The 270439-nt window shown below is 46.1% G+C and overlaps 5 protein-coding genes and 1 long non-coding RNA gene across 7 annotated transcripts; 3 read left to right on the forward strand and 3 right to left on the reverse strand.

The window, feature by feature from the left end:
- Nucleotides 1-14258: 14258 nt before the first annotated feature.
- CTH (cystathionine gamma-lyase) lies at nucleotides 14259-29980 on the reverse strand. Its single transcript, XM_065737658.1, has 12 exons — nucleotides 29789-29980; nucleotides 26887-26968; nucleotides 26279-26374; nucleotides 24289-24398; nucleotides 22746-22877; nucleotides 20798-20855; nucleotides 19817-19894; nucleotides 19014-19166; nucleotides 18660-18781; nucleotides 17596-17648; nucleotides 15565-15703; nucleotides 14259-14879 (listed from the first exon to the last, which is right to left on the reverse strand). Exons 1-12 carry the CDS (start codon nucleotides 29936-29938, stop codon nucleotides 14853-14855), a joined length of 1200 nt encoding a protein of 399 aa, XP_065593730.1. The 5' UTR covers nucleotides 29939-29980; the 3' UTR covers nucleotides 14259-14852.
- A 3132-nt stretch (nucleotides 29981-33112) lies between these two features.
- On the forward strand, nucleotides 33113-51891 carry ANKRD13C (ankyrin repeat domain 13C). The gene is made up of 13 exons (XM_065737559.1): nucleotides 33113-33712; nucleotides 38880-38921; nucleotides 41802-41906; nucleotides 42236-42321; nucleotides 43222-43267; nucleotides 44363-44429; nucleotides 45971-46115; nucleotides 46849-46980; nucleotides 47835-47996; nucleotides 48687-48766; nucleotides 50039-50137; nucleotides 50725-50825; nucleotides 51604-51891. The coding sequence occupies exons 1-13, from the start codon at nucleotides 33340-33342 to the stop codon at nucleotides 51732-51734; spliced, it is 1569 nt and encodes a 522-aa protein (XP_065593631.1). The 5' UTR covers nucleotides 33113-33339; the 3' UTR covers nucleotides 51735-51891.
- Nucleotides 51892-55989: 4098 nt separating this feature from the next.
- Nucleotides 55990-72217, reverse strand: SRSF11 (serine and arginine rich splicing factor 11). Of its 2 annotated transcripts, none has more exons than XM_065737618.1 (12): nucleotides 72057-72217; nucleotides 67664-67797; nucleotides 63626-63735; nucleotides 62714-62806; nucleotides 61428-61477; nucleotides 60517-60644; nucleotides 59694-59775; nucleotides 58583-58714; nucleotides 58069-58158; nucleotides 57406-57501; nucleotides 56738-56876; nucleotides 55990-56629 (listed from the first exon to the last, which is right to left on the reverse strand). In XM_065737618.1, the coding sequence occupies exons 1-12, from the start codon at nucleotides 72182-72184 to the stop codon at nucleotides 56435-56437; spliced, it is 1377 nt and encodes a 458-aa protein (XP_065593690.1). In that variant the 5' UTR covers nucleotides 72185-72217; the 3' UTR covers nucleotides 55990-56434. The 2 variants fall into 2 exon arrangements, with proteins under 2 accessions (XP_065593690.1, XP_065593682.1); XM_065737610.1 differs by having other exon boundaries at nucleotides 55990-56632.
- Nucleotides 72218-74405: 2188 nt separating this feature from the next.
- Nucleotides 74406-89017, forward strand: LRRC40 (leucine rich repeat containing 40). Its single transcript, XM_065737469.1, has 15 exons — nucleotides 74406-74562; nucleotides 74822-75003; nucleotides 75521-75594; nucleotides 76475-76604; nucleotides 76973-77096; nucleotides 77910-78052; nucleotides 78789-78961; nucleotides 79265-79355; nucleotides 80490-80535; nucleotides 82881-82989; nucleotides 83797-83904; nucleotides 85423-85533; nucleotides 86411-86488; nucleotides 87086-87271; nucleotides 88873-89017. Exons 1-15 carry the CDS (start codon nucleotides 74418-74420, stop codon nucleotides 88976-88978), a joined length of 1806 nt encoding a protein of 601 aa, XP_065593541.1. The 5' UTR covers nucleotides 74406-74417; the 3' UTR covers nucleotides 88979-89017.
- A 4441-nt stretch (nucleotides 89018-93458) lies between these two features.
- LOC136049115 (uncharacterized) lies at nucleotides 93459-96173 on the forward strand. Its single transcript, XR_010622270.1, has 3 exons — nucleotides 93459-93491; nucleotides 94813-94981; nucleotides 96110-96173. It is a non-coding gene; the product is annotated as an uncharacterized LOC136049115 (long non-coding RNA).
- A 68-nt stretch (nucleotides 96174-96241) lies between these two features.
- LRRC7 (leucine rich repeat containing 7) lies at nucleotides 96242-166359 on the reverse strand. Its single transcript, XM_065737756.1, is given in 26 exon segments — nucleotides 96242-96946; nucleotides 97294-97368; nucleotides 99230-99322; nucleotides 99954-100172; nucleotides 103661-103780; nucleotides 106814-106963; nucleotides 108408-110088; nucleotides 111047-111227; nucleotides 111447-111558; nucleotides 113208-113306; nucleotides 118160-118360; nucleotides 122894-123018; nucleotides 123713-123812; nucleotides 125403-125472; nucleotides 132616-132731; nucleotides 133123-133252; nucleotides 137363-137435; nucleotides 138809-138953; nucleotides 140038-140112; nucleotides 141579-141642; nucleotides 157509-157565; nucleotides 160138-160227; nucleotides 160775-160853; nucleotides 161699-161816; nucleotides 166113-166326; nucleotides 166328-166359. Coding segments are annotated over 26 exon segments (4527 nt in total). The 3' UTR covers nucleotides 96242-96838.
- Nucleotides 166360-270439: the final 104080 nt, after the last annotated feature.

Genomic DNA, 270439 nt, shown 5'->3' on the forward strand with positions numbered 1-270439 from the left:
CTCCATACTGCATTGACACTGAAGTCAGACACTTGTTACAACAGTGGGAGGACAGAGAGGAGCTCAGGATCAGTGCTCACCATCGAGAAAAGGGGTATGTTTACTCACCAGAAGCAACACACAAACCCTCTGAGTTCCGCTCAGCTCATTCAGTGCTGTCAGCCCAGAGTGCAGATCCCATCTTCTTTGAATGCGCCAACTTTTCTGCTTGCTCACTGCAGCCCCACTTGCTCCCTGCTCTCCCAGCAGGCAGAGGTTCAGCACACTTTGGGCTAACAGGGGCTTAGAGAAATCTACAGATACACCACATAAGCTATGCTGACCCTCCTGACATAAGATGGGAAGTGAGAAGCAAGCAGCACAACAGGTCCTGGCCTCAGCAAGCACAGCAGGAGCACACCTACACAGCAGGCACTGGCTCTCATCCTCGGCCCCCGGGGCAGCATTTGTGTGCCTGTGGGTGGCAGCCAGGTGAGGTGCATCAGCTCATCCTGCTGCAGCCTCACACAGACGCCTGCAGCTGAGCCCAGGGTATGTTCTGCTGAAACCACATCCCATGCCCTCTGTGCAGCACGCATTTCCAACCCCTGTTAGCACGAGCACTCATTTAAACACGCAGTAAATCTGAGCAAAATGTTGTTCCTATCGAGACAAGTTGAGAACAACCATAAACTTGGAGAGGCGACACGTGAGGTTGCGCAGTGGGAGCAGACCCTCATATTTCAGCAGCCCCAGCCTCCCCAGCACGGCTGCCAAGCACTGTGTGGAACTGCAAACACTCGGTCACGCTCTGCCGTGCAGGGCCATGCGGCTCCAGGCGGCTTTTGCGCTCTGCTGTGTTGGCTGGGCACTGTTTGAGGGAGAGGCGTTGAGGGAGAATAGCGTTCCCCTTCAACGATCAAAGCAAGGGCAAGGTTTGCACAAGCACTGCGGCTTCTGCGTGCCATGACACTGCAGGCCGTGCCCAGCTGTGTGGGGCTGCACCCCCACCCTCGAGCACCCCATTTGCCCCACGACTCCAGCTTGCAGCTTGCAGGAGGAGCTGCAGCAGCTTAAGGCAAGCTGTTGTCTGCTCCCCTTGCGTGCACTTTCTCCCTGTAAACCTTAACGAGATCTTTGGGTGAGGATCTGTGCTCCTGAATGCCTGCAGCACGTGTGGGAGGAAGGCAGCGGTGCGGTGCTCACCGTGGGATCAAAGTCACTTCCTCGTTAATAGAATTGTAGTGAAAGTGTTTAAAAATCAGCCACGCATGGAATGAATATCGACTTCGGCGCTCACTGTCTCCCGACACTGTTTTCCATGCTAACAGACGTGTGACAGATTCCTCCCAACGTGTTTGCGTCCTGGTAGCGAGCTAATTGCTGAACCATCGGGCTGCAAAATTATGAGGCAGAGGTGAGGGCTGCCCACATCCTCCTGCACCTGACTGTGAGTGACCTGAAGGTCTGCGAAGGCAAAATCAACCCCAGCCCGAGCAGACGGCATTGCGACGGCATTGCACAGCAGCGGGAGGGCGGACGTGGGGCAGATCAGGCCAAGCAAGTTCTGCTGCTTTGCTGTGATTTTGCCTTCAGTATCGCATCACAAAGATTGAAAACAGCTGGAAGATCACCTGCGTGTGCTTAGGGGCATTTTGTACATGAGCACATCCGTCTTTACCCGCCAATATTGATTCCTATCCGTCTGTCAGCACAGCGTGCCGGCGTTGCCAATATGCATTTGATGCTTAATGTGAATCAATACGGTTTTACAAAGCTTTTAAGATAGGCTGCTGAGGAAAAAGAAGTCATGCAAGGAAACGTGTGGGAATGGGCATGAGGCACAGCATGGGCACTGCCTGCACCCCAGCTCCTGCACAGCTGCTCCCAGGCACACACTGAGCCCGTGCCCACCCGCAGCAGCACCCACACGGCCTTGCAGCTCTTCACAGAGCATCGGTATGACAAAGGAAGAAGCACCTACCCAGTTTGGACGAGGAATTTTTCATGTGCACAAGTATTCTGGGCAGGAAGAACGGTGGAATTTATTGATGGGACACTTGATGCATCTGCTGCTCACACCATAAAATTTTCAAAAACAACTCTGACTTTTATGAGAGGATGAATGTTATGAACATTTCTTATATTTTAAACAAATCAGCTGTTCCCCTTCCAGTCCAAGTCCACACAGGCAGTCTGTAAGTACCATCAGAGGAGGATTTGGGGGGCTGAGAGCTGAGGGTCCATTCGAGATGCCCATTTCAGACCCATGGGGCAACCGGACAGAGCCCAGCCCTGGAGTGGTCAGTGCTTAAAGCTGGAGAAACCAACTCACCGTGCAACAGCTCCACTGCACAGAGTGGTGTTTGGGAAGACGTCTTCAGGCACCTGAGAAGTGCTCGAGTGAGCACTGAGCATGAGAGTGGGGCTGGAGCCTGGCCCTGAGGCACAGACAGTGCTTCCCATGGGGCAGGGAGGAAGAGGCACGCCGTACTGCTGCGTGCCATCGGGCTGTTCACAGGCACTCACTTTGCTAAACAGCACCTTGTCTAAAACCATAAGAAGTTAGCTTCTCTCTTATCGAGTGCCAAATCCAGTGCATGGTTTCAGTCTTATCCCACATCCTCACCCCCGCTGAAGCCGAATTGTTTATGTGCCAGGGACAGCAGCTCTCAGCACAGTGCTCACTCACATCGTGCTGATGTGCAGCTTTTACCCTCTCCTTCCACAAGCTCAGTTTCCCTGGTTCAGTTGCATGTCAGATATCCACCCCTGCATGTGCTCCCTAAAGCAAGTCATCCCTGCTGACCGGTGCCTGGCTCAGAAGCAGACAGAGGGTGGCTGCGACGGAGCACAGACAGCCCCAGTTTTTCTGGGCTCTCTCCAGACCGCCTAGAGCAAAGTCTTTACCAAAAGGTTCCTACCACAGAGAGGGCTCTGCCGCGGCCACGTGCCCTGCTTTCCCAAAAACACAGCCCACGGGCCCTGAGCAGCCGTGTGGTCTGTGCTCCATTTGGCACCAACACACTGCCCCGACACGGTCATCACACGGTGTGCGTGGCCATGAGCTGTGAGCTGGAGGGCTCACACCCTGCCTGCAGAACCGCAGCACGAGTGAGGGTTATTGCATTACCTCTCTAACAGCCGAGTCCAGATGCCCAGCACTGAAACAAACAAAGAAAACAACCCAAAGAGCAGAGAAGAAGACAAACAGCCCTGCATGGTGCAGCCACGCTGCCCAGGGCTGCTGCATCCTGCTGGAGCTGCGGGGCTGCCCTGGGGAGCTGCAGCAGGCAGAGTGCCACGGGGCCGAGCCAGGCTGCTCCACGGCTCCGGCTGAAGAGGAGCCAACAGCCGCTCGGGACTGATAAAGTAAACATTTTAAAGCAGAAAGTACATTTCTGCTCTGACTTCATGGAGACGTTCCTCCCAAGGCGCTGGTCACTGGAGTTGGGCTGTGGGCTCTCCGTGGCTGCAGGTTGCAGTGGCTTTGCAGCAGCGCCCTTCTGTTGGAGCCACGGGAGGAAACAGCAAATAATTAACAGGAGTCCGTAACAAAAAAGGAACAGCTTTCTGTTAGAGGGAGGTGGTAATCAGGAATGCAACACAGGGAAGGGAAAGCACTGCACAAAATACAACCAAACTCATCAGTACACCAGTGCCCCCCAGCACCGCTGTCCCATCCCACTCCCTCGTGTGCAGCTCCCCAAGTGCCCATGGCTCACAGGGCCCCAGCACAGTGCCAGCACAGCCCCACGAGCACACGTGTGTGCCAGCAGGCCCAGGCCAGGCTGGTGGTCGAACAGCCACCTCTCTGATCTGCCCCTCAGACTGAGTTCTGTGTGCTATAAAGGCATGTTAGAGGAGCTGCTGTGCTCCCAGTGCCACAGCAAAAGCAAAGCATTCGTCAGCGCTCTCCTCTGGTTTTGGTGTACATGGCACACCAAATTTAGTGAAGACATCTGAACTCAATGCATGTGGACAACCAGGGGGGCAATAAATACAAGAGCCATGATAAATATCTCTGGGATGATATGGATGGCCATTTAATACAGTGAACATCCACCCCATCTGAGGCTCACCGTATTTATCTCGTGCATGTCAACAGTGCCTCTCTCTGTTCTGCCTGTTCCATCCTCCTCCTTTCTGTGTAAGAAGTCAATCTAGAGTCATGTGAGCAGGTCAGGACCGGGCTGCAGGAGGTGGCAGGACACTGGCTCCATAGGACACCAGATATAGGACACTGGCTGTAGGACAGCAGCTGTAGGATACTGGCTGTAGGACACTGGCTGTACAACAGTGACTGTAGGACGCTGGCTGTAGGACAGGGCTTGCTCCTGCTCACATCTCACAGCTGGAATTCCTCTATAAAATCATACAAATAGATCAGTCACTGTGAGCAGGATGGAAAAAGTCAACGGGCCTTTGCTCTCCAATTTTACACAGCTGCAGCCAACAACCACAGACTGTCATGGAATCATCACAGAACCGTTCAGGTTGGAAAGGCTCTCTGAAATCCCCATCCCCCCATCCCACTGCCCACGTCCCTCAGTGCCACATCCCCACAGCTCTGAATACTCCCATGGACGGTGACCCCCACCCCTGGGAGCAGTGCAGTGCTGAGCTCTCTTCGGAGATTTCTCCTAACATCCAACCTGACCCTCCCCTGGCACAATGAGTGGCCATCACCTCTCTCTCTGCCGTGCCTTTAGACTCCAGCTCTGTGCTGGATGCTCTGCTGTTCCCTGCTGCTGAGCTGCTGAGTACATGGTGTCACAGCCAGCCTGGCACAGTGAGGCTGATGGATGCGAGCACATGGCTGCTGGCCATGTCTCCTGTGTGCCAGCCATTGTAGGCTGGATGTGCTGCACCAGGACGGTGAGCATCTGTGAGCAGGGGTCACCCTGCTTAGTGGCAGCTCTACCTCACGGCCCGTGGGCGAGGGACTGGCAGAGCTTAACATTGTTTTCTGATCTGTTTATTGTTAGTGGAGGAGGAAAGCTCCACCACTACCTTCTTCCTCATTTATTACAGGCATTAAGTTAAACATCGCTTCCTCTTCAATTCAATCTAATCAAATTAATATCAATAATGTACTGACCCAGGCTAATCTAATTACTGCCAATATTTAATATATTCTCTGCAAGTTGTGCTGGGAATGAACTTCTTGCCTTCCATCATGAAGTCTGGAAAGAAGGAATGGCATTTTCTTCCAGTTCAGGAATCCATACCAAATATTTGCAACAAGGGTCTTGGAGAATCCAATTTGCTGTGCTGGCACCTCTGCTCCTATCTGTGGGCATTGGAAAGGCTCCGTGAGCCACAAGAGCTGTCTGCCCAGGCATTTGGGTGGGTTATCTTGGAAAATGACAGGAGAACAAAACAGGGGCACTGGGACTGAATGATCTGAAAGGTCTCATCCAGCTCAAACTGAGGTTGAGTCCGTGGTGACCACATCACTTGCACACAGCTGAACACACACAGGAATCCTGCTTTCAGGAACAAAACATTCATTTCTACAACCTGGTGTGGTGGGACAGGATGGGACAGGATGCGATGGAGTGGAATGGGATGGGATACCATGGGGTGGGATACAATGGGATGGGATGGGATGGGATGGGATGGGATGGGATGGGATGGGATGGGATGGGATGGGATGGGATGGGATGGGATGGGATGGGATGGGATGGGATGGGATGGGATGGGATGGGATGCAGTGGGGTTGTGCAACTCACATAAATGTGACCCTGCCACTGTACAAAGTTCTTTGGGGTGCCCTTCCCTCCTTGGGAAGCACAAGGCTCCTTCAGCACGCTCAAGGGTGCCCAAAGCCAGCAGGGCCAGCAGCACTGGCTCTGCCCATTAGTGCAGGGGAAGAACCCGCATCTGGGATGCAGAAAAGCTGCACGGCTGCATCTGCTTGCAATTCATTTCCTGGGCATTAAATACTCATTTGGAAATGATGCAATTTTCAGTCGGTGGCAAATGGGTATGGTTAACAACAAAAGTGTTCCCGAATTCCCCAGTCCCTGGGCAATGAATTTCCATGCAACCTTATTTCATTAGTGCTTTAAAGACATAGAGGAGGAAGAAATTTCAGCAAGCAATCACCTTTGTGCAGCACATCTTCCTTCCCATAGCCTGCTCCCAGGTGCCAGCAGCTGTCTCCAGTCCCGTGGCCAAGCATTGGACACAGCAGGAAAAGCAACCAGGGTGGATTGCCGTGCCGAATCAAGTCAGGAAGAGTGGGGTTTGTTCTGTCAGTGCTAGCAGACAGTAAAGAGAGAGTCATGGTACACAGCAGAGTAAATAAAATACATCCAAGATTCCTAAGTGCTGCCGTCCCAGTGAGCACGTTGGGCTTGGAAGGAGGTGCACCCGTGATGGCTGGGCAGAGCTGCACTCCTTACTGCAGCAGCTGTCCAAGGGATAAACCCTATTTGCGGTGCAAACTTTTGGGAACACTCTCAGTGAACGATTTCCTACCGCACTCCTAAAATAGCTGTTATTTGTGTCCAAATCTCAGCTTCTCGGCAGAAGAGGGGCAGCTCTGCTTCCCCTCCCTCCATGCCATGAAGCCCTGCCCCCCCTCCCAGGCACAGTCGGGCTCTGGGAAGAAGGGCTGGTCCTGCAGAGAACCCCCTGGCAGCTGGCACAGCGAGCTGGGGAAGTTGTGCAGCTGCATAAACATTTCTCTTGCACAGTCAAACACAGACACCTTATCCTTCCTCGGCTCGGTGATAAAAAGCACGTTTTAAATAAACACAGCCTCAGACGGATGGGCCGTGTCTGCACGCTTCACGCCTGCCTCCATTCATTGGAGGAGCACCGGGAGTTCCCCCTGCTCAGCGGGTCAGGAGCGCGTGCAAAAACACACTGCACTTTCCCAGAGCCTTTTATGCAGTTACCTTTGGTTTTAGAAACTTGCTGCTTGTCAAAAGGCACACAGAAGGCAGCTCTCACCCTGCGTCCCCCTCGTCCCTGGTGCTGCAGGATCCAGCCCTCGCCTGGATGCATCCCCACATGAGCAGACACGCTCCAATTACAAACAGCAAATTGGTTACTCGAGGAAACAGACTTTTTCCACATTAAGGAGACGTCCACAAACTGCTGCACATTTCAGAAAGTCTATTTATTTTCAGTCAGCAGCTGCAAAGCAATCTGCAAACAAATTTCAGCCTCACGTATGCTTGCAAACTGTTATGTGCCAGTTCAGGCCAGGCATTGTCCAACGGCACGGTGCAGCTCTGGTCGCAGCCTCAGGCCTTTGCACATCACTGCCATCAGATACTAATGCAGATGTTTGTGTGCTTGTTTGGCAAAGAAATTCTCCAGCTTGCACGTGTGCACAGATGAGTGTGTGTGTGTGTGCAAAGCAGACAGCTCCAACATGGCAGGGAAGCTTCCCTTAGCACGCAGCTGTGATGAAGACATGGGGCTTGGGGGTGAGGCAGTTCTTGATGGTTCTTCATGGTCAAAGTCTTCTTGAGCACGCTGCTTGAATATTTCTGCCTAAAACCATGTCTGTTTAAATACTTGGTTTAAATACATCTGTTTAAATGCTGCAAATGACATTATGAGGACAGGTCGTCCACTCCCAGATGCATCAGAGACGTCCCCGGGCCTCAGAGAGCCCACCCAACCTCGAGGAGCACTTGCATTGCCCTGACATGGAGGATTATCAGCAGGGCCTCCCTTGGTCTGCTCATCTCGTGTGGTGCAGACCAAGGACAGCTGCCCAGAACAAACAACTCCTGTTTCAATAGATCTGAAGATGAATCATCCCCGTTATTTTTAGCAGATCGTTAAGGACTGACAGCAAAATTTGCAAACCGACTCGTGGGTTTCTTTATTAATCTTAGCACAACCTTTTAAAGAAAACATGAACTGGGATTTGGTGCAAAGGAAATCCAAGGAGTGGAAATAGCACTTCTGAGTTTTAACGTGGCAGTGAGATTGGACAGAATACAGCTCGCACCCATCTCCTGCTCACCACCCCCACGTTCCTCTGCTGAACCAACACAGGTGAGAGGCTTTATACAAAAGGCACCATGGGAAGGGTTTCTCTTTGTGCCATCAGTGTTCACTTGTCTTGTGCAGGGAAGCTGCACCAGCTGGGAGATTCCCAAGATGAGTTTTACAAAGATCCCAAAAGCTGCTTACTGAATAATTCAGCCCAGAGAGGAGGAGGCTGAGGGGAGGCTTCATGGCAGCCCTACAGCTCCTAATGGTGGTCCTACAGCTCCCCATGGCAGCCCTAGAGTTCCTCGTGGTCCTACTCATGGCAGCCCTACAGCTCCTAGTGCTGACCCTACAGTTCTTCATGGCCCTACAGCCCCTAATGGTGGCCCTACAGCTCCTCACAGGGAGCGCAGGAGCAGCACTGAGCTCTGCTCTGTGACAGTGACAGGGTCTGAGGGAACACATGGAGCTGTGTCAGGGGTAGATCAGGTGGGGCTGAGGGGAAGGCTGTGCCCCACAGGGCAGTGGGAGCGGCCCCGAGCTGCTGGAGCTCAGGCGGTGCTGGGACACCATTCTCAGCCATAGGGTTTGGGTTTGGGGAAGCTGTGCGTGGAGCCAGGGGTTGGACTTGGTGTGCATCCTTTCCAAGTCGGGATGTTTCTTGCCTCTGCAATATCAGGAATCAAGTCATCTTTCAGCAGCCACTTCTCTTCTACCGCAACTTGGCACTACGAACGATGTTCTCAGAACAAAACCCAACAGAACATGCGGCAAATTCTCTGAAAACTGAGCAGGGCTGGCACAGTCCCAAGGAGCTGCCAGCTGCCCAGGGCCCTCCCGGCTGCCCATCCACCCCATCCCAGAGCTGCTGCCTCATTCTCTGCTTCTCAGCCTTGATGGAGCACCCCGGCCCCTTCATGAACGGGACTGCTGCAAGCTGCTTCTCCCTGAGGGATGAAATAGACCGCCTGCTCTCAGCAGTGCCGACAACTGAGGAAAATCCACACCTGTCATCCCCTCTACATCCCCATATTTCATTATCAGGTTCCCAGCACAAACACATCCATACATGGATGAGAACAACGCCCTTTGGAAAATAATGGAGCAGATGGCACTGTTCCCGACAGCGAGGGTGACACTCTTTTTACAAGAAGCAGATGCACGGCCGCACGAATAGCACGGGGACCGGGCTGTGCCACTGCCACGGGTGGGCACACACCTTCCTGCTGTGAGCACTGCGTGGGAGCTGCTCACCGGGCCCTCCTCTGCTCAAAGTCTTGTGACAGCTTTGGTTTTATTTTGCCTTGAAGGATGGATTTAATATGGAGTAAATTGGATGCATCCTTTGATGCAGATGGAAGCATTTGTTTGTTTGAGCCCCAAGGGATTTTTCACAGATTATATTGGGCCCAATGATCCAGCTGGCAAGAAGTTTGCTCTGAGATAAAAAGAAAGATGAACATAGACTTCAGTATGGTTTTCATTAACAACAGAAAAAAAAGTTATTTTGCGGTTAGGGATTAGGAGTGAATTTTCCCTTCTGAAAATGATGGGTCACCTGCTGAGAGCAGCATGGGACATGCAGGGATGGGGACACATGGAACAGGACAGCAGTGCCTGACATGGGCTGGGCTCCCCATGCCCCCAAACCCGGCCAAAAACACCAGCACACACCAAAGTCTGCAGCCTTCCTGCTGCAGTGAGGGGCGGGCACAGAAATCCAGGCTGCACAGAGGGAACAGAGCTGGATGATGGAGGGAGTGGAGCTGGATGGAGGGGGCAGTCTGCTCATGAGAGCTGTGCCTGTTGCTTGCAAAGGCACCACTTCACCAGAAGCTTGAGTGAATTGCTTTTGGTGAGGAAGCCCTCACGCAGGATTTGACGTTAGGAACTGAATCTATTTCGAAACAAGCCCTTGGAAAAGGCAGCACCATCAGCTGACATCCACATATGAAGGAGGACATCAGCAGAGTTCTCCAGGTGCAGACACCTCTGGACAAAAAGCAGAGAGGAGCAAAGGAGGCGGCTCTGCCTGCGGGTTTCAGCATGCCAGTTCACCTTATGTGTCCTTTTAAACAGTAATGGATTTCTTTGGGCAAGGTGGTTGTCAAAGGGGGAGGGGTGAATCAGTTCCTCCCCCCGACTGTGGAAGCAAACAGGAGAGCTCAAGGTGCAAAGCAGAAGCAATAAGCAGAGGGAACACCCACAGAGCAAGCGTGGCACCTTCTGATGCTGAGAGAAAGATGAAGCTGCTTTGTGTTTGGCACAAGGGAAGCTCAACAGCTTAGAACAGACGTTTAATAATAACACAATGTGCATTTCAGGGATGAAAGAATAAAAGGGATTTAACTGCATTAGTCACAAAGCTCTTCAGCTTCATTTTTCATGTGGGGCTGCAGCATGTGAGACATCGGTGACACGGTTGCGTGGGGAGTCTGCAGGAGGAAGCGGACAGAGGCAGCTGTGGCGCCGGGCCGGGCACAACACCTTCCCACTGATCACTGTGCAGCTGTTACTGAATGGCAGTGGTGGGAGGTGGGACAAGCTGAGCCTGCAGAAGGCTTCAGCTGCATCCAAACCTGCCCCTGTAGGTTACACAGCAGGTCTGAGCACAGCAGCCCCCAGCAGAAAGGCAGCAAAGTGAAGGTCGATGAACAAAACAGTGGGAATCCGAGGAATCTTTCAAGGTTTGGGATATTGATTGTTTTTGTGTGTCCTTAGATTATTCTCTAACTTGCTTCCATCCATGATCACCCTCCTTTCTATTCTGCCTATAAGCAGAAGTATCCCCATTTGACTTTCTAAGATAGTTCTCACTTCAGGCAAATGTCTGTTTTCGTATCTCAAGTCTTCTACATTTTACATCTAAGTTTCCCATTTCCCATCTTGACACATTGCTGAAACGAGCTGTGAACTCGCTGCTCCCTGGCTGAAATCTCTCACCAGAAGTAAGCACACAAATCCTGACATGGAGCCTGGGAACAGACAGCAGTGCTTGTGCCTCCAGCGAGTCTGTTTCTGCTCTTCTCCATGGATCCAAGTGGAAGAATTCCTTTTACGTTCATGTGTCCTCATGGAAGCTTGAAAGAGGAGAAGAGAGAAATGATTAATATAATCTAAATATAAAGATTTTCTTCATTCTCAGAGCCCATGACACGCTCTCTTGGGAAATACTCCCATGTGAAATGGAATTTTGTTTCACTCTTTGGAAGTCTAGTATTCCTCTTGTGAAAAGTATGAAGCTTTTCAAAGCCAACTTCAAGCAGTAATAATGTCACTTCTGCCACGGCAAGAACTCAGCCTTGGAAATCCAAGCAGACACACAAGTATCAAAAACATTAATCATGAAGTTTCCCAGCCAGCAATGAGGGAAGTGTCTGACCCCGACCCGCTCCCGTTCCATGGGGCTGCGGCTGCTGAGATGCTCTGCCCACATATCATAAGGGAACTCTGCCAACATCTGACACAAACTGCACTTCCAGAAACAACAGATGTGATGAGAGACTATGTGAGTTCACGTGGTGGGGTGGACCTCACCTGCTCGTTAAATGAGGCTTTTAATCAGGCAGGGGGGCTGTGAGCAACAGGAATGTTCCTATTCCTTATACGGGAGCAGGAGGATCCTTCCCAGCTCCTCTGCCAAAGATGAATTTGCACTGACTTTGCTCCTGCCAGCATCGCGTTGTTTTATTGGGCGAGGGCTGTGCAAACCTAAATGCATTGACTGTAGACAGTTACTTGAAGCAGGTAACAGCAGTGTATGTCTGAGACAGACAGACAGGATTCACTCCTGACTGCAGATGACAGTCTGAGCATTACACAGTGCCAGGACATGAGTAAATATTGCTGCTACCAAAAGGAGATCTCATTTCCTAAGAGCAGAATGCAGCTCTGGCCTGGATTTGCAGCCTAGCCGAGGGAGCACGGGTGTCCCATTTCTCAGACAGCCACTCATCTTAATTTTCTTGTGCTCCTTGGAATATTACAGAATTTGGATCTAATGAGGATTTTAGAAACACTCTTATAGACATTTGTATAGTATTAATAGTTGTAGTCTTCTTAAACCATGAAAAAGATGCAGATCTCCCCACCCCGGAGGTGTGGGGTTTTACAGATTAGTTCTGTGCTGACATGAGCAGAGCAGTGCTCCCCGGAGGCAGGGCAGCAGCAGTGAGCAGGCTGTGCTAACACAGGACTGCACTCACCTTGCTGGAGCCAGTGCCCACGGCAGTGGTGCCCACGCAGGGTGCTCACAGCACCGTGTACACGGGGTGTGGGGCTGCAGGACCGCCCGCAGGTCCACGCTCGCTGAGATGGAAAGTATGCACTTGACATTTGCTACATATATTAGTTTACATAATTATGACAAATAGATTTCAATTACAGCAACTTTCCTGTAAGTAAAAGCTTGGAGTTTCTAAGAACTATTCTGACTAATGTGCTGCGGCTCTTGGCTGTGCTGCGGCTGGAAAATGAGAAAGCCCTCCATCAAAAGGCTGCAACTGTGACAGTGGCCAAAACACACCAGAAAAGTGGTCAAGTTTGGGGAACCTGGGGCTGGGAGGGAGCACAGGAGCTGCAGGCTCCACTCTGCCACGCGTGGACACCTCCCCAGCACCAAATTATGCACGAGCACAGGCAGCAGGGAAGGACAGGACCCCCAGGAGCTGCGGCACCTCATATGGTTCCCTTCAATCCTAACACCATTAGGCCGCCATGCAGAGCTCACCTCCTCTGCCCAGATGCTCTCTAATTGTCCTTATTCCTAGGGCCAAGCTCTATACAGTCATTGTCTGGGGAGCAAATGTAATTTTTCTTCAATAGGAGTGCGATCTGGGAACCCAACATAAAAGAAGAAATTTCCCTTGAAGTGTAATGCAATCTGAGGCCATGTGTCCAAAATCTAATCAGAGGATGAAAGTCGCCCTTTTACCTTCAGAATGCTCTGTGTGAAACGCTCAGCAGACCACGATTCACTCACTGAGGCCCAGCAGGAGTCCTGCTGCAGTATCTGTCAGATGCCCTCACTTATTTTGCCTCTGTTTTGAAGCAGACTCAGTTTCTTCCCCACTTGCTGACGTTATCCCACCTATATCACGTTTCTCTCTTCACTTACCTGGTCTCACCTCTTGCACGAGGTTCTGTGTTATTTACAGTGTTGGGGAACAGTTCACTGTGAGACAAACCCATTGGTGAATACGTGTGGTGGTTTCCTTGGTCCTCACCTCAGTGGACTCAGAGCTGGAAGTTGGGAAACTATTTTATCCCAGATTGTAATTCTGACTTGGAAAAGTAGAGCAAAGTACTGCTTTTCATTGATGTGAGCTCTTCTATAGCCACGTTTTTAGTACAGATGAAAGACAGCTGAAGAAACCCTATCATCTCCATACAACGATCACTTCTTAAGAAGCAAAATCAACTTCTGTGCAAGCCAGCCTCATGTCCTTCTCATGAAAAGCAACAAAGAAGGGGAGTGCTTTATCTCCTTTTGTGACTGCTGGAAGACAACAATACAGAGCAAAAGGAAGAGTGAGCAATCCACCATGGCTGTGTTTCTGCCTTCTAGGTGCCCGAGCAGATCAATACTTCTAAAGCTGTACCCATAGTTACATATACACAGAATTATTTGCTGAAGTCCTTCCCTTGGGATTCATGTCAATATCTTATGCTTCAGGTAAAAAATTATGCATACCCTGACAGCTGAGTAGCAGTGTTTGCCCTGCAGAGGTCCATGAAAAGCAATCTGTGACACCCCACCCTCCTTCCAGACAGGTTAGCCAAGAATTAATCATAACTTACACTTCTCAGGCTAAGATGCAAATGAGTGCATTTCATCTAAACTTTGTGCTTTTGAAGAGCTGATGAGAGAGAAGTCATCAAGCAGCGTTTCCTATCAGCTCCCATTAGGAAAATGAAAGAGAAGAAAAGCACAGCCCAGGCCTGGCTGCAAAAGCTGGGGGCCCGAGCCCAGCACGGATCCTGCTGAAAGCCAGAGCAGCAGCTCCATGCAGCACACCCCTCACCTGCAAACAGCTGCCCTCTGTGAGCCACTCTCCTGTCCAAGTGAGTGTGAGCAGTGAGTAGTTACACATCAGAATTTCTGTTTCTTGACAAAAGTAAAACCATGAATGATGTCATCTTCCTATACAGGAATTTAGGCAGAGTGGGGTCGTTCTATCAGCTGATCCGGAGTGCAAGCAGTATAGCAAATATCACAACAAGAATGTATCGGAGAAATTCAAAGTGTATTTTAATCAAAATGATCCTAATTCCAAAAACCAAATCATTAGCACAATTAGCACTACATTTTATTATTATTATCTTTTTCTAAGATAGATCATCACCTTTAAAAAGTTACCACTGTTAACCAGGTATTGGATTTTGCTTCAGTCAAAACCTCATCAGAAAACAACAATCTAAATGTTATCAGCAATATTTAGGTTAAATTGGTGGATTACTAAAGAGGAGAAAAAAAAAAAAGTAATTTTGCATCCTAAAGATCATTAGCAGAAATAAACCCTACTGAGCTAACACCCCTGAAGCATTAGTAAGGCAAATGAGAGACATCCATCTCCCTGGAGGGAATCTAAACAATATTCCTGAGTGTGTCTCCTGGCTGCTCTCAAACACAAGAGATTGTCCCACCAATTCCAAAGACAGGATTACAGCACAGCAGAAATGGACACACAGAACAGCACAGGCTCCATAGCACAGTGCACAGCAATGTACAACCAGATGTGAGCATAACGAGTGTGGTGCCACAAAGCAAGAAGTCCCCAGGAATCCAGAGTTTGATTGAACAGATTTCAGTTCTCAAAGGTATAGCAAAGAAAAATCGTTAGCAATGTGATTTTCTGTGTCATCTTCTTTGGATGTTTCAACATCTAACTTCCAACTTCAGATTTCAGTTATCACTTCAAAGCCTTAGGGTCTGGGATCTACAATGAGAAGGAAAAATGTGAGAGAATTAGGCTATGCACCTACACTGACCAGGCACCTCTTTTGGTTTTTGGCATAAATAGGGTACATTTTAGCACTAGATTTTCTTCTTCATCTGTGCTGGCATGCAGACGGAAACACATGGAGTTTCTGATGCTAATTGTTACTGGCATTCCACACCACCAATTAGAGAAAAATAATAACATTTGTCTGTTCAGTATATCATAGTAATGCATCTGCTAAAACTGGTGCAAAGCTCACATTCACACTGTACCCCCCAGTGCCACCACACTCTCTCACACATGACATATTGGAAGAGCAAGCACTCCCTCTAAGTGCTTTGGTGCCTAGAGTCTCCATTCAGGCTGACTTCAGCAGCTGTCTTCACTGCCTAGGCTCCAAGGACATCCCATTTGCAGCAGGAATCCACAGGAATTGTGACCGACACGGACTGCAAACCTTGCTGCAAAGGTTTCCATGCACTCCATAAGGGACACTTCTGAATAACTTAAAAGTTAAGCGAAGCAAGGATAACGAGGAGATGGTTGCTGCATCACTTCATTAACTTATTGCTGAGATTCAGGATAAATAATGGAAGAGTTCACATGTGATTAGTGAGAAAGGCAGAGGATTAGAGAGGAAATTATTTTTAGAGCAAGGACACTGAGCTAACAACCGACTTACTGCAGCTTTCAGAGCTTGGTCTAGGTCTTGCAGTAAATCTTCTTCATCTTCCAAACCAATCGACAGGCGAATTAATGTATCACTGATTCCAAGAGCTTCTCTTTCTTCTTTAGGCACTGAAGCATGAGTCATGACAGCCCTGCAAGAACAAAGCAGCATTTTTAAATAAGATACGTTATTTTTACTGGAAAAAAAACAAACAAACAAGCAAATCAGTCATCTGCCAGCATCCCCTACAGTACCATGAAGGCTTCACACCTTTTACATGCCACTTGCTAGATAAACACAGACTGAAAGAGGTTGTGCCATCAATTACTCCACATTATGTCAACTGTGGTGAAGCCAGTGGCTTCCATCTCCCAGAGCTTCAGTACAGCATCTCCAAATAACAATGAGTAAGAAGTGGATACTTAATTGGAACAGAAGTTGAGGAAAAACTTGCTCTCCTCTTTCCAGACATTTTAAATTTTCTGATCAGAAGTATCTAAAAGCTCTATTTTAAGTGTGTGGAGAAAGGTTTATATGTACTGTCTCCAGTATGAAATCCCCTGATGTCTGGTTTTCACTTCTGGCTTCTCAGATAACACATCACACTGCTCCATGCAAGTGGAAGAGTTTCCTCTCCCCAGCTACAGAGGACCTAGCAATTTTTCCCATGTGTTCAGCCACTGACATCCACTACCCAGCAATTACCTGCTTAGGTATGTAATTTTGACTGCTTAAGTGTTCAAAGATGCACTGTTATTCAAAAATGAGGTGATTTAACATATCTTTAATCCTTAATTTCCATATATTTTTTGACCAGCAAAGCAGATTTCAGTAAAATGATCTAATTACAGAAGAGTCCTACTGGTAACCTTTTAACCTAGACAGTGGTGCCTACGTACTACTAAAATCCCCCCGAGTCTGCTCGGCACACAGTCAGGCTGGGTCCGGAGCAGCGTACTGAATGTGCCCTCTTGTGTTAACAGCTGGAAAGGCAGTGCAGCCAAACCCACTCCCTTCTACTTATTCTAAATCTGGAATTCTTATAATACCAAATGGTGGCTGAGTCTCCCAGCTAAGACACAAAGCATGGAAAGGATCAGCAGTAGTATTGCTGACAGTAGCATAAAGGCGTTGTCAAAAGGCACAGTGCTTCTGGAACTACTTGTTCAACAGAACCAAGAGCTAGTGGGAAATTCCAGCCATGGACAGTGGCACCACAGAGCAATTCTGCGGAAACAAAAGCAAAGCAGTGATGAAAGTGTTTGGATATTTATTTAAAATGCAGGTCTAGCTAGAGCCAGGAGAGCAGGACATGAAGACAGACACAGGCAGAGCACCTGGAGCCATCTCTGCAGAAGCTGCATCTCCCAGCACTGCCCTGGGGCAGCTTCCATGGGCTGCTCCCCTTCTGCTCCCATTGAAGGGCATCATACTTCTTCCCTCCCCACAGTCCACTCAGGACAGTGTACTCAATACGAGTGGGCAGTGCCATTTTGCTTGCATGGAGAGACCACAAGTGAACAAATGGAGCTGGTGCCACACACATCATCTCACTGCAGAGCTCTGAGGGGCAGTGCAGGACTGCTTAGCTTCGACAGGACAGAGACACGTACGCTATTTAAACCATGCACACGTTTTCCTCCCCTTTCAACCTGTTTGCTGTTGAGATTTTTCTAACAGGTGATTTTAGAAGAACACCACAGCAGGAAAGAGCTGCAGCTGCTGAAGCCCACCCTGAGTGTCTGTAGCCAACATCCACAGCGTGGGCAGGGAGGGGGAACCTTCCAGGCCTCAACCCCAGTGCCTGCAGCAATGAAGATTTCTGCACGTCCACCTCACACCGGCCTATCTTCCTATTTTCACAGAAGTCATTTATTTCTGGAGAAGTCACCTTTTCTTGTCTTACATAACACACTATTCTTGGATCACAACTGTACACAATCTATCTTAGCTTTGTATACCAGAACTCCCAGAAAAATAGTTCAGGAATTCTTTTGTTGCTCTGGAGCTTTCTGAGGACTGTTAAGATGAGGAATGACTTACGGAAGCTCTGCTAAGCTTTCATATCCTCCCAGGCTCTCAGCCAGTGTGAACACCTACAGGGAAACAGTAAACAGAAGTTAACATAAGAAGTGTAAGGTTATGAATGCTTAGAAAGAGACCGTGAAAGGAAAAAGAATTTCCACTTTTAGTGCTTCTCATTTTTACCCTAGGGTTTTCAAGAGTAATTAAGTAGTATTGGCTGTAATAAAGAAAAAAGTATATATTTCTAGTAATTAAAAGACATTAAGATTTGAAACAGACTTCACTTTAAAACAGCTCTGAAGAACTGCAGACACAAAAATGAAATATGCCCATGCTGAGCAAATGTTAACTTGGGATTAGTCCCTGCACAGCCAGGAGAAGAGAAGGGAAAATAAACAACATTAGGGCACGGAGCCTGCCTGGGCACCAAGAGCATTCATTCTGCTCCAAGGAAGGATACAGCAGGCTGCCTCAACAAAGCCAAACTAGCATCCAAAAAAAATTTCCATTAAGGTTTAAGTGGTGATAACCTGTCCTTACATATTCTTCTTCCAACACCAGCACCACACACTTACTTTCACATGTAACACCTAGGCTTTCCAAGCTGGCAGATTTGATGGTAGGGAGCAGGGTCAGAAATTAAGATTCTTCCCGTAAGGCTGCAGTGTTTTTTCTACTCATTCCTTGTGTCTGAAGGTTCATTTAGTGTTTTGAAAAACAGCCTGCCAAGTGCTTTGAAACATGACAGCAGTATTACACCAGCCACTTCTCCGCCTTCAAATACTGGGGGCAATTACAAAAGGCCAGCTCTTGGTTAGAAGCCGTGCCTGGGCTGACCTTACCTCATGCTGCGTAAACAGACACCTCAAAATGAGCTGAAGTATCCTTTTCTTCCCTCTCATTAGTGTCTAATTTATGCACAATCTATTATTTAGAGATGGTTACACCCAAAATAAATTAGGAGCTTTAAAAGTACAGAGGAAGACTCTCCCCACCCCAAGAAGAAACCCTCGCTTCCATCACCACACTCAGAAGGACAGGCTCAGTTCACTTTACGGTAGCATGTATTTACCATCATTTACCTTTATACTCTTCAGAAAGGCAGTAGCATGTTTGAGATTTCCTTTAATGTAAAAGGATAGCATCCCAGAACAGCCAGAGCACTGCTTCTTGACCAGCTCGTGCTGCGGGTGAGAAGGCAATCCTGAAAAGCGAAGAAGCTGCTGTCAGTCAATTACATCACATCCAAGAGTACAGCAGCTCACCCTGAACTACATAAAACATCCTTCTGATGGGAAGGAATGTAAAACCCATTGCTGAAACACCCAACCAAGAGCCATCAAACACGAGGGCCACACAAGCAGCACGTAGAAGCACAGCACCCAAGCCCTGCCTCGCTCCAGGACACCACCCGCTCCGCAGTCCTGCCAACCTACCAGGGTAAATGACCTTCTCCACTCGGGGATTTGACTCAAGAAATCGACCCACAGCCAAAGCATTGTGGAAGTGCTGATTCATCCTCAGCCGCAGAGTCTTCAAGCCCCGGTTGCACAGGTAGCAGTCAAAGGGAGACGGAATGGCTCCAAGAGCTGCAGAGATGGAAGCAGAACTATGTGTGAAACAAAGAGGGGTTTGTTGTTGTTGTTGTTTTCCAGTGGAACTACAATCCTAATTTCCCAGATTTCTTAAGTTACAACACGACAAGAGTAAAGACATCTGACAGGATCTGCTGTCCTCGTTTCACATACATAGGAAGCCAATTAGTGAGATAAATTAACACGCTGAAGACTCACGCGTGAAATTTATTAGGTTCAATGAACCTTTACTCCTTCTGTTGTACAGATGACACTACACAGAAGTCTATTTCAATTAAGAGGCAGAAAATAATTAGAATTATCCTCTGATGTGTGAGTTTAAAAAAAATCAAATGTGATTAGCATGAATTAGATGAAATTAACTAAATATGTTAAGGTTTGTAAACCTTTTTGTGAGCGAAGTCAGGTAAATCTAGGAAAAGCTTGTGCTCTTTCTGCCATAGGTTTAAGCCTAACCTGAAGAGACCTGGTAAAGACCCATGCCCCATGTAACAGGCACTGCACATGGGAAGGATTTGAGCTGCTCTGCATCTGATGCTTTTTGGATGCAACACATACTCGTGTACATGCCTCGTGCCTGCTAGCATGAGCTGTTACATCAAAATACAACATATTTAAAGGTATTTCCTATCTTTACTACTTACAGCCTTGTAAGAAATTGAGCTTTTCATACAGATCATCACGATTTACTGAAACGAGCCCCATGACAACATCGCTGTGCCCTAAAAATGCAACAACATGAGAAGAAAGTTAGCCACATTTACCCCAGGGTTCTCCATAAACCCCCTCTTTTCTCAGTCTCAGCAATTTTTGGCAAGACACTGAGCTCCTTCTCCCCACTACAGCTGCCCTTGCTGTACCCTCACATGGAATATAAGCAGATTTCCACATGGTCACAAGTGAGGGTCAGCAACGCGCTCTGATGCACACCGTGCTCGTGCCCCAGGTCCCCACCAGCGGTGCTGCAGTGAGCTGCCAGGAAGCAGGACTTCGTCCAGCCACCAACAAGCATCCACGGAGCAGCAGCCAAGCAGAAAACTTCCACTTCAATCTGCACCACAAGCAGACGTGCTTACAGAGCAGCTGTCACAGCTGGGCTAGCTCTTAGTCTGAATTGTTTGGGAAACAACACAACAAATGTGCTTCTGAACAGGCTCCAGCACTGCCACATAAAACCTGCCTTGAACTTCAGTATCATTTCCAGCAGCTACCTCGTACTGAAGTCTCACATTTGGTTTTATGACTCAGTGTGTGTGTGTATGGTGCATTTCCAAAAGCCACTTTTGGCTTGCCCTTGATCAAGACTGTTCCATCTGGGACACTGTAAGACCAGCTGAACTTAAAAGGAGACAGTTTGAAAAATAGGCTCTGATCTCGTGTATCTGCTCTTCTCATTAAAGCAAACCATCTGGGCTCCATCCCCATGCAAGCCGTGTTTGCTTATTGGTGCTAGTAGCAGCAAGTTGGCAACAGTTACTACCTATGGACTTATCTGTGGCAAAAGGAGTTTAAAAGTATCCATGAGACATGGAAGGGGTTCAAGAGGTGAGAGCAGAAAGGCTCTCCAGTAGCTTTTAAATGGCTTTTATGCAACAGCCCGAGTTGTGTTGAACCCAAGCACTCACCGTTCATGTACTTGGTTGCAGAATACATACAGATGTCAGCCCCCAGCGACAGAGGACGCTAAAAAGAAAGGAAAACAATAGATTTGATTGAAGTTATTTTTGCACTCTGGTTCCATCCAAGCTGTCCAGAAACACTGTGATCAAGAACTAAAAGTTACAAGAGAAATGAAGAGAAAAACAAAACAAAAGAAACAAAAAAACAAAAGTGAGAGCAAAGAAGGATAGAAAACAGATGTACAGGAAAGCCCCAGGAAAACACACAAGAACCCACACTAAGTCATGATTTGAAAGCACCACTCTAATTCCCATTGGTTTCAGTGAGAAATGAGAAAAATCTGAATGAAACAAGTGTATCTTCCATACTCCACAAGATCATACTTAGGAAAGTTATACTCCTTAGCTGAGGCAGGGCTGTCACACTGCCTCAAGCATATCTCCTCAGGAAAGGAAGGCCTCCACGCTAAGAGGAACTTTTCTCAGTTCTCCAGAGACCCACATTGCTGCCACTGCACTGGAGGGACAGCTGGACACCTGAGGAAAGCACAGAGGGCGCTGTCTGCCAGGGCTCCCCTCCCTGGTGCACCCTCTCCCTGCCCAGGAGCCTCCTCCAGGACGGAGGCAAACCAACACTACGTTGGGCAAGAAGTTATTAACTTTTTTTTTAATTAGTCCCCAAGTAAAGGACTTTGCACGTAATATAAACAGATTATAAAGACTGGAGAGCACTAATACATTAAAAGGTGATAAAGCAAGCAGATTTAGAATAAAAGAGTGCTGCTGTCAGCTCAAGCACGTAAGACTACTCCAGGATAATGTGCATTCCCATTGCGCAGCCAAGAGAACAGTAGCATAAACATCAGTGCCTTTTATACTCAATATTACTATATAAATCACTCTAAAATTATGATTTTCTTACTACACTGTCTCAACAGGAGCCTGGAGGAGTTTAAAGACATTACCTATTATGCTTACTGGGTTTAATCATTGCTGACTCTCTTAGGACCAATCCAATAAAATATACATTAACTAGCTCACACACACAGATGCTGACATTTCTCCTTTCAAACACAGCTTTCAACAGTAAAATAAATAAAAGGGAAAAAAACAATCTTTGGTATATGCAAGAGAAGCTCAAGAGCTGCTCTAGTCAAGCATTAACACCTCCTGTAGAGTTCTCAATTTATAATGATCTGAGTGTCCTTAATAAAAAAAAAGAAAGAAAGAAAACCAAGACACACCTTTCCTGCTTACAGTCAAAAAGAAGTTTTCTTTAGACCTAAAACACAAGGGATTAGTTTTGTCTCCAGGGAAATACATGGGGATACTTCTAGCCCACGTTAAGATGAACAAGACTTTGAAGTTCATTGTTTAGAAGCAGTTTTAGAGTTGTAAAACTGCCATTACTTTCCATATTCTAGTTATAAAAGCAGAAAAGTTGTACGTGTCTCCAAGGTCAAAAAAACACAAACCTAAGCCACCTGTTCATCAAAATATTGATGAACAGTTAACTGTAACACCTGAAAGACAGTTATAATGTTTAAATGCAAAAGAACTGAGGAAAAAAAGGCAAGGGTGGAATACAGTACACTTTTCAATCGGTCTGCCAGGATTCCCAGCAGTTAGATCTACAAAGCACAAGACTTTCAAATGAGTGAGAAGCCTTCAACCCAAAGGTTCAGCTTACTTTCCTTATTGCATAAGTATGCTTATTAACCTGTGAGCTATGCTGGTTTTATTGGTGCCATGCTGGTACACAGCTAGCTGTAAAATATTCTGTTTGCTGTCTCTGCTAGTTTATAAAGTGCATTGCTTGCATTTGGAAACAGAGGAGGCAATTTTACAATGCTCATGGCAAAAGCACAGTTTTGGCAGTGGTTCCATTAAAAAAAAAAAGCATCTTTGAAGGCACTGAAATGCTGGGATGACTACAAAGAAAGCAAGCACTTACCTGGAAATATGCAGACATAAAACTGTTGTCTACTGCCAGCAGAATATCTTTATGCTTATGGACCACATCTGCACAGCCCTGAATATCAATGACCTTCAGCGTGGGGTTGGTGGGCGTTTCGATCCAAACAAGCTGCAGTAATTCAACAATATAAAACACCTCTTCAGAGGTACTATGATGCTGGTGACAAGACATGCACAACACAGTGCCTAAAGCAAACCTTTCCTGTCTTTTAAATATTCTTAAAGGTACCTATCTAGAAATCTACCAAAGGAGAATATCTAGGCCTCTCTCTTTATAAGTAAACACAAGGTACTGCTACAGATGGTGATGTTAAATGGTGAGATCACTTAGGACAATTCTATTATTATCAGTTCTACCATCACAAATACTATGTATGTATTTTAAGAATCAATTCAGAAGTTGTAAGTGCTTTTAAAGGTTATCTTGTGCAGTGCCAGCTCCTGATGCAGGTTTGCAGAGTGAAGACCAGGTGTGATTACTAAAGAAAGGACAGACTTCTTGGGAGAGACAGCATCTTCCCTAAGAAGAACTGACACATGAGGAGAGCACCAAACCCTTTGAAAATGTAAGCACATCACATCAGAAGAACACCTGGCACAACCAGAAGAAAACCTTTGAGCCCAAGAGGAACTGCTGCTGTTCCAAAGCACTGCTTATCCATTTTCATATAATGGTCACAACATCACTAACTATTTCCCCACCCCCAGAAAACTAAAAAAAAAAAAAAGCCACCTGGACTTCCAACAGGAATACAAGTGTTAGAAAACTTTTCTCCTGCAAAACAGGAGGAGATAACACATTTATCTGAACAAGCCTTTCTTGATTAAAGATGTTCTCCTATTTCTAATCCTGAAGTACTTGGAAATTGCCCTACTTTTCAGTTCTTCCTGGAGACATCAGAAGGTCTAGGCACTGCATTTGTTTTATTTTATACAGTAAATAACAGCCCACCATAGGGCACTACAGTCCCTGCACTCTCAGCCTAGGAAACGGAGAGACACTCAGCCACTCACCCCTTCCTCCTAGGACTTCAATGAGAATGTCAATGAGAATGTTCACAGCTCATGACAGGCAGACCAACCTCCAACTGCTACCATGGGCAACTTGGGGAAAGCTAATTCAACTTACTGACAATTAAACTCCTTTCCTCCCCACCCTCCAAAGGGCAACTTCTCTCCTTTGTGCCACAGAGCACCTCCTCCCACTCCTCTGTCCTGCTTTGATCTTGGGGGGTCTCTGTTGTTTCTTATTCTATTTCCCCCCCCCCCCCCTTCTCTCCCCCGAGTGGCCCTATCCTCTTTAAATGTGTTTTTATAGGTACTACCAACCTCAGTGCTGGGCTCAGCTTTGCACCGTGGTGATCCCACCGCAGCTGTGCCCAAACCTCTTCCCACAGAGACCACTCCTGAGCCCTCTCCACCTCCAAAACCTTGCCACAGATACCCAGTATAGCAGTAGTATGAATAAAATTATTTAAAGACATAAAGCATGTAAGCTCAGCAATTTCTCTCTCCCCTACCTTGGTCTCAGGTGTAATTGCATCTTCCAGGCATTTCAATTTTGTACAGTCAACAAAAATGACATTCAAACCCATTTCCATGGCTATTTTCTGGAAGTATCTGTTTGTACCTTTAGAAAAAGGAAAGACAGAGTCAAACAACCTTAGGAAGCTTCCTTCACTGACCTCCAACCTCCTGCATGCACCCATGGAAGTCAAGGCTGCATGCTTCTATGCTGTGCACTACAAAGGGCAGATCGGTACATTTTTATTTCTCAGAAGTCTAAAGATTGCTGTGTTTTTAAACATCATGGAAAAGTTAAGAACCTGTGATTCCACCTTCTCATTAAGAAGTACTTTAATTGGAAAATGAAACAGTTCTGCTGGAGCCCAAAACGTGCTCAATGGTCACTCCTGGGCTGCCTGCCTCCTCCCACTGAACCTCGCTCCCCTGGAACACACTGCACGTGGTATTTCTGCCTGGTGCTCCTCTTCTTCTGCATCAAAGAATGGATCTACATGCATGGTTCAATCACAAACATTCAGTGGACAACTATGATCTACAGCCCTGTTCAGTTTGCCTGCTTCTCACTTTTCTCCCAGCACTCTGCTATGCACTGTTCCAGGTTTTAATATCACCTTTTCCCTACCCTGGTTACAGTAAATTTCTTCCACCTTCCACTTTCAAGGTCTTCCTTCTATTTAAGAAGTTTAATAAAAAACCTGGGAGAATAATCAAGGAGAAGATGCCAGCTGCTGTTTTCTTATCATCCCGTTAAACAATCATGTAATAAGGAACAGAAAAGAAAAAAAAAAAAAAGATTTCTCCTTCATGTCTTCAAACCCCTTCAGTGGAAAATTTAAAGCAAAACACTGAAGCAACTACCTGATCACAGGACTGTTCAGGCTGGAAAAACCCTCTGAGATTTCCAATCCACTCCCAGCCCACCCACCCATGCCCACATCCCTCAGTGCCACACCCCCACGGCTCTGGGAGACCCCCAGGGACAGTGACCCCCATCCTGGGCAGCCCAGATGGTGCTGCAGCCCAAACACTGTCCTCAGCCTGCCCAGATCCCTCTGTATGGCATTCCCACCCTCAGGCAGACAACTAAACACTAGACATATAACATATTGAACACTTGGGTTAAAAATTAATTCTTTGGGTCTTCTGCCAAGGTTATTTAATATTTATTCACTTATGACAAGAGGGCAGCTGCCATTTTCTAATGGCAGCATAGGACGTGCAGGATTTGATTCTATCTGAACACCACATGAGTTATTTTGTTCCTCCAGAAAATATTCGTATTTCTACAATAAAAGATACAGTATGTTCTCTCATGTTGTAGGAACCATAGAAAATTGTCACACAGGCTGTAAACTCCACAAACACAACCCACAGAAGAGTTGCTTTGCAGTAGTCTTACACACTTTTAATAACAATGGACTGCAAGAACCCTTTGATGAGCAGTTCCACTGAAAGCAGCCCTCCTAAGAAGTTCTATTTGTGGCTAAAATTCAGAGATATCAGCTACCTACAGTTCCTCCTCACACATCCCAGAACTCAGTATCTCTTGAACACATCCCAAGCAATGTATTTTTCAGCGTGGCTGTTGTGAGCCTTTGAGTGTATACATATGGAATACTGTGAGCTCAGTTGATTTAACACACACACAGCTGCTATCCTAATCAAGAAGGATTCTCAACTCAAGCCCATACTTGAGGTACAACGCACAGGAAAGCTAGCAGGGAAGGCACCTGGTTCAAAGAGCTTATGTAAGCTCACAGCCTAATAGTGGACTGCATTCAGAAGACACAGCTGTAGTAGATACAAATAGTGTGATCAGGGAAGATGACAACAGAGGTGTCAGAATCCAAACTCAGAGTATTCTGCCTTCTCATGGAGTGAAAGAGCTTTGAAGAAAAGTTAAATTCAGAAGGTTCAGGAGAAACACAAGTAGATGCATTTAATCAGGAGTGACAATTAAAGTCACACTTGTACATTACTTACCTCCATAGACATCATCCATACAGATAATTGTATCTCCTGCCTTTAACAGGTGAGTAATATTCACAGTAGCAGCTAAGCCAGAAGCATAGGCCAAACCTAAAAAACAGAAAATAGGGGCAGAGAAATCACATTTTAATAAGATACAAACCTGTCAAACTTGCCTTTGCTTTCTTTACTTTGCTTTTAAAGTGAACCTGTTCTGTCACTCTCACCTATGCTACCTCCCTCTCTAAGCAGCGTCACAAGAAGTGTCATACAAGGTGTGACCCTCCATGAGCACTGCAACAGCTGCTGCCCAGCCCACCCTCACATCACCAAATTCACTGCTGTGATACAAGGATGAGTTCATAACAGGACACATGTTAGGCACAAAAAACCAGCAAGAAGCAGCAAAGGCTTTATACAAGGACTGGAGACCGAGCCGGGCTGCCCTTGGGGTGAAGTGCAAAGCAGCTCTGCCCACCGCCAGCCATCACTGTGCGAGCCTTGCTGCCCTGCTGCTGGTGGCAGCCCAGTGTCCTCATCTCCCCAGGTTACAGCTACTGTGAATACACATCACAAGATGCACGTGCTGCCAACCTGCTCAAGGAGAGCATGAATTTGCTTACTGTATTTCGCTCCATCCAGCACTGCCACAGCCTTCTCCAGGCAGGTCCGGGTAGGGTTTCCACACCGGCTGTAATCATAGCCCTGTTACAAGGAAGAATCAAATTTAACTTCAGAGAAAGCAGTGAGAACATTCTGGACAATGACAATAATGCTGCTGGTTTTCTTAACAAGTCATCACTCTCAGCACCGAGGTCACCCATCCATCTCCAGCGACAGCAGGCTGCCTTTCTGGCTGGGCCAAGCTGCTCACACAGCATCCACTGGGATCCATCCTTCCTACCTTGTAAGTTTCTACTTGCTGTTAAACTCCTGCAAGCCATGACAAGACATTCACGTGAGCTTCACATGAACTTAAGACAGTGCAAACTTTCATAGAATCATAGAGCCTTAGAACTGTTTGAGTTGGAAGAACTCTTTGAAGGCCACCTGGTCCCACTCCCTGCAATGCAAAGAGACACCACAGCTCCATCAGGTGCTCAGACTCTGTCCCCTGACCTTGGCTGGAATTGGGCACCACCACCTCTCTGGGCACTCTGTGCCAGTGCCTCACTGCCCTTAGCATGAAGAACTCCTTGCCTATATCTAGGATAAATCTCTTTCAGTGTGATGCCACTTCCCCCTGTCCTATCACAAGGGATCCTACTCAAGAGACTGTCCCCTTCTTTCTTACAGCCCCTAGAGATACTGAAAAGATACTGACACAGTCTGTGCTAAGTGCCCCTGGAGCAAGAAGCCCACTGTGCTTTATGGCTCAGAGGTTCAAATGTTGGGCAACTTAAAACTAAAGCTTTAATTAATAAAAATCTAAGATTATAAGATTAAAAATTAAGACACTGCTGACTGGCTAGACGCAGGCTGCATCCCAATCAGTAAAGAACTTACAGGAAAAAAACTCCCCTGTTATTTGAAGGAGCTTTGTTCTAGACAGCAACACTGCTCTCTGATTACTTGCCTTGTTGTAGCGATTATCCAAGCAAATGCTAATCACATTGTTTAGAGTTAATGAACCTGAAAGCAAATTATTCACCCCAAACTGCACTGGGATGCTTAGGGCCCAGCCTAAAGAAGGACAAACACCCTCCACTGCAGTGACTCCACAGGAAGCAGCCTGTGCCTGCCAGACCCAAAATCGTGTAGTCTGAGCTTGATCACATACCCATGAAATAACACTGGAATGATGATGACAACTTGCAATCACCTGAGCGGCTGACGGAAGTGCTTAAGCACTCGAGACCACAAATGAAATGACTCCAAAGTGTCTTCTGAGCCTGTGGTGGACATCCCTCACCTGAGGATGGTCCATAGGAGAACACCAATGGAGGACTGTTTGCTGGGACACCGTCCCTACCAGAATGGCACACCCTGTCTTCACAACAATCCACTGGTAGGGTGCAATAGGGCACCAGCAAGAGCCCATCTGCTCCAGATACAAAGTTCTCAGAAGCTCAAATGTTTTCCTGGCACAGGATCGTGCCAAGGTCTACGCTTCTGCACAACACCTTTATATGAATAATGACAAAAAAAACAACTACAAGAACAACTGCACTGATGCCCCAGGAATCTGGCAGGCCATCTTGGTGTTTGCATGCATACAGGAATTCTGTTAATGACAATTCACATTTAGGCATCTTGCGGAGCTTTCTGTACACAGGCACAGCACTGCATGACTTCCCCCTTGACCTTCAGCACCTACTCCTAACTACCCACAGTGGCACTCTGCTTGAGTGATTCCACATGGCATCAGAGATCACAAGGCAAATTCCAACTGCCCAAGCATCAAAGTGTGACATCCTGCCCTGGGGTCTGGAACAAAAACTGCTTTGTGAGCTGTGAATTGGTGTTACTTCCCTGATGATGGCATTGTGGCCATCAGAAACCTCACGTGGAGTACTGCATCCAGGCCTGGGGCCCCCTGCACAAGAAAGATGCAGAGCTCTTGGAACGGGTCCAGAGGAGGGCTACTAAGATGCTCACAGGGCTGGAGCACCTCTCCTATGAGGAAAGGTTGAAGGAACTGGGCTTGTTGAGCTTGGAGAAGATAAGGGCCCGGGGAGACCTCATTGTGGCCTTCCAATACTTGAAGGAAGTGTATAAACACGAGGGAGGGGGGGGACGACGACGACACTGTTTACATGGGTTGATAGCAATAGGACAAAGGGGAATGGTTTTAAACTAAGATAGGGGAGATTTCAGTTAGATGTTAAGAGGAAGTTTTTCACTCAGAGAGCAGTGATGCACTGGAACAGGCTGCCCAGAGAGGCTGTGGGAGCCCTATCCCTGGAGGGGCTCAAGGCCAGGCTGGATGTGGCACTGGGCAGCCTGCTCTAGTGCTTGGTGACCACGCCCATGGCAGGGGGTTGAAATTGATGATCTTTGAGGTCCTTTTCAACCCAGGCCATCCTATGATGCTAGTATCTGGGGACTAGATATCTAAAGATACAAGGTTAACTCGCTGATCCAAGGGGTTGGACTCGGTGAGCTCTACAGGTCCCTTCCAACCTCTGTCCAACCCCCTGCCAAAGCAGCTCCCAGCCCAGGGTGCACAGCTCGGCGTCCAGGCGGGGCTGGGACGTCTGCACAGAAGGAGACCCCACCGCCTCTGCGTGCAGCTCCAGTGCACCGTTACCCCACCGACGATACTGACGATTCCATTTCTAAGCCCGAGATGTGCACGTGGCACGGCACATGGCACAGCACGCTGCATCTCAGGACACGCAGCAGCGTGCCCCACACCGAGCAGGGCCCCACCCCGGCTGCCCCCCACACGGCTCGCGGCTCCAAGCCCGGCAGAGGGCGGCCCGTCCCGTCCCGGCTGATGAAACCGCCGTCCCCGGGCTGAGCGCGGCGCGGAGCCCGGCACAGATCTCCCCGGGGCGACGTTCCGCCCCCGCCCGCACTCACCGCATGCTGGCCGGGCGCCTGCTGCTTGAACGTGGTGGAGAGCGACACGGGCGGCACCAAAGCGCCCGAGTGCCACTGCTCGGGCTCCTGCCCGGCATGGATGGCCTGCGTGCCGAAGTGCGCGAAGGGCGCCAGGTAACCCCGCTCCATGGCCGCGCTCCGCTCCGCTCCGCTCCGGCCCCGCGCGGCCGCACACGCCCCTTTACGGCCGCCGCTCCGCCCGGGGGCACGGCGCGGGAGGGGCCTCACCGCCGCCCCGCATTGGCTCGGAGCCGCCGGGCAGCGCCCTCGCCCCGGGGCGGGGACGCGGAGCTGGGCTGCGCTCGGCCTGGGCCTGGGCCGGGCGCTGCAGCCCCGCTTGGCCTCTGTGCCGCCCCCCCCGCATTCCTCACGTAGCACCGCGTGCAATGGGGGACACGTGTCGTGCTGCCCCAGCGAGGGGTCCGCTGAGCCCCAGGCAGTTCTGGGGTATGGCAGCACCTCAGAGCAGCCCCAGCTTTGGCTGCTGTGCCCAGCTGAGCTCACACAGCCCAAAGTGCAGTGCTTCTGGTTAAAGACAGCTTCTCTTACACTCCAACCTGGGCTCAAAATATTTATTTTTATAGAAGCTGAGGTAGATTTAGAGTCTTCTGTGGCTGTTCCTGGAATACAGCCTTGGGATGTTACTGCTTTCACAGAGCCAGGCCCTCATCCTCATAAGCCCCATCTGTGGGCACAAAGCGCTTTGCTGAGTAAATACATAAAGGAACTCTGCAGATGGATCAGCCCCATGGGTTTGTCTGGGAAACATGAGAAAAGCACTCATGCTTTTCTTCCTTTTTAGCAGGGAGATGCAGGCATTTCTGAGGTGCTTCAGGACAGCACGGGCCCAACAGAAAAGAGAATTACTACTTCACAGAGACAGTCGTGGAGGCTACGATGTCTGAACATTTCTTACCTACCTTTACCTCTGAAACGTCATTTTTTTCAGTGGCCTTTGTCTCTCTGAGGAATGTCTTGCTCTCCAGCACGTCTCTCAAGTCAGTCATTCTGAACACCTCAGAAAAGCAGGTTAATTTTTCCGAGCTGGCAAATTCCACTCACTGCCCACCTGGATCTCATTTATTTTCATGTTGCCGTGTGGAAATAAGGAAAAAATGCGTCAGGAGAGCACTCCTCAGTGCTTTCAGGACCCCGTTCAGCACTCCTTACAAGTTCAAGCACTACTGTTAGACACAGCTGGAAGAAATGAGTATGGATACCTACCATGTGTCATCATCATTCTCTGCCTACCTTTGGGCTTTGAAAAAATGTTGCCTTCACTTTTCATACCTCCCTATTTTTTGACCCATTCCTTTACTTCCTACACAAGCTGGCATTGTTCCTAGAGGCACATACCCATGAGAAATTACATCTCCATTATTTATTTCCTGCTTGAGAAATTCCATAAGTGGAGTGTCCATAGGCTCACGGTGTAGAAAATACAGTTCTGCAGTCACATTATCTGGTCCTATTACTTTTATCTAGCAAGAGGGCTATTGAAGTAATTCAGGAAGATAGAGAGTATAAACAAGCCAAAGTCAAGTTGTTAAACAGACAAACATTCTCAAGGGTTTCTAAACGTCTAACCGCGGCTCAGTACAGCCCCAGTGAGAGAGGACATCTGGATTCACTACCAACTTGTTTCCTCAGAGCAGCTTCCATCAGTAATGCATTCATTATTTTTCTGGACTGAATAAGGGACTCCCTAATAAGCTGGTAAACAGTGACTTCACGCCTCTGTCTACTCATTGCTGGCCTTCAGTAATTAGAAGTGCAATCTGAAGCTTCCAGTGCTTAGGAAGCACCAGCCAAAAGTCAAGCTAGCACACCACCCCCACAGAGAACAACTATACATGCAAACAGACCCTTGTGCTGCACTGAAGAATAGAGGAGAGACATCAGAACTGCCAGCAGCGGTCGCCTAACAGCACCAACAGCATCACCCCCAATAATTCTGTTGGTAAATGGATCTTAATTCCCTCTAAAAGTAAGGAAAGCCAGACAAATCTTAAGGAAAGAGCAAAGAATGAAGTGATCTGTTGACTTATTTAGAATTCCTTGTTAGAATTATAAATACCCACGCCAGAAGCTGCTGTGCTGTCACTGACGACATAGGTACAAAAATCACATTTTATAGTTCTTATCTCCTTCTAGAATTATTCTGAGTCACAAAATAGGACGCAAACTGAGTAAAGAAAGAGGGCATCCAGAAAGGTAGGCTGCTCATCGCTGCAGAGCCAGCTTTTCTGACAACTTGCAGGTTGTCTTCCCTGGAATCACTGGTAAAAACTGCGGTCCTGCTGGGATGCGACACATCCTCATTCTCTAAATGATTCACTGCACCACTGTAAGTGCTTGCTGAAGAAGCAGCTTTTGGGAAGCGCCAGTCCTGTGTAATGCAGCTGCTTTATAACACAGTTATGCATCTGCAAGTACTGACATAGGGACAGGACAACTGCTCTCTGTCCCCTGACACCATTTTCCAGATCCCTGCATTCTCCAGGAAACCTCCTTCTTCTCAGTCACACATCTTGCTGGCTTTGTCCCTTCGACTTCCCTTTCCCTTGGTGAATGGAACAGCCACAAACACGGCCAAGTAGCGAAGGGACTGAGCTCAGAACAGCATCAGCAGCCTATCCCGTTCTCCTGTTTCACAAGAGGATTCACAGAAGCAGCGTGCAAGAGCAGTGATTCGAGGAGCTGATGTTGTATGGAGCCACTCGACCTTTTGTAACCAGTAGTCACCCTGTGCTCTTTACAAGGGAGGTGAAATGGCTTCTCACTTATTGCAGCATTGTGTGGTTTGTGTGCAGCTCTGGCACGCAGCAAGAGTGGACACTCAGCCCATAGCTGAGTAACTGAACCTCAAACCAGGCCACCGCTGGGGCCAGCCTGCCTCCCCACAGCCGGACCTGGAAGGAATCAGTCTGTAGCTGAGGGAACTCAGGGAGCAGAGCTCACTGCTGCCTTCAGTGCTCGAGGGGAGCTGACGAACAGGAGCAGAACGGCATTGCACATGGCTGGATAGAAGGGGGAATGGCTTTAAGCTAAAAAAGAGGGGATCTGGGTCAGAGGGGGGATTTGCTCACACAGAGGCAGTGAGGCCGTAGCGCTGCTGCCCCGAGCTGTGGGTGCCCCATCCCGGGCGGCGCTGAGGTCACGGGTGGGCTGTGGGCAGGCGGAGCTGGGGGCGGCGGAGCGTCACAGCGCAGCTCAGAGGCGGTGCCGCCAAGTCTCGTCCCGCGCCGCCAAGTCTCGCGGTGCCGCCAAGTCTCGTCCCGCGCCGCCGTCTCGCGGGAATAGCCGGCCAAGATGGCGGCGGCGCCGGGCCGTTGAGCGGGGCCCCGCGGGCGGGAGCCGTCGGACGGAGGTGGGCGGGCGTAGGGCTCCTGAGCGCCGCGGCTGTTTGAGGCGGGGGATGCGGACGGGACGGGACTCGCCGCCGCGGCTCTGAGCGCCTCGTCCCTCCGGCCGCGGCCTGACTCCCGGCGGGCCCCCCCACCTCCCCGCCCGCGGGGCCGCCGCCGGCGATGACCGGCGAGAAGCTGCGCTCGCTGCGCAGGGACCACAAACCCAGCAAGGAGGACGGGGACCTGCTGGGGCCCGGCGAGGAGGAGGCGGCCGCCGCGCCCGGAGCCATCTTCACCGGGGGACGCGGGAGCGGCGGCAAAGGCGGCCGAGCCGGGGGACACCGCATCTTCAGCAACCATCACCACCACCACCACCACCAGCAGCAGCGGCTGCCGCTGAAGGGGGGCCCGGCGGGCGGCGGGACGGGCCCGGCCGCGGAGCCCGAGCGGTGCCCGGCGCACTTCCCCGTGCACGAGTGCGTCTTCAAGGGGGACGTGAGGCGGCTGTCGGCGCTCATCCGCACGCAGGGCATCGGCCAGAAAGACAGCCACGGTGAGCGGCGGGCGAGGCCGTGCTCGGGGCTCCCGGGAGCGGACGGTGCCCCTTCCCTTCTTCCCTTCCCTTCCTTTTCCTTCCCTCCGTGGGGAGTTGCTTCAATGGATGAACCTGACGGATGGACCTGCGGGGCTCACCGGGCCCAGCAGCATCGCTTGGTGTGTGCCGTGTCCTTTCTGCTCTGCGTGAGCTGCTTTTTCCTTCACCTGACATATTTTAGAAAGTTTCATTAGGCTTTGGTGTCGTGGCATGTCTGTCGTTTCTGCTTAGCTCAAGTTCGCATCTGTTCCTTCGTGAGGAAGGTTGTGAGGTGTGGGCTGTGGTGGTGCACCGGCACAGCTGCCCTGGGGTGGGGGTCACCGTCCCTGGGGGTGTTCAGGGCTGTGGGGATGTGGCACTGAGGGATGGGAGGGGGTGGGATGAGCATGGATTGGACATCACAGAGGGCTTTTCCGACCTGAATGTTTCTATTTTTAATGGCACATTTATCTTCCTTGAGGTTTGAGTAGTTAGCGGTGGTGGGAGCTGTAATGATCCCTTTCTGCAGAGCAGTGTGGCCATACCTATCACAAGGGTTACCCTGGATGTCACTAATAGGAACGAGTGCATTGCTGCTGTTTGTGCTGTCCTGGAAGAACTTCCTCTTACAACGTCCTGCTTCACATCTGAAGACGCGTTTTTGCAAGAACCCTTTTTTTTATTATCTTGGGTTTTTTTGTTTTTTTTTAAATTATTTATTTATTGTGTGTGTGATGTGTCACCTGTTCACGTTTAGAGATGGCAAGACTTAAGGGACACTTGGGAGTGGCTCCTCTGGCTGTTGGTGGGGTTATCTTTAGGTTTTCCCTCAGCTTAAACAAAAATTAACAACACGAAAAATATATGTAGTTTTGGGATTTGAAAGAGGCAAAAACTTGCCATCTGTTTCTCCTACTTGCTTTGGACATAGAAGCTAAAGTAACAGAAGTAGGAAAACATGAGCCTCACATTACTTTAAAATGTGTAACTATTCAAAGCCTTGCTAGGGCATTTTAAATTTTAATGTGGGGAATGTTTGGCGTTATAAAATAAGTTGGCCTGTCAAGTCAGCTGAAGTTTCATGGTTAGCTTTCGTCTCTGTGTTTCCTGCCTTTTTCCAGAGTAAGATGATACGTTTCTGCAGGAGAGTGTAAGTCATACTGCATGTGGTGTCTGGACAAGTTGTGATTAAAGGGTAGAGTTACTGTCTTTCTCTGATGAAGAGATAAATGTTCCCTTTGTTTCACTTAATTGTACTGTGTAAAATAAAACCAAATAGTAATACAGGGGAATCTTAGGATTGGTACGATGGGAAGAATAACATAACTGAAGTTTAAGACCATCTCCACAGTAATGTAGAGCACTCTGAAGCACAAACTGGCGTTTGCTGGAGTAGCTTACAGCTCGGTTTTCTCAGTAGAGATAGGAAGGAGCATTTCTTACAACTGTCATAACATTTTTCTAAGTAGCCTGCTATAAATATAGCTACAGATATATTTATCCTGTCATCTTCATTCCGAGAGCTGCAGCAAAGTCTGGTAGAATGAAAGCAACAGGCTTGGAAGGAAACCTTCCCCCTTTATGCCTCCTGCTGCCTTCTTCCCTACGTCCTTCCCGTTCCTTATCAAACACCTCATCGCTGTAAGTTTAGTGTCTGCACTTTGGGGGCACTTAATTGTCCATCTTTGCTGAACTGTCATCTTCAATGTCTACCACAAATGTTGATACCATTTTTAATGTATGTTTATATATATTTTATAGTGTATGCATATTTTTAGTGGACTTTTCTTCGTTGTCGCTGCTGTTTACAGTAGGAACAGTGTGCATTTCTCTCCCATCTTCCTCCAAATTTTTTTCTTTCACTGTTCTCTTGCTATTAAATTAAAAAAAAAAAAAAAAGAAAACACCCAAACCAATCCAAAACAAAAGCAGAAAACAACAACAAAACCAAACCCTTGGTGCCCTGACATACCAAAGGCCTGACTATTACTTCCTTGTTATTGTTTTCTTTCTGCATGAATCCATCTGTCACTTGTTTATGTATTTGAATTGTGAGTTATTTGGCATAGATAGCTTTAGCTTATGATTGTACTCCAAAGTAAGCCCAAAGAGTCCTAGAGCATGATAAGGAAGTGACAGGGAAAAGAGGAAGAACTTCTAGTAACAATTACTGTTTATCATTCAGTTCTATTTTTAGTATGTGGTGAAGTAGAAAAGCCATGTCCTGTAGATCGTTATACTCACAGTGTTCTGATAAAACAAACTCTGGCTGTATTAATAAATAGAGTGCAGCCTGGCTAGCTCTCTGAATTAACCTCAAATAAAGCATTACTTGTTGGTAAGACCACTATCATTCTTCTAAAAGACAGAAGCTTGTGTATGTTTTAGATTACTTTTATTTTTGCTGTAATGCACATTTGAAAGCTTAAAGGTATTTTCTGAAGAAAATAGTTGTTTCTGAAATAGAGAAGTCTTGCTGAATCACTATCAGAAAACGCTCAACTGCCTCATAGGTGTGCTGCATGTGTGAGCAACTTCTAACCCTTCATTAGGAAAGTACGGATGGATTTTGTTGCGTGGCCTGGTGGAGACCTGCAGGACTTCAGGCACTGTTGTGTCACTGCTGTCTCAGGTTAAGGCCCTGTAGGCTGCTCAGCCTAAACTTGGGCTGGGAAAATAAATGCTGGTTTACAAAGCTATTGACACTGAAGAGCCCTTCTGTAGATGGGAGGGATAGGTGAGATTTGTTTCTAAGGTGAATCAAGCTGTTGTCAGCTGTACTATACTATCCACGTGCACAGTGTAGTAAGTCTAGCAACAATCACATCAAATTATGATTACATTGCAGTGAAGTCATCAAAAGTGTATGTCAGCCTCTTAAAAAGAAGAGTACTGTAGATACAGCTCTGTCACGTAGGTAAACAATATCATGGTGAAGTTGCACCCCCTTTTGTCTTACCAGAAGCTGTCCTGTGCAAAGCCACGTGTGTCTTTGGTACTTGTAGTGGTTATGCTGTAGCTGACTGAACACCTCGAGCTGTTACAGCTGTTCTTGCAGCTCTAAGAAGTGGAACTCCCCTCCCCTGCCCTCGTGCCCATTCTGGCAGACATTTTTAGGTGTGCTGAGTAGGAAAAACTGATCGTTTGAAAAGCACTTTTTTCATCAAAATAATTTTTAACTGGAGTGCGTCTGTATGCTCTGGGTAGGAACTGTTCTAGAGCCTCAGCTGTTATTGCCAAGCTTAAGCAACTAAACATGGTTTGTGAATTGTATTTTAGGATTTGTGCTAGAATGAAAAGGTGCAGGGATGTGTGGCTGTTCTGCATCCAGTGGTGTCTGAGAAGGACTCGTCCTGGGCAGTCATAAAAGGCTGGACTGGTGCAGAGTGCCATAGGAACAGTGGTGTTCCCAAGACCCATGATGCCCCTCTCCTTGGTGCTTGCCTTGCCTTTCCTTCTTCTCCCTCCCCTGAAGTTTTACCGGGAACTCTTCTCCCAGTGGTGCTGCATCAAACCTCTGCCATTATCTCACAGTTGTCAGTGAAATCATAGGCTCCTCTTTGCTAGAGTCTCACTGGTTAAGACCAGCAAGAATCGTATTACTTCTTTGCACCTTCCTCACAAACAGTTTTTTATTTTTCATTTTGGAATTGATAGATTCTGATGTCTGTGCTTTCTCAGTTATTGTAATGACAGTTGTGCGTGCTTCTTTCCCTATCTCACTTTGCAAATTTCCTGTTCAGTTTTTGAATTGCATGCTTTTTGCTGTGAAGATCAGAGAATCAGAGTAAAATCTATGCTGGAAGAGCACTCTGGAGGTGATGTAGTCCAGCATCCTGTGCAAAACAGGCAGCATCAAAGTTGGCTCAGGTTGCTCAGAGCATCGTCCAGAGGAGTTCTGAAATGCTGTGGTATTGCACACCTGCATTTCCCATGTATGAGCTGGCAGGTTCACCACATCTCTCAGGAAGGCTGCCAAATGCTTGGTTAACTTTCATTTTGTTGTTTCTTCCCAATATGCTGAGCTGTTGTAGGTCCTGGAGCTGAATGGCACTTCTTATGCAGTGTTTGAAAGGCGTGGTTTGTTTTGCTGCTGATTTTTGGTGATTTATTTTTTTGCATAGCTAATTCAAAGCTACTTACAAACTCTGCCTCTGGCAGCTTGCCTATCTTGATCTGAGATTCCATGATACTGTGGTATGTTGGTAACTGCTTTGTACAGCAATCTATGAATGTTTTGATAGCATCTTTGAGATGTGCAGTGCACTACCCTTGGCACACAGCAAGCGCATATTACTAACTTGATGCTGTAAAATACCTCTAAAATCAGCTCTGTTGTTATTGCAAAAGAAACTTTTCTACAAGTAATTTTTCTTAACTTTGCTAGGAAACATTTGAACACACACAGTGATGCAGTTAAATGGAAGAATTCCATATCCTTGAGCCCCCAACATAAAGTGCATCAGAATTCTGGTAGCAGCAATGATCCAGAAAAACAGCTCTCAGTACCTAAGAGCAGAAGTGTGAAATGGGTCGTGTGTCACCAGGAAAATAGTCTTGTTTTTATTATCAGCTAATAATGTTGGAAGCTTTCTTTGGAAACGTGGCATTGAAGTAACCAGAAGGTGGTGGTAGATGGTTGGATTGGTTTGTTTTTTTGGAGGGGGAAGTGACTTATTTTGCAACGTGTCCATTGCTGTGTTAGTAAAAATTTTACGCAGTCTTTGAAAAATTCATAAAATATGCTCCTAAAACTTTAATAAGTATCATGTCTTTGAGAAGCTTTTACCCTAGATATGTCATGCTATAAAATGTCATACTGCTCAGACCGTGAGTACGGAGGTTTGGTGATCACCTCTTGAAAACAGAATTGTATCACTTGGGCTGGAGAGGTTCCACCGAGTAACTAAGAAGCCCTGCTGGCCCATGGGATGTTTCAGCTATATTCATTTTAACCATTGTGATCAAGAAACCATACGCTGGACTTGCTTAGAAGCTGCTCTGGCGTATATGTACATGCTCCTTCCTTAGGCTGTGTAGTTTCTTAATACACAGTATTGGAGCTGTGTGTCCAAACTCCTGAAGGAACTGCAATGAGTTCTGTTATGTTGTGTCTAATATCTTTTCTTTTTCCTGTTTATTTTAGGAAACACTCCTTTGCATCTTGCTGTGATGTTGGGACATAAAGGTTGGTAAAACCATCAGTTCTGTTACTTTATGTTTTCCTGAGGACTTAGAGGCGAGGGTAAAAGAGATTGTTCTCTTTTTCTAAATGTGGTTTTGTGTTTCAAAGTTGTTGAAAGTTTTCTGCAAAGTAGAGGTCATGCACATCTGAAAGAGAAAACTGCAAAGAAGTTAGGGCTGCCTGGTAGGCCAAAATGGAGGGGCTAGGTTGGAGGAGAGAATGGCAGAGAGGAAGTTCTGACAGCTGGACTCTTTTGTGGGCCTGGAGCAGCAACTAGCTTCTGTCTTGTTGCAGAGTTAGAAGGACTTGGAATATCACAGAAGATTGTGAAACAAGAAACAGCTTTAAGCAGTGGAGACAAGCACATTTGTGCATGTGTCTTCTGCAGTGTCCAAACAGGGGTGGGACATGCTCAGTCTGGGTAGGCAGGAGGCGTCATCAGGCAGATCTCTGTTTTAACACGCCGTTGACAGGAGGCTTATTGATTCCTGTTTGTGTGGTGGTGCTGTTTTTCTTCAGCACTTTCCTGGTTAATGGTTTTACTGTGGTTGTTACTGATCTGTTTGTTAGAGGTCTTGAATGACCCCTTTTAGCTTCTTCCCCATTAAGAAGGAAAATATTGGCTAGAATAAAGTGACTCCATGGGTGGAAGTGTAATCACTTACCTGCCTTTTGCAGACTCCTTTCTTCTCTTGATCCACATTTCTGCCCACAACCGGTCTGCATCTTTGTGTTCCAGGACTGGCTGCTCTCTGCAGGGTCCAGGACAGCCCACCAGGCTGTGCTGCCTGTTGATCCATGATGGCTGTCACCTTTTCAGAGATCCTTGGGGGATTTATTTTACAGCAGCATTTGAAGACAAAGGATTCACATTTCTACTTGAAATAGAAACTGTTGAAGTAGGCATATTTCAAGACTGAGGGGGGAAAAAAAAGCAACTTGGAATATGATTAAATCTCCGTGACAGTAGAATTCTTTTTCGCTTCTGAAACAAGAAAAAGAATGGCTTGGTTCTGTGAGCTGTGTGAGTCCTGCACCTGGTGCCTGGTACTGCTCTGCAGCCGAGCTGTTAACGACAGCAGTATCATATCACCAAAGTAAAATGACTTTGATCAGAGATGTTTCTTCTGATAATAAGTGATAGAAAGGAATTTATCACCTTTAATTCAGTACAGTTGAATACTTCTTCTTTTGAAGAAGTATTTGGTTACTTTATGTTTCAGCTCTGGGGTGAAAAGCCCTTACTGTTTGGTGCTTTCAAATTGGTTGATTATCCTGGCACATAGCATAGCAAGGAGAAGAAAAACAGTTCTTCCCGTTACTCCTTTTTTCTTTGGCTGCATATTTGAGATCTTGCTTTGTAGCTCACCTCTTGGCTTCTTTGTCAGCCATCCCATGTGTAAAGCCCTTAATTACTTGGGATATTTATGGTAAGCCTTTATGTAGCTTGGCTGGAGCAGAACTAATCACATATGATGTCAAGAACAATACCTGGTTTTACTGTTCTGACTTTCACTCCTGCTTGGTCTTTGATCCTCTGAGAACCCCAGGGCCTTTGCTGTCATGTTAGCCTGTCTCACTGATGCTGAAGGTCAGCTTTTCTTTCCAGAGGTGATGCGTGTAGCTGCGTTACAGCCAGACCTTTGTGGATTGCAGGGTGAACTGGCATCCTGTTTGTTTAACTGCAGCTGTGATCTGGCTGGTAAATGCCTGTTCCATGTGAGTGTTGTCATTGCGTTAGGCACTGTTTAAGCAACTGCAGAAAATATTGCTGCATGTTTCTGGACAGAGTAGTTAGAGCTTTTGTTTGTTTATACCACAAAGTATAGTGTATTCACCAGTAAAGCATCTCTTCCTTTCCTAACACCAAGTTTGCTGGTGACTCATGATTTTTGCATCTTGAGTAACTGGTAAGGTTTCCTGTAACACCTGTAGGCAAGGAATCAGGAAGTCCCTCTATCTGCAATTCCTGCCCATCTTACTCATAATGAGATGTTTCTTTAGCCTGCAGCTCCAGCTCGATGCTGCTGTATCATTTGCAGATAGGTCAGGTTGACTTTAATGAGTTGTGGTGAGGAAGCTTACCGTAGTTAGAAATGGAGGAGCCATTTAAAATGAGGACAGCTTGTTTAAAACATGGGAATATCAAAGGATTCCTTCTCTTCTGAATTTTAAGGACTATTCCTGATTCTACCACCAGCTTTTATCCTTAGATAGAGAAGTTAGTGCAGGTTGGGCTGAGACTATGCAGGGAATTCACGTGTCATTCATGGGATGTTCACGTGCTGTCTTAGCACAACATACACTTGCTAAGAGGCCAGGAGAGCATCAAGGCATGCTGTTATTGATGTGTGCACAAAAAATGTAGTGCATGGCAGGGGGAGCTCTGTGCTGGCAGAGCACAAGCCCAGAAGTTGTGCAGTGTCATGCTCCTTGCATGCACTCAGTCCTAGGATAGCCATTGCTTGCTGCACAGCATGTTCTGCACCTATTCAGACACTGAGAGAGAGACATTACATAGAGAGGTGGTGGAACAAACACCTAAAAATATTTTTTATATAGAAGAGCATGCGTATACATGCAACAGTACATCTTAACAACAAACAAAGAACAAAAAGCATAAGGAAATATTTTGGTTGATTGCCATTTATGTTTTCAGTGCTCATATTTAATAGGAAAATGCTATACATAATTTCATAAGCCTTTTCACAATTTGTTTATAGCTTCAGTTCAGAATTTGGATCTCTGTTTTGATGGTCCTCAACTGGTGGATATTCAATATATTGTGTTTCATTATTGATTCCTTTGTTTCCTCTGTTGTGAATGACGTTATTGCAATACCCAGAATGCTTACTGAAAGTAATTATTGCTGCTTTGTTACAGAATGTGCCCACTTGCTTTTAGCCCACAACGCTCCAGTAAAGGTGAAAAATGCTCAGGGATGGAGCCCTCTTGCAGAAGCCATCAGCTATGGAGACAGACAAATGAGTAAGAGCGTTGCTGGAGAATTGTCCACATCCCTAGGCTCATGTTCAGTAATATACATGCATACCCACATGTCTTTTTACACGTGTATACACATATGAGTAAATATAAAGTTGATTATACCAAGATATTATAAGCAGTTTCTGAAGCTTTTCTTCCTACTGTGATCATAGTGAGTAATTTGTAATTATTGTAACTTGAAGTGCATTACTCCAAAGTCTGATGAAATGCTTTATTAACGTCAATTACTTTTTTTTAACCCGTTGCATGACAGCACTAACCTGCAGTTAACCACGTAGCATAGGTTTACCTCGTGTTTAACTTCTGTTTAGTTACAGCACTCCTAAGGAAGCTTAAACAGCAGTCCAGGGAAAGTGTTGAAGAAAAGCGACCTCGATTATTAAAAGCCCTGAAAGAGGTAGGTAAATTGGAGGCAGCTGTGGTGGCCAAAACAGATTATGGTAGAAAGTGGTAGCTCTTGTTCATACAGTAAGGATGCTTTAGCAAAGTGAAAAAAAGAAAAAAAGCTTGTTGTCCATTTAGAAGGGTCACAGAACGATGTGCATTCCTAAGATGCTCCCTCTTCCAATTCTAGAAATTCAGACAGAAAGAGTCCTTATGTAAGAGAGTCCTTTTTGTCATCTCTGCAACCTACAAGGTGAAGAATGTGTTTTTAATCTGTGCTTGTTTCATTGGACTTTTAAGGCTACTTTAAATCTTGGTTTGGTGAAGAATTAATTGGCTGTTTTGTCCCATCACCAATCACGGGTGATTGTTATTTTTGTTTCTTTGTTTAATGCTTGGTAAGGAAAAAGATTTTTGTTAAGATTAGTTCTGCATGAAGCAGCCAGTATTTCTTGAGCACAGTAAAACAATCTTCAGTACTGATGACTGAAGTGTATTTCTAGAATGTAAGTTAGGATTTGTATATGTGGGTGCTGCTAGCTGAAACCTGACTTGTTGATTTCAGCCAGGACATGTAGTTTTTGATGTGATTAGATGTGTTCAGCTGAAGCAAACCAAGAACTCTGTAGGCTTTTAGAATAGGTATTTACAATTTATTTTTTAAATTCACAGCTTAGTAGCTGTGATACTTCATTCCAGAAAAATTCATTAGAGATTGGTAGCTTAAATGAAACTCACGTTTAACATTACTGATTCTGCTGTTGGTGAAGCTTCAGAAACATTTAATTACTGTGTGAGTTCATGTACTTATATCAGAGGGGGAAAAGGTATTTTTTGTCAAAACACAAGCTTTGCATAACTTTCAGCAAATTTTACAGTCAACCAAACTGTTAACATATTCTTTTCATCCCAGCTAGGTGACTTCTATCTAGAGCTTCACTGGGATTTTCAAAGCTGGGGTAAGTGGCTGCATATCCCTTTTTGTTGGGAGATAGTACTATCAGTCCTCAGCACACCTCTTCTCTCAAGCTGAAATTTGTTCCTAGTTTGTGTTTTGGAAAATTCAGTAATCCTATACTGAAGATGGAAGTTGAAAATAAAGAACAGACACTTTTTTTTCCTGAATTATTTTTGATTACTTTTTTAGTTTAATTCTGTAATCTAGGCACACAGTATGAGATGGGAGGGGAATAAGCTCCCCATATTAACCCATAAGAAAACAGTTCTATTAAAATGCCTTTATGTGGGCATTTGGTGTCACTGCAGAGCAGTGGTTTGAGCAGTTCAGCTGGATAACAGGACTTGCTGCATTTAATTGCTTGGTACCAGCCCATAGTGGTCATCTTCTGCAGGAGTGTCACTGTGCAGGAGAGCACACCTTTGTTTGCATCACTCACTTGTTTGTACCCGCTCTTGAGGGGAGAAAGATGCCCTGGGCAGTGCATCAGTGCTCATCACTGCTGCTCTGAATTGGCTCAGTTCTTCACAGTGCTGTTGAAGAAGGCACTGAAATGCTGTTGTGTCTGTTCTTATTGCTGTGGTGCTTCTTAAAATAAGCACAGCTGCATCAGCTGCATATCAGCTCCTAACACTGGGCTGACTCAGTTCCTCCGGTAGTTTAACATTTCCTGAGGTTTAAAACCTTCATGCTTTGGATTTGGCTTCTGCTTGTGTTTGCTCCTCTTTAATTGTACCTGGGCTTTCAGCTGGCATAATATTGACATAAAATATCCAGTGCAGAATTAAAATTCCAGACAGTTAGAAGAGAGGTTACTGGAATTTATATAACGTTTAGCTCATTTAAAATGAGGACACTTTGAGTTTTATTCTGGTGCTGGTGGTGTTCTGTACAAGTGTGTGTCAGTTCTGCAGTTAGTTACTGGACAGGCATGATGGTAGTGTGCCTGTGCTGAGATTATGAAGGAGGATGGATGTGCTGTATTTCTGCATTACACCACGTTGAAATTCAAGGTGGGGTACAGCTCTACTCAGAGCACCTTGCAGAGAAACCCCAGTGTTCTAACTGTCCAATATCTCTCTCCACCTCCTTCTAGTGCCTTTACTTTCCCGAATTCTGCCTTCTGACGCGTGTAAAATACACAAACAAGGTATAAATATCAGGTAAGCACTGCTTTGCAGTTTGGGTTTTCTGAGTCACAGATATCTGCCTGCTGGTGAAAAAGCTGGCTTCACGTGGTCTGAAGGAGGTCATGCTTGCAAATGCCTGTGAAACGCCCTTGTGTTGGTGCAGAGGTGCCTGGAGGCAGGAAGTGCTTTCATCTACAATCTTTTTCTACTTGTTAGTTTGAAGTTAGCTTTAATTCCTGAGTCACTTCACATGAGGCAATGCCAGTTATGTCTGGTGCATGGAGTCTTCCATGCAGTTGGGCAGTGATTGGTGGAAGAGTAGGAATTTGATATTTGTAGCACAGGTTTTCAAATAAGTGAGTTTTCAGAGAAGTGCTGCTCCAGGCAACGTGGTGCAGGGGAGGGATGCAGCTTCTCCTCTTAAAATGAGCACTGTGAAAGGTTTGCAGGTTCCTGGACTCGTGCTGAGCCTGGCTGTTCAGCTGCCTTGGGTTGGGATTTTGGACTCAGATGTCTTTTCCATTTTGATTGCTAAACTTTAATGTGAGAAAATAAAGTTAAGATTCAGAAGGTTATAACTTTTTTGTTTCTTACTGCAGCTTTTTAGCATAGGCATGTTATAATCTTGATTTCTTAGGTTAGGTTTGAGTCCATTGAGGCCATTTCTTTTCCTTCTCATTTCTGTTTTGCTCACGCAGCAGGGAGCTGAGGCTGGCACTCAGAGGAAGTAACTGCAGATTCTTTTGTGAATTCAGAGGCCAGTACATGATGAGTACTAAGCAATCACCATTTAGAACTGCAGTGGCTGCTGAATTCAGCTCTTTAACCAACTTCTACAAAGAAGGAAATGCTCTAGCAATAACGCATGTGAGTTGCTAGAGAGATCTTTGTTCTCAGCTCCAGCTCTTGATTTGCAGCTCAGCAGGAGCATTTCCTTTCTGTTGGTGAGGTGGGGAAGAAAATAGCAACAGTAACTAAAATTTTTCAAATGAGAATCCAGACTGTTTCTTCCTCCTCTCCATAATTGCAGTCACATCTTAGCAGGGCTGCTGGGCTCTGAGGCTGCTGCCTGCAGCAGATGTTTGCTGCTGGGAGTACATTTCTCAGTCTGTAGCATATACTGGCTACATTATTTCTCACGTTCTCCTGCTGGTTTTCTTTAGTAAACACTGTGCATGTATATAGTGGATAGTGAAAATGCAATATGAAGGTATAGATGGCACTTACTCTATGAGGTTGGCATAAAAGTAGACTGTATTTTCAAAGAATCAAAGAATCTTAGAGTTGGAAGGGCCCTAGGTGGCCCTCAGAGGTCAGCTCCCTGTCCAACTCGATGGTAGGCAGGACGTGAAACCCAGGGAGTGTACTTTACCAAGTTTTTATTTCTGTATCCAGGCTTAAATCATGGAATGCTCTCTGAATACTTGGACCTTAATTTGCTTGTTTAAATTGTTTGTGCCAATAAATAAATACAAATAATGATCAAAAGCTTCTGCTTGAAGGCAGAGCTTACTGGTCAGCATACGTGACTGTCTGTGGGTACCTTCCTTTAATGTTCTGGTGTATTTTCACAGGCTGGACACAACTCTCATAGATTTTACTGACATGAAGTGCCAACGAGGGGATTTAAGCTTCATTTTTAATGGTGATGCAGCACCCTCTGAATCTTTTGTAGTTTTAGACAATGAACAAAAAGTTTACCAGCGAATACATCACGAGGTAAGGGTCTGTGTGAATGCAGGGTGTGGAATACCTCAACCTTTCACTTAGCATCAGAAGTCTGAATTTGCTAAATAAGGTGTGCCTCTAAAAAGACCCAGACTCCAAGGAAATGCAAACTAAATTTTTGTTCAGCTGATACAAGCTTTTAAGATTTTATTATGAAAAGCAGCTTTTTAATATGAACTGATAAATTGGAGAGAAGAGAATGTGAATGTATTGGAAAATACAGGGTCATTCTGGGTGGAGTGGATAAATACATTTTAAATTTTGAAGCATTCTGCTTTTAGTATTTGCTGTGAGCATAATTCAGGTGTCCTCAAGTAGATTTTTCAAACTTGCTTGCCACTGCTTTGCATTTAGTCACTCTGTGGCCAATTCAGTTGTGAACAGTGCAGGGTCTTACTTGTTGGAGCCCTTGTATTTGGTCAGACTTGTGTTTATAGCTCTGTCTGCTTAAGAAGGGTTTCTGTGGGGGTGTGGCTGGTGGTGAGCCTGGGTAAATCACGTTTGGACACTTCATTTGCTTTAATATTTAAGCTGAAATGATTTGGGAACCAGTTGGTCAGAGCTTCCACGAGGCAGGTTGGAAATTCAGGAAGTGCTACTTCTGGGGAAGTGCCAAAGGAGTTTGTTTATTGATTTCCATTTTTGTTTAACTATTTATTTAAAAAAGGGAAAGGTTTGATCATTATCATTAACTTCTACACTTAATTGGTAATCTTCCTTGTAGGAATCTGAGATGGAAACAGAGGAAGAGGTCGACATTTTGATGAGCAGTGATATTTACTCAGCAACGTTATCAACCAAATCTATCACCTTCACACGTGCCCAAACAGGATGGCTTTTTCGAGAAGACAAAACAGTAAGCTGAAGGGAGTTTTCAGGCTGCATTGCTGGAGGTGAAATAGTTCAGGCAGTCGTGTGGAAATGTGATTGGGAAGAAAGGGAGGAGTGGAAGGATAAGGTGCTCAGGATGGAGTAGAAAAATGGCTTCCCCTGTCCCCACAGTTGTCACACAGTGTGCCTGGTGGAATGCCTTCCTAAGTGAATGGTAGCTTGGAAAAAAATAGCCAACTACAGCTGAAGGGTGTGTGGAGAAACACTGCTGAAGTGGCTTTGTCCCAGCACCGTGTGCATAGTGAAAAGCCATCCCAGGATTTACTTAAGGGTTCTGCATGTCCCTGTGTCTGTGAGGTGCAGGAGGATGAAAGCATTCTGGCTACGTTTTGCTTTGCGTATTTCTTCTGGTGTTGTCATTCTGTTCAGGGCACAAATTCTCAGCTGTGAAAACATTGAAACATCCACCTTTTGATGCAGGAACTTGCTTTTTTGTGAGTAGCTCTAGAGGGTTTTGTATTGACGGATGTCAGGTAGTGCCATTCACCACAGGTTTTCTGCTGACTTAGTTTTTTTTTTTTTCTTTTCATGATACCAGAAATCTATATTCTAAGTGTGTAAAATACACAACTTATTGCAGGGGTTTGTAGTAGGGCTTCCCTTGTCTCCTCTCAGATTCTTAAAGTCTTTTCTCATTTCGTTTCCAATGACAGAAAATAGCAGTTTCTGGGAAAATGACTTTGTACATAGGTTTAATTTACATTAAAACATTTCAATCCTGATCTCACCATGCTGCATTAAATTGTTTGTTCGTAGAAGGATTTAAGTGGTTTTATTTTAGCTTCTGTGATTCTTCAGTGTCTAATTGCTTTCTTACAGGAAAGAGTAGGAAACTTTCTGGCAGATTTCTACCTGGTTAATGGACTCGTATTAGAATCAAGAAAAAGAAGAGAACATCTCAGTGAGGAGGATATTCTTCGAAATAAAGCTATCATGGAGAGCCTGAGTAAAGGTGGCAACTTAATGGAACAAAACTTTGAGGTATACTTGCAGCATTCTTTTCAGTGTGTGAATTGTTGCATGAGAGAATAAAAATACATGAGCTTTCTCGTGAGTGATGTAGCAAGGTTGATAAATGGTATTTGTTCTATTGTAGTTGTCATAATTTTAAAACAATATGACCTGCAAATGTAGTCCTGCTCATCTGTTTGTGGACTGTCCTGATTACTGCACTTACTGAGACATTTCTTGTCTTGAATATTTCAGTTAATTTGTCTCTTAATACAAGAGATGTTTTTAGCTGTGGCGCACCACTTCAATTTCTTTAGACCAAATATTTATTGTCTAGAATGGTCTTCCTGGTTCTTCTTTTAATTGCATTTTCATTTAGCTTCATTAAAACAGATTGAGGCTGTTATTATCACCACGAAGTTGAGAGCTATTCAGAATGAGCCAGACATCATCTGGGAACAGGCATGCAGGCCTTTTAGGCAGGGCTGATTGATCTGTGTGTGAGCTGTGCTTTGTTACTTGTCATTGAGGCGCTTGAATGAACTGATTACTGATGCACTACAGCAGCCAGCCGTACTGTTTGGGTGTAGTATCCAAACAGAGTGTAAGAGGTAGAAAAGCCACGGGAAGTTTCAGCTGCAAACTGAGTGCACCTTTTGAATAGTAAAACTGTAGGAGAAGTGAGGGAAGATAAGTGCTAAGACGTGTTTCTCTGAGCAGCCCGTCCGCCGGCAGTCCCTGACTCCACCGTCACCCAATACCATTACGTGGGAGGAGTACATATCTGCTGAAAATGGAAAGTAAGTAGCTTGTTCTGTTGCCATCAGCTCCCATGCTGACAGCAGTACGCATAAGCAAGGTTATCCCATCAGCCAATGATAAGAGCAGTGGGTGGCACGCACCTCCAGCTTGGGATTTCACCTGATGGAAAGTACACCCCTCTTAGCTGCTGGCTTTATGGAAGGATTTCCTGTCACATTCATTTCTGTAATTCACTGAGCTTCTCTTATGATGGTAATAAGCAGTCTGATTCTGCACGTGTGAAGGAAGAGCTTACAATTTAATGAGGGTCCCTGTGTGAAAATGCACACTGCTGGTACACAGTGACATACAGAGCTCCTTGTACTAACCAGCTTTGTGCAAGTGCTCTCCTCTACGTGAGCAGTGAGCAGTTACATTTTCAATTCATTTATAGAAGCTTCGTTTGTAACAGATCCAAGTGGTTGAGTTTACTGCCAAGACTTGAATGTCATCCAGCTCTGTTGCATGTGGAAGGGCCCAGAAGTAAATGGTAGAAGGTGTGACTCCACAGATGCTATAGGTTATCCTGTAGTCAAGTGTTACCAGGGAAGATTAATATTACAGTACAGGCTTACTGAAAAGATACATGGATTTTTTTTTCACTAGTTTTCAGTTTTTGAAATGGAGTAAGTGTTCAAGCACAGTAAGTAGGTTATGCTGGAACAGCATACAAGAGCATGTATGTCTATTTTAATGAAAGGGAGAACTAGTAACTTACCAGGAGGGTGTTCAGTGGAAGATGATTTCTAGATGCTCTGAATTGAAGGACAGTGAGGTTTGTTACCTTCTGTAACAGCAGAAGGATAGACAGTTGTTTTGTGTTCTGTGTTTTCCATTGTTGCCCTCTGGGGACAGCAGGGTAACATTTCTGCTTCCTCAGAGATTGCTTCCAGCTTAACCTGTGAGACGAGCTCAGTGCTTTCTAATTGAGTTGGATGCTTTGTTCACGTGTAGGCCATTTTAACCAGTGCCTGGAACCAAGTGGTGCTTGTGTTTCTAGGTAATGGTCAGGTCTTTCAGTAGTGATTATTAATGGAGTGCTCATGTGGAGTAACTTTTTCTTTTCCCTGATCCTGACTCGTCTCCAAGGTTAGCAGAACTCACAGAGATCTAAGTTCAGAGGGCTGTCAGCCCCTGTTCACTGTGCACAGCCTGTTTTATTGTGGAGGATCTTTACTGAGGTTTTCAAAACTGAGTCTTAACTCTTCTTTAAGGCTGAAGTTGCAGTGATGGGGAAAACCTGACTTTGTCTTTCTCCCTTCCCCATCCAGAGCTCCTCATCTGGGTAGAGAACTGGTCTGCAAAGAAAGCAAGAAAACCTTCAAAGCAACGATAGCGATGAGCCAGGAATTCCCCTTAGGAATCGAATCGTAAGTGCGAGTCGTGGTGGTGCTGGTGGGGTGAGCACTGTCACTGTGCCCTGACTGCACAGCTCTGCCCGCCTTCAGGTGGAGACCTCAGCAGTTTAAAGCTGCCAGCCACAGTCATGCTGCTGAGGAAGTTACCTCTGGCAGTCACAGACCTCGCTGCCTGCTCCTGGAGGGGCCAAGTGGTTCTGTTGTGTGATGACACCTGAGCTCTGGCCGGGTCTGTTAACTCAGCACGATGCTCCCCTGCCCAATGCAGTACAGAAACGTTCTTTCCCCTGACAAGGTTCTGCACAAAGTTCTGGTCTCCAGATCCGTACAGAACCACATTGAGATCCTCACCTTTGGAGGAGTGGGTGTGGGGCTCTGTGCTTCAGTGCCTTTTGTAGAGTGGAGACGAGAGGCCTCAGTGCCCCTTTGTACTCACACAGCAGCAGAGTGTGTCACCACGACCTGAAAGTGGCAGCGCTGATGCTGAGCTCTAGGGACACGTGATGGACATGCTGCAGTTCTTCAGAGCCCTTTTATCACCTTGCTCTCTGGGCTACTTTGGGAAACGATTTGTAATGAATGTCATTCTCCTTTTGCAGATTATTGAATGTTTTAGAAGTAATTGCACCCTTCAAGCACTTTAACAAACTTAGAGAATTTGTTCAAATGAAGCTTCCACCAGGCTTTCCTGTAAAACTAGGTAAGGTTGCTCTCACATCTGTGGCTTTGTGTTCCAGCAGTGCCGTGCTCAGGAGGCCTGCTGAGTTCTGGAGAAGAGCTCCTACATAACAGAGTGTTGTTGTAGACCTCAGGGGAACGTGGTTACATTACTGCAAGGAACGTTTGGGTTGAAAGAGGCAATGTGAAGCTCAGAGGAGAGCAGTCCTAGCAGGAGTCCAGCTCTGTCACTGGCACCTTCCTGATGCTGCTAGGGCTTCGTTCTAAGAGCAGCAGATAAGCTGAAGTTTCCTTGCATTAAAGGATGATCGTAGTTGTGAGTCATCTTAAGAGACTCATTTTTACATGTGGATTTGCTCAGCTTTCAAATGAAATGGTCCCTATCTCAACCCAGCACTTTTCTGTTCCCTTTCCTCCCCTGTGAGCAGGCAGCTGTGTGCTGGTCAGCTGCCTGCCAGGTTAAACAGCAGCACGGCAGGGTTATCTCTCCTCATCTCATCCTTCCATGTGCTGACAGATCAATCTGTGTGTTGGCAGCACCTTCATTTCCACGTTATTATTCTGCAGTGAAAAAGGAGAGCCCTTGAAATGATTACATTACCCAACTCAGTAAAAAAAACTGGTGGTGTTTCCTACTCGGTTCAGGGTGTTCTGGAGTTCCTCTTCAAATCCCTCTTTTTAAATATTAGACTTGTCCATGGTAAGTGAGCCTGGCCTTCAGAATCATTCAGTAACTGCTGGTGATGATCGGTAAGCCTTGATTTCTCTGCCTTCACTGTGCTGTTGTGCTTCCCATCTAGATATTCCCGTGTTTCCCACCATCACAGCCACTGTGACTTTTCAGGAGTTCCGTTACGATGAGTTTGATGAATCCATCTTCACAATTCCTGACGACTACAAGGAGGACCCGAGCCGCTTCCCTGATCTCTAGCTGAACTGGAAGGTCAATGGTGAATAACAGCATAACAATACCAGCGTACCACAGCGAGAGCAGATGGATGCAAATAGCCCACAGGTGTAGATAAAGAAGTGGGTCCTAAGGGAAAGGGATGAACTTACTAATCCAGAGGCAAAGGGAATGTGCATCGGATGAGAAGTGTGGTGCCGTGGGCAGCTGGTTAGCTCCTGGCTGGCACAGCCCCCGGCTGCCCCTCACACTTGCGTACGTCCCGTGCCGCAGGGTGGCAGTCTGACCCCTCGGTGGCCCTGAGGGCACTGAACAGCTGTGAGGACTACCATTCCTTTTTAAATTTTTTTACATTGTTGATACAGAAAGCACTCTCGGACCATTAGCATCAGCACACGTCTTAGCTGCATACAGTCCTTCCCAGCGGCGCCCTACTTAAGATGACCACGTTATATTCTTTCAAGCTTTGTTTTCAAGAAGTGTAAACTTCGTATCATTATGTATAGCTCAGTACTTTGAATGTTAGTTGAGCGTAAATTAGGAGGAATGCATTTCCTGTAGTTGAATGAACCAAATGGTAACCATTAAACAGTTGCATTTTCATACTGCAGTATACTTCAGAAATAGCATTTGCTGTGCAGGGGTTGAGGCACCTCGGGGTGAGCCATGCTGGTGCTGCCCACGCCTCTCCGAAGCGTTGGGCTCTGCCTGGGGCTGTTTGCCTGCCCTCCTCCCTTTGGCTCTGCACGAGGTCTCCTTGGAGCTGGCTGGGCAGTGCTGGCTGTGCCCACGTTGCTTAGCACGCTTGGGATGAGCTGCACAGCGTCACCTCTTCTCCCTTCACATTCACTGAGGAGTCCTGCTGTGTGATGGGGGAACGTGGATGCACCAGGGCAGTGTGTGAGGACAGCTCTTCCTTGGGGTTATCTGCTTGTAGTGCACGTGGAGTAGGGCTCACCTGGGGGATTTGGTTTGCAGGTGCTGAAAACGTTTCTTGGGATCATTTCTCCCTCGTAGCTGGTTTCAGGTGGGAGCTCAGTGCTCCGCCTTCTCGAGCTTCTCCTTCCCAGTGGTGGTCCCTGGCAGGACAGCAGTGCCTGCCTTGGTCTGCTCACTCTGTGAGGGCTGTGGTGCTCCTGTCTGTGTGGCAGCTTTTTGGGATCAAAGTGCCGTGGTGTAACTGTACAAACGTGTACATATGGAAGCTGTATTCTTCATGCACTGTAGTTAAAACTTGTGGAGGTCAGTACGGAAAGGCATTGCGGGCAGTGCTGTGGGTGCTCTCAGAGGAGCTGCCCACGGGCACGTGTCCTCACAGAGCTGGGATCACAAACCCCCCTGGGATCACAGCACGTGGGACTCTGAGGATGGGGAAGGGTGGCTGATCCCGGGCAGCTGGGTGCGGTGTTACAGGGAATGGTGATGGCTGTCACCCATGGCAGTGCTGTGTGGGCAGCAGATGTTGAACATCAGGAGGGATGAGAGGACTTGTTCTTCCAAGTGTGATGAGTTCTTCTGGAGTGTTTTTACATCTGTGCTACTCACGGCCACCCACGGCAGCTGAGACGTGCAGCACCATGTGGGGGCTGTGTGTGCAGGGGGGATGCAGCCCCCCCCCTTGGGTGGCTGGCTGGGGGTGGGCGGGTTGGGAGCTGTAGGCAATAAAGCAGTGCCCTGGCAACGGGCTGCAGGTGTGAGCAAAGGAGCAGCACTGCTCGCTGTGTGAGTGCTGAGCAGTGGGGGCAGCTCTGCGTCCCCACCTCTGCCAGACAACTGCTGCATGGTGGCTCCCTCTGCTCTCTGCTTCTCCGCTCCTAGGATGGCCGTGAGATGTTTTTTATGAGTCGTTGATAACAGGGAGCCCCAGATTCGGGGAAACCGAAACGGAACGGCTGCGGATGGATTCTGCACGTCGTTCCCTCACCGAACACATCTCGTCTTCCAAAGCACTGCTTTTCTCACGGCGAAGGGACTGCGTTTCCCTGCTCCTCCCTGGAGCTGCTGATGCAGTACTGCGCTCACTTCTCTCCCTTGCTGGTTTATTACTGGAATGATTTCTTGCAGATCCTCCGGGGCTGTTTGTGCTGGAAACCCACGCGGTTCACATCCGGAGCGCCTCCGTTTTTCTGCCCGTGTTTGGAGCTCTCACAGAACTGCATTTGTTGGTCTGCACTCACAGACTTTGCAGTGCTGCACCTCCACGTTTCTTTTCCTTAGTTTGTAACGGCCATGGGAACAGTGTCACTTCTCTGCATTTCACTCGTGCTCTGGTCCACGTTTTTAACTTTCCCTTCACTGACAGTGATGTTTTGTTGTATCATTTGTTAGAATAAAGACCAAAACATTGTCTGATTCTGACACTGCTCCAGCCGGGTCCCTTTGTGGTAGGGGCCGTGGCCATGCAGCCCAGGAGCTGATCTGAGGAGGAAGTTCACACTGCTGCAGTGGCACTGTTGTGGTCAGATGTGAATTAAAGCAGCTTCAAGTGGACGTGGCACCGCTTGCTGTGCCCTCAGGCAGAGGACTGGCAGCAGGGCAGAGCAATGCGTTCTGCCCTTGCACAGTATGAGATCTGTGCACCGTGGCTCCCCTGGGCAGTCACAGCAGCCCCGGTTCTACCAGACGACAAAACTTGGGTCTGTCTGGATGGCATTAATCCCAAGCTGCCGCTCAGTGAGGGTTAAACTGATTAATTACACGCAGACTGTTGGAGCAGTTGGGAAGCCTCACCTCGAGAGGCAGATGTTACGTTCAGTGATAACGGTGCTATCACAGAACTGCTTGGTGCTGTGTGGGAGCTGTCTGCTCCTGCAGGGCAGTGCTGCTCCTCCAGCTCCTGGCAGCCCACCTCAGATCCGTGGCTGTGAAAGCCATGCACTGCCAGCCTTACCCGGGGGGCAGCGGAACAGAGCGTGTGCAGGATTAGCACACACAGCCTTGGTGCTGCGGGGGGGCACGCAGGGGGAGGTGACACTGCTGCTGCCCTGAGCTGAAACCATACAGCAATGCAGTGTGTCAGCCCTGAGCTCAGCCCCAGTCAGTGACCGTCACAACACCCAGCTCCGGGGATCCACGACAAATTGTTTCACGTTCTTATACTTCACATATCGATGTCCCCTTATACTTCATATATCAATGTCCCAACGAAAGGCACAGCCACGAGGACCCCGTGCCCACAGCTGTCACGTTCTCCCCCTCAGCAATCAAAGGGTTGAACTGTTTTGGTGACACAGACCTCTGTGTGGACAAAATCCTCCGAGCAGGAACAACGTACAGCTCTACAAAGCCTAAAAACAGTGACACTGCAGCTCTACAAAGCCTAAAAACAGTGACACTGCAGCTGCAGAGTTCACTTTGCTGGAGGTGAAAAAGGAGTTTCCATCCCCTGCTCTTCATCCACACCCCAAGTGTGACCAGCACCACGCAGCACCACGCAGCCCTTCCTCCCACGGCCGTCTCCTCCCTCACAGCTCCCACGAAGACGGAGCACTTACGGACTTCAGGAGGAAAACCACGAGGTGAAGGCTCTCGCACTCAGCAGCGTAAATGAACAGCAGCACAGCTCTGTAGGAACGGGGGTAGAAGTTGAAGGGTTTTATTATCAAAGTTCTGTAAAACGATTTCAGAAACTGTACATCACCATGGCACAGACGGGAGCCTACTTTTGTCTCTTCACCTGCACAAAAGTAAAAGCTGTTGAACTTCTGTAACTAAGAGAACTGCCTGCCTACCTACCCTGCATAAACATGGAATCACTGTGTGCATGAGATCACTACCGCAGTGACAGTAAACACGGATCGGTTTATACAACTTGAGATCAAGTAGAAAGTACATTATCAAGTAGACTTGCTTTTAAAAGCATACCAAGGTCGATTTTAAAATGCACCACCTCTTCCACGCCTTCAGCTCACCAAACAACACCCGACTGGTGGGTCGTGGAGACCACCCCCACGCAGGGACTCCCACTCCCCGCAACAGCTCAGAGCCATCACAGCTCATTGCTGCCTGCTGCCCGGGGGGGCGAGGACTGCCAGGTTCAGTGAGACCTCAGGAAGCTCTCAAAGGCCCTTGGAGAGGTCTGCGAAGGTCTCAGAAAGGTCAGTGCATTTTAACTTTTGTAAAAGCCAAAAACCACCAGGGAAAAAAAAACAAAGGAAACAAAACAGAGCCCAGAACAGCCCGGCCCAGGACAAAGCCAACCCCGCCCACGGCACCGTGCTGCTCTCCAGGTGTACTGTCAAACTGGTTTTATTCTGTGTAGTCACATTTAAGACCCTTAAGTAGATCCACTGTATGCTGTAGGACTTCAGAACATGGAGGATGTTTCTGCCACAATCAACATGCAGTCAGTGCATTCCCTATACTGCTCTATTACTGCAATGAATCAAAGTCTAGGAACACTATCATAAGTGAGCTGATTTACTACAGGAGATCATACAACAAACAGTCCATGCCTGCTGTAGATGCATGCAGCTTTTTACTTTTGCTTGAAGCATCACCAAGTTAGTAAAAATGGCTTGGCTACGCAATCCCTTCCGGCCGTAACGACGATGGTTACCTCTCTAGAAAGCTTTTGATGTGAGTTAGTATCAGGAGCCTTACAAACCACGTGGAGCTGGGAGCTGTATACATCTATGTTTAGGATTAACGAGTACAGCATAAAAGAATCACACAGGAATGACACTGGTGCACGTCTGCAGCCGCGTGCGCTGCCAAGGCAAAACTCAGTCACTCATGTCCATGTCCTCTTCGTGGTGATCGTCCCCGTTCACTTTGGACTCCCTCACCGATTCCCCGCTTCCTTTCTCAGCCGCAGACTCCTTCACTTTAGGAGAGGAAGCCTCTGCCATTTTCTTCTCTTCCTTCTTCTCCTTCTCGCTGTCGTATCCCTGCTCCTCCTCGTCGTAATCCCTTGTGACCTGCTTTGCCGAGATAAAAAGACAAATTAACACTTGCTTTCACAGCCCCGTGGGCAGAAGGGCAGCGCCGCAGCGAGGCGGGCGGGCCGAGCAGGTCCTCAGACATACTTTCACGTCCTTGTCACTCTCGGACTTCCGGTCTCGATCCTTCTCTTTGTCTTTGCTCTTTTTCTTCTTGCTGGTTGACCGCTCCCTCTCATCTCTACTTCTCTCTTTGTCTTTATCCTTCTTTTTTTCCTTTTTATGCCTGAAGTGATAGAATACGTACACGAATGAAAACCACGACCGCGCTGAGCAGAACACAAACCCCACCCCCGTTACCCACAGCTCCCTGAGAGCCAAGGGCAGGAAGGACTGAGGGCAGGAAGGACTGCGTGCACCCGGAATGAAAGCAGTCACCCTGAGCTCCCCGCACTGAAACACGACAGCCGTGCTGCTGCTGGGAAGGGCAAAACCACAGAGCCCTCGTAAGGAACAGCCCGACCTCACACTGCGGGGGAGGGCTTCACATGTCCACCACAGAAGGCAGCAGAGCACTGCTGCACAGAGCTGGAGGGCTCAGCCCCATGCTGCTCCCCAGCCATGCAGCTCCCAGGTACAGAAACCGAAGCTGAGTTATGAGAAAGGAGGCAGCAGGCAGCAGAGACCCACCCGGCTCAAGAAGGCAGCTCCTGGGCTGGGGAGGAGAAACAAACCCAACCCGGAGCCCCCCACCCCGACAGCACCGCAGGCTGTGCTGCAGCTGCCACCAGGACCCCCCCCTGCAGCTCACGGACCTTCTGGGAGATGGGGACCGTGACATTTTCCTCTTGGGGGACCTGGGCTTTTTGGGAGACCGTGTTCCACTCCTGCTTCTTCTACGCCGTCTTTCTCTGCAGGAAGGAATGATTAAAGCCTTTTTTTTTAAGCTCCAAATGCATCTGTGGTTCCAGATCAGCTCAACACTCAGCAGATATGCAGTGTAAGTTATGCTCCTGCTATCAGCAAAGCCCATGCAGCTGCTGAGCAGCAGAGTAAGCCACGTCCTCTTACACCACCGCCTTCACAAGAACCCCCCAGCTCCAGCTCCTCCAGGGAGGAGCACAGCAGAGACAAAAGAGTTTGGTCTCATTGCCATCGAGTTCATTTCTGAAGCAGTTTTCAAAAGGAACGCTACACATCATGTGAGTGTATGGTGCAGACACCAGGACACAGCACAGAAGCGACACCAAAGCACTGCACTCTGATGCAGCACACGCAGGAACTCTCCTAAGCCCAAACAATTCAGCAGGGAATTACAAAGCACCTCACAGACACAGGTGCACTCGTACAAGCACGTATGCAGACACCCAACACATCCACAGCAATCACCAGCATCCTATTAATAAGAACATGACTTCATGAGGTGCACAAAGCACGCTGGAAGTGGGCACACGTGGGCTGTTCTCCAGGCACTGTACCTGCTTGTGCTTCTGGACCGCCGGGTTGTGCTGTAGCTTTTGGGGGGGGTCTTAGAACGCTTCTTTTCTTTCTCTTCTTTCTTTTTATCCCTTTCAATAAAACACACATTTTATGTTGAAGTCTTTTTCAGGCTATCGAGTCACATTCACTACTGCAGCACAGAAAGACGAAGACACAACAACTTCATCAGCTAGCAGATGCCAGCCAATCATTTCCAGGGCCAGTTGCATTAACATTAATAGGAAAGAAACCCAAACTTACTTCTTAATAAATACGAGAACAGCTCTCTTATAGATACTACTGTGTGAGAACAGCACTCAATCTGTGCTCCTCGAGGCCCACGTTTCCCATTCCCCAGAGCCAACACGACCCAGCTCTCCCAGCCAACCCACGCTGGTTCCTGTCAGCTCTGAGCTCACCTCATCTATTTTTCACACAACTGACTGCACACGTGCAGGGCAAGCTCCACTTCACAACTCAATTTCCAGCCCATCAGGAGTTCAGCAGGATTACCTGGTTTTGGATGAGCTCCTGGATCTTCTACTTCTCTCTCTGGAATGAGATCTCCTCCTCCTCGGACTTTTAGATCGCCTCCTGCTTCTTGATTTTGAATGGGACCTTCTCCTCGATCTGCTTCTTGACCGTCTACCAGAAGTACATTGCACGTGAGAGTTAAATACATGACCTGCTGATCAGCTCAATGCTCACTCTATTGCAACGCAGGAAACAGAAAAAAGAAGACAGAAGACCAAGCCAGACGAGTGGCTCCTCAGTCAGCTCTCCTAGCACCCTGCTGCTAAAACAGCAATCCCACCAGAGAGAAGTGGCAAGTACTACTGAAGTGTGAAGAAATGCTTAACACACCAAAACCAAATACAGACAACTCCTGATTGGCAGACAGCAAAGACGTACAAGTGAGAAGGCCAGTTATAACAGCCTCACAAAGGCTGCTGGCACACACTGGCTGACAAGCTGACAAAATAAATAAGGCAGAAGTGTTTCTGCTTAGGCAGGTCGGTGTTAACACCTTCAGTTGGGATGTCTGAGCAGACCAAGCTGAGTGTTGAGCAGCCCAGCACGTAAGGTTGCAGTGTGCATGAAGACTGGTGCTCACAAAGGTCTCTCAGGGCCTGGTTTTAAGACAAACTGTCATTTCACACAAGCACACTGGAAAGACAATGAAAGAAGAGAGGTTTAAGGAAGTGCTGTACAACAGGCTGCCTCTGACAACTGAAACTGCTGACAGCAAAGAGCCATGTAAATGGAGGCTCTGTGCTAAGCTGCTGCTTATGTGACATAAGTAGTCTGTTCTCTAAAATCAGTCCAACACAGGTAGGCAAGGAAGCCACGCCAGCAGCTGTGCTATTCCACTGCTCCTCAACGTCACACTGCTGTAGTCTGAAGCACTTCTGAAGGTATTTTTGCAAGCACTGCTCTCCAACCCTTCCTACAGAAACAGGAGGAGGCTCTCCCCTCGCACTGCCACGGGGCCAAAGCACACTCAGCTCTCCTCACAGCTCTTCCAGGCCTCCATGAGACAAACACCACTCTGAAGGGTTCTGAGCACATAATTTCAGCGGCGTTCTGGATGTGTTTTGTTGCTAGAAGCAAACCCAGTAGCTACCTGTGTCTGGATGAAGAAGGTGTCCTCCTCCTCCTCGAGCGTGAGCGTGACCTTGAATGCCTTCTCTTTTCATCTTTTTTGTCTGGAGTTAAAAAGGAAAAGCATCAGTTGGCTTTTTTTTTTAAACTATTATTATGCTAGTAACCTAACCAGTAAGACCTTGTGAAGACAAACAAGTTGGGCTTCACACTGTAAATATGATAAAGAATACCTAAGGAGTATTTTTGACATATGAAGTTAAGCTGTAGCTCTCCTTTTTCTCAAGAGGATGGACAGGTGACACTGACACATGTGGCAGGGCTGGACTCTATCTCTAGGGGTCCATTCCAACCCCTACAATTCTGTGTTTCTGTGACATAAAACCCCACAAATTCGTATCCAAAATCAAAGAAGTCAAAATTTGGGTCGTTTTGAATTTAAGCCCCCTAGAGAAGGGCAGCTGGAGAGCAATGAGCAGCTGTGTTAGCATCTCTCAGGTAGCTCATGAAGGATGAGGAACCCCTCACATTGCTCTCAGTTGCTTCTCAAACTTTATTGGATACAACATTTGCTCATGAACTGCTGCATCGCTTTGAAATTGATAACTGTAAAACTAAACCACAAGAAAAAAAGGGGAATTAAAGGAAATAAGTGCCAAGAGCAAAGGTAACTTGAGGTTACATCTCCCAGCATCATCCTGCTGCATCTCAGTATCGCAATTACTTGGATCACAACTGTGACTCATGAATCCCATCACCACAGACAATGAAAGCATTCAGCTAACAGCAAGCAGAACCATGTCAAACCACCACCTCCAACGAAGGACTCCACCATCTGAAGTTACCTGGCTCTATAGCAGCAGAAATTAACGACTGTGCTTCTCGTACTCTCTTCATAGCTTCTTCTATTTCTTTACTGGAGGTATCTGATTTCAGACTTGGTGAAACAAGTCCTGCAGCAACATGGTTCAACCTGGAACACACAAACAGCCATTTCTGTATTTGGGACACTTCTATATCCAAAGCACACAAGCCTGCACTGCCAGTTCGCAGCCTGTCCAAAATGACCGATCCAAGTGAACCACCCTCTGCATTTTGTCACTGCTCAGGTAACAGAGGATTAAGTCTGTGGCAAAAGAAGTCTACAGTGAAGTCAGTGTGTGATGAACAGAGGTCCAGACGCTGGCAGACAGCTCTGACTTACAAACAGACCTCTGCTACTTGCTGTTCACGTGCTGTATCATTTTGGAGAGGCATTCTTTTTCCAAACACTGAAATAAAAGTTAACAATAAACACAAATATTTGCTATTTGCTCCCTTCTTTCTATCAAGTAACAAACCTGCTGGCTTTTATTACCTTCTGACAACACATGCAGACTGTTACTACGGTCTCCTACCACCGTGGCTGTGGCTGCCAGCTGCACCACGTTACCAGCACAGGAGGGACCAAAATGGCATACAATAAACTCAGCTTTTGTCTCTGGCAAAATGGAATTCTGGAGATGAACTGATTATTTCAAATATCAAAGAATTATTATTATCATGATTATTTCTAGATCCAAGGCAGAATAATCTTAGTTTCCTGTCCTCTTCTTCCCTCCAGAGAAGACAGAATCAGGAATGACCCCCACAGCACGAGGTTTCTCCAACCTTAAGGTCCAGCAGAACAAACATGGAATTCTCAATCACAAGAGATGTCATTCCCAAAAGTAAGTGTTTCCCACAAGTACAACTGCTTGCAAACAACAAAGCTTACTTTGGATCCACTGTGCTCATCAGTTTCAGTAGTTGATCTGCTGCAAGAGACTGGGGGGGGAGGGGGGGGGGAAGGAGAAAAGAGAAAAGTTAAATTCATGTTGGAAGAAGCATGTGCTTAAGATCATCAGTGCACCACTGGCAGTGACTGCAGCAGTGCCCACGGATGAACCACCCCGGGTGAGTTACAGACAGAAAGCAGCACTGCTCCACTCTGTAACCTGTGGATGGGGGTGGGGATGAGTGTCTGCCCGCCACATTTGGAAGACACTGAAGCACTTTTTTTTTCCCCAAGGAGACCAACAGCCTTTGCTGGACAGAATCAAAGCACTTCCAAATAAAAATGAACATAGTCATTGTATGATGCATGCAATACTCCTGAAGTGCTGCACGCCCACCAGCTCTCAATGTCAACTTATCAAACAAGCACAGTTCCTTTAAGAACTGCATGAAATTCTTTTACAGCTCCTAAGAAAATCCAGGTATTGCAGCACTGGCCACTTCCTGAACCAGCAGTACACTAACAGAGCAAAGCCTTTTGTATCCAGCAGTCTAAGCAGAGGTGGCCATCTGCAGAACCTGGTCCAACTGGCTCAATGGACAAAGGAAATAATCACTTATCATTCCCAACGTGTATTTTTCTAATGAGCATTTCAGAATGCTTACTGCCACACGTGGCATGCACCAACAGAATGCTTAATGAGGGATTTCCTCAGCACTGCAATAAACTAAGGCTTCCTTCATCTATGGGTTATGCTGTCTGTACAGTACTTGGTTCTTATACCTCACACACGAGCTCAATGTTCTACCCACTATTTCTTAGTGAGTAGAAATCTTGAAATCTTTTTTTACCCCCCTCCAGTTTTACAAACCTCCAATCTAACCAAGCCTTGGTGCTCTCCACAAGTGCAGAATTAAGGAGCCAGCCATCATTTTTTACTGCTGATCTGTCAGGAGATGGATTCGCAGGATGGTAAAGTCACATGTAAAGCATTTCACCCTCAGTCTCAAACTATTTATAGGTTCTTTTGACATTTAATTTGAAAGCACTACAGACACCACTTATTCCAAAGAGGTGCTCAGAAAAATCAATCGTGGGATTTTCAGACGGTGGCTGTTGAACTGATGTATGTGAAAACTGCTTCTCAGTGGAGAGGAGGGTAGCAAGAAACGAAATCCAGACCTTCAGCTTGTTACTTAATACAGTGCTGAAAGCAAAGAGCAGCCCCACCTCACCCCATGGAGGAGCAGGGGACAGCAGGGAACACTGCACAAAGTGTGACGTACCTGAGAGTTTAAGTTTGCTCCAGGAAGCCCAAGAGCAGCTAGGGCAGGATCGAGAGCAGGAGCTCCAAGAGCAGCTAAAGGAACAGCACCAATCTGTAAGGAAAGGAGCAATCAGCCAAAGCACATCTGGTGGGTAAGAACTGTTAGCTCCAGGGTCCCAAGGGTTCCACAAATACTCCAAAACAAAACTCTGTCGGGAGTCACCGTGAAAAGTCACCGTAAGCTCCGAGCCAGTCAGCTCATTCCTCTGTAACCTTCCCAGGTTTCAAAGCTCAGCTCTAGAGCTGCACACGAGTACATGTTTCACGCAGTCAGAAATATCAGAAGTTAGGCACAGAAGAGCTGTGCCCAAGCTAAGAGCTACTGAAGCCTTGCTCTTCCTGCTCTGCCTCCTGCACCTTGTTTCGGTGCTCCAACATGATGCGTTTTGAACACTTTTTCCTGCAACATACTATCCGCACTGTTTTAACCTTCCACGTGATTTGTTGGGTATTTAATGAGCAATTTTAACTTCTCCCCCCCCTCGGCTGTAACGTTAATGGAAGTTATTTCTCCACTGCACATCACTCTCCTGACATTCAGGGATTTAAACTTCATCTGTAAGAGCTCTTCTTGCCAGAGCTGGTGGGAAGCATGCAATGGAGAGAAGGATCTGAGATGCAAACACAGAGGAGGCCGTGAGACCCCAGCAGCAGCACGCGAGGGAAACAGAAGTACTCCTCCTAGGAGCAAGTCATCCTTCTGACAAAAAAATGCATCAGACGGCTGTGACAACGCTACCCACAGGGGCATGGAAACTAAAACACCCTGTGCACCAGCACAGCACTCTGCTGTCTGGAAACCAACCAGCCAGCCAAGCAGGCAGTGAGTGAGCAATGGCCTCCCTTCACCCGGCCCAAGCACAAAGCCTACCTGAGAAAGTGGGTTGGGAGTAGGCAGGAGTCCACCTCCAGGCAGCAGACCTGCCACAGCATTAGCTGGTGCCAAGAGAGACAAAGCCTTAGTCTCATCAGGAATGACTCCTGCAGAGAAACAGCCTGGCATTAGAATGCATTCTTTTCCGAAAGCAGAAAATACACAAATACACCCAAGAAAATGTCTCCCTGATACACCACCTGAGTTTGTTGAAAGTACTTATGTTTGCTAAAATACAAAGCTTGATGTCTATTAATATTTATCATTAACTTTTTTTTTGTCAGAATGAAACTTCAATGCGTGAAAATTTGACTGTTCCTTTTTCTCTACAAATGGTTAAGTATCTAGAGCAAAAAAAAATAGCACAATACACACTACTTTGTTGTTAACACTGCCAAGATTTCATCACCTGTACTCGATTTTTAAGTCATGAACCAAACGTAAGCAAGCACAGTCGGTTCTCCAGGGGTGTGCTCTCAACTTTCAAAAGCTGTTTTATGAACAACGACTCGTGTCGGCTGCTTCACTATAAAGCACACAGAAAAATCAAGATACACAAGACAAAAAAAGTTTGATTTAGGGGTTAATAATATGGTACAGTTCACTATGTTTTCTTTTACACCTACCATATAAAATTTGTAAAACTTAAAGAGAAGGTACGGAAATATTTTTGGTCGAATCAAGCGTAGGGCTTTTGCTGACTTGTCAAATAAAAACCAGCGACTCAGCAGATCTCCAAACACACTGTGTGTGTGTGTGTGGGCACATACGTACAGGACATGGTGGCACATTCCTTACCTGTGCAGTAAAATGCTTATGTTCCAATATGTGCCATGCTTATTGTACCAAGAATGCTGCTACGGAAGAAACTTCTGGCCCCAAATCTTGCAGCCAACTAAGACAAGCGTCTTACTTTACTGCCTGCTCTGCACGTGTCATTTGAAGGGTCCTACCAGGTAACAAGTACTTATGTAGGTGGTTTTTTTTTTATTCTATCCAACAGCAAAAGCCCTATACAGATGGATTAATTTGTTAATGTGCCCAAGCCCCCAAAATGAGAGTTCAATAAAACAATTTTACTAAATATTTGCAAATACCAGTAGTGTTTCTGTAACACATATTACGAAACTGCATCTCATCATAAAACATACAATATGTACAGGGCACTTAAGAGAAACTGGATAAGCTGCAGAAGAAAACTGTTGGGTGGTATTTTCAGCAGGGCCTGGTATATAGTTCAGGCTGAACCAGGGAAAAGAACTGTAAAACACAACAACAAAAAAGAAAAACCACTGTTAAATAAAGGTAATGGTTCCTTCCACCTATACTGAGAAGTGCCGATAATATAAACAAATGTATAACACACAGCACTGTTATCTTGCTCGTGTCATTGAGCTGCCATCAATTTAGATACCAAAAGTTATGGAGGGAGAGGAGGGGAAAAAGGTCATTTAGATAAAGGGCATTAACGCATAAATATATTAACATACCTACAGAGAGATTATGGGGTAATTTTGCATGCAAAATTATGTCTCAGAGGATATTTATCAATTATAGCTAAACATTTCAAATTAGTGCAGCTACAACATTTCTGGCATCGAAATACAAATCCTCAGACTTAGCTCGAGACACCTCAGAGAAGATCTGCATTCATTAAAAAAATCATGCATCCGATCCTCTAATCGTTTCTTAAAAAAGTATTCAGAAATAAATACACTACAATTTTAGAAAAAGCAATGAGGCCCCTCACCAGTTAATTTTCATGCTTCAAGAGCTTTTTTTACTGCTGCTTTGTTAGAACCATGAAATACTGTATGAATATGTAGAAATGAAAGAAAAAGAAACAGACAAAAGAAACAAACATTAACCAAAGAACCTAGATACCCCCCCAGCCACCTTTAATCTTAGAGCTCCTTCCAAATCTAGGAATATCACAGTGAAAATTACAATGAATACTAAACCTTACCGTAGACTTTGTGTATAGCTCTACAACACAAAGCAACAGCCAACACCAAAGTGTCTGTGTGTGCTAAGACTGGAGTGCGCTTGTGATATATGGGGATAATTATTGCACTAGACAGATAATAAACATTTACTTTAGCGACAGGCAATATCAAAACAGAATCATCACAGCAGAAAATAAGAGATGTGAGGGCCCAGTTCAGCACAGTAGTTAAGCATCTGCCTGACTTTAAGCACGTGAGCAATTTCACTGCGGTTTTAAGAAACTTGCTGCTTGGTGCTTAAGTAACTTGTTGAATTGGGACCCTGGCAGTATGCAATCAGAGGTAAAACAGTGCTCCCGTACAGGGACAACAGCATGTGATTACCAAACAAGGGGCAGAGCTTCATTGGCTGAACACGCCGCTGGGGATATGCCACATCATTATGACAAAACTGTTCACGCTCTGAATCGCTGTAACACCACAAGAAACAGCCCGTAAGGAACTCTGTGACTTAAGCAGGCCCGTTAACATACAATGAAGTCGTTTATTATCTTTATACAATCTGAACTGAAACTAGCAGGCAGATTGTTTCACGTGCCAGCTGGAAATTGTTTGGATCCTTGTTGGAAAAGCTCAACACTGACACTGATCAGCACGGGCCTTGGAGACGTTTTGGTACCAGCTCTGGAGGACTGTTACTATGTCATGCTTTAATACAAAGAGGAGAACAAGACGCCCTTCCCCTACACTGCAATACCTGGAGTAGGGAAAGCAGAAGCAGTAAGTGCACAGCAATTTCTGAACATGCTCTGCACCCCCCAAAGGCAGCGTGTCTCAGTCAAAGGTCACGCTGCGGGTTCCTACGGTGCATAAATTAAGTTTCCACATCCCTTAAATTGCAGGAATACAAAGACAAGACAGTTCCCCAGGCCTCAAAAGACATCCTTACAGCATTGTAACGTCTCCATAAAAGGGCTGAACCCAGACTGTACACCAAATTTATTACTGTAGCATGACTTAATCTGCAGAGGTGGCATTTAATTCAAGCTATTTGGGAAAACCCATCATTTCAGAAGTAAATCAGCACAAGAAAACAGTACAATGGAAATCAATTACTTCTAAAGCAAGTCTAGAAGAGTTTAATAAGACTTCTGCAAGAAGAGGTGTCTTCTCAGCACAGTTTTTAAGTTCCAAAAACCCTGCTCATTGCCTTTCAAATTACTGTAACACCCTAAAATGTAAAAATAAAAAGAAGAAGAGAAAATGTAGTTAACAAGTGGTTACACCAGGAAAACACTTGGGGACTTGAGTGCTTGCTGGCCTTTAGTTAATGTCTAGAATCCCCTGTAGCTGCAGAGGACCCACTGTTTTTCAGTCATCTGGAAGGGCTTTGCATTTGCCTTCTCCACTACAAAAATCACACACACAAATAACAGAGAGAAGAGTTTATTATTTAGTGAAATTCTATTAAAATATAGCATGGCTGAACAAGAAAACTTGGAATAAAAACTAGTACCAGTGCCCATTTGGCACCTCTTGGAGGATCTCACTTTCAAATTACATCGTAACTAGTGAAACCCTTGGTATACCGGAGTTCACAACGAGAGGGAGTGGCTCTCCAGGGAAGCCCCCCACTGCCTGCAGTGGCAGCATATCTCACAAAGCACTACCTACTCTCCCATGTACTCTCAGGGAGGGAGAAACCGTTCTCATGAAGAGATTTATTCAGATGTGAAAGATGCGAATGCTACTTAAGGCAAAATTTCCTTCAAGTGGTGGCCTGCTTGCAGAACTCCATTTAGGAAAATGTCTCACTGACATCAATAAAGAGCATAATTTGCACGTAATTCTGCCTAACCTGATAATATTCTCAACTTCAGACACACAAAATAAGAGGTAAGCTTCCCAATTTCATTCAGTCACTAAGTAAAGATAGCATTTAATCCATGAGCCAATTGCAATATACCAAGGGTTTTTAAATGCTAGCAGTCCTACGTTTGACATTTTACTAATGCTCATTTTTGTGAACTAGACAGGAATAAAATGTCATCATATGCTGGCTTCATAGACCAGGAAACAATTCACAAACCTTCTGCATACGGAACGACTATCAGCGCCCGGTCAACGAACACAGTGTTTGTCAGATGCTGCGCCACAACTGCCGAGTCGGGGTCGTGGAACTTTACAAAGCACACACGCGATGACACGGGCAAAGGAGAATCACTGAAAGAGAAGGGCAGAGGTTACTGAGACGGCCTGTGGCCAGCTGTTGTTAGCTGTGACAAACGAAGGAGACCAACGCTTCACTCAAGGAAAACAGAGCTGTTTTACGTACTACAGAAGTCCTCAGCAACGGGAGCTGTGTGCTCTCTGCTTTAGCGGCCACGTTCCATTTTTGGAGTGAACTATGAGGAGGGTAATGATCAAAATATGATGATTATTTTACTCACTGACACTACTCTGTAAATGCTTCTAGCCCAAACTTCACCGTGCTCCCTCCCGTGGCCGAGCACACACACAGGAACCACTGCCACCCCTTGGGAGGGAGGCACGCTGCTCAGCACGCCTGCTATTCAACATTAACTCAACATTAACACGACAAAGCCCAAATTCAGGCATGCCATGTAGGCAGTGCCACAGCTGAAACTGCACAGAATGGTGAGGAGCTTCTGGACAACCAATCTGTAGCCATCAGCTCTCACCACAGCTCACAGCACCTCAGCAGGGCTGTGAAAAATCCCCACCTATGGAAAATCCAGGAGCATGTGGAAACTCTGAGTCCCTCTAAAAACTAGAAACATCTACCTCCTACAAGGATAAGAAAGAATGGTAGGGTGCATGAGCCCCAGGGGAAACACAATGACAACTACAGAAAAAATGAAGGCAAAAAATTCAACTCAGTACTAAGTTCTGAAATAGATTTCAAACGCCCATCCTGGATGGAAGCTGTGCAGATTTTTCCTTTGGTTGGTGATGTAAATTACAGGACAGCACAAGAAAATGTTATGTAGACAGAACTGCATAGAGGTGAGTTAAGAGCTGCCTCCAGAAGGTGCACAGCGGGCACAGGGAGCAGTGCCAGGTTCCTAAAGCTCTACTTCCAAACCAGGGCCAGGCTGCTCCCAGTCTGACACCAACCCACCTGAGCAGCTGGCTCTGAACAACGCTCCCCAGGTCCTCATGGCACTGACCTGCCCATACTAACCAGCATCCAGAAACAGCTAGCAAAACCGTGCTGAAAATGCATGCCACTGCCAAACTGCTTTATCTGGAAAGCTGACCAAGCCTTTAATCAGTTGAAATAGGGATTATCACAACTCAAGAGAAACAAGAATGACAGAAAACAGCATCTATATACTAACATACATCTAATACTTTTGCTTCCTGTTAGTGCCAATGGCAAAAACCTTCACCACCACTGAGCAAAAATCAGAGGAGTAAAGCTTAAAGAAAAATCAACGAAGGAGTCGGGGCATACCCAGATGGCATACTAATCCAAGGTATAAAAATAAGCCATTTACTATTTAAACGCAGGACAGAGTTTTCAGACTTACTCTTGGAATACCTTTGAGAACACAGGAGGATGAAGCAAGGCAGGTTGTGTTTACATGCACACGCCAGGCATGTGTCTGTGTATCTCACTGCACAACCAGCTGATCTACAGATCAATTAACAGAATGTCAGGCTATGCTCGTGCAGTATGACAGAATATGAACTGGTGCACTTCATTTTTAAAACATTCCCAAAGCTGTGGCTGAGCAAAACTCTTGGAGGAAAGAAAGTTCAAAAGAGCCACCGAGAGAAGGCCACTCAAAGTCAGCAGCACCAGAGGAATCATGCCAAGGAGCGCTGAGACACACAATGATTTACTGTGCATCAACAACGTACCAGTGCTGAAACACTTCAGGTCAACAGGGCATTCCAGCCCCCACCTCCTAACCCCTGCATACCTCCTCCCAAGCTCCCCCACATTACAGTCTGCATTTCAAATGCTGCATCTTATTTTGGAAGGGGCCTTCGTGCTGCTTACACAAGTATTGCTGCTGCTGCAAAATCAAGCACGGATCAGGCTGTAATGAACAGAGTGTGCCAGTAGGTGTCTTTCAACATCACCATATTCATACTGGAGTGGGAGGAACCAGAAGTAGTCATCCTTTTCTCAGAACAACCATGTAGCATTGGCATAGGCAAGCAAAGCTGCTCATCTGAGGAGGGTGATTGTCTAACTGTCACGTGCAGTTATCACAGGGAAGGCAGGAGATCTTGCCGAATACCACATCATCCAACATACAAAATTATAACACACGTTCCTAATTTTATTAAGCTTTAACTCCGTAGATTAAATTTTCAAGCAGATATGCTTTCTTCCTGATACATTTCTCTGTTCATAACGATTGGACTGGACCATTCCCAGCCACGAGCAGGACCAGAATTCACACTGGTTTCTTCTATAAGTTCTGACAGAAAGACAATCTTCACTTGCTAAACAAGACATACTGAAATCACCTTCTATACATGTCTGGAAACATATAAATATATAAAAATATTTCTATGTGGATGTGTGCAATATAAATATATATATGTATAACAAAATTAAAATTATCTACACAGTGTAACAAAGTCATACAGTATATATATAAATACTATACACATATGTATTCTGCAAGCTCTCTCAGAAGTCCATTCCCTCCACTTTTGCTCACCATGGGGTCAGGACTCCACGTTTAGAGGAGAAGGAGCAGAAAAGGCCTCAGCACAGAGGAAAGAACCTACTCGGATTGGAAAATCCACTTCCATTCAGCATGAAATGAAAGCAGAGCCTCCTCAGCATCCATCCACCCACCATCAGTCACTCAGGACAGCCACACCTCCTGGTGGAGCCACTGCTGCAGGGCAGTGACCATGGCACCTCCGCAGGGACAGAGGCACAAAGGGAACAGCAGGAGAAATCCTGACAGTTGTCAGGTAAAACATGCAACCCAGCCTGAAAAAAAAGCCTTTTCCAACTTCATCTGCACAACTTTTTGCTAATTTAAATGACACAGTTTAGAAAAATGCCAGTTTTCCACTGAGACAACAAAGTTCACTCCAACAGCTATTCAATATTTCTGCACCTTCTGTGCAAGACCCATTTTGTTACTCTACACTTCCTGCTCTCTACCGACCTCCTCCGTGGTTTTTCTATGGTTACAACTTCACAAAGGCTAAAATCTTCACAATAACCCTACGTGACGACACTGCATTACCCTCCTTCACTTAGAGAGCTGAAACAAAAGGAACGTAGGCCAAACGTTCTCAGTGACCTTTCATGCTTTGAGACACCCAGAATCCCAGGTTATCTGCACCACGTCACCTTCTCCTCCACCAGCACAGAGCCCTCACCCGCACTGTGAAGGCAGAAGCCACAATACCAGTGCCAGAACAAAGGAAACAGAAGTGAGCTGGGAAGAGCAGGATCCGAGCCACACAGAAACAGCCTTACACCAGGATACAATCCAAAAGGTTCCCCTGAAGGTACCAGCCATCCCCCAGTATCTAACTAACATCAAACACGACAGACACAAGGGCACAATTCAGAGCTCCCCAGAGCCACCTCAGCCCTCCTGTAACCCAATCCCAGGACATATGCGTGGCAGACTTCAAAGCAACCCAGGGCAGATCCACCAGCTGCACTGTGCAAGGCCAGCATTTCATGACAAGTTTGTGCAAAGGAGCTAAATCAAGCACACACTGGACTGGCAGCCTCCCCCGTGGTAAAAAAGCTGGGCTGAGCTTTGTTCCGTTCTGAACCCGCAGAAGTGATCCATTAACGCATTAAGTTAATATGTACCTAAAACCGTGCAAAGCCTCAGAAACACAGCTTGTTGATAATAACATCTCCAGAAAATCAGACAACGCGTGGAAACACCAAGCAGCACATCCAGCGATTGCATCTGTGTACAGGCAGTTTGCTGGGGGCTGCCGAGCACCACCGGCTGTGCCATTACACACAGCCACCCCGGCACGTAACAAAGCAGCGCTCACAGCCGGCACTGCTTCAGTTACACTCCGCTTCCTTCCACATTCTCGTCTCCAACCCACCACTTCCAGCAGCCTATCAGCACACGTGGCACGCTCCCAGTCTGCACGGCACGGCGGGCAGCTTTCCCCGATCCTGAGCTGGCAGGGATTGACGACGGAACGACAGATCACAAAAGCGCTCAGCAGGAGGCTATCGCCCTAAAACTAAACGCGTACCACCGTCCGCCCGCTCCGCGCACTGGAACTGCACGCACACACGGGAAGCGCTCGTTTAACGGCTCGCTCTCTTGCTTTCAGCTCCGGGGATCAGCCCCGGAACGAGGGGACCCCACTAAAAACGCGCCCGTGACAGCCGGGATGCCGCTGAGCCCACCAACCCCCACGTGCGGTGCTGCGGAGCGGCCATGCAGGCGGAGGGGGGGGAGGGGGGGGGGGGGAGGGGAGCGGAGGCGCGGACTCACTCGGGGGGGAAGAGGCGCAGCTCCTCGATCTTTCCGAGGAAGCCGAAGAGCGTCCGCATCTGCTCGGAGCTGGCGCTGGGGGAGACGTTGGTGACCTGGATCACGTCGGTGCCGCTGCTCGAGGCCATCGCGCCGGAGCTACAAACACATCGGGGGAAGGGGGGAACGGGGGGAGGGGGGAAGAGCGCGTCAAGGCCCGAGCAGCACCCGGGCTACGGGCTCCGGGCCGGGCGGGCGTCCCGCAGACCGCGGCCTGGCGCAGGAGCTCCGCGGCGCAGCGCGGCCGCCTCACCAGCCTGCCTGGGCCGCAGTGTCCCACAATCCCCCGCCGCCGCCCCCGCGCAGGCGCAGTGCGCGTTCTCCGCCGACCCACGCAGCCTCACGGCGCCGAGCGCCGGGCTCTGCGCATGCGCGTGTCCCCTGCCCCTCCCTGGAAGGCGCGGGGTCGGTTCCTGCGCAGTCGAGCGGAGGGCGCCGCTCCGGCTCTGCGCATGCGCGCTGGGCGCTCAGGGCCGCGCGGGACGCGTCGCGCGTGCGCAGTGCGGGCTGGTTGCTGGCTGTGAGGCCACGGGCCTCGTGTCCGCGTCCTCGGGGCGGCTCTGGAGATTTTAGTGGTGTTTGTGAGCCCACGCGTCCTTCGTGCACCCTGCGGGTTCTGCCCAGTCCCTAAAGGGGCAGGTGGGCGGCGGGGCCTCAGCCCGAGCTGGGCTGGCGTGTTAGGGCCTCGTGCGATGTGTCGGAGCTCTGTAGGGGCACCCGCTGAGATGCTGCTGTGAGCACAGCACAGCTGCGTGTGGATCCCATACAGGGACGAGATGCCTTGCTGTGTGCACTCACTGTGGTGGATGTGCTGAGTGCTGTGGAGGAGCGTCTCATAGTGGATTTAATAGGAAAGCTGCCAGTTACATCCCAAAATGCAGGAAGGTGCTCTTTAAGCAGTGAATTTTTAATAAACCCGGAGGTTTGTCCCTCCCCAGGGCCTTTCCCATGTGGTGTTGTGACCGTGGAGTCCCACTGGGTTCAGCTTTTCTCCTGCCCCACAGACACACCTTCCTCCCACGGGAATGGATGTGAGCACAACGCAGAGCTTTGTGCAGAGCCGAGTGGTGCAGCAGTGTTGGGAAATGCAGGCACAGCCCAGCCCTTCCTGTGCAATGCTGCACAGTGCTTCCCTGCACAGTGCTGCTCGCTGCTTCCCTGTGCAATGCCCAGTGATGCCAACGAACTGAAGAGCAGTGGTTAAAGATGAAAAGACCAAATCAGCTCTTGGAAGTGAGTGCCTGGCGGGTGGTGGGCTCTCAAGACGTGTGCTTGCTGACCTGTGCTGGATGTTAGCACCACACACACTGCTTTTAAGTCCAGTGAAACTTAGTGAAAGAAGCATTTTTATTTTTCTTTTCCCCCAGAAGAGCTGTGTTTGAGAGCTCGGAGCTGAAGTTACATCTTTTGTGACAGGAGAGGCACGGCCTTTCTCCCATCCCGCATGGCACCGCAGACAGAACCAGGCTGATGACAGAACTTCGGACAATGACGCACTTCAGGGCCTTCGCCCCAACTCAGCCTCGGGATGGGGGGTGTGAACACACCGGGGACCTGTAGAGATCACTGAGATACCCCGTGCCGGAGCAGCTCCCTGCAGCGGGTGCATGCAGTTTTCGCTCCCTGGGTGCAAGACTCTACTCTTGCTTTTGTTAAACCCCATCTGATTCCTCTCTGGTGGCAATGCCTGGGCTGCCCGCTCCTGCTAACTGCTGGGAAGCAGACGGAATTCAAGCTCTGGGCTAAGGGAAGAGGGGAAACAAACAAGTTTAAGTAAAATTGCCTTTTTATTTGCTATCCCTTATGCGTATGTTTAAAATGCTAAGCTTACGGAGGGAAGATTTAGATGGGATGTCAGAGAAGTTCATGGAAAGCGGTGAGCTGCTGGCACAGGCTGCCGGGGAGCTGGGGTGCGCCATCCCTGCAGGTGTTGAGGACCAGGTTGGATGGGGCCCCGCGCAGCCTGCTCTAGTGGCAGATCTGCAGGCTGGCAGCCTTGCCCGGGGCAGGGGGTCGACACTCGATGACCCGGGGTCGCTTCCAACCCGAGCCATCTATCGTCTTATGGCTTCTCCGCGTTGACTCCTCTCACGGAGCGACGGTGCGTCCCCACGTCCTCTGCTCCGCTCGGCCTCCCGGGATGGGCTCTGCCCCCATCCGCCGCCGCGACACCATTTGGCGCGGCCGCTCCGGACGGGAAATGGCGGCGGCGGGCGGGCCGTGCCCCACGCGGAGCTCCACCAGCGAGCTCCGGGCACCGCCGCCCCGCAGCAGAGCCCCGCCCGCTCCGCACGGGGCGGTGCCGTGACGGCCGGGCGCGGGATGGCGGCGGCGCGGAGAGCGCGGGATCCCCGCGCCGGCTTCAGGCGGGCGGCGGAGGAGCAGAGCCCCGCAGTGCCGCAGGGCCTGATCCGGGCGGCCCGGAAGAGCGCGCAGCTCAACCTGGCGGGCCGCGGCCTCGGCGACGGTGAGCGCGGGCAGCCCGTGCTGCGGGCGGGGCTGCACTCGGCGCCGCGCTGCCCTCCCTGCCCCGGCTGCGGCCGCTCGGCGGTAGCTCCGCGGGCTCGGTGCTCTTCGCTTTCTTTGTTTTTGCTGTTGCTGTGTTGACATAGAATTGCCAGCTTGGGGGAAGCGTCTGTGTGAAAGTGCCTGTGTGTGTGTGTCTGCAAGCCGCTGAGATGCCGGCGATGTGAGCGTGAAGCTGAGCCCTGTGCTTTGGCTTGCAGTGCCCCAGCACGTGTGGCGGATCAACCTGGACACCCCGGAGGAGGCCCACCAGAACCTCTCCTTCGGTGCTGCGGACCGCTGGTGGGAGCAGACGGACCTGACCAAGCTGATCCTGGCCTCCAACCAGCTGCGATGTCTGTCCGAGGACGTCAGGCTGCTGCCCGCGCTCACCGTTCTTGATGTACGTACCGAGATCCCGTTACAGTAAGGTCGGTCTCGCTGTAGGGCGTGGGGCAGCATAGTTTTAGATCCTTGTTTTCCGTTTTCTGCAGCGGTGGATGTGTAGAGGAGGCGTTATCAAGGACTGCTCTCTCCCTGTTGGTGCACTGGTTTATATCAGGTAGTGAGAAGTGTTGTGCAGAGAGATCTGGGGAGTTTTATCATGGGCACTGAAAGAACTGCTGCTGGATGCAGCCGCCTTTAACATGCTTCTGCACACTAAATATCAAATGATTTTCTCTCTCGGTGCTTGCTCTCAACTAGAACCTCACTAGATCGGCAGTTGCAGTTCTGCTGTTGGTACTGAGGAACGTGCACAGGTGTTGGTAGTGGACTGAAGGGCACTGAAGAACAAATTCAGGTGTTGCTAATGCTCAGAATTATTGTGTGCATTAGTTCTGCTCGGTTTGTTGTGGAGTGGGTGGAAGAAAGTGTACGAGGTGCAACTCAGTAAGCATTCCTAAACTTTTATTTTCCAGGTACGTGATAATCAGTTGACATCTCTTCCTTCTGCTTTAGGACAATTAGAAAATCTTCAGAAACTCGATGTCAGGTACTTGTTACAAAATCAGGGCATTGATTTTTCAGGGTGCGAAGGAGAGATAGTAGTAAAACAAATTTCATTCTTACAAAAATTAATTTCTGTTATTTGTTGTTGTTTTTTTTTAAATAGAGAACACTTATGTATTCAGAATTGTGTTTTAGACTAAAACTGAGGGTCTTAGGTTTGTCAGTATAATTTTGACTAACACTCCAAAGTCCCAGTCTTGTTTAAGCTGAATACCAATATTTTGAATGCTCACACAAAAGCAGTGTCAATGTTCGTTAGCTTCAGCATGGAAGTTTTGTTTTAAAGGAATAAAAATGCTTTTTCTTCATGAATAATATACATTGGAAATAGCTATAGATATCGTTCAGGCTGTAATTTTCATACTGTTCTGTTTACAGTTGTAATGTTAGAAGTTTGTGCATGAGGAGAGAGCGTGTTTCTTTTTTGTCTGTGAACTGTATCACAAGTAGTAGATGCAGCTGGAATATTATGGATTCAGATGTGAATGAAAAGTATTCTTTAAGAGAGCAACTCATTTCCTCTTAGGAAACTAAGGCGTTACAGAGGGCTGTAGTTGTAAGAGGGAGATTTTCTTAATGGTGATGGTGTCCTGAACAGCATTCCTGCATGCGTGCTGTGACGTGTAAACGTTTTGCAGACGTAATGAGCAGTTCTCTGCCAGCAGCAGGGTATCAGGTGCATCTGATGCTGGATGTGCTTTGTACTTGCTCTGGGGTCTGAAGAGTTTGTGTCTGGAATGGTTGTACACGTTGTAACCCTGGTTTGAACAGCATAGTGTGTAGCAGAAGTTTCTATATGTGGTTACATTCTTCAAACTTCTTAGCAATAATGACTTCCCTCTGTTTGACACATTTAATGCTAGCCACAACAAACTGAAGAGTATCCCAGAAGAGCTGATGCAGTTGTCACATTTGAAGAGCCTTCTTCTTCAACACAACCAGCTGAGCCACCTGCCGGAAGGATTTGGACAGCTTGTCAGTTTAGAAGAACTGGTAAATTACAACTTTTTGAAAAATACTTGTTCAGAAACATCAATCTATGTTTTCCTACTGCTAATTTAAAAAAAAAGTCTTAGAACTTTATGAATGGAGCTTATCAGCTGTTATGATTTTGTGTATTAGCTTGTGACCGAGTTTTGATTTGGATTTTCCAAATGTTTTAAGAAAAATCAAGTCCATTGTGATCTGTTTGTCATGGGAGACTTATCTTTTCCGTTCACATTTCTAACAGGGAAATCCTGAAGATGTCAGCAATCTAGTTTGAATATTCTGCCAGTAATTAACTTTGCAGCAGCGTACCCGTGGGATATTTTAAATGTCTCCATTTATAACCTCTTTTTCTTTGTTTCTTCACTCCTCAGGATCTGTCCAACAATCATCTTACAGACATTCCGACGAGTTTTGCTTTGCTCATTAACTTGGTGCGACTTGATTTGGCTTGTAATCAACTCAAGAACCTGCCTGCAGATATCAGTGCAATGAAAAGTAAGTTTGTTTCCCCTGATTGTTGAATGTCAGGCAGCCAGTTCTGTAGTTACATTCAGAAATACGTTGTGTGTTATTCCAGGTTAAGAAAGTAGGTTCTGAAGAATTAAAAGTGTTCTCAAGAGGACTTGCTTAGAATTATTTAAAACAACCAAAAAAAGCTACTGCAGCTCCATTGTATGAAACCTGAGTCCTCCTGTAGTTCATGTTACTCGACAGACACTCGGGGAACTACTAGAGAAGTGTAAGGGTTACTCTTCTGCAGTGAGGCTATTGGCCTTAGAACTGTGGTGAGCACTTTGACGAGAGCTTAGTGTGTATTTTGAGTGGAAAATGAAGTTTAAATAAGAGCTAGTTGAATTCACTGGAAAGAGGGACAGCATGAAGTGGTCAGTGATAGAAGTTAACTGTTGCTGTAATACCAAGCTTGCTGATGTTCACTTCGATTCCAACACGTATTCTGATAGCTGTGGCAGATCTGTAGGAGCAGGTGGTAGACTGCCTGCTTTTCTAAGTGCTACAGAAATTATCTTCAGGTCTTCCTGAGATGGCCTATGAGATTAGACCTAACCTTTCCTGTTACCTGCAGTCCTTGACTCCAAACAGGAGCCGGTGTTTGGCAGTGTCAGTGAAGGCCTTCCAGAATGTCTTGTGAAGAAGAAATGAAAAACAAGTCTTGCTTTTCAGCAGTGCTGATGCTAACTGATATGATTTCTTCCAAAGTTCAGATTTGACTTAATGCTTACAGTAAAAAAAAAACAGGGTTTCAATACTTTTGCAGAAAACTTTTTTTTTGGTTTTGTTATTCTGTAGGCTTAAGACAACTGGATTGTTCCAAAAACTACCTGGAAACTGTACCTTCTGAATTGGCAAGTATGGCTTCTTTGGAACTGCTGTATCTGAGGAAGAATAAATTGCATTCCTTGCCAGAATTTCCTTCATGTAAATTACTGAAGGTAAGGTTGAATAGTTGGGGTTTTGTAAATGTGTTTGCAATAAGCTTGTAGGATAATGATTGTTAGCTCAAATACAAGTTATCGTGAGTTGCTGTGATCAGAAGTTAGCAAATCTGTGTGTAGAAGTCTTTTTAATACATACTCATTTGCACTTACTGTCCACGTGCATCTATCTTAACAGCATTTAGAGGACAAACTTCCAGCAGTATTCAGATTTGGAAAATAAAAAAGAAAGCATTTAAGGAGAAGTGTGACTCAAATATTTGTGTAATATTGCCTGCAATGGCTGTTTTTATCTCTAAGAACTTTTTATGAGTAAACATACAGTTACTTTGTTCACTCCTGTTTTTCTTTGTAACTATGGAGAAATAGTGCATTCAAAAGAAGCACAGCCTTCGTATGTCACGTGGCCTTAATTTTCCTTATGTTTACAATTGCAAACTGCCTGTCTGAGGGTGTCAGAGATGTGTTACTCGTGGCATAGCAATCGATTAGGCCAATTGAATGTTTATGTCACTGGGTTTGTAATCAATAACCAAATCCATCACAGAATGTAGATACTGTAGTTTGGCATAGATCTGAACTTGGCACTTAAGGTCTTAAGCTATTCTAGTGTTTTCTACCCCAATTCCTGCTGGTATGTGAAGTTCTGTATCTACATAGCACATCCAGCAGCAAATGCCTCTCTTTGGTTTGAAGAACCATTCATAACTGTGGGCGATTTTTGTCTCCATAGGAATTACATGCTGGTGAAAATCAGATTGAGATATTAAATGCAGAAAATCTTAAGCATCTGAATTCCCTCTCTGTGTTGGAACTTAGAGACAACAAGATAAAATCAATTCCTGATGAAATCACTCTACTTCAGAAGTTGGAGCGACTTGACCTTGCCAACAATGATATCAGTAGGTAATAAAAAAAAAAAAAGCATGTGTCTGTGACAAAGCCTTCCTCGTGGCATCTATAGATGGCTGATTCTATAAATGATGCATTTTAGTAATTAAAAAAGGGCCTGGACTGTAAAATGAGGGATCTCTTTCTGTGTTTTGTAAACGTTGCAGTTGCAGTATGCCTTTCTTAAATGTGATATATTCTGTATCTTTTTGTTAGAAGTTGAGCTTCAGAATACCAGGCCATCTGGCAAACAACTGCTGGTGCTTGGGGTTGGTATTGAAGCAGTTCTGAGCTGAAATGGATTGTTTCCATTTGCAGATTGCCCTACACACTGGGGAACCTTCCTCAGTTGAAATTCCTGGCATTAGAAGGAAATCCTTTGAGAACCATTCGAAGAGACCTCCTGCAGGTAAGCACGTTTAGATAGTAATGAAAGCTGGTGATGTTGCAGACATCTGTTACCCAAACGGTGTAGGCAAAGTGCAGTTAGAAAACACCACAATTTGAAGTAGCCTGTTCAACTTGAGTCCATCGCTTCTGTTTGTGTGACTTTGGTTGCTGTTCCCATGGGGTTCTGATGCAATGCATGATGTGGTGAGGACTGTGGGATAAAGCAGGTCATTGCTTCACGAGACCTGTTTCTGATTTGCTACTGATGTTGTAATATGTATTACAAATGCAGCAGTAGATGTCTGGGGGAAGAAGGATAGAGCAGCTGTCTGCTGCCTCACCCTGCTGCAGGTTGCAGCTCATTGCAGTGCTAGGCAAGTACTTTATGTGAAGGTTTTCCTAGACGAGCATGGATTTTTGTTTTTCATTTCCTACCTGCCTGAATTAAAAATCTAGGATTCAATTCCCAACGAGTGTTTGCTGACAGATGTGTTTTGAGCAATGGCAATATCGTGTACAGAGTTTTATGCTTAAGTTTATGCTCACAGTCACTGCTTTAGTTCAGTCTCTTGTTCTAAGCATCAAGGAGAAACGTGCGGTACTGTAAGGAAATCCTAGTTTTATCCTAAAACAAATGGGCTGGGTGAGGTTATGTATAATTACTCAGAGGTCATGCATTTAGTAACTGTGTTTGAGCAGTAGAAATTGCTGTGAGAGGACTGCCAGTAACATTTTAGGAGAATCCAGAACACCAAACTGTCAATTCCCATGACAAATAGTACATTTCTTCTTCAAGTGTAATTGTGCTGGAGCTTTTTAGAGAAGGATGAGTTCATTTGAACAGTTCTTCCTTGCTCTTGGAGCTGGCCAAAGAACTCTTAGATGAAAAGCTAAAAATGTGGAGCCTAAGGTGGTAGCATGGGGCTGGGAGTTTTCAGCTGGAAGAAATGCACAGAAATCTAAAGAAACAAGGACATCAGCTGTTGCAGATAGGGTTTTTCTACAGAAACTGCTAGGTAGCTTTTATAACCAGCTGTGCTCCGAGCTCCATCTGTGTGACTGAATGTGTCATTTGTCATTGTCAGAGCAGCTGTGTAAATACTGGTAAATGCTGATGGACATTTTGTTCTTTCTTTCTTTCTTTTCATAAAAGAAAGGCACCCAGGAACTGCTGAAATACCTGCGAAGCAGAATCCAAGGTATGTTGCTTTATTGAGTTGCATCTTAAAGAGAACCTTTCTAAGAAATTAAGATAAACTAGAACTCACTTTCCTCCAGTTATCCTGCAGTGGTAGGTTTCTTTACTCAACAGTTTGCTTTTATATTTCTGTTCTGTTCTTCTTCCTACTCTGTTGGATAATATAGAGTTCTTTATGGAGTGTCATCACTTAGAAAAGCAGTTAAGTGTTTTTCCCTGGTCCCTTGTGTATTTTGGGTTGTTGGGTTTTGTTTTTGTTTTTTGTTTTTTTTTTGTTTTTCCTGCTTGCACATCATGGGAAATCTCCATAAGAAATTCCTCATGTACAGCTTGCTGACTGCCTGTTGGCTTTGTCACAGTGTAGAAGTGTAGGTGAGATTTAGCAAAGGTAATGTGTATCATTCACTCATGCCATGTATGGGCAGTACAGTCCTGCAGTTCCCAGAAATCAGGCATGAGGAAGGCAGCCTCAAGGCCGTGGTGGTGCCATGAACTCCTCCATGTAGCTGTCTAAGAATATAAAAAATCCTGGGGGAGAAAGTAATAGCTTATTTTAAACAGAATTCAAATCCTGGCCTATTCATCCCTCTGTGACTGAAGTCTTGATCCCACCCTTCCCTATGGAAGTAATTGAAAAGTCACCAAGCATGAATCAGGTGAAACATCTCAAGATTAATTCTCTGACCCAAACTGCTGCACGTCTTTGCAGAATCCCCTTTTGGATGTAACTGGGTGAGTTAAAGAGCACCTTGCTATTTGTGTGGATGCAATACTTCTGTATTCCTTTTACAAGAAGGGGCCACAAGTTGCTGGTGTGCACACAGGTCGCTTTCTGGGTTAGTGCTTCCTCCCCTCATTCAGTGAGATCATTTTCATTTGGTTGGTTTTCTTTTGTTGTGGTTTTTTTTCCTTCTTTGTTTTTAACTTCATTCCATATTTTGTAAACGAAGTTTGATTTTTTGATTATGTAAGAAACTGAGGGTCAAAATCTGAGCAACTTGCGTGTGGAGGAGAGGAAAGCTTTTCAAGACAGGATTTTCTTTCACCTTTAGAAATCTTTGCTTTTCTTAAATTTTAAGAGATGAAATAGGAAAGAGGACCGAGTTCACTGGTCGTGTTAAATATATAGCATGGAAATAACTATTCTGCACTTAAGTGGCAAAAAAGGCTTAAGCTCTTAATTTAGAGGGGGCCTTGATGCTACACATAGGAAAATTATATTGAGAATGATATGTGTGGCTTGAGTGGGCTTTCTCTCCATCTGCCAGAGGATGGCAGCATTAATTAGATCACTGCAGTGTGTAAAACTGCCTCGAAATGTCCAATTCCATGCAAATCTGATGTACTGTTAACTTTGCAAGAATGAATTGGATGCTTGAGTACATACTCAAATGCTCATCTGCTAATAGTGATAGTTTTTATAATTGGGTGTGATAAAATAAGCTGAAGTCTTGCATGGATTTTAGTGTTTGTGGTGTTACTGGAGCTGTTTGAGCATTTAAGAGGGTGCTAATCCAGGAGCAGCAACGGACCTGTTCACGTAGAGGCTTAAGCTGAATAGTGCCTCCAACCTCAGGGGTCTTCCTTAATGAAAGAATTACTAGTTGGACAAAGGTACAAGGGTTGGTAGGCTTCAGATCAGGAATGCTGCTGAATTTCTTGCAGTTTTGTTGGCTTCTTTTAGTGGCAGTTAATTTTTCGTGTGTTTGGGCTTCTAGCTGAGCTTCACCCTGCTGAAGGGCCCGTGAGCTCCTCAGGGATATTGCCACAGCCTGGATGTGCACAACGAGGTTTTCATTTCTTAGCTATTCAGAGCAGCCAACAAGTTCTTCATATGGGTTGGAGAGAGTAATCAGAAGGAACTCTGCAAAGACAAAAGAGAGTATTATGAAGGTCTTTATAAATATTAATGTTCTAACTGTAACTGTGGTTGGGTTAGCTGATCTGGAGATAGGTGACCTGGATCACTTTGTGCCCTTCTTACCTGCCTGTCACTGCCTCCCTGCCCTTTGGAGGTGACTGCCCAACGTAGCAGTTAGCATGACTGCTGCACTGATGTGTCACCTATTTTTATCAAAATCCAACTCAACTCTTCCCCCTGCCTCTGCTAAAAAGTGAACAAATAAAAGATGCCAACCCATGAACAACCCAAATCCCAAACTACAAAGACCCTTGTTAGAAAGATCCTTTCATAATATGAATCTGGTTGTATGCAATCAATCTCGGAGACAGGCAGAGTTAAAATGGGAGACCACAGGTGACGAGGGACACTACAGCTCTCCACCTGAGTTGTTCAGAGCACATCTGAGTGCAGCCTGTGGTGTGTGACTGTTGTGTTACTTCCAGATGACAAAACCAGCCCAAATGAAGAGCCTCCTGTGACAGCCATGACTCTCCCAAGCGAGTCAAGGATTAACATGCATGCCATAGCTACACTCAAATTACTGGAATATAGGTATGTGTTTTGAAAGAGTGCCTGTTTCTAAAGCTGGAAGAAAACTTCCCTGTAATTTTTTTTTATTAACTTGATTCAGATCTTAACTTGATTTGAATTGCAGCTCACCTTTTTTTTTTTTCTAATGTTGTATGTTTACAGTACCACTCCTTTTAACTCACTGAAATAATGATTCCTTTCAAGTGCTTTTTTTTTTTTTTTTTTTGCACTTCCTTAGTTAGCATCAATAAAAACATCTTAGGAATTGTATTTTTAGTTCGTTCTTAAATTAACAATTTAACTTATTAGGTTAGGAAAGGGTCAGAAAACCATTCTTGCTAAGAATTGCCAAATAAAGTGCACGGTCCTGCAAAGAGCTGGGATGCAGAAAGGACATGGCTGTAGTGAAAGGGTTGGGATGGCTTCAGTCACTGTAAACCTTGAGAAGGTTCAGTACTTACATGAGCTGCACATCACTGTGGGAGGGATATTTTCTGAACTGAGGGAGGAATGAGTTGAACACCCATCTGCTGCAGTTTCTGGCCCAATCTATGGCATGTGTGCTGAAGTAGTGACCTCATTCAGCTCTTACTGAAAGTTCTTAAGCCAGGTAACAGATCAGGCTGTCAGGGTGAAGCAGTACTATTGCCCAGGTGACGTGCAAAATGGTGATCAGTTATCTTTTTCATTAACAGTCCTTCCAGGACTTCAGTTTGTAGATAGGTATGTATCTGTTCTGCTGCTCATCATTTTCTCAGAGGTGACTGTTAATAAATAGGAGATGATTAACTTTTCATATTACTCAGCTAAATGCTTCTCATTGTGCAGTGAGAAGCAGGTGGCTGTGATTCCTGACGACGTGTTCAACGCAGTCAGAAGCACTCCTGTCACCAGTGTCAACTTCAGCAAAAATCAGCTGACTGCCATTCCTCCGAGGTACATCTGTAGGACTTCTTTACGTGCTGCTTTTATTTTCTCTTTTGTTTCTCAGCATCTTGTGTTGGGTTTGGTATTGTTTGGGTTTTTTTTTCTAATCAAGGATATTTACTCTTTTTCCTCCGTATGTGTACAAATGCAGAGAATGTAAAAGGGATGCTGAATAATGTGCTGGCATTTTTAGTGTGAGTGGCATGCAGGAGGGTCCATTCATCTGCATGGAGATCTCAGTAAAATGAAGCTTGGATGTATTTAGCAGTGCTTTCATTGTACGTTGTCTTTTGTACTGTGCTGCTAAGCAGTATTGGAATAAGTAGGGGCAGACTCCAGTGTGACTTCTCATCATAATCAAGTGGGGTACTTAACTACAGTCTAGTATTGTTTTCTCTACAAAGTGGTCCTCTCACGTGAAGATAATACATGTGTAAACCTTGTGAAACAATAGCTCTGTACTGGAGAAGAGGTCGTTTGAGGATTCACTTTCTTCAGATAGCTTTTATTTTTCCTAAGGAAGCCTGAACAGTTTCCATGCCATTTTGCATAGCTCTGGATGTTTTTGCACTTTATCTCAAGGAAGATCTTTGTGTTGACAGCCATGGTAACAAACACTGGTGTTGTGCAGGGAGGAGGCTCACTGCATGCTGAGAGCCCACCTACATCATGAAGGCCCATTTCCAGAAATACCACTGTATCTGTGGGGTGGCTTATTTTAATTCTTGGACACAAATGTGCTGAGCAATTAACCTTCAGCCCTCAGGACTCGAGGTGCTGCCTCTCGTAGAGGAAAACCTCTTGTCAGTACCATTTGCTGAAAGAATGCTTGAGCCACCCATGCTTGTTTGCTCTGTTAGAGGCTCCTGTGCACAGAGGGGAGGAAGGTGTAGGTATGTGTGTGCACTGCTAGGTGCCAAGGAATACAGTGACAATCCAGATCGGAGAGTTGGATGTTTAGTTTGTCTCATTGCCTTTTGTTCTACAACAGAGGTTCTGTTACAGAGATTCAGCAACGAACTTTGAGTTTTTATGTACTTCACATCAAAGAATCTTAGTATTGTATTCCTTTTACAAGATGCAGTGAAGGCTGTGTCCTGCAGTTCATAATAGCAGAAGTGTGGAACAGAAACGAAAGAGGGTACAGAAATAAGTCTCTTTCTGTTTGACTGCATGAAGAAGATGGATAGTATTTTTGTTGAGGCATTCACAGGAGATGGCAGTGATGGTCATTGCATTTCAGCGAGTGGGCCTTAGCAAAACTCACTCTCCTAACCAGTGAGACAAGATTGATCCTTCTGCAAACTTTAAGAAAGTGATTCTGAGCTTTGTTCTCACACGAAGTGTAGGACTCCAGGACAGGCAGTTTTCCCAGGTAGAGTTTCCACTCTCAAAATGGCTCCTGAAATGTCAAGAACCGTTGGAAGCTCCTCAGTCTGTGGACCTGTAGAATAAAGCAGTTTTTCAGTAACTTGGTATGCAAACGTGAGCTTCCATAGTAAAAGTATATTCAATGTTGGGTTTCAGGATCACGGAGCTGAAAGACTCAGTTTGTGATGTCAGCTTTGGCTTCAATAAAATCTCTTCTGTTTCCTTGGAGCTCTGCACGCTTCATAAATTGACACATTTGGATATCAGGTTTGTGATGAGTGTTGGACTTCCTTTCCCAGTGACTCGTTTTCATGCCTCTTTAAACCAGCCATCTGTTGCAGTGCAATAGCAGCACTGAGGTAATGTTTCATTTCCCAAAAGGGCTCCCTGCCAGTTGAATGGCCTGCAGATCTCAAATAGCAAGCAGCCTAGATTTAGGCATTGGTTAAAGAAGAACTCAAAAAAATGGGTGAGCTCTAAGGCTTACTGTGGTGAAAACTCTCATCTCAGTCAGTAAAAGCTTCTCAGAGATGTTAAGATATTTAGAAACAAAACAGAAAACAATTCTGGGGTAATATCTGGGAAGTATGAGAGTGAAGGTATCGACTCTGGTATTCTGCCTGGAACTGGAGCTTCATTTAATGAAAATAATTCCTGTAATGACTCTTTATGTCACACTCAAGGGATACCTTGTTTGTCCTTACAAACCCATCTTCTCTGTATGTAAGAAGCTTCTGAATGGCTTCCCATTGTGGGAAGTGCTGCAGGAACAGTGGCTGTAAATGAGTTTGCTGAAGCCAATGGATATCAGGCTCAAGGATTTAGAGTTATCTTAGCAGTTGACCTTGGCACCAACATCAGACTGTTTCATGAACTTTCCTCTGGAACCCAAATAGCTGAACTACCAGACACGTTTCTGGAACTGTTAGGTGCTTAGAAATGTTTGGGAGTCTTTAAAGAACAGACTTTATGTTTCCTTACTGGCAAACATGGGAATACAGTCTTGGTTTGCTGCCTCAGTCCCTTTATGAAGTGGTTTAAAAGAGCATGTTAGCACTGGTAAACGTGGGTATTCTTTAATTGTGGGTTCTTAATTAAAATCTTAGAAGTTGGTGATTATTGTTTGTCTTAATTTGATACACAGGAATAATGTTTTGACGTCTTTACCTGAGGAGATGGAGGCACTGACGAAACTGCAAGTAATAAATCTGTCCTTTAATAGGTGAGCAACTACTTCTTTTTTTAGTAATAATAAAAAGAATTCAGTGTAATGTTAATGTGAGATTAGAACGAGAAGGGACTTCAGCTAACTGTGAGATTAGAGCAGTTGAAGAAAATGTGCATCTTTATGCAGTGGTATATTTGTGGAATTTTCTATCACAAGTTTTGGAGAGAGACAGTAGAAACTGGTTAAGAAAAGGGGTTAAACAGCCTTGAGAGCAACATCACAGAAGAGGACGCCCTGTAGCACCCACCATGTCAGTTCCAGGTGATGGGAAAAATTGCAGGGGAGAGGTGTCCCTGAGCAGTCCTGAAATGACTTTCTTCACACAGCAGTCCCTTTCTGTGTGACACAAGCTGCCATTCACAGGGCTGAAATGGGCAGTGTTGGGCTGCAGTTCTGTTCAGGTGCTGAGCACTCACTGTGCAAATTTCACCCAGCTTTTTTGCTTTGTGCAAGATAACGAGGTAATCAGTTTAAACAGCAGCATGTGTAAATATTTACTTGCAGTAAACAGTGCTGAAATGCTGTCTCATTTGAAAGGCTGTTTGTTTTATCGATTGCCCTGTTTCTGACTTCCATTTCTTCCTTCTGAAGATTTAAAGTATTTCCCAGTGTCCTTTACCGCATCCTCGCGCTGGAGACCGTCCTGCTCAGTAACAATCAGGTGGGGTCCATAGACCCTCTGCAGCTGAAGGGGATGGAGAAGCTCGGGACGTTGGACCTTCAGAATAATGACCTTCTCCAGGTGCCACCAGAACTTGGGAACTGTGAAACCCTGAGGTGTGTATTTTAAAGTGGTGACTTGTTTAATAAGAACACATTCTGCCTGGTTTCTTCAGAGCATGTTTTGTCAGAGGGCAAGGCACTAACTTTCTTCTTGGTCTCAGTGCACAAAATGGGTCTCTTACTGTTTGAAAAGCAATGCAGTTCCTTCCATAGTTCCTCAAGACTGTAGAAAGTTGGAGGAGTTATTTCAGGGTTTAAAAATAAAATGACAGGGTAACGTGGAAACATGTTTGGAAAACCAGATGCCCAAAAACTTGTTTCAGTGCTTCTGAAGGTGAGGGTTAACTGTAAGGATCGATATTTGGTGGATTCTAGATTGGGTTTTCCAGAAGGTCTCTGTTGCCTAGCCTAGCCCCTGAGTTGGCTGGTTGCTCTTTGCAGTAAGAGTTGTCTTTGTGTTAGGACTGCCCCTCCTGCAGCATTTTTCTGCCTTCTGCCAAAACTGAAGGTTAGCAACTTAAATTACTAAAATTGTTTAAAGTTTTACGCTCAAAGTGGCCATTTTAAAGGCCAGGAGAAAACTAAGAACAGAAGTGGTAACATTTGAAGATGAGGCTGCTTTCATTAATGAAGACAAGACAAGTCATCAGAGATCTTAAAAAATAAAATGAAATGAATTCAGGCGTATTTATTACCAGAATTTGATGCATATCTTGTGGCAGTCTGCATTTGGAGAATATATCAAACGTCTGATGCTCATTGCTGAGTTCTCAGCAGCACTCATCTCTCTGTAGGAACATCAGCTGTATGCATTCATTGCATACTGGCTGTGGATGAGAAAGTAGAAGAATGAAGGGAAATGCCAGGATTTCTAAAAGAAGTATGCAAAATGACATCAGAAGGTTTTGTTGGTTGATGTGTTTAAATGTTAAAGTCTAAGACAGTTATGGTGGCTGTATGTATTACTGCAGAGCCTGCTGGCCAGGTGGGTGAGCCACAGCCTGGGTGTGCTTGGCTCCTTACCTGTGCGTGACTCAGGCTGCTATAAAAGAGATGGGAGTGTTCTGCAAATAGCGATGCTTGCTGAAGAGACGCGGCTGTCAGTATTCTTACATGACGTACCTCAAAGACAGCTAAGCATAGCTAGTCTGCCTTGTCAGAAATAATGAGTTATGTGGTAGTGTGGTTTTCCCCTGTGAAGTGCACTTTCTTGCTGGTCTTACAAATGCAAAATAAAACAACCCCCCTGAACACACACACAAAAACCTCCACAGCCACTTAGTGTGTGAAGTGAGCTGGCAGCCAAGCTGGAAAGTGGAGGTTGCAGTGAAACAGTTTTTGCCTTTCACTGTGCAATTTATGTATTTCAGAAGTTCTTTTTCTCACTCTGTTTTGGCAGAGACTTGCTTAGGAAGTGGGGTATGTGTGTATCATGCAGCTACAGTAATATAGCACCACTGATCTATTGGCATAAATGAAAATGCAGATGTCTCTGAAGAAGGTACATTAGCGTGAATTAAGGTAGCAGGAGTTATTCTGGAAGAACGAAAGAGGTCTTACTAAAGTATTTCAAAAGATTCTTCTGTTTGCTGTGTATGAATGTGCTGCAAGAAGGAAAAGCCTGTGTACAAATAACTCCACATCTGTCTTTGCAGGACACTTCTCTTAGAAGGGAATCCGTTCCGTGCCCCCCGAGCAGCCGTTCTGGCCAAAGGAACAGCTGCAGTGCTGGAGTACCTGAGGAGCCGGATCCCTGCGTGACGGGCTGCCTCCCTGCCTGCTTGGAAGTGTCACCCTGTGTGTCCCAGCACTGTGTGTCCCAGCACTGTGTGTCCCAGCACATCCCTTCCTCGCTGGTTGTAAGCTGCTGGTCTGGCGTGGGCCAGAAGGCGTTGATTATAGCATTCTTAGTTTGCATGTTAAGAAATTCTTCACCAACAAAATATTCTCCACTCAAGGCTGCATGTCTCAGGAGCTGCAGAGTACCACAATCTATGTTTACACTTTTTGTAAGAAACAATGCAGGTGAAAGCTGTGTTTGGTGATACAGACAGTGTTTTTCTACAATTAAGCCTTTTTTTTTTTTTAAGAATTGTAAGCACCAAAGTAACCGAGCAGAAGGGGGAAATGAGCTTTTTGATTTTTGTATACCTGTTTTATAATCTCCTGTAGGGTGTTCGATCTCTCTTCACCACTGCCTCAAAGCTTTGGTTGCTGGTCTGTACGTGGAAAAATGCCTGAACCCTTAACGTGATGAGCACGGTGTGAATCGTCCTGCAGACCGTGTGCATGTCCCGTGTCAGCGGCAGCCAACGTGCCTGATGTTGGTAGTGCACTGAAACAATAAATGTTTGCTGTTGGATACATGTTCTGTTTCTAAATCTTTATGCTCTAATTGAAGTTTTTAGCCAGTAACGTACAGACATTCTTTTATTTGAATGCACTTCAACATCATGGAGATGATCTCAGTTAATAGGAGTAACGCAGCGTGGGCATTAACAGTATGGAAGGGAGAGCTGCTTGATGATTCTGTGACTGATCCATTGCTTCTTGCAGGCGGGAGGATGTGGGATGGCAGCAGATACAGCGTGGATTCCCACTGCTGAGGGTTTCTGTTTGTTGGCTTTTTTAAACCGCACCGAGTGCTTCTGCTGTGGGTGCTGTGTGGGTGCTGTGGTTGGGCTCTGTGATTACTGACTGCAAACCCTTCACTTTGCAAACTGAAATGAGTTCTTTTAGAAAAGAGCTTTAAACTCTAAGACATCTTTGCATTTAGGAACAGAACTATACCTCATTCTTCACTCCGTGTGAAGGCAAGCTGGCACCAGGTGGGTATGCAGTGTGTTTTGTAAAGTAAAACGTATGGAATGAAAGCATTTTCATTTCCTCCGCCTGTTGTTGCTGTAATGCACAAAGATGTGATATGGCTTAAAGTTGACCTTCACAAGTTTTGTATGTGACCAGAACTAACATGGAAACGCTCTTCCTTTTCCTCAGGGTCTTTGAGCTTAGCGAGCACCTTTCAGCAAGAGGGATGACGGCTGCTGCCCCTCCAGCAGCAGCAGGGGGCTGTGACCCAGAAGAAAAGCAGCAGGCCTGGCCCAGGGGACCCTATGGTGGTACGTGGGGTGAGAGAGCAGTGGGTGCTGGGGGGCATGGGGGGGAACGGGGCAGCGTTAAAAATGCGTGGGAATGTGTTTGTGCAGAAAGAGCGGCGGTTAAGGGCCGGAGCTGTCCTTGACTTGAATGAGTTGGGAGCTGCTCTGAGCTTATGTGGGTGGCTGAAGTGCTGCTCTTCTCAGCCCTGTGAGCTTCGGTCCCCGTGTGGGGCACTGCTCAAGTCCACAGAAGGCAGCACGTGCCGGGCTGTTCCTCGCCGTGCGGCCACGCCGTGACCGGTGAGGTTCAGCAGCAGTGCTGTGCTGTGCAAGTGCAGTTGCTCGGTTTCCTGGTCTTTCTCTGCTGTGTTCTGCACTCAGAGGGCTTCTTTCCCTGAAACAGCCTGAAGCACTGCTGTGTTGGCTGCAGATCCAGCTGAAGCTGCACCGTGCCTCACCGAGCAGCGGGGTGCAGGGGAGCTCTGGGACACCCAGGTGCAGAGGTAACGGCCATCTCGTTTTCTATCACTTGTAGAACAGTGATTTGGAAAACTCAGATCCTTTCCATGAGTAAAAGATGACAAAAATGAATTACAATAAGGTGACATTTTTATTATTTATACAATAAAGAGACTTTTTTTTTTATGTTATTCAAAACACTTCTTTAAATACTGAAAAAGTTGGGTACACCAAAGCCGAAAAATGGCTCTGCTATACACTGCACAGCATTGTTTTAGTCCCTGTATTTGTTTTATGTACAGAAGCATCTGCAAAATGCATTCTAAACACAATGTGCACCTTACGGGTAAGTGTCATACATGAAGGAAAACTGGAAGGATACAACCTGCGTGTGCAAATGAACTGACCATATCATCGATTGCGCTGAATCAGTAGGTTTAAAATATAATTCTGAAGTACCTTTTGCACATAAAATGAAGCAGCTTTCAAGTTCAGTAAGTCTTTATACTGCAAAAAACATTAAGTACATTCACAATCTATGTTAATAAAGTAGTAAATATTTCTTCATTCAGCTTTATTTACATTAATACTGTAATTAAACTGAAAAGTACAGTTAGTCATTTGTAATATAGCAATCTTTTAACACATACAAAAATGACCATTTTCTGTATATAATTTAAGCTCAAAATCACAATTATCTCAAAATATTAATTACAATACAGCCATCTCCATCATAATTAAACATGTCTTTTATAAAATGGTAAAATTTTTCATAAAGTAAGCTGTTGGTTTTGAACTGGATACAGTACTCACGAGTAGAAAACTTAACCCATAAGTGTTTGTTCTGAGCAGGGTTTCAGGGCAAAGCCACGTATGCTAGCAAAGAGACAAAGAAGGCCCCGATGTACAGAGATGAAGCCTCTTGTGCTGCAGGGCTGTGGCTCAGTGGTGGTGCTGCGGGAGAAGCCTTACAGGGGCAGTGTGAGCTCAGGATTCAAAGCAGTGATGTCATTCGCTTTACAGTATTGGCATCCATTGGCCGCTGAGGGGATTGGCAAAGGCTCTTTTATTTTCTGATAAGAGAAACTACTGAAGGTCTAGGAGAAGCAAACGGTGTCTTCTGAAGTTGGCTTTTGCAGAGAAGATTCCTGTGGGCTGCCCCAGCTCCCCCCACCCCTGGGAGGAGCACAGGTTGCCTTGCATGGCCTCTGCTGGCACTGCTGTGCCCGCTGCTCCACGTACCCAAACCAAAGTTGTTCAACACAGAACCAAACCACCAGTTAATTCGTATCCTATCCAAACTACTGGCCTGAAAGTTGTATCGGTACTTTGTACTCCGCTCGTACTAGCAAGACTAACAAATGAGCTGAAAATAATGTTGTAAATCTCTGTGCACTAGTTTAAATGGAAATTCTGAAGGCAGAAGACCTGGGAGGAGTGTGCTGAGGCAGGATGGCGAGTACGGCACCGTAGCCCCTGGTAAGAAGCTCAAGCTTTAGAATACATCTTATTCTTAATTGGAAATGCTGACTGTAGGATCTGGTAAGGGGGGTAGTGACCCCACAGCTGAGGTTTATGATCTCCTGTGTTTCTGATTTGAGCAAATTGGTATTAGTGTTCTGTTTTTATATTTGCCTGTGCAGGACAAGGGTTGCACCATGGTGGAACACAGATCCCCGTGAGCTTAATCCCAGCCAAGGGGATGGGCAGTGCGCAGACTCCAGGCCTTGTCCTGCTGCTGGCTGGCTCCCAGGAGCAGCCCCTGTGCAGCCTGGACCCCATACCCATCCCTGTGTCTTTGCTGGAGAGCAGACCCTGCGTGTGAATGGGTTCAAAGGTGTGGTTTTCATTTCGAACTGTCTTTGCATTTCCTGTTGCATATATCTCTATCAGATATATACATATGTACACTTATCTATAAATATGTGAGCTTCCCATTGCATAAGGTAATTAAGTGCAATATTACAGGCAAGAAAGGATTAACCACTGAGGGTCTTTACATTCAGAGTGCTTACTAACAACAGTAAACTGATTTCACGAACACTTTGTTCTGTAATTTTTAGTTGAACTTCTGGGTCATGAAAATCCGTGGTGTTCTACAGCAGTGGTGATTTAACTTCTAGCTATTCATCTGTCAGCTAAAAATATGGCTGTTAGAGCAGTATTTCAAAGGTCTTTTCATTCATGTTCAGAAAAAGGCCCCCCTGTAACAGTGTCAGCAGCCTTTCAGGCAGAGCATTCCTGATAAACACCTGGAAATGTGTTTGTGGTCCCGTGGATGCCTGCATCCAGCTGGAGGGCTCTGCTCTCACCCTGCTCTTAGCTCTGGAAAGCATCTCAACAGATCTGAAGTTTGCTATTTAGAACGACTGGCTTGTAAATATCAGAGTTAATCAACACCCTGATAGAAATGGCAAACTGTTAATGGTCAGTGACTAAACTGTTAGGACTAGAATGTCCCACGGGCTTCCTGTGTTCTTTTCTTTTTAAAAACGTTTCACAAAATAAGAAAAGCTTTTTGGGAGCAGTTTTCTGTTCTTTCATTTTTTCTTTTTTCTTTTTTCTTAATAGCCAACTGGTAACAAGGCTGCAGAAGAGCAAACACGTTCCTGGGCAGCTGGGCCCTGGGATTTGGACACATCTGGCCCTGTGGGGAGCCACCACCATCACAGACATCAGCCCCTCACGAGTTCCTTAAGACTTGCTGCAAAATGAGGGTAAGAGAACCCCAGGGCAGGTTTCCTTCTGCAATCCCACCCTTCCCTGAGGATCAGCTGTCGTTTATTGCATGAAAAATCTAAAAAAGAGGAACCCAGCACACTTCCCTTGAGATTAATGCTTCCACTAGGAGCTTAGGAACAGAGTGCCTGTGTAGCTGACATGGGAGAACATATGGTGTGCCCAGGAGTGCTGCAGAGCCCAGCGAAAAGAGACCATCTGCAGCTCTGAGCTTGCACTTGCGTGAGCAGAATTCCCTTGCACACACACAACTGAACCTGCGTGTGGAGCTCACCTCTGCATAAGCTGTCCTCTACCACCAGCACTTGCTATATTTGTGTTTATATTTATGGGTTTTTATGTGCAAAGCCTGCACGTAGCTGGATACCCACTTACAAACCTGGCCATGCTCAGCGGTGTACGTGAGGTGCCAGGAAAGAAAAAGGTGCAGGTTATTTGGGAGGACTAATGTGGAAACCTTAAGCAGTCCCATTAAAGTCTATTTGCTCCTATCTAAACCCCACTTCTATCAATTTGAATAAAATCAACACTAAGAAGAAACTATTGGGTCGTTTGGACAGTGGTGGCTGTTGTTAAAGCTTCCCCTCAGCACGTTTCAGCCCAGAGTCCTCCTACAGTCAGGTGCAGTTGTGGCTATAAGGTACAGTGGCCGTCCACTGCATGAATTCAATTTTATTGTAATTCCCTTTTCATTACAGTCCATTAATGAAATGCTCAGCAATCCTGGCATACAGTTCTGCACACAGCCCCTATTTGTTCTTCAGTCTCATGAATGCAGCATGCATAAATACACTGAAGGAAAAGATGCAGCAGTAATGAGCTCTGAAGGTCAGAGTTCACCTGTTCTCACCTGTGTTCACAACTTTGGCTATAGGCCTCCTCAGCTCTGCAGCTCCCTGCTATGTTTGGTGCTACCAAAGCACTCCGTGCATTGCAGCAGCCGTGTGCTGTAGCTTTGCTCAGGGAAGGAGGGATGTGTGCTTCTGCACACCCACACTGCACAGTGTTGCAGAAGGATGCAGAATTGCAGAAGCAGTGCTCTTTGCTTTCCTACTGGAAGCAGATGTGACAGGGCAGCTCTGGGCACGGGGCTGTGCTGCTGTGGGCTGCATGGCTGCAGTTGTGCACACTGTGTGTGCTCCCGTCCATGACAGCGATTGTTCTGCATGGAAAAAGTATCTCCAAAGGGGATTGAGGTGCATAAATACCTGTTAATTAATTAATTTCCTTTCAGCTTTACTACAGAGGTACACTTTTCTGAACATGATGATGAATAAAACCTGATACTTTCTCCTAAAGGACAATCGACGTAAGGATGGGGATGTTGACCTCTGATGTGCCAACTCATGGGGAGAGCTTCAGATGGGATCTGCAGAGCCTGTGGGGTTTGAGGGGACAGTCTGAAATTACATCTGTGTGACAGAAACAGAAAGCTGAAAAACGGGGTAACAATCCCAGCCTGGATCTCGTGAGTTCAGCAAGCAGCTTCAGCTTGTAGTATCAAGACTATTTTAATTTATTGAAAAAACATTATTTTCTAGCTATTTTTCATTTACTCAAAAAGTAAGCTTTAGGGTCAGCATTAGCTCTGGCTCGCTGTGCATCTGGGAGCATGTTGCCACTCAGGAGTTACAGGAGCTCTTCCACTAAGAGCACTTGCATGGGTAAAAGTATTAAGTCAGCTAGGAATTTCTGGTTCATTATTATTTATATTGATAAGCTCAATAACTCTTGTTCTTTAAAGAGAAAAAGGGAGATGCAAACAACCATGGAACAGGGACTTTACATGCCAACGTACCTGCCTCACTCCCAAGCCTCTCCCGTGCTTCCCAGTAGCCAAAAAAAAAAGGAAGAGTGCAAACAATTGAAGACCTGGTGCTGCATAACAGCTGGGGGACAGTTCTACTCTTACCATCAGTGGGCTGTGTGGGCAGGGCACACAGAACGGGCACCACTGTCTTGTGGCATCACGTCAGTTTAATTGGAAGTCTTAATTACTTCCATCAGCATGTGCTTGAGGGGAAGAGAAGCAAGGTTTGCGGAGTAGTGGCCAGGAGATGCCTGTGGGCAGCACCCTGTGAGCAGCTCCTGGCTGTGCCTGCAGCCCATCCCAGGCCCTGGGTGGCAGCACTGGTGGCAGCACCTCGTGGGAGCATCCCTTGTGTTTTGCCTCCTTGCTGTCAGCATGGCGTACACCCGAATTACTGAGGCAGCAGCAGTTTGGCAGAATTTGGTGCTGTCTCTGTTGAAAACAGCACGAGGATTTTACCTTGAGGGTTTTCCAATTTGGTACTTCGGTGGGAAAGCTCTTCCTGTGCTCTGTCAGTGCCACTCCTCCCCAATTTGTCACGTGTATTGAATCCATCCCTGCTGGTTTGAGGGACTGTTACTGAATAAAGGGCTCTATAAAGGCTAAAGCCATACGGGTGGTGGATGTAGTGAGCCCGGGCTGGAGCAAAGATACACAACACTGTAACACTGGGGACGTGGGCAGCGCGGGCCCGGGGCCCGGCCCTCGAAATGGAAAGGACAATGATAAAAGCAGCAGCAGCCAAACAAGTTTTACTGCCACCCATCACAAACTTGTCCCGTTTAGGAAGCACAGCTGTCTAAACTCACTGCTCGTCCACTTGGTGTGTTCCCTTGGAAGCAACTGACAGTGCCCCCAGGAGTGAGCCCATCTCCGTGCCGCGTGGTGACACTGTCCCAGGACTGCCACGACACTCACCCTGTGCAGCGACAGTTCACCCATTAGTATGGAGCCACTATACACACTGCATATGTACAGGTATTTTCATAAGGCATATCATATCTTTGCATTGAAAATAAATGAACATTATTAAATTTAATTTAATATATACTTTCTTTGAGGTGTTTATGAAAATATTTTTTCTCTATATTTTTTTTTGTATGTGACATGGTAGAAATATTTCATGGGAAGTACAGGTTAATATATTTTATCTTTATAAAGGCATATACAACTTTGAGGCAGTGTTTCTGATGGACAGCAGAATTCCTAAAGGATTTGAATGTGCTTCTGTGTTCTGAAATCATATGAAATTGACTTTAAGAAGTAACTTGATTAAAAAAACGCACCAATGCACAGCCAGAGGCTGACAATTAAAACTGATACATAGCCACATGAACCATATATTTATATCCGTAATATATTTTTTTCAAGGTGATTGGTACTAACATAGAGTATTATACATTTGGCACTACTGTTTGCCATTGGTCCAGCAATTGGCAAAAATTGGTTTCCTATGTATAAATCTGTTTGAACATTAGATCTGGCTAGACATATTTACTATTTATAAAAAAATATTTAGACAGTAAGCTCACGTTGAATAACTAGGTCTACTGTGTTCTGGAAACTCTTCAGTAGTAACACAGCTTTCTCATGTTCCATATGTACAAAACTGTGTCCGTTTGCCTGCAACGCAAAAACAAGAGGAGAAATGGTGTGAGATTCTCTTTAACACCTTCATTTCAGGGGAGAAAAGGGACATTCAGAAAGGACAGATGAGCCTAAAATGAGCAACGCAGTGGTCTCCTGCAGCCAGGAGTGCGGAGGGACCTCTGCCCCCACAGCTGCCCTGTGGCCTCTTTTCCCTTTCTGCTCTCAAACAGCTTTCACAGACCAGATTTCAAGACTACTACAAGTAACACTGTTATAAATGAGCACTAAGTGATACCAAGAACTGTCCTAGAACAATTTTGGTGTGAGATGCAAAGGCATGCCTTACATCTCAGCTCGGTTACAAAGCCATAAATCCCTACCTGGAGGATCTTGTCGCCAGGCTGGAGCAGGCTGGATGCTGGTCCGTCAGGCTGAACCCTAGTAACAAAGATACCCTATAAGTCAGAAGTAACAGAGGTTAGGATGCTATTACAAGAACTAGTTCCCAAAATACAGGTGCTTCCCTAACTGCTGGGCTGGGGCTCAGTGCACTCTGGCAATGCTCTCAACACCAAACCCCTTTTTTAATCTGCAAGGAACCAAGCAGAGGCAGCAGCTTGTAGCAGCACTCATTGCCTCGGCCTGTTAGCTCCTGGCACCACAGAACCCGGGGTCATCTGAAACAGAGATCCCACCTCACCAAATAACGTGCAATTGGAAGAGTTTCTGGAAACAGGCAGGAGTTACAGGGTTAGCAGGAGTTAATTAAGGCAGAGCAATGGTCTCCAGAATCCTCTCTGAATCCACTGTCTGCAGAGTGAACGACTTTGAAAGGGGATAAGTTATTAAATAATGAACATTTTTAGATTTGTTTTTAGGATGTCTGTAAAGCATGTTGCTAAGCCCCCAAATGAGGGGTGGAGCTCCGGAGCGATGATGGGACTTGAAATATTTCCCACAGAGCTCACGAGCTGCACCCACAGCCTCACCTCTCCCCTGCCCTCACCCAGCACTGCAGGGAGCACCTAGCAGGGTCCCGGAGCTGAGCACAGGCTGCATTTCATTGCACACTGCTCTCTGAGACACCAGGGAAATTCCCTGCTCGTTTCCATCAAGTAAATCCTGTGTCCCCTCGGGGGTTCTGCCTGCTGTTTCTGCTGCCCTTCCTGCAGAGCAGAGGGATGGGAGCTATCACCATCTCAGCCACGTGCCACTGTAGTTTGACACATCTGCCATTCAGTGGCTCCCGCAGTCTGCTGCCTCCCTCTCGTCCCAGCACCATCAGCATGCCAGGGCAGGGGCTCAGAGCTGTGCCCCCATCTCGAGGGCAGAGCAGTGCCACGTGTGTGGCTCAGCACCACAGCTGGTGAGGACAACGCTGGGAAGCAGTGCTTCAGCGTAATTGAAAAAGCCCCGACACTTAAAACTATTTTCCCTTCAATATAACTGTTCTATACTATACACACAATTGTGCATTTTTTGTCATTTTGGAGCACGAGGAAGGTCTGTCTTTAATTCCATTATTTGCCATTTTCGGCACTCGTGTAAGTCATGGCTGCCTCCTGGGGAGGAATCCAACGTTAACAAATAAGAGAAACTATAAGAACACGCTTATCTTGGAGGTACACACAGCCCCCCCTTTCCAGCAAACTCTGCTGGTTCTTATTGCACAGAACGGATGAACTCAGGTGTCCAGGTCTGTAAACCCACATAGCTGGTAATCACCAGGCACTGTATTTTTGCCAGTCACCCTTTCGCTGACCACACAGCTCTGTCATCCTCTCAAACATAATTCCCTGAACGAATGCTGAGTGCTCCTGGCCATCGTGCACCACAGTTGCCAAGCCTTTAATTAGCATTACAAACCAGGAGATTGTTTGCTGTGGTGTTCCTAAGCCACTGCTCACCTCCAGTCCAGTTTGTGGGCCAGGACTACTATATTTGATGCCCCTGCTACAGACTGCTGCTTCAGTTACCTGCTGATGCTACTGCTGCTTCAGCAGTCCCTGCAGTGATGATGCTCAGTGACAAATTAATTATACTGGCTCTTAAAAGGAGAAAGTGAGAGAGATGATGCTCTTCAGCACAGCCTGAAAATTTATCTGTGTGAAGTATAAACCAGACACCCGTGTGACCTCTGTTTTGAGTCTCCTGTCTTCATTAACCAACCAACCAAACACCTCTCCCCCAGCAGAACAGTGCTGGGCATGGGAGAGCTTTCTCCATTTATCACAAGAGTAGTTCATAACACTGTCATTCATTGTATCTACGGCCCCCTGAAGTAAAGCATTCATTAGTGAGAAACGCACGACGTACCTTGTCGGAAGGTTTGAACGGATTGCCTTGTCCACTTATTCCACCACTGATACTAAAACCAAGGCCAGGATTCTTCTCTATCCTCACACAAAACTAGGTTAAAAAGAGAGCAAGGTAAGTCAGCGCCAGCACCAGCCTGTCCAAACAGTGGCATCTTGTGCAGTCAAGCTCACATCAACAGAGTTCGCCCTCTCAAAAACTGTATTGCACAACACAGTAAAAGCCATTAAAATTCTATTTTGAAATGATTTTTGTGTCTTTAGCATACTACAGTGATACTGCAGTGCTCACAGAGCTGTGCCTATTTTTTTGCATATATTTACATTTTTATTCTCGGGGAGAATAAAGGCACTTGAGAGAAGGCAGTTCATGTCGGCCCAGTCCTTCCCCCTCACCGTAACCTCGGGTAGTTGGGTCAGTAAGAACAGAATCTGTCCCTACACAGTCCCTCTTGTGCACTTCCACTGCTGCAGGTGTCACACCTCTGGGAGCTGTGCAGGACACACCAAGCCACGAGCAACGGGAAGCTCAGAGGTCTTCCACCTCCTGCCAGTATCAGCCCCAGCAGCACCAGTGCCAACAGTCCTTGGTCAAAGCCTTAAAACCAGTGCCACTCCGCAGTGCTGGGCAGCACAGCCGCCTGCCCACCTCCTCGTACCACTGTGTGCAGGAGGGGGGAGAAAGGAGCCCCTTTCACAGCATTACTCGATGCAGACACTCCCACCTGCTCCTGGTAGGCGTCCGTACTCCTCTGCCCCTTGGTCTGGATGAGGCATCGCCCCGTCTGCGGCGCTCGGGAGCTCTGTGAGGAGGGGATCTGGATGGGCAGCGGGGGCTGGTACTGCTGGATGGTCACCTTGTTCATGTTCCCCTCGTACTGCTGCTCCCGGCTGCGGTGCTGCAGGCTTTGTGACCCCATCAAGGTCTGGATGTGGCTACCTGCCTGTGGGTAACGCAACCTGTTAGGCCAGAAAGTCAGGAAGCTGAAAAGAAGCAATTATTACAACTTGCAGAGTCAAATACGAGCAGACCTCTTCAATCCCACCAGAGGTTCCATGGTTAGGAACAATTGTGATTAAAAGCAGCAAGGATACACTCATTTAGTGGCCCCGAGACCTTCAAGGGAAATTAGCCAGATGCAGCACGTTTCACAAACAGAAAGTCATTTCCTCCTCACGTCACGTGCTTCAGCTCAGAATTATTAAAGCTAAACTGGAGTGGTTTATTCATCACAGCACAAAGACATTGAGAAGCATCCTCCATGGCCCCACTGCGCTGTCTGCAGGTTAGAGCCACCCACCAAGCACAAATATTTGAGCATTTTATTTGAAGGCCGTGAACGTGAACGAGCATTAGAAGTGCTCATCTCAGTATCTGTCCGTCTCTGTGGACAAAGTGAACCTACAGAAACAACAGTGGCTCAATCCCTTCCCGTTATGAAGCTCTGATCTTTGTCAGCACTGACCCTTCCCAGCTCTGTGGGAAACTCAGCAGTGGTGAGATGTATTTCAGATGTTAATACAGCAGATGAGAACCCGCCGGCATTCATGTGGCCTTGCAAGTTACAGCAACCAGGGCACTGGAACTAAGTGCTCGGTGCCACTGCAGAAGTACATCACGATGGGTTTTCAAGAATTGCCTGCAGGACACTTCATCCTTTTAAATACAGTTGGAGCAACTCAAGTCACTGAGTGCAGCAAAGATGCACCATGACTGCAAGCAACACGGCTCTGCCATGGTGTTTTGCTGACTGCACCTGAACAAAGGGACTGCCCAGCACAGCCAGAGCACGGCTGGCAGGTCTGTGTACCTGAGCTGGGTGGTGGCAGTGAGCGATGGCACAGAACTCTGCTACAACAACAAGCTGTGCCCACTGGGGATCGTTGTGCAGGTCCTGTGCTTCGTGTGCCTGGCACTTATTGCTGAACTATCCAAAAGGAGAGGAATCTCCTAAGTCCCACTGTTTGACTCAGGTATGATCCAGCACATCCACCACAGCATCCACGTCAAGCACAACGTCTGCCTCAAAGGACAACACCTATTTCAAATGCAAACAGTGCTGTGCTTCTTCACTGAGAATCTCTGGATCTTGGAGTCAGCCCGGAAGAGCTGCGGACTGAGCAGCAGATGCTGGAAATGCGGCAGAAGGACCCTCCAGTTTCCCACTTTTGGCCAACAGATATACTCCCAAGTCAGGAAGGAGAAGTGGAGACTCAGCCACGTTAGTACGTCCTGTTTCTCAGCAGCTGCCTTGCTCCAGCTCCTCAAACTCTCCTTGCACAGCTGCTGAGCTCCTGACAGCTCACACAGGGCTCCAGGAGTTCACATGGCCTCAGCTTTCGTGTGCTCTGCCACCACACACAGCTGCTGCAGAAGCCAACCAGCCCGGTCCTGTGCCTGAGCCCAGCATGGTGGACTCGATGGCCCAACTGCATCTTCCATCTTCATTCTCACTCTTCAGCCACTCTTTTCCATCAGCAGTGACCCCAGGCTGCCTTCAGGTGCTCCTCCCCCACACCTCTGCACCTTTCCCCTTCTGGAAAAGCAGGTAGCTCAGAACGAAGCTGACTGCTGCCTCGTTGACATGACACAGAAGGGTAAGCACTGCAGTCCTCTAATAAGGCAGCAGGTTACTTGATTTAATCGAGGTTAATGCATCCAACTTATCCATACGTGAAATATCCCATAGATTATGAGCTATCACTTAAACGATAACACTTGGATAAAAACAAAGCTGGAGTTCAGTCCATAGTGTGAGCAGTGGTCAGCAGCTGACCCCCACTTCCCACGTAGTGATGCCTAACGTAGTGTTCCCCCCAAAGAACAGAAGTGCCACCACTTCTACCTCAAAGCACAGCTGATTTTGGAGCATATATGGCTATAGACATTCTCCCCCAGCCTGAGTTCAGGGTCTGTGCACAGCACGTGCTCTCCCCCTCAGAGGAACACACCCAGCTCTCTCCCAGCCATTTCCAAGGGCAGCTCTGCCCCGGGCTGACTGCTCTGCACCAGTCCTTTCTCACTGTGACCGCAGGAACTGTGCCCAGGAAATCCACAACAGATACTACAACTTATATTTACATCGTGCCATTGTTCCTTATTGTGCATTTCCTTTCTATAGAAGATTTTCAGGAGCCAGGGCCCTGCAGGTGACTTTCATTGGAAAAGAGATTAGCACTGTCACAACAACACACTGCAAAGCACCTCCTGAGGACGGGTAAACAGTTTTCAGAATTCATTTCTCATTGCTGTTAACAGATTTTGTTTGAGGAGATGATATCACTGCTCCACACGCACTCACGCTGTGGCTGTTGCTGGAGGTGGGTAAGCTGAAAACAAACCCTATTCTCAGAAATGGACATTATTTGTTCTGCAGAGAAATGTCCCCATCATGCCCACTGCTCCCTGATTACATTGCTATTCCATCCTTCGCTCAGCACCCACTCTGAACAACAATGATCTTTAGCTCAGTGCCCGATGCTTACAGCATAACCGAAGCAGCCGACCATGGCTGCAACAAGGGCTGCTCCCCGGCACAGCGCAGATTTCAGCAGTTACACAGTCCCTGTCCTCACTGCATCGGAGCAGTGACACGCTCCGGTATTCAGAACGAACCAGAATCTGCGGTTCTGACCACAGCAACACTGACACAACGTGGTACCCAGTCGTGTGAGTGGATACGTGCAGGTTCCATCCCAAACGTTTGTGAAGATGAGGATAAAAGACAACCGAGGACACAAAGCGTAACTCCTCGTAGGTGCAGACTGCCTCGCCTGCAGCTTTTGAAAGGGGTGCTGCTGTCCTGGAGAAACAGATGTGAAGCCAGCTGGGGAGTATTTGCCTCATCAGTGCTGACGGTTAATTACACTGCAGAAGTTACCAATGGGCACCTTACGACTCATAAGGCTTCACCCAGGAGCAGGACCCACCTCCTCACAGACAGCAGTCGCTGTGAGTACTGCTGAGTAGAGCTCTGCTCTCCTTGCCAAGCTGACGGTGGCTCAGGCCGTCCCGGCGATGGCAGCCCACGAGCTGCTCTCCACCTCAGCACATTTCCTTTTGGTCATGAACCGATGGATGTAATTGAAATGAGGAATTGGAGTGAAGGATTTGGAGGACAGGAGGGGGCTGTGGCTGCCCAGCACATGCAGGAATACGTCTACAGATCCACTGTGCCCAATTCTCACACTGAGACGTGCTACAGCATTGGAATGAATATAAAGATGGGTAGCAGCATCCGAACACAGCCCTTCGTTCCTAGCGAATGCGGCTTAAAACACTGAGACCAAACCAGAGGACCTTCAGAGGTCCAACATAAGCAGCTCAATGATTCTATAATTCCATAAAAACCTATTAAAAAAAGTGCTAACATATAATTCCTGCCCCCCCTCCCCCCACGGCCCCTCCTCCTGCCCCGGCCGCGCCGCTCACCTTCTTGCTGACGGTGTCGGGGGGCACGTCCCGCCGTCCCAGCGGGTACGGGTTCCACTGGCCGCTGCCCGGCCCCTCGTCCTGCCCGTTGTCCAGGATGCTGCTCTGCTGCGACGGGGTCTGTTCACAAATGGTAGGGCAGCCTTTAGTCACCGGCAACAACTCCACGCCAACCTTATTTCAGTAATCAACACTACTGCTAAAATGGAAATCTCTTAATTATCTACGGCATTTCGTTAACGCACGGTCACGTGCCAGCAGGACTCTGCAACTTAGAGATCTCGACAAATACACAGGAGAAACAACGAGCACAATGAATGGTGAGAGAAAAGAGAAAATTCGTTTGCCCTCCATCCTTGTTTTCAGAAAAACAAATCTTGGCACAGTCACATACTTAAATTTGCATTAATGGTTTGAATGAAAGCTTCCCTACTGGCCACCAAAACCATCCCACGGAGTGCTGAGCAGGGCTGGAAGATGCCCTGCCCCTGGCTCGGGTGGACATCGCCTGCAGTGGCACTGTGGGCCCCGTGGGATGCTCAGCCCTCCCCGTTCTGTTTGCAGGCAGCCGGGCACCATACACAGGGCATGAACCAGGAAGGAAACGCTTTCCTGAATACAGACATAACACGCACATCATTTCCTAAATGAGCCTGGCACCTGCTCCTTCCTGCCTCCTGCAGCTTTTCCCCTGTTGCTGTGTTCCTTTACCACGGCAGAAATGACAGTGCCGTGGGTACATCGCTCTGTGCCGGAGCACCCCAGCACTGCCCTGCCCCGCAGCACCGAGCACACAGTGCTCCTGCAGGAATCTCCTTCAGCTTCCGTTGATGCAATGGCTTCCCTCCACCATCCGAGCAACTCCTTCTTCAATTTAGCTTTGTAACAATTGCAGAACACTTCTCCAGATGACTGAAGAAGGCATGGGAGTGCAGCTTTGAACTATGAGAGCTGATAACTGGTCAATTAAGAACTTCTCTTCTATGGTGCAGGCTGAGCAATCCTTTAAGAGTAAAAAAAGCCTTTAAAAATCACACTCTTCAGAGGTCAGCAATCCTTAATTATTTCAAATCCAAGGAAACTGCCACCATGCCCTCATTGTTCAAGAAGTCTTCCAGAGGAATTGGGACAGCTGTGATCTTCCTCACGTGAAACCGACAGCCGGAGCTCCTCCGTGCAGACGTGGGTGCTGCTGTGGGGTCGGCCGCTCTTCTGCCTCGCACAGCCCTGTGCCCCCCAACGTGGGCAGCAAACCTCTTCTGAAATGAAAGCGCTCCATGCAGAATGCCACACGGAGCAGGAAGGGTCCCATGGGTCGGTGCAGATGCCGACCGTTCACAGCTCTGCTCTCATCACTGCAGTCAATGCTGCACCTTTCTCACGAGCGCCCGACTGATGGGTGGCACTGAGTTCATGCCCAATGAGGGGAGAACACAGAGGATGCTTTCTGAATAGAAGAAAAAAGGAAGATTCTGTGATAAAAGTTCTTCTTTGCATTTTCTGCGGTAAAATGAATCCCCCTCCTTGCCAAGTTTCATGGATGGACTGCAAACCAGTAAAAAGCAGTTATCTGCCATGCCTGAGTGAAAGCTGGGGTCAGCAGTTACACCTCGTACGTGGGGCAGGCTGAGTGTAATTAACCTCATCAGAATACGTAATAGCTAGATACGTTTTCCTGATCTTCCACTGGACAAGCAGACCCCACTCGTTACAATCCTGAATCCGGCCACAGCACAGAGGGAGCAGGAGAGGAGAGGATGGAGCTGCCGTGGCCTGGATTCACTGAGAAGTGCAAAATGCTTTACAACACGTGAAGGAACAAAATCAAACAATAATAAACATTAATTATTCTTTTTCCAACCACAGTCTTACCCCCTTCCCAAATGGTGCAGTAAAGAACACACCCCTCATGCTTTTCAGCATCACACGTCGCATGGCTATGTAGCAATGAAATGCCGGTGAGATATAAAGCAGAATAATTCACACGAGGCCGTGCCCCAAACGCATCACCCCAACCGGTTCCTCACATAGCCAGGATCTCATTCCCATATTCATTTATACCTCAAATCTGTGGAAGTGATGTTATAATGTGTGTACAAAACCACTCCCGCTGTCCGGAGCTACTGTCGGATGATGGGTGTGTGAGGGACTGCTGACACGAGGGACCGCACAGCCAACAGACAAACAAACTCTTGGACAAAAAACAGCACGAGCAACAGCGGACAGCCATCCGTGTCCCAGCACACACAGCCACAGCCGAGACCTGAGCTGGACAACGAGGGGCTCAGACCCGGGGCAGCTGAGTGGGAGGTGCGAATGGAGGCAGTGGCACGGAAAGTTCCAGCAGGGGACCTCTCTGGCACGCAGGGCTGGATGTGAGCCCTACCCAGGCCCAGCCCTCCCTGGCACTGCACCAGCTGGCTGCGGCCACGCGCCCGCGGCAGCCCGGCAATTAGCAGAGCAGATGATGGCGTTCCAGTGCCCGGCTCTGCGCTCTGCTACTGTTTAATTACACGCAGAGATGCAGCTCATTTGCACCACCAGCTACTGCTGTAACGTGGTGGGGCACGCGGCAGGGCTCAGCACCTCCCTGGCACCCCGAGCTGGGTCAGCAGTGGCCTTCGCTGTTCTCAGTACGTCATTAAGAGTTGCAGAATACTTAGCAAAAATATGAAAAATACTGCTTCTAAGGGCACTGCTCGAAACAAAAGTTGAACGTTACATTAGGCGTGCTACACACTTACTCATGGCACATATCAGCTATAACAGAGCACCCCAATTAATGCCCAAATGTTACACATCCTGCCTCTAGGAGCCTATTCAACTGCACGTCAAACGTCTTCACATTAAGGTTTTAAGGTTAAAGTCACAAAACAAAGCATGTTCTTCATTTCTATGCACACATCAAATCATTTAGAAAACAATGATCGCATCGTCTAACACAAGAGCAGAAAGCAGTAATGACAGCCATGTGAGCTCCTTCATCCAAAAAGCAAGATCATCGAGTAGGAAAACGGCGCTACCATCATCTCTGCTTTTTGGATTGTGTACAGTATAAGCACGAACAATAGGCAAAAGCTAAACCAGGAGAAAGCAAGGATTATTATTAATTTATTTGGTAATGCTGGTATATGCTGGCTATCCCATACTTACTTTCGGTAGAGGTAGCTCTTGAAGCATTTGGTTTTCAAATTTAGATTTAGTCTGCAAGTTTAAAGTCATGCTTCTGCCGGCATGCATTGCTGAAAACCCTCCAGAGTGCAGCATGCCAAGGCTAACTGTGTTGTGTTTGTAAGCAGCGGTCTGAGTAGAGGAAACAACCACGTGACAGGATATGAACACACATGCTCCTTCAATTAAGTATCACACATATATGGTTAATTTCACAAAGTTTTAGTTTAAGCAAACAAACAGTACTGAGAAGTAAATAGCTTTTTGGTGCATGCACTGAGTCACACGGAAGCAAATACATTGCTAGTTATACACAAAATGGATACCATATAAGACTTCAACGCTGACAGCAGATGAAAGATGTTCTGGTCTATACTCTGAGAACTGCGGTCTATAACACGGAACAAGGCCTTACTTTGAAAATATGGCCAAATTTTGGTACCGCAGCTGGGCCAGAAAACACAGCTGGCATAACAGAGCCCCAGGGCTGGGAACTCTGCCACGGGATGAGCCTGCGGGCAGCATCCCCCAGGCAGCCCGCCCCAGCTGCCGGGAGCTGCAGACAGCGGGAGGCCAGCTCTGCCTCTGCAGCGCCGCTGGGAGAGGGCTGTGACTGCGGGACATCACCACCGTCAGCTTTCTGCCAATTAGAGCATTTCTTAAGCACAAACCCATCGTAAGCTCCTTGTAAAGATGTTTCTAAAACGTCTGGGAAGCGCTTATTGCCACCAGAACCTTCTCTGCCTGGCTGCTGTACCGTGCCTGGGGGTAGGTGCTTCCCAGCCTGTTTCACACAGCACAGGGAACCAAGCTGAAGGAAGGAAAGAGCTTCAGCCTCAGAGCTGGTTTGGAAAGGTTACCCCATCTGACCCTTAGTGACATTTCAGTACGTGCCACATCTGAGCAATTGGAAGGGATAATAAACATATCCACGCCAAACTCGTGGATACCCAGCATGGAATATTCTGCGACTAACTTATGCATCGGACCACAGCAGCTTTTCACATTCGTTTCAGGTTATGAAGTAAACCCAGATTCATAAAGTAGGCCATTAGATAGTCAACATCGTTATAGAGATCATGCACTGTCCTAATTGCGTCACGTTTTGGATAAACAGGCAAAACTTCCTACTGCTAAGAGGAGTAACGATCATATTCCACATTACAGCAGTGGCAGCGTATTTCCAGTAATGCTTTTCAACGCTACGAGAGCTTTAAGATGCCCCTGCTAACGGCAATCTGAAAACTAGAACTCTTATTATCACCATTCTCTGATCTTTTTGTTGATGATTCTTTTCCCCATTTTGTTGTACTGCACACATGGATCCAGCCTCTTTCAGTGCTCTCAAATCATAACCGGGGCGGCGGCATCGCGCCCACCCCCGCTGCTGAGGAGGGGATGCGTGCCCCTGTGGCTGGCAGCAGGGGGACCTGCCCTCCCCCTGCCCTGTGCCCACCGCCACGCAACGCGGGAACCATTACTGGGAGTTCTGGCGGGTACCGCTGCACGTGCAAATAGTTTGAAATACCAAAACACACGACTAAAGGCATTAATTGCAGAGAAGTGCCAAACATACCCTGTCTAACCTTCTAGCTTCTATATGTCTAAGTAGCTGTTGTCTCCAGTCAGCAGGCATTTTAGCACAGCTCTCATTTCCCTTCACAGGGGTAGGCCTTGTCTTTATATCACTGTTATCGGAAGGCTTGTCGCCATAGTTACCCAAGTTATAGTCTGACGGTATCTTTTCCAGCAGAGCCGCCATGGTAGGCCTCGCTGAAACCGGCCTGGTTTGAGAGGTACCGTAACTCTCTGTACTGTAGCTTCTTGCAGACAAGGGCCTCCTTTGGGTGAGGTTTTTAACGGGAAAGCTGCCAGTCTGGGCTTTCACTTCTTGGTAGGAAGGATGCTCGTCTTCGTACCTGCCGTTCCTCTTGAGGAACTGAGACTCGGAGATGGAGATGCTGCCCTGGCGCTCCACAGCCCCGCGGTACGGAGGCCGGCCATACCTGTCTCCAGGAGGCAGCTCGTGGGGCTCGCTCACCCTCCGAAACATGGACATCTCGGTGGAGCTGGCCAGCGAGTCCGCCCTCCTCAAGAAGCCCGGCCTGGAGCCCTGGCTCACGAAGGGCGTGCTGACGGCATCCTCGTTCACCGACGGCTGGGAGAAGGAGAACATGTGCTCCACGGGCGGGTAGCCGCGGTACCCCCTGGGGCTGACCAGCTCCTGGGGCAGGTTTTTACTCTGCGGGGGAATGTACTCGGGGTTGAGCTGGAAAGGCGGCGGTAACCTCTTCTCGGCCGTGACCTCCACTGCTCCCTGCGGGTTGAAGCTTTGGTCAAACTGGTAGACCTTCTTCGTCACGGACGACTTCTGCTGCGGCTGCACCTTGACGCTGCCGTAGGTCAGCAGCTCGTCGTCCAGCATGGGGACCGACTGGCTGCGGGACATGCTCAGCATGCCGTGCTCCGGGCCCAGCAGCTTGTCCACCCTCTCGTGGGCTCCTACGGTATCGTTACCGGATGCATAGTTTTCTAAAGGTATATTATAAACTTTGTATGTACCGATGTCTATCTCGTCGATACTTTGTGATTTCTTAAATTTGTTAGTTTTTAAATCCCTCATCATCGGAGAAAGCCTTTCTGTGCTCTTGCTGATGGAAATAACGCTTTTTGAAGGATCCGGGCGACAGTGGATATGTGAAAAGACATTTGTGAGGCTTCTGTTAGCATTTGAATCGTGATATTCCCATGCTATTCCGGGAGCAAAAGTGCTAGTGATCTCAGGAGACTCTTTGACATGATCTTTCCGCTCAGGCAAAGGGCTGGTGGTGGGAGTGTTTTCCAGTTTGGAAGGAAAAGCTGTCCTGTCTTCAAAAGGACTAGGGGTTCTGGTCCAATTTTGCCAAGGATTGGGAGGAGGCACTTCAGATTCGTGTGTGTTTCTGAGCGTCGGCTGCTCCAGCTCCAGAGGAATGCCAACTATCCTGTCCTGCCTGATCAACGGCCTGCGCCCGTGCGCAGATGTGCTTCTGGATTTCGTGCTTAGCAGAGGGTTAGCGCCGGGGTTCTCCACCGCGCTCTCCTCCGCCACGAAGCCGGTGTTGTCGTAGTGCGAGCTGTCATTCCAGCTGTCGCTGAAGGTATCGCTCAGAGGACGCCGGTCGGTGCGCGGCGGCACGTTCCCTGCCGGAGCAGACTCCCGCTGGCTCAGTAATGGCTTTGTTTCGAGGGGCTGTGGAAACGACTGCACCAGCCTGCTGAAATAAAACAAAGCAAAGCAAGGTAAAATGCCCTCCTTTAGAGCACGGAAGCAGCCAGCAGAAAGACAGGCTTATAATGTGATTTAATATTCTCCCATCTGTACTCGGGCTTTGGGATCGTATCACGAGATGTGCACCTTATGTCGCTGATCCGACACGTGCCTCGTGTTGCACTGGAGCACAGATGCTGCAGGTACGTACACTGAGAAAATAAGAAGCAAGACAAGAGTCCTGGATGGCTCAGTGCCAAACTCGCACATAAATCCAGCTGAACATATTTCCCTCCTTTAAAAATAACCTTCTGTGAGTTCAGGGGAAATGTTTTACACTTGCAACTCGTTTTGTAAAACAAAACTACCAGATGGAGCTGGTGCATCTTCTCACCATCAAGACGCTACGCATCTCTGGTAAGCAGACTCCCTGTGTAATCTGAAGGGCCCGTGGATTTCCTAAGCTGGAGCTACGTTTGGGTGCCAGTGGCAGGAACAGACAGCAGAGTGCTCCTTGTAGGGAACAAGAGCACTTTCTGGCTGCTGTTGGCCACTGTGGATTATAACTTTCAGTGAACTGTACTGCAATCGGAGTTCCAGGGCAGAGTGAGGCTCAGGACAGCATGAATGAGAGATGCACACACTCTGCTAACAACACTGAACTACAGCTGCAGCTTAGGACACAGAGCAGAGTAATTACAGCTCAATTATTAGGTGCTTTTAGGGCACAGCTATTGTGCATGGTTGGAAAAACAGCTGCAGAATTGTTGACATTTCTAGAGCAGGAGTGGATGGCCAGCTGTGCAGCCTGGGCTGCGCATCGCCACGTACACCCCAGGAAAATTGGGGTACAATGGTACTGTTTGATCTGAATGTGTTAACAGCTAGCACACCATCACTTCGGACGTGTGTGACAAGGGAAGGCAAAAGGCAATCAGAAGCTGTGTTAAGAAAGAGGCTCACACCTGTTCCCCCACAAAGAGTTATTCACTGCTTCTTTAGCCGTTGTCTGCAAGGACCCCATTTTAACATGCGCGTTGGAGGACCCTGAGGAAGCCTGGGAAGGGGAATAGTCTGAGTAAGTGCCTGAGGAAACGCTGTTATTCAGACAATGGATCTTATCTGCTTCAGACTCATCTGTCGACTCTGAAACAAAACACAGCAAACGTTTTCAGGAGGTGGTGCTTGGAAAACTAAACTTCAGAAAAATACATTTTCAAAGGCATGCTACAGTTATGTGTATGTTTGTGTACGTAATTACATACATAATCCATTTTACAATCAGTGAAGTGTAGAATATGTTAGGTTTATCTATGCAGATTACGTACGCTCCCACCCAAAAGGCTGTAAGTCAGAAGTTAGTACCTTTCTTGTCTTTACCCAGAAGAACAAGTTTGGGTGGGTACAACGGAGTCTCTGGCAGGGAAGGACGAAGTTCCCCTATCCTCATCTCACTGGCAGGATGTCCAAAGGCATCCTGAGGAATATAATAACGTAGAGTAAACATAGGAAGCAGTGTCAATAAACATTTCAAAGCCTTCTTTTCATGAATGTGACAACACACCGACACCCCACCAGACAGAAACCGTCCAACCACAGCGATTTCTCAGCTGAAAATTCAGTACTGTAATCAGTCCTACAGAAATGCTTCTGAAATTATGGGGTGATGCATTCGTTTTTGAAAACGTGGACAAAACAGATGGAATTTGTAAGATACACCGAGGCCGTGTGAGCATTTTTGATGAAGGCACAAAAATGCAGCTGCCAGTAGAAATAAATAGAAGAATATTATAAATATCTACTTTTACTCATTCATTTGTGGCACTGCTCCTTCCATAGATTCAGGTCTTGCTATCACTACATTTAATTAAATTAAATAATTCGGGCTTCAAAAACTTCTTAGGAGCTCAGCAGCCCTTGACTTCCTAAGATTTCCCTGCACAGTTGGCAGTTCCAGAAGGCAATAGGATAGATGCAGAAACTGAAGTAAGTTAAAAAGTGGAAAGAAAATGAGACGTGGTCTTAGTAAGAGTTATTTTAAATGAATGCTTTTAAATTAGGCTCATGGCACAGCCAGAAGCAGGAAATCAAGATGAAAATAAGCAATTGGGGGCATTTCTTATGCCACCCCTGGGAAAAGGTTCAGGAATAAGAAAGGTGACAAACCCAAAGATAGGTGACTTAGGGGAACAGGGTAGGAAAGGATGCTGAGTGGAGGGATGACAGAGGTAACCCCACGCTGAGGAGGAAGACGAACAATATGGGAAACCCACACTGGGCATTAGTGTGTGGGATTGGGGAAACGTCATGGGGAGAAAACTGATGGAGATGGGTATAGCAAGAGTGTGCCAACTAACACCAGTGAAGATCCTTGAGAGAAGGGGTAAGAGAAACATGCATCCTCTTGGAAGCAGGAGGGTGAGATGTGATTCTGTAGGGGGTGGGAGATGGGGAAGGAAAATATCTACTCAGAAAGAACAAGTTTTAGAGAGCTACCAGGAGATAACAAAAAATAAGTAAAAAAACAAGGAAGGAAATGGTTAGAAGAAACATATCTGGGAGGGAGCTTTCATTCATGGAGACACAGTGGGGATCCCTGTACCCAGACCTCAGCCATTAAAGGTACTCCAGTGATTATGGGTTTACGATTAGAGAGGAGTCAATAAAGGAGGGGGATGTAACATTTAGAGAATGTAATTGGATGTTAAAAACAGGTAGGTTAATCCTTCTACCTCTGGTGTACTATTGGAGATAGTACCAAACCAACACAGACAAGAGCAGGCATCCTCACAACCCGTTCACTTAACCCCATCGGTGCTAACAGTTATGCAAATACAGTTTCACACTGATTACGTGCTGTGACAGTGCAGGATTTTACTACCTTGATACACAGAGCTCCCCTGTGGTGTATGTAATTTCTCACATAACAGTTCTGACGTACATACACCTTAAAGCTAGCAATAGTGCAAGGGCATTTCTCCAGTGCAGAACAATCATTTCTACTGCAGTGAAACAAACTTATCATGCAAAAGGACTTTTGAAAAGTAACAAAGTGCATACATTCAGGGAGTGAAATTTTCCACTTTTGAAGCATGGTGCATGCTTCAAACTTATTTCTTGTTGTACCTCTGAGCTTTTTGTATGCTCCTCTTTCTCCTTCCTGTCCAGAGTCGATTTATGAGTGTTGTCTGTATCAGACAGGTGACTCTTATGGAATTCTTGCACCTAGAATCCCAATATTGTGCGGTGAAACTTTCAGAAGTTAAAAGCTCAAAATAAAACGAGTTGCTGTAAGGCAGGAAGAACCAGCAGTTCTGTTTTTGACATAACGATGAACACAATTTTTATTTTAGGTGTCTGAGTTTATGCAGTTTTCTATGCCATATTCTTCCTTCCTCTTCTACCATTTTAGCCTACATCCTAAGCTGCTCCAACCAAAATCAGTACACTTCGGAAAGAATCAGTCTGGCATTTGTGAACATGCCATGAAAGATGTAAAAAACCCCAATCATATCCCACTTAATACCACTTTGCTTATAAGGTCCAAGGACAGAAAGGGCACTAATGGAAAATAAAAGGTATTATTAGATAGATCACTTGTGAGGACAAAGGAAGGAGAGAAATGTAATCGTCTTTTGTGAGAACTTATTCCTCGGGACTAAACACAGAAGGACATATGCAGAGGACAGAAAATAGGGTGAGCTCTTTCCCAAGAGGAAGGGCATGGCAGAAACTGGCAAAATAATCAGGAAAGAGAAATATTAACAACTGCTCATGCTGACAACATAAAAACATCAAATTAAAATCTAGAGAGCTGTGATTTTCAAAATGACCTCATTCTTAGTGTCTGCCTGCAAAGAACAGCAGGGCTCTGAACAGAGCAGAGCCAGGCTTGGTGCAGATGCAGCACACACAAGGCAGAGGTGATGGCTCAGGGCCATTAGTGATGGATCCGCTCCAAAGGAACAAGAGTAGAGGAACAATCTGCTGAGGGTTGGCAGCACTTCTGGACTGGTGAGGGCTGGGGCAGTCTGAAAGACTGCAAATAAAAGAAGCAAATACAAGAAATAAACAGCTCCAGGATGAGGTTATTTGGCCCAGATTGGAGTAAGGTTTTGATGACAGAGTAAAGATCGCACATAACGCAAGCAGAGAGAAGTCAGAATACCCTTCAATAGAAGTGAGACTAACTCAGGCACAGGTGTTTTTCTCATGAGAAGGACAGGCCCAGCAGTGCAGGTGTAGGACAACCCCTCAGCCAGGTCACCCCTCTGCACAGTGGGTGTCAGCTCTGGGCTCCCGTGGCCCTGGTTGTGGAGAGCTGCAAATCCTGGCCAACAAGAGCACAGAACGCAGCCTGCACGAAGCTGTGCATGAAAGCCCATCACAGTATTCTGCTGATAGCAGTTACCAGACTCACCAAAATAAAACCCACTCACCAATTCAGAAATGCAGAGTCCCCAACACATGGGATTATCCCACAGCGATGCAGAGCAGAGGATCTGCTCCCACATCTTTGCCACTCCCCTGCCAGCTCCCAGGAGGGCCATTTCAGTGGCCATCAGACCTGAGGGATGTCCATGCAGGGTGTAATGATAAGATGCAAATCCCAATAAGGGACTGAACTGGTGGAAGGAAAACTGGTTGTGGAACTGGGACGTGCATATGGGGAATGAAGGAACCCCCAAACACATCCCACCTGGTACTGCAGCCAGCACAGCATGAGCCATCTCCAGCAGGCATTCTCATGCAGAAATGCTCTATAAGAAGACACAAACTTGCTGATTTGGTGACATAGGTATATGAGGAGCAGACTGGGACACAGGGATTTTGGGTGGCACTACGCAGTGAGACGTAACAGATCCTGCAAAACAACTGCCATGGGCAGGTGGGGCTGTTTCTGCTCTAAGTCTCTGCTTTGCAGCCAGCAGCTGGAGGGATGCACACAATAAGCCACCTTGCTCCAGTGATCATAAGTACAGCATTCAAGCACTGATCAGAACTCCCTACGTCCAAAGATGCCAGAGCCTGCAAAGATCTATTTATTGTGAAAATGTCACATTACTTCAGAAGGCTAATTCTGTTCACTGACATAGTCAGACCTCTGGAAAGAAAAACTGCAGATGCTATCCAGCCAGTGCTTAGTCATGTACTGCAGAGGATGGCAGCCCTAGTGGCATCTTCCTAAGTTATAAACCATGGTCCTACTCTGTTCTGTATGTGGTCTTCAGTGTGAGGACAGAAGGCCCAGTGCTGCCCTGAGTTACAGCATCTCAGTATCTGGATCGCACACCCTGCGCTCTCCCATCTCAGGAGCAAGCAAGCTCTCAGTCCAGATGGATACGCACCCAACTGCAGACATAGCACTGGGGCTGCTGCCAACTGAGGGTCTCAAGTCTCTTGGAAGAAAATCCATCTAGTGTCCATCAGGCATAAACCAGGCCCACAAGATAAGTAACTCAGAACAAACTGAAAGACATCAAGCATCCTATCTGGAGAAAGCTCTCTTGCAAAGCAGACCTCCAGAACAGAACAATATCACCTTCCTCCTACGACTGGAAGCCAGCAAGGTCACAACCTCAATAAAGATCCTCCGTGCCACGAAGAAGCCATACGGCAAAACTCGATAATGGAGATATTTCTGTCCCCTCATTAAATATAGGTCATTTTGTTGCAAAGTGCCCGTCAAGGCATGGCCTTGAAGGAGACACAAACTGAGAACCTTCAGGACATATTGCCCTCCCAGTCAAGAGAGATTGTCATTGTGCATCTCATTAGGGGAAAACAGCTCCCACAACAGACACATCAATGAATGAATTGAAGCCAGGCAGCCCAGGGGAAATAAAAAGTGTGCAAAGTCTTTCTGGAAAGGCAAGATGATCTTCCAGAGAGCCTCTAAAATTCTGACCAAAAACCAAACAAAAAGAATACCCTCCTCCCTCCCACCTCCATCGCCCTAAAACAGTGCAGAGCTGGGAAAGTAATGAAGGAAGAGAGAAATTAAAAGGATGGAGGCCTTGTTTTGATTGAGGCGAGATGAAGGCGTCAGCAGAGCCAGCACAGCAGCAGATTACTCAGAAAAAAAACACCTCTCCTTTTTACTAATAAACCTGCTAGGAATTAACACAAGGGATGGAAAGCAGCACGCTGGGTAAGAAAAGAGGGCTTTTTTAAAAAACAGAAACCTGAGAGTTGTGCAGAACTCCTTCCAGTGATTTTTTTCCGTCCATACATACAAAGAATATTAATTGTATAGATCTTAATTGCCAATTTTTTGTATTCCTCACTCATGAAAGGGGTACACAGTGTCATCCCAACCTTCTTCTTGTCTGCAAGGCACATTTTTCACAATAACATGGGATAATGAATAGGTTTACTTTAAGTGATGATTAATTAAGAAATTGTTTTCTTATTATTACTGAAGGTGGAGGGTGATGCAGGGGGGGAGGTTGAAATGTAGTTTGTTGTTCATTTCAGATGTTCCCTTTAATTATTTAGAAACAATTTTGTGAAGACGTGTAAATGAATTGCAAGAAAACCCAAGAGAGATCAGAAAAGAAACCAGCTTATCTGGCTTCAGAGGATGAAAAGTGAGCACTACACCTGAAATTAAATTACCTTGTTATAAGACACTGTCTTCAGTCTAAATCTATCAGAACACACCTGTATTTTCAAACTGTATTTTAACTTGAGGCTTGAGATCCTAATTGTCTGCAAAGCAAATGGAGCTCATTTATGTTTTATTAAATATGTTACAACTGAAATCACATCAACGTTATTCACAAGATCATTTACACATTTTCTACTGTTTCCCACACCTCTTCTTCATCTTTACACAGGAAGCCAAAGGGAGGAACAGGTACATGACCTTGCTTTTCTGCCATGAGAGTTTCCCAGTCTGCCCCAGTGACAAGAACACTACTTTTCTTTCCTGAAGCTGATGAGATTTTGCTACTGGTCCTCAGTAAGTACTATGGATACTAAAATCTAGGCAAGGCCTACCATCTCCAATATTGGAGTGAAAGAAGATGAAAAACACATTTACATTGATAGGGTGGAAATAGCTCATGCACTCAAACCTGCTGCTCGTGGTAGAAAATAAACTAGGAAATTGCACATTATTTAATTGCATTTCAGGAATTACTGCAAGGACTTCAACGGGTCATCTATTTTATATAAAATACAAAATACTTATTTTGATACTTACAGGTTAACAGTTAATGTACATTTAGAGAAAAAAAACCCACCACAGTTATGTTTCTGAAATATCTGTGTTAGAATACAGCTTGTAGACCTGTCCAAGCATCTTATAACCTGTCAGTAAATGCTGCCAGAGTAAGAAATTTCCCCTATGCAGCTGTCCCTACACAAAGCAAGTTATCGATATGAAAGTGTTAGTGAGCAGATGTCCTCCAAGATCCAACTGCAGCTGCTTACATCAGCTTTGCTCAACTCTGCGCAGTATTTTGGCGTCACCTTTTATTAACTATTTATGTCAGAATAGAAAACTCTTGCTGTGCATACTGATCCACTTCTGGCCAACATACACAGCTGGACTGAGCAACACTCTGAAAGTCACTGGGCAGCACCTGATCTATAGCCCCCTGCAGTTAAGAAGTACTTCTGTTGACTTCATTAACTTCTGACGAGGCTTGTTGGCTAAGTGTTACACATAATGGGATTTTCAGAAGCAGAACATTATGGCAAGCATCATCAACAGAGCAAACTCATTTTTCATTTACATATCGATGCAGAGACACATTTAAGTCTGAGGTGAAACTCATGATCAGGTCCATTTTCTCACTAATAGTTGGTCATATCATTAACATTTACGAGAGAGCTGGTATGTATCAATACAAAAATTCAGATATAGCTGGATTTAAAATCAAAAATTCAATCTGAAAATCTTAGTAGTATTGCAGAAAGAGCAACTCGGTATAAAACTAGGTTTACTTTGCAGAATTAAACTAGAAACTCTTAGGCAAGAAGCTCACAGCAGATGCAGCATAGCATTTGAGGGAGTTATACTAAAACCCCATCTTGAACTCTTGAGAGGAACAACGATCCTTTTACATTACCTCCACTGAAATCTCCTTTGGTGCCATGGGCCACTTGTGCTCATACTTTTCTTTCACAGTTTGTTCAGGGTTGGCGGTTGGTGCTGAGTTCTCAGGCCGTACTCCATGGCTTGTTTTGCCCACCAGATTTTGAACTGATTTTACCATATTCTTTAAATCCTCCGGGTATGGAGTGGGATAACGTTTTAGATTTATTTCAACCTGAACATTCATAAAAAGAATTAAAGCACAAATACAAAATGAAAACAGCATGCAAACTAAAACCATGGTTACAGTACTATGGCTAAGAGCACAGTCCTCCAATTTTGCACTGATCTAATTGAGGTAGTCTGTTACATAGAGCTACCCTCATGGATTTTTCGGTTCTTGGACCGAACTTTGCATTCAGTTACACTGTGGCAACCTATAATGGAATTTCAGTGACACAGAATAATGGATGAGCATGCTTCCCTGCAGGCCTATCTTCCACCCTGAGAGAGTATAGCACTTTAATTCTGCACTTGGCTTGAGAGTACTACCATATTAAATCACACCTCTCCAAAATGATACTGATGTAAATGCAGAATTAATTTAGCTGTGTTCAGGGTACAGAATCAATCAGAATTATCTATAATAGCTGAGAACAGAATCTGATCTACAGGAATCTATTCGCTCTTTGAGATGTATAACGTACACACATGCACTCATTTTGCTCCTACGTATACAGAAATACAGGAAAACAGACTTAAACCACTACAGAAAAGTCAACCTGGGTCACAACGAATGGAACTTTGACTGACAGACCTACAGATTTCCTACAACAATCGAGACTTTGAGCTTTTTGATTTCATCACTCAGAAGTAAAGAAATATTGTAGTCATCCATGTCCAGAGCAATCCTAGCTTGAAGACAACTCTACAAAATCTCCAGGTTGAGCAATAGGAGAAGAGAGGCATGACACAGCACTGTCAGCAAACTGCTCAGAGGGGACGGGGCAGCAGGTTACCAGGCCAGGAGTGATCCAAGGGGGAAAGAAGACCTACGTGATGCCGGCCTCTCCTTACACCTCCCCATCATGTTACAAACCTCTTTTTTCTGCTGTACATCACACCCTGCCACGAGGAGAGAAGCTGAGGGACCACACAAAGCCTGACCTCAGCACACTGCCCACGGCAGAGCCTTCCCAACCCTACTCTGCCCTTCCCAAGGGTGGCAGCTCCGACCCCAGGCACAGCCCCTGGGATGCAGACAGTGCTGGCTGCGCCCACAACTCTCTTTGGGCTGAACCTGGGGTAGGAATGCAATGATTTTGAATTGAATTTCATTCCGTGAAGAAAAATTACAGCTCCCAGAGCAAGCTGTGCATGTCAGGATAACTGCTCCTGTTTACAAGGCTGTGAAATTTGACATTACTCTGTGTTTGCTGCAGGATAAGTAAGCAGAAGCATTGGCCACAGAGCTTTTACCTGATTGCATACGTGAGGTGAGCAAAGGGAGCTTGCTTTTAATAGGTCACCATACGGCTGCTGGATTTTACACCACTAACAAGCAGGAAAAGGACAATTTTGGATTTAGATGGTTATGGTCTGTCAATGGGAATATTTTAGAAGCAAAACCATGATCAATTTGAAAATAAAGCTATATGAAATACTAGCATATAATTCTGAGCCACAGTAGAATAAACATTACATATAATAGATTCTGACATGACTTTAACATAAAACGTTAAATGTATGGCTATGATGTCATATGTTAATAAAGAATTTCAACAGAAAAAAAGAAATTAAGTCTGTAAAGCATTACTAAGGCTGTGGTTGATTTACGGTTGAAAGAAATCATATTCAGATGTGGCCTAATTAGGCAATCGCTTTTTCAGAAAATCCGAGCCATGATTTAAAGGTAAAAGCTGCAGACAAGCATAGCTAGAACTCCAGGCACAGAGCAAATCCTCTGTAAGTACTCGCCAAAGAGAAATTAACTAAAAGACTGTCATGCAGTAGGCAAGGCAGACAGGGATTTCAGTAAGAGTCTTACATTGCTGGGTGAACTACACCATAAAATACCGACAGCTCTGGTAGGTGATGTGCACTACAAAGCAGATATTTTCATCCTGAGTTGGAGCTATTGCTACAGAGAAAACTGCCAATGCAACTCTTGCATCGCTACACCAAAACAGAGCGACCCTGAAAAGACAATTTTCAAAGTTCAAAACTTTCTCACAATCCTCTTGTGGAAGAATGCATTGAATAATTTACATCTTCAAATCGATGTTCAACAGCTTGGATGAGAATTTGTCTTTAAATATGAAATACAGAAAATGAAAACTACGTGTGCTTCTATAAAATGCAAACGCTTGTGGTTACCACACATTGCCAACTTGGGACAACCTTCAAATTCATCCCACGAAGGTCTGGTGAAAATGCAAAAACTGAACGATTAGAACCACCCTGCAACCTGCTGGAACACGTGGAGGGCACACATGAAAGCAGTTCACATGCACACATCTGAACATAGGTAACAGCTCAGCCAAGTGGCTCTTCACTTTCCTGGCCACTCACATTTGCAGATGAATTAACCTTCCTGGAAAAGAGTGCAGAAATACCACAAGGATCCAATGGTTTATATCCTATTCATTGAACTTGAGGCAGTCCTATCATGGCTTGAGCAAAAAAGGTGTTTCCCATGAGGCGGGAAAATTTCTGCACACCTGCAGCAGGAAATCCTTTCCTTTCAAAACCTGGGAGGACTTCTCTGGTTTGAACAGTATTATTTCCCCACTTTCAGTTTTTACAAGCTACAGGTAGCTGGGAGTATCCAGTATACACACAGAGATAGGAGACAGGAGAGATGCTCTCCCCAGGATGCACCTATGAAGGACATACCTGATCAGCTCCTAGCTCCTTACTCAGCTTTACATTTAATAATTCTTCCTTAAGCAACGACTAAAGCATCTCCTCCAAAATGTAATGTTTGGCTCTGATGAAGAGATACCAGGATCATTTTAGGGAGAAGAACATTGGGTTGGAGCACCTCCCGTGTGGAGAAGGGCTGAGTAAGGTGGGCTGAGAGGAGAAGGCTCCAGGGAGACCCCACTGCAGCCTGCCAGAGCCACAGGGGCTGCAGCAGAGCTGGGGGGACTCTCATCAGAAAGTGTAAGCTAAGGACAGGAGGCGATGGGTTTTAACTGAAAGAGAGGAGATATGGAGAATATTCTTCCCCATGAGGGCAGTGAGGCCCTGGCACTGCTGCCCAGAGCTGTGGGTGCTCCATCCCTGGAGGTGCCCGAGGCCATGGGTGGGCACTGGGCAGCTGGAGCTGGGGGAAGTGTTCCCAGCTTGGAACTAGGAGGTCTTCAAGGTCTCTTCCAACCCAAAACTTTCTATAATTTTTCGGTTCTATGATTATATATGGAAATCAAGGAATCTCATGCAGAAATGGACTCATACATTACATCACTGGTTTACATTCTTTCCATGGGTAGGAGGGAAAATAGGTAAGTAAGAACTTCAGAAAATATATTTTATTGTTGGACTCTTCCCCTACAGTGACCCAAAGGGTAAAGGCTGCCTTGGCCTTCAGCTGCCAAGCCAAACATCAGAGACAGCAGAGCCCTGCAAGCCTCGGCTCAACCACATGGCAAAACCCCTCATCCCAGCAGGAAGGACAGGATGGGACAGGCTGCCCTCAGCACACTCCCCAGGATCAGGACAAGGGCTGTGGGGCTGTGTGCCCAGGACTGCTTCTAGGACTGCCCAAGATGTGGCACTGGGCTCAGCGGTGTTTCCATCCCCATTTCCCATACAGCAGATGGCAGCACTCAAACTCGAGTACAGCAACAGCATTAAGTGAATGAAGGCTTTCATTTTTCTACAAAAACAGTTTACTCAGAGGAAACATTTGTTTCAGCCATCTGTAGTGTTCTGAAATATATTAAAACCAAAAAGGGCTAAGTGATATAATTCTTATATTACATTTCAGTATCGAAAACACTTGCAAATAACAGGTAATACAATTAAAGTCATCTATGATCTTAGAAACTATCTGTTTCTCTGTTAACACTTTTGCACGTTTGGACAGCCATGTCACTCACAGTCAAAATTACAATAAGAAGGAGTGGAACAACATGAAACTCCCAGATAGTCTGCTTTCCACACAAATCTGCAGTTCATCTCGGGTAAAACGTCAGTTTAATCTAATTATTGTGAGTCAGATTGCTTTTTTAATTCGTTTTCTGTTTCGCTAAAGCACCAAAGCAGTAGAGCCAATCATACCCAGTTGCAAGAGTTAAGTAAAAATTCCTAATTAGGAAAAATATTTAAAAGAAAAAATCAATTTTTCCAAGAATATCTAAATGGAATATTAAATATTAATAACGGCTCTCATCAACTTCCACCTTGAGAGGAATATGGAATCCCCCAAGGGATGCAAGTATTTCTAAAGATTTGGGTGGCTGGAGAGTAACTCTAAACCTCCATTGATCTGCATTCATTTTGCCTTAGTGATGTAGCAGGTGCCCTGCTGGGTACCCAACACTAAGGCCATGGGGCTGGGCTGATTTCTGACATCCCAGCCATGCTGTCTGGGCAACAACCACAAACTCCTGGTGCTGTGCACCTCAGGGAGAACAGGGATGCTCATGAAATGTGGCCAAGTACTTTCTCCTTACTTAGAACAGAGGAAAAGCTCAGTTCAGAACGTATATAGTGGACTCTGTCTCTAATATGTGAGCACCAGAATAAATCAAACAAAACTTACCTTAACTTTCCCTGCATTTTCCTCCTCTTCTTTTTTTTCTTCAAATTCAAAGGCAACAGTCATACGTTGCTGTCTCTGCTCCTCCCATAAAGTAGGGTTGAAACTATCACTGTCTGACTGGAAATCTATAGTTAAATTGTGAACAGCAATGCAACAGAACAAGAGATTAATGCACTTGGCAGAAGTCTGGAAATCATCTAAAAAAACAAAATCCTGTAACGTTGGGTCATCGTCTCAAAACTGCCGAGGGGGCAGTGGAAGTCATAACTAAAAAATAAACATTAAAAATAAACGTGAATGCTCAAATCACAAAGAGAGCAAGAGGGTGGAGAGCAAGAGGGCTTGGAGCAGAGCTGGAGGAGTGTGGAAGCTCTCTACTGGGATGCAGGGGCTTCAGAGCCAAGCCCTGGTTTTGTCAGGCTCGCAGCTCTGCTCCCTGTGACCCTATGTATGTGTCCAACTCACTGGGTTACACATTCTGTTCCCCGTGTTTTTTTTTTTGTTTTTTACATTTTTTTTTAATATCCATTAACAGTACTGGGTATTTTATATGTGGCCCAAGACAGTTCCTGCTCTGTCAGTGCAGCCCAGGCAGGCTGGCACATTGGACGCCCCTGGGACTCGAGGAGGTGTCCCCACCTCTCTCTGAGAGCAGTGGACTGGAAATGGGAGCCCTTGGTGCACAACAGCACCCGGGCTGCTCTGTGTACACTGCCAGCTCCAGGGGGCACAGGCACTGCTGCTCAGAGCCACAGCTGAGCCCCCCCCCATCCCCACAGCCTGCTGCTGCCTCGGGGGGAACTGCTGATGGTGTTTTACCTTCGTCGCTGCGGGGTTGCTGGGGAAACATGTAGTTAGTCAGCACTCTCTGCTTTGTTTCTGGGTGAGCCTCAGTTTGCAGGGGGATGAGAGCCTTGGACTGTGCAGGAAAAGCAAAACAAAGGGCTGGTCACTCTGAGCACATCTGTTAGCCAAGACAGGGTTCTCACAGGTGATAAACAGAAAACACAGGGATAACTGAAATTCTGAATGGAGAGAGCCCTCTCCATGGGCCAAAGCCAACACTGCTTGAAGGCACTTCTTCCTCTCCCATTCCTCAGTCTGCCTGCAACTCCCACCAGGATCACCATAGGAACTCTAACACCAGAAACGCTGACTGTGTGCTTTAAGATCCACCAGGAGAGCTCCTGTAACTGTGGGGGTGCTCCTGGGGCACCTCTGAGTTTTACCTCAGCTGTTTTTGTTATTGCTGTGCTGTGATGTCACTGCCAGGAGCGACTGTCACAGTTTACAGGTTAGAAGGTGATTCAAACCTTATCACTGAAAAGTCAAAATGCTGAGAGAACACCGCTTGTTAGGAAGCACACGTTTGGTGGATGGGTAGGGATGTTAGCTTCTGGAAACAGGAGTTAGAATCCTAATTTAGCACTTAGAGATTCATTCATCCGTGTGCACTATCGCTCCCCATCAGTGCTCCTCCCTTCAGCCTGAAGACTTCTGCTTAGGCGTATGAGTGAAAACTCAATTTAAGGGGAAATGCAACAAAGTGCTGATGCAGATGTGCTGGTTGCTTTGTGCTGGTGGACGGCGTGCTGTGGGCAGCAGAGGTCTGGTCCCAGAGGCACAGCACTGCCCAGGCTCATGCAGCTGCCTCATACAGACATAGGAGGGACCCTTTTTCCAGCAGCATTGTCCTCATCAGCTTCAGGTAAGGAGGTGTAACGGCTGGTGTTGGGCTTTATTGTAGGGTGAGAAAGATGAGGGTACAAGAATTTACTGCAATTATTAAAACCTGCTTGGTATAAACTTGTCTAGCATTGTACTAATTGAATTTGTTTCCACTTTATCACACTCTGGAACTGCAAAATTATTCTATCCATCAATACTGAAGGATTGATGGGGATTCCAGTGCTCAGACGCTGGGTAGCTGGGACTCCTCTCTGTGTTCATGTTACAGAATTTGTTTAAAAACAGAGTCCTAAGGAACTCTAAGGCCATACAAACCAAGCTCCTTGGAGCTAAGGACAGCAGATCTAAAATAAAGAGGAACTTAAATGAGAATTTTCTCTAAAATAAGACTGAGTGTTCTTGTGCATCTTCTATATATTTAAACTCCCACTGGCTTAAAATATGCAGGAAGGGAAGTGTGGAGAGGAAAAGGGAAAAGACAAAAACGGAGGTGCAGCGTTGGAATAAGGAATGGGACAACTAAGAACAAGGCTGAGAACAAAGCCATGTCTCATCAGTTGCTGCTAACTGATATTCTCTTGATAATTCTGGGAACAGAAGGTTAGTTAGCAGCAAGTAACAAGCCCAGTTTATTACTTAAGTTTACCTAGGTAATGCATGTCAGCCAGGACTGTGTACAGCTTGACAGGAAAGTGGCAGCTGGGCTGGGACTAACCTCCTCTAAAGCCCTGCTGCAGTGATGTTTTACAGTACAGACCTCATTCACAGCCCCTCTAAGAGCCCCAGCACTAAAGAAATGACAAACACTGAAAGCTGTTACCTGGTTGTCAGAAAGCCACAGAGCAGCGAGTTCTTTGAGTTTAGTAAAAGTGAATGGTAAGTTCTTCAGTCTGTGAATGAGAAAGGAACAACATGAAGCTCTCATTTCTATGGCAATTCCTTCACTACACAGCATGATTGGCTTGATCAGACTAAAACTGCTATCATTTCTTACCTTTATTTTCCCTCACCTTTTATTAAAATACATTATCTTACTAAGGAGATTGCCCTTAAAGGGCTTCAGCGTTAGGAGAGACATTTATACTCTATAGTACAGAAAACACTTGGTCCCAGCAAGACATACAGTGAAGTCCTACCAGCTTTCAGCATAGGGAACATAAACCTTTTTGCTTATCAGTTGCATTTTGGAGCACAGATTACTCTAGGGGGATGGGAAATTCCCTTTTGCAGAAACACTAGGTATAAAATCAAAACAATATACGTTCACAGTGAACCTAAATGACAAAATTGAACACAATGGTAAAAGACAGCCTTTTAATTCTACATGTGAAGCCATTTCCCAGAACAATGCCTATGTGGGAGCAGGGAACAGGTGATGAGATCCTCGTGGAAGCTCCAGCCATGCTCTCTCAGGAAGCACCTTGTTCTGAACATGCTGTGTATCAAAGCACAGGAGGGCCCTGGTCACACAGCACTGTTCCCCATCTGAGTGTTACAGAGGGCTGCCAAGAGGAATGGACTGCCCAAGGGAATGACTGCAAAGCATTTATTGTGATCTGACAACAAAAAAGGTGGAGAATCCCTTTCCTGAGGGGCACGCAAACTGATAGCACAGGTAGAAAGAGTGACAAATATGTTCACATGCATCTCCACCAAAGACAAGCAGACGTCAGCAGAACCCCCTGCCCCTCTACCAGCAAATAACCAGAAATACCCACAGTCTTCACTACTGTGATTGTAACAGTACCTTATTCTAAAGATGACTTATCCACACAAGGGAAATAAATTGACATATGTGCACACTCAGTGTGCTATGAAATACCTGTACTGATCAGAGCGCTTTGACATGCGTGTGCATGTTTAAACCTATAATTAATGCCATGAGAGTGGCTGAAGACTGACTGTAAGGTGCCCTTAATAAGAAAAAATGTCAAATTAGAGATCAGCAAATGGAGGCACCCAATATCAGTGCTGACTTTTGGCAATCTGCCACCAAGATGAGACCCAGCATCCCGGTCTGACTGCAACTTCTTCTCCTTTCAGTAGCACAGACAACATCTGCTCTGCTTCCACGCACCGAACTATGGCTGCAATCAGGTAGTAGTACAAAGGCATGGAAAGTTTATGATTGTGCTGCTCAACAAAGAGCTCTTCTTTTATCCTAAGCACTGAAAGATCTCACTAGATAGCATGGAAAATTACATAATCGTTTTATAAGTCTAAGGAAAATATATGCACAATACTAGATTAAACTTTAATGGGTGCATAGATAATTCATTAAGAAGATGGTAAAATTAATTAGAATACAATTAAGGGGCAAACTACTCTGTAAAGAACCTTTTCTTACTATGGAGTAAACAAGGCCCTGCTGGAAGCTGCTGCTGGCCTGGGATACCTCTGGCTCTTTGGGACACTCACACTGGTTCCAGCACTCGGCTGCACACGCTTTCTTGCATGAACAAGTTTCATTTCTGTGCAATTTTTAAATCACTAATAACTTCAGTTTGGAATCTCTTAAACTGAATTGTAAGAAGAGCTAGACGTGATAATAAAATATTCTCTCAGTGCTACAGATATTTTCTGTATTAGGTTAAAATACCAAACAAAATCATGCTAAAGCTTAAAGGTCATTAGCAGAGCTATTTATTATAAGTTAAGCCCTGAAGCACCAAGTGAGTTTTCAGCAAAACAACTCCAAATGTAAGTAGTCCAGTAAAGCGTGAGATGTACAAATCCTTCTTACTGCGTTTGACTTTCACAAAGATAATGTTTTCTTACAAGAGAAAAAAATTTCCCCTAATATCTCCTATGTGAATAAAAGCAAACGAAAGAAAAATGACACTTTGTGAAAGGACATCCCCGAGCACCAAGCCATTGGCCCTGTACAGCCCCAGCCTCAAGGGAGTGGAGTATCAGTGTGTTATGACACTCTGCAACGAGGACTGTGGAGTAATTCTGAGCAGCTCAGCCAGTTTGGTCAGCCCAGGGACAGTTCTCCATGGTCATGCTCAGCAAACGGGGTTTCAGAATGTGAAAGTTTAGAAGAACATAATTCATTTTAACTGTTGACACAAACACTGGAGGATGTTAACTGCCAGAAGTAATTACCTCTTTTTACAACACTATACGAATAACTGAACAGAAAAAGAAAAGATACACCAAGGAACAGTCCTTCATTTTGGAATGGATTGCAATCTTATGCTCGCTTCATCTAACCTCTGTTCCTGAGATTCAGAGCAGTAATGGAGCTCTGAGCACGGGACAGAAGCAGAAGCGATGCAAGTACAGAAAGGTGGTGACTGGTTAAGCTCTTCTGTAAGAACAATCTAAAACTTGAAGAAAGGTTACTTACCAGTAACCGATGCTCTTTGAGAAGTGTAGCCCAAATGTACATTCTAACAATTCTACCTCTCAATCACAGGACTCATACCTGGAAGGACTCTGAGGAGAGAGGAGAAGCAGATGGAAGACAAATGTATCTGTGGACTACACATTGTGAAGAACACCGGTTACTGGTAAGACATCTTTTTTTCTTTGAATGAATCCCACGTGCATTCTTAGCAGTGAGTGAATCCAAGCAGCTCCCCCCAGGGACTCGCTACATGGTGGAGGTCTCTGTATCTTTCATGCATCAGTAACTGCACAACTACTTTATCAGAAGCTGCATTGCCTCTCGAAGCACCAGAGATGCCTGGCAAAGGCGAGGATGAATCCCCAAGTATCTGCCTTGCAGGTAACTGGAATCAAAACTCTCCTGAATGCACAGGGTGAAGCCACCTGTGCTCCAGCCAGATGTGCACTACCCCTCATCAGACTCCACCGTAACAACGTGACAGCGAGTCAGGGTTCAGCCCACCACTGCCTTTTATTGTGTAGAGACAACCTAACACAGCATTTCTCAGGGATGAAGAGCCTGTGAAAGGGATGAAAAGGTTTGGACCTGTAAAGATAAAAGGAGAGAGGGCTCCCGGCTACAGAGATGTGAAGGACAGACACAGCCTTAGTGTGTAAGGCATGGGAAAGAAAAAATTGGCCTGTAATTCTCCAGTTGAAATTGAGTTCTAACATGAATTCCTGCAGAAAATCCTGGAACTAAAGAATAGCTTCTGGTCAAATAAAATGAGCAAGGTCTATCTTAAAACACTGAGGGCCTTCAGAAGACAGGACAAGTGTGAAAGTCTGAAGTACCTGAAACCACAGTATTAAAAAGGCTGGAGAGGGAGTCCAAACACTAACACACCTTTGGGCAAGGTATGTCAGCTCACAAAAATGTAACGCTCTTTTTAGCCTGACGGGTGAGTAAGTATTGTTTGTCATATTCTTCTCTTTCCTGAAAGGTATCCAATGAGAACTTAATGGAAATCTCCTTTGTATGGTCTAAAGCGCATGAAAAGTGCAGGTACTCTACATTCATAACCAGACAAGCTGCAGACAATGCAAAGGAAGGGGGGCTACTTTTTTCCTCATCACATGCTACCTCACAGCTAAGTTGTCCATCACTCCTTGCACGGATGACCATCTGGAGAGCAGACTGTGAAAACATTCCAAGCACTCTGGCAAGGCAAGTTCAAAGCCACCAGGACCTCCATGCTCTGCATGCCTGGAGCCACACTGCACTCCTCACACCATGAAGATTGCATCCAGAATGAACACTTCTTGTGGAAAAATTGCATCTCACATGAAGCGCTCGAGTAACCCAACTACCAACAGAGAAAGTCACTGGGATAAAGGTAATGACCTAAGAGGTTCTTGGACATAAAAGTTCAACCACAGCTGTAGACACCGTAGGCAAAATTTGGCATGTGACAAAATAGAAGGACATGGCCCTGATCTAAGTTATTCACTAGGATGAATCTGCAGTGGGCAGATCCACAGTGAAAGATTGTGTCTTTGTCAAGCTATATATCCATGACAATCCTCCAACATCCAGCATGGGCTGACAGTCACAGTGACAGAGTCTGTTCCCTCTGAAATTAACGTGCAAAGCTGCATGAGCTGCCTGACAGAATGGACACGAAATCCTCCCTGGTGTCAGGAGAGAGAAAGTCACAAAGAACTGACAGATAAATTCTAAAACAATCTATGATCATATGCACAGTCCATCCCCATTTATTGTCAGTACAAGGAGTGACTGCCAGTCCTCAGAAGATGTGTGCAAAAATTGGAGGTGTCATGCAAAAAAGTCTGTCAGAGCAGAATTTGGTGTGAATGGGCCTTCCTTAGCAGCAGAGCCCGCAGTGGTCAGGGCTCAGCAGCTCTCAGAACGGGCTGCCAGGGAGAAGGCCTGACCCCTGGGCCAGGGCTCAGGAGCTCCATGCCATAGAGCATGAATACCTGCAGCAAGTGCACAGGCACACTGGCTCTAGAATTGCCTTTCTGCTCTGCCTGCACGCCTGTGTCTCTTCTTCCTATGGCTCAATGGGAAAGAGCTGATGTGCTCTACCTTCTCTGTCACATCTGAAGCAGGAAGAGCAGAAGGGCAAAAGTATTACAATAATAAGGAAAAGTTCCTAACCACAAGAAGAGTCCAAAGACAGTCCTCATTAGCACATATCACAGAATGAATGGATATTGCCTTAATGTTAATATCTATATGAAAATGGAAAAATGGAAAAGTCCAAACCAAATAAATAAATAAGGATCCATCATTAAGATGGTTTCTGAGCTCTGTCCAAGCTCTCTGGTGCTGAAACTTTGGAACTTCAGAAGTTCCACCAAAAAAAGAAAAAAGAAATCAGCATAGTCACAATGTCTCAGCAGGGCAACATTCAACCTCAGATGGAACTGACATCAACAAAGTAGGAAAAATAATCCTCCAGGCCCCTCAGGAGAAGTCTGTGAGACAATTCAAACGTTCCTACCTCTTCTAGCCTAGACTGCTCTCCAGCTAGCACTTCAGTGGCTGCAACCCACCGCACAGCTCTTCAGGCTGAGTTGAGAGAACAGCTTCCCACCCCAGTGAGGAAAGACCATCTTCTCCTGCCCTCCCCGTCCTTCCTGCCCTGGTGCACAGCCACTCTGTACCTTCAGTTTCCTTTTGTGTCTGCCAGACACCGCAGGGAGCAAACTGAATATGTGGGGAGAGTCAGAAAGTGACCACAACAAGAAAGATCACTTCTAGAAGTTTCAGGGCATACCAGCCACTCCTCTGAGGAGTCCTAAGAAAGCACAGGGAGATGCAGGGCTACCAGCCAACAGGAAAGAGGAGTGGGAAGGACAATGACTACCACGTCCCAGCCTAAGGAACATCACACCATGAGATGCTACTCTCAGTGTCTACTCCACTTTGGAAATCCCATTGCTTTCTTATCTCTGGGCAGACAGAGAAAAAGGCAAGTGGGCAGGAGCACTGATTTCACAGCAGCCAGCTGTCAGGTCAGCTTGCTCAGGAAACCTAGCATACTCCTACACCTCTGCTGTCTCCTCCCAGCAGCAAGCCACCCCCTCCCTGTCACCCCAGTAACAGCACTCAGAAAGCAATAATTACATATGTAGTCATAGACCTGAAATCTGCAGCTGACTCAGCAAGAAGAAAGAAAGGAAGAAACAAAGAAAGGAAAAAAAAAACCAAACAAAAAAAAACCACTTCTACTTCTTCAATGCACATCCACAACAGGTTTGGAAAAAAAAAGGTCTGAGTGATCCAGCTCAGACTGTATCCCTGAGATGCTCTGACACAGCCCTGGTGCCCCCACAGCTGGCTGTGCAGAGAGCAAGGTGGGGCAGCCACTGCAAGCATCCATCTGAAAACTCACCACATTTCCAACAGCTGCTTTCACCTGCATCCCTATGAGTTCAGGAGCCCCACTGCCTGGACAAAACTGAGCTAGAGCAGGACGGGGCAGATGGATGCAGAACAGTGTGGGGAGGCTGGGTGCTGTACTGCAAAGAATGCTGGAGAGTTCAAAATGTGCCTGAAACACAGCTTCAAGATGCAGGTAGTAGACACAAACCCCCACCACTGCAGTGTGCTGATGGGACAGTGCACCCATGTCCCTGGGAAAGCACTGGGACCTGAAACCCAAAGTCAAGAAGATCTAAGATCTGATTCTGGGACTTGGGCAGTTTCCATGGACCTGGAGTTCAGTTCAGCTTTATGTACTGGTCCATAATAACATACTGTATGATACAGAATTGCAGTGAGGAAAATGATCTAATGGAATTAAGTAACCAATTCTGAATAGATGTATTACAGCAACTTCAACATTGCTTGATTTTATACTTTATGCTCAGCCTTCATATAACAAAACTGCTGACAGTAAATCAGACCCAGGTGCACACAGTGCTTCCCCTGATACTGACTGGATAAAAGTGATCACCAGTTGAAACAGAAGAGTGTTCACCCACTGAAAATTAACATATTCTCAGAGCACACATATCTAGAAATTCCATGGAAAAGCCATTTCTGATGGCAGTGGGAGCACAGGATGGAGACCAAGAAAGTCTCACGGTACGCAGTGCATTTCTCAGAACAGTCACGTGTGTGAGAACAGAGAACATGGAGAGGTTCTGCTGGGCTCTGACAAAATCCTTGCCCCACTGAAGGAAAAGGAACGTGTCCTTTTGATTTTGGTGGAGTTGGAGTGGTATCTATAGTGTGTGCATGTAATGACCTCACACTGCAGCTCGTCACAATTTTCTCATTGGGCACAACACCAAATTATTCTATATTTATTTATATAAACTTCTGCAGGAAGTTTTAAAGCCAAACATCACACTTCCACGTGGAAACAGCAGCACATAAAATAAGCAAGCAACCTTTCATCCCTGACAGTGCACTGAGACTCAGACCTTTGCCCCATTCCAACTTCCTTTGGATGCCAGTAGAATTAAAACCAAACTATCAAGATCAATCAAATCATGATACTTTTCCTTACAGTTTCAAGTATTTATAAATACAATTTTATACGTTTTATGTACATTTATGTATCTTATATAAATAAAATTTAACAAATACCTAAAAAGGATCATCTACTTAAAAAAAAACAAACAAGTTCTTATAATGCAAGTCAGGAACATGATATGAACTGTACCTGTTATCACTCAGGTTTAACACTCTCAGCTTCTGCATCTGACCTATTTCATCGGGGAGAAATTCCAATTTGTTGGAGCGCAGAGACATCACAGTCACATTTTTACAACTTCCAATCTGTGAGAATGAAATAAAAAAGCAAAGATGGAACAATACTTACTTGGAAAAAAGCTATTATTGCTAACTTAGTGTCAGAAGGTGGGCACATCATCTTTCATTTTCCCTATAAATAACAAAGAATGGAAAATGCAGAATCTAACATCAGAAAGCACAGTCCTTTGTCAGAAACATCAGGGAAGTGCACTATGCTACCTGCACTGCTGCTTCTGAGTGATGCTCTCACCTTTGCATGAAAATCAAATTACTAATTACTAATTTGATTTTTACTATTTTACTGCTTCTGAAGTAAGTTAATTGCTTTGACAGATATTTTGTCTTAACAGGGATGAAACTTGAGGCCCATCACAAAACATTTTTATGTAATTTAAAAACAGAATCAGCTTCTCACTTCTCTGGGCAGCTCAGGAAGGAAATTCTCATCCACAGCCAACGTCCTCAGGTTGTGAAGGTAACCGATGGTAGAAGGTAGCGACTCCAACTCATTACAGCTGCAGTCAAATTCTTCTAATAAAGACAAACTGAAATTGTAAATGCACTTGTTAGATGCTGTTTGAGGGTTAAGTAATAAAAATTAGCCATCTAAAACCTTAGGAAGTTCCAAATCATCACCATTCTGCAGCCATCGTGCCCTGAAGATGGAACTTTTATTACATATTTCCCTAGGAGTGGTCTATAACAATAAAAGTTTAGGAACTATTTGGCACACTATTCACTGATCTTGTCTGGTCAAGCAGCTTAAGGACTACTTAGTTTCCCCCATAATCATTGCTGGCAGTAAATTTTCCAAGAATTCCACAATGGCAGTGACTGGGGTTCACACGAAGTTGACGAACCAAACAGAAAGTTCACAGACTTAACACACAAAGACATGTAACAGGTAAAAAACAAAAAACAAAACAACAGTGTTTTTGGATGTTTTCTGTTGTGTCCTAGGGACAGGGGTCTACATCTTAAAAGCCACCTTCTCCTCTGGTAGAGCTGCTGGACAAGAGCTGAGGAGAAGCCAAGGGAAAGGAGCCAGCCCAGAGCCCCCACCAGGAGTCCTTCACAGGCTGGTTCCTGCTCTCCAGACCTTGTCCCAGCACTACACAGCCCTCACAGCTCTGCTGAGTGGCTTTTTTTCCCCTGAGGATTACAGGTGCTATGAGGGAACACTCCATATTTCAGTCTTGCATTGGCAATTTGACCTTTGCTAATGCAAATTCTTACAAACAGGAATGAATGTGCATCACACAGAAATAAGCATATTACCTTTATGCTGTAGACACACTTACACAAACTTCTTCTGAAGAAGCATCTACTGAATCTCTTGAAAACTTAGGTCAGATACGAATAATTTTAAAATTAACATTGTGCTGCTCATTCAAACCATGGAATAAAAGTTTTGTGACTCATTGTGAATACCATCATTCCCACTTCTACTGCCCTTTTTTTTTTCTCCATACATACTACGATTATTTTCTCAAGTGCTCACATGCATGACAGAGGGAAGTCCAACTTGAAAGCTTGTTCTATTAAAGATGCACACGTTCTTACTTTTACTGATAAGAGTTTCAGAAAACCTGAACCAGAAAAGATCAAAAATAGAAAAGCTCATTTTGAACGACTGTTTCCAATGGAAATTGGAAGCTCTCATCCTCTGAACTGTAACGGCGTATGTTCCCATGACAGCAGAGTGACTCGACTTCATTTGAAAGATACTGTCTGGCATAGAGGTTCTCAGCTTCTCTTCTTGCTGGTGACATCATCAGTAGACAAATGAATATGGCCACAACAAAAGCAATGAAGCCCTCATGAAACTGTGTTGCATCTCTGTAACCACCATTGCAAAGCACGTAGTTCAGAAAGCCGTATATTGTTCACCATGGCTTGTGGATGGACGCTACGATGAGAATAACTGCTGTGATCCCAATCATGCTAATTTAGAGCTAATGAAATTTTAGCTAATGTTTTAGCTTTAATGTCTCCTTGGGCTGAATTCAGATCACTCTCTATAGATGTCAAGAACAGGCAAAAATCACATACGTCATCCACTGAAATGGGGTGGCTGTCCGTACACACCCTAAGGTTGATGCAGAATACTTTTGGGTAGATTGGTGGCACTGAGGTCTGGGCAGTGGGCATGGCAGGGTGGGGTTTGGGGATCTCAGAGGTCTTTTCCAACCTCAATGATTCTGTGATTTCTATGGAACACTCCTCTGACACCATGCAGTGGCACTGAAGTTACCACACCATTCCCTACGCGTGAGCCACAACCTTTGCACCCAGAAAACAGAAGAAGGGGCCTTGGCTCAGGTCCTGAGGATACAGACTCCAGCCCCTGGGTTCAAATTGTAAAGCACTTTATGTAAATCCTCTGCTACGGTCTAACAAGGTAAAGATAAATGTATGCCTCAGTGTTTTACTGAGCTGAGTCTGCTGAGCATAGCATCTTGCAGGGCCAACTCCAAATGCCATTTACAGGCTTGTGCTCCGAACACGCCTGCCAAAAATGAGGGTGGCAGTTCACTGCTAACAGCACTGACTCAGGCAGTGCTGAAATGCTCTGTGTCTCATCAGGAAATTGGTCCCTGGAGGGAGAATTCCCTCCTCCACATTGCTAATCTCTGTGTGAGAATAATACACTCCGCGGTGGGTACCGTGCCTATCATTTAGGAGAAAGAGACCCAGTAGGAAACTATCCAAGTGGATGAGTCAGAGAAAGGAAGTTCATTTTGATGTGGGAGACACTGTCCTCATTAAGTGAGGGAAAGTACTACATTTAAAAATAATGTGACAATATTGGGTGATTAACCTACTGTTCTGCAGTCACACCTTTCAGAGCAGCAGTATGCATCTCTTACAACATAATCATGGATCCCTGACAAATAATACTGAACAGATATTCAGCAAAAAAAAGAGAGAATTCCCTTCAATCTGAACATTCAATCCATAGGAAAATATTACCATTACAGCTTTTAAAGAACAACTCCCAAAATTGCTAAAGGTAAAGTTGGACATAACACCAACCTTACTGCACAGTGCCCATCACAGCTTTAAGCCCTATGAGCTCTCACTAACTGCCAGAAGTGACTGCTGCACAACCACATCTCCATTTTGTCACTCATGCAGTCAACATTTAATACAAACCATTAATATCACATTGATATAAAGCACTTAAGAAGTCCATCACAGGAAGCCAAATGTGAGATTTCTGTTGCTACAGACTTCATAGTCCACAAATTTGGATTTTTTTCCTCAATGTTATATGAACAATAAAATTATTATTGAGAATATTACTAAGAAATGGGTGCAGCAGTAGGACAGCAGCAGCTATGGGGACTAGAGATTATTTCTACTCTAGAAATCTCACTTTACAATCATATCTTTAAACAAATCAAAATGAATCCTTCCAGGCTTTAATTCTGGAAGGCTCTCATCACCCCTTGACTTGAGAAAAATACTGGGAGTGAAATAGTTTGTGGAGGTAGAACTCACTGAAGAGAGACTGGTTTCTGCACTGTGAGCACAGGCAGAGTCTGAGGCCAACGCTCAAAGATGGAAAAGATGACACTCATCCCTTTCTCCCGTTCTGTGCTGAGAGCACAGGGCTGGTAACAGGGCTCAGTTGCACCAAAGGCATTTCTTTGGCTGAACTCCTTATCTTCTCCCTTGAGGCTTGGAACTAGATGATCTTTGAGGTCCCTTTACAACCCAAGTCATTCTGTGATCCTTCTGCAGGAATCCTGGGTGAGGGGGATGATGGAAACACAGGAGCTACAGCTACTGATGTTGGCCAGGGGCTGTGCATTCTGATTTTTTTTTTTTCCAAATCCCAATTTAGATTGGATTTCAGAAGCAAAAGGTGTAGAGGAAGAGTCCTCCTACAAAAACGGCAGTGTTGAAGATGTCCTCTGCTGGGAAGGGATATGTGTGTGTGAAACAATACCAATCAAATCAAAGTACCTACATCCAGGAACGGCAGAGTAATCATAGAGGGAAGGAGTTGGTTCTTTGTATGGCTTTGGAGACAGGCCTGGACCTGCCTGGAGTTTCACAATAAGCTGTGGACACTGTGTAGGTGATACACAGAGGCAGCAGAAGGAAGCTCTGTGCACAGCAATACCACGCAGAATTTTGCACCAAAGATCATACAATATGTAACCAAATCTCAGCAAATCGGTGTTTTTCATATGAAGCTTGCTTTTATGAGATTTTCACCTTTTTATGTATGCACCTACAAAACCGTCATGACTTTTCATTTCTGCTCCTTCTATATTTTAAGACACCTTCACACATACGGATGGTTTACAGCCACCTTCCTTCCAACATCAGTCCTAGCTGTTGCTATGGAAACTGCCATTCCCCCAAATTCTTGTCTTCTACTTTTGTTGCTCTGATCATCCAAATTGCAAGTGATTCATACAGAAAATACCCCTTCATCCTCTGTCTTGAAAAATACGGTACGCTTCACCTTCACAGCTTATGGCAGTGTGAGTCCACACGAGTAACGGTGCTGCTCCACATGTAAATGTTCCAAGCTGCGTGCCAGGCACACGTTTTGGGATTATTTTGTAATTCAGTGCATCTTTGTCTTACTTTTGATTTCAGAAAAAAAAAAAAAAGAAAAGATTTTTCTTGATACTCACTTTCCAATCGCATTGGGCAAAATCGTGAGCTGATTGTCATCTACTTTTAACGTTGTGAGCCTTTTCAGCAGCCCTGCAGAACGGGAAAGAAAGGAGGAAAGAAAACTATTTCACATTCATCTTCACCTTTTGTAGCCTCCAATATTAGTAAAGAAACAATAATGCCCAGCAGATGATTTAGATCTAGATTTTAGAAATTACGCGGCATACAAACACATTTCTGTCCCACTGAAAATATGCTCCATTATAACGTGACACAGATTAAATGTTGAGCTGAAATGCAAGGAGTCAGATACTAAGTGTATCCTGAAGGCCTGGAAAACATGAAGAGGAAAAAATAAGGAATAGTATTCTGTTGTCCTGGTTAAAAGGTGATCAGGTCCCAGGGCACCAAAACTATCTAAAGTAAATGTACACTTAGAGTGCTTCACAAAACGTAGGTACAGACAACTAGAATCAGTCCTGAAGGCATTTGTGCATACAGATAATTCTTTTTGTTAGCAGAACTGTTAGATTCTGAAGGGTGAGCAGATGCATCACTGGGTAACGTTTACCCAGGGAATGACACTTTGCTCTACACTGTGTAACAGGGGAAATCAATACAACAGTAAAGACAGAAAGAATGGGAAAATCATTGCATCGCAGCGGCTGAAACTGAGCTTGATAAGGTCAGAAAACAAGATTCCCACCTTCTGGAAGTGAGTGACATTTCAAAGTCTGCTTTTGCCTTGAAGGAGTTCCAGAAACACTGAAATAGCTTTTTTTTCCCCTCTTTTTTGAAACCATTATTTGTCATTAACATTGGATATAATATAAGTTAACTACTCATTGAGAGAAAATCATTAAGCGGAACGTGCCATCGTATGAAAGCTGAAGCAGATGACAAGTACAATTAAAAGGGATATCAGACACATTACACACAGTACATTTTGGTTGAAAAGTTTTCAAAATCAGCACGTTCCAGCAAACATCTAGGCTTCAGCAGCACTGTCTTTTAAGAGGAAAAATTTCTACTAAAAAGAATTGCAGGAAGCTGTTGCCTGCAAACGCAGTATTGAAACAACTCTTTCTGCTTTGCTTCAGTTACATCTATTATAATTCAGTAATAGGAACTTGGAAATGAGAACTGAGTGCACAGTTCACAGTGTAAGCATCCTTCTGTACCAGAGTTATGTAACCTTGAAAATCAATCTGCACGTCAGAAAACCACATCGAGAAAAAACTGCAGGGTTGATGGTGAGATATCATATTAGACAAAATGGAAAAGAGCTGTAAAAGTCACTCAGTAATATTCATGTAGTAGAGTTTCATTAGGCAGCTATACGTTCTGGAGGATTGACACTGTTAATTAAAAAGTTAGATGTGTCCAACTCCTTCAGAGTTTAACGACAGTTCTTGTTCCAGCTTTACCATGAGGACAACTGTAAAAACTGGAGCTTTTCTCACCTATGGAGTCTGGCAGTTGCTGCAACATATTTGATGACAACAGGAGGTCTTCAAGTCCTTCACATCCCGATATGTCCAAATCAACAGTTTCTATCCTGTTTTTTGACATATCCAGGTACACGAGCTGTTTTAACTTCCCTATAGACTTAATAGCACGTTACAAAGCGTTACTTCAACATAGACATGGCATGCCAATTTCCAAGTTTAAAAACAAACAACTGCAATACTACAATACAAAAGACTGCTACTGGTTATCTCAGCACGCTTTTCTGTTTGTCCCTCTGAAGCAGTACTGGTATTTCCTCCTGCAGAAGGAAAGGCACAGGCACAGCACAGAGCTGAAAATCAGCTTCACTGTGAGCCCAGGGGATAATTCTAGGGCCTACTAAAATGCCACCCATTGCTGTTAACCCAACATTCAGGTCTGCAAATGAGCTGCACCAACATAAATGGTACGTGCCAAACTGATTCGAGCATCCTGGACTCGTTAAATCTGGGTGAAGTTTGAGTTCTCAGTGTCATATGGATGTGTTACTGCTTCAGTTGGACACAGATCCCAGGGACACGACTCCCAGCTCACCCCCACCCACAGCAGCACTGGGGTGACACATGACAGCGGTGCATTTCCGTGTCATACCAACTGTCTATAATTTGTAAGGTCTCAGGTCAGGTTTCAGATATTCATAATTGGGCTCTGAGAGGATAATATCCCAACAGGTTACTTTGTGAATACATCATGTACAGCTGAAAGGTCAATGAGCAACATGACAAAAATTCTCAAGTTTCTTTGAAAATCTGTTGGCACGTGGAGTTGGAAGGCAACAGAAGCAATCTGCCTCGTGGTGCATTACCACAGGGTTGGGCATGTTGCTCCACACGCGACATTTCACCAAAAACAATCAGCAAGATAGAGGCTGTTGTTTTCCTTATGCTGAAATGTACAAATGGTGTCTGAGAAGACAGTGGAAAATACCTTCTCCTCACAACGCAAACTACACGAGGCTCAGATAAAACAGGTACACTCCAATTTAATTACATCACATAATAACACAACGTTCAGAAGATCTTCACGTGCATGGCTATTTTGAGCCTTTTATTTCTTGGTAACGGTATTAGAATTAACTCAAAATATTCACCCATCCAGGAAACTCACATGTACTCATTTACTGCACAGTAATCTGTTCATCATTAGTACCATAGATTAAATTACATAAAATAAATGTTCATACCCCAGGTAGTATTTGCAGAGAATTATTGTCCATCCATAACTCTTTCAGATTTTGTATTTGTTCAAGAACCTCGGGCTGAGGAAAAGCACAGACCACGTTATGGACACTTACATCAAACAGTTTGGTTTTGTTGTTTGGTTTTTGCCCTTTTTTTGTTAAATAAAACAGTATTTTCTGACAAAAATATTCCATCTCCAACTTCTTTTTCCATAACACATATCACATTCTTGGGTAGTTAATGACATGAACAGTAAAGTAATGGAACAGAATTCACCTTGTTGCTCTTTTTAAAATCAACAAGGACATTTGTGCAAATTAAATGAATACCAAGAACTCCTAGCAGTTCTTGCTCTAAGCAGTTTTGTGGCATAATGCAATTTGTGAACGAGGAAAAAAAAAGAGAAATGAAATGGTGGAAATTCACCAACCATGTGCTGAAAAGAAAGACCTAGTCTGATGATGCAGCAGAAGCCAAACTCTGCCTCGTATTTAATGAACAGTCTCCACACCAGCTAACAGAGGCAGACTCCTGAGCACTTTCCTGGACACACATCATTTATGAACTATTTAAGGTCTGCACCTGCCACATTCAGCAGTTAGAACTGCAGCACACAGTGGTCAAATCTTACAATTGTGGAAATACTGAGCCTTAACCCAGTGTTCTCTTGTTTCCAACATCCCAGATGTTAGTGGGGGAACCAGGACAAGGCATTTCCACATTTCAGCCTAAGCAGGTTTTTTTCATGAAGCACTGTTTTCACACGCAAAACATGAGTTTCAATTAGCTCTGCAAAGTTGCAGAGGTTGTTTTCAAAGCCTGCCAGAACCCAAGCACTTCCTCTGGCTCAGGCTGAAGCCAAGTCTGGCATTCTAGGAGCCTGTAGTACCATTTCACCACAGCTATAGCAATACAGAAGAAAAAATGCATCGCTTCAGCATCTCAGCAGTTAAAAGAGACATCCAACTACCTCCCATAGCCTGAATTCCCTGGAACATTGCAGTGCCCACAGGAAGTCCTCTTCCTGTTGCCCAACCACACGGCGTGCCCTGGAGCAGCTCATTCACACGGAGCATGGGGCAGGAAGGAACCTGCCCACCCGCAGCTCAGTCCCTCTGCTCTACGTGCAGTCATGTAACGTGTTTCTATTAAAAAACGATTAGTCAATAATTGGAATGTAATTTATTTTGCCTAAGCTAATTCTACTGATTATTCTTTTTCTTCTTTGATGGTTAAAAACTGCCTCTAATTTCCAGGTTAAGTTAATTAGTGGTCATTTTGTGATATTTGTTCCTGTGATGATTAATGATTTTCTTTTCCTCCAGTGTTCGCTGAGGTTAATACAGATAATCATAATTCCTCCTCTCAACTTTAATTTTCTCCCCAATTCCTCTTATGAGACAGACACCTTCCCCAGAGGCAGCAGCCTGCTCCTGTGCTGCACGCGTCCACAACGCCTCAATGCCTTTCAGCAGAAGCCTGGTCCCCCAGGCACAGAGCACCGACGTGACACCTGTGTTAGTTGAAAAGGGGCATTTCTTACCAGTTCAGAGAATTCATTATTGCCCAGATCAAGTCTCTCCAGCTGAGTCAGCTTGTGCATCGACCTGTAACAGACGAGGAAATATCTAAAGTGAAGATTTCCCTTGGAAACTGTCGGTGAGCTTTTGCTTAGATAAGAGTAAAGCTCAGGTGATGTCGTTGCTGTAAAAAAGAGTTAGATCAGATGGACGTTCCTGCAGGTGAGGACAACACACTTCTGCTTTTGGACGTCGACTGATGTTCTGGAACTGCTAAGCTAGCAGCAATTACAGGAATATAAAAATAAACATAAAACCTTGGCACGCTTCTGCATGGTTGACTCATTTTTAAGCAATTGAAAATCCTATCAATTGTGATGTCCATATGAATTTGCAATCGGGTTCTTTATAAACTTCTAAAAAGCGTGCCTGCTTTTTGCAGCAGAAATACAAAGAGTGGCTTTTACCTCTTTAGAGCTGCAACAGCACTGACCTAGTGTTGGGACAAATCTCCCTGGTCTACCTCTGAATTCACAGTGTGAAAAAGAATGGTTCTCTCAATCCCATGTGAGAATCACACGTGGCATCCATGCACACGGACTGTGAAAAGCAGAAAACCATCAGTCTGAATTCAGGCAAGCTTTTAAGAAGAACACGCATATCTTTCAAAAACTACACTCAGAATACACCACAGGCACTGACCCTAGGAAGTAATCCCAGAACAGCAAAGATAATTCCAAAACGGAAAGAAAATCGCACAGCAACTTCATAACACAAGCTGAAGGGTGGAAGGTTCCAGATGGATGGAGAACTGTGATTGCTGTTACTGGGAAGAATGCTCTGCTCCTGTGTATCACTTACTCCCTGCTAGATGTGTACTACTGCCACTTCATGCTCCTCTGCGACATCAGAATCTCAAAGTTGTACGAAGACAAGGCTGGGGAGTGGTATTCAAAATTACCATGACACTAGAGAGAACAAACAGCATCTCCATTTGAATATATTGATCTCTATGGTTTACGATGAGCGACTTGATTTTAGAAAAAAGGTTATTAAATTTAAACCAAACAGCTTTATAAATATTACATAAAGAGATCATTCATTTTGAAAAACTGAAATAATGATGCTGATATTCTTCCAGGGCTGCACTAAACAAGGCATTTGGGACAGAGCATGTGCTGTGCCACGATACCCAGGTGCTGCCCTCAGCCTGCCCTCCTGCTGGAGCATCTCCATCACCCAGCTTTGGCTCTGCCAGCACTTCCTCATCTTATCTGGAAGATAGACTGGGCCAAGATCACAGAATCACAGAAGCATTCAGGTTGGAAAAGAGCTCTAAGATCCTCAAACACAACCCCAACTCATCCCCACACACAGTGCCCAGTGACCACATCCCTATAACTGATACCTTCCAAAAGGCACAAAACACAGCTGCCCTGTTATGGATAAAATTCAAATGCAATAAATTAAATACTGCCTTTGTTTCCATGGACATAACTGGGACAGGATCTTACTGCTGCTGCAGAAGTACTTGCTCAATCCTGATAGACCAACATGTTCTGAACACAGCACTACATGTAGAAAGCATTTTCTGCTAAACATATATTATTGAAACAAACAAACAAACAAAGTATATAAACAAATATTTGGCTCTCAAGTTCCAGAAGTGACATATTTTATAACTTTCTGTAAGTGAGCAGTCTCCATGAATGACCTCCTGTATTTCTCCATCTTTTAGCTCAGCTGCAAGGAATGAAGGTTAGGGTCACAAAGTAAGAGCAAGCATTGGATGTGCTTCTGCACTTGTGATAAATTAATGGTCTGCAGAGAAGAGTTATTAAAATACATCTGGGCATCTTAGGTGGAAAAGTAACACCTGCTTTTGGAAGACAAGGCTCAAAACACAACGACGTAGCTCCAGCCTAAAGCATGGAGTAGTTAAATCTGAAACAATGCTTATTGATGCAGCTATGATCAGTCAAGATTGAGCACACATTATTAAACAGAAAGTGGGTTTTTTATACACTTTACACTGACCCTCCCCCCCCCTTTTAAGTCAGTAATATAACTCTTGATTGATGCTCTCCAATTCCCACTCTGCTTCTCACTGCTGTTATGTTCCTATAGTATTCATTACTTTGAAATACGGTTGCTATAAAGCCAAAAGAAACGATGAAAATATTTTATCTTCCAGTAGTAACTCTTTAGTATGCAAGAGTGTCTGGAAGACTGGGAGCCATTCACAAAGCAGTAAGTGCTCCACTGGCACAAAAGACTATGATACTGAAGGAGGATAATGAAGTCACCTGCAAACACGAAGATTTTCCACTCGTTTCCCCAAAGGGTTCTGTTTGATATTATGCTCTCCATTAAAATTTTAGCTAATGATGTCTTTAACCCCTCTGGCCCTCCAACTCCACTGTAATTCTCTTTGGAAATATCATGCAAGAGCTGACTGAAATTTTACAAATCCAGACAAAAGCTCCTTATTTAAACAGAGCCATAACATACTTAAGTCAGATCAGTTACACTCAATATCTCATTAAATAACTTCTAAGTCACTGAAAATGTTTACATTTGGTCTGACTTGAAGCTTCGGGAACTTTCACCATTGTGCCTTAATTGATTTATCATTAATCCAGCTCACATTTCCGACACTTAGATACAAGTTGTAGATGCTCAATACAAAAACTTTAATTAAGCCATCTTCATGAAGAAAGTAATTACACTAGTAATTGCAAACACTTAGTGATGACAGACTGTCTCACTACCCCAAAGATTCTCATTAAGTTTATGAGGAGCCTTTCCATGGACGCTCACCTCCTCTGCAGCACACGAGCAAGGCTGGGCCCAGACCATGATGAATGGCTGCAATTACTCAACCACTGTTGGCTGATGGCTGCTTTGGAGAATGTGAGCACATGAGCATCATTACTTACACACACAGATGCTAAGAGCACTAGCTGTACACGTGCTCACATGTATTTCACTTTCACTTCTGTGTTTCATATTTATATTCTACCTTTGAACAAAACTTTTAGTTTAAGAGCTCTGTTTCACAGCACTGCAAATTCATTATAGAAAACAACTTTTAGCCACAACTTTAAAACATGATGGCACAGTTTCTCAAGACAGACAAGCAAATAGTTTCAGAAATGGCAGCACTTGTATGCAGGCAGAGGAATTTCAGCTAGCAACTGTGGGACTCTGCTGAAAGACAAAGCACACTGCAAAGGTACCCATGGGAACATCCCATCCCATTTTCCATCGCTCTGTGATATTTTTGTCTCTTTCATGCAACTACTTATATTTTTCTTCCAAAAAAATCCATTATATTTTTTATGTGAGGTCATTTTATGAAGGAGGAATAGGGAAGCTGCAATTATGAGTAATGCTCAGTTAAATATTCATCGCTTCAATGACGTAATGTAATTTAATTAATGTGATAATAAAACTTGCAGCCAAATTTTTCACATAAATCTTAATCCAGATTGCATTTGAATCCATTCCTCCATCCATGGGTAACTGCAGGAGTTGTATGGAGGAGATTGCAGAGGGGTGCCCTGTGTGCAGTGTGATAAGCTCATGATGAACTACAAGTGTGTGAAAACCAATGTAAAGAGAAAGATTATTGAATATTTGGTGAAAAATCAACATTGTTCACACCAGTTTGAATAACATTCACAGTACATGAGATGTAAGATGCACTACGAAGTTCAGTGGTATCAATTAGAAGCCATGGTGATGGCATACATTGCCTAACACAGCTTTCTTATGCTCTTGCACGATTGTTCTGAATGTCTTATTTAGAAGTTACTTACCTACATGTTTTAACACATTAAATAACCAAAAAAAGCCCTTACTTTAACAGCTTATGGAAAAAACTCAGCTATCACAAGTTGTCTCAGTGAAACCATGGCTTCACTACTGCTCAGTTTCATGCCAGGTATGAAGTGGTGATGAAGTGAAGGTTTATTCAAAACCTCGATCAAAAACCCATGCTCACACGTTCATTTTTCTCACATCCAAAGAATTACGCATGGGGGTAACAGAGATATCTCCAATAGGTAGAAATCCATGAGTGAAAAGCAGTTGTGACAGAGGCAGAAACAACCAAAGATGCAACACAACACAATGAACGTGCACTTTTTGTGCCACACAAGGACAGGACTGACACAGTGCTAACAGCTACACGCTGCATCTCCTTGAGCAGCAGCTCACAGTTATGTTTGTATGAGCTTACAATCAACAGATATCGGTGTTTTCCAAAGAAATAAAAAGCAACTACAAGCAAGTATGTTCCCACTAATGGAGTAACTGCTGTAATAATTTCAAATGGTGTTTCCTCATGCTTACATTGTACGTGGTAAGTTTCATGTTGAACATGTTAAAAACATCACATTCAGGAGATTACACTTCTAGTACTTTAAACCTTACCATATAACTTTATTAACTGATCCACTTAGGAGTTGTGTTGTAAAAATGGTACTTAATGTCAGTCACCTATGTTCAATATTGAAGAGCAGTTACATTTGAAACAGGAATGAAGCATTGCATTGCATCATCTGTTTCTTTATACTGCACTGAATGGATTACAAGGAAATCTCAGTATTGGTTTTCAGTGAATCTCAGATGAGGTAATCCACGTCTAGAATGTAAAAATATTCTAGATATTGGAAAGCAAAGAACTTCACATATAAATAAATCTGTCAAACAATCAAATCTACCTAGGTTTCCAAATAACACGATATGCTTAGTGAAAAACTGAGCTTGAAGATAGCAGAAACTGTTACACATTGAGCGAAATATTTAAATGCATATGAAATAACTAACAAAATAGCATTTATTTCACAACTTCAATTACATCCAAGAACATATATTTTGCAATTTCAAATATCAATCCACAAGTCAGAGAATATATCAAGGGATGATTCCTAAAGTAACCCTTTGCCACTCTTCTATGGCCTCATCGTTACTCCATACAGAAGTCAGGAGCAGGCAGCTCACCTGCAGCACAGCTGTCAGGAATGCCACTGCAAAACGCAGCCAGAACATCAATCAGGATCAAACCTACTGCAGTAAGAGGCAGTCCCCACCAACCTTTGCATATCAGCACAGTTTGGTTCCACAGCACAGTTTGGGAGAACAACCTCAACACAGCCAACTCATGCTGACGCTCCTGATGCTGCCATTTCTGGCACCTGAAAATCTGCAGCCTCCACCTCCTCTGCTGCTCGTGCCACTGAACACACTCAGGTGATGGGTGAGGGCAGGCTTTCCATCTTCCAGCACTAAGGTGAGGAAAACCAATGCAAAAGGTGTCTGAACTCAGCCCACTGACCTATGGCACTGAAGACTTGGGAGACTTTACCTAATTCTATGTCAAGGGTTTAAAATAAAAAGCACCACTGAGAAAGATATCTACTACACTGAAACTGGAAATAGAGCTCTTCCATGACTCAGTCAGGAATAAAAAACAACACAGGCACCTCATTTCAGCAAAAAAAACCTAATGTGTACTAAATGTAAGGATGTTAAAAACACATCACTGAGCTAAAACAAGGCTTTCTCCACAGGGACCTAAATGACAACTGTTTTAGTTTGAGGTGGAAATATATTGGGCCTCCAAACACATATCTAGACTCAGAGCCCAGTCAAGAATCACTCTGCAGTTGGCAAGGTTTTCACTGCTGATCACAGTGAAATCATCACAGCTTTGACCCTCGATCACACACCAATTTCTTTCCCAAAATGGCTTTCAAAACCACTGGGAGCCATTTTGACATCCAAGGTTGAAAACGTTGATTTGGCCCTGACCTTCCATCTCCTTTGCCAGAAAGCAGAGAGAAGGCCCAGCCTAAACATCAACTTGGTCTGAATATCAGCCAGGATGAACAGAGTCCAATGGGCATTAATGAATCCTGAGGAGTAAAATCACCCGAACAAGCTAACCCAAAAGCAAGAACCAAAGAATGTTGCCCTCAACACATTTCATACTTAGCAGTCCCTTTGATTCCTATTTCTACAAACATGGCCCAAAGAAATCACCAACGCGTAGAAAAAACAGGAACATTCCCCCAGCTAAAGCCACAGAACTGAAAGGAGGATGAGCCGGGAAAAGACAAGGATGAATTCAAGATGAAAAATGATGTGACTGACAAACAATCTTTGCACTAATTGAGGAAGAGGGATGGAAGCAATGGGACCGAGCTCGGGCTGGGTGCTAATGGCCTGGTGGCCTTCAGGGGACTGCTGATGCTCTGCAGAGACATCCACAGCTACTGCACATTGACACAGCAATGAATAAAAACTCCAAACTCCCCTTTTAACCGTATGCAGGCATTTTTACTCTGCTGATTTTTTTTTTGTTGTGTAGAATTGAAAGAATACTGACTTATGGTGCCCTGAGCATACTGAGCAATTTCCTTGCGTACCATAAAACAGCCATACCCAAGAAAGCTGAGCACGCTAATTAGATCTCATTAATAACAGTCAGAGGGAACTCTGTATGTCTCTAGCTCCACAGTGCTCTGGGAGGAGCTCAGGGTTCCAGTATAATTAAGAACAAAATGAGTGCAAGGTGAACCAGAGTGATTCTTCATGGTTGTAAATGCTCACCCCTCCCATCACTTTGCACTGTGAAGTCTCTATCTGGAATTCAACCCTGCTAGTCAGGTATAAAATAGAAATCAAATTTGCATCTGCTAAATGGAAGTTTTTAAAATGGACAAACAAGTGATAAATAAGTACAAAAATATTTGGCACATGAAACAGGCCCACATTCAAGGCTCCACGTTCTGCTTGGCCTTCCCTCCGCGTGTGTGATGTGTTGACATCACACGACACAGGAGCTGCTGGGTAAGAGCCACTCAGCACAGAACCCAAGCTGAAGTCTGTTCAGGATTACCCAAGGTGGCAGAAGAAGTGCCAGCACTTGATCAGAGGGCTACAAGAAGTTCTGGCTGTATCACCTCCCTGCTGGAGAGATAGAGAGAAACCGACACTGCTGTCTATAGGCAAGAAGAATCAGGGCCTTTTTTCAGACAAGTCTGGCCCACTGTGCACGGTCAAAAGCTGCTCTTACTACAGGAAAGACACACAAAGCGTTTTTCTGCATCTTCCCTGAGCAGCAAGTACATTTAGTTTAGAACAGCCTAATACAAAGATGTGCAGTCGTAGTGCCTTATTAAAATACTGGCCGTGATTCAATCATGTATTGCCGAAGTACTAAGACTTTTGGAATGAGACTTATTAAACTGAGCCAGAGTTACTATTTAAAGAAAACAGGTCAATGCAGAAGATGAAAACATTTGTAATCTCAAAGTGCAAGAAACAGTTTACATCTTTATAATAAACTAGGAAGAAAGTGGAACAGCCTTTCAAAAAATAGCAGTCCAAAGCGAAGCTTTAAAACCTATTTTTAGATGTTCCTGGACGTGCTCTCAGCTGATATAAATTGGGTTCTGTTGACTTCAACACACTTCACACAGCCTGTGGTTTTGCAAATCGAACTTCCTAAAACAGCAGCCTGGAGGTGGTAAGGATTTCAGCGTCATAAATTTCAGTGAAACGAATGGGACTAATGTGCTCAAGTCACAAGAATGATTCGTATAACTCCATTCTGAGAATTAATGGAAATAATAATTATCAGATTTATTAATAGCTGAAAAATCGGAATGGATTTTACCACCTTTTAGGTATCTGAATATCTTTCTGAATCGTTTATTGGCTCACTGCTGCTGTGATGAAACCAAGGAAACAAGCGAGACTGCATCTGCAGTCTTTCAACATCAAAGAAGACAGAAATGTTTGTACTTATCTTAAAGGTAAAGCAGAAGAATATTGAAATAGGGAACAATAATAAAATAACTTTATCTGACAGCGTTTCAAACCATGTTTTAAATTGCCAAAGATGCTCCTTAGTGATACGCGCCATTTTCTGTACTAAATTGATATTTATAGAGGAATGCCAGTATTCAATACACACAATGTTTAAACTACATTATTTTGTGTTTGTTTTTTCTTTTTTTAATTATCTTTTCAATCCAAATGAAGCCTTAGCTAGATAAAAGTATGACCTTTAGCTTCCTATAGGTAGATACCATCCACCACCATCTCCGTGGGTTGTGACATTCCAGCCTCAAGCTGATAGGTTTCAAGTGTACACAGACAGCATGAAAAAGGATGCGACAGATCTAGAAAATAAATCTTTCAGAAACGTCCTGATTTAAAACAACAGCAAAAGAACAAAGAATAATGAATGCTGATGTTGTCGAAGGCACATCAAACTGCTCATCAACACAAAGAATCTCATGACATACGTGTGTCACCCGTGATAAAACCTTCCCCTTTTTGGTTGATTTCAGACAGCGTAGTGAATGATCCCCAGCATTTACTTCATTCAGGACGCAGACTTCATGTAGCATGCACCAACAAGTTCGAACCACCAGGACTGCAACACATGCCATCTGATCTAAGCTTTCCACAATGTTGTTGTGGAAAGTGAGTTTGCGATGGCGGGTAATGGCCTGAAGTTGTGCCAGGGAGGGTCCAGGTTGAGTGTTATGAGAAATCTCTGCTCCAGAGGGCACTCAGCACTGCACAGCTGCCCAGGGGTGGGGGTCACCATCCCTGGGGGTGTTCCAGAGCCGTGCGTGCAGAGGCATCACCAATTGATCTCCCATCAACTTCTGCTTTCTTAGTGTAACAGCAATCTTAGAGCCTTCTCCTAAGGGAAAGCATGCACATATGCTTCATGCATTCTTCTTCCTCTTTTTCTATTACACCTTTAGCTCTTCCTGATCCTTGCTTCATTCTGAACTTGCTCTAATGAGGTCTCATTTTTTATACAACGCCACAAACATTTCTTTATCTCTAGTGGAAATACTTTGACAAAGAACATCTAGCTTTGTCAGGGCTCTATCAGATGGATGACTCAGACATTTTACATCCTAACGATAGACTCACGTTGTTTTTTTCCTTCAGTGTGATTTCTGACTGAAGGACCCCTCACTTACAGCATAATTCCTTATTAGACCCTCAATACATCACCTTGCATGCTGTATTATTAAATTTCATCCAGTTTTAATTTCTCATACTTAGAATTCCATAGTTCTTCCAACTCTTCCAAACTTCTTGATAAGCTCTATTTTTTCCAAACATCAGCTGCTAAGGGTACCTTAGATACTCAGATGTTACCACCCTTGATAACATCTCCATTGTACGTTATTTGCTAAAAGCAAGATACTGCAAAAAAGACATAAACAAACCCCAAACCAAGAGCTCTAACACCTACAGGCAAGAAAATCAAAGAAGAGATGAGAAGACACAGCTTCATGTGGGAACAGTGAGTCACAGGGATGAGTACAAGAAATACAAGTATTTTCTCATCCCTTACCAGCTCCTACTGTTTCTCAGACACTGGTGACTCACCATTTACAAATGCAGTTTCTACAATTTTTCAATTTCACCCATTTCTACTGAAAGAAATCTCACAAAACTCTGAAAAGGTGTTTTCCTCATCTAAAACAGCTCTAAAAGCAAGGATCATACTAACCACTTCTTTTTACTCAAATGAGTAAAACTTGAAAAACATACAGGCAGATTGCATGGCTGCTTTGTGTAATCATCAGCACAGATACAGCCTTCAGGTTCTTTAGTGAGGACAGGAAGCACCTTTGGATCCCTCAGGAATCCAAAAAGATATAAATGTCTAAAAGCGTTAAGTTTACGAGTGACATCTGCTATAGATCCCCAAGATCAAGCTCCAACCACCAACCCATCACCACCGTGCCCATTAAATGAGTCCTTAAGTGCCATATCTGCACTATGTGGCACTTGAGTCATCAGTGTCCTCCCACTGGGAGGGCAGTGTGAATTGGTGCCACTGGCCACCACACTTGGACAAGGAAGAGTCAACCAAGCGAAGTAACACCTACATCAATGAGAAGAACTTAATTACTCACTGCAGCTCACTGCCACTAGGCTGTCTGAGAGCAACCACTAGGATGTATTTGAGTAATATTAGACATTGAACATAAACCAAGAAGGGAGGAAGAAAGAGAAAGAGGTATACGTAAGTCTCTATGAATTGCAGTGAATATTTATGATAAAGCTTCAATAGACTGTTGGATAACTTAAAATGCTTTTGTTGCTACAGAAGTGTGCTCAGAATGTTCCTCTCCAGCTAAGTTGTAAATTCAGGTAGTAGCTTTGGTTGAAGAATGGATGGAGCTTTACTTCAGTCAGTACAACAACTGCACTGCCCTGACACAAACAAGCAGAGTGATGAACATTGAGGAGAGGAACCATCTCTGAGCTTTATGTGCCACTGCTCCTAAAACACTTGCCCCCCCCCCAAAAAAAAAATATAAATAAATAAATAAATAAAAACAGGAAAACAGTTATTTCAGCTTGGGGTCAGGTCAACTCATGGACTAGCCAGCCTAGCAACCCTCACCTCATTCTTCCCTACTGACACTGCACATTCCCCACATTTTCTTCTGCTCCAGCCCTGACACAGTACTATCACTGCTCCTTGATTTTTTTTGTCAGGTTTTTGTCAGGTTAGCTCCCAGTTAACAACACAATGAGTGAGACAGCACGTACATGTACGTGTATACAGCATATATACATATATATATATGTGTATATGTATATATCTGCATAATTATACACGTATCCACATACATATTTGGACTACAAAAATGTGTGCACACACACCAAATGCATAGTTGCACATAGCCTCTACATACCACTGCTGTCTTCACATGCTGGTGTAACAATATTATAGGGGATTTTAGGTTTTATGATTTCCTTCTCTATTCTATGAGAGTTTTCAATCAATCTGAATGTACCAGTTCCTTTCAGCACCAACACAGCTGAATGGGTCTTTGGTTTAAGGTATATAAGACAGCCCTTACCAATCATACACAATTCAAGCAATACTAAAACTCTTGGGGAAAAAATAAAAAAGGACATAAAAATATTGTCTGTGCTACTGAAAAGTCTGCCTAACATATCTACTTCATACTTACAATAAATGAGGACTGGGAAGTAATGGTAGGTTAAGCAGGTGCCCACTGGTAGCACTTGGTTACAACCAATATTCTGGATTCACATTCACATTCTGAACGCAGAAGTCTGCAATTTTCAATCTCTCAGGTAGAATATCAGCCTGCATTTGGAAGGCCTCCTCCTTAATGGAACATTTATTGAAACCAAAGAGCCAGAAAATAGGCACCAGGCCTCAAACTGCCGTCAGCAATGAAGCACTCCAACCCGAGCAGTGCAGATCAGCTCCTGCTGCATGACTTAGGGCTGACTCACCTAACACAGAGCTTGTTTTCTACAGTGTGGGCAGCACAGCCATGACTTCAGCACTGTGAATTTTCATTCAAATCATTTGCTATAACTTCCCAGAAACAACTAATTGGTAGGAAGAGGTGGACTTTGTGTAACAATGCACGTTAACATAAACAGAAGTGCTCAGCATTTATTGAACAGTGGGAAAACGTGGTGGGATTCTATGTCATTTACACAGTACCCAAAAGGAAATTACTGAGCACGCCGGGCACTGGAGGGGCTGGATTAACCCACAGCTGGGGAGTCACTGCCAGCCCACCAAGGGGCTCTGCTGGGATGGCCACACTCAGAGCCCTCTGTACAGGGCAGCCCCTCAATACAGCACAGGGGTCACAGTCCCAACACAATATTTATTTGGTAAATGGCTTCCAAACACCAACACAGACACCGCTGGCCTGATAATTAGCCACTAGGTACAAAAGGCCTCATTGCTCATTCATACAGGAAAGCAGCACTTCAATCGTACAGGTGAGACAAAGCCATACGGGCTGAAGCTGCAACTAAGAGTGAGAAATGGAGAAGAAGGTGGCAGCAGTGTGAAAGGTGTGTACCTGCACCAAAAAACGGAACGGTGAGACAATACTGCGAGCACCTATTGCACAGTCACTGCATCGGGAGCACGTGCACTGCACAGCATTTATCAGGAGGATCATTAACCTGGCTCACCCCTGTGATTTTAAAGCAGCACATTATACTCTGCAGTCTGTTACCCTCCCAACTACAGCCACCTCCGTGCTCCTACACATCAGGATGGTGAGAGCAGCACCTCCACGTCAGTGTAGGTGTACCCCCTCACCTATCACTCATGGGCACATATCCATGTGTGTGCATGCACTCATGTGCATACACAAGTAACTATGTGTGCTCTAATATAAAACAGAGTTGTACAACGATCTTAAATACATTATTTCTTGCAAAAATAAGAGAAACTAAGTGGGGTGTCTTCTGTTCCACTAGCTGCAACAGACAAAAAGTGCAAATGTACTCACGGGTGTTTACAGCACTGAACCCAGAGCTGTTGGCACATCCGCTGACATCTGCTGAAAATCCCTAGACAGACCACACAGAACAAACAACCTATGTGGGTAATGCTGAATGGCTGACAAACGAGCAGACTCTGCACTGCTGAGGAACAGGAAGGAAAGATGGAGGTGCTCACGGTGTGCATTTACCTTCCTCATAGTGGGCATCCGACTTCCCCACTCTAAGACAAGAGGTGATGGCATCGTGTTGCAGAAGGGAAGGTTCAGGTTGGGTACTAGGAGAAATTTCCTTTCCTAAAGAGAGCAGTCAGCACTGCCTCAGGCTGCCAGGGATGGGGGGCTCACCATCCCCACTAGGGGTGTTCCAGAGCCGTGGGGATGTGGCACTGAGGGATGTGGGCAGCAGGCAGGGTGGGCAGGGGGACCTGAGAGGGCTTTTCCAGCCATAATAGTTCTATGTTCTGTGATCCATTCTCCTCACTGGGTGCAACCATCTTCCCCAGTTTGTGTTCAGGACAATTTATCATTGGTCCCAATTTGCCATCTCACTGTGAATACACATCCAAATAAGGAAAACAGAGCAGAATGGTTAGCTATAAAAGGACAGAAAACATCTTCAGAAATATCTGAAAAAAAGGCATAAAAAGTAATAATTTGTCTTTATTCAAGCACCTTGGGAGCAGGAAACCTGCCAGAGTCCATGGAAAGGGTATAAAAGGAATGCTCAGAAAGAAAGGTCACAGCGGAAAATCTAAATTAGTTTGTATTCAGAGTTTGGGCCAGCTCCCATGCTGCAGTGCTCACCTGCAGACTCAGCTGGGGGGGTTGGCTTAAGCAGAAGTCACAAGAAAGCAGAAAAAAAAAAAAAAAAAAAAAAAGAACAGAGTAGAATTGGTGAGAAGAGATGGAACATGGGTACAAGCTCAGATAGTGCATGCATCACAGCCAGAGCCCCAGCACTGGGTGATGAGAAGCATGTAAGCAATGTCACAGCAACTTCTGCATCACTCCAGGATATGCTGAGGAAACCACGTGTCAGTGACTGCCATCTGTACCAGGCAAATTAACAGAAGTTCTTCTAAATAATGACATGAAGGGGTACATGGAGAAATACGACCCACTGGGAGACTTCAACACCGTTTTTGTGATGAGAAGGGATGACTCAGAAACTCCTATCAAGAGAGTACAAGAGATCTGGACGAGGAAACCAACCAAAAGCATGTGCAGAGGTCCATCCCTGGAAGTTCTGAACCTAAGCAGCTGTGTGAAGAGAGAGAGCCTTCACTGCATTAATTGGAAGAAATAGGAATTTTGTATGAATGGGAAGAGGAGCTGCCAACGGTGCCCAGCTCCAGGCTCCCACTGCTGACTTTGTAAATGACTCAGAAAAGGATGCTGACCTACATGAGGGTTTTCAGAAACCAAGTGATTTGGGCTTTGCCAGGGGGTGTGATCACTGCCATAAACAGGGCTGAGAGCAGAGCAAACCCTTTGGGCACCTGCAGGACCCAAATCACTGACAGCAGCACACCGAGGGGCTCTCCTCCCTCAGCAGCCTCCTGCCTTCCTGTGTCTTCCCACCCAGGCTGGAATACAGCGTTATCCTGCAGGACAGAAACTGGGAATTGCAGCCCTCTGTTCTAAGAAATCACTCAAACACAGGATAATTAAACACTGAAGCACAAATTGCCTCATTCAAAACCCAGTGAAGCCAGCAGAAATCTCTGCGCTGAACTTAATTGCTTCAGTTTGGGTGCAAAATGCCTGAAAACATCAGTGGCAATTGGAAAGCCTCACCTTCAGCTTCACATACATATTCAGCAGGGTAGAATTTACAGAACAGAATGCTACAGAGCTGTGCTCTATTAAGCATTGCCCTGAGCCATACCGCAGTGATATTACGTGTCATTACAGCTAGAAAAGATCACCTTTACCAAACAGAATAATATAGATTATCCTGGTTGGGTCTTTGAGCCACGAATAGCACCTGCAGAGGTGGTTACAGTGCTCAAACTTCAGAATCACAGAAGTGCAGGGGCTGGAAGGGACCTGCAGAGCTCACCGAGTCCAACCCCCTGCCAAAGCAGCTCCCAGCCCAGGGTGCACAGCTCGGCGTCCAGGCGGGGCTGGGACGTCTGCACAGAAGGAGACCCCACCGCCTCTATGTGAATTTGTTGTACGTGCTGACAAACTATGCTGGCAAACTCGGCAGTCAAAGGGGAGCTCTTGTTTTTTAATGCAAGGTGTATTAAAGAACACTTTGGAGATCCCTGCTCTGGTCAGGGAGCTATCTTTCAACCTGCAGGCATTAGTATTTCCTTCATAGGATGATTCTGTAACTAAACTCCAACGTTTTGCACTCGGTTACCACGGATACATTTTTACAACAACCTTGACTTGTTGACTGAGTGGCAAAAATAGAGCTCCGGTAATCACAAAGCACATTTAATTGCTGTTTACACCAAGATGCGAAATGCTTCCCTTACAAAGCCTTCATGCACACAGAGCTGACAGCACAGCACAGAGGACAGACTGAGATCTGCTTTTGGGTAACTTTTTGTTCCACGTGATTTAAGCTGCATTTGTCACAGTGACAGCACTGAGCAGGAGCTACTTCAGATGGTGTGACAGTACACTTCCAGGCTAGTTTAGAGCAGAAGCACCACATCCAAATTCAGTATTCACCTTTTCACGTTTATTCTCACAGCAGAACCACCAAACCAACCGCCAGCATCCGTAGGGTCTCGTGCTCACAGTGCACCAAACAACTCGCAGGGCAAGAAGGGAAGCTCTGCAGCACACTCCTGCTGACCTGCCCCACCACCAGGCTGGAAAACCCGCTCTGGTTTATAGGAGTGCATGCATTTCCTGACTGAAGCTGTTCTGCTGTAGGCACAGCCCTCGTGTCACAACTGGACACAGCCCAGCACCGCACTCACAGCGATCCCCTTTCTCCCTTCTCACTTTATCCCATAACACAGCTGTGCCTTCTACCACCACTCTGAAGGACAGCGTTTGCAAAAGCCCTTCTTTCCAGTGTGCCTCAGCAGTGTGCAGCACAGACCCCAGAGCAGAGCCGAGGCCGACCGCCCATAATTGCATACCAAGATAAATACCCTTTTTTCTTTCAAATAAATAGTAAAATAGACATTTCTTCACTATTTTGATGACACAAGTTTCCAAACTGTATTGTAAACAAGCAAATGCACTTTGCTCCTTCACAGATTGCATTGGGAGGCTGCTCTACGAGGTGACACTGCACACATTTTCAATGAATCAGATTACTTCCTCACCAGAACAGGCTGTCACTGAGTCAATGACCAGGGTTAGCTCACATTTTGTATCCCAATTCTGTTTACATTTCATGTTTTAGAATGTTACACTACAGACGTGGGATACTGAGTTGAGGTTAGCTGATTTACCAGTGCCCATCTTCTATTACACACTTGCTGTTTCCTAAACAACTTCAGTGCACTGTCTTTGAATGAGAGAAAAATAAACCACAACATGAACAGAAATAACATCATCAGAATGACACCAGTAAAACTATTTTGCACTGTATGAAACATCAGGTCAAAGAGAGTTACATAAATAATCATCACTTACTTTGGTAGAGTTTTCAAGTGATTTTCCCTTAACTCCAAAATTCTCAACTTGACAAGTCTAGGAATATGAGAGAAAAAAAATAGTTCATCTTATGAATTAGTTCAGAAATCCGTTGGAATGGTCTGGAGCTACTCACTACAGTCAGAAGAGTTTGCTTACAGAACAATACGTCCAGCAATTGTGGGATTGAACTTAACATCAAATGCACTCAGAACCAAATCGCTTTGAATTTACACAACTCCCCTTTTATGCCCTTATCTAACTCTTCTGACATATCTCAGTTCTTCCAAATAATTACAAACGACTTCTACTGACAATTCCAACAAAGCAAACAAAGGAAAGGTGCATTTCCCTCAGGTATTTCCAAACCCATGGAAACATGAGAAGCAGCTGCTACTCAGTTTGCAGCTCTCTCATTCGTAGCCTTGTCCTCTGCAGCTCCACACAGGCAGTCAAATATTACAGAACAGATCTCCATTTGATTTTCTGTGTTTTATGCAGAAGTAGGACATATGCTCAAGTGCTGGCACAAGTTGGAACCTACATACAACAGTACCTCACAATTCCCTGACACTGTGCTGACTCTAACTGGGAATATTACTCAAGCTGTGTGAAACAGAGCAACTCTGCATCACTGTAACCCTGTCATTTCTAAACAGAGGTGTTACATCAGAGCCACACCGTGTAAGATTTTAGGTGGATAGCACTGTTTTTAAACGTTCAGAAAGTTTATTGGTGAACTTCAGGGTGAGTTTCAACAACTCCACTAACACTGCTTTTTCATATTACCCTACAGTGAAGGCCCATTGGTGCCCTATGTGTAAGCATGCATCTGTGAGAAAAGCTGAAACCATACAACAAAGCTCTAAATACTTCTCTGTCCAATACAATATCCGTTTTCTGTTTCAGGGAACCTCAGACTTCCTTATACTTTGTAATTCTAGAAACTCACGGGTTTCCCTTTTTCCTACCAAAAAAAGGAAAAAAATCACCATTGTAAATCCTATAGTCACACTTAACCAGAACTAAAAATACCTCTAAGAGAGAAACACAGAGATGTTTACATGGTGCTCAGGTAGGCTCTGCTCCCCACTGTGATCAGATGGCTAAATGAGACTGTAAGAGATTAACTGAACATTGCTGTGGCAGAAGAGAGAAGGAAAGCACTGAGATCTGGAGCAGAGCAGTAAGAGAGAAAAGAGCTGCATGTGGTTAGTGAAAAATAGTGCCATTTCTGTATGCTAATGTTGGAAGCTTCAAAGACATGACAAGGATTTATATGTTCAGGATTACACAAAGGGTGATATAGGAGCAGCATAATAATGACAGAATAGCAACCACAACTGGAAACAGCATCATTTCATTTAGATAAAATCTGCATGTGTAAATGAAAAAATGGTCTGTGCTTTCTGCTAAGAGATGCAGAACACTAGAGATGTCCTTAAGACGCAAAGATCTACAGACAAAGTACCAGAAGAGCTTCAGAAGCGTGTAACGAATACAACAGAAACACTACACACCTGATAAACTGCAGGGGTATTTCATGCCTTCGTTTTTCCTTGTCACTTGTATGTGCTGTTTGAATTCTAAGCTGCAAAAGTGCCCATCAGATTTACTCTGATATTGCAAACACTCAGCAGCTGCAAGCAATGACAAGCTTCTTGCCTCTCTTTTCCAATACGCGTTTTCTAAAAGTTATTGCTGTATAGCACACAGCCTGAGCTCAGGGTGACAGTTTCACCAGGTAAAGCCAACAAACTTACACTTTCTATTTCTTGGTGCCTGAGCAATGTCATTTCCAACACCAATTATGCCACATCAGTGTTGGTTTTGGAATGCTGAGGTGATACTCCCCACAGAACAGTGACACACAGATAGGGGTAGCTGGATGGACCAGGAAAGAGACTAATATTAGACGAATTCTGTAATACCACCTTTTTCTCCTTTAATCCTTTGTCTTCTGAGCTATTTGTCCCAGTGGGCAATCAGAGGGCAGAAGGGCTGCCCTTTCCCTTGGCTGCGTAACAGAGATGTAAGCATCCATCTCATGGTGCACTCTTCAATGGTCGCATCGAATTGTCTTCACTTGGGTTTTCCACCTTTGCTTCACGCTTAAGTAACACGTTTTAGCTCAGCTTCTAATGCATTTACTTGTACTGCCACCCTACATCCTTTCTGCACCGCTGTCTTCTGAACCTTCTCCTTTCTCCTTGCTTTTGTATTTTTGCTTTTGTTGCTCCACCACACTCAGCCATTCCTTATCTTTCTTTCCTACTCACAACATGTTTTTCTTTCTGTTCATTTTTCTATAGGCGTACACCATACAGTTATTTTCTGCACTTGCCACAATTTAATAACACATTTGATCAAGGACAGGCCTCTTTTCTCCAGTTCTTATACCTCTCTACCTTTTCCCTAAACCAGCAAAGTGCTTCACTTCATCATAGAATTCTTGCTGACATAAAATTCTCTCCAACAGTAATAATTCATCAAAATAGGGCTGAAGAGACAAAATCTGTACTTTCTGTTGTTGTTTAAAAAAAAAATAAATTACAGTTTTAAAATGGTCCTTTAAAACCTAAAGTGGGTTCATGTGAAAGAGCGATGCGCTTTGATGACTAATCCTTACCTTCCAAAGTTAGCTGGGAGAAACTCCAAAAAGGCATCATTTAGATAGAGCTGGGTCAGATTTAGAAGCTGTGTGAAGCCATCTGGCAGCCTGAAAAACAGTTAAAAGCTTAATGCTCACGCTGAAGTTGCTATGGAAATAACAACAATGTATATTTAGAAAGAGAAAGATGACTTTCTCTCTCACCCTCTTTTTCTTCCCAAATTATCGAGAAGAATTTACTGAGCGACTTTTTATGGACTGCTCTCATCTTTTCCACATTGCTATAACCATGTGAAATTTTGGCACATCCCAGTTACATCAGCCTTTTCTCCCCTTCGAGTTGAGGCTTTTAAGCCAAAGGTGTATTCCTCCTCCCCCTTGCTCCCTCCCTCTGAGACACTGAAGTTTCATTCTTTTATTTCCTTCGCTCTATTTCACATATCACGGGATCACAACAGACATTTGGTGACTACTGCTGCTAGTTTTTGGCAGGACTAAGGATTGCTGGAGTCCCAACCCAGAGATGATGGCACTTGAGGATGCAGCACAGCTTACTCCCAAACACATCAGTTACCAGATGACACCAGGCCTCTGCATTTTAGTTAACTCTGCATGCAGTTTCTGCACTAAGGAACACAAGGCTCCCAATACTCACTTAGATACTGGATTGACACTGGCTTCAATAATTGTTAAACATTTACAACACTTAATATTTTCTGGAAAGTCTTGAATTCCTGAAAAACATTGAAAAAAGTATTATACACACATGAAAACTGTCCAACTTGTTTTGATCAGAAATGAGTTCCCTTCAGATCAGACAAGCTCTAACAGCAATATACATGCTTCAATATTACAGCCCAGAAGGAACTTCAGCAGTAAATAAATATACAACAGGCAATATGGCTTGTAGTAAAAATACTGCACTGATATCTGGTTTAGATAATCTTCTAGAGTTGTTGTGACAGAATTTGTACTGATATTTGTGCCTTTCATTTCTTTCCCAATTGCCCAACCTTTTCTTCTTTGCCCCCATCTCTAGAACTGCACTGATATTAATGTTTTTCTAGAGGCCCTAAGCCTAATTTTCAAGACAAATACACAAGTTCAGATATTCAAAGGTTTTTAAATATATATATACATATTTTGGAAATGCACATCACCAATTTATCACTGGATATACACATCCTGGCAGCTGTTGATCTGCACTCATATCTTTAAATACATTAATAAATCTAGCCCACTAAGTTCTGAACCACTCTGGAAAGCGGAGTGCTCTGGAAGTGCAATAAAATGGGTCCTGCTCCTGTATTTGTAATGCTTATCAGTCATAATGTTTCACTGTGTACTATGCTAGAGAAGCCTCTGTTTTATTTATTCATTACGTTTGGAGAAATGTAAGTGAGGTGGATATCCACCCACACTTGTCAAAAGCATCAGGTAAGAAAAATAAGGTAATGTAGAAAAAGAAAGAAAAAAGGAGTATGTTTGCTAGAATACAGTTGGTGAGAATTTAACTTCCTTGTTGCTGTTTGTTTACTCATCACAATACTTTAAGACACTTATCCTTTGGACCACTTACCGTTTTTACTGATATCAAGTTCTCTGAGATTAACTAAGCTAGCAATGGTGGTTGGCAGACTGGAGAGGTCGTTGTCTGGTATGCTCAGCTTGCGGAGCGCTTGGCAGTTGAACAGTTGCTGTAACATAAAAAGATTCATTACAGCGATTCAGGAAAAAATCAGTTTGGAATCATCTTCATAAACAGAAGCAGCAAATATTATAAAACTACAGAAGAATTCAAAACCACAACAATATTCTGACAGGCCAGTGTTTGGGAAGCTGCTCTCAAAGGCGACAGCTGACGCGGCTGCAAGGAAGGTCCGTGCAGCTGTGAGTGGCAGAAAGGCCAAACACCCTGAAGCTCTCTGCTAAAAGCACACACTCATTGCAATTAACATTTTGTAGGAAAGGGATTTCTGAGGCTTGTATTAACTTGAAAGTTTCATTCATGTGGTAGGGGAGGGTTGGATTGGATGGCCTCAGAGGTCTTTTCTAATTTCTGATTCTATCATTTCACGATTTTTAATTCAATTCCATAACAAGTTTTAAAATATTTTGAGAGTGACTGCAGACAAAATTTGCCTTGTACAGGAAGTAAGGTATTCTGCCACTATCTCAATAACACATTCTGTAAACTCCCTCCCAGAATTAGGGACTTGGCTCCAATTGAATTCTAATTCAATTTTCATAGGATGTCAGAAATTCCACTGTGACCAAAACTCCTCCTTTCAACCTGAAGCAATCAATACACTGTGCTGACATCACCAGCTTAACAGAGCTGCTTTCCTCACAGCCCCTCCTGCTCCCGAGGAGCCCCAGCTCACACTGTGAGTGCTGGCTCACCATTGGGCACCACCGATCTCACTTCTCTTTGCAAGCACCTCAAAAGCATTCTTCAAACAGTAATGCTGTGCTCATAACAGACTTGTCTTTCCATCAGACTTCTGTAGCAGAGTTGAGCCTAAATACTCATCTAAAAAAAATTACTCATCTAAAAACTCAAATACTACAAATACTCATCTAAAAACTCATCTGGTTGTCTGGATGTGGCTCAGCCAGAAGGAAAAATTAACACTGATGGTGTGCAAGCACCATCTTGGTACTCCAAGAGAAATTTAAATCATAACTGCATTTTTCTGAAGTAAGTTTCTATCATGACCCTTTAAATAGAACAAAATCTGCTTTTCCTTCAAGTGAATCTGTTCTCAGAAGACAAAGAGGCAATCACACGAGGGGAACCATGTGAATAATGCCCACTCATAATGCTGAGCCCTGTGCTGCAGACACCAGTCCTGGCACCAGACCCAAAGTGCCTTCACACTGAGAACCTCTTCTTTAAGCACAGCATTTTGGACAGGACTGAAAAGTAAGGGGAGTACCATGCTCCAGTGTTTGCCTTTGCAATTTCCAGCCACGTTGCTGCAGCCCATAGCAACGTGCAGCACAGAAGCCCAGCAGAGCTTCAGTGTGCATACAAACTACACCATGCTGTTAGAGCTGCAAAGTGCAGCCCCTGTGTCTGCTCCCAGCCATTCTGCTGAAGCATTATCGTAAAAGACAAAGGAGGCATGGAGCTTCAAGCTTGTCTCATGATATGCTGTGTGGCCTCACCCTGAGCACTGAGTGCAGTTTTGGGTACCACAGCACAAAAAGGACACAGAACTATTAAGGAGTATCCAAAGGAAGGCTACAAAGAAGGAGTCCGAAGGGGAAAATGTGCAAGAAGCAGCTAAGATCCCTTGGTTTGCTCAGGCCAGAGAAGAGGAGGGTGAGGGGAGACCCCATGGTGGCCCTACCACTCCCTCATGGCAGCCTGCAGCTCCTCATGGAGGATGCACAGCTCCTCACAGGGTGTAACCACAACACGGAGCCCACGTACCACCTCTCCTCCCCTCCCACTGGTGCTGACAGTGCCAAGGTGCGAGGAACAACAATGGGAGTTATCCTGTATGTGCCCCCACTTCTCCCTGAGGCGATGAAGTGTTGTAGCCTGCAACTCAGAACTCCCCATACTTATTTTACCAACACACTGAGTTTATCTTTATTAATGTTGCCCATTACAAGTTAAAACAGATTTTACTTTCTAATTATTTATAGAGGACAGTTGCTGGGAAGAATCTGTGTTTCTCTGTGCACTGATTGCCAGGGATTCTACCTGCATCAAAATCAATTCTCTTCTTTATGTCATTGATTCACTTGACTCATGCAAATAGGATCATATTTGCAGTAGCAGCTCATGACAGTGAGGGCAAAAGCAAGGAAAAGAAAGTCTTGGCCAAAGTCAGGGGGAAATAGAGTAAGAATTACATAATGGTACCGTAAATCCTCAAAAGAAAAAAAAGGAAAGAAAGAAAAGAAGAAATTAGGAATGAAAAAATGTTGATCTAATAAAGGCAGCAGAAAAAAAACCCACCACATTATTATGTTGCACAAACTATAAGATAAAAATAAAAAAACGCAACAGGCAAAATGAGTTTGACATATCCATTTAAAGCTAAGAAGAGTACTGGTTTCTAGAGCGACACGTAACGTCGGTATGCAGGGACTTAGCAGAACCTCTACCTGTGCTTTTCTTCACGAGACTGTAAAATGTGCTAGAAGTGTTCTGATGACACTAAACTTCAAGACCATCGAGTCATTGAGGTACATAATATTGGTAGACAGTAGAAATAGAACACAGACAAAACAGATTTCTTTTTGGAAGCAGTAATTGGATTTCCCGTTTCCAGAGTGAGGAAAGTCCTCGTGTTACTTCGCAGCAGGTAATACAACCTTAGCATGAGGTCACACAATGACATTCTAAGAAAGAATGACTTTTTGTCACCTATGATTTTATGTAAGTAGAGGACAGAGCTCGACATATGGCAAAAGTTATTTGGAGCAGAAAATCTGAGTAAGAAATTATTTGGACTGTTACATTTATGGCAATGATTAATAAAATCTTAGGCCAAAGATGTGTAAATGATATTTAAAAAGCCAACCAATGCTCCCATTTTTCTTCTCATAACTACACAAGAGCAAGACTGTGTTAAATGATGCATTTACCCACACTCAAGACCAATCTAATCATAAGGATTTTTTTAGTATGAAGTAATTGCTTCAAATTATTACTTACGAACAAAGAGAAATGAAAAAAGAGATGCAAAAATGGAGCCCTAATCATTTAAAATGCCCCAAAGAATGTATTTATCTGCTGTTTCATTTCACAAATAACACATACAAAAAATAGGTGACAGCACAACACAGTGCAGTACACCTCTCAGCTTTGACTGACACTACCACCTTCATTTGAGTCTCATTATTTTGGACCCTCTACCCCTGGCCCTCACCTTATGTCCCGATACATTTGCCTTGTGCTCAGCATTACCACTGTCTCTAAACACCGTGGTGATGCCTACTTTCAAGAGGTCAAAGAAAAACATATCAAAAATCACTGGCTAATTTAAAAACTCTTCTTCAGTATGTTTTTTAAGTAGCACTATTAAAATACACAAGGTTAACCATATATTTTTACTAAAATAGACACAGTCCTGAAGGTGCCTGTGTTCATAGTCTACACCCAAGCCATTTTGTATTTACGGGGACAAAAAAATCTCTGGTTCTCTGCTGGCCTTCCTAGAAGGAGGAGAGATAAGGCATTTCTCAATATCATTTTTTTCATGACACTTGAAGATTGTAGCTGTTCTGTCTTATCATCTGTAAATAGCTTCTTGATTGAGTGAGTAATCTTCAGCAGTGAACCATCGCATCTGAATATGGGAACTCCGTGTAATGGAAAAAGTACGTTTTCTACATTGGGAAATAGAATTTATGTAAAGTCTCTGTGTAGTATTAGTCAGGAACATATGGGGAGATGATGAAAAATGGATTACAGTGGAACAATGTTTAATTAAAAGACTTGTAAGCATCTTTCATTATTGTTGAGAAAAATTCAATTAAGGAACGGATTACATTACTTCATGCTTCATTACGTAGCTAGCACCTATTATTAATTGTTTTTTTCCGCTACCTTGCCCTCTTTTGTTTCCAGAACACTCAAGTTACACTAACTTTTAATTTCTTACAGTAAATATTAATCAACAGAAGACTAAATTTAAAGAATCTGTAAAAGAAGTTTTATGCAGGAAGGATCACTATAGTAACCTCGTTGCAGGACCTCATTTACAGCTGTAAAAATGTTATCCAGGCAGTGCCAGCCCCTCTCTCACAAGGATCAACAGCTCATCCTGACTTTTTAAAGCGGTGTTACTGACGATGTGAATGCAAGACCATCTGCCCCACGTGGCCATGTACTCCCCCTCTCTCAATACACCACTTCATATTTACCATTTATCAGCTCGCAAGCAAGCCATATTTCAAAGCTGAAGCACACGTTCAATGCACATTCAAGAACACAGCTTTGCCAACTGTAATACATGAAGAAGACAGATTACCTTGGGTAGCTCTTCGATTTGATTAGCATCCAGATAAAGCTCCTCTAACGTCCGCTCGAAGTTGAAGACCTCCTTTGGCACCTGCTGTAGGCCGCAGTGGGAGTAATCCAGCACAGAAACGATCTCTTCCTCACCGCGAAAACAGCGGCATGGCACCAAGCGGCCAATAATTTTCCTTTTGGTTGTCATCTCCAAACAGGGCACTGAGAGAAATGGGGGAAAAACAGTTTTCTGAAACTATCAACATGTTTGGGCCTATTTCTTCAGAATCATCACAAATACAGCAGTCCACTTAAGATATATATTTTTTCCTGATGGGTATTTGCAATCTGCTTTCTGCATGACTTAACCTGTTCTGCTACAGAGCACGACCAACTGGGACTTGCTGGTACGGTTACAGAAAACAGTCTCAGTGTCCTGTCTATTCCCCTACACAGTGACAAAACAAAACACACCAAGACCATCCTCAGTTCCTGCTTCTGTAACAGTGAAAACCAGCTGTGCAAGTTCTGTAGGTAGGAATGAACGCTTGTCAGCCAAAGTGCCTTCACCCCCTGTGCTGCAAGTCAGTGAAGGGAACCGGTCACCGCCACTTGGACTCCAGTTCTCCCTGACAAACACATCATTCCATAGTGCCTGGTTTCCCTGAAACCAACAGACTTCCTCAGCTTTCTACAATTATTGTTGTTGTGCGCCCATTGTTCTTTTCTTCATTTATGTGCTCAAAAAGACATGAAAACCATCCGATAAGAAAATAAGAACAGAGCGCCAACAGTTTGTTTACCTGCCCTTCTGGCTTCTCTTGTATTATCTCAGGCTTTGGGAACTGAGATAAGGGACTCAGCATAAATCCCATTAATTTTTCTATGGCAGAATAAGCTACTGGGAACTTTCCCCACCATCTGTCCCCCAGCTTCAAGACCTGATGTCGGTTCTGCTGGTCTTCCTCACATACGCAGTCCGTACACGTACCTCTAACTCACGTGAGTAACAGTTCACACAACTGTGCTTTAATATTTTGCAGCAAAATAAGAATATTTTATACAACTACTTTTGAAATGAGCAAACATTCAGAAGCAGGTTTTATATGCGTTGAGCAGTCTCTACATCTCAAAGAGATACTGACATTTTGAGAAGTTATGCTAACCAGATTATAGATAAACCAAGCCATTCTGAAATGTGTTACCATAAAGCCAACAAGAACAAAATCTTAACCTCCCATTTTTGTAAAGCACAACAGAGTTTTGTGACATCTATGGAAAGAATGCACTTAATTAGCACGAGTAAAACAAAGCGCATCGGGATCCTCATCACAGGACGCCAGTGAAAAAGCAACTATATATTCATGCAAAATGTCAGTGGAGAAAAACAGCAAAATATCTTCCTAAAATAGCAGGACTTATAGAATTTAGTGCCAATCTGTGATTTCCTTTGTCTTCTCATCCATTAAAAGAAGCTTCTCAGTGTCACGTAGGTGTAACTGAAGAGAAACAAGTCATTCTGCTCTTGGACAGCTCCCCATGTGGAGCTGAGAGGATTCACGTATGAGTGAGCACAGATCATTCATGGTGCTTCAAACACGGAGTGAAATGTAACATGAAAAAAAAATAAGGGAAAGAAAAGGTATTTCCTTGGTCTGATAGTCCCTGTGTATAGCTTGATAGAACTTTTTGTAGCACACTGGTATCAGGGAGGTAAATGTTCTCAAACGCTCTATCAGCGCTCAGCAATGCCAAGGAGAGCCATACATACCGTCAGAACAAATGCAGGCTTTCACGTTCTCGAGGTGCTGAAAGGAGCAGCAGTGGCAGTGCCCCCACTGTCCACTTCTGACTTTAAGGTAAAGCTTAACACTGAGGAAAAAGGAGTCCTGTAATTTAGCTTCACCAGATACCAAGGTTGAAGGGATAGCATAGAAGATGTGTCTTAATTGCAGGCAGCTAATGCAGTGAAAGCACTTCCTTAATGAAGTTCACATAAACTTCTTAAAACACCAAAATGGAAGACATACAGATATGGAAACAGACAATTCATTTTCAAGCTAATATATCACTAGAATTCAGATCTTTATTTCACTTCTAATTCTGTGCTTCCCCTTGTTCCAGTCCTCTCTCAGCTCAGAGCTTTTGCTCATTTCTGAGTTATCCACTCCCTCCAAAGTCTCCTCACTCCCTCCTGTGCTGCCATGGCAGCACTCTCCACGCAGTCAGCCCACTTGGTTGCATGAAGTCTGCAGTTCCCTTCCAGAAACCGTCCCATGAGCTCACGTAAGAGTGCAAGATCAGAACAGCTGACAGCTGTAAAAGCATTGGTCACAAATAAGCTTTTCACAAGAAAAATGAAATTAGCTACCAAGATGCACTGCCTCTTTGTATTCGAGCAGAGGAAGAAGCATTTGCAACTGCATATTTCAGAGCATGGCACAATACAAATAGATGCCCTTGGAATATCAAATTATTTGTAGCTTCTGAAGGCATTTGAAGATAATGAACAATTGAGCAGTGACATGCACTTCAAAAACTGCTTGGAAAAACATCCTTCCCATAGGCATTACAAAGCACTTAGCTTTGCATTATTCTCCTCCACTGTAGGCACATGCATAAAACAAACCTCGCATTCCATTTTAATAGAAAGCCAGAACAATAACAGCATAACAGAACAGCTAGAAATGTACAAATACCAATGCAATGAGAGAACAGTACTAAAAATAGCAATTACAACAGCAAAGGCATTTTTAAAAATAGGGTTTTTTCCTCTTTTCTCTTTTTTTCTCTTTTTCTCTTTTTCTTTCTCTTTTCAAGTTCCTCTATTGTTACAGTCCATAAAATGTTCCATAATGTCTTATTAAAAAAAAATTGGTGTTAAAAGTTAGAAAGGAAAATTGCAAAGGATAAACAAAGGTAATTTAATTACACTGTCTTTCCCAAAGGCAGTGATAAGACATGCTGTCATGATAACTAAAGTAAATTGTCGAGATTATTTGGTTATCTGTTGGATCGGTCCTCTTCAGACACAAACAAAGCAACAAACAGAATGCTGTTTGGATAGATCAGCAAGCTCTCCTTAAGAAAAGATCAGTGCAGCAATAAGGAAGGTACTTGACCCTGAACCAAGGTGTGCTGCTAAGAAAAATCACTGTGAAGTAACTTGACTACAGAAACCTCACTGCACACTGTGGCAGGATGACCACAGGAAAGCGTGGAGCTGAACGTATTTCAGTGAGAAGGGGTGCTGCACATGTCCACAGTCTGCTCCTCTATTTACCCTCTGTAAATAAAAGAGGAACGAGCAATCGTGCTGGAAAAGCCTGCTGCACATCCCCTGGGGTTCACACTGTTCTTTGCAATCCATTCAGAAAGCACCAGTATGGAATTAGAGGACCTCTGATACGGCTGAAAGAAGTAAAATTTCATGCCTTGAGGACTAAGGGTAATTAAACCATTCATTAATTTCAGTATTATTAATTCCTACCCTGGACTAATCCCAGTTTTGGTAATTACACTTTTCTTACCTACATTATATTCCTTCAGAATTCTCATCAAGCCTTTCTTTTTGTTCTGAGAGTTACTCACTGCTGCTGGAGATGGTTGGGGAGAAGGCAAGGAGGGCCTGGCTGCCAGCTGGGGGCTGCCAGTGCCTGCTGCTGCTCCAGCACGCTCCTTGGACCCAAAGCAAGAAGGTCCTTCATCTTCCTCACAAGAGCACCTGTGCCTGGGGCTCACCCCATTTAAAGCAGTGAAAGAAGCCTGCTTCTCATTAGTTTAGTCTTAGAGGTCTCTGCTGAGAGCAAGTTGCGTGCTATGCAGAGTGCCATCTATGAACGATTCCTATGGCACTGAGGAATCCAGAAATGTCAGAGATGAGGCTGTCTGTTCAGTCGCACCCAATTTAGTGGGAGAGCACCGAATCATCAGCTGAACTCAGAGCAACCTGGGAAGCCACGGCCAGGTGCTGGAGCACACGGCCCTTCTCACATCTGGGATGAGACACAGGTCTTCAGAGCTTCTCTGCTTAAGGAAATGCTTTATCTTTGTAACTAATAATTAATTCTCAACAACTGCATTCATAATAAACTGCAGTGTACAATTACTCAATCATTCGTAATAATGCAATGAAAAACAAACTTTTTTTCCCCCAAAAAGCATTGTGACCTCCTTTTAAAAGCTTTTAAATATATATATCCTTTCTTGAATTAGTTTAAATAAACTATGAAAGAAGCATAAACATAACTGCTACTTATCAGCTCCATGCAAGCATCCCATTATCATTATCTACAGTTTATTCTCTTGCAAAGCAAATCCCTAATCTAAGAAAAACAGTAGTTTTGTGAAAATTAATGGGATAAAATAGAATCTCTGCTCAGTTAATGTATCTTTTGTGCAGTAAAAACACGAAGTCTCGTTTCTTGGTAATCATGGGAGCAGCTCTCCTCACCTATCTAGAAGACAGAAGCAAAGGGAAATTTCTGCATGGTCACATTGCTTTGCAATGTGGGGGAGTTGTAACATAAAAACTGGCTTCAAGTTGCCTTTGGACCCCAGCAGATTTCTCATCAACAGTCCATTTCAGCAAAGAGTTCCCAAATTCAGTCCTTGAAAGATCCCTGTGCAGTTATGAAGCCAGCTGTCTCAGCAGCCTGGGGCCCACAAACCTCCAGCCGTAAGATCCATACCTGCCTGCTGCAGGGTCCCTGCCCACAGAGGGGCTCTCTGAGCCTTTGCAAGTCTCCATTCAGAATAAATCGTTTTTAATATAGAACAAAGCAATTTTAATTGGCAGAAGTACACAACGGCTTTTAGTCACTGTTTTCAAAAGCACCAAGAAGACAGGTGAAAAAAGAAGCAACTCCACAATTATCCCCTACTGGACAAGTGGGTTTTTCTTTTTCTCAATGCTTAATGATGAATTTATTTGGCTACCAAGCAAGTTTTTGCTGTAACTCCCCCGTGACCTATTCCTGATCCTGGGGAGGTCTCAGCTCCCCACAGTCTCCAATCTGAGCCCAAATGCAAACAGCAAGAACAGGCAATGTGTACCAGAGGCCCAGGCTGTGCTACATGACACAGCATCAGCCCCGAGGTTCCCTGTTGTGCTGGCACTTCATTCAGAGAGCTCTGCAAGAAACTGCAAAGTCTGAGTGATGTGCTACTGCCAAAAAATTGCTGAGAGACCCTAAGATTCAAGGACACAGAAGCGTGAATGAGAGCATTACAAGGCTGAAATCAGAGATAATGGTAACATTTGCCAGAGGGCCCAGAAAATATTAATTATATTCAAAGCTGCAGACAGTTCGCTTCACTGAGCTCTTTGTAATACATCCCAGATAAGTGATGATTTTTTGTTCCTTTTCTTTCCCTTATTATCAGCATAATCAACAACATTAATATGCTAATATGTTGGGTCTTTGCAAGCTATACAACCGAGCTTAGAAAGCACAAACACACCAACTCCTCCACCACCCACAAGCTCCATCAGCCCTTCGAGTTCTCCACGGGGCCAACACACCCAGAGGGGAGGAAGGTGGAGGGCAGCTCTGTGGCTGTCCCCATGGACCCATCCCACGTGGGCTTCCCCAGCACAGCCCCGCGGGGCTCCTGCCGAGCCGCCCAGCAACAGCAGCTCCTCAATGGGATCCTTCTCTAAACACAGCTGCTCATCTCAGAGCAGGCTGCAGACCGGGCTCCTCAGCTCCTCCTTTCTTTGCTGGACCTTTTACTCCTTTTTTAAACCACACCTTGCTGATGGTAGCACCACTTTTAATTCAGACCCCATAAACCAACTCGACGCGTTATTTCTGACGGTAGAGCTGCGGAGGGCACAGCGTGTACTCCTGCCCTGAGCTCGGGGACAGGCTGGGGGATGTGGAGTCGGACTCCATGATCCTTATGGCACACTTCCAACTTCGGATATTCTATCATTCTATTTCCCATTCACTTCCACGGGTCAGAATTTCACATGACAGTTTGTCTGAAGAAACAGATTTGTTATTGGGACTACGAAGGGGAACAAAGATGAGCATATGGTTGGAACTGAAAGAAAGAGAAAGAACCCACCCTCACATTTCCTTCAGGCAAAAACCTTCTCACCGATATTCTCCTAACACTGATCTGACATCCACATTCATTTTCTCTCCACTCCTTTAATTAAGTGCACTGTGTAGGTGATTTACATGGTGTCCATTTTCAATCTGGATCATTGAAATAATTAGGGAACTTCAAAGCACTCTGAGTCTTCTTAATTTTCAGTACAACTTTTCATTCATAATAACAGCACTATGAATAATTTCGACATCTTAAACACTGCAGAAAGATTCTATCTGTGTATATAAGCCATGCCTTCCTCATCTGGCTTCCAGTGTTTAAATACGCAGCTCACCTCTGTGGTGGACATCCTTGTGGACACATCTCTGCTCTGCCTTGTACAAAACTCACTCTAAGTTTTCACTCATCTCTTTCTTTCTTTTAGAAACTTTGATTAACTATATTAATATTGTATATTAATTAATACCTCCACTCTATTGCATTTTTTATTCTAGTCAAGATTTGGTCTGCAAAACCAAGAATAGACATTCAGCAAAAGCAAAACCAGTTGATTTTTGTAGCCCATTCCCCCTAAAAATACGTTTTGCATAACCTGATGGAAAAATCCAGTTTTGTCCTGTTTGGTTTACACAAGAACCAACCGAATTTTAATAACTGCAGATCAGCAGCAAATGTTGAAAATAAATAATTATGCTTTTAATTTCCAGAAATTACAATCAGCTTGATGGTCTGCGGCACAGATCTTAACAGAATCCCAATAAACAAAGACAAGAAATAGCCACCTTTAGAAAAAGTGCATTTCTGAATCCAGACAACTTCCATTTATGCTCAGATCTTTGATGTGCTTCAGCTTTTACTTGAAGCAATCCTTTAGTTTAAAGATGATCTGGTATGAAATTTATCACGAACTATCCTTTATTTCTTGCCTTATGGAGCAATAAATTTTGCTGCCCATACGAAGGCCAGAACTGCTATCCAAAGGAATGATATAGAAAACATAATTTACCTGCTAAATACATTAACTGAACAAATGGCTATTCAAATACAAGCTGTGTAACTTTCATTAAGTCTGGCTTTCTTCCTCATAGAGGAAGGGATCGCACAGAATACCCAATTACTTCTCAGAGGTTTACATCCCAATCCGTCTGCATTATTCGTGACATATTAATCTGCTTAGCAGGAGCTTACTGCAGGAAAACTGTACTCGTTTTGCTGAGCTTGCAGAATGAAAGTTCCAGAGATAATAACCTGCAACTTCAAACTGCAGTTAGAGAAAAAAGTTTTAATTAACAGGGACAGCTGTGGCTCACAGCAAAAGCTGATCCGAGAGCCTGGGCAGAGAGGTGCTGGGCCTCTGCTCCTCCCTCTTTCTGCTGCCTTGCTCAGCACATGGAGGTACTGCCACGTTGCAGCAGATATTACTGACATCCACAACAGTAGAAGGTTACATTGATTTTCTATCATTGATTTTCTATATGTCGTAACACCTGTTTGTTCAGACATCTGTATTTCCATCATATGGTGATACTTGAAATACACTCAACAAACTGCCTGAAGAATCACAGACCACCTTAGCTTGGGAGGGGCCGTGCATATTGCTTGCTCACCATGGTAAATGTTCACGTGTGGCTACAGACCTTTTTCCAAAGTCTCCTCCTATCTGAAAAACAGCTTTTTTCACTTTTTTTTTCTCCCAACCTTCTCCATCACTGAAACTCCACCTGCTATACCTTACATTGCCACTGTGCAGGAATGCTCCTGCTGCTCCTTGCAGCCTCATCAGGTTTGGCCTGACCTGCAGCCTGTGACCTTGAGGACGCAGACCCTGCTCCAGCTCTGCACCAGAATGAAACCTGCTTTCGCACAATCATCCATACTTTTACCAGATAAAGCCCATGCAGGGCTGGTTTGGGCCCTGAGCACTTCCCCACCACGCTCACCTTGTCCAGGAGGTGTTTGGACTTTACCTCGCCATCACCCAGTCTGTCTCTTCCACCTTCCCAGTGACTCAGTGCCAGAAATACTGCCTTTTCTCTCATCTTCCTCTTCTTTCTTCTTGAAACACCTTCTGTATTTTACACTACCAGTGCCCCAAGTCTATCTAGATCTTCAGCCTTTTCAGGTCTTTTACTCCTCCAGCAGCAGCAACCCCTCACCTGCCCCATTCTCTCCTTCCGTTCTGATCTCAGTATGGTTCTTGACTCCCTCTGCCTCAAAAATCCCTCTTTGCTCAACTAATCTCAATCACAGGTCTGGCCTGTGAACCAATCCTGGCCTGCATTCCCTGTCTTCCCCTCCCCAGTGCCCCACACCTCTCTATAAGCTCTGCCCTACAGAGCATCACCACCACTTCCAACGATCACACTTTCTTTACTGCATAATTATTCTCTTTCCTAGGAGTTCATACATAAGCATTCAAATTCTCCAACATAAATGCACAAACATAAACTGAGTCCTAAACACCTTTCTACCATTGCTCATTGCAACTAAAAGCTCTCTCCCCTTCCTTACTCTCCTCTGTACACATGAAGCAAATAAAACTTTTCATTGTCCATCAGTTCGACTTCCATTCTTCTATCTTTTGCAGTTATGGATTCAAATTTTAATTGCTCCCCATTTGTCTCACCATAATCACTAACGTTGCACATCTGTGCTGTGAGATGCTTGCATGTATGTTCACAAATCGGATTATCAAAATGCAAAAGCTGCTGTACCAAACTGACAGCACAAATGCAATCTTAAAGACGCAGTTCTCGCAAGTATGCATGAAAATTGGTGAGTGGAACGTGAGAATACAACGTGTCATCCACACAGACCTCCACCTCTGTCAATACCTCGCTGTCCACAAATACCCAACCACATCTCCTCTGGATTCCAATGCACGTAGCTGCCACAGTTCTCTCTCATGCACTTTCAGGCAGAATCACAGAATTAAATCTGCACTGTGTCCTCTCCCCTCAACACCAATCAGTCCCAGCATTATCCTGGAGCTGCGACGTAGTGAACAAAAATACCCTCAGTTAAATACCTCCAGAACTCAGGGTGCCTGCTCAGCCCATCTTCATAGTTTAAAATACATTCATTAAAAAAACAACTATGTTCATTTCAGGAAGGACTACGTTACTTAACAACAGAACTATGGCTCCTTTAGGTGGATTCATAGGAAGCACCTGCAGAGGGCACAGAGCCCAGCCACACTCATCAGAATCCTGCGAGGTTCAAATCCTGGGGGCAGGAAGGATACTGAAGGGGACACAAAAGGAAGGTGCAACAAGAAGCATCACGGGAGAAGAAAAGCTGCAAGCCAATGCAATAAAGGTACAGGACTCCTGGAAGAAGTTAATGATGCCACAGCAAACATGCATATTTATTTACGGGTATTTCACAGGTTATTGAGCACATAGAAAGAATGCTGAAGAAAGAACACTGCGAGTAACTGGAATTAATCATTCCCTGTTCTTGTTTACTTACTATTTGCTTCCACTTCCCCAAGGAAGATGGCAGGTGGCATATTCTCCCTTTCAATAGGACAGGTTTTTGCACTTAAATGCATGTTGCCGTTTTCTCTGCTTGTTGTTTAAGTGTTTTGCAGCTCTCAGCTGCCCCATCATCCTGTGCTGAGCTCAGAGAAGCCCCGCAGCCGCACCAAACCGATGTCTCCTGTGGTGAGAAGGGAAGCCTCCCCCTGCAATGACCCTCAGCACAATGGAATCCCTCCCAGCCTGGAACAGTCCCTCCTGAAATGCTGCCAACAATGCTCAGGCTCCTGTTTTATGTACCAGACCACCTGGAAATTGTTTGACTATTCAGCTGGGGTAAAGGCAAATCCAGAAAGAGCAGTCAGGCACTGGCACTGGGTTCACCAACACTGGGGGTGTTCCAGAGCTGTGGGGATGTGGCACTGAGGGACGTGGGCAGTGGGATGGGGGGGGAGCTTGTGGAGCTCAGAGGGCTTTTCCAACCTTAATGCCTCTGCATTTAAGGGCATGCAGGAAAACAAAGGTATCCGGTTTGTTCCGTCCTCCTGTAGCACAACCATGGCACTCACTCCAGGCAGTAGGGCACACTGTGCTGTGGAAGTTCCTGATTTAACCACAATAACATTGCAAAACCAAACTGGAATATTCAGAGGCAGCAATAGTCTGTTCACTCATTTTCCAGCTTGTGTCTGTTCTCCCTGCTCTTCCACCAGATTAATCAAGAGCACTCAGCCATTTTTTGGTAATTTTTTGCAGAATGCCATCACAGCCACTGCCAAATTTGATATCCCTGCAAAACCCACGTGCTAGCACTATGCCAGGAGGCACAGCTGCTCCACGAGGAAGCTGTCATCTTGCCCCATCTTCAGCCAGGAGGAAGCTCAGCTCAGGAGCAGTCACATTCTCCAGGCTCCCTTCCTGGTCAGTGTCAGAGGGAAGCCACCTTTGCACGCAAAGTATTTCACCCCAGCAGGTGGGAATAATAACCCAGGCTGTTCAAAGCAGGGTACTGGGATAACCCTGCATTTCTAAGGGCTTCCATCAGCAGAGGGCTCTAGAACTACACTCATTTAGGTATCGTATTCCCTCCCATGATTAATCTGTCCCAGTTTTTTTTTAGTCAATTAACATGCTGTTCTTATGCTACAAATGTTCTCTAAAAAAAATTCTCACAGCTGAGCTGTCAAACTCTGAAATTCAGTACATCAGAATGTCAGGTTTTTAACAAAGTCCTGGAGTTTGTAAAGTATAATCAGAACTTTAATGCCCAATTATGCAATCTTAGCAATAACGTTCTGAAGAGAATTATATTGCTTTCACTGTAAACTGGGATCATCAACCAGAACTGTACCGAATTGTTCCACTCAAAAATACATGGGCTTGATTCTTAATGGAGGAGTTCATCAGATTTTATCTAACATCTAGCATTCTATCTAGCAGGTGTGAACAGACCAGCGCTGGACATTTCAGGCATTTGGGCACACTCTCTCCACTCAGCAACAATGAACGTCTTTGTTCTTCCCTTAATATTTCCCATGCTGATGTGGCCATACCTTAGCTGCTAACTGCTCATTTACAAAACAAGGTCCTCCCTGTCTCAGCTAGGTTCGGTTAGCAGACATTCTTCGAGGGCTGATACCTCCCCTGAGCAAACACAAGGGATGATAAAAGTACAAAGAAATTTTTCACAGCCTGAAACAAAAGAAAAAAAACCAAACACAAACGTGGACGAAGCACTAAGCAAAATGTTGGCATCCACCCACCTCCCAAAGAAGTCTTGCTGTGTAAGAACAGTGATAGCCTTTTGGCAATAATTTGTAAATAGACTTACAGCTTCCATTGCACAATCTGCTCCAGTAACAATAAGTCTAGAAAGGAGCAGAACCATGACCTAGAGGCAAGTTGATGTGAGATAAAGAGAACTGGAACATGGAATTTGTCATCCCTGATCGAATTAGCAACACTAAGGTATTTTAATAGGGATGTCTCCAACTATCAAAATCATTTGGACAACTACAACCTGTGACAAAAAGTCCTCTGAAGTAGGTACTACGCTGATGCCAATCAAAACTGAAACAACACCCCCAGATCAGACTGAGCAAGAGCTACACACTATTTGTAGAGCTGTTAAAGCACGCTCCTTTCCCATTCCAAAAAGTTCAGGTTAATACCTACAGGGACACTCAGCACTACCACTTCATCAGCTTCAGAATACAACACACAAGCAGAGTGTGCACTTTATAAAACAAGTTCTCCTGAAGTGCATCAGTGAGGTACTTGATATTTCCACAAGCAAACTGAATAAGCCTCATTTGTCATTTTTACCACATAAGCAAAGATTACCTTGAAAGTTTTATAAATTCAATCCAGATCGTTCATGATGTCAGCAGTTTATTCCAAGTTATTACACCAAACACCACACACACGGAAAATAAATGAGAGATAGTGCATTTACTAATGTACTGAATTTACTCTTTAACTCAGAGGTGATTCTGCTAAGATCAATCAAGTACATTTTTTTGTCAAGTTCCATAATGCCAAAATAAAATATATTCATCCCCTTAATAGCCTTAAAAAGGGCAAAACACATCCTCCTGAGACTTGGTTCAAAAGAAACAAAATTATCTAGGTACCTGCTTCTATCTATTGACTGGTAAGCAAAGTTCTCTTTGTTTTGGGAACACCAACAGAGCTGTTATTGCTCATGGATTGAGTGGCTACGCCTGTGAAGAACAGCATTTAACTGTAATTGCTGCAAGGTCTTTCAATATACTCACTGTTTTCCAATTCTCAGCTGCACCGGTTATGACAGTTTCACACAGTGTTGTCATGCAAGAGAGGGACTTGCAGAAAACTCTTCTGCAGCAGACATTGCATGAGCCAGCAAAAAATACCAAGGAGCACTTCCCAGGCTTCGGCTTCAGCGCCAGCTTCTCAGCCTCGAGAGAGGTTCCCCGACTTGATGGTGAGTAACTGCAGACAGAAATCATGGAACAAGAATATAACTTTGCTCAAATTGCCAGGTGTCTGTTGGAAAGAGTACAAGATTTACTGAGTTGAAAATGAGGACAGACACACGGATGGTCGCAAGATTTGGACGGTGCCCATTATTTTAATGCAAGAGAAAGCAGGAGAATTTGGAGTGGGACATGAGAGTGTCGGGATACTCATGAACAATCAGCAGCAGTCAAGATGATTAGAGAGAAGACATGCAGGAACAGCTAATGGTAGTATGGAGCAGGAACAAAAGCCAAGCATGTGGCTGAGGGAAGGGATTGAGTCAATACAGAAGAAAGAGCAAATTGTAAATTGCAAAGGGATGCAATGATCGCTTTGCTGACAAACGGTGGCTCTTTGATCTCATAGCAAGTGCCACAGTCTCTGTCTCTATAGAGGTGATTACAGTTTTGCTGGGTCAAGTGACATATGGATCAGGACTGCCCTCAGTACAGTGCTGTAAGTGCCATTGAACCGCATCAAAAACTGAACATGAACATCTGAATCTCAGCCTGAATGAGGGAAAAAAAACACATTTGGAACAGCTTGGAATGTATCCCATTTTTCCCTCCCACCAAGGAAAACAGATGGTATCAGAAAGATGAACAACATCCCAACAGTCTATGCTACTGCTCCTAAAGAATAAAAACAGAGAGGCAGAGGAGTCTAGGATGGGAAGGAGCTTCTCTGGTGCACTATGACATCCTACTCTGGATTAAAACCACATCTTTAATTTCTCACCCAAACTCTTCTACCCAATCTCCAGTCACCAGCTTTCTTCCTTCTGGCAAATCCTACCAAAATGTTCTCCAAGAACTTAACTTTTCCTAAGATTCAGACCGCAGTTAACAACTGGTTTAAAATTATTCAGAGGCTATTTCTACCTACTTATTCCTTTGCCAAAAAGCTTTTTGTACGCATGAACTTAGTAGAATAGACACAGGAAATTCAGAAGAAGCAACATAAACCTATAAAGACATTGAAAACATTCAACTTGTGGGATCTTTCTTTGGTATCCGCCTATCTGAGGTATAAATTAAACAAATATTCTAAAGCACTGTTATTTAAATAGAATTTTTCTTTTGCCTTAATGAAAACATAGATACAGCTATAAAAAGGGATGCATGAAATGGCTTCTCTATAACTGAAATGAAGTCATACATACCATGGGTCTTGGAGCAACATGGCGTAGTGGGAGGTGTCCCTGTCTGCAGCAGGGGGTGGAAGTAGATAGTTTTAAGGTCCCTTCCAACCCAAACCATTCTATGATTCTATGATCTGAGAGCTCACCTGGCCTAGAAAGACAGCATGTTATTGTGTCTTGTAGGACACTGAATATACATACGTTCCTAAACGTGCTTGCTGCCTGCTCAATGTCAGAAAGCCTTCTAGTTCTGAAACTTATTCCCTCCGTACGTTCCTGCAGTTCCGTGGTTAGTAGTGCACAACTTCCAGCCTGCTCTCTGCCTGCTGCATGGCACAGTACTGTGGAGTTCAGACTGCTAGCTAACTGCCAGCTGCCAAAATCCAGCCACAACTCCTCCTTCATTAAAAACATTAAAAATCTGAACATGGGAAATATATTTGTTTCGTAGGTTCACATTCTACAGTTCAAAAACTTCATCAAGAAAATGTGAATGTGAGATCTGTCCCTCCTCAACATACACAGTGCCATTCTCTTCATTAAATTACTTCACCTTTCCTGAATGCATTCAGATGCACCTTCTGCTCTGTTCTCCGCAAAACCGTTTATTTTTATCAGTTGAAAGATGTTTGCATGAAAGCTGTTAAGTTTGATCTATTTAAGTAAAACCGAAAAATTGTCAGAATCTTCTAATTAAAGTCTCGCTTCTTTTTGCTCAGTGATCTAACACATTTATCCATTTGTTTTGCTCTTATCCAATCAGACATGGATCACTAATTAGTCCTGTTTCCAGGTTGAAGATAAGTACTGCTATGTGAAGTGGGAGAGCAATGATAAACTTCAACAGGTTTTCCCTTATTATCTCTCATATACTGACCACCTCCAGATCTCAGCATTCAGGGACTGAAGGACCAGCTCTGATTAAGTCCCTTAGGTTACTATAAATTGGCAGGTATAAATGAAAGAGCAAGTATAACCGTGTTCACTAAATTCTACCAGAGTGACATTTCTGTTTATACACCTGGACTGATTTCTTTACCATAAGATATTAGAAGGTCTTTTTCTAGCTAGAGATATCTCTAAAACTAACAAAAGCAACAGGAGAGTGTTTGCACCTGTGACTTCAATTTGTGATAAAAAAAGGAGACAAAGAAATGGTATTCCTCGCCTTACGTCCTGATGTTCAAACACTCCTGTACCTGCCCTGCGCCTCCAGGGACACTCTAAGGTTTTGGACAAATGGAGCCAGTTAAAACTGTGGGGGGCTTAGTCCCCATCCCAAAAGCACTGCAGCCTCATTTCTCAGCACAGGCAAGCAAAGAGAAAACCCAAATGACAGGGCTGGGAGACACAGGGTAACACACAGGTACATCTCCTTCCATTAGCTGAAGTCTACAACCCGTTAGGGACCTGTGTTAGGCAAACAGTATGGGAGGTTTGAAAATAACCGCTATGAAAACAGGACTGTAATCCGACCTGTAAACATTCTGTGCACCCACGGGTGACACTGCATCAGTGAAGGCCGGGAAACAGCCACCACAAAGGGAGAGCTCCAGGGCATGCAGGCATCAGGGAGCTTGGGAGCTCTGGAGAGCAGGCTGAAAGGCACTCAGCTCACCATTTGTGAGCGTTAATTTCTAACACATCGAACTACAGAAAAGTGGTTTCATTTTGTCACTTCCTATGACAGAAAAAAGATATTTTTAGCAGTAAAAGAACCTATCTTCTGGATTTAGAAGATGATTAACATAGATGTTAGTCTGATGGGGACAGAAGCTCATGCTGCTTTAGAACAAGTTGTTTCTTGAAATTTTCCTGAGTGAGTTTCTTTCTATCAAGAATTTTCCTAAAAAGCACCATCAGCTTACAGACACATCTGAAATTCAACAGCTTGTTCAGAGATCTTCTGAAATATAGTATAAGGAATGTGCCATGGCACCCAAACCTCTCATGAAGAAAGCACCTCCAAATATTGGGAGCCAGGAGTTGGACTCCACGATCCTTTGCTCCTTCTGGGCCCTTTCCAACTTGGGATATTCTATGATTTTAACTATTTTACACACACTGACAGCAGCTAAATTTGAACCTGCAGCGTTGGGACCTTCTGAGCCCATTGCATTTGTACCCAAGTGGCCCATCCACGTGCAAAGTGTGCGTTACCAGTGGAGCTGATGACAGAAAGAAACACATCAGTCTGGCACTGAGTGACACTTCAGAAGTTCACAATGTAAAATGAAGATAAGAGAGGAGGCAAACAGGGGATGTTCACTTCCTCCTCTCCTCCACTCCCAAAACATTCCATCAGTCAATAAACATTTAAATCAGGCAAACTCCTCCGCCTAAGTGTACAGTATTGCCCTTTCCAAGCAGAAATGTCAGACTCTGCAATGACTAAAGATGACTCACAACCAAATTCTCAGCTCTTAACACTCAGATGAAATCAAGGTTTGAATTTCACATGGAAACACTTCCTTTCAGAAGTACATACATACATATATACACACACACACACTTTTGACTGTCCTTTTAACCATGGATGTCCAACCTGCTGGCTTGTCTGGGCCACACTGAGTGAAAAGGAATTGTCTTGGTTTGTATATAAAGTATATTACAATGTTAACATATAGAACTAACAAAAGCGACGTGAATTTCCAGTGTGAGGACACACAGAAACTCTTGTCTTCAAAGAAACACAAGTGATGAGCTGCACAAGACCCGAGTGTTTCTCTCATAAGGGAAAGAGAAGAATCAAAGACGAAGCTGCCTGCCCTTGATTCCTGGATAAATGCAATCCATCTTTTACTACCGTGATAGAACAAAGAGAAGCATCTCTCATTACCTAGTCTGAAATTGATTACTCCAGCAACAGTGCTATGCAAGTACCTGTGTTCCCATACAGAGACAAAAGTAATATGTATAACACTGTGCTCAAAAACGCAGAGATAGCTTTAATTAATGCCTCAGATGCCATTAAGTTTCATGAAAGTCAGCGCGCAGAACATGAGATTTATCCCCATTCAGAAATTCTTGTTTGAATTCTCTGAAGACATTGTATGAGGTCGCTGTTGCAAAATGAACTTCCAGAGTTGCAACTTCAGAACCAAACGCTGGTGTAAAAATGCATTCAGTGCATTCATATGACTTCCTGTCGTATCCGCAGCAGCGCACAGCATGGCATGTCTTATCATTTCCAGTCATGTAGAAAAATGAAATACTCACTGAACTAATTAGAGGAGCAGCTGTTTTCAACACCCATGTGTTAGACTGCAGTAACATTTCCAGATGACTGGAAATAGCTGCTCCTCCATTCACTCACAAGGTGCCTAATATTTCCCAATCCGAACTACAGAGATGTTTCATTGCAGCACAACAGAAGAAATCTGGACCAAGAAAATGAGGCAAAATGTAATCGTTTGTACTGGATTAAAGTTAAAATGAAACAAAGACAATATTTTGACTTCTGTATATAAAAACATCCATATGCTCTGTCAAATAATCTCAAATGTCATCAAATGTTATTTTGAACTCTTAGTGATAAGTAATCAAGTAATTGAAGCAGAAATTAAAGCATCTCAAAGCTTTGTTGGTTTTTTTAAATTAAATTCTGATGTTTTTGGGACAGCCTAGGTAGAACACTTGCACTTCAGCATTGGATGTGCAACAGTGGACTTTGGCAGCTTCAGGAATCTTCTCAGAAGCACGAGTGGAACTGTGCTCCACTGGAGATGGACAGAAAGCTCCTGGTGAGGAGGGACGGGAGCACTGCTGACTGCCAGCAGCACGAGTGGGTCCGATTCGTTCACGTGGTGGAAACGCTCTCATTAATGCTTCAGGAGATGGAGCATGTTGATCTCAAGGCAGAGAATGGACATCACTTATCTTTTTCTAGAAAGGCACATGAGTATTTTTAAACATTCCTGACAGACAGCCTTCATAATCCTGAGTATCTGCACGTTAACTTATGTGACGAATCCTTCTCCTGGCAAGACTCTCCCATGTCGCTCTAACAGCAAAAATAAAGCAGCTGGAACCTACCAGGATCTCCTTAGTAGAGCTGAGAAAATCAGCACGACGCACCCAAAGCCGAGGCCCTCTGCCCTTACTGCTTTACTCGTTATTTCATCAAGAGGAAGAACAACACAAATGGTTTGGTGACAGTGGCACGTTCATTATGGATGCTCAGTGCCCAGACTGCTGGCAGTGCCAAAAGCCACTGCTGAAACTCAATTCCAAATGCTCTAGCTTTGAGAAGGCAATAAATTCCAACTTTGCAGCTCCCTAGCACTGCTCTGCGTTCAACAGATAATACAGTTCTGCGACACTTATCTGTTCCTGTGTTGTATGAGAGGCAGGGAGCGCTCCTCGGAGAGAGAGCTGCTTATGCAGAAAACATCTCAAAATCACTTAGGCAGATAATGCCATTATTTAAAAGGCATTATTAGTAACATGGAGACAGATACTCTACACAAATCCACATCAGAGATATAATTGGAATCTCTGATTAGTCTCCTAGAAATTAAGTAACACAGATTTGTTTTTTAAAGGAACATTGCCTTGGTTGGTTGTTCTTTTTTTTTTTGGATAATCAGAGTAGTGAAAGTTCGGTACAGTGAATGGAGAGGGCTGCCCTAAAAATGGCATCAGATCTTCAGTATCTTTGGAACATCTCTGAAACTGACTGAAGCCCTCTGATTTGGGGGTTGGACTCGATGATCTCTAGAGGTCCCTCCCAACCCCTCCAGTTCTGTGATTTAAATCACCACCATCACCTTTTGCCAGAAAACTGTGATTCCTCAGCAGTCTCATGCCTCCTCATCAGAAGTTTCTTTCCTGTACATTTTTATCCTAGAGGAAGTTAAATTTACAGTCAAATGGAAAGGAGGGAAAAGCTGATAGGCATCAGAGCCAGTGAATGGCCATGGTTGGAGGGGACCCCTGGTCCAAAGCCCTGCCAAGACCATGCCCTGCTGTTTGAGTAACTCCAAAGTAACTTGAAAGCCTAGAGCTCTGCTCCACCTGTTCCAGGGTTCAACCACCCTCATAGTAAAAGTGCTTTCTTATGTTCAGGTGAAACTTCATTTGTTTCTATCGGTGTCTACACAATAAAAATGACCTGTCTCTCAGCTGGCCTAAATTGACATTGCTCTATTTATTTATTTGGGAACTTAGATCCCTTCAGATGACAGCTCCACAATGTAACAATGCAAAGTCAACCAGCTAACACTGAATGGAAGAGAGGTGTGACACTCACACAGCCTTTTTGTAACAGGCAGCACCCAGCCTTGCACTCTGCAAGCCACAGTAGTCAAAGAACTTTTTTACTTTTAAAACACTACAGCAAATGCCTTACTCTACAAGGCCAGCCCTAGTTACAGCCCTCGAGTGTAACACAAGTTTATTCTCTTCTGTAAATAAGAAAAAATTCCTTAATCGAAGGTGACATATTGATTTCCACTGCTGGAGAATCCTATCTATTACTTATATATATAGATTTACACACCTCTGCTACTGAACTAATTTTATGAAGAAAATCCACGTGTGATCATACTTCAGGAAACAGGTTTTCAGTCCTGAAGAAGAGCTGGAAGCAAACCAGCTTTGTAATCCCAATGGCCAAAATAGCATTGTTATGGGAAATCCTAGGGCAGCTTTTGGTTCTGGCCTTTTCCTTTACGCACTGCCCTCACAGACAGAGATCCGCAGTGCTCTGAGTGTTTTCACATACTTTGACACCTGCTCCTGGTTCTTGACCAAGTTTTTACAAGATGTGAGTGGATTTTCTCAAAGCTGTTGCAGACCTGCCTGGATGCCTCCATGAGCAACCTGGGCTGGGAGCTGCTTTGGCAGGGGGTTGGACTCAGTGATGGGAACAATCCATTGAGAAGTAAGGTTGTGTAGCTGGGAGCTGTAGCTGGGACCTACCCTCTGCTGCACTCGTGTGCATCTGTACCAGTGTTGTTTGTTTCAGCAAAATCAGCTGAAATAACTAAAAGCAATGCTTGTTTTAAAATGAATGGGGGAGTGTTAAAGAACTTGCACTTTAGCTCTCTGTGCACTATATTGTCAGTTAGTCCATTCAAATGATTATTCTTCCCCTTTTTGTTCAGTCATAAGGATGAAAATCTAGTGACTGCTGCTTGGCACACAGAATCAGTCCATGCACTGCACCCATTAAGCAGCTCCGATTACAAGAGGGTTAATATTTATCAAGGAGAAGAAACCAAGCATCTACTCACTAGCCACTCGTCGCTGCAGACGTCTAGGTGGTGACCATTTTGATTCACAACAGTTTTTCACGCAGCGGGATCCTTAAAAAGGAGAAGAAGGAGTGAACTTTAATTAAGTATGGTCAAAGAAGGCCCAGTTTAAAGCAAGTAGGTCAGCACTTCCTTTGAGAAGACTGCTTTGAATGAAGTAATTACAGCAGTGCTTGTGCTCCAAGCTCCCTATCTTTTAATTTACACTTTCTGCACTTAACATAAGCCCAGTCTAACCAGTCAACTTCAAAATGCATGAACTGAAATGAAAAAAAAAAACCTGAAAAATGAAAACAAGAAGGGCAAAGTCATGCCTCCAAGCTGGGAGCTCCCAGCTGCCGATCAGCTAACAGTTTTTTTTATGAAAGGCTGATCATCTCATGAAATCAAATTTACCTTTACACGAGGCCTGCTCTGATATCTTGAAATTTACCACAAATCACAATGGATGCAGTTATTACCATAGATATTTGACACTGAACGATAAATTGTATTGACATCTTTCTAGTAATGCAATAGAAATAGAAAAATAACAAAAAACTGCTATAAACAAATGAGCCAGTAAGACAACTGAGAATGAAACTACCTGACTCAATAAAGGGACCACGAGGCATTCTGCATCTTATGTGAAGTTCTCCAGAATTAATTTTCAGGATTAATTATAGACTTTTCGTCACTATTTCATATCGGTGTCAGCAGAATACAAAAGGATTGCCAAACTCTGTGGCATTCCTCCTCACTCAAAGTCGTAAGCAGATGTGAAGCTGAAGAAAAAAAGTCTCTTAACCCAGGTCTACCTTGAGCTCAAGAGAGATTGGAAAAGCCCTCTAAGATCTTCATGGCCAACCCCAGCCCATGCCCACCACCACCGCCTCTCAGTGCCACTTCCATACCTCTCTGATGCTGAAGAAAGAGGAAAGACATGCAGCCATACAGCACAGAGGCATAAACACTGGGCAAGGATTAAAGACACACTGGACTGGCCTAGCCATGAAGATGGAACCACATGTTTGCCATACAAACCTGTTCTTACAAGGTATTTATTGTCCACATTGTAAAAGTGTTTTCCTAAACTCACGAAGATCCAACTGAAACTTTCCAGAATAGAATATCAAAATAGCTTTTCATTTCAACATTCTACATCCTCTGACAAATTCACAGGAGAACAGTTGGATTATATCAGAATGAAATGGCTCTACTGACGGTTCAGCGAACGGTGATTTTGGAAGAAATTCTACAGTCTTTGTTCCAAAGAAAATTTTCTCTGGAACTCAAGTTTCCCCATGCTCCCAGCTGCAGTTTCTAGGCAACCAAAGCTCTGGGAAGGAGGATGCCTGAGGCAGGCTGTGCCTCTAGCACGGCTCCCAAGATAGCTGCAAGGTGCTCAGCACTCTGCTTGGAGAAGAAAGGGAGAGTATGGGAAAGAGAAGGTGTCTTGAGCAGCCACAAACCAAGTCCGGACAACCCTCATATAGAAAATATAGATGGAAATGAGAGAAAAATCCCCGTATGAAATGGAGCTACTCAGTGAATAATGCAGTCATTTACAGACTAGCACGATTTAATCTCATCCTTCAGCAGCTGCATGGACACAGATAGCCAGTACCAGCCACCCACATCCACAGCTAGGCACAATCCAGGACAAGAAGATATCTCAGAGGGGAAGAAAAGGAGACATCAGAAATGTCCTTATTCAGTATTTTTAGAATAAAGACATTGAGGAAAGTACCAATATCTAAAAGCCCTGTATTATTAAGGACATTCTACTACAGAACACTGTTGCTTTGTACAGCACCCCTAGGGGAAAACTGTCTTCTAAAAGGCTTTTAAACAATATTTATAGGCCCAGTAACAATAATACTTGCAAGCCTTTGAAAACCAGCCTATTGCTCTTGGCTAGTCTCCTTCGTTATTTTCCCATTGTGTGCGGCACAATGGCCTTCTATCAGGTCCCCTGAAAAAAAAGCTAGTTAAAATTAAGCTGGAAAATGAAGTTAAGAAATGTCCAAAATAGGTTGGCCTTACCACCTTAATTTCACTTGTTTTTTAATGCATATAATATGATCAGTCTTTAATTGTACGATATTGTCCCTGTGGTCTAGGCTCTCTCTGAAGCAGAAGCACTGTGACAATGAAAGCAACGTGTTAGGAAGCATGCTGGAGCTACCAAGCATACTGGAGATCCACAGCCATTAATTGCTTTTCATAAGCATGGCAAGGAAATTGTTCATTTCAGAGTCACCACCAAATTTCTGCACAAAATTCCCAAAGCATCAGAATGGTCTAAGCTATCACAGTAACATTTAAGCATAGAGTCACTGAGGTTGGAAAAGACTTCTGAGATCATCCAGTCCCGCCACCCTCCAACCACCAATATTTCCCCAGTAGGAATCACTAAGGGTGGAGAAGACCAAGTCCAGCCAGCAATCCAGTGCCAGCACTGCGACGCTGCGCCCTTCCCAGCAGGGATGTAATAAGGACAGGTCGTTTGCACCCTGCTGCTGCAAACATGGAGATTTTCAATGCACAGACAACTTATTTTGTCCTGCAAAAACATCTTTTATGGATTAAGTGATAAATAGAGATGGTTACCACTGGAGATCATCATAAATTGGATTGGCTTTGGCAGCGTGGCAGGGCCTCATTCTTACATACTCAACTACTTACAACATATAAGTGGATTACTAATGATCATGAAAGACTCCTTTCCACTTCTTGACGCAGTTTATTCACAACTTGTAAATCCCAGAGCAGTGGCACAACGTAGAGAGAAGAGACCTCATGATAAGCACCCTCCAGAACCAGGGATCCATACATATCAACACATTGCACTGATTACAGCGTCATCTGTCACACATCTGCAGAAAGTGACAAAGTTTGAATACAGCTTTCGGAGGCAGCAAAGCCCTTTTTCATTCTCTCACTGCTGTTTTAGGAATGAAACTTTCCCAAGGACAGCCAAGCTCATTGGAGGAGAGCAGTACCTCCTGTAAGCAGCACTATGATGAATGCTCTATTTTAGGTATTGTGACTTTTCAACAGGAGACAGAACACTGTGTGTAATGTAGTACAATGGGTACCAAAAAGCAGCACGGTACTGCTGCCCTCGGCTTTCCTGGTAAACCAAATGCAAGCTACTGGGAAGTCATTATCAAAATTAATATGTTACACTGGCAGATACCAAAATGTGAGGAACTGAAGCAGAGAATTACAATCTCAGCCAGTCACAGTACGGAGAACTACCAAACATTATTATCTGGTACACAGGAGAAAATATTTGTTTAATATACCATTTAACATAAAATAAAAAGAAAAAACCAGATGCACGTGTAAGGAGGATCCTAACAAGAATCCTAGCCTAAGAGACAAATCTATCCAGCCCTTAAAACCAGAAGCTGCTGCCTTCCACTAGCAGGAAGTCCACTTGCAGTTTTTACACAGCGAGTTTGGAAACTGATTACATCACACACATGGAATTGAATCTCTCTGAAAGCAATCCAGTAATGGTGCAGTTGAGCAGAATCGATCCCATGTGTTCAGATGAACAGTTTTCATTGTCACATGAAAAAAAAGTAGTCCTAAAAGGACTAAAAGTCCTAAAACCATGACACCATTCTTTTCTAAGGTTTCAAGTAGAAGGCACTAAACAAAATAAAACTGTCGAATGAGCAAATGAAAGCAAGTTTCCCATTCCTCATTGGGCTGAGACTCAGAAAATAGGTATTGTGGCTCTGAGTGGCAGCAAAGTCTGCTTTCCTATGGAGATGTATTTTTTGTTGAATTTACTTCTGATCAAAAGAAGCTTTTCCTGCAGTAGGAGAACTTACAAAGCCTCTTTGCTTTGGGGTTCTCTCCTGGACAGGTTTACTTTGCAGCCCTCATCCTTAGTGGGACACCTGTGAGGCCACTGAAAAGCTTCCTTTCTTTCTGTGCCCCAGAAGGGATCCTGAGGTCCCAGCAGAGAGCTCGGGGGCTCCAGGCCTGTCTGAGCACTCAGCCTTACATCAAGGAACTGAAATGCCTGCAAAGAGCCAAACCAGAACCTCCCGAGAACCCGCAGAGGAGTCAGCCCAGGTGTGGAGGTGGATCCCAGAAACCTCCAGCACAATCTTGTCTTCCTGAGGCCAATTTATGGCAGTTAACAGTGGAAAATCAGAATCACCGCAAATAACCTATCCACATGTATACTTCATACGAATCATGCCAGCATGAGTTTATTGCCAGCAAACACCAACAAGTGCAGCACAGGCATGAAGGGAAGATGGGAATCCAGCCCCTCCCCTGCCATTCACCACCACCAGGAGCTCCAGGTCCATGGGAAGGAGCTGGGCTGGCACCTTCTGCATCACAACAGCACAGAGAAAGTACTTATTTTCCTGCTCTTAGCACGCCGTGCCATGCTTTTGGTACATTTTTCTTGCACAATTAAGAGTGTTTGTCCAAAACAAGCAAACTAACAACCCACAACAACCAGAAATGTAAAACTGCATAAAAGTTGAGATCCTTCTTAATTCAGGCAAAGAATGGGTATCAGTGCTTGCACCAACAAAGGTAGAGCAACCATAAGCGTTGGTAATACCATGGTGCTCTAAAATGCCAGAGCATGATACTGATTAATGCCAGAGCATGATACTGATTAATTTTCACACACGTCTGGATCACACAAGCACGTGGCAACATCCGTCATCTTCCGAACTCATAGAAAGTGGTTTTGGGGAAAATAAATAAATAAATAAAGTAACAAATGATCTATGCGTGATTTTGAGCAGTATTCTGCCATGCACAACACTGTAAATCAGCTTTAGAGCTAGCTCAACAGACCCTTGCAGCCTTTCTGCTCAATAGGAAAATCCTCCAGGGCACACTTTTCCTGTAGCAGTACACATTCCATTTTTTCAGTTGGCTTCCAACAGGAGCTTAGTGGTGACAAAAAGGAATAAAGGCTTTGTCAACTGTAGGAGTCAGTTTAATGGACTTCAACAGAGGCCGAGCTCAGGACCACCAGTTGGGTGATCACAGTGACACACTTAGTGACTGGGGACACGGCCACCAGTGGAAAAAAATGGGAGATATTGCTCACCTCAAGGTGAAATATATTTTAGAGGAAAATGAACCTTCTCGAGGTCCTAATCGGTTGGTCACAGAAACTGCAGGGAATGTGTGGGATAATTGAAACCTGGCTGCTTCACAGGCCACTACGCCTGGCTTCATCCACCAGACATACTTCACCATATTGTCTTAGGTTGCAGAAGTTGCTTTTATCTAGACAGATCTTTCACGAGTATCAGGTCAGTCTCAGTTTTATATGCAATCTTACTGACAAAACAATGCTGCCACCATTCAGGCAAAACTTGCAACACCTCTGAAGGTTTGTCATACCATTGCCTGAAATTAGCAAATGATGAATCAACACCAATCAGTTTTACCTATACATCCAGCTGATTAATATTGCCATGAGCTACCAAGAAACAAGAGAAACATGGAACATCTCAATTTGGAGGGGACCCATAAGGATGATCGAGTCCAGCTATGCTGCTCACAAGTCCCTGGGAGAGAGGATCAGCCCAATGTCCCACTGCTGGAGTCACTCCCATTCAGCCCAAATCCATGCACATTTTCCATTACCAGACCAGAAAATGGGGAGGTTATATCAGTGATGTTTCCAGCAGTTCAAATCATCCAATCATGATTCTGAGTGCTTAAAAGCAGCTCATAATTTCTACAGAAATAAAAGATGTCTTAGCTGGAACATGCCTATCATATGCTAGACAGGTCCGTATGCCAGTGGATGAAACAAGGTCAGCTCTGCGGGTCAGTGATTTGCTTGGCTCCTTTCCTTCTGAATAGTTGGCAAAGTGTATTTGTACAGGATTTTTCATTCTGTTATTTTTAAGGCAAACAAGTCGTTTCAGACTATTGAGCTCGCAAATAGTTCTCTGGAATGAAGCATCTAAACTTTGCTCCTGTTTCTTGCAGGAAATACTGGGAAAGGGTGATTAAATTTTTAATTACCCAACTTGCACATAAAAGTGTCTTTCAGTAGAGGTAAACGTGTGTTTTATAGACAGAGGTTAAAGCCCGGTTTGAAGATACGTCCCTTGGTGCCTATCCAGGAGGCACCAAGCTGCTAAGAACGTGGAGAAGGGCACATGCACGCTGCTCCAAGGTCCGAGCAGCAAGGTGCAGCACAGCACTGCAGGAGGACCTCAGGGGAGCAGAGCACTGAGGGAAGGCAGCTCTGAGTGCATGGGGAAAGGACACCCAGAACAGAACCACAGGATCACAGCATGGTTGGTCAGAGGAGCCTAAAGCCCACTGAGCTCCATCCCCTGCCATGGGCTGGCTGCCCCCCACCCATGGCCTCGGGCACCTCCAGGGCTGGGGCACCCACAGCTCCGGGCACTGCCAGGGTCTCACTGCCTTCTGAGCAAAGAATTCGAGCAATTGTGCTCGGTACTGTTCTAATTACATTGTGGCATATCTCATAAAAGGAACTCGGAGGAAGGATTTGCACACTGTGTAGTTCATTGGCACAGTATTTACTGTCACAGGATGCTTGCTGCAATATGCAGTAGATATTCCTATTTAACCACAAATCTTGGATACCCAAGAAAACTGTTTGCATGTTTCTATTTTAGAAGTTTAAGAAAGCTGAATCTATGGCTAATAATAAAATGTATTGGCTAAAGCTAGTCACTTTGTTAATAATATGTATTAGTCTAAGTAACACCAAAAGTGATTTCTATAACTTAGTATCTCATTCAAAGATCTATTTTTCAGTTATATCAAGTATTCAAAAACTAGAAAAAGATAATACCCTGATTTTACCCAGTGCATATGACCAGCATGAAAAAGAAATCAAGATGAGTAGTTTTTTCCTTAGATTCTTGTTGTTCTAGTTTTCCTTGGGTTCTTGCAGCCCACAGCCTCCTCCTGGCTTTGCTGCAGACTGCCTACAGCCAGTTATCAGCCCCACAAGGGGCGGTGCAGCCACATCTGCCCTTCTGATTTCCTGCCTTGCCCTTTAGGTCCGATTTCACCACTCATATTTCCCTAACAGTGATGTTAGTTACAATCCATTACCTCGTCAACAGGACACATTTGAGTTCCACTGAAATCAATGCTGTTTTGCACAGATACTGAGCACATGAGCTCTGCTTATAAAGAGTGCAAGACATGTGTTTCAGGGTGAGGTCACCAGAGCCCAGCATTGCCAATATCCTCGACAAAGCATTCATCAGAGCAACAGCCCTTAGCTCATACCAATCTATCGATAAACATCTGAAGACTTAGGTCCTCAAACATTACAGCTATGTAATATTAATACAATCCAAAAGCAGAAAATACAGACTTAATTGTGACAACACGACAACTGCCCACCATACAGATGAAAATAACAAGAGTAAGAAGAGATAGATCAGTGCCTGGAGAGCAGACGGAAGCTACATCATGATCCATTATTTGCTTTGGGCAAGGGAAGGCAACCCTTCCTGGCAGCCCTGGAGCAGTGCAGTCCAGAGACTGCAGCTAACAGCAGCTCAGGAGAAACAGAAGTCTTGCAGAGGACACTCCAGGCCCAGCTCTGTGCACTCTTACACAAAGATTCCTCCTGTGTGAAACTGGACAAAGCTCTCCTGTTTCACCTCCCATCAACTCAAAGACAGAGGAGAATGCAGCAAAAGAACTCGAGCTGAAAAGAGTTGGGAATCACTCATGGAAAACATCAAAGAAAGAGTGAAAGGGAGCTGAGAAACAGGAAAAGTGAAACACGGCATTTTTCGTTAGCAATTGTGAGGGAAATCAGAAATGAAGAAAAAAAAGCTTCCTCCAAACATTAGCAGCTAAGCACAAGTGTGATATGAGAGAAAATTACTGGGAAGAGTGGAGATGGAGGAGATTCTATCCAATTCTGATTCACTTCACACTGAAGGGATAGAGGAGAAATGATGAGAAAAAATGCTCTGTGTCTCTATGAAAGGCTCTTGCTGTGGAAAATTGGAGGAGTGAGAGCTGTGTGGATAGAGAGAAATTAATCAGCATTTTCTCTGGATGAGAGAGGATTGCTCCACAGTCTGATAAGGATGGCACGAGAACGGAAAGAAGTGTGGATGAAAGGCATGTGCAGCCTGGCTGCAGATCTGAACGGTGGCTAAAGGAGGTCAGGAAAACATATTCTACAGTTCTTGACAAAAAGACTTTTAAAACCATTTTGCCACCTTCACGACGTCATAGTCTTCATCAGTAAATTTTAGAACACGTGTGAAATCACACAAAGCTGTATTGGGATATTTTTTGAAAAGTGGATAATGTGGAAACTAAATCTTTTATGTGACAGATGATGATGTATAAGGGTGATGATGTAAAAACTAAGAAACAATGCCTGGTGATTTTAAAGGGTCAGCAGCGCCCCAAATAAAGCTTCCATGGCATTGAACTAAATGGGCTTGGAACCATAAATAAGTTCTTCTGAAGCTCATGAAAACATGGAAACTGCAGATAAGCACCAGCAGCCCACTACTAAAATCAAGGCAGATCACATCCACTGCTTTACCATCATCTATCCGCCCAGTTATGTCTTCATAAAAGGCTCTCAGGTTGGTCAAGAAGGACTTCCCCTTGGTGAAGCCATGCTGACTGCCCCTAATGACCCTCTTATCCTTGATATGCCTGGAGACAGCTCCAAGGATAAGTTATTCCATCACCTTTCCAAGGATGGAGCTGAGGCTGACCGGTCTGTAGTTATCTGGGTCCAAGTCACTGTGGTATTTGTATTTTAGTTATCTTATGTTTGCCTATCAACATGCCACATTTTGTTTTCACCTCCAGACACTCTCAAGGGTTTATTCTGTGGTAGGATACTTCATTAAAAAACCTTCCCAGTTGTACTGTCTGTAGAAAACCATAACACTGGGGTAAAAGAAAGGGAAAAATACCGAGCTCCAGTCATTACTAGACAGTTATTCCTCTACTGTTTTTTTCTGCTCTTGTTGTTAGTTTGCTAGAAAGCAACCGAGCGTTAATAGCTAAAGCACCTCTGTTGAGGGCAGCCTGCTCACTGCTCCCAGGCCAGCAGCTCTCCAGCACGGCACTCATCCCCCCGCCAATGGCTGGGGCTCTCACTGGAATTCTGGGCGATCGCTCATGTTTTAGCCAGCTAATTTCACTTCATTAGCTCCCATTTCAAAAGTGCATGCATTTTTTTTTCCCGTTGTACAGATGTTCCTTCTGACACATGCAATATATCACTCCCAGATTAACAGCGCTCCATTGCTTCTGCTAGCCAGCCCTCCTATGTGCTATTGAAACCTTATGAAACCATCCATGTATTGAGCTAAAACTAGCAGTTCAGGTCTAAAAAGCAGAGAGAAATCTGAGGAAAAAAATAAAAAGAAGCTATTTAATAAAATCTTCCTTTCTTGAGTACTCCAGAGATGAAGGTAACTAGCCTGAGCAGGGCTGACAAACCAGCCATGCTCGGGGTACACAAAATCACTTGACTCCTGTTCTAACCATAAATTTTGTATGGTCCTGCCCAGAAAAACAATGAATAAATGGCACTTTTGGGACTTCCCAGTGACAGCTCTGGAATGTGTCTGCGCTTCTATTCCACCGCCCCTGTCTGTAGGGAGATGCAAACATGGGTCTGTAACTTGAGGGCCCCACTCATGCAGGACGGGGCGGCTCATCCCTCCAGCACAAGGCCCAGTGCCTCCCTGCCTACAGCACCAAAGCTGTGTGTAGCACCGTCCTGCTGATGCACCAGGTCTTCTTTCACTCCTCACACACCAAACTGGAACAGCAACACAGACACAGAAGCAGACCCGTTCAGGCAGCCATATTCATGCATTAAAATAAACCCTGTGGGAACCCATGCTGGAAGCAAACCAAGCACAGATTTATTCCTCCAGTTTAGCCCATTAGATTTTGACTCCAATATTTTCTGCACCAGAAATGCCTGCTGGCTTCATCAAGGGTAAACACAGCAACTCCTTGAGCATCCTGCACAGAGCACCTCCATCCCCCAGACACCACAGCTGCTGGGAATCCAGTGTTTATAGGATTGCACACCCATGCATCTGAGCACACTCCAGCCACAGGAGATGAGGAAAGGGAATGAACAGCCATCGCTGCACGGCTGTTTCTCACTGCTGAGGAGTTAAAGCACAACACCATCCTCCAGGCGCCCGGCCTCAGCCACCCCAACAGCAGCATGGTGCCCTGGGGGCCTGAAGTGCAACAGCTGCTACAGTCATGTCAGAAGGTCACAGATCAGGAAAATACAGTTAATTTGCAGTACAGAGCTGTCAGGCCACGTTTTTGCTGTGGAATGACTAAAATAATCTGTCCACAGCTTCGTTCTCACCAGAGGCTCTCAGGTAGAACACATCCTCAGCAGAAACATCAGCCACCTCACTTTACGATCACACAATAGCCTCACTTTTTTTTCCTCCATTTATAGAATTATCTTTGTGCATCTCTGGCACAATGACAAAGTAGCAATCCTTTCATGTTAAGAGGTTATTTATTGAAGTAAAGCACACCTGAACAGCTTAAACGGGAGCACGAGAGGAAACGTGACCTCACAGCCCAGGCATGCGACCAAGAGCTGGACACCCACACCGCCCTCATCCCCTGCAGGCAGCAGGACCCTCTCCTCCCTGCGCTGCCCAAGGAGGATGGGCTGGCACAACCTACACATTCTTAGAGTGCAGACATCCCTCCTGCTGGCCCAGGGGCTGTGTGCTCCAGCAGCACTCCTCAGGCAGCACGGCTTGCTGCACTGCTGTGCCTCAGCCACGGGTTCCCAACCTCACCGAGTGCGTTTCCTGCACTGAAACCACCCGAGCAGAGCCAACAGACACCCAGAGCAACACCTGATTACTGACAAACCAACCAAGGTGCCGAGATAGAGAAACTCAGGGAGCCCAGAGATGGCCCCTGATTGACCACCAGCACCAACCCAAGGGCCCCTCCTGCAGGGTGGGGAGCACTTGGCAAACACCCCCCAACACCCTCTCACTGACCCCTGATGTTCATAGCTGTTAATAAAACCGCTGATTAACTGATTGTCAGAATTTGTATTTAGCTTTCATTTAATTAAAAAATGAAATAAAATTGATGTGTAATTTGATGCACGCTCCTCACTAACAGCCAGGACCACCAACACTCACAGAGCACTGTCACAGCACATGGAGCCACCCGGGTTGGAAGAGCCCTTTAAGACCCCCCCATGCCCACATCCCCACAGCTCAGAATCCCCTCCATGGACGGTGACAGCGGCTGTGCCCGGGGCAGCAGTGTGGGTGCAGCTGAGGGCTGTGCTGAGGTCTGGTACCACGCAGCACCGCTCTGCGCTGTGCCGGTCCCACTCGAGGCAAAACGAACCATGAGCTCAACAGCACTGCAGTGGATCCTGCAAGGGACTTCTGTAAGCCACCGTGTCTTTTTCCTGTCACACAGGAAACCACAGAGAGACACCACAGAGCCAATTCAATGTGCAATTTACTTGTCATCGATTTAAATTATATCACAAACGTATGTCGTGATCAGCAGCCCTGAGCGCAGACTCAAAATGCTGCAGCACGTCCCCAGCTCTCTCGTCAGCTGCCACCTCCTATTTTCTCCCCCCAGCACAAGCAGCAGAGATGTGATGCATCCTATGTCATACCCCACATTTCTAAAGGAAATGACTGACTATTCTATCACTTGGCACAGTCCGTTTGTATCCAGTGATGTAAAATCCCCACCGAACATTAGCAACTGCCTTTGGCTACACACGTCTGCATGGCTGCTCCACTCAGCAGCCTCACCCAGCACAGGGCCCCTTCTGAAAGCACGGCTCCTGGGCTCCCTCTCTGCTCCCAGCCCCACAACACTTCCCAAATCTGACAAGCTGCAAACATTTCATCTCTCCTACAGCAGCGCTGGCCAACCTTCTCCAGCAGGCAATAAAAGACAAAAAGCATCAGGTTCTATGTTAAATATGAATGATGCAATTTGTTTCCATCACAGGGCACCAAAAAGCAGCCATTCAAGTGTTTCAGAACCCTCCCTAACCCCGAGCACTTTGGGGCTGTGGCTGTGTGTGTGTATCTGTCGCCCGCGATTTGCTCCGGCGGATTGACATTCTCACACACATCACAAGGCAGCAACTAGAAGTTCTGGGTCAGATCCAAAAGAAGAATTACTTCACCGCTTGGATTTCTGCACTGCCTCAGATGCTTTCTAATGTTATTTAACATTCACGGCTGCCAGCAATAACTGAATGCTCGCTGGACCTGTAAAGGATGCTCCTGGTACCGAGCAGGGAAGACAGGACATGAAGGAGAGACAGAGAAAGGGAGAGGTGACCTGCCGAGGGCTGTCCATCCCCAGCCAGGCTGAAGGACTTCTAGGAAATCTGTCAGCCAGGCTGCCTGCATCCAGCATGGTTCCTAGAGAGCTGCCCACAGCCACAGCACTGCTGTACGTCAGTGCTAGAGCACTGCCTGGGCCCACAGAGCTGCACCTCCACGCCAGCACTGCCCAACATTGCAGAGCTGCTGCACCCAAGAGACCTGAATAGCTGCAAAGCATCCTGGCTGTTGCGCAGCTTTGGGTTCTTGCTCTGCCATGTAGTGACAGTCCTACATCACATTATTTAACAGAATTGTGTTTGCTGTGAGTTAACTTGTGCTAGCCAGCATCCATATCAATAGAGCAGACAAGGATGGCACGGGACTCCTGAGGCTTGTGGTTTATGCTCCTCCTGGCAGAAAGTGACACAGCCTGCAGCCCAGAAATGAACCCAGTGCAGTCGGAGCTGTTCCTGGGGAGGAACCAGCACTCAGAGAAAGCAAAAGGCAGACATGACAGGGGTGAAGAATCCCGCCCCTCTCCTCCCATTCTCCTCCAAATTCCAGAGGTACCAAACAGTTGCGAACAGAAATCTGATCTTTTAGCTGCATGTAATCACACAAACATGGCAATTCCATTTTTTATACAACAAACAAACCAAAAACAACTTTTGCAGGAGCTTGGAGCTGGGGCTCCCCATCAGAGCACACCCAGGGAAGCCGTAACTGCCTCCCAGTGCGGGCAGTGCCTGGCATGGAGGCAGGACAGGACAGGACAGCACAGGGGTAACCTGGGCTTGTTTGCTTAACCACAGTGCCACTTAGAACTGATTGCACACCCACAGCTTGACTAATGCTTAGGTAAACAAAGCTGAAGACCAAAGCTTGAAACAATGGATAAAAAGATAAAAATAGCACAGACAAAACACCTATATAGATTACACATAGATAAAATACTTATCATTAACTATTCCAATTAACCTCTGGGGATCTGGAAACCAAATGCCCAGCCCTTAACCCAGGGGTGTTGTCCTGAGGTTACACTTCTCTTTGGGCATGGGAAAAAATAAAATGAAATCTTCCTTTTCTCTCTTATTAGCTTCCCTGTTCATCTCACAGAAACGCCAGCAATGGACTTTCATTTGTAAGGATGACAGCAGCAACGGACGGAATGCCTGAGACTGAGGTCCTCCCCTGCTCCCCTGGTTCTCAGCAGCACGGCTGCAAAATGAAAAGGTAAAAAGGACACATTTCCCTTTCCCTGGAGCCACTCTGGGATTGTTTCTATCATAGTCCTTAATTAGCAGAGTTTTCTGTAGCCGGAAAGGATCTCTCGCTCCCCTCAGCACAGCGAGGTTCAGAGCACTGCAGGAACATGTGGTGAGAGCCCAGGAGCAGTGCAATATGTTCCCAACGTCTCCTCTGGGACAACGGGCAGATGACAGCTCTGCAATTCAGAACCATTTCTCTGCAACACGTGGGCAAAGTCAACCAAGAGCAGCCTCCGTAGGAGAGGAGCCCAGCACGGCACAGCACGGCTGTCCTGCAGGAGCCGGCTCAGACACACTCAGCCAGGCAGCAGTCCCAGCACTCACCGCTGCTGTTCAGAACAAATGTAGAAGTAAAATAAACTGATGGCTTACTGGAGCAAGGAATCCACCACCGCCCCTGCAGGCCAGTCTGCCATCAGCATAACAAGAATTTATAGGAACCTGAGGGCTTTATTTCACAAAGATCTATCAGGAGAGCGCATGCCATCCTTCTCTGTACATTTCTGCTCCTTTTCTAAAGGCAATGTCCTCAGAGATTGCGTCTGCACATTTCTGGAGTCCTTGACATCTGTCCTAATACTCCGAAGCAGCTGGTTACAGCCAAAACCACAGCTCTCTCCCATGACACACAGCAGGTCCTTGGTGAGAACTAGAACGGACTGAGCAGCTGCTGAACCCAATGAGTAAGAGGGAAAAGGAGATAATCTGAGCAGTTACGGGCTGCCAGCCTGACACTGATCCTTCACAGCATGATGGAAGGAGCAATGGGCAGCATTATTTATAAATTACAGAGCCCTAACGAAGTAAGAGCCAGTACTTCATTAATGTGTGAATTAAAAACGCTGCATTGAGTCAGCAAGGCCAACTTCTTCTGATGGGATTACAGGTGTGGGGATGGCAGTGCCCCTGCTAACACAACCAACCAGCAGGCGCTGGATTTGCTGCCGTAAGGCTTCTGAAAGAGAAAAGAGGAGCGTCACGAAATCAGGACATTACAGCAAGTGGACATGAAACTAGCACCAGAAGACTTCAGAACGGAAGCCCAGCTGTCCATGGAGAGCCAGCACAGAAGCGTGGTTTGAATCCAGGTCCCAGACTTCGGCCTTTTGTTACTTCACCTCTTCTCTAATGACATAAGGCATGAAATCATTACGTGCAAGGGAATTAAAAATAGCTGAGCTGAAAATAACAAAGGGAGCGGGTGACTGTCCTTGGTTGGACAAGAAGGAACAAGCAAAGAGCACACGTTACACCACGACCAAGCACTGCCCTGTCGGACACAGGAAGGACTGCTGTGTGAACAGAGCTGGGGCAGCAGAGGACCCTGGCACAGAAAGCAGTGAGCTGCACCACACAGGCGTTACAGAACGCGCAGCACAATCATGTGGTGCAATGAACTCCTGCAGCCTGTGGAAGTGTAAATAAGGCAACACTGTATTGGAATAGAGAGGATCTATTAAGTCCGGGCTTTGTGCCCACAATTAAAGAAAAGCATGGAAAAAATGGATGAAGTTCAGGGAAGGGACGGGAGACCAATTGAGCACCAGGACAGCAACTTTCTAGTAGGGAAGGCTGTTTATCTCAGCAACAAGAAATCTTTGCAGAGACTTGATCAAAGTTTGCATGCAATAAAAATGGAAAAAATGTGATCAATAGTAAAAGATTCCCCAGCATTAGAGACTGAAACCGTGCAATGAAGTACACTACAGAAACTGGGAATTTCAGGTGCGAGTTGTGATCCCAGAGATCTGTGGCACCTGAAGTGTCCACTGGTGGACCAGCATTCTCTCTGTGCCACGTTCAGAACAGCTCAGGTCTGTATCAGAGGCAGTAATGCCACACAAGGGGCTGCATCTGCACAGAACCTCTCTCTGCACTTCAGAAGAGCAAGGGAACGGCACAGGGCAGAGAAAGACAGCGGAGAAAGGAGAGAGAACCAACGCTGCCTGGGGCACTGCGCTGCAGGATGATGCTGGGGCAGCAGACAGCAATGCTTGTTTGGGGTATGACAGCGTTTGGAATGAAACTAGATGATGGGGCTCAGAATGAAGCCATCAGCCCGCGCTGTCTGCACGCCCTGCAGCGCACAGATCTCCTGCAGGAGGAGGCTCTCGCCATCCAGGCTGTGCAGGGTTGATTAATGAGAGCCACGGCCCCGAGCGCCAGCCGCAACAGTGCTCTCTCAAATTAGGATCGGATCCAAACCTCCGTTCTGCTCCGCTCAGATCTCGTGGAAGCTCATTTCTTCCTGATAAAGCTTCAAGAGATTCAATGTCAAAAGTGAGATGTTAGCAGGAAAAAGAACGTGCAAAGGGTGGGGGCTACAGGAACCCATCCAAGTGCAGCACGTCACACTGGATGCTGGGAAGTCAATTAAAAGCAGGGAGCAACGCTCAGATGTGCTGAACGGGGCTGGAGGTCTTCTATTAATCATGACTTTATGGCAGATACAATGCAGCTATTTGGCTTGGGGGGAAAGCGAGCAGGAATGCTGGAAGAGTTGTGAATGCCATTGCTGGGCCGATCAGCACAGTCCTGCTCCTGGAGGAGTTTCCCTTCGTCCTTTTGGCCGAGAAGGATGAAGGACACAGCGATGCCCTCTCATCTGTAACTGTTTTTAACTCTGTGTGTGTTAGCTTCACAGAGCCACAGACGCTACTGACACATCTCCAACCTCTTCTTAGAGATCCATCAGCAAAAATAAATGCTGCACGCGCGTGGGATGTGCCGCTGTTTTGCAAGGCTGCAATTAACAAGTGCAGAGAGTGAAATTAAATGCTCGGAGGACTTAATAACATGGGCTCTATGGCAATTTCACTCTTCCTAGGAGAAAGTTTCCTTCCACCAAAGCTGGGAAGAATATTTTTAAAAGCAGTGGAATTAGAAGTATGATTGTAATCAATAAAGCCTTGCAGAGACGATTACTGCAGCTGTGGATCACTTCTAAAGTTGTTTAAATGCTTTACTTTAACAGATTGTTAAGTTTGGAAGAAGTCCATTACGAAGAACACCGCAGGTATCTCTACTCCAATAATAAATTGTGTTGATCCACAAACGACATTTAAAGTGTGCTTAAATATTACACTGTCAATTTTGGTTCCCTTTCCCCCTCCCTCGTCCGCTCAGCCCAAAGCCACTGAGTTCAGCCTTTGTGAGAATCTTGTTGGGGTAAAACGTCCCTTGAGTAAAATCTTCAGGATTATAAACAATTATTTTTAATGGCAGAGAGCTGGAAAAGGGCACAGCTGCCACCCAGGGAGCGCTCAGCGAGGTTCAGGGAGCAGCAGCTCAGCTGGACGCCAGCTCCCATCCCGCCCAGCACGCTGTGCACTGCTCCCCCAGGCTGGCAGGGCTGGGGTACAGCCATCACTGTCAGCTGGAAGGGCTCACAATAAGCAAAATCACCAACCTGAGCCCAAATCAGACCCTTGCAACACCATCCACATAAGAGGACTGGCAAAACGCTCAGTCAGACACCAAGCCCAACGTAACACACCCTCAGATTTGTAAAATATTTAGTCACTGTGCTCGAGCTTTGGAATAAACTCTGGCTGACACAAGAGCTGCACCATGCTGCTGGACAGAGCCCCAGTGCTTCCCCAGCACTGCTGCTAGCAGACAAGCACCAGACTGAGGTAAGTAAAGCACAGTGCATCAGGACAGAGACCAGCAGAATGCAGCTCTGAATTGCTCATCAAGAAATGAGCATGGCATTAAAAGTACTGAAAAGATCCAGCTACCATCTATTAAATGTACTGGCAGAGCTTCAAGGGTTTCCCACAACTGTTAGGTTTCTCATGGCGCAGAGTGCTTTCCTGCTGCTGAAGGCAGGGATAAAAAGTCAGGGGAATGGACACGACACAGCAACACAGGCCAGGAGGCAACTGTCACACCACAGCTCCATGCCACGAGAGCTGACGTGCCCTCATCACTGTATTCTGTGCTCTCTGCCTGCCCAGGGCAGGGCCCCCATCCCCAGCACTAACCAGCCTCCAAGTCACCTCGCAGCAGCCTTCACACCCACGTGGGGGACTTCATGGCTCCTGCTCTTCCAACCTGAATGATGTTGTGATTCCATAAGCTACCCAGCAGCTCTGCAGTAAGCCCCCCTGCCCCAGAGCCAGGCTTGGGTTGGGCTAAGCACTGTCCTAGTGCAACAAGGCTGCAAAGAGGAGCAGCGTGAAGCTGCGCTGCCTCCGAGCTGTCACTGTGCCTGGAGGGGCCTGGCACAAGCAACCAGAGAGCAATCTGGTTCATAATTGGTGTTAAAAGGGAAACCAGGGGGAGACAGGTCACCTTATGCAGAAAGGCTTACGGCCTCCAAACCACAACTGCTGTCTCACGCCGAGGACTTGCACTTATCACTCAAAGGGATGAGCAGCATTCATCTACATTAAGTTGTGCTGTGCAGCAGAGCCCTGTTTTCCAGGCAGATTTCCTCACCTCTTCAGACAGCATGCTCTTTTCTCCCCTTTACTCTCATTTTTGCTGAAGATCAATATAAACCAGATGGATGCAGGATAAGGAGACACTATTTCCTTCCCCACACCACTGCCAGGCAACACTGGGTTTTATAGGCACTGAGTCCTAACTGATGCTTCCAAATGAAACTGTGGGGCAAAACCTGGAATATTATCAGGAGAAAGCGGGCATGACCACGTGCAGAAAGGATTATCAAAACAGTCAAAGGCACTTCTGAACGGTCTCATGCTTCAACCACACTGTGCACTACCTCACATAGAAACACAGGTTTTGTTACAAAAATGCACTTGGCTCAGTCCAGAACACAGCTTCTGATAGAGCTGTGCTGATCAAGCAAGCACGGGCAGCCTGGCTCAAACCTCATGCAGGGCAATGTAGGCGCCAGTGAACTCGGTGAACTTCTGGATCAGATTCCAGTTCGTTGGTGATTCTGGAAGCACTAAGGGACTATTAATTATGTCTTCTCCTTGGTGGTTTTAGGAGAAGAATGAAGATACTTGGGACTTCCCTTACAACTGATCTGAGACATCACACATACTTGCACAAACAAGCCATGCCCCAGACGAACAGTGGTAATGAAATGAAAGGCATTACTTCTCTCACATTAACATGCTGCACAGGGCTAGCAAAAACACAGCAGAGGAATCAGCCATCAAAAGCCACGTAGAAATTCTGTACACAGGGTGTCCCAGTGGCATAAGTGTCTGTTGAGACTCTGCATTTACCCCGCCAGCTGCCCCAGCCCAGCTAGGTCACACCGCAGCCTTCATGTGTGCTCTGCCACTGCTGTGCCCACAGAGCAGCCCTGGGGTTGGTGCAGCACTGCTGGGCTGCCTGCAGGGTGCTGCGATGCCATGCACCCATACACAGCCTGCAGAAGCAATTCCAGCAAGTTCACTGGGCCCCCTGTGTGATACCATCAGTGCTGTGCTGTATGAAGCACAGCAGAAGCAGGCTTTCTAGCCACAGCACTTTGCAGTCTGCATTGAGTCCTGCAGTCTGTGTCGTGGCACTCTTAAAGCGATTACAAACAAATACAGCTTCTGCTCTCATTGACAAATACGACATCACAAGGATGCTAAAATACCACAAAGTTAGAAAACTGCTCCAGGACATCAATTGCAAACCACTACTGATACTGTAAAGTCATCATGACGTAAAATAAAGATTCAATGGGCAGGGATGGTGCATCCACAGGAATCTACAAGGAGAAAAGGTGAAAAATAAAGCTGGGTTTGCTATGGGGCAGCAGCAGCTGGAGGACAGCATGGCTCCCACGCAGAGCAGCGCTGGCCCTCGTGAGCATGCTGACCTAACACTGGGTTGCCATGGAAATCTGTCACTTGTCCTAGCACAGTGTGGAAAAATAAGCAAGAAAAGCAAAAACGGGAGTGATGAAATGTGGGAGAATGACCTTAAATTGTGTTTAGCTGCAGACTACCTTTGCTTTCAAAGTAGCTTCAATGATGAACCACACTCATCTTCAGAACATCATGATGAAGCCTGCTAATAAGCTTTTTTCACTCGCTAAATAATAATAAGCATTCCTGTTATATTCCTGGTTAAATACTGTCAGTAGGCACCACTCCTATTTTAATTCCATTTCAATTCAAAATCCATTTTAGCTAATTCCCTCAGCTAAAGAGTAGCTGTTGCAGCAGAAACATTGGGAGCGTTGGTGTGATGAGTGTGTTGGAAGCGTGGGGTTGTGTCCCTCACTGCCAGAAAGACACTGAGTCTCAGGAACAGCAGCAGTGCTGAGAGGGGTCTGGAGCACAGTGCTGGGGGGAGCAGCTGCAGTGCTCATGTGGGGCAGAGGAGGCTCAGGGCAGACCTCATGGCTCCAACAGCTCCTGGCAGGAGGTTGGGGCGAGGGGGGGTCGGCCTCTGCTCCCAGGGAACAGCCAATGGATGAGAGGTGACGGGCCTCACACTGTGCCAGGCAGAGGCAGGCTGGGGGCTGCGGGACATCTCTGCTCCAGAGAGCGCTCAGCACTGCACTGCTCCCAGGGGTGGGGGTCACCGTCCCTGGGGGTGTCCCGGAGCCGTGGGGATGTGGCACTGAGGGACAGGGACAATGGGCATGGGGGGGTGGGCTGGGGATCCTGGAGGGCTTTTCCAGCTTCTGTGACAATGTGACTCTGACACACACGGGCAGATGTCCTTCTCAGGCAGGCTCATCCACATGAGCCCTCCTTCACACCTGTGCTGCTCTGATATCACATCAGTTTCATTTCATTCATATCCATGGAGCTCTCCTGACTTCAGCTAAATGATGAACCACAGAATCACAGCGGTTGGAAGGGACCCCAAGAGATCACTGAGTCCATCCTTCCTAGGGGGACTGAGGATAAAAAACAAACAGGATTTGACCTTCTCAGTAAATCCAGAAAGAAAAACAAGCTCAGCTCCATGATATCTTGGAGCCACGTCTCGTGCATCTGCTCATAAACTCCTTCCTAAGATGAATTAAATTAGCCTGTGTAATGGACATCAGAGCAAAAAGCTTAATGTGTTTTGATGCTGAGATGAGCTCCACACAATTTATTAGGAAACAAGTAATTATACTAAATCACAGTTCACGTCTGAAAACAAGGGGAACTGCCCCAGCAGCCACAGCTTTTCCCAGCACACGGCTTCCAAGCACCCTGCTCTCCCAGGACAGCCCCGTGGCACACAGCAGGCTCCTGCAGCCCCTCTGCCCCAGCAGCAGGGCACGGCTCTGGCACAGGCACTGCCAGCTCCCAGCTACAAACACACAGCAAATAATGCAGAGGAAGGCCTGGGAGCCAGAGCAAAGGAAAAAGAAAGCAAAGAACTCTCAGCTTCCTCATCCCTGTTCAAGGAACATGTTAATGATAATATACTGAGCTAGCCAGACCCCTGTAGGGCTCTCCGTGTTCCTATGGAATCCTCATGCTGTAACCATACTGACCCAAGCCGGTCCCTCGCCCAGCCCCTGTTGTGGACACAGGGCTCCCCCCACCCCAAAGCAGGAGGGGCTGCACCTGTCACACACCTCAGTCAAATGCACCTGGATTTTCAGGAGGGTGGAAGAAAGCTCGAGCCTGATGGGATGGACTCCCCACGATGGTTTCAGAATGGGAAAGCAGCAGACACGAGTACCTCAGGCACAGAGCTGTTTCTTCCCACCTGGTCCTAACAGTCTTCAGAAGAAAATATTTCTCAGGGAGCAATCACTACATGGAAAATGTCAGCTCAGGACCTGACAATGGGCTGACGTGCAAGCTTCTCTGTGAGACCAAAGAGCAGGTCAGGAAAAGACCTGCTTATACATTTGTGCTAGCTGGTCTGAGAAAAATGTCCTCCCTACCTCCAGCACTGTACTGCCTCTAAAAAATGATGCAGATAACGCAGAAATGGTGAGTAAACCTGGGAAAATAAAATAAATGAACTCATCACCACCACAAAGCCTTCCAAAAAGCCACACTCGCCTGGACACAGCCCCAGAAGAGCCACATGCACTGCTTAGTGTCCTCCCTATAGTGACAAGGCACACCAGTGCCCTGCTGCCTCGGAGGAGCACACCTCTCAGACTCCTCCGCTGCAGTTTGTCCCACACTGCCTCGTGGTGGCACAACCCCACGCACTGCAGCCTGAGATGGATGAGTGCACCCCCGGCATGAGCTGCCCACCCCATTCCCAGTTCATCTGTCCAGCACACGGCTGGCAGAGGGAAGCGAGGCCCAGAGGAAGGTATTGGAAAGCCCAGCAGCTCTCACTGCTCAGCGTTCTGCTTGCTGCTTAAAGGAGTCCAGGTGCTGTTGTGGAAGTGGAAGATTATCATGAAGCAATCTCTACAGTCAAGGAGGATTCAAATGTTTACAGACATACTCTATATTCTACACACATGTATGTACTCATACATGAAAATCCACACACTGTGTGCTGGAGACAAGGACGTGCACAGGTTTTGTACTCAGTGCCGAGGTGTTTTTCCTTCACCCTAACAAAAGGCAGCAGCAAGTTCCCTGCTGGAAGGCAGACGGAGGAAGAGTAGGGCCCGAGGCTGAGGGGCGGCTCCATGAGATGCTTTAACATTCAGAGTTACCAGCTCATTAAAAGACAATGATTCCTCTTCTTATTTCCTTGTCAGCTATGAACTTTCCTCTCAAAGGGCACTGCATTTCAGGTGTGCATCTCTTACCAAGAGCAAACTCACTATATTCTCTTAATCTGATATTTCTATTCATACCGGCTATGTTTTTTTAATGCTGCTCACCCCATGCTGACAAAGTCAGTACACTAACTAATGGACCAGAAACACGCAGAATATTTCAGCAAGGACACACAGTATTTCTCTTTCAGGTTTCCCAGAGCTATTCTAAAGTTATAAAAAATGATTCCCTTGCTGAAGTAAAAGGAAAGGACATACTAGATAAGGAAAATGCTCAAAATAGGGCTAAAAGGACAGGCAGGAGTATCACTCCCAAGCAAGGAGCGACTAAGTGGGTCACAGCAGAGCAAGGGAACACAGCATAGATCTACCAAAGCCACAGGGCAGCGGTCGGGCACACAGTTCTCACAGAAGAAGGTGCAAGTCCTGCACAACTCCAGCCCCTGCTCCCACTGTCACACCATTCCCCAGGTAAGGCAGCTCCGGGCAAGGCCAGGCTGGCAGCTGAGGGGAGGACAGCCACACAGGAGCCCTTCTGCTAACAGTCTGTAGAATGGAAAGCAGTAAAAACACAACAGCACAACAACAACAGAACCTACCAAAACATCACCACTGAAGAAAACAAAGAAACCCCAGGAGCACGCTAACTTGCCATACCCTGATCAAGGCATCAATGTTCCTAAAGACAGCAGTGGAGCAGAGCCAAGCCTGGCTCCAAGCAGTGCAATCCCATTTGGCTCCATGTGCTGCAGACTATCTGTAAACTCAGCAGCACTCTGAGTTAGCATGGTGCACACAGGGCAGGCTCTCACCTGTGCTGGAGCCCTTCCTCTGCCGTTTGCAGTCAAACTGAACAATTGGGAGGGAGCAGGGTGGCAGCTAAAGGAGAAAACCCAGTCTTTTTCCATCCTTCCATGGATAATTAATCAAGAAGTACAAAGAGAGACTCTCCACAACTAAGATGCCTCAGATGAGGGGTAAATGGGGCACGACACTTTGAATTACGCCTCTTTGTGCTAAGTCTGCCCACCCAAAAACCACAGCAGTGACTGAGGAATGCCAGCAGCCCTTTGCTGCAACGGGCACTTCCACTGCCTTAATTCTTAACTTGTCAAAGTTAACATATCACTGCTATTATAAATGGAAATGATCGTTCAGCAGCAGAGTGTTAATGACATCCCACTACAGAGTGCCTTTCCCTGGCAGGATGAAGGCTGGAACACCAGCCAGCCCTGCAGAGCGCACAGAAATACCCAATGTGAAGGGGTTTCTGTGCACGTACTCATGATCTCACGTGCCAGTGCAGGTAAGCACCTCAGTGCTCATTTCTTAGTGTGCCTCTCACACACACTCCTGCAGGAATACTGAAATGTGGCTTTCCTGGAAAAAAAAAAATCTCCAGTACTTGGAAAAATACTGCAGCAGCTTCTGCAGCCCTGGAACAATGAATAAAGGAAAGCACGTTTTAAGGCACGAAGGGAAACTCTCACAAATACACACGTTTGGAGAGAGCAATAGGAGAGGGAATGGTGCAGGTGGAAGGGAGCTGCCCATCAGCCCTCGCTGCTCTCAGCTCCACGGCTCCTATCAGGGCAGCACACACACACAGCTGCTGCCTGGGGCCAGGCCCACGGCACCTCGTGGCAGGTGCTTTGCCCTCCCAGCAGAATACGTGCAAACGTCCTGCCCTTGGCTCACACAGCACAACCCGGTGGTTAGCTCACCTTATCAGTATGTGGTTACAAACACAACGCATCTGTTTGCTTGCACCTCTGCTACGTTTGTTACTCTGTTAAGTGTCTGGGAAAAAACTGTTGTTTGAAAACGTCAGCATTAAGTTCCAGCTTGAAATTGCATTGCTCCTTCCCTCAGAAGGCAAGAGATGGACCTGCCAGCTGTCACACCAAGATGGCACCACACACTGCAGGCTGATGGCATCCCCAACCCACTGGTTTTGATACATAAGGCACATCCTCAACACGAAAACACCTGTTTGTATAGCTAAGTCAGTTTTGCTCTGACGAAGCTCTTTCAAGAAACTGCCAAACCTTGGAATGTTGTTAACATTGATCCTAACTACCACCATACTGCCATGACTGTACACAGGATCATAACTATTGTGATCCATGAGACAACAAATCTATCCATCCATCCCCTCTGGCACCTCCACAGTGCCCAGACCCAAGAACTGACCCTTGGGAAGGGGCAGCCCCATGGTCCAATGGCAGCCCCATGGTCCAACACCAACATCTCAGCAAGTCCTGCAGCAATGGCTGTGTACCAGGAAGAACACAACAAGGGTGAAGCAGGGACGCACAGCGCCGAGTGAACACGTGCCAGCACTCTCCTGCCCCCAGGTCCTTCTCTATTGGGTTGGGAAGCACCAACCATCCCTAACAATGCCTTGTATGGACTGCACGACCACAGAGCAGGTTACACCATGGGATACAATGGACTGCCCCATCCCTGGAGGCGTTCAGCATCGGGCTGGATGGGGCCCTGGGCAGCTCCATGCCCACGGAGGGTTGTTGGTACTGAACAGTCCTTAAGGCCTCACTAGATCTAGGCCATTCTATGGTCCAACGAAGGTACATTCACCAGGAAGGACAGAGCACTTGGTATTTCCAGCTCACTGCCAGCACCCAGCCTGCACAGCACCGAGGACAGAACTGCATTGCTGTTGCAGGAGAAGGAACTGATGGGCTTAGGAAAAAATCCCTCACCATATAAGGGCTGTGAACATTTTCCCACTTAAGACAACGTGTGGGATCATATTCACAGACACAGAAATATGTTCTGTTCCCTGACACCCACAAGTCCTAGAACACCAGGCTGAAGTGCTGGCAAGAATAAGAACCATTTGTTAAGCACGAAAAATGTCTCACATAATTAGAGAACTGCTGAAAGCTACCAATTTAGTGCTCAGGCTTTGAAATTTCAGATTCTTTATTGTAACAACAGCTAAGGCTTCAGCGTTCCAGGAGGTGGGGATGCCTGACACACGTAGCATGGATCAACAGAGCTCATAGCCAAGGCAAAGCCAAGCTGAGGGCATCAAGACCTGGTCACCATGCAGAGCACAACTTCAGCAGTGACACAGAGACAGCTGCACCCTGCATGTGTGGCAAAGGGCCCGTGGGGAGAGAGGGTAGCCCCTGGTGGTCCCACACAGAGATCAGCAGTGGGAAGATGGCAGCTTGGTGCTGAGAAGAAAACAGATGGCATTGGAATGACATGGAGAGGAAGAGGAAGAGGAAGAGGAAGAGGAAGAGGAAGAGGAAGAGGAAGAGGAAGAGGAAGAGGAAGAGGAAGAGGAAGAGGAAGAGGAAGAGGAAGAGGAAGAGGAAGAGGAAGAGGAAGAGGAAGAGGAAGAGGAAGAGGAAGAGGAAGAGGAAGAGGAAGAGGAAGAGGAAGAGGAAGAGGAAGAGGAAGAGGAAGAGGAAGAGGAAGAGGAAGAGGAAGAGGAAGAGGAAGAGGACCTGCAACCTATCACTATTGACTGCTCTATTTACAGAGCATGCCATACCTCCCAGGCGTCCCACTTCGCAGGCTGGTAGGTACCAAAGGTTTCAGGAGTGTACCTTTGCATCCCGAGCACATCGCTGACGGAGCAGCCACGTGGTGCACCTGAACGACCTGTACCACTGCACCTCACATGGACACCACGCAGAGCGGTTCTTTCTGCCCATCGCCCATCTCCTTTGCTGTTCAAGCAACAAATTCACATTCTCAGATTTTTTTGCACTGGTTCTCATTCTTTTTCCCCCAGCAAATCATTTGGAAGAACACAGCATTTCCCTCCACTAAGCCTGAGCTCCCACAGCTGTATGTTGCTTTCCATCCGCTCCGAGGCAGGTATCTGCCCATGAAGATGCACAGCAGAACACGTAGGATTTATCTGCTAACAACAAATTGCTGCAATCCCAGGGAAGGAAAAAAAAAAAAAAAAAAGCAAGCTCTGACAAGAAGCTCACAGTTCTGAAGGACTTGTGCTAGGATTTGATGCAATCTGCCGCGCCGGCAAATTAAAGCCTACGGAAACCATGCTAAAATTAGAGAGAGCTGAGATGAAAACCAAAGACACACGGTGGCTCTTGCAAATCCCTAAATAGGGCTTGGTACAGCAGTTGGGTGCTCGGCTCACATCTCCCATGGCCACTGATGAAGCTGCATGTGGGACAGTCCCCATTCCACTGCTGTAGCCGTGGGTGCCCCAACCAGGCCTGCACCATATTGCTGAGTGCTTCACCACCCCTTGCTGCTGCCCCACGCAGCTCTGGGGCTGCCCCACACAGCTGCAACCCCCTCGTCCTCTGTTCTCCGGGTTTGTTGGGAAGTCCTGTGCTCTCCTGCGTAGTGGATCACCGCTAGGTCTGAGAGCAGTGCAGCTCTGCACAGATGCAAATACCTTGGGGGGTACTCACTGCTCATTAATCTGAAGCTTTGTGACTTTAACAGTGTGAAATATTCCAGGGATAATCATAGAATCACTGAGGTTGGAAAAGCCCACTGCAGCCCAGCCCCTCTCATCCCTCAGTGCCACATCCCCACAGCTGTGGAACACCCCCAGGGATGTGATCCTGCCACCCCTGAGCAGCTGTGCAGTGCTGACTGCTCTTTGGAGAAGAGATTTCCCCATATATCCAAGCAGACCTACTCCTGGCACAGCGTGAGGCCATCAACTCTCATCCTATAACGTCCAACCTTCCTTTCAAACCCCACTAGGAAAGCAGCCACCACTGGTAACTGTTTTTTATTTGATGACTAAGGAGCATTTATAAATTCCCATGGGACCAAGGATCCAGGACGTGGCCCAGGAGCCCTCACAACCCCTCCTTGGAGCATTCACCTCCGATGCTGTGCAGACACACACTGTCCCACATCAGCCCCAGGAGCTGGCTTCACACACAGCCACTATTCTTTGCAGCATTCATACAAAAAAAAAAAAAGTAAGGACAGTCAGAAAAGCTTCTCTAAAACAAATACTAAAATCCAGCAGTAGGCATCAATCACCCTCAAAGGTTCAAGCTCAAGGCATGAAGCCAGCACAGCTCATCGAAGTATTTCATGGCAAGACCACCGAATTAATGCTTTTTTTTTTTAAGTACAAACTATTGGAAAATGAGAAACGCTTTGGTCACCGGGACTGCACAAACAGACCGATGCACGGCCAGCAGCCGATCACAGGGCGCGCAGCTCAGGAGCGAAGCAGCAGCACTGCTGCGCGAAGCAGGCCGTGCCTTGCAGCCCCGCTCCGGAGCGATGCGCGGGTTGCCATGGCGAGCATCCCTGCACACCCCGAGCAGGGCGAAGGCGCCGGGGAGGGAAACGCTTCGCATCTTACTAGATGTCCGGTAATCAGTCCTGACGGTGGCCTTTACTCTGAGCACCCGAGGTTACACCAAGGGTGCACGTGGCTGGGGGTTTAGCCGAAATGCATAGAAAATCGGACGCAAAACGAAGGGCTTTGGATGGAGTTAGCGCGTTCTGAGACGCCCAGACACCCATGGTCGTGATTTCCCTGCAGACGAGAACTTCCAGCAGCGCTCCCACCACCGCCATCGCCCCTCCCCAGCCCGGCGTTCCCCGGAGCACGCTGCGCCCGCACGGTCCCCAGCCCCCTCGGGAGCGGCTCCGAGCTCGCCCCCATCGCCCCGAGGTGCCCGCTGGAACTTCCAGCACCGCCATCCTCCCGCCAGCACCGGGACCGTGCCGGGGGACGGACGGTCGCGTCGGAGCCACACGGGAACGGGAAACGCTTTCTGGAACGGTAGCGAAAGGTGCCTCGGAGACACCGGCGCGCCTCGCCACGTCCCCGCGACGCTTCGGGAGCGAGGTGCGGCAGCTGCCCAAGGGCACGGAATTTTCCAGGAGCCGTGCCAAGCTCGCCGCCGGCAGCGTCGGGGGACGAGCTACGAGACCCGCACCGCAAAGCGATGAGATCCGAGCGGCACCGGGGCCGCGCCCGCCGCGCCCTCCCGTCCGCATCCCCTCCGCTCCCCGCCCCGATACTCACAGCCGCAGCCGGGAGCGCGCGGTCCGGGAGCGCGGAGCCTGCGGGGGCCCCACCGTGGGCTGCCCGCGCCCGGGGCTCGGGGCTCCGCCGGCCCCGCCACGCAGGGTCCGCCTCCTCCGTGGGGCGGCGCCGGGCACAAAGGCGGCGGTGCCGGGGCGGGTCCCGCTACGCGGCCGCGCTGCGCTCCGCGGCGGCGGCGCAAGGGGCGGAGCGGCTCCCGGCGGCGGGGGCGTGCGGCCGCGCCCACCCCGCGGAGCGGTGCGGGGATGCGGAGCGGTGCGGCGACGTAGCTCGGCATCGCCCCTCCGGACTGCGCAGCGGCAGGCTAAAGCCGCGGGGGTGATGCAAAGACCCCGCGTGGGCGCTCCGCCGCGGGTCGGGGCTGTCCCCCCGCCCTCGGGAGCAGCCAAGCCTCCGCGGGAGCGGGGGACGGCGTGCGGGTGTCGGAGCCACGCGTCGCTGCCGGCCCGCTGGGGTGGGTTAGAGCGCTGCTCCATCAGTCACTGAACTGCCTGAAGCTCCTCAGGTGTTGCAGCAAGCAGTCCTTCAAACGCTCTGCATTCTCCCAAGCAGAGCTGGCAAACGGTGCATCACATTCCAGCCACCTCTGCCCATCCCCTAAGAAGCACAGAATCATTATGGTTGGAGAAGAACTCGAAGATCCCCAGTTCCAACCCATCCCACCATGCCCATAACCATGTCCCTCAGTGTCACATCCCCACAGCTCTGGAACACCCCAGGGACAGTGACCCCACCACCCCCTGGGCATCCTGTGCCAGTGCTGACTGCTCTTTAGTAGAAGAGATTTCCTTTGATATCCGACCTGAACCTCCACTGGCACCGTGCTGGGCCAGGTGGGTGCTGCAGGACTCCCTCCTGGGCAGCAAAGGGTCTCCTCACTCTGTGCCCTCCCAGCACTGCTGCATCCCCTTGATGCATTCAGCAGGAGCTGGATGAGGACCACAGGGATCATCCCAGCACTGAGTGCCCCATGCCTGTGCCATGGGGACAATCCCTCAGAAGGGATAACCTGACATCCATGCTGCTCCTGTTACCATCACAGTGGGATCTGACATGGGCAAGCTCTGCCCGCCTGCCCCTCTTGCTTTCAGCAGTGGGTGTGGAATGGTTTGACCTCAGCAGGGATTCAGGAGGAGTCTCCAGTGTTAGCATCTCCCCACCCAGCACTGCTGGCCAGAGGGAGCCCTGCCTGCAGCGCCCTAGGGCTGCCAGCCCCAAGCAGGGAGTGAGGTGGGATAAAACATTCCTCCCATGGAAATACACTAAAGAAGAGAGGCAGCTTTTGCTGTTCCTATTCACTTGTACATGTGGTTAATGCAAGTGTTAAAATCAGGACATTCCTTCAGCAAATTTCATCAGAGATGTATATGTGCTCGTTGTGCAGATCCCGCAGACCCGGGCTCAGCAGTATCACCCCAATGGCTTAAGACTGATAACACTGAAATAAGGTTATTTCCTCTTCTCATTTCTAAAGAGACTGAAATATACAGAGAAGCAGCAGTTACTCACGACACAGCTCCTTACACTTAATAAATGATGGTGCTGCATAGCTTTGCAAACCTCCCCTGCAGAATTCCCTATCTACTTCTTCCCTCTGGTTGCACCAACTCCTCTTGAGTGCTCTTTTCCATGCTCCCAGACATCAACAGTCTCCATTTCTGGAGGCTTTAATTTTTAAGAATGAGACGAGCAGGTGAGTTGTAGGCCATGGTGGTACAGATTGAGGCTGAATTTTAGGTTACTCTGTGAGTAAAGCAAGGCTGGCAGATGCCTGAGGGCTATGGGCAGTGACTGTGGTGCTGCCAGGGCAGCAGGGACCTGGCAGAGAATGGTTTCAGGCAAAGCACCAAGAGCTGCTGCCACAGGAACTGTCCTCAGTAGAGATTATGGGGAGTCTTGGGGAAATAGCAGAGCTGGGAGTGTGGTGGGGCAGGAGTGGCCCTGCCTGGGCCAGAGGTCAGAGTGTCACTGCCTCCATTACTGCCACCTCTGCCACCATCACCACCATCCCCTCTTTGTGTCAGTGCACGAGTGCACCCAGCAGGCAGACAGTGCTTGCTTGCACCATTCTGAGACCTCCGAGGTCTGAAGAGTCCTTGGAAAACAACACTGGGCACAGTAACAGAGGATTGAGGGGTGCCAAGGGGCCACGCCCTGGTTGGGTGCTGGGCTGGGGTGACTTTGGGTGTCTGCACCCTGTGCCATGCTTCAGGGCTGCTTTGCACAAAACAGGTCAAATTGCACCGAAGTAGGTCAATAGGAGAGTTGGACCAGTTGGAATAAAGGGACTATACATGTCCCTTCCAAATCAAATAATTATGCGATTCTATGAAAAAAAAGCAGAAATTGTATTGCAAGAGGCAAGGTACAAAGTGAACTTGTGCTGCACACAGGATGTTGGGGGTCAGGAAGCATGAGCTGTCCCCTCCCCGCACGTCCCCATGTCCATTCTGTGTCCTGGCAGTACCCATCTCTCCTGCTTCAGTCCCACCTGGAGAGAGCTGAGCTCAGCAGCTGGATCCAGTACAAAATCTTCACACTTCTTCCCCAAACCTCATTCTGGCTGTCTCTCCAATCCATCATTTCATCCAGTGTTGCCACAATTCGTGCATGACCTTCCCTGCCGGAGCCACCCATGTGAGGAGCAGATGAAGGTCACCCCCAGCTCTGCTGCTAATGCAGGGAGCACAGCACGGCTGTGCTGCTGAGGATCCCACCCGTGCACCATGTCCACGGGCACATCCCCACTGTGCCTCCGTCACAGTGCACATGGAGCCAGAGAAGTGAGCCTGGCTCCCTCCTGTGCTGCAGCAGCTGCTTCCTGCAGCAGCATGTGTCAGAGCATGCAGCAGGCACTGCAGCACCGGCACACACTCCTCACCTGTGCCCTGCCTCATGCCCTTCAGCCCCTCCAGACGCTTGCACTCAGCTCTGCACCCCAAATTAGTGATAAAACCCAAGCTGCCCTGCTTTGAAGCTGCCTTACTGGAGCCATTCTGCAGCAGCAGCGATGCTCACGGCAGTCACAAAGGCACACAGAGCGGCTTTGCAGTTACCAGACCCCTCAGCCTTGCTTTGGTATGAAACAACCATTGATTTTTTTGCATGTATTTAATACCGTGCACCTCATCCCTTACACAAATGAGGAAAATACACAAATACATTACAATTACTAAAACCACAGCAGGTGATGATGGCAAAGGTCTTTAGAGATGTGTTAGCAGAAGCATCAGCTCTTCAGCAGCCCTGGGTTCTCACTGGCCCTGCACATTTATGTCCCCTAAAGATGTCAGTGAGTTGTAAGTGAGAACAGAAAGCCAAACTGTGCCACCCACTTGTGTCACACCTCACCCCCATGAGGTCACAGAGATGGGGGCACAGCTTTTGCTGATTCTTATGGATTTCTGCCCCAATTCAGCCCCGTTGCTGTGTCCGTGGGGTGGTCACAGCTCAGCACCCACATCTCACAGTTTGATGCCATCAAGGCTGGAGACGTAGGGGACTTTCAGCACATTCTTTCTTTTTTTTTTTTTTTTTTTTTTTTTGTCTAATACCCTCTTAGCATTTAAAAATAGAGCTGTTACTAAGCAATAGCAGTAAGTAGAAAGCAAAGCCTACCGAGGATCAGTTCTGTGAACAGGTATTTTTCCCACCCTAAGTTCTGTAAACACTGTGGGCTGACAAATTATGAATCAGAGCTCCCCATCCCCACCATGAGCTGCCCCTGTTCCCATTATCCCCATGGAACAATGGCAGCAGCCATCAGGAGATGGTTATTTTTGCTCTGGCTTTGAACACCTTTCTTTGCGGGTCAGATTCTCTGGCCTTTCCACATAGCTTAACATCTTAAAAAAATAAATGGGATGTTATGCTTATGTGCCCTTGCAGCCCAGAAAGCCACCTGTACCCTGAGCTGCACCAAAAGCAGTGGTCAGCAGGTCAGGGAGGGGATCCTGCCCCTCTGCTCTGCACTGTGAGGCTCACCTGGAGCACCGAGTCCAGATGTGGAGTCCTCAGCACAGGAGAGACATGGAGCTGTTGGAGTGCATCCCAAAGAGGGACATAAAAATGCTCCCGGAGATGGAGCAGCTCTCCTGTGAGGACAGGCTGAGCTGGGAGTGTGCAGCTGCAGAAGAGAAGGCTCCAGGAGAGCTGAGAGTGGCCTGTCAGCATCTAAAGGGGCTGTAAGAATGAACAGGACAGGCTCTTTAGGTCTGTGTGATAGGAATAGGGGAAGTGGTGGGTGCCCCACCCTGCAGACACCCAAGGTCAGGCTGCACAGGACTCTGAGCACCTGATGGAGCTGTGGGTGTCCCTATTCAGTGAGGGTGAGTAGGACCAGATGGCCTTCCAAGGTCCCTTCCAACTCAAACAATTCTGCGATTCTATGCTGATAACCTTAGCAGAGATAACCAGTGTAGTGCAGAGACCCTGAGGTCATAGCAGGTGGGAGCAGGAGTCACCGAATCATGACGACTGAGCTGGAAGGGACTTTAAAGCCCATTCGGTTCCAGGTCCCTGCTCTGAGCCACTTCACTAGATTAGGACAGGATATTCACCATATCCAGATTTAAAGCAGATGCAATCCAACCTTCCCCCCAAACAAATATCTGAAAGAAAATGGCAGAGCACACAACCCAGACCCAGCATCACTACCAAGCCAAGTGCTCTCACTCTATTTAACTGGCATCTCCATGGCAGGTACCCGTATGGAGGTTTGTGCTGCTGGAGGTCAAGAGCAGGCCCACCATGCTCCGTAGCCGCATGGGCAGGGCTCACTGTGCTCCCCCAGTGCTGAAGGAGCTCACTGAGATGTCCAGGATCCAACAAATTGTTTACAGTTACATTATTTCCTTAGAGTGGGAAAAACTTGTAAGATTAATTACTGCATGCACTAATTACTTCAGTTAAGTGTCAAAACTGCACAATTTAATGCTGTGTTTTCATATATTAAAGACATTAATTGCCAGGAAACAGTATGCCATGACTAATTTTTTTTGGGGGGGTGAAGAGAAATAAATATTGAGTATTTTTACTATTAGGAGCTGAAACAGCATAACATATTTGAAGTCAGTGTTTCCCTGCTGAGCTGTGGAGCTTACAGCTTAGTGGCTGCATTACTGCTACCAGCCCCTTATTGGCCCCGTGGATCATGGCACATGAGTTAGTGCAGCAATAACACATGGGGCCCGGGGGGGTGCGGTGCTAATGGAGAGCAAGACAAAGACAAGAAAAGCCATTCACTCTGCTCTTCATTGCAGTCTGCATGTTCATAGAGACATAGAATCACTGAGGTTAGAAAAGCCCTCCAAGCACCCCAAGCTCACCTCCAGCCCAACCCCATCCCACTGCCCACCTCCCTCAGTGCCACATCCCCACAGCTCCGGGACACCCCCAGGGGCAGTGACCCCAGCACTCCCCTGGCAGCCTGTGCCAACACATCACTGCTCTTTTTAGAGATGTCCCGCAGCCCCCAGCCTGCCCCTGCCCTGGCACAGTGTGAGGCCGTCACCTCTCATCCTATCGCTGTTCCCTGGGAGCAGAGGCCAACCCTCCCTCGCCCCAACCTCCTGCCAGGAGCTGTTGGAGCCACGAGGTCAGCCCTGAGCCTCCTCTGCCCCACATGAACCCCACAGATCCCTCAGCTGCTGCCCCAGCACTGCACTGCAGACCCTCCACAGCATCCTGCCCCTCTCTGGACATGCTCCAGAGCCTAGGTGCCTTTCTGGGAGAGAGGGACCCAAAGCTGAGCACAGCTCCGAGCAGCAGCCCCACCAGAACAGAGGGACGGTCACCTCGTGCTCTGCTGGCACAGCCAGGATGCCGTTGGCCCTCCTGCCCACACTGCTGGCTCACGGTCAGTGGCCATTGGCTAATATTTCTACATCCTTTTCCATAGTTTCCATATGTACTTCTCCTGACAAATAATTATTATTAAAATAAAGGTCATTTTGTGCCTGGTCACTTTGGGACTTTGCATATTCAAAGTGTCAGAGTGAATTTCTAAATAATGCAAGTAAAAATGGATGGAGAGAAAATGAGGGTCTGTTCTGCAAAGCACTCCCAGCAGTATGGAACAGCAACTGTAAGGACAGGCAGCAAGGAGTGGCAGGCAGCAACCTGCAGTGAACAGCTTCACAATAAACTATCTCCCAGGGCTGTATCTCCTTGTAGCACTGGAGATGCAGGTTGTACTGAGAGATGGCTGTCCTGTCCTCACAACAAACCCCAGCTGTGCGAGACCCCTTCCCTGCACTCCCATGGGAGCACAGCAGTGCTTTTTTCTCTGCTTGTCACACAGGTGGCATTTAATAATAGTAATATAGTAATTATAAGAATATAATATCGGTAATAATATAATCATCATATCATAGTTCTGATGTATGTAGTGATGAAGGCATGCACACAGCCAGGCTGTGCTGCAGGACAAGCTGCACAATGCTCAGCCCCAGAGCCCCTCAGCCACATCTCCAACATTTCCATCTCCCACTGTCCGCTCCGTGCTCAGTCTGCCTGCCCCAGGCAGCGGCCGGGCAGAGACCCGGTCCCACTGCTCTGCCCACGGAGCAGGGCTGAATCTCACCTGGGGATGAATTGGAGAAAACACTGAATATAGCACTTGTGTGTCAGCACCGAGCAGTGCTCTACTTGGAGGGTCCCCATCCCATGACAGACTTGCAGTGAAAATCCCAGTCCAGCTGCTGTCAGCTCTCTCTGCTCACTTCCCCTCCTTCCTCATTTTTCTTTTCTTTGTCTGCTCTTTGCAAGTCAGATTGCGAAGGGCAGTCAGATAAAGGTAAGAAAAAGCACGTATTGGAGTGTTATCTTGTGCCTTGTCACCACCTCTGGTGATGAGCAGGCAGCAGGCTTGGACAGGGCACGCAGTGAGTTATGCCTGAAGGTGGAGAATAGGAATGACACCTGGGCAGATGTTCCCTCCTTGGACAAGAACCATCATGCTCCAGGCCAGCCTGGTTTGCGGGTTGGTCCTTGCTCAAATCTAATTGCCAATTTTCTTCTGCTTTAATTTTCTGCTTCTGACTGAAGTGAACATTGTCTAAAAGCCTGGAACAGCAGTGAGCATCTTATGCTTCCAGGGAGCTCTGCATTCTCCCAACCCAGCCCTGGGAGCAGCACTTCAGGACAAAGACAGAGCCGGCAGATGGGCAATGCAAGGAACTGAAAACAAGACCCCAAGAAACTGAGGAAACATCTGTACTTTTCCTACAAAATATCACATGTGAGGGATGAAGCTTAAGCCCTGAACCCCCAGCTGATCTATGGCAGCTGTCCCTTTTCACAGCAGTCTCTGACACAGACAGTGTCAGAGGAAAGGAGAGGGTATCCCCCAGCACAAGAACTGACACTTTTAATGAACCAAGACCTCACAGAGGAATTCCTATTCGGGTTAAAAATGAAGCGACGCAAGAATTCAAAAACCAGCCCAAAGCACGAGATGCTCAAAGACCTCTGATGACACAGGTTGGGATTTTCCTCTTTTTCCCTGTGTGTCTATTAAGTTCCAACCCAGAGCTGAGGCTGCCTCATGTCACAACTCCATGACACAGGTGGGCAGGGACTGTGTCCTTCTGCTGGGCCTTCCCATGAGGAAACCCAACAGTAGCCTGCGACAATAGAGTGATGCTGTTGGGATGTCCTAGTGCTGCATGGCACAAGGCAGCTTCCAGACTGAGGAAATCATGAGCAGTTTAGAGACAAATTTCAGTATTACCTAAAGGAATTGCAAGAGTTGTTATTAACCTGGGAGATTAAATGTGCTGCCACCAGGCACAGACACCAAAAAGCTGGCAACATAAAAGTGAGCTGTGTGACGTGTTCTGACATCGCACTGCACGTCGTTCCAGCACCCCAACACCCCCAGGGCATCATGGAGTCACAGAAGCACAGCATGGCTGGGTTGGAAGGGACCTTAAAGCCCACTGAGTCCGAACCCCTGCCACAGGGACACATGCCATGACCCAGGCCCCCCCATAGCCTCAGGCCCCCCAGGATTGGGGCACCCGCCCTGCTCTGAGCAGCGGTGCCAGCACCTCATTGCCTCTGGGTAACAAATTATTCAGCAATTTTGTGTTTGGGTTCTGAGTAACTTCACAGGCACTGCTCAGTATATACTTAAAAGTAAAATATTCTTTTTGGTTTACTTCTGCTGGACTTCATGAGGCTTCTCGAGTTCCCTTCCCTCCAACAGGGGAGGCATTCCTGCATTATTCACAGATAACCTTTCTCATCCATGATCTAGGACAGAAAAACTTGACTTAAAAAATTTATTTTCTTCAGGAAAAAATAGCAAGTGAATATGAGAAGAGACCTCCTCATGCATTAGCTGCTCCACGTTTGCAGCTCTGGGCACTGGGGACAGGCAGCTCACGTGTGCCAGCTGGAGGCATGCTGGGGGCAACCTCTTCCTCCCCCCCCGGTGTGCCCATGCCTAGCTCCTCGTGCACGATGAGCACCCTGCAGGAGCCCCAGCAGCTCTCCTCCCACAGCAGCACTTGGCTTGTTGGGACAAACCCTGACTGAGCCATCCAAGCAGGACATACTGCTGCTGGGCTGCCATTTGTGGCTAGAACCAGCCCATGGCAACCATGCACAGCTTCTGCTTTGGCAGGAACACACTGCAAGGTTCAGTTCTGAGGGCTTTGTGAAGGCCAGTGTGCAACCAGAGTGAGCAGCAGGGCTTGGCCACAACCAGTGCACACCATTGCACACTCTGAGCCAGTGCACACCATGGTGGCTACAGATGAGCTAGGTGCAACAGCTGGCAAGGTGTTCTGCTGCACTGCCTTGCTTTTTCCTTATTGCAGTGTTGCTGGTATCTGTAAGGTGAAGCTTCATCTGCTGCTTTGAGACAAACAGGGGCTTTCTCCTTACACCTCCACAGAGCTGCACTAACCAGGTGCCTTGAAATGCTCGGACCTGGATGAGCAGCAACACAGGGAAAGTTCTCTTTTTACAGAGAAATGAAACCAAGGTAGGATAATGGCAACGAAATGTCAGATTGTGCTGTATTAACGGCATGGATATCTACTGTATTAGATACTGCAAAATACCCACGCTGTCAGTGGTGCACAACCAGCACCAAAGAGCAGCAGTGAGGGCAGCCCCGGGAGCTGCCAGGCCCCTCCCATCCCTCTCCCGTGGGATGCAACAGTGTGAGAGTGACCGAACCCCCAGAACGCTGCTGGGGGAAGGCACTGCTGGGAGCACGCTGCACACGCGTGGCACAGTTACTCTGTGCTTTTCACCCCTTTGATCACGGCAGGTATTCTGAAGCGTCTGCATCACTGTTTTTTCAAGCTGGGCTCCTACCAGTTTCTTATATTTCTGAGCAAGAAAGGAAGGTTTTTAACAGAACGCCGCTGAGGCAGATCGCAATCTGTTTGCTCCTAGCTTTGCTTCAGAGCCTCTGGGGAGGCAGATGCTTTCGCAAGCTCCGTGTCATTCAGTGCGAAGCGACACGGCGCAGGGCTGCAGGAGGAGCAGGGCAGTGCCGCTCCCCCACCTCCGAGCACCGGCGTCACCACCATCCAGACCACGGGAGAATCCCCGACACGCCAAGCAACCCAGAAATGAAGCCCTGAAAAGCCGCCCACACAGCTCCTGCATCGCCTTCTGCCCTTCCACCCCACGCGGTCCTGTGGCACGGCACTTGTCCCCCCACCAGCCCTTCTCCCAGCTTTGAAACGGTTTGGGGCTGAGAAGAAGGTCCCGGCCTCTAAAACACTGCACCCACGCTACCAAAGCAGGGCGAGGAGCCACCTGCTGCCCCCACTTCTCGCATCCCCGTCCTCCGCACACCTGGGTGAGGACCACAGCACACCAAAACTGCGCCCACCGAGGCCCCATCGCTGTCTTACCGCAGGCAGCAGTGCATCCCCGTGCCAGCCAAGCCCTGCTCGCTTCCCGCTCAGCAGCAGCCCCTCGGTGCCCCCCCGCCGGGCATCCCGGGGCAGCAGCCCGGCACGCAGCGTGGGTCGCTGTGGATGCCCGGGGCCGGCTCCTGCCTTCCTCCGGGAGCGCGTGGCACATTCTAACATGAGCCGGCGTACGGGAACGAGCGGCTGACAACACCCCCGAGAGCTCCAGCCTCTGTTAATTACCATTAGAAAGGTAAAATCAAGTAGATAGGGCTCGCGCTTGATTTAAAATTAACATAAAAATGCGAAGAACAAAGGAACGCTAGCTCAGTTTGCTACGTGTGGCTATTTATCTGAGCATTTCCCGGATTTGCTGCTACTTTGTGCCGGCAGTGGTCCTGCTCCTGCTCCCCCTGCACTAGCTGATGGTTCTGCCATACCACAAGGCTTCCCAGCAGCATTTTGACCTCTCACCAGCCCCGGATCTGTGGGGCTGGATTCTGGGGCTCCCCTTAGGCACCCCATGGGGATGCAGCCCGGCTGGGGGTGCCGGACCCGGAGCAGGGTAGCCGTGGAATGCAGGGATTGTGCTGCATCCCCACACCTGCAGCCATTGCATCTCCCTCACATAAGTGGTGGAGGACACACACACACGGTTGCAGCAGGACAGACAAATGGACACAAAGGGCTGATATACGAAGCCAAAATCTTATGCACATGGCTCACGGTGCCCTGAGCCCCCATGGCACCCACTGCCAAGCACCAGCACCAGCACCAGCTCCTGGCAGCCCCCCCCCGGCAGGGACACAGCAACCTGAGCTCCTCAGCCCCACAACCCCCTGCCTCGGGCAGCATGACCATGGCTGGGACCCTCACAGGCTGAGAGCAGCACCAGTGCTGTGCTCCTCAGGGTTACGAGCACAGGGATGCGCCAAGGGAAGTGATAGTGCCCTCACCTCCACCTACATTTGTCTTCAAGTTTGGAAAGCACTAAGCATCCCCAACTGACATTTGTTATTTTTATATGCAAGCTCAGTCCATCTCCCCCCAAGATCCCATCAGCCAAAGGCTGCTCATGCTCAGGGCTCAGAGCTTCAGCTGTGGAAGGTAATGCCACAGAGCCCAGCTGCTGCTTACCGGGCATCGCTGCAAAGCAGATGGGAGCTTGGGCTCAAGGTGCAGCAACAGTGCTCCTGGGGAGCACCACAGCCACAGACAGCGCTGTGCTTCGAAACCCCCTGCCCTCCAGGCTGACCAAGAGCATTTCACACCTTCAGAGCTGAATATGTGAAGGGTTCCTTAATTTCAGTGTTGTTGTGGGTGGTTGTTTTTTTTGTGTGTGTGCGTGTGTGCTAACATTTAAATAAATGTCCGTAAGCAAAAAGTAAAAAAAACATATTTTGGAGAAGTTTTTCATATTCAAACACATGTGCTGGTTTTATTTCTCCAGATTTTCGGGTGTTGCTCCAAATTCAGGATGCTAATGGAGCAAGGGACCTTGAGAAAGGGCCGCCCAGCGCTTCTCCCCATGCTGCTGAGCTCAGCAGTGAGACTGCCATGGAAGAGAAAGGCATGGGGTGGCACGGCCTCGGCCCCTCAGCACAACGGTGACACCCGAGGCTGGCACAGGAATGGGGTAAGGAGCTGGCATTGCTGCAAGTCAGCCACCTCACGCTGCCCTAAATATAAGCCCTGGGATTATCCAGCATGCTGAGCAGGCTTTGCTTCCTCCTCACACTTAGTCATACCATTCCTCCACTGGCATCAGCTTTGCGAGGAGCACGCCGGAGCCGCTGCCTGGCGGTGCCACTGCTTGGAGGCGCTGCTTGGAGGCGTGCAGCGCTGCTCGGTTGCCATGGCAAGGCTTCTCCTGGTTGCTGGATGCGGAGCGAGGTGGTTGCTGCTCCTCCATCCCACGCCACCACGCATCACAGGACCTGAGCGATGCAGCCGGGAGGGAGCATCGCTGCACGGCCCCCGATGTCAGCCCCACACGTGTGACTGTGTCCTGACCTCAGTGAAGCTTGGGGTGGCTGCTGCAAAGCACAGCCTGTCCCCTCCGCCTTTCTGCACGGACATCAGATTTTAATATACAAGTGGCACGTGCAGTAACCATCTCCCTTACCTATACATTCTTAACTGCCATTGTTTGCCAGCTATCAATCCAGATTTGGTACTTGCTCTGCAACACTGATACCCCAGCAATGGCTCGGGAGTTGGATTGAGCCATAAATCACAATCAATTATTCACAGAGAGGTTGCACACTTAAACAAAATAATGTCCTGGGAAAGCTGTGCTGTGAGCTGGATTTACAGCATCCATCTGCTAGGTAACTGGGAGATGCTGCTGGGGCAGAAAAGCCAGGACTGGCACATTAATTTTTGATAGGGAGAAATTCCACAGATCAATTTAACATTAATATGAAGCTTGTTACGAATAAACATTTCATTATAACAAAATTTAATTTTTCATGTGAGCACATCGTTACTTTTCTGCTAGTCTGCCCTACCAGAAACACGGGATGCCATTCACCAGTGAGTGGCACGGCTCAAATAACTCCTCTCAGACCCCACTCCTGTCCTGTCCTGTTCCCTTCTGCACCCCAGGGGCACCAGCTGCCCCTGCCCATCGCTGCACTCACACATGGGCTCCAGCAGGGAACGGGGGACAGTTGAAGGGGAAGAAGATGAAGCTTCTTAATTACATGTGCTGTAAGTTAAAACTCTAAATCACCAAATGAAAGCGGTCATGCGGAGCTGCACTGGGGCAGTGCTACTCCCCGTGGGTTTCAGTTCAGAAGTACAATCACAAATACAATTTGCTCCTGATACCACAACTCTGAGCTGGAAGCAAGCAGCAAGTGTCCAGCCGTCCCTGCACCTCCCCACATCACGGCCCCCTTCCCAAACATCCCACACCTGATGCTCAGCCCACCCCACAGCTCGTGGCAAACGCTCAGTGCCACTGTCCCTGCTGCTCCCTGGGATGGAGACACCATGGCCTCTGTCCCCTCACCTCCTCCCTGCCCCCATACCTATACATAGCTCTGTATATGGCTCTCAGCTCTGCAGCTTCAGCAGCAGCTTCTCTATTTCTGGCCATAACACCACACTTTGATCCATGTCCTTGCTTTCTATTTCACACCACCACCATTTTCCCCAGCCCCTGCCATTCCTGATGATTTTTCAAAGGAAAGGTTTTGCTCCCTCCACATCTTTCACATTGTGCACAAATATCTGCTTGCTTGGAGTGCTTGACCTTATTGATATACTCATTTTGCACATGCATTCCAAAGGACTTCCTACCCCATTCCACCACTCCCCTTGCTTTTCTTTGATTTTTGAGGGATATGAGTCCAAGCCTCATTGCCTGCCACAAGAGTATTTTAAGCTTTTCCCAGCCTCACCTGCAACCCAGCTCCCCATCCATGTCAGTGCAGCCCCTCCACTTGCTGCATGTCCTTCTCCGGGTCCTGAGCTCTGCCTCACCCATCCCCATGATTCAGGGAACTTTCATCCACTCAAAATTCATTCCTATATCTGCATGATTGATTCCAAGTAAGGCTGATGCATATCTTCATAGTGTGATGATATTCCAACCTTCATTCAGGTTGGAAAAGCCCTCTGAGCTCCCGAGGCCCACACACACACACACACCCACTGCCCACATCCCTCAGTGCCACATCCCCACAGCCCTGGAGCAGCCCCAGGGACAGTGATCCCACCACACTGCCCTGTGCCAATGCTCCTCTGTATTGCTTCACTATTTTGGAGCTGTTTAGTGATGGCAGCTCTCGCTGCTGAATTTCCTGTTATCACATCAAGCACTGTTCACCTGCAAAATGCCAGGGGACAAACTGGGCACTGCTCACATCTTCCTGGTGGTGCCTCCAGCTGAGCAGGTATTCAGTAGTCACCAAGAAGGCTCAGAGCACAGCTGTACTGCTGGCTTCCCCCTTGCACAAACAGGAGCTCAGTGGGCATGGCTCCCAGGCCATGTTACCAAACATCTTGAAAATCCTTTGGGAGATGGTTTGTAGAAGGTAAAATTTGCTTTATTACAGCCCCACACTGCACTTTATCAACTTTTTTTTTTCTCTCCATTTTATTCTATTTTTGTCTAATTGCAATTCCCAGCACAGCACCTGGGCTCCTAAATGTCACTGTATTCCTCTCGCATCTTTCTTTGCCATCCATCTCTGCTGCTCCTCTCCTCCTGCCTCCCTTTCCATCACTGGCAGGCTGCCCCTGCCGCCACGTGCCTCGAGATGCTCCGTGCCTTCCCCGCTCCCCCACGGCTGCACTTGGGAGCATCCCCCAGCACTGCCCACCTGCATCGGGTGGGGAGGGCGAAGAGGGAGGGATTTTGCAGGGATGCTGCAAAACACCCATCTGTGAGGAACAAAGCACATAGAGCACGTGTGCTGAGCCGAAAGACAGGCAGCCCTCTTGCCTCTGAAATTCGGTACTGGAGCAGGTCTGGTTTCACTGTCACACAGCTGCCGCTCACACCACGGATAAACGTGGTGCTAAATGGGATGCTATGACCTACATTTTATGTATATGATGTCTCCACTGCTGATAATGAGCGGAGAAACCTTGATATATTATCACTTACTAGGCAGTATTTTTCCCTGCCTCCATCTTTAGGATGTTCTATGGCATCTCTAAAGCAAGTTGTATTTTCTCTAATTTATGTGAAATGCTAAACCTTCTGCAAATATTGTCATTAAAAAAACCACCAAAAAGCATTCTTTGATGGATTTCTTTTTTCAGTTTGAAAGTTGCAAACAGAAGTGCAAATTGGAAACCCAACCACAGAGCCACACTGCCCACAGCACAGCACCTCCAGCCCAGCACTGGGGCTGGGACATCTCAGCTCCAGAAGACTTGTGCTTGCCCACACCTGTGCTATACAGCAAGAAATTCCCTAAAGTGAGGTATGGCTGTGGTTAACACCAGACCCTGCAACAACTTGTTTTCTCCCAGAGAGCGCTCAGCACTGCACTGCTCCCAGGGGTGGGGGTCACTGCCCCTGGGGGTGTTCCAGAGCTGTGGGGATGTGGCACTGAGGGACGTGGGCAGCGGGATGGGGGGTGGCTGGAGTGGGCTTGGAGATCTTGGAGGGCTTTTCCAACCTCAATGATACTGCGATTCCTTGATTCTACCCAGACCTCAGAGCTGTGCTTGTTTGGGCTTTTTTCCTTCCTCATGTGTAGGACCACCAACGAGAGCTGGCTGTTGCTACTTTACACAGCACTGGCCGAAGAATAAAACCAACAGCAACACATCCATTTCAGTATGCACAGCCATTCCAAAGACAACACTACAGCAGCCGAAGGGCAATGGCAGGAGACCAAAGGAGACCAGTTACTGCAGAAAAACAAGTATGAGAATCAATGCCGAGAGCCCTTAAAGGGTCCCTAAGTGGGTACCTCTATGGACAGAGTAAATCATGCACATCAGGATTAAGAGAAAAGCAATTTAATGCAGTAAGCACAGAATTCTGCATGTGGAAAGGCAGGAGCATGCCAAGCAGCTCTCCAATCCCAATGCTACTGCTGATGGGCCACCATCAGAACCAGGACATGCAGGAGCACCAGCACTGCCTGCTCCATCCTTCACACAGAGCTCAGGGCAGCACGTATCTCCCCTGCCCACCCAGCTGCTGCTGGCCCCTGCCCCAACACTACCAGCCTGCTGCCTACAGTTTTATTACAAGTAAATTTCCCCCCTTTATGTTTTTTAAAGAAAGCATTTATCAGAGAATCATAGAACCAAAACTTACAATGTGTAATTATGATTCCTTTAAATTATTCTCAAGTCTTCCTTTTTTTTTCCTAATTATTCACAGCCTGTTCAAACTAACTCATGGTTCCTTGAGGTGCTGTGCCATTGGATAGAGGATGCCAAGATGTCTCAACAGAATTAAACGTTTTGCTTGTTACTTATCCAGATTTAATTAAAGCGTAGAATAGGTGTAAGGATGACACCAAAGTAAGTGGATAAGTTGAGGGTTTGTGTTTTCTCTTTATTTTTTTTTCCTTTAGGACTCTGAAGTGATGCAGAAATGTTCAATGGTTGCTAAATCCTCCCAGCTTGTTCTCACTTCATTTTCTTGAAGGTGCTAAATATCGATGAGGATAATTTCTCCAAGGCTCATCTCAATCGCAGGCTTAATCCAAGAGAAAAGAAGATTTGGGTCAAGCCCTGTAAGCACTGTGCTCATTCAATCAGAGCACAAGAATCATCATGGTGATACAGCACAACCAATTGAAAGCAGTCAGAGTTTCAGGAAAATATAGCACCAGATACATAACCCATACACAATCAATCCATGAAAGAAACCTGGGACTCCAAGGCTCACTTAGCCTAATTGAACCAATTCAAGCAGCAAACACAGCTGAGCTCATCTTTTTCCGTTTCACAGATGAGACCAAATTGGGCAAAGGATCCACATTTTCTGCACAAATTCCCACTGTGATCCGCAGTCCCACAGGAGCCCAGGGGCTGGGCCACCACTCCCTGCCCACAGCCACCCAGCACAGCACAGGGCTCAGCCGGGCACGGCTCAGCGAGGTGCTGCCTCGGTCTCTTTCTCACCATCTCCAAATATTAATTCTTCATGGATATACTCGTGTGTCTCAATGCAGAAAGTCTTGGAGAGATTCTGTGCTGTGTTCCCAGCAACATCAAGCCCCCTCTTGGGCTCTGCACCCCCTCAAGGTTGCTCTGCACTTACACACTGTGCTGCGTTGCTCTCTGCTGTCACGCTTTCGATATTTCCCATTTGTCTCTAGTGGGCAATCCTGACCTGCTAGTGCTCTCCTGAGCTGGCGTTTACCATCGTAGGGAGAGACAGAAAAAGTGAAGGATCTAATTTTTTGCTTCCTAATGACTTTTCCCTGTCACGAACACGAGCCTCCACTTCTTAGAAGACCACAGGCCAAATTATCAGTTGTCATAAGATCACAAACCTCTACCAACATCAGAGATACTGCAGCAATTCACACTGGCTGGAAATATGCCTGGAAGTCTTTGCAGCTAATTCAGTTCAAAGCAAGTGAGAAATGGCAGATGCTAGAGAACAGATTTCTCTGTGCCCTTTAACAAACTTGGTCACCAAGTCACGGATTGCTGCCTTAAGTCCCCACATGCTGCAGGAAACCATCTCCAGTGGTGTCTAGGATGTGTAAGTATCAAAGCCACAGATAGAAGTGTGGTAAACACACAATAAAACCAAAGAGAGAACTGGTGCAGATCTTTCATTTCTGATGCAGCGACTGCTGGAGGACTGGTGGACTTGGTTAACAAACATTGGGCTGGCTGCCCTAATTCATGGAATCATAAAGCCATTGAACTATTCAGGCTGGAAAAGCCCTTTGAGATCCCCAAGCCCATTCCCAGCCCACCATCCCTCAGTGCCACATCCCCACAGCTCTGGAACACCCCCAGGAACAGTGACCCCAACACTTCCCTGAATTACAGGGCTTTGCTGTGCTGGGTTCATCATGGTTTGCTAAAGGCTTATCCCCTTCTGGGGAATTTTATGAGTGCAATGCACACTGTCACTCCCAACTTCAAGAACTAAACAAAGCCGTGCTCTGCTTATTATACCCGGCCAAGGGGAACTTCCAGGACAGCTTGGAAAATTAGAAAACGTGTACCCACACACAGACACCCAGAAAAGCTCTCAGTGATCTTTTTTGCTCCATAGCAGGTAGATGAGAAAGGGAAGCACAAGGTTCTCTCCCCTTCTGCTCCCAGCCCCAGTGGTCCTGGGGCAAAGGAGCTGCAGCCACCAGGCTCCCAAGCACACGCTGCCAGAATAAAGGTGAAGTTCCTTCACTGTTTTTCTGAGTCACAATCAATAAGTCTATTATTATCCAGCCAAGAGGAAAGCAGACAAATCAGCCTTAGAAACATTGACGTCTGTGCTTCAAAACAAGGGAACTGCCAATTTGACCCCATGGAAATATTGATGCTTGCAAAAAAAAGGCACGTATTTATTCTGTCTCATTTTGTAAAAACGTAATTACTGGAGATGATGGCACTAGGCTGGGCAGGGAAGGCTGGCAGACCTCCTGCACCAGCTCAGCAATCTCCAGCCCATTGCCCAGCAGCCAGCACTCAGCCTCCACAGGGGGGAAATGAAGTGCTGCCGTGCTGTCGCTGTGGCTTTGGCCTTGTCTAATACCTTAATCTGCTTTTCTGGAGCCCAGCTCCTAATGTTTAATTAAGGCTCCACTCGGTGCCCTGATTTTCTCTGCCCACACTCACTTGGTGCCTCCCTGCAGCCAATAGGGCAACCCACAGCATTGCTGTCCTGCAGGGCAGGCAGGGGAAGGAAGAGCTGGGAAGGCTCACTGGTGGCATGGCAAGAGAGCAGCAGATCCCACATAGCCACGTGTGAGCACAGATGAGCACCCTGCACCTCCCACCCCACTGCCAATGCTGAGTGCCCCCCAGGGCTGCACATGAGGCCTTTGGGGGTATTGGCAGTGATGAAAAACCAACATGTGAAAGCTTTTTCTTAACTTCAGAATATACAGTACATTTCTGCCCCTCTATAGAACAAATGGAGTATTAGATGAAAAATTCACCAATTAAGTGGGAGCGACTCAATTGATTTCAGTGGACTTTCACCGACTTACTCCTGCTAATTCCATTACCAGGCCTTACGTGACATTTATACAGACATACTTCTGCCTCCCTCCCCTGTCTGAATACAGAAGCAGTCCCAAGAAGCCCGTGGATCATTTCACGTGGAAAACACTGCCAGCTTTACTCCCTAAACAAACCTGGCAGCCTGCAAAGGCGGCTGCATGCTGGGGGCTTGGCAGCCAGATTTCAGAAAGATCACCGAGCAATAGAATCACACCAACTTTGATCCAGTGCTCAAAAAATAAAGAAAAAAGGAGAACACACCTATCGCATTTTATAGCAGACCTCATTCCTGAATGTTTGCACAGAGCAGAGAGGGGACTGCATACTGCCTGCATACAAAGCCTGTTTCTGAGCACGGCCCCACTTCAGCTGATGGATGCTTTCTGTCCACCCTGCCATCTGCTCTCCAGCTTCCTGGGTATTGCTCAGTCCCCTCTGCTACCTGTTGCTTTCCTGCAGGTGCTCTGCAAGCTCTGGTTCACAGCCCCCAGTCTGCTCGGCTGGACCCCGGGCCCCTAGCTGCCTTACTGCAAGAAACTCCCAAGTAGAATCAAGGGAACTTCTACTAACTCTCAGTAAGACTTTCTCACTTCATTATGTGAAAACCAGGTTTCACTTGAAATCAATTGCAACGTATGAGGCTGTAAAAAACACTGCAGATCCGTCTCAAAAATAGTAATGCTCCTAAAAACTACACTGAGCTATCTCTAAACACATCAATGACCTAAACTGCAGCACGTGCCTTAAATCCCCCATCCCCAGCTGGGCAATGGGCACTGAGCCCACAGTGGGCACATGAAACACAAAGGGGTTCCCACAAAGCTGAGGGGAATTAGTGCTTCAGGCAAAGATGGAACTTTCACCCCCCCAGAAGCTGGATGTAAGGCAGGTCACACAGTGGGGTGCTGCTGCCAGCTCAGGGCTGCGCTCACAGCAGCTCCTCTGGGCACCTTCAGCAAGGATGCTTAGAAGGGCAAACATCAGGTACAATAAAAGTAATAAATAAATGAATTAAAAACTGGCGTCCGTAGGGGTGAGCATCCCGCTGCTTCAATCTGCAGCATTTCAAATAGTTGCTGTTATTTCCATACAGCTGCAGCCTGTGCAGAGGGACAGTGGCATGTCCTGAGACCAGCACAAGCACAACAGAACCAGCCCCTGGGCATCAGCTCATTCAGCAAAGGCACTTCTGGAGCCTCCAAGCATATCGAAATCCAGCGCAGTAAATTATTAGCAGTACTGCTAATCGCTTCAACCGGGAATTTAATTCTGCACAGAGCAGAGACAATTTCATTTTCACTGCTCAGCTCTGCCCACACTTGTTACCAGTTTCTGTTTGGAAACAGTTTCCAGCTCTGCTGTGTGCTGGCAGCTCAGAGGCAGGGCAGGGCACCGCAGGGGCTACGGAGAGATGTGATTCAGAAACACAAATAGATGAAATTGGGACTGGTGAGGAGCAAGTAATGATAATTCAGTTTAAAAGAGGGGACTCCAGACTCCAGCCATCAGTCCCATTGGGAAAGGAAGGGGATGAGCAGCTCCAACTGCATCTAGGGACAGTGCTGTGCCAGAGCTGCAGTTGTGGTGTGGATGGAAGTGAAGCCTCCCCATCCCCAAAACTACCCAGCAGGTTGCAGCCCCACTCAGTGAAGAATTCTGACTCTCACCGGATGGTGGCATCTCCACAGCAGTTTGAATGAAAACCTGCAAGATTTGCTCACTGGATTGCTAACAGCTCTGCAATGGCAGTAAGGGATGTGGGAGCACACACAGCACCTTTGGGACACAGCTGCTCGTGCAGCAACATATGCTCTGCTGTGTGGTACTTTATTAGCAAAATTAACCAACTCAAATCCACTTAAGAGAAACACTGCAAATAACAATGCTTTGACGAGGTGAGTTGGCTATAGAGTAACCATTCTGAATACAGCAGCATCACAGAAAACTTCACCACAGCAAAGCCTCCTGTAAACCTTGGAATACTTCAAGGAAGACGGTACTCTGAGGAAAAAAACGCTTGAAAATAGATTTTGGGGTCCACATGTGAGGGGAAGGACAGGGATGCAAGGGCTAGGCCTGAGCTCCCAGACCTCCCATGGTACAATGCTGGAGCTGGCAGCCAGCTCCCTGCCATGCCATCCTGCCCTGAGAGCTCACAGATCTACGCTTAAAATCCAGCTGGAAACACTTAACAACTTCCATATGCCAGATGTGGAGGATGTTTATCACACACTGAACATCCACATTTTGGTCTCCTGACACAGTGCTATCAGCACACCATGCTTGGGGACAGGAGTCTGCAAAACTCACAGCACTAGTTGTGGTCCAGGTAGGTGCCCACAGGGGAATGCCCTGGGACAGGTCCTGCTGCAGCTGATAAGTCACCTCATCTGGGTTGCTGATGCTTTGTATTTTTGGTCCTTCTTTGTGCTGCTAACCATAGAGCAGAGCACCTGCATGTACACACACAATGAGAACAGGGAAGATGACAACAAAAATGTTGATGATGTTGATGATGATGGTTTTGATGATGCTGAGAGTGCAGCAAGCAGTCTGTCAGCCCAGGTCTGCACAGCACAGACAAACCTCAGCAAACTTTTGTGGAGCAGGATGAGCCTTTCTTCTCCAAAGTGGCACCACTTGTGTTAATTAAACTTGAAGAGTTCATCAGGGAAATGGTAATTACAATAACATGCTTTGAGGACGTGATGAAAAACACATCATGCTTGCAGTGAAACCACTTATCTCCTTTCCAGGTAACCTTCAAAGAGCCATGTCAAGACTAAGAAAGCAGCATTTCTGAAACACTATCTTTCCAGACAAACCACTAACTAACCAGGGTGGTGTTCTTTCCCAGTTTGTGTTTTACTTCCACTCACTATTTGCTGACCAGCTCCCCTCCTTTCTCCTGAGGGCTGCCATCATCACCAGCTTCCAGGCAGCCACGCTCAATGGCAGCAAACCCAGCCCTCCTCCCCACAGTGCTGCCATTGCTCCAGTGCCAGCCAGCTGGGGCTTATTTTGCTGATAAGAAATATGAAGAAAAATAAATAAATAACTACGAAAGGAGTAAATCATCAGTGCAGAAGGATGTTTGGTTCCAGACCCTGTGTCAGCAGAGATCTCTCGCCGGTGCACAGCCTCACCCACTGAGCACATTCTCTAGTCTCACAACACCACAGCTGCAGTAAAGATGTTTATTTGCACTGTGGTGGCACTACAAACTTCAGGTCTGTGCTGGGATCCAATTATGTCAAGTGCTTGCTGATCTAATGAGGCACTGTGACAATAGGTGCAAGCCAGGGGCTGCAGGTCCCCAGGCCCCCCACCAGCATCCTGCTCTTTGCCCCCAGGGCCTTTGTGGGGCTGCTGCCAGGGACAGATCCCACACCCAGACACATACCCCACTTCCTTCCAGCCCTGCAGGTCCCCCTGAGCCATTATCAGCCGGGGAACAGGAGAAAACCTTCAGAAGTAATTGAGAAAAATCTCAAGCTTCTGACTGTTTTTAAACCTGCCTTTGTTTTATTTGCTTCTGCTAAGAAATCCTTTCTCCATGTAAGCATGCTCTGCATCACTTACTCTAGGAAAAGTCAGTGAGTATCTGTTGGAGAGCATGCTGCAGAGATATATTTTACAATGAGAAGTATTACTGGAAGCAGGCATGGGTATCAACAGCTTCCCCTGCTGCTAATGCTTAAGGACAACGTAGGACCCACTTCTGGACACACTGACACCCCACACATCTTCAGTCCAGAACACTATCCAGCAACCAGCCCAGCTTTCAGAGCCTTATCTCCCATTTCAAGATGAGGATGTGGCACTGGACCATGTCAAAGACCTTGAACAAGTCCAGGTAAATGACATCAATTGTGCTTCTTTTGTCCACTACTGCCATCACTCCATCATAAGAAGGCTCCAGGTTGGTCAGGCAGACCTAGGTCAGATGTGAGGAGGAAGTTCTTCGCTCAGAGGGTGGTGAGGAGCTGGCACAGCTGCCCAGACCTGTGGATGCCTAAAGACACAGATGAGCCCCCCTAGGCAACCTGAACTGGAGGGGGCACCCACCCCATGGCAAAGCTGGAAGGGGTGCAAGGGCACCTCCAATCCAACTATTATGGGATTCTGCAATTAAAGATGGGGAAATCCCATCAACTCATGCAACTCATGTCTGCAAAGGGCAGGAATGTTCCTTGGGGAATCCTTATCAGCACTGCTGGGTTTGACCCATCTTCGTGCCCCAAATGCTACAGCTCATCACTGGCTGCACTAGGCTGAGCTGCTTCCTGCTCACACCGCTGTGTTTCAGCCCCTTCTAGCTGCTGCCAACACACACAGGGAGTCTACACCAGCTACAGTGATTCGGGATTAGTACAAAAGCACAACACGTGGGCAGGTGGTGCCTTTGGTTGCAGCTCAGTACAGGTGCTGGGAGGTGCAGGAGCCCCAGCAGTGCCCAGAGGCAGCAGACACTTGGAGGCATGAAAGCAACTATTAACAGTTTTAGGTTCAAATCTGTACGCGTTATTCTAAAAGGGAAAAGATGGGACAAGTTAGAAGTAAAACAGCTGAGGTGAAAAGATGTCTTCAAAACAAAGTACTGTGAATAAAGACTTCACAAAGCACTAAGCATGTTCACCTTGCTTCCTGCAATTATCTGCAAGTTTAGAGCTCCACTTTCATACTGGGAGCTCAGCTCTCCTTCAATGCTTAATGACATAATTTTAAGCTCCCAAAACTGCCAGAAAGTAAGTATTAATGACTTTTCTGCTCTTCAGTTCACAAATGTTCAGAGACAGAAAGTTGGTTTTATAGCTGCTGCTCTATACTGTTTCCCATTGCAAATGGCCATGTATCCATGTTAATTAACTTAGAACCAGTGGCACACCACAGCAGCGTGCTCAGGAGCATGGCTGGGCTGTGGGTGCGCAGCACTCAGCCCTGGGCTGTTGGCTGCAATGGGATCACCACAAGCTGGGTCAAAGTACATATGGGGGAAGAAAGACTGAGGCACTGGCACAGGGTACCCACAGAGTGCCCCCTCCCTGCAGGCACCCAAGGTCAGGGATGGGGCTCTGAGCACCGATGGAGCTGTGAGTGTCCCTGTTCACTGCAGGGAGTGGGATCAGATGGCCTCAAAGGGTCTTTCCAACTCAAAGGACTCTATGATGCTATGATTCTAAAAGGCAGCAGGCGAGGCAGCTGGTCGTGGTGGGCAAGGACCACACAAGGACAGCGTTCTGGAGGTGCTTTCCCCTGCACAACCTCCTACAACACTGACTCTTCCTATTAAGAGCCAGGACACACAGTGGTGAGGCTGCTCCCAGGAGGCTTTCAGCTATTCTGGGCTGAGCGGAAGGAACAGCGCTGTCAGAGCACGGAACGAGGGATAAAGGAGCTAAAAAGAGAACGGCGGTGACTTCACCCGCGTCTGCTGAACGTGTTAGTGCTCATCTTACAGAAGTGTTTGTTTTTCTTTGGTGACCGTCATTAAGTCTGACTTTCAAAGTTAGTGCCTCGGAGAGATAAGTATAAGAATGAAGTCAAATTCAACCTAATCAAATATCTGGAATTCACACAAATGGTATTTCAGCAAAGACAGATTAAATCTATAGTTACTGGATTTTACTGGCTTGACACATGAAGAGGTTTGAGATCCCGGCACACAGGGATACTGCTGGCAGGCATCCACCCCACCTGCATCCCCAGCTTCCACCCTGCGTTCCCCCACCCCAGACCCACACTGTGCTGCTGCCTGTGACCTCCAGGCCACAGCACTGGGATGTGAGCTGCCAAAATTGGCAGTGGGTCAAGTAAATCCTTTACAGGAAGAATTTGGGATCACAGTCTGTCCAGCTAAAAGGAAGAACAATTATTTTTCAACAGCCTGAGGAACAGCTGCACCAAGCCTGCTCTGAGCGACAAACGTTCACATAGCCAATACCTGTCCCTGTCAAAACAGCTTGTCAGTGTGTGACTGCAGTGATGCCAGAGCCCTGAGGCCCAGACAGGGACAGCAGCATGGTCACAGCCCTGTGCAGGATGCAGAGGTGCCCAGGCTGCAGAGAGATGGCAGCAGGTTGGGTCGGTGTCACTCCTGCAGGTCGGGTTGATGGCAGCATTTATAGCCTCGTGTGGGAGGAACCCGCTGCTGCAGTCTGCATTGCTGCAGAGATGTCCCAGTGCTGCCCAGGAGCACCTCCCTGGCAACCTTGGTTGGCAAAGCAGACTGGGAGCAGCCAAGAATCCCCCTTGAGCATTTCCCACCGCACTGTCACATTCCTTCTCAGTGCCCCACAGGGAGAAGTGAGGCACACCTGGAAACTCCTGCATTCATAGGAATTTAAACATGATTTTTTCCTAGTGCAAATGCAACTTGGTACATTCAGAAATACATTAACTGGTCACCAGAATAAATGCTGCTCTTACAGGAAGATGAGCAGAACAAGCAGCAGACAGCTTAAAAACCATAGAATGGAGAGACAGGGATACTTGCATCGCCATAACACAAGGTGGATCAAAGCTGTCATGTCATCAGAAAAAGGGAAATGCAGACCTTCCTTGGTTGGCTAACAACACATCCTCATACTCCAATGCAGTATAAGCAGAAAGACTCTTCCCAGGTAAATTACATTCAATTACAGATGGTGAAATCCTACTGAAGCAGGATGCAGACCACAACACAACTCCTGCTTTGCAGACTGGGACCTCATTTTCCTCTTCCTGTAATTACAAATAAATCCCCTCCTAAAAGGCTCCTGCTCAGGGTTTGCTCTCTGTTTTTAATCATCCTCCTAATCTTCCCAAGCACCTCAGAGCCTCCCGGGTGCAGGCTGTCCAAGCCGCTCCTTGTACTGCATGCATTCAGTGCTCAGAGGGCAGATGTGGTCCAGAGGTGGGAAATCAAGTTTGGAACTAAGTGATCTCCAGGATTCCTTCTGGTCCCATGAAGGCAGACCTACATGCACCTGCTGCACTAACAGTCCAGCAGCACTGTCCTCAGAGCAATGCAAGAACAAGTCAGGAGGTGAAGGAGCCAAGGAACCTGCACCAGAACACCAGCATATAATTACAACAGATGCTCCCTATCTCCCTCAAAAAGCCATTGAGAGCCTGGACAGAAATAACTCCCTCTGGCTTTCTTCCTGCTGCTGCTGTAACCCAGAGCAGGCTGGGGTGAGCAGCTACTGGAGGAAGCGTGGTGGGAGAGGCACCAATGAGTCCATCAGAATTCCCCTAGGTACAAAGCAGGGAACTTCCTGATGCACATCCAAGCAGGAGAGCAGCCAGAATCATAAGATAATCTTAGTGGCCTTTTCAGCCTGAAGTATCAAGTCCAATTGTCAAATGACAATGAGCTACAAATCCTCACTGGGGCAGCAGGAGCTGACAGAGACCTGCACAGGAAAAAGGACTTCCCATGGCAGCACACAGGTGGCAGTTTGGTCCCATGGGGCTCTGCCAGTCTCCAGGCCTGACCACTGCAAGGCAGGTATCCCCTGCTCAAGGAAGGAAGCCACTTCTCAAGTTTACCAGTAAAATCTCCAAGAGTTGCAAGCCAGTTCTGCTCAGGTTACAGTAGTGAGCCCAGCCTCGTAGCCATTTAGCATTTATGCTTCAGGACTACACACACTTAGCAAAGCATTTCCCAGGAGGCTCAGATCCTTTCTTAGGGTTTCTGAAAAGAAAATACAATTTGCTTTTCAATTTATAAATTTATGATACAATGGAATTACAAAACGTGTCAGCTAGAGGGGTGGGAGATACTCCCGAATATGTTCCCTCCTAACATAACTGCACTGGTGACTCAGTGCCAGGCTGCACCAAAGGCAGGGCATGCAGAGGGCTGTGTCAGTGGCTCTGTGTCCAGGCGGAGGCTGGTGTTGTACCTGGGTCAGGGCAATCCCAGCTACGTGTACAGACCAGAAAAATAACTCCTTTTGAGAGCAGCCCTGTGGAGAAGGACTGGGGGTCCTGGTGAGAAAAAGCTGGGGATGAGCCAGCAGTGTGTGCTTGCAGCCTGGAAAGCCACTGCATCCTGGGCACAGATAATCATTCCCAGCAAAACAGAATGTACTTGCACTCCTATAAACCTGTAGTGGAAAGAAAAGTCTCTGTACAACTGGAATTCATCTCAGACACAGATGGCACTTCTGTCTGATATAAGGGACAAGAAGCTCCATCATGGCATCAGCTCTGAGTGCTCTCCAGGTGGGCATCATCTGAAGGGGGCAATAAAACAATTTCTGGAATTATCATCTGCATCATCTCCAATGCCCCCTACAAAAAGCAGATGTCAGGATTTAGTTATGAGACAACAATAATTACACTGACAGCAGTCAGAGAATAGGGAGCAATTTTGACATCCAGAAAGCTTTTGAATGAAGTGCACTGTTTGAGAGCCATCAGCTTCAGCTGTACTGAGCGCACAATACGTGGTTTCCATCCACTCCCAAAAATTGTGGGAGATGATGTGCTGGATGCTAGGAGGACAGGCTGAGAGCTGGGCTGTGCAGCCTGGAGAAGAGAGGCTCTGTGGAGACCTGAGAGCAGCCTGTCAGCATCTCAAGGGGCTGGAAGAAGGAAAGGGACAGACTTCCGAGCAGGGTCTGTGGTGATGGGACAAGTGGAAATGGTTTCAAGCTAAAAGAGGGGAGATTTAGATCAGATATAAGGAAGAAGTTATTTAAGGGTGATGAGGCACTGGCACAGGGTGCCCAGAGAGGTGATGGTGGTGCCACATCCCTGCAGACACCCAAGGTCAGGGGACCCTGGCCACTGAGAATGTCTCTTTTTAACTAGAAATGAGATTGCTGCTGTTGAACTCAACAAGATTAGTTCTTCCTGGAGATGCATTACTGAAAGGAAGCCCTGACTGCAGCACCCAGGGCACATCCCTGCTACCCCAGCACTGAGCTCAGCATTTCTGTAAGCACACCACACTGACAGTTTGCTACTTGGCATATTTTGTATCAAAATACAGGAGGGAAATACACAAAGCACAGTGGAAAACATCGCACCTCCATGCACGTACGCTGTACCGACAAGCCTGGTGTCACTGTCAGGTTTTATTAAAAAGTTTCTGGGAGGAAAGCTTTGCTTCCAGCTGCCTGTGCCCTTACAGGCGTGGGGTGAGGAACCAAAACAGCCTCAGGCACCAGGCTGTGCCTCAGACCTTGCTCTTCTGTGCCCAGCTGAGCAGCACTTTATCCAGAGGATGCTATTGGAAGCTTTTACAGGTAGTGCACTGCAAAGATAGAGCAAAGAAATAACATTTTCCTACAGGGAAACACACCGCAGTCCCCACGGGGAGTGGCTGCTGCTGTCACCCTCAGGTTCCCCAGTGCCATCAGTTTGAGGCAGAGAAAGAAGTCTCCAACGTGTATCACCAGGGAAAAGAAAAAAGAACCACACACAATGAGTGTCCCAAGTGCAGTGCTACACCTGGGGGCAACGCACATCAGCACCTCACTGCATTATTTGAAGCAAGACCCAAACCTGCTCAATGCCACCACTTAGTGAGCTCAGGCTCCTGGGCACTGCTTCCCAAAGCCTGCACAGACAGCCTGAAAAATCCTCCCAAAAAGCTTCCTAATTCACCAGTGACAGCCAGAGTACCGGGTAAGAAACACAACACACGGTTTGGCTGCAATTTGCCCCAGGACTCAACCTGAGTGGAGCACATTGCGATCTCTGTGTTTCCCCACGCATCATCCCCAGCACACACACAGACCAGCTCACAGGACTCGGGCTGTTCCCAGCACAGCACCAGCACTGCTGGGGTTCATTCCTTCCTCATGGCTTCAATCTCTGGTTTACAGATCCATTCCCACCTCACCCTTGTGTGGAGCCAGGAGTTGGACTCTAAGATCCTTACAGATCCCTTCCAACTCAGGATATTCTATGATTCTGATGCAAGAGGGGAAAGCATACCCATTGCTTTCACGTTACCAACTCCTCACATTCTGGACTGCTATGTAGGAAGTAATTTTGAGTGGCTCTGCTAAAGCAGTACTCATTAACTTACAGTGCTTTCCTCCAATGCATGGACAAAGTAAGGTTATTTCTTCCTGATTCAGTGAAATAATTTAGTTCCACTTCTCTGCAAAGGACTGAGTCAAAACCCACCCACTCACCAGCCCTGCACACATCCTCTGACCCCGCTGCAAACCCTATGCAAACCCCTGAGCCTCCACTGCCTGCTGCAGAGGACCCAAGGCACATCGTGTTGCCACGCTGTCACCACATCAGTCCCACTACCTGCACAGAGCCAAAGTGTCCTGACCCAGCAGGGAGGAGCAATGCAGCCTACCACTGCACTGTGGCCAATTCTTTAGATGGGACTGCTCAGAATTTAAACATGCGTTGTTTTTAAGAGTTCAAAATCATCAACTATAAAGACTTGATAAAACAACCTCATACTCTCTCTTTGGTATGTTTTAATTGCTCTCTTCCTGGGGTCTCTCAACCTTATGAGTCATCTTCACTGGGGCACACACATTTTAGAAGGACTCTCTCCAAAACTGTACCAAGCCGTTTTCATCCACTCTCTCTCTCTCTCCAATAAAGCAGGACTATTTCTGGCCACGAGCGCTGAGAGACGGCCAAGAGCATTAATCTAAATCACCACCATACCTTCCAACTGTAAGCCACCATCAATATTTTGTTTGTTTATACAGAATTATTCATTCATTTGATTTTGCAATTCAAAGCTCAGCAACCCTCTCTCCTTCTCTTCCCTGCAGCACCCAGATTTTGGCAGTGGGAAGCACCAAGGCTGGGAGGGCAGCAGGCCAGAACACTCCTGCAATAGACACAAGCACTTAGCTGCAGCTAAAATACTCAAGTTAGGATGCCTAAAAAAAAGTTAAAAAAAAAAAAACAAACAAGCACTACCCTTTATTTACTTCCTTATTTTTCCTCTAGGAAACCTCTAAGCAGAGCTTTTCCCTGTGCTAAGGCTCCTCCTGTAAGCTCAAGCCAGTATTTCCCCTGGTAACTAGAAATAGGATGAGAGATGACGGCCTCACATTGTGCCAGGAGAGTCAGGTGGGGGGGGTTGGAAAAATCTCTTCTCCACTGATAAGTCAGCACAGCTGCCCAGTGGTGGGGGACCACCATCCCTGGGGGTGTTCCAGAGCCGGGGGGATGTGGCACTGAGGGACACGGGCAGTGGTCATAGGGATCTGCAGAGCCAACACCGTGCTGGTCCCCTCCTGCCTTCACAAGACAGCAGCCACTGCCTTTCAGCACAGTACTGGCTAGTGAATATAAGTACAAGTAAGATACCATTTTTTATGGCCACCTTAAAATGCAGGAAACAAGATGCTGGAAGAAATATGCTTTGCCTCAGACAACAGGCAGACTGGATGCAGAAATCATTGGCTGAATGATTACAGGACCCTGAGGTGTCACCTCTACTGTCACTTCTATGCTGCTGCCTCAGTTGGGTGCTGGTGTGAATTTCACAGACAGGAGCTCAGTCTTCAGGCTTATCCCAGCTCCCATGACACTCCTGGCCAGGACCCCTTGGAGTGCAGCAGCAGGCCTCCAGGTGCTGAAGTGGGACTCAAGGAACCTATGTGAAGCACACCACCAGTCTGGCACTAATTACCATGCTCCACGCTTAAATCATCAGCTTTTCTCATTTGGCTTTCAATGAGAAATTATTGTTATTTTAATAGGAACAGAATGTACTCAGCACATTTCTGCTGAAATCCCAGCCTGAAAGCAGCACCAAAGCAGGGGGACAACACTCCCCCACCAGCACCAGGGGCACCCAAAGCCCCTCCAGGGGTGAGATCTGTGAGGTTCAAGGCTGCAGCTGGGTTCCAAGAGCAGGAAGCAGCACAGCCCTCCCTCTGGACAACCTGCCATGGGGCCAGCTCCTCATCCCAGCAGCACCATTCCACAGCAGGCAGCCAGCTTGCCTAATGAAAGCAGCTCCTCATTTTCTCCAAAAGGTTAAAAATACTAGAACACAAATTTGGGGCGTTTCATGAATAAACCGCACTTTTTCCCTCCGGTTCCTCAGTCGGTCTCCATAGTTACCAAGACTGGCTGGGCTGCCTCTGCCAGCTAATTGATTTTCAGGAGGAGCTGATTAACGAAGCGAAGCAGTCGCCCCGTTTTGCAGGGCAGCTCCCTTCAGCAGCCTGCTCCTTTTGGTTTGGTTGGCACGCTGGGGATGGGTTGGCAGTTGGACTCCGTGATCTTCTCCAACTTTAATGATTCTGCGATGCTACAATTCTCCCCAGAGCTGGGTCTGCAGCACAGCACAAACCCAGCTGAGAGTGACAAAATAAATGTGCACCCTTAACTGGGAATGGCTACTGCATTTTATCAGAGAATTATGTACTGTAGAAAAAGCCTGGACTGGTGCCAGGTGCTTTCCATTACGCTGGCACGCTCGCCTCTTTGAGGCTGAATTGCATTCCTGGAAAGCAGACACCTGGGTGGCTCAGCAGCCAGCAGGGAGGAAGCTACTCACTCAAGTTGCTCACCAGGAGCTCAGGGACAGGTACAGATGGACAGAGGCATGTCCATGTTTTTTTTCCTTCAGTGCAGGCTACTGGATAATGCCTCTGCTGGGCACCAGCCTGGAGCCAGAGCTTGCACTGCAACACCACCGCAATGGTGGAAACAGTTTTCTACACTTGGTGGTTGTTGCAACGTGCATGCCAGCAGCAAAAAGCAGCCCTCAGGGTAAGAACAATGACAAGCAAGAGCTGCCTGCTGTGCATGGAAAGCAGCACTGCTCCTGCACGCATCTCTTGTTTGTGATGGCTCCCTCCTTTGATCTGTTTTTCCTGCAGCACCCTCAGCAGTTGGGCTCGCCACAGCTGCAGTCCCTGTGCTCAGCAGGATGGGGGCAGCTGCCAGGGCACAGCCCTCACCTGCAGCCAGGACCCTGGGAAGCAGCACTCCAAGGCATGCTTCGACTTCATGGGTGAGCAGGGGGCATGAAGAAAACCCATTCCCATCAAGCAAATAGGAAGCAATCTTCAGAGTGGCAAAGCACCAGCCCGTGACACTCCCAAGGATGCGTTTCCAAAATTCCATGCAGGGACTCTTTGTACAAGCACAGAACAAACCCCAACCCATGCAATGCCAGGGCTGTGCTGGCTGCTAACCCACTGCAGGAACGTGGTATCACACCCTTATTTTGCTGACTGTGGAAGAGGCCAAACCCAGGGCTCATCCATCTCCCTAGGACGTTGGGAGGAACCAACAAGGAGCTGAAAGCACTCTGCAGGCAGAAAGCACCTTACAAGCACGCAGCCATGCAGCTGCCACACAAGAACTGCTTCACTGAACAAAGGCTTGTCTCAGCTTAAAGCAGGAGTGCCACAGTGAACAGTGTAAGGGGTGAGCAGCGCTACTGGAGACGCTGTGTGTGCACACTCATCTGAGTGTGCAAGGTGACTACTGCCCACAAGTGGGCAACTATCAATAAGATAGTGTTTGTTAAGGCAAGGCAAAACACAGTTACCTTCAGTTTCCTTCCCAGACTGCTTTAATGTTACTGGGTAACATGACTCAGATCAATCAGAATAAAAGATGAAGGAACTCTATCTTGCTGCAGCATGCACAGCTGAGAAGTGAGCAGCTAGTTTGAAGAAACAGAGAGACAGCATTATTTATGACACATCCTCAGTGCTATTTCAGTGATTAAATAATTAGAAAGAGATTAAAAGTCACTCCAAATGAGCTGAATTCTTAAACACTCCCTTCTCCCCTACCTAAGGGAAGCATGGCGACAGCCTTAAAAAGAGAAAAACATATCCATCATGCCTGGCCTCATCCATGAGAGCAAGGGGGGGTTATTCCCCTCTCTCCATTCTTTTGCTTGCTTTTTCCACATTGTATTTCATCTAGGAGTAATAGCTGCCAAGTAACATGGAGATCTATCAAATTGCCACTGTCCATTGAGCCAGACAGGTAAAAGACCCCTGCAGGGGTGCCTTGACACAGCCCGTAATATTTGCTAACGAATTCCCTCGTACTTAAAGGAGATTTAGTGAACAAATCACTTTAAATGGCTGCAAGAGAGTAGCAGGGAATTTGTGGGGGTGAGAATGGGGAAGCAGCTGTGAAAATAGAAATGTCAGAAGGGCCAGAGCTGAGGGAAGGTTAAAGCACTGGCTCATAAATGAGAGCACTGTGCTGCCGTCAGGCACACTGCGGTGCATTAGTGCACCTCGGTCAGAACAGATGCTGGTTTGAGTTTGGGAAACAGCATTAAACTTTTCTAAGTGTTTGTACTAGAGGTCAATCTCTCTACAGGACAAACCTGGATGTGCTAGAGAAATTTCAGAGCACATCTAAGTGATGACACAGTCTACACTCAGTCTGGAGACAGCAGCATAAATAGAATCACAATCACTGAGGTTGAAAAAGACCTCTCAGCTCCCCAGGCCCAGCCTTCCCCCACCCCATGCTCATCCCTCAGTGCCACACGCCTGCAGTTCTGGAACACCTCCAAGGACAGTGACCCCACTGCTCCCTGGGCAGCCTGTGCCAGTGCCACTCTTCCAGTGGAGGCATTTCCCAGCCCCCGGCCTTCCCCTGCACAGTGTCAGGCCATCACCTCTCATCCTATTGCTGTTCCCTGGGAGCAGAGGCAGACTGTAAAACTTCATGAGAGAGGCAATATCCAAAGGCAAATCCATTAACAACGTGAATAAAATAGTTAAAAACATCTGGTCCTATGAGTGAGCTCAGGTTGGTAGCACAGAGCTGGGCCTTGTCAAAAATCAAGGCAGCTGCTTTCATCACACTCTCCTCATTTTTTGCACATGCACATACCTTGCCACTTTGGGTCCCACTGTTTTGTGTTTTTACGTCTTCCAGCTCACAAAGTGAAGAGCTGCTCTGGCACTGGGACCAGCATCCTTCTATGCAACATGGTCTTAAAAATGAGTGCCTTTGTCCCTCTGCTCTAAACACACACCATATACCAGTTTTCGAGGTTTGTAAAGACAGCAGCAATTTTCTGCTAAGTGGATAATTCTGTGCCAACTGTAATGATTCATCAGACAGGCGAGTGGCTGCGGCTGGCACAGGAGCTGCACTCCACAGAGAACCTGGAATTTTAAAAAGCAAACTTCCCATTTCTTGAACAATACTCTCCAGTACTCCAATGTTCCATTAAGTGTTTTAAAACAGAGGTTTAAATAGCAGTTACCCAAAAAGCCGGAACAGCTCTTAGTGACGGACGGAACAACGCATCTCTGGTGGAAACAGCTGGCTTCCAGCGCCCATCAGTGAGGTGGGGTTTCTTCCAGAATGCCTGCTGTTGGCAGATGATTGATGAGGAAATGCTGGACCACAACCAAGCACTCCCCAGGCATCACTGTGCAGCGTGCCCCATCTCCTGAGTCACATCACTGCTCACGTACCACGTGGTACAAACCCACACTTCCAATAGTCTTCCCTGAACAAGACCTTTTGGACCTCACCCAAACATCAGTTTTTTGCCATATCTTCTCACACTGAGATCAGAGAAGGGAATATGGGAAGGAATTCTCAGCTAACTGTAGTCATGTCATGCAAGCACATAAGGGAAACAGTTAACACTCCAAAAGCTTTATGGCATTCACTAGTTCCACCGAACTGCAGGACATGTGAGCCAATGCATGCAGTGTTGCCCCAATTTTGGGGTGATCTCTCTCCATGACCCACCTCTGGCAGCTCGTTGCACTCACTCTGCCTCAAGCAAATGGAAGCTCAATGATGGCTTTATGGTCATATTTAGGTTAAAGATGGAAACAATCCTTCAAGCAGAATACCTCCACTTTCCTCCTCATTTCCAAACAACATGTACATTATTTGCCACAGTGACTTCTGCATATATCCTTTGCCCCTGGAAAACCAAACAACCCACTTTGCTATACCATTTCCAGCTGTGAGCTGTAGCAGCTCTACCCACTGCACAAGCAACACTTCACCTCTTTCCCATACCCCAGAAATATTAAGCACCAGTGAGCCTCAGGGTATGGTATTTGCACATTTCTGCTTTGTCCTACTAAGAAAAGGAGATCCTACAGCTGATCTCTTCTTGCTAAATTTAAGACAGATTCCCATGTTCTCTCTGGTAAGAAGCACATCACCTTCATCCCCGACACACACAGGAGCACACAATGTGAAGCCCCCTCCCCACAGAGGCATGCACTGCCCAGCTGCTCTCCTCACCACAAGAGCAGAAAAAAGCAGATGGACAGAAAAGCCTGACTTGCAGAAAGACCTCCCCAAAGTGAAAATGCAATTAGTGTTCCTGTGGAGGTGGGGGTGCATGGAGCAGGACGCTGTGCGGATGGGGTGTGCGGTGGGATGGCCAAAGGGGATTTTAGGGATTTGCTTCCAGACAAGAGACGTGCAAGGATAGCTTCTAGAAAAAACTGAAGCTTACTATTTTCCATGCAAAGCAATGAGTCCAAGGAAACCTAATTCGTATTTCACAGAAGATAAATACTGCTATCACAGTACTGTGATTTATTATGCATACTTCAGGTCCCAAGCAACCCTACACATGAGCAAATCCAACGCCTAGAACAGCATCGTTACTACAAGGTAAACCTATATTTGTGATGTGATAGCATCTGCTCAGCTATAGCTTTAAATTAAAAGGTTGGCATGGCAACAGATGCTCCCACGCTGCTGTGTCTGCCTCATGCTGCCATTTTGCTCAGGATCCCTGGTGGGTTCAGGATTAACCGCCCACAGTATTTCACTTTGACTAACAAAGCAGGTTTGGGCTGAAGCACCAAACAAACAGCTGACACACTGCTTGGACCTTCTTGTTACCTAGCTTCTCTGCCACTTCAAACCCCATCCTTCTGAATCCACACTATTTTGGGTATGCCAGGCTCCTCCTCAAGGTGCTGCCAAGCACCAGTCCCAGCTCACAGCCCTGGAGCCCCCACCTTTGAGGTTAGATATTAGGAAATATTTATTCTTCAAAAGAGCCATCAGACACTGGCACAGCTGCCCGGGGGGGAGGGTCACCGTCCCTGGAGGTGCTCCAGAGCTATAGGGATGTGGCAATGAGGGACATGAGCAGCAGGCGTAGGGATGAGAGGGCTTTTCCAACCTTAATGATACCACAGTTGCCCCAGCACACAGGGCTGTCCACATGTCTGTGCAGGAGCAAGCAGCATCCCAGCACCACCCATCTGTAGCAGCTCTTCAGGACTCCCACAGCATTTTCTCTGAGGAACGTGAATGCTGTGATGTATTTCACAACGTAATTGCTCCAACTCCAGCAGTGTACCAACTGAGTGAGGAAACGAGCTCGGGTTACCTTGTGTGCAGCCTCTGCCCAGCTCACTCTGAACTCCCAATGCAGAAGCTCTAATGAGATTTTCAGAGCAAAAAGAAAATTCTGTCTGAAGATGCAGGCAATATTCCGTTTTCTCAGGGATGCTCTGCATGAATGGGAGCACTTCCCACAGCTCAAGACTTTGGGTTTCATATTCACTGCTTTCTCCTGAAAAGGCATGGGACACTTCCAGTCATTTCTGGGCATAACATACACGTGGGGCTCATCTGAAGCTTGAGGACCAGTCAAATTGTAAGCATAGATGGAGCAAACAGTCCTTAATAGTTGTGATCTCTGTGCTCCTTCCATAACGCAAAGGGCATCAACAACACCAGGAAACAAGAAAACAATTACATGGTTAACTAAGAAAAAGATCTTCATTAAAAAAATAGTGCTGTCTCATAAGGAGCAAAATCAGGGAAGAGACGTGCTATACAGAAGAAGGCTGAATCACAGAGACGACTCACAGAAATGCAATGTCTAAGTTCATTTTCCAGACACGCACTGCTCAGGCCCAAGCTATCTTCAAAGCACCACATAAGCACCAGTTCAGTTTCTCACATCAATCTTAGATTTAGCTTGTTTTAAGAATGCATGCAGTACAGCTCATCCCAGAGCTCAGCCTCCTCAGGTTCTTTATCTCCCTGCAATTACCACTATGTGTTTCACTCTCACCCAACCTGAGCTGGCAGGCCTCAGCTGTGCTAGAGGCTGTGGGCTCACCTCCTGCCTTCTACCAATAAGACAAGCAGGCACAAAGGCTCAATCTCAATCTGCAGTTGAAAGCCCTGATATTTTCATTAATAATCATAAAAAAAACAAATGAGAATCATTAAATCACTATGGTGAGAAGACCTCTATGATGGCCCCCAAGCCCACATTCCTCAGTGGGACATACCCACAACTCTGGAACACCCCCAGGGACACTGACTCCCCCCACCCCTGGGCAGCTGTGCTGACTGCTCTTTGGAGAAGAGATTTCTCCTAATACCTAATCTGAAAAAGTCCTTTTTTTGCATCCAACTGAGCATCCTAAGAGCTCTTCAGCCTACACACTGCTGGTCCTACAGGTCTGAGTGACAGACCAGTATGTCTCCAGACAGTAAGAGCCACCCTGAACAAATCCACAGCTCTCACACCCATAGCAGCTTTCAGGACCAGCAGGTGCCAGCAGGCTCTGACATTCCTTGGGTGAAAAAAATCACAGTCCCCAGGGCTGCTGTGTCCACATGGACCCCAGCAGCTCACTGACACAAACACATGTACTGCTCCCCTAACTCAATCCATGGTCACGCGCCTACGTTTATCAACATTAAACTTCATTAGCTATAAAATCCAACTATCACAGTCTAAACTTCAAGTTTAAACTTCATAGGTTTGTTTTTTGGATTGTTTTTTTTTTAACCACAGAACCATTTGAGTTGGAAGGGTCCCTTCCAAACCGACCATGCTGTGATACCACAAAAAGCCTCAAAGGCATCAAGCAGTTCTGCTGTGAATCCTGCGTGTGCCTAAAGTATTTTTCCCTTAATTAGATTTTTCTACTGTTCAGAGGACACCAGGGGACCATTATGATCTCTGCTACAACACAAGAAAACAAAGCTCGCAGCTCCATGCTTACGTCTGAATAATTTAAATGGAATGGTTTACAAAGCCCCAGTTTACTAAACACAGCCCATGCAGTCCGTGATGACAGGTTGGATGCAAAGCCAGAAGGACTATTGGTGTTCTCACATCAAACCAATTTCAGGTGCTACTGAGCCCTGCAGAAATGCCATTGCACGCTAGCACCCAAGCGATGACTTCATGGTGCTGCTGTTCTGATGCACTCAGTGAGAAACCACAGAAACCCAACTGCACAGCAGAACCACCACAACCTGGAGGAGCCATGCACTGCCACCAGCTGGAGCAAATGCACACAGAGGGGAATTCTTAAGCTGACTGCTATTCAAAGCATATTTATTCTGTTTCCTTGCACTGGCTTTGCTGCATTGCTAAGCAACCCTGCTCCTAGCACAGCCTCAACTCCCAGCACTGCATGCTCACCTGCTGCACCCAGCCCCTCAGGGTCACTCATTTTCCCATCGCTGCAGGATTTTGTGGAGCCTGTTCAGCCCAAGAAGGATTAACCTGTGCTGAACACATCCCTGAAGTTACAAAGCAAAATGTGAAGCAGCACACAGTGCTGCAGATCAGCCCAGGGCCCCCATACCTCAAGGAGCTCACGCAGCAGTCAACCCCTGGGCTGTGCTTCTTCCAGGGAGCTGAGCACCTCCACAGTGCCATAAGCAGTACTTGATCTGGACAGCCTTCATCCTGTGCCTCTTTCCCATCTTTCACCTGAATCTGTTCAGAAATTGGTTTAATACCAAACCCACAAACAGCCAATTTCAGGCCAGATGACCCCACAATCTCCCCAGGCCAAGTGTTCTGGCAGGTGTCTGGAGCACCTTACAGCTGCAGCTTCAAAAACTTTGCCTTTCCTTATCAGCTGCTCACTCATTACACTCGAAATTCATCCACAGGAAAATGGATAAAACCCACACTTCCAGTGGCATACCCTTCTCACATAACATACAGAAGGGGCTTCTGTCAATTAATGCAGCACTCTGTATGGCAGCAGGTCTCCCCTGTGTGCAGAAACACATCCAAGACCACTGCAGCTCTGGCTACATTGCCTCTAGTCATGCTGAGAGTCCCATTACTTTTCATTTATCTATATATAGATACATCTTTTTACTGCATATTTTCTTCCAGTCGAATCTCACACTGAGGTTTGGATCTTCATGGAACTCTCACATCTCATCAAAAAGCATTTTTCCCTCTGAAAAGCAGTTTTTCAGAAAGGCCCCACCTGACTCAGCAGGTCAGCTCCCCGTGTGCGTTCACAGCGCTAGCTGCTGACATTAGGGACAGAAATAAGTTCTCCCTGACTTTTATTCCCACAAACTCTGCAGTCTGTGCACCACCAAGGCTGAAATGAGGTCTGCTGTACCCCCACAGGTCACCACTCAGCACTCCCATCTGAAATTCAGAGCTGCCACAGAGTTTATTAATGGCTGGAGCTGCTCCAGGGGCTCAGACTGCATCTTCAGACACGACAGTCAGGAAAACACCACCCAAGCCTCACTTGGTGCTATCACAAAGCAATTTCTCAGTCCGGAATTGCACTTCAGAGCCACTCTCCTTATCAGCACTGCTAGTCCTCAGTGTTGCCCAACGCCGCCGCCAAGTGTAATTTCCCTCTTCTTTCTTCTTGGGCTCTTATTCATGCCAAGCATCAACAAGTATAATACTGCTCCCACTTCCTCTCCTAAATGTTAATAAAAACATCACATCACTCCAGTAGCAGTATCAGATCCTTTTAGGAGTGAAGTGTTGGTGCAGACAGGCTTCCCCACCTGGCCCTTCTGCACAGAGACCTCTGCAGTTATCAGCCAGCCCACTGAGCACAAAACACGCTCAGGGCTAGGCTGCGGCTCAGCAGCTTCCTCCAGGATTCACAGCCTGTGCATCTGCAGCTCAGCACTTCAAAGTAACAGGATCACAGAACAGTTGGAGTTGGAAGGGCCCTTTGAAGGCCATCTGGTCCAAACCCCACAACGAACAGGGACTCCCACAGCCCCACCGGGTGCTCAGGGTCTGTCCTGAGCTTGGGTGTCTGCAGGGATGTGGCACCACCACCTCTCTGGGCACCCTGTACCAGTGCCTCATCACCCTTAGAGTAAAGAACTTCTTCCTTATATCTGACCTAAACCTCCCCTCTTTTAGTTTGAAACAGTTTCCTCATGTCCTGTCACAAGGGATCACTTCTGTGGCCCTGGTACAACTCCAGTAGTACCATCCTTAAGCTAAGCACCCACTTTGCCTTATTATTGCCTAACGTAGCAAGAAGCAATCTATTTTGAGCTCCCACATATATATCCATTCAAGCAACAGCTTCACAAATCAAACCCAACTCCAAGTAGAGCAAGCACTACCTGTAAAACACAACACTGATAGCTATACAGTATTGCATCATTTTAGTGAAAGTCATAACTGATTTAATTCAGAAGTGGGCTATGCATATTAAGACTATTTTATTAATAAACCAAATTAAACTCAACGTCAATTAAACAAGATCTGTTCAGAATCATCAGGAAAAGCTTCAGATAATGTAACTTTCCTCCCCTTGGTGAAAAACAGCAGGTACAGGTTCTCAACACAAATGAGAGGCACAGAGCACACACCTGTTGGAGGAGGCTCTGCTCTCACACTGCTCAGTGGCTGTCACCAACACAGACCTCAGCCCTTGCTGCATGTACCACCTCATGGGCAGGGAAATGACTCCAGATTCAGCAGTCACCCTTTAAATGAAACCAGTCCTACAGCAAATGCTATGTCTGACTCTAACTTAGCCAAGTCAATAAATAATTGTAAGTATATAGTAACTGACATTTGAATTTCCCATAGTAACTCCAAGAAGAGCCCACGTGTTACCGAGCAGCAGCCTATGAGTAATGTTCACTTTGGGGGTTTTACCATTTTCCTTGGAAAAACTGCTTGAAACAGCAGCTTTAATTAGAGAAAAGTCCTTTTATCTCATTCTTTTCTGAAAAATGAAACGCATGCCTCCATCGTGCCCACCCTGACACCACACGGGGCAGGATCCCACACCCCGACCCACTGCCAGGGCTCCCACACAGCCACAGCCCTGGAGAGCAGCATGCTTGGGAGCTGGGGTACTGCCCTGGCACCCCACACCTGGCACTAGGAGACCCCACAGCCCTGAGCTGAGCCTAGGGATGTTGCCAGCTGCCTAATTGGTGCTGAGGAGTAACAGCTCGGCACATCTTGCACCAACAAAGGTACACTTAATACCTTATGCTTCGTGTCTGATTCTTAAGAGAAAGGAAGCCAGCTTTCAGTTTTAAGACAAACTCAGTGTTGCAAATCTGTTTGCACACACCTCTGTAGACACTGCCTGTGGGTGAATAAATATTGCTTGAATTTGCAGCGTGTCACATCATTTAAAAAAAATTCCAGTTTCCCATCTCCCTGAAAACCTCCAGCTCTAAGGATACCATCACCGACAGGCACCATGCTGCACTAGCCCTATCAGATCAGAAAAACAATTTCACCAGTAAAAGAAGGCGGTACTTCACCTGCTACTTCTCACCCAGATATCCTGCTAAGCCCTCGAGATTTATTCCTTGCCTGATAAGCAAAAGCAATACCAAATGTATAATCCAAAGCAACAGTCCCATCCTTTACATTTAATCTGCCCAGTTGGGCTCCCTCCACACACCAGCCCTCAGCAGCTCATCTGATACCTCCAGCACAATGCAGGGCACCGCTCCGGACAAATGTCGGAGTTCTTCATGGTGCTTAACATGTCAAAGGCACGTCTTCTTAATTAACATCACGTAGTTGGACATCACGGGTCATTTGCTACCCACACATCTGACTAATACACAGTGTCTCCAGACCAGCTCAAGAGATAAAACAACAATAACAAAAGCAGCTTTTATAAATCCAAGCACAAAAGAGCTTAGAACCAAAGCTGGACATAAAGCACATATTACTGCCGTTCCCTACAGTAGCTTTTCTCATCACTGAGGTGGCCTTTTCCCATCACATACTGCAGAGTAAAGAGATTTACAAAATCAAGAGCATCAGAAAGCTGTTAGGCAGGGAAATCTCAGACTTCCTGCTTATCTCAGTACCTTACCAGCATGTGCACTGTATGAAATATGATGTTGACATTCTGCCAGTAAAACTGTGAGAACTCAAGCATCACTTTGTTTTCTCTTCTCAGTTTCTGGGCTTTCTAAACAAGCATTTAAAGCAGTAAGTTAGGTAGGGATGACTCCCACTGGAAGCCTGAGCTGCACAGTTGTCCTTTCTCATTTAGGAGGTGCAAGAGCCATACTAAAAACTGACGCGTTGCAGGGTCAGCTGCAGTGGAGCTTGGGCCATACCCTCTAGAAGTCCTAGGGAGGATTTGGTTTGCAGAGGAACTGATTAAGGAATTTATTCTTTGTGAGACCAGAGACAGATGTGGGGTTCCTGGCTGGGCTGTAGGGAGGTTGGAGGCAGGAGCACCTCAGACAAGTACACAGCAGACAGAAGTCCACAGCTGCCTCAGATCCAGCTGGAAGGGGGCAAGAAAAGCAACAGAGTGTATCAGAGTCTTTACACTGAGAATGCAATTAAAAGGAGCCTGATCATCCATTTACCTCAATTAAATCAAGGAGGTGGGCTGGGCCCATAAACCAGCAAGTTTTCAAGCTGCCAGACTCAGCTCCATTTAACCCATAAAATACAATTTGGTTGTGCTTATGCTATAATATACAGAGTTGAAATACAGTGTTTCAGATAGCAATACAATATTGAAAAGGACAAAAAAGTCAGAGGAACAACGGCCTGCATGTGCAAGCAAAAAATATACCCCAGACCAGCAGGAAACACATGGCCTTCAAATAATAAATCTTCATTATTCACATTCTTTTAAGTATTATGAAGTGATCTTAAGCATCTAAGTAAGCCTCAAATGACCTATGAATACAGAATTAATAAACATAATTAAGAGGCAGCATGGTATGTTTATGGATGAGCTTGGGCACAACAGAAGCAGTAAGTACAAAACCAAGCACAGAAATGTATGATGCAAAAGGTCCAAAGGGCTGTGGAAGGACAGGAGCATGGCTGCCCCTGCCACCTTTCCCAGGCACTGCAGAAACTCTGCAAAGCATCCATTGCTGGAAATGATCATAGAATCATTAAGGTCAGAAAAGAACTCTAAGATCGTGAAGTCCTACCATCAAACCATCCCCACCACATCCACTAACCACGTCCCTAAGGACCACATCAGTGAGTGCATTAACTACTTTGGTGCTGGAATGAGCATTAGAGAGAACTGGGCCTAAAAAACTCGATCACCTCCAATAAAGTGCAGTAGCACTGATACTCCCTGCTAAAAACACCAAGTTCCAAACACATGCAGTAACTAAGAGGAGAAAAGCCCCAGTTCCCAGTGACCTGCAAAGCAGGCTGATGTACTCTTCTCTGCAGCTTGTACTGTAAGACGTGCTGTTCTGGTTTAATGGCCTGCAGAGCTCAACCAAAAGCATGGTAACTCCAGCAAGGTAATATGGGTCAGTTCTCACAGCCCCCACACTGAAACCTTTGTAGAAACTTGAGGCAAAAAGCCACAACAGAACTTAGCACATAGGATGCAGGAAGCATTTGGTTGTGACCCATAGCTCCTCCTTTATGAGGCAGAAAACAGAGATGGATGGATGAAGTAAGGGAACAAAAGCAATGGAGAAAAATAGCATGAAAGCGGCTGAATAGTTGAAATCCGGTGTATTCCAGTTAAACGAGGGCAGCATATTAGGAGCAATCCTCCAGGCTCAGAACTGCTTTCAGGAGCATGGCTATAATCTACAAAGAGCCAAAGGATTCCTGGCTTCGCCTTGGCCCTAGGAGTGGATTAGCTGGGAAAAATCAAAACAAAAACACAAAGACCACAGCTGAGTTCTCACAGCTAAGCCAGTATACACAGTACTGCATTTAAAGCCCTTTACGGATCAGTGACTTCCACACAGCAACCGTGTTTGCCATAACCCTCAACTGTACAGCCCCTCAGCTCTGCCTGGAGGAGGAAGCTCCTTGCCACAGACTGGCCTGTCTCCGGGCACTGAGGGCCAAGCAGCACTGAACTTCAGCAGGAACCAAGAAAAGGTGTTTGTCCTTCAGAGAAAGATGGCAAAATTGAAGTCACCGTGAAGAAAGCTGGAAGCCAGAGACAGAGGTCCAAAACCAACAGGTCTTCTGATTTGGAGGTGGCTAGGAAACCACATAGCCTAATCATGCTCAGAGGAAAGCTGAAACATCCAACATCCCAGCAAAAGACCCCCAGCATTCTGATCACAGCCACCCCCAAAAGGATGGATTGTTTTATTTCTCCAACAGGTTGGAAAAACATTTTGTTTCGGAATGAACAAGGATAAGCAATGCCACAACGCTTACATGCAGCAGGACACGAAGTGCTCACAGCTGGGAATTTGGGCTCCAGGAACCATCTTCCCCACGGGGGATGAAGCAAGAGCACAAACTAAAGCACTGCAGAGGAAAGCAACTCCAGAAAACGGAAACAGAGCTCTTATTGATGACTGTGCTGTCACAAACACCGTTTAGTGTCACATCAGGAGTATACAAACAGCTGACATTAACACACAGAAGGCTTGACAAAGCATTAAGGACAAAATACCTTATTAGAAAAAAACTTTCTGCAAATAACTAGTGATGAATGACTTCTGAGAAGTTTTACAAATAAGCTTGAAGTTGCAATCTTTTCTGCAGTGCTGTCAGTGTCACATCTCAGAATGTCAATGAATATTGTATGCATCTTTTGGAAGCTTTTGCATTTGGGATTTTGTTACAGCAGTAAGACATGTGGGGAGAGTAACTCTTCATAGGATTATATTTCTCACCCTAACAAGAAGTATTCTCACAGTGCTCTCATTTTCAATTTAGTATTAATGCATTAACATTAATAATTACTCATTTTTGTGTCATACTAGTGGGACAAAGATGGATAAATTGTCTGATAAGATTTTTCTCATGACTAAATCAAGCATAAAGGTAATCTGCAGAACAAAACACTGGCTCGTTCCTGTACTGAAACATTTATCCCACTTTTATACATTTCATTCTCCCACACATCAGTATGAGCTGCAACCGTTAACTGCAGCCAGCAGAAATCAGCAGTGCCACAGCACTGAGCAGCTGCAGTCAGCTGCTGAGTGATGCCATGGAGGATGCTGGGGAAGCAGCAGGATTACTGATCTGTTCTGGACAAAGTGAAAATCACCGCTGCAAGGTAACAAAACCCAGATCTCCAAAGCACTATAGCTCTGGTTCTAGGTCTGTTTGTCCAGCCACTCTGTTCCATATTGCTGTTACCCTGGCTCCAAGAAGCACAAAGTAGATTTTTCAACAATTCAGTTTGCAGGACAAACCTCTGATATGTGAGCATGTCAGGAAACATTCCCAACCCCCAGACTGCTCCAAACCTGACCCTCATTTACTTGCCTGCTCTTTCTCTTGAGAGCAGTGCTAACCCACTTTGGGATTGCCCCAAGCTGGGCTCTGCCAGAGGGACACAGGAAAAGCGAGGCTCAGAGTGCTGAGCTAAAATTGTGAAGAGCTGATGCACTTAAAAAAAAAAAAAAAAAGGACAACTAATTTTAGCTGCCACCAATATGTATACTAACTTATTTCCACTTTGATGTTGAGCCAAGTCTAAAAGTATCTTAAGGGACCGAATACCCAGGATGCATTATTCAGAAAAACATGGGAAAAGCAGTGCAATTCATGTTAAAGATGAGCTGCCAAGTATTAAAAAATGCTTGTGTGAATTTGCTTCTTTATATGGCCTTGAAAGACTGTCTGTAATGGCTTTGCTGTATTGGCTCTTTGTTTTATCTTTAGGATATTAGGAATGCCAATATTAGCCTATTTTTCTACAGATTTCTTGGAGATCCCAAGGACATACTTTTAAGCCAAGCCTTAAGCAGAGACGTTGGATTTTTAGTTAAACCTTCCTTTCTCTGAAATGTTAATTAGCCACTGCATTTGAAAATTTTAGGGGAAAAAAGCAGAAATTCAGAATATTTTCCTCTCAACCTTTCCCTTTTAAGCACAGTTTTCACATCCACTCTTGCTGAAGCTATCGTCATTTATTTTTTTAGGTTTTTTTTTTTTAAAGATCAAACAGCTGAGAAGTTTAAAGTACCTTTCTGCCCCTTAAAGCCTTTTCCCAGCTACCAATGCCAGATTCCTGTGTAGCTTATTAAGGGAGCCAGAAATACCCTATTTGCCAGGCTATAAAAATGTAAGAAAAGTTGCAAATCCTCCACAAACCATCACTATAAATATCCATTCTCAAAGCACATTACTCATGTCGCAAATGTATCACCAACTCTTAACAGTGTTACCAGACAACTGTGAGCTCGTCCTTTTTATTACAAGGCAACTGATAACAAGCCAAGTCACCCAGCTGATTGTACAGTCACATCCTAAACTCATTGTGGGTCTTTCCCATAACAGCTTTCCAGCTCTCCCTTTTTTGCAACAACCTGTCCAGAAACATCACATTATGAAGAATAGATGAAAGGAAACCAAGAGCTTTCGATGGCCCTTTCATCATCTGCAGGTCTTCAAAACCCAGTAGGGCTCCTGCCTCCACCCAGCACTGAGCACACAGCACTGTGCTGTAAACATGCTGCAGCAGCACAGAGCTCCAGGCAGCACAGACTGGACTTGGGCTTCAGGAGGTCGCAGAATCATAGTATGAGCAGAAAGATAACTTTAAGGGCCACCTAGTCCCACCTCCCCCCAGTGAACAGGAACACTCACAGCTCCACCAGGTGTTCAGAGCCCATCCACCCCAACTTCGGGTGTCAGCAGGGACAGGGGCACCCACCACCTCCCTTGGCAACCTGCACCTGCACCCAACTACCATTACTGTTATATAACAATTATATAAATAACTACCCTTCTTCCTTCTATCCAGATATGAGATGCACGATGTAGAGATGCTGCACCACTCCTGAAATTTCTTAGGAAAAGTGTTCTTCTGGAAAGTTGACATCTCAAGCATGATTTATTTTCAAGAGAAGGAAGCAACACTAGCTCGTCCAACTCCCAGTAGCAAGGATTATTGCAGAGGATCACAGTCTGCTTGAGGCTGGAAGGGACCTGCCAGTCCGATCTCCTTTCCTCAAACAGCAGAGCATTCCAGCTACACCTCTTCCTGGCTCCACCAGTCTGCTCATGCAGTGCTTCAGCAGCAAGGTGGGCACAACTGGCTGCAGAGGAACGCACACACAGCAAGAGCAGTGACATCAACAGAGGAGGCACAAATCTGCACCAAATCTACTCTGGACTACACAAACATCCCAAGCTGGAAGGGACCCACAAGGATCAAGTCCAGTGCTTGCCTACACACAGGATCATCCAAAATTCAAACTATATTTCCATTTTCAACTTCTTGCAACAGACACTGAAACCAGTCTCCTTTGTCACCACCAAAGCATGCAGCAGGTGAATTATTCTCTCCTTGGTGCAGTATATCAAACTCCCTTTCTTTTGGGGACACACCTTGAGAGCAGAGCATTCCCTGCAGCCAGTCAGCCCAAGCACAGCAACCATGGTATCTGCTTTGCTCACATGGCACTGCTTCCATATCTGTGGTCCTAATCCCACAATAAATAGGCTTTATTTTTTGCAAATACACCCATTGCCAAGTAGTATACTATCTGGCACCGCTTTGTTTAACTGAATAATTTGCTAGGACCAAATTACTATTGCCTGTATTAAATGTTGAGATTATCGAACATGTGCTTGTTCTGAATTAATATTTCATTGCTCCCGGGCCCTGTGTGGGCTGGCTGTTCTCCTGGAGTGCTTTAGCACCATGGAAACGTTGGGAGATATTTTCTCTAAATTGCATGAATGGTTGACAGATAACAGTACAGAGCCATGGAATTAAACCCTGGTTGCTGATGAATTCTGATGAGCTGCTATGGTGTTCCTGTTGTTTTAGTTTTATTTTTAAACCTGGCAACATCTGTCCTTGTCCATTATAATTTCTGAAAACTTCAGTATCAGTGGGTAGCACATCTGCACGACACGTGGGATATAATTACCACAGCCACAATTCAGAGAGGAACCCTTTAAAGTTGAGAGAATTTCAGGTAAAGAAGAAAAGAATTAAGATCTCTCAAGTGAATGAAAACCTCACCAATTGTTTATTTTCCTTTTAATTTGTATGTTTATGACATGATTAATTCTCTAAATAATCCCTTGGTTTTACAATAGTCAACAAAACACTAGTTAAGCTCTATTCCTCACAGTTATTGACAGTAAATAGATAGCTGGATGTAAATTGACTTTTTGTATTTCTCAAATTAGAACTGTTCAATAACTTGTAGGACAAAGCCCCAGAAATCACTGAGCATTATTATACAATTAGGCAGTTTTACAGACTACATTTTAAAGTATAAATTGTGCTGCATGATTCACTGTACTGTAACTGTTTAGGATAAATATCATCTTTGAGAACAATTAATCTGCCCATATAAGCCTTGGACACACCTTTCTTGCACCACTTGCTCTGCTTTACAGGGTACTGCTGAGGTTCTCCACATACTACTCAGCATCACACAACTGGTCACTGGAGAGCCAATCACGATTTATCCCTACTACTACAAAAGGCAACAACAGTGTGCAAACAAGATGAGACATGGCACCAAACCTAAGCACATCAATAACCTGTAGGGAGGGCACCATGACATGCTGCTGGTGCTGGGAGCTGATGGCCCAGCCCAGTGCATGCCTGCAGGAAGGGACAGCATGCTCCCCAGGCACCTCCATTCAGACAGCAGCACTCATCCTGTAACCTGCAGTAGGGAGTTGGACTGGATGTTCTCCAGAGGTCCCTTCAAGTCCCTACAGTTCTGCAGCTCTGTGATAATGAAGTCTGTGTGCTTCAGCCCTTTGCTGCTGAGCTGGGGGCTGGAGTTCAGCCTGCTCTTGGGATTGGTTGGACAAGCCTATAGCACAAGCCCCCCAACTAGACACCCAACTCAGTCCATGCTCTGGATGCAACCTGAACCCCAGTGCTGTGTCAAGGATCCACCACACCTCAAACATTTTCTATATGCACTTTAAGCACAAACTTCTGAAGTACTTTCAAAATTCTTTCCTGGCTTTAATCAGAGCACATCACATACAGAGTAACTGAACTTTGCTATAGGTGACAGACTGACAGCCTGAACAGGATCCGCATGTTTTAACCCATCCGGCACACACAGCAGCAGGGAAGCAGAGCACAGGTGGTACAGGGCAGGTCTGAGAGCCAGAGATCACACTGTGCCATTGCCCACCTGCTCCACTGCCTGCAAAAGCTCCTGAGGAAGCCCTGCTTAAGGAAGCAAGTTGTATTAAAGCCATTTATCTTAATTAAGAAAATATGCCATTGAAAACTTCTGGTAAAACCTTTAGTTTGGGGATGTTTTAAATGAGATGGATCCAAGCCAAATTCCAGATTCCAAATGAGACATCTATGAAAAGTTGTAGAACTCCAGTTCTGTACTTGGATCTGGATCTGATTTTGTCACTATGCCCTTTTTAAATATGCAGCGGTGAAGCCTAGAACTAATCCAGATCTTAGCTCCTGAGGCATCCCAAATCCAGGTTTGAGCTATCTGCTCTGCGCTCATCTGTGCTACCAATGAAGGATGGCATTTAATGAAGCCTGAAGGGCTGTATTTCCATGGAGCTGCACAAACACAGGTTGTAGCAGAAACGCTAAGTCACAGCCTAAAATAGTGCTTGAGCACCTGGTGGGAAGGGAAAGGCCAATCCAAGGGAGCTTAGGTGCATGCAGTGTACCTGAATAACCAGGAGTGGAGTCAGGATCCACCTGTTCCCAGAGCTCATTTAAGGGCTGGCAGTGGAGATAAGGGTATCTTGCTGGAGATCCCTGCCCACCTGAGGCCTTCTGAAGGCAGAGCTCCTTTCCTTCATTTATGTGGCTGCTGCATTTGGGCTCATTCTCATTTGCTGTATCCAAGGACTTTGACACCCCACTATTATCATGATACTTTCCATCCCACTGTAGCGTTACACAGGTGAAGCAGTCCTCTCTGCAAACATTAGCTCTTTCATTCTTGGGAAAGAAAGGCCAAGTACAGCTTGACTACTGCCTGACCAATGCTCTCCAGCCCAAGAGGTGCATGTTGGTCTTCCCATACCCAGTATTTTCAGTATGCAGGAACTAAAACAACAATTATGCTTGAAAAGCCTAAATTCAGTAAAGCTAGAGCTAAACGAGGCCATGATCATCTCAGAATACATCTGTTTATCTCAACAGCTGTTAAGAAAAATGAGACCATTATCTATATTTCAAAACACACTCAACTACCTTTAAAACACTCATCTGTCAAGAAAATTTTGATTTTCCACAAGTTACAGTCCAAATAGAAGAGCTTTATTTTTTTTTTAAATCAGCCAAACAAGCAAGTTCTACTCATAAATCACAGTCATTTCTCCTGTGTTTACAGAGCTGGAAGTGGAAACATTCAGGAATTGTCACTTTTCAATGGTTGAAGTCTCCCCAGAAAATTAGTTCCCTATTTTCTTAAAAATCTAACTGTGAGAGGAGAGGAGTCCTAATCCAAAGGTTCAGAAGCTGAACTGACCAAACCTGACACTTACAAGAAACATGCACAGTACTGCATTGAAATCAAGAGCAGCTGTGAGGCAAAAACCTTGCAATTACTTTGGAAACAAATGAATGGAGAGACTGCACACCTTCACCTTACCACTGAGTACAAACCTGAATTCACTCCCTGTGTGGCTTCTAACCAGCCTGAATTGCAGCTAGTTCCACACACAAAGCTGAAAATATAACTGGCAATGCAAAGCATGACTCCCTCAGTTTGCTCTTTGGCTGCAGATATGTGGGTAGCCTGGTGTGTTCCCTTCAGCATCATTCAACATGAAATCAAGTCAATTTTCAACACGTTACTACAACAATTTTGGCATTGCTGAACATGCCCATATATCTAGTCTAAAATTAGAGGAAGCATGTTATTGGGGGAAAAACAAGCTGAAAAGAATAATAAACTAATTGTGGATGGGATCGGTTGTGCTTCCGCTTACTGAGATTGCTCAACACTTCAGACTGCATTTGCTTAACAGAGATGCTATATAAAAAACCCTCAATCTTTTACTAGTGCTTCCAACCCACCTCAGGTAAAAAAAGATTACAGATTTTTAAATGCAAGTCCAGAGAAAAAAAACCTCACTTTCCAAAAGCAGCACTGAACCTGGAGCTCAGGCATTCTTGTGATAGGCAGATAACAGCTCCTAGGTGGACCAAGGATTTAATCTCCATCTATTGTAGTCTCTATGGCACCATCTATTCTGGACAGAACGTAAGGCATTCCTGTTTGACTGCTCTGCAGTGCATAACGATTCACCAAAAGCAGCTGAAAAGAAGCCAGGGCATGAATGACTCAGTCTGGCTGCACAAAGATGGGAACAACTGGATTCTGAAGGTATACCTATGGTGGGAAGGGCCAACCTTCAGAATTGGACACAAAGGTTTCCATCCATTAGGACACACCAGCAGACAGGGTCCAACATGGAACAAAACCACCAGAAGTTCCCAGCTCCTCATGGCAGTTTCTGCATGAATCCAGCCTTCCCTTTCCAGACTTTCCTAACCAAGCTCCATGGAGAGAATCAAGTCTTTCCTCCCTTCTCAACTGTTCTGACAGCTGCCACCAAATCTGGAGAAGTTGTCAAATTTCCTCAGGTTCAAATTCCTCTGCTCAGTCAACAGCCCAACAATTCTTTTGGTCTATCAAGATCTACTCTGCAGAAATGAAAAACTTATTTTTAGCCTTCTATTTAAACAAAATAACCTACTACTGCGCGAAGGTCATTTTTAACAACAAGCTCTAACAATTTTAGAATAGTACCTTGCCTTTGAGTCAGTGAATATTTAGGTTTTCTTTTTAAAAAGTTGGTTAGAAATTGAATAGCTGTAATCTGGTATAAAGGATGCCAGTTGATAATAGTGCACTGTGACCTAGAAAAATATTTAAGAGACTGACATTTTTATCCACAGCTTACAAATTAGGTACAGGCATTTGAAAAAATGTTTAACTCTGTACAACTCAAATCCTACTCAATGTAGATTATACAGCAGTATTACTATGAGTCTATTGCAAGTATGCAAGAGTTGTGTTAACTGAATGCTTCTGAAGTTCTGTCAGTGCACTGCACTGTCAGTGTACTGGTCCTTCTCTGCAGACACTGAGCTGTGCAACCCGGGCTGGGAGCTGCTCTGGCAGGGGGTTGGACTCTGATCTCTGGAGGTCCCTTCCAACCCATACAGTTCTGTGGTTCTGCAGTGTCAGAGCTGCAAGTGAGGATTGTAACATCCCTGACCTCATTTAAAATGTACCTTCTTCAGAAGATACTGATATTAATGAAATAGAAGAGATTGAAGTACCCACATCAAGCAGCATTGTCAACTTCCCAGTGCATTTCTATCTTTACAGGAACCAGCACATATGTGATGTTCTGATCTGTGTAGCAAATTAATTAAAATGTAAGCATATGGATTCCTTAGGGTGAGAGGGCAACAGAGAGGAGACAACAAAAACTTTAGCAGCAGCCCTATCTCACCAGAAGTAGTAGTGCTTCTTTGTTAATTGAGAGAATGCTTACCAAGCCTCTCACCTCCTCAGTTCCTCCTGTCCTTGTTTAACATGGCCAATTTGCTCCTTCTGTCTTCTCTCCAGGATTTTTCTTCAAGTGTTGTTTCTAATCAAATCATAGTGATTTTCAAGTGGTTTCCTTTCTACTTGAAGAATTTCTTTCCCCCTCCCTGAATTAATCCTGAGAAAAAAAATGCTTCCATAAATACAGTCTACCTTCTAAACATTTTCTGCATACACATCACCTATGGATTATGAATAGTAGAAATAAGATCAAAATCACACAGAGGAAAGAGACAGACTGAAGTGGCTGCAGCAGAATAGAAGCTGTTTATGTTGTGCCTTCCCTGCTGCCAACGCTTCAGCTCAGGCAGATGCTGGCAGGTCTGCTCCAGTGCTCCCTCCACATGGTCCAGGCCTGCCCAGCCTTTGCCAGGAGGCTCAGTAACCAAGGAAGGGGCAGGAGAGAAGCAAAGGCTTGCTCTGAGCCTACTGCTTCTAACAATTCCTCCTCTTGCCTAAGGAAGTCCTCTGCTTCCAATTAGGGCAAAACCAGAGGACTAGTTTGAGTTTTACAGTGTCCACTGGAAAGATAAGTGTCACTTATCCATACCACTAAGCTACAGTGTGCAAGGAAAGTTCAGAGCAAGACCAACGAGCGATGAATAAAAAAGGGCTAAGTCACTTCTATACTTTCTTCAATGACTAGAAGTATTTGAATTCCTAATGGCGCTCCTGCTCCAAATCCCAGCCTGCAGACAGACACAGATAAGAACTGCTGGATACCCACAGCTTTTCAATTGCCTTTCTCCCCCATCTCACCAAGCTGCTGCTTCCCAAGCTTTCATATCCTTACAGATCCTGAACCATATCAGCATACTTCAGGAGCTCACACATACCACTCCCTGCTGCCTCTACCACTGAGCAACAGCATACAGATCATTCTCCCTGAACAAGATGGTTTCCAGGCTGATAAGCAAGGTACCTGTTAGTGTTAATACAAACTTGAACTAATACACCCCATAACACCTAAATCACATTCCTACAAAAAAAACCTTCATACAAACTAATGGTTAATGACTCAAAGTAAAACGTTTGCAGGTTCTTTGGAAAAAATAAAAAACAAAGCTCACCTTCTGCCCCCCCGGAACAAAGCAGTCTTAGATCACCAAATGCAGTTAAAGTTATTAAACACAGACTAGGAAGCTGGCAATAGCATCCTTGCAACAGCACAACAGATCTGTCCTATAAAGCTGACACAGTCCTGTTACACCTTAGTTGGAAAAGCAGTGTGAGAATTGCACGAACCTTTACCCACCCAGCATGCTGTTATTAAGTTCCATTTAGCAAATAAAGCAGTTCCATGCCCCAGCTGGACCTAGGAACAACTTTTCAGGATTAGAAAAAAAAGCAATACCACCACCACGTGGCAGAAATCAATCACATCAAGAAAAGGGTAAGGACACGAACCCAGTAAAGGTTTTGCTCCATCTCCTTTGGAAGCTGTCAGACAACCTAGAGCAGGCTCCTGAGCTCAGCATTAGGAATAAAGGTTTGCTGTGCTCAGTTTTTGGCCCCTCACTGCAAGAAAGATAGAGGCCCTGGAGCATGTCCAGAGAAAGGCACCAAAACTGTGAGGGGTCTGGAGCACAGAGCTATGAGGAGCAGCTATAAATAATATTGTCAATTCCCAAGGAAAAAAAATTCTGCTTCATGTTTTCTTCATGCATTCTTCACTTTCTTCAAGCTGTTTGGATCTTCCAAGTCACTTCAACAGTTCAAGAGATAACTGGACTTCAAATTCAGAATTAAAACAGTGCACCTCAGCTGATAGAGGCAGTACAGCAATACAGACTGCAACACCATGTGCATGCAAACATCACTCACTTCTCTGTAGAGTCCTGCAGATGCTACAGAAGATGTAAGAAAATCCTGAAAACCTTAGTGTTTTGTTATTTCCAGTGACAAGGACAGCTCCTTCCCCAGCTGCTGCCACTCCCCACAGAGGAGCACCTGCCCTGCTGAGGCTCATGGAGAACAAGAGAGCACCAGGAAGCATTGAGATGAACACCTGAAAGCACATACAACATTGAAGCCTACCGCTTCCTGGCTGCCTCCAAATAACACCATGATGAAAAGCAGTAAGCTTCCCATCTCTCATCTGAGCATTTCCCCTTTTGGATGTGATTCTCTGCCTCCCGCTAACAGCCAGGAGGCATGAATGTGCACAACAGGACCATGCCCTATATACCATCCCATCCTTTGATCTTCTCAGTAACCGCCTTCCAAATTGCTGCACTACGAAGCATTTTAATGTACACTTTGTATGGGTGGTTACAAGCAAATGAATGATTTAGTTACAAAATGTTTGGAGTAAACCAATTGAGTAAAACTGCAGAGGGCACGTGCAATCAGGCTGGGTTTGAGCAACAGCTGCTGCACATTTGAAGGATAATAGATCTGATGAACTACTTTGAGAGAGAACCAGGCACAGCTGCAGCACCATTCACAAATGACAAGCAGCAAATAAGCAACTGCATGAAAGGACTGTTTGTCAGACCAACCTCACTAAAAATGCACAGCTGGTTCTTGTTGGGTTTTGCTTCAGTTAGTTTGGTGGATAAGGGAACCAGGAGGAAATACACCTGTATCTGAAGCAACTGCTATCTAAAGGTCTGCAGCCAGGTTGGGAAATCACTCTTCTTCCCAAGTACAAGAACCACCAACAAACAGACATCCTGAAGGAAAGCCTGCTTTTTTGTCCAGAAAAGCACCACAGAAGAAAGTGTGCCAAATAAAACACTGCATTATCAGATTTTCATTTGCTGTTACCCCCAAAAGGAAACTATGGTTTGCACCCTCTTTTCTAAAAGAGATCTCAACACCATGTCACACAATACACAGTTCACCCAAAGCCATTAGGGAAGCACTTTGCCAAGGTGCTATTTTAGACACAGTGACAAACTATGCTGAAGTTTTAATTGTACGCTATTCTACCAATAACTCTTAAAAAGATCAAAGAACAGCAGATGAATCACTTCAGAGCTACACTTAAACTGAAGATGGCCACAGATAAATAAGTAGATGCAGATAACATTGGGATAACAAATTCTACCATCAGTTCAAAAAGAAGTTCTACAAGAAGAGCTCTCACTGAGTAGAAACAGCACCATTTTTGTTTCACAGTACAACCTCTCACTGTAGACTGCCACACAAACAAGGCTTAAAACTGAATACAGTACTTCAGCTGCTGTCCCCAGGTCCCAGGCAGAAGCAGTTAACCACGTGCCTTGAGCTGCTGGTGCTCCTGCTAACACATTATGGCACAGGCCCTTAGTGCCTTACAGCAGTCTGCAGCCCACACCCAGCTCTGTGCCCACCAGGGCACACAGCTCTTCCCTGCAGAGCTGCCACCAGCCCCACACCACGCTGATACGCAGCCAGCCCAGCACAGGACTCGGACGTATTTCCTTCCCTTCACTTCATAAGGGTCAATGGTTCTCTGCTCATCCATCCTCCCTCAACTAAAGAAAACACCTGCTTAGGGGGGTTTGCTCTATCTTCACTTAAGGGATACTCAAAAAGCAGACAGACATCCAGCCTCGCTGGGAGCTGTTCAGTGATTTGCTGCACTGCTCATGTTTCATTTCAAAGAACTCAGAGATCAGCATAAGCAAAAACAGCAAAAGATACTGACACTTCCACAAAGCATCCAAGAAAGTTTCATGGGTTTTATTATTTCCATCGTAGCTGTAACCTAAATGACTTGAGAAACGCTTTTCAGAGTAAAAAAAGCAAGTATGTGTTCAGATACAAAATCCATGACATCCAGAAACATCCACCTTACTTTTGTACATCTGCTAGCAATCTGTAGGCAGTGCAGAGCAATAATGCCCTACAGGACAGAGATAAGGTTCTAATTTATTCTTAGAACATACTTCAGCAGAATTACTTCACTAATAACCTGCCACAGTACACAGTAATACAGCAGCCCACAC

The sequence above is a fragment of the Cyrtonyx montezumae genome, unplaced genomic scaffold (assembly GCF_038088225.1).
Source record: "Cyrtonyx montezumae isolate F1298 unplaced genomic scaffold, pur_monq_1.0 scaffold_1, whole genome shotgun sequence".
Taxonomy (NCBI): domain Eukaryota; kingdom Metazoa; phylum Chordata; class Aves; order Galliformes; family Odontophoridae; genus Cyrtonyx; species Cyrtonyx montezumae.

Bases quoted from the DNA above. Each gene is read 5' to 3' on its own strand.
- CTH (XM_065737658.1), bottom strand. From the start codon at position 29,938: ATGGAGCGGGGTTACCTGGCGCCCTTCGCGCACTTCGGCACGCAGGCC. The intron at 26,375-26,886 runs GTAAGCAAATTC...TCTGTTTTTTAG, and splicing joins GCTGGATGGAGCGAAATACA to GTTTGGCCTATGCTTCTGGC. The intron at 14,880-15,564 runs GTAAGTCGGTTG...TTCTCATTGTAG, and splicing joins ACCAAGCTCTGAAAGCTGCA to ATCCCAGACCCTAAGGCTTT.
- ANKRD13C (XM_065737559.1), top strand. From the start codon at position 33,340: ATGACCGGCGAGAAGCTGCGCTCGCTGCGCAGGGACCACAAACCCAGC. The intron at 33,713-38,879 runs GTGAGCGGCGGG...TGTTTATTTTAG, and splicing joins CGGCCAGAAAGACAGCCACG to GAAACACTCCTTTGCATCTT. The intron at 46,116-46,848 runs GTAAGGGTCTGT...TCTTCCTTGTAG, and splicing joins ACCAGCGAATACATCACGAG to GAATCTGAGATGGAAACAGA.
- SRSF11 (XM_065737610.1), bottom strand. From the start codon at position 72,184: ATGGCCTCGAGCAGCGGCACCGACGTGATCCAGGTCACCAACGTCTCC. The intron at 58,159-58,582 runs GTAATCCTGCTG...TTTTATTGAAAG, and splicing joins AGGAGCTCATCCAAAACCAG to GGATAAAAAGAAAGAAGAGA. The intron at 57,502-58,068 runs GTACAGTGCCTG...TCCTTCCTGCAG, and splicing joins CGGTCCAGAAGCACAAGCAG to AGAAAGACGGCGTAGAAGAA.
- LRRC40 (XM_065737469.1), top strand. From the start codon at position 74,418: ATGGCGGCGGCGCGGAGAGCGCGGGATCCCCGCGCCGGCTTCAGGCGG. The intron at 74,563-74,821 runs GTGAGCGCGGGC...TTTGGCTTGCAG, and splicing joins GGGCCGCGGCCTCGGCGACG to TGCCCCAGCACGTGTGGCGG. The intron at 75,595-76,474 runs GTACTTGTTACA...ATTTAATGCTAG, and splicing joins CTTCAGAAACTCGATGTCAG to CCACAACAAACTGAAGAGTA.